The sequence below is a fragment of the Pelobates fuscus genome, chromosome 5 (genome assembly GCF_036172605.1).
Source record: "Pelobates fuscus isolate aPelFus1 chromosome 5, aPelFus1.pri, whole genome shotgun sequence".
In the NCBI taxonomy this organism is placed as follows: Eukaryota; Metazoa; Chordata; class Amphibia; order Anura; family Pelobatidae; genus Pelobates; species Pelobates fuscus.
The window spans coordinates 104,497,191-104,785,548 of NC_086321.1; the positions used below are offsets into that span (position 1 = coordinate 104,497,191).

Below are 288,358 nucleotides of genomic sequence, written 5' to 3' on the forward strand. Positions count from 1 at the left end.
CTGCAGCCGACAGCATGTAGGTCTGAACTGCCATAGTAGCACGGGTCTTCGGGCTGAGGCCTTAATGGGAGCCCTTGCTGTTTTTCCCATTGATCCCCTCATTAGGAACTTAGCCTCCATTGCTTCACAAACGAAGGAGGTACTATCCACTGCATACTGTGAACACATGACATCACTGCCATTTTGGAGATGCTGACTTGGTTGTCTAAACATCACTATTTGGCCAGTGTCAGTCACTCCGATCTTTTTGTTTCATAATTTTCCACAACATGATTCAAGAACGGACTGTTTACTGGCTGCTGAATACATCCCAATCCTTGACATCTGATATTGTAACAATATAATCAATGTTATTGACTTCACCTGTCAGTGGTTTTAATGTTGTGGATGATCATTGTATACACTTAATAAGATTGTCCTGATTGGTCCACATCATCCCTGTGAGCCCCCCAAAAATGGAAATGAGGTCTCAAGAATGAGTTCATCATATACATTTAGAGGGACACCGTGAGCATGCAGCATTTCACACTCTTCGTTCTCATGAGAAACGTGCTCTGCCTCGTGGAGGGCACAGAGAACCTCTGCCACTTGTAGAATTTATGGCATACCAATCGACACAGAGTGGGGTGCACATATGACTCATTATGTTTATGCTCTTGGAAGTATGAAAAAGGTGATAGAGTGAAGATGTAAGCATTTTTTGCAATTTTCCCACCAAGCATTACAAAGCAAGGCATTTTGTTGCATGATAGTGTAGTAGATGCATATATCTAGTGCAGGGCTGCCAAACAGGTAGATCCCCAGATTACAACCCCCATGACTACAACTCCCAAGATGCATTCTAAATGCATGCAAAGCATCATGGGATTTGTAGTTCTACAACATCTGGGGATCTACCTGTTGGGCAGCCCTGGTCTAGTGTGTCCTTGCCTTTACGCCTTCAGCCATAGAATGTTTTGATCCATTTTCAGTTATACACCAACATATGTATTGATTTGTGTATCTTTGATGTTTCAATGCATGCTCACCAGCTCACTAAACAAGAAAGGTTTCTTTAAGATAATGTGCATAAGTATCTCCTCGCATATGTATCCTTATTTCTATTACATATATTTTCTTATCTAATTTTATCACACCCACCACATTTGTAGATCCTCGTTTTCTTTTCCATTCCAGTATAATTGTCCTTGTTCTTTGATAACAAATTACAGTTTTAAAAAACAAATTCCCCCACCACCTAACATGACTCGTTGGCAGCCCCATAAAAGGTTATGAGGTGCCTTGGGTATTCTTTGTTGAACTAAAAGGAATAGGAAATTTGCATTATCCCTGAGGGAAACTTTTTTATTGTTCGCACAGATGTACAATGAAAATGCAAATAATAAACTTTCAAAATACACTGGCTACAAAGGCGTTAAAGAACAAGCTGGTTGAAGCATAATTTACACCATTAGTTTACACAGTTACTGCCAAAGGGGTTAGCATTGTATTATTTCACAGAGCATGACGGTGACTTCTGGTACCTGAGCCTTGAAGAAATGGAATTGTCATTGTTAAATCTAGTCTTGACACAAGAGGATATTAGTTTGTTATTTATTGCATAATGCGGTACTAACACAGAGTGCAATACAAAAGACTAAAATGGTAGCCAAAGGAAAACTAATTCAAACTACTGAACAAAACTTGTAACAATAACATATGTTCAATAACTTTTATTACTAGTAGCAATACATATTTTTCACATATATATTACGTCAGTAAATATGATCTAAATCCTTTGCCTTTCAATTCTCATAAAACAAAACAAAAAAAAAACTAAACTCAAAAGAAAGAATTAAAACATTAGAATGTTCACATGAAATAAGGCTGTTTTAGGTGTTTGTCGAGTAAACAGATCAGTTACCACAGTGAGATTTAGAGATAAATCTATGAAAGATAAAATTCCCAGGTAAAAATCTCTTCAAGTATACTTTTCCAGCTGATGAAGCAACTCCATCAAGAACCGTAGGACTTTTCACAGTACCACCTAACACTGTATTAGTTGAACACAACTGTATTGCCTGTCTATGCAATGACCATAGATAAGGCCTCCTCAAAGTGTAAATTAAAATAAGTGTGTTGCATTTGTACAATACCCCAATAAATAAGAAAAAGTATAAACCCTATAGAAAAGTATTTGCACCAAATGTGTTTGTATTCTTATTAAAAATAACAATGTAACAAATTAGAACATGACAGAATTTTAAATTAGGAAAAAGAAATTGTAAATTTCCCCAAATGTGTACTTTTTTTTTTTTTTTTTTAGCTTGGCTAATTTGACTAATGGTAAAGTCTTTTAAAATCAGTGTTATGTGTTCCCTTTGACATGTGACTCAAATGGGAAAACATTTCAAGCCTTACATATTTTGTATTTTGTTGTTTGTGTGGGCAGAAAATGTCTCTAAATTTTAACATTGTTAACCAGGAACTGCATTTTCTTCAATTTGCGTTTATTCTTTGGCAATGGTTTGTCATACAGACCATTTTTAAGCAGATGTTCCTTGCTGTGATGAACCTGAGCCCCATGTTGGAGCTGAAATGTGCACAGTGCTTGAAGTGGGCGAAGGATTGTCTGTTAAATACAATGTAAGAGAACAACATGTTTAAAAAGTAAATTAGCAAGGAGCCTTGAAAAATCAGTATTGAATTATATAGCTCTTTTTTCACCTGTTTCTTACATATATTACATGTTGTGCTTCTCTAGTACAGAGGTTTATACTGATTAAATAAATAGCATCTAATCCCTTAGATCTAATCTAATTCCTTAGATAGCTAGGAGGTACACACACTCCAACAAACAAAAGTTAAATATTTTGTCAGAGAAATGTATGATCTAAACCAGGGGTAGGCAAACTTTAGTGTCACTGAGCCATAACAAGACTTTGAAGTCCCTTGGTGTGTAGGTTTTATATATATATATATATATAAACATAAAGTAAGAGGTGCACTCACAGGTCTTTCTCGAAAAAGACCCTGAGGGGTCGAAACGTCGAATTTTTTCACTGATGCACTGATGATTTTTTTAACCTAAATAAAACAGTTTCCACTTCACTGAAGACCTGTGAGTGCACCCCTTACTTTATGTTTTTATATTTTGAATGCGGGTAGCACCTAGGCATGATATTTCTCTTGTTTTTTGTAAGGAGAGTGCCAAACGGTTCTACATTATATATATATATATATATATATATATATTTTTTTTTTTATTAATGTGTGTATATTTTGCTGTATTCTGCTTGTGTTATGTATGGATGTTTTGTAAAATTGAATTTGCCTGTATTTGTGCTATGTTATATTGTGAATGTGAGTAGTTTGTGGTATTGTATGTTACGTAAGTGGACTGTTCATCATATTATGTGTGTAAATGTGGGCTGTGTAAGTAGGGTGGGTCTACTTGTGGGATTTTGTGTGGTGGTGTGTGTATTTATGTGTGGCTTCTTGTGAGTATGTGTGCTGTCAATGGGTTTGTGAAGTTGTGTTTGCGTGTGATCTGTTTGTAGTATTTTTGTATATGGGAGACTTTTTGTGCAACTTTGTGTGTGTGTATGTCTCAACACACTTTCTTAGACAAAGACAATCAAAGATACTCACGTTGAAATACATTCCAGCCACACTTTTGGGATACACACACCGATACACACTGCCCGGCACTCCTCCAATGCACACGGTCAGGACACACATAGTTACAATTTAACACACCTTATAATGAAACACATTTAGGCACAATGTAACCTTGTTATGCTTGTCTCTCATTCCTTCCAATACCCATTCAATCTCACCAGCCACAGAATAAATGGTCTAATAGCTAGTTCTTAGCTCCTATATTTTGATACTAGAGAGAAAAACTCCCCAACCGGTCGAACAGTAACAGATTTCCAATACTGTGGTATTACCAAATATGATAATTATTTTCAATCTATACTAAATTCTTTTTAATAAACAGAAATAACTCAAAGGCATCTAATCATCTAACATCTCTTGCATGTGTTTTGTAAATATGTAGGATTTGATTTTTTTTTATTTTTTTTTAAGAATTTTATTAAATATTCATTTCTAAATGCTAGGTTTCTAATACCACATTAGTTGCAACCACTCCTGGTTGAAAAGACGTTTGAGCTAACATAAATGTGAGTTCATAACACGGATTGTATATTTATTATTACGTCTCTCGTCACTAAAACGAACTTGTTATCAATTCTCTCTTGCACAAAAATCACACTAGGAATAGACTTGTATACCGACCTCTTGAATCTCAGTATTCTTTTCCATAACAGAAAGTGCAATTGCAGCACATTCCAAAGTTGAAAGACACATATTCGTAGGCTGAGTTCGGATCACATATTGACTTGAAATAGTGTTCTTTAACTGCACCTGTATTAGAAGAAAAAAAAAAATCTAATTATTTACCATTTCCAGAATTTACAGGAAAATATATTTAAAGAAGATCTGTCAGTCCTCTGGAAATTATCACATTGAAGAAAAAAGAAGGAAAAAAAAACGAATATCACCTATAAGTCTTGATAACTGTTTTCTCATGTAATGTTCCATTTTCTGTTAAATATTTTTTGAACATGAAACAATTGGTAAAGTGAAAAAGGTTATGTGTGATAAATAGGCGCTTAATATACATGAAGAAAAATATCCCAAGTTGCTGCCACACTTCCCCCTCAAACTCTACACACCAACAAGCACAGCAGCTATGTAGCAAACCAAGGCCAACACCAGTGGTATAGTGGAGCGCTAGATAAATACACTGACCCCTTAAAATAATGGGGGCATATAGTAGAGAAAATTAAGCAGAATATGATGTTTATTCACAATAATAGGGTGTGTAGTAAAATAAAAACCTACAATCACAGAGAACAGAGCCTTACAAATCTCAAAGGCTCAAGTCATTCAGGTGAATGTGTTCTATGGTGACACTGTCCCCCTCCAACTTGAGCAATTTTTACAGGTGAGCAATTTTCAACCTCTTAGTCCACTCTATTTAATATTAGACCTACTACATTAGATTATGTTTCAGACTCTACAAACATATCTTTGTTAAATATATGGGATAAGGAAAATTGTAAAAATCCCGGGAAGTGGTACTTCTTTAAACAACAAAGCAAATGAAAAATTGATTATGTGATTAATTCAAATTTAAATGGATATTATAGTGCTAGGAATACAAACCTGTATTCCTAGAAATATAGCTCACAGCCTCCCATCTATCTTGCCACCCACCATGCCCCTCACTCCCACAAAAAAAAGGTTAAAAACTGTTTAATTTACTTAACTGATCCAAATGCCGATGTATCTCAGCACTGGGTCAGTGCTTCACCTCATTTGACGTCATTCAACATGGGGCAGTAATGTGTGACGAGCACCACAAGCACTCTAGGCCTTCCCCATAGGAAAGCATAGTCACAATGCTTTCCTATGGGGATTTAATTGACGCCGGATGTCCTCATGTTACATGACCTTAAGTCACCTAGCAAGCAGTCTTAGTGCTGCTAATTGAGACCAAAAGAAAATGAGCCTCTTATATGGAAAAAGGGAAACACTCTGGTAGCAGAAAAAATGGGGGTAACTCCTAAACTTTGAACAACAAGTATGAAAAAACAAAAGAAAACGTCTACCAAAAATGTATTCCTTAGAGAGCATACTACTAAACTTTTATTAAATATCTAGAGTATAATAAAATATATGAAAAAGTGACAAAAATAAATAAAACTAAAAACAAAATGGAAGGTACGGTCCTCTCTATTGAGGCAAATAAACAACAGGAATATAATAATAGGATCCTAGAGGTGATCAAAGTACTATGCTGTCCTGTTATTAACTGCTTCAAGAGTATGGACAGAAGGGGAATAATGTCCCAAAAAGTATATCTCCTTTCAAGAGTCTAATGTGCCTTTGAGGGCGACCCTTTAAAAATCCCACTCTATTATACTGCCTCCCGCTGCAGCTCCTATAGTCAAGGATTCATACTGTTATTAAAATCATACAAAGTAGTTAGAGGACTACGCGACCATGTAAAACAAGGAAGCTACTTTCTCGTATTGACGTCCATCTATAATCAATTTGTAGTAAATGCTAACACCAAGCTCGTATTATCGGCTATATGTAGTGAGATTAGTAGTAGATGTTAACACCAAAAGTGGTACAACTGAGCCTCCTGAGCCCTGACTCGTGCGTTTTGCCAGAGTAGCTCAGAGGGGGAGATGAAACGCAAAATGCGTCAGGGGTCAGGGGTCAGGAGGCTCACTCGTTACACTTCTGGTGTTAACATCTACTATCAATCTCACTACAGATAGCCGATATGAGTTTGGTGTTCGCATTTACTACAAATCTGATCAAATCTGTTCATAGATTATTATTGCCATTTATATAGCGAAAACAGATTCCGTAGTGCTTTACAATATTATGAGAGGGGGGATGTAACTATAAATAGGACAATTACAAGAAAACTTACAGAAACGATAGGTTGAAGAGAACCCTGCTCAAACAAGCTTACAGGAGGTGGGGAGTAAAACACAATAGGACAGGGAATAGCAATCAAAATAGGTGGGAGTGAAGCAGAGCTGGAGGAGATAGTAGAGTGCTGACCAGGAGAGAGCAAGAGAGAGGTATGTGAGCTAGAGGTTACTCTGGGAGGCCTTAAACTTTTACTAGAAAGATGGGTTTTAAGGCACTTCTTAAACGATTGAAGACTAGGGAAGAGACTGATGGCGGTAGGCAGGCTTTTCCATAGGAAGGAAGCCGCCTGCGAGAAGTCTTGCAAGCGTGAGTTGGCCGTACGGGTGAGAGTAGTGGACAGGAGAAGGTCACGGGCAGAGCACGGGCAGAGACTGAGAAGGGGCATACCTATGGATCTGTGAAGAGTTATAAGAGGGGCTAGAATTGGTCAATACTTTATAGGTATGGGTTAGCATTTTGAATAGACTCCTACAGGATACAGGAAGCCAATGTAAGGACTGACAAAGGGGTGAAGTGTGAGAGGACCGACTAGAAAGGAAAATCAGTCTGGCGGAAGCATTCATTACAGACTGTAGAGGGGCAATACGTTTTTTTGGGAAGATCAACTAGGAGAGGGTAACAATAATCCATGCGGGAAATTACTAGAGCATGGACAAGCTCTTTGGTACCATCTTGCGTAAGAAAGGGGCGGATGTGGGCTATGTTTTTAAGGTGGAACCTAGAGGATTTAATAACATGCTGGATGTGAGGCTCAAAGGTGAGACTAGAATCAAATAATAGAATCAAATATGGCACTGTGACAACACGCTTGCAAGGATGGACTGATGTGGATACCACTGACTTGAAGGGAGAGCGAAAGAAGAGAATCCGTATTAGGAGGAGGAATGACAAGGAGTTCAGTTTACGAGAGATTTAGTTTTAGAAAACTCAGAGATGGAGGAAAGCAGTGACACATTGCAGGACGGCAGGGGAGAGGTCTAGGGAGGAGAGATATATCTGGGTATCATCAGCGTACAGGTGGAAGTGGAATCCAAATGAGGTAATAAGTTTGCCAAGAGAGGCAGTATAAAGATAAAAAAGAACCAGACCAAGGACAGAGCCTTGGGGGACTCCAACAGAGACAGGGTGAATGGAGGCAGTATCATTAGAAAAGGAGACACTGAACGAGCGTTGGGAGAGATAAGAGGAAAACCACGAGAGGACAGAGTCACAGAGATCGAGTGATTGAAGAGTTTGAAGAAGGAGAGCATGATGTCAAAGGCAGCAGAGAGGTCAAGAAGTGTTAGTATGGAGTAGTGGATTTAGCTGCAATTAGGTCATTAGTAACTTTGATAAGAGCAGTCTCAGCAGAGTGGAGGGGGCGGAAGCCAGATTGAAGAGGCTCAAGGAGAGAGTGGGAATTGAGGAAGTGAGACATACGGGTAAAGACAAGTCTTTCCAGAAGCTTTGCAGAAAAAGGGAGCAGGGATATGGGCCGATAGAGGAGGTGGACTGGTCAAGGGACTTTTTTTCTCAGGATAGGTACTACAGTAGCATATTTGAGGTCAGCAGGGACAAATGTCAGAAGAGAGAGAGCAGTTGAAGATGTGTGTTAAGGAAGGCAGAAGACAAAGGGAGAGAGATCGGAGAAGGTGAGATGGGACAGGATCAAGAGGGCAAGTGGTGGGGCAAGAGGAAAGTAGAAGCACAGCCACCTCTTGTTCAGTGGCAGGGGAGAAAATCTGAAGGGTATGATAGGCATGATCTACGTGTGGTTGAGAAAGAGAAAGGCAAGGTCCTAATTGCTACTTGTGCATTCACATGGGCATTTGGAGTTATTTACTCATGAGATTAAGGTCCATTCTATAAACATCATCTAGAATTTCCATTGCTTTTTAAGGACACACTCTAAGAAACTCACCCACATACACTATTTGGATGATGTGGGCACTAATGTAGCCAATGTGTGTCTTCATCATAACCAACAGGTAAAGCGCAGTGTAAAACTGTTCTGACAAGGACTGCACGGACATAAAATGGTTTGTTAAAGTCTCACAATTAAATAATAAGTTAACTAAGGTTAATGAATAGCTAAAGTTATTTACTTAAATGCACATCTGTACACAATAATAACGCTACATGAAAAACAAAACACCTGTGCGAGACCTAGGAATTATGATGGCAATAACAGAGCATTTTGACCATCTGCTTTGTGCTTTGAAACCCTGGTGATTCATCCAATTATGTATATTTTATTCTGTTTTAAAACCTTTTTTTGATATAGTTTCTTAATCCATTTTTATTCCTGTAGGCAGCTTTGTGAATTCCCTGTGGAGATTCTGAGTACTGTGTTTCTAGTAGCTCAGTGGGTTGCACAGACCAATAGATTACATTTCTGTTTATGTTCAGTGTTTGAATATTTATTAATATGTTTTAGTCTTCATTTCCTCAGTTCAGTTGCTGCTCCCGATGACAGAATGCTCATAAAAATATATAATACAAAATTGCAATTCAAAAAATGGTACCTTACTAAAACAATATTATACTTAAGGAAAGAAAATGTTATTTATAATTGCCATTTCCTTAACCTCCACATTATTAGAAGAGGAAGCAGTAGAAGGTATATCGCAGATGTATGTTTTTGGGGACACAAAATATACAGATATTTTTATTTCAAAGAGATGCTTACTGCTCATTTAAACAATTACCAAAACCATATTCAACAATGTAAAATAAACCCAATTGCATTTTAACTTCTTAAATAGTTAAAAGGACTGCACGGCAATAAAATAATCCCTGAAACCTTATGTTAGTATTTGATGCCCTGCTAATCTAGCATTTTCAATTCTAATCATCTCTGAGATCTTTAATTAAATATTAAAATTTTAGGATGGTATAGAGTATAGACCATGGGTCGTCAACCTGGTCCCTACCGCCCACTAGTGGGCGTTTTAGGATTTCAGGTGGGCGGTAGGGATTTCCAGGTTTTGACGACCTGACGACCGGGCGGGCGGGTGCGAGCCGGCGGTACCCCTGCGACTGGGTACCCCCGTGACAATTTGCGGCCCCGGCCCGCGCGGCAAACCGCCGGGGCCGCATATGGAGGGGTCCATCGGGTGGCCCATGCTGTCAGGGCCACCCGATGGATGTGGATTGTGAGGGGGCCCGGTCAGCGCTGGGCGCTTTAACAGCGCGACCGGGCCCCCTGTGATGACATCGCAGAGCTGGGAGGAAGTGACTGCACGTCACTCCTCCCAGCTAACACTGAGAGCCGCGCGGGAGGAAGACCGTCCAGAGTGGGAACTCTGACTCCCATCCACCTGAGCCACCACTGGACCCCAGGGAAAGTCACCCTCCTGAATCTAAAAGGTAGGAAACAGGAGGGTGACTTAAATATAATGTGTGTGTGTCTTTGTATGTATGTCGTGTGTGTGTGTGTGTGTCTTTGTATGTATGGCTTGTGTGTGTCTTTGTATGTATGTTGTGTGTGTGTGTGTCTGTATATATGTCTTGTGTGTGTGTGTGTGTGTGTGTGTATGTATGTGTGACTGTCTGTTGGTATGTGTGTCTTGTGTGTGTCTGTATGTATGTGTCTTGTGTGTATGTGTGTCTGTCTGTGTTCCTGTATGTGTTGTGTGTGTCTTGTGTATGTTTGTCGTGTGTGTGTCTATGTGTCTGTATTTGTGTATGTGTGTCTGTATGTGTGTCTGTATGTGTCTGTATGTGTGTCTGTATGTGTCTGTATGTGTGTCTGTATGTGTGTATGTGTGTGTATGTGTGTCGTGTGTGTGTGTGTATGTATGTGTCGTGTGTGTGTGTATGTGTCGTGTATGTATGTGTCGTGTGTGTGTATGTATGTCTGTATGTCTGTATGTGTGTCTGTATGTGTGTCGTGTATGTGTGTCTGTATGTGTGTCTGTATGTATGTGTGTCTGTATGTATGTGTGTCTGTATGTATGTGTGTCTGTATGTATGTGTGTCTGTATGTATGTGTGTCTGTATGTATGTGTGTCTGTATGTGTTGTGTCGTGTATGTGTGTCGTCTATGTGTCTGTATTTGTGTATGTGTGTCTGTATGTGTGTCTGTATGTGTGTCTGTATGTGTGTCTGTATGTGTGTGTATGTGTGTCGTGTGTGTGTGTGTATGTATGTGTCGTGTGTGTGTGTATGTGTCGTGTATGTATGTGTCGTGTGTGTGTATGTATGTCTGTATGTCTGTATGTGTGTCTGTATGTGTGTCGTGTATGTGTGTCTGTATGTATGTGTGTCTGTATGTATGTGTGTCTGTATGTATGTGTGTCTGTATGTATGTGTGTCTGTATGTATGTGTGTCTGTATGTGTTGTGTCGTGTATGTGTGTCGTCTATGTGTCTGTATTTGTGTATGTGTGTCTGTATGTGTGTCTGTATGTGTGTCTGTATGTGTGTCTGTATGTGTGTCTGTATGTGTGTCTGTATGTGTGTCTGTATGTGTGTCTGTATGTGTGTCTGTATGTGTGTCTGTATGTGTGTCTGTATGTGTGTCGTCTATGTGTCTGTATTTGTGTGTGTGTGTCTGTATGTGTGTGTCTGTATGTGTGTGTCTGTATGTGTGTGTGTGTCTGTATGTGTGTGTGTGTCTGTATGTGTGTGTGTCTGTATGTGTGTGTGTGTCTGTCTGTATGTGTGTGTCTGTCTGTATGTGTGTGTCTGTCTGTATGTGTGTGTCTGTTATAGTGGACTATATAGTAAGTGGGCTACCTAGCTCAGCCTTCCTACTGGGCATTGATACAAGGAAGGTTACAAAATAGAAAAAATGGGAAAAAAAGGTGGGGAGGGGAATTGAGGAGGGAGAGGAGACGACAAATGAGAAATCATATTATGCGCAAACAGAGAAGTCGTCTGAATATCACTGAAAGAGACCTTCGTTTGTTCCTTACGAAAATCGAACCAGATATCAAATATTTAGTCTCGCAGCATCAACCTCAAGGATCTCATTAATCACTAGTAAAGGTAATTTCAATTTACTTTATTGTTTTCTCATTAAACTTTATAAAGCTAAACACCTTATAAACCTGCATTAAGTAGAAATAAAAAGATAAATGTACGTACATTTATTTTTTGTTAAACACCCTCCTTTCTAAAAAATATTCCCCATTTGCGCGAAAACTGGTGGGCGGTAAGGAAATTTTTTCAACCAAAAAGATGCATTAGTGGGCGGTAGGTAAAAAAAGGTTGACTACCACTGGTATAGACCATCATTCAATTACTGAGATAATTATATATTTTAAAAAAAAAATATTTTGGTGAAAAAATAATTGGGAAAGGTACCATATGTGCATGAGAAAAAAAAGCCTAGTCTAGGCTGCATTTCACAATGAATTCCTGTCTAGGAGACAATCTGGGCAACTGAAATCTTATCAATGAGAATGAGATAGGGGGAACCAGTTGTATAAGTAGTAGAACATATACAGAGCTCTTAAATTATCTGCACACTGCAGTAAACCAAGCCCAGAATCATAAATTCTATTGCAGAAAAAAAAAGTCTACCCTAATGACCAGAACCTTGTATCTCTCAAAGCTGCCCCATCACACCCATACTACAGTAAATGCAAATGACATGATTCAATGCATGTTACAAATCAAATCTTAATATTGGAGTGAGTTTAGAGAAGGGCTACTAAACTGGTTCATGGATTGCAGGATAAAACTTACAAGGAAAGATTAAAGGAACTTAACATGTATAGCTTGGAGGAAAGACGAGACAATGGGGGATATGATAGAAACATTTAAATACATAAAGGGAATCAACACAGTAAAGGAGGAGACTATATTTAAAAGAAGAAAAACTACCACAACAAGAGGACATAGTCTTAAATTAGAGGGATAAAGGTTTAAAAATAATATCAGAAGGTATTACTGAGAGGGTAGTGGATGCATGGAATAGGCTTCCAGCTGAAGTGGTAGAGGTTAACACAGTAAAGGTGTTTAAGCATACGTGTGGGATAGGCATAAGGCTATCCTAATTATAAAATAAAGCTAGGTACTAATACAAGTATTTTTAAAATTGGGCAGACTAGATGGGCCGTCCCATTCTATGTTTCTATGTTTCTAAATAGGCTAGAGGAGTGTTCAGCAAACACAACCAGACAGCCGGTATCAAATATTATTATAATTATTGCCATTTATATAGCGCCAACAGATTCCGTAGCGCTTTACAATATTATGAGAGGGGATTTAACTATAAATAGGACAATTACAAATAAACTTACAGGAACAATAGGTTGAAGAGGACCCTGCTCAATCAAGCTTACATTCTATAGGAGGTGGGGTGTAAAACACATTAGGACAGGAATTTGCAATCAAATAAGGTGGGCTGCCCTTTAGGAGAGGGCAAGAGACAGGTATGTGAGGTAAGGGTTAGTCTTGGAGGCCATAAGCTTTCCTAAAGAGATGGGTTTTAAGGCACTTCTTAAAAGATGCAAGACTAGGGGAGAGTCTGATGGCGGTAGGTAGGCTATTCCATAGGAATGGAGCCGCCCGCGAGAAGTCCTGCAAGCGCGAGTTGGCCGTACGGGTGCGGACAAGGGACAGGAGGTGGTCATGGGCAGAGCGGAGAGACCGAGAAGGGACATACCTATGGATCTGTGAGGAGATATAAGAGGGGCTAGAGTTGTTCAGTGCTTTATAGGTGTGAGTTAGTACCTTGAATTGACTCCTATAGCATACAGGAAGCCAATGTAAGGACTGGCAGATGGGTGAGGTGTGAGAGAAACGACTAGAGAGGAAGATCAGTCTAGCAGCAGCGTTCATTACGGACTGTAGGGGTGCAGTACGGCTTTTGGGAAGACCAATCAGGAGAGGGTTACAATAATCCATGCGGGAAATTACTAGAGCATGGACAAGCTCCTTGGTAGTATCTGGTGCAATAAAGGGGTGGGTGCGGGCTATGTTTTTAAGATGGAATCTACAGGATTTGGCAACATGCTGGATTATACAATCTAATGAATAATTTGCTCCAGACCCAAAGTACAATGTCTCCTAAAAATAAACAACCGTATCCTCACTTAGTAGGTGGCATTCTGTATGAAAACAAAGTCTGCAAAAAACTATAGATATACTACGTACACATAGAGATTGTAATCCAATGTTAGGTGACATGTACCAAGCAATTCAGATAGATGACTGAATATAAAGAAGGTATGTGTATCTTCACTTAATGAATAACGTCAAAAACATATTTAGGCACTAAATTGTTATCCTAAGATGCTTTAAAGTAAATTTGACACTTCCGATTTCTTTTTTTCATTATTGTTTGGGCAAAAAAAGAAGTAAACAGTATGCTATAGTTGTGTTTAATGTGAATCTGTCACAAGCTAAGGTCATTGTACTTAAATATGTATATGTAAATTAATTATATTAACCTTTTTCAATATGGGTCAACCCATTTCCAAGTGTCTTGTCAATTTTTCTCAGTTAGCTAGATTGCAATACTACAGAGTTTTCTTGGCAACTGCAGACTCTAGAGATAAGTAATGACTTCATTCCAATCACTACCGAGATCTTGGCAAAGATCGTAAAGGACAACTTGGCCATGGATAAAGAACCTTATTAGGAGTCTTGCTCTCATTCTTAAGCATGACTTCTGATCATTTGTAATTAGCGAGAAGGGTTTATTTGAATTTGTCCATGCTGATTTGCCCTGGCTGTATAATCTGTGGAAATGCTGCTTTATGATCACCAATGAAAAATATAGCTTGTTAGCTCAGTTGACTTTGCAAACAGTTATAGTGCTTGTTGTAATCAATGACTAGATTGCGACTAAATGTTTTCTTTATTAAAAACATGTACTAGCAGAAACAATTGTGTACTGGATATTTTTACAAAAAAAGCTTGGATAATTCATACACTATCTGTGTCAGAAAACCATTAACCCCTTAAGGACCAATAACAGAATTATTCCATCATGCAGTCTTTGCCAAGAGGACCCATGATGGAATAATTCCGTCAAGTACGAAAATGAACACCACTATTGCGGTGATTATATAGATTATAAAGGCAGATCAGCAACAGCAAATGAGGCTTGGTCCTTAAGGGGTAAAAAGGAACTACATAATGATAATGTCTTTGTTTAACAGTTTTTAAACAAAAAGATGGTATGGCGAATATTCTGTTGTATTCATATGGGACCCAACCCATTCTGGCATTAGCATGCCTCTAAACCTTTCAAATAAACAAAGAAGGGCACGCACATTTTAGGGGTGTGAGTGCAGGTGTGTCCAGTGGTAGAGAAAAAACAATGTGTGTGCACACCCACCACAGTGTAATAAGTGCTTAATTTATATCAGCAGAAAGAAACTTTCCTGTATAGGATGAAATTTCCAATGATATCCCAGAAGACTTCCTCTTGTCTTCCACAAAAATACAGACAAAAAATAAGGGATGATCTGCTGAACCAATTACAAATAAAACACCATAGTGTATAACTGTGTATATAGGTTTAAGTAGAAATTCCGTTCACAAATGGCCACTCACACTTTCACAGAAGTTTGCAAGCCTTGAGATTTTTTTTCTTTTCAGAATAGGAGTTCCAAATCTTCTATTTGGGTTGGAATCTCCATAGATGTATTTATATGCGCTCAAGAAGAAAATATAATAAAAATAAGATGCACATTCAGAGTGAAGTACAAAATAAGTATTTAATAACTTACATAAAGGTTTAAAATCATCAATGTAGTCCCTCTATGTCACCACCAGGGGTTCTATGCGTTTCATCCAACAAAAAAGGACTTCCTCAGGGACTTGTGTGGTGTTTGACAAGAACAGATAAACAAGCAATGAACAATAATATTCCCCTCCCTCCCTAGTCCTTATATACACCCCTCTGTGTCCACATAATCGATGATATCTTGCAGGTGCTTCATTTTTCTTTTTTCGCGGCTTAATTCCGTGATTTCCGCATATGACGTCATCACGTTCGACGTCCAATGACGCGTGCGTTCCAATATGCGCTCCATTGTCGAAACCCGGAAGTTGGCCGAGAATTGCTGTAGTTCTGATATTTGCTCAGTTCAGACATGTATTAACATTAGTGGAAACAAGGAGAGAAGGGGAGGGTGGTGAAACTTCACTCTTAGTAAGATTCTTCAACATTTTAAAAATTCAATGATCTTTCCTCATGCATATTGTTTATATTATATTGAGATGCATAAAAGGGTATGTATATATATAAAAATACAATGAATATAAAGAAAAAAAATATTTAAAAAAAAACAGCAGATCATCCCTTATTTTTTGTCTGTGTCCAGGGGTAGGGCTGTTCTGATAAATTTTAGGTTACTTACTAATAATTTATGTAACTAAAACGTAATTTGGAGCAAGAAGAATGTATCTTATTTATGCAGACTGATTTCTAATAACATTTATTACTGTGAGGTTCAGACACAGCAAAAATATGGAGCTCCCAGAGAAGAGGGACATTAGGATAGAAAAGAGGGAGAAGGGACTGCCCCTCATAAAAAGGGACACCTGGTAGGTATGCATTAGTGTGAGTAATATTGTTTGCCATGTTATTTGTGTCAAATCCCTTCCCCTTTTTTAACCCCTTAAGCACACATGACGGAAATATTCCATCATGATTCCCTTTTATTCCAGAAGTTGTGTCCTTAAGGGGTTAATATATCAAAATATTTGGTATGCACGCATGGGTAACATAGTGGGCCATTGCACTAATGGAAAAGAAGGGAAGGAGGTAGTGGCATTTTTATAATGGCATATTTTCACTAATACAGGTATCTAAAGTGACAGTATTGCTAGAGAAACATCACAATATTGTTGCTCAGAGATTTCATTTAATGCACAGTGGACTAATTATGAGTTTTCTCGATATTAGAATGTTTACATTTAAAATACATTGCAGATCATAAATTAAATATGTGTAATCCATTATTAAAATATACACCTCCAGAATCAAAACGTGTGTGACATTATATCTCACAGTGTGAAGTGCGCTACTAAAATTTATATCAGAAATATGAATAAATCAGATATTTCTCCCATTCTGTAGGTAATGCATAGTGACAGATTAAGAGCTTGCGTGTTTCAAATTCTGAGGGAAAAAACGTTAAGCATCAAAGGAAAATACACTATGAGGAAACATATCTCTTGTATATATATATATACCTATTGGAGATTAAATATATTGCACTTGCCTTGCATAAAGCAGCCAAGCTTAAGCATTCACAATCTCAATGGATAAGGGTTAAGGGAGCAATTTTCCCATATCCGAGTCAATAACCAAAAGGACTTAAAGGGGCACTATAGTCACAAGAACAAATACAGCTTATTGCATTTGTTCTGGTAAGTAGAATCATTACCTTCAGGCATTTTGCTGTAAACACTGTCTTTTCAGAAAAAAATGCAGTGTTTACATTACAGCCTAGTAATAAACTTCAGTGGCCACTCCTCGGATGGCTGTAAGAGATCCTTCCTGGGTCATGGCTGCCTAAAATGCATCCAAACATTCAGTATCTCCTCCCTCTGCATGCAGACACTGAACTTTCCTCATAGAGATTCCTTGATTCAATTAATCTCCATGAGGAGATGCGGATTGGCCAGGGCTGTGTTTAAATTGTGCTGGCTCTGCCCCGGATCTGCCTCTTTGTCCATCACAGCCAATCCTATGGGGAAGCACTGTGATTGGATCAGGCTACCACTTCTGCTGATGTCAGCAGGCAGTGGGCAGGTCAAAAGAAAACAGGGACAAAGCCAGCAGCTCCAGACTTGAATACAAGTAAGATTTTACTATTTTTAGGGAGGCATTGAGGGGACCAGGGTGGCTAGATGGTGGTTTTAACCCTATAGTGCTTTTTATTAAAAAATTAAGACATTAACAAATAAAGACTTTCAACAAATTATCAAACTTTAGCAGCACATAAGCAAAATAAAAATACTACTTACATCTAAAATAACTTAAATGGACACTCCAGGCACCAATAAAACTAGTGACACCTATGGCAGCAAGTGTAGGACCGTAATGAAGGCTTTAACGTGCTAGTAATTCATGCCTTGCTTCAAATAAAATTGTAAGTGGCTGTCCTCCCTTAAACAGCATACCTGGAAATCATCCTCTTTCTGTGCCAGGCTGCACCAATCTTCCCACCATCCACACAAGACTCTGCATGTGAGAAGAGTTCGCTCATCCTTCACACACAGCGCTGAGCCATAAAACGAAGGAAGAGATCTGTTGCCAGGTCACACGTAACCCAACATTGACGCAGTTATATTGGTCAACTGTGGTGATGCACTTACTTTTGAGGGCAGGTGTGCATGCTCCATTGTCACTAATTTTGTACATTTAGAGCTGCGAGCCAATGTTCATTTATTTGGGTCCAGGATTTGACACAGGGGCTAGGTAATGCACCCATAATTTATTTAAAAAAAAAAAAAAACTAAGTAATGTGTAATGTATCACATTACACGTGGGAAGCAAGGAGGAGGGAAAACAAGTGATTGTAGAGGTGTTATTTATAAAATAAATAAAGTGAAAGGAAAATACACATTGTCAAAATTATTCAGCGTGAAAAAGAATGGGCTGAATGGGTCATTTTATTCTTTACCAAAAAAAATAAGTTTTCGTATAAGAGTAACATTTTTTAAAGTATTATTGGAAACCATGAACAATGTAAAGTGATGTTATACTGGAGCCAAAATTTAAGAAAGGAATATCAGAAGTGGTGTTCTACAACTAGCAACTTTCTGCAAGGCTGATGAAACTTGTTTAGCAAATAGAGAATTTAACATAATGCTCTAATTAACTGTTATTTTAATTATTTATACACTAGAAACAGAAATAGGAATCATCATTATAAAGGAAACATCTGTTAGCACTGAAAAGAGAAAAAAACTGTAAAAGGAAAATAATTAGAAAATAGACATTCCTGAACAACTTGCGGCAATGATAACGTGAATACATTAAGTACACTTGTGTCAATCAGTAGAATTTATGGTATACTAAGAGCTGATTAATTTCCCAGTGTAAACAATGGTATTATCGGTATGTTAAAAAAAGGAAAAAATATATATTTCTAATCAATTGAGTTGTTACATGTGATACACCTGTGATGTGAGCAAGATATTACTTTGCTGTAGAGGGATTTTGATAGACTGGTGGACTAGGCACTCAAATGGCAGATGAAAATGTAATGTTGAAAAATGCAAAGTTATGTACTTCAGCATAAAGAATGCACAAGCAACGTATACCCTTAATGGAAGCGAAGTAGGGATAACAACACACGAAAAGGACTTGGGAATTGTTATAGAATAACAAACTATGCAACAATGTGCAATGTCAATCAGCAGTGGCTAAGGCCAGTAAGGTATAGTCATGCATGAAAAAGGGCATTCATTCTCAAGATGAGAATATCATTTTGCCTCTTTATAAATCACTGGTAAGACCACATATTGAATATGCAGTGCAATTTTGGCCGTCTGTTCTAAAGAATGACATTATGGCACTAGAAAAAGAGCAGAGGCGGGCTACAAAATTAATAAAAGGAATGAAACATATCAGCTATGAAGAAAGGTTAACAAATGTAAACCTATTTAGTTTAGAAAAATGTCACCTGAGAGGGGATATGATAACATTATACAAATATATTCAGGGCCAATACAAACCATTGTGTGGAAATCTATTCACAAACCGGACTTTGCATAGGACACAAGGTCATGCATTTAGACTGGAAGAATTAAGATTTCCTCTAAGGCAAAGGAAATTTTATTCTTTTACTGTAAGATCAATAAGGATGTGGAATTCTCTGCCTGAAGAAGTGGTTTTATCAGAGTCCATACAGATTTTCAAACAGCTACTGGATGCATACTTACAAAAACAAAATATTCAAGGATATAATCTTTCAATGTAGGGTAATAACTGCTTGATCCAGGGATAAATCTGACTGCCATTCTAGGGTCAAGAATGAATTTTCCTAGCTTTTTGCAAAATTGGAAGTGCTTCAAACGTTTTTTGTTTTTTTTGCCTTCTTTTGGATCAACAGGAAAAAACAAATGTGAGGAAGGCTGAACTTGGACGCAAGTCTCTTTTCAGCTATGTAACTATGTAACTAGACTCACTCCCTGCAACCTTTAGGAAAGCTTTAACTCCTGCTTAGGATAGCTCTCCTGAGCTAAGCACTAGCTCATTGTCTGAGATCATCTGTTGATCAAGCTCAGCTGATGAGCTAAGTCGTATCCAACTCAGACAGAGAGCTTCCAGCTAGAGAGGAAGCTGTAGAGGAGGCAGGGAGCTGTCTTAAGAGGAACTAACATTGTAATGCAAGCATTGCCATTTCTCAGGAATATTTTATTTGCGGTTTGGTGTTTAATATATCCCTTTAAGACAGGTTCTTTCAGGACAGTGAGAGAGTGTGAAAGATCTGTTCCCACCCATGTTGCAGATCACTCACTCCCTCCCTCTCTGAATTAAGGGAGTGTGGGGCTGCTCAAGGAGATCTTTTGCTCTCCCTACATTTTTACTTGAAAAGCACAAATGTATTCCATTGCATTATGCAACTAAACATACTAGGCGCAGGCCACAAAAGTTTATAAGTTTATAAACACAGGAACAAAAATTGATAAGTGCATGGTTCTGATGACCTTATCAAACTGCCAAAAGCATCATTATTAAGTTATCTGACAATAATTCCCCAGTTTTGTTATGCCAGTACTTGCACTTAAATATTAATTTTAATCCTGATTTTTTTTTTCACATTCATGCAATTTCTGAAAAACAAATGGACAAACATCGATCTGCTTTAAACAATAGAAAATCACTTAATTGAAGTCTGGTGATGTCTCTCCCAATCCAGGGCCCTTCACCTTCTCTACACACAGTAAGAAAACCAGAAACCCCTGAAATCTCATCACAATACCCTACACTTTACCCTCCCTTACCAACATTCAGTGTGCACTCTGGAATGCCCGCTACGTCTGCAGTAATTGCCATACACAACTTTTTCATCTCAAACTCACTCACACTACTTGCACTTACAGAGACCTGGCTTTCCCCCTTTGATAGCACTACTCCTGCCTCTTTATGTTTTGGTGGGCTACAATTCTCTCACACTCCCAGAATCAACTGTAAAGGAGGTGGTGTAGGCATCCTTCTCTCCCCTCAATGTACCTTTCAACCAATCATAACTCCCCCTGCCCTATCCTTTTCTCCTCCCCCGGTCATCCTCGGCTATTCATTGAACACTTTTTTCCTGGCTTCCCACTTCCTGTCATCTAGCACTCCTTCCCTTATACTTGGGGATTTCAATATCCCAATCAACAACCCCAACTGCACTGATGCCTCTCATCTGCTCTCTGTAACCTCCTCACTTGGCCACACGCAATGTTCCAATTTAGCAACCCATACAGCGGGAAACACTCGATCTCGCCTTCACCAAGTACTGCCTCTAATCTCTCCAATATTCCTTTTCCTCTGACCACTATCTGCTGACTATTGACATCGGCATACCCAAGACCCAATTGACACTACCGTCTGAACCTCAACTGTCTTAGCTCTGAAAACCTCCTTCTACAATTCCACCCTCTCCTCTCAACTAGACATCATGGCAACTCCTACATTTAAACGCAGCAAGCGCACCCAACAACAACCTTGGCACACCAAGCTGACTCGATACCTCCAAAAATGCTCCAGAACTGCAAAACGCTGTTGGAGAAAATCTCACTGTGCGTCTGACTTTCTCCACTATAAATTTATGCTGTGCTCATACAGCTTGGCTCTTTCCTCTGCAAAAGTAAATTACTTCAATACCCTCAAAGCCACCCTCTCCCGCGAATCCAAACGACTATTTCAAACATTTAAATCTCTTCTTCGCGCTAGTGTTCCCCCTCCACCTACTAACTTGACCGCCTCCGACTTTACAACTCACTTCACTGACAAGATCTCTACAATCAGGGAAGAGATCTCTCACTCTTCTTCTTCCCCTTACAATACTTCACCTAACCTCACTTCCTCTGCTGTTCTATGTGCATTCGCACTAGCTACAGCAGAAGAGGTTTTTGCTCTGCTACAGTCCTCCCGCCCCACCACCTGCTCCCTCGATCCAATTCCCTCGTATCTCATCTGTACTCTGTCTTCTGCTCTTTCTCTACCTCTCACTAAAATTCTCAATCTCTCTCTCTCCTCTGGCATATTTCCATAGTCCTTCAAACATGCAACTGTAACCCCAATTCTAAAGAAGCCCAAGCTTGACCCAAACTCCGGACTACCGTCCTCGCTACTGTCTTTTGCGCCCAAGATCCTTGAAAGAGTTGTGTATGCAAATTTAACAGACTTCCTAGAGTCCAACTCTCTGCAAGACCCACTTCAGTCTGGATTCCGCGCTAAGCACTCTGTGGAAACAGCACTGACCAAAGTATCCAATGATCTACTCATGCAAAATCTCGTGGTCACTGGTCTATTCTAATTCTCCTTGACCTTTCTGCAGCTTTTGACACTGTTGATCGTTAACAGCTTCTTCTCATCCTCCGCAATATCGGTCTACAAGGTATTGCTCTCTCCTGGTGCTCCTCCTACCTCTCCCAGCACCATTTCAGTGTTTCTTTCTCTGGCTCAGCTTCTTCTCCCCAACTCCTCTCTGTTGGTGTCCCCCAAGGTTCAGTCCTTGGTCCCCTACTGTTCTCTATCTATACTGCCTCCCTTGGTAAACTCATTAGCTCCTTTGGCTTCCAATATCATTTCTATGCGGATGACAAGCAAATCTATCTGTCCTCTCCTGATCTCTCCCCATCCCTCTTAAATAGTGTCTCTGACTGCCTCTCTGATATTTCTAACTGGATGGGCTGCCCACTTCCTTAAACTCAACTTGACCAAAACTGAAATTCTAGTCTTTCCTCCCTCAAGTGTTGCTACTCCTGTGTCTGTCTCCCTCCAAGTCAACGGTGCTACCATCAACTCCACCACGCAGGCTCACTGCCTAGGTGTTCTCTTTGACTCCGACCTCTCCTTCACGCCTCATGTTCAGTCTATCGACAAATCCTGCCACTTCCATCTCAAAAACATTGCGCACATCCGACTCTACTTAATGCAAGATGCAACTAAGGTGCTGGTCCATTCCACTGTCCTTTCTGCTTCTCAGTGGTCTTACGTGCTCCCAACTTGCACCGTTACAGTCCATAATGAATGCGGCAGTGAGGCTCATCTTCTTGTCCGCCCGCACCTCCCACGCCCCACCCTTCTGTCAGTCCCTACATTGGCTTCCTTTAAGATGTAGGGATCAATTTAAAATTCTGGTTCTTGCTTTCAAATCTCTACCTAATGCTGCCCCAACTATCTATCCTCCCTAATACACAAGTATGTCCTGTCTAGGCCCTTACACTCTGATGAAGACTTAAGTCTATCTTCGGTCCGTACTCCCACGTCTGATGCTCTCCTTCAAGACTTCTCGAGGGCTGCACCGTTCCTGTTGAACTCACTTCCCTCATTCGTTAGATGCTCACACAGTCTCCACTCCTTAAAAAAATCATTGAAAAGCCACTTCTTCATCAATTAAACTGTTAATAGCTCCCGACTGATTCCTCTCTTACAACTGTCATTAGCCTAATACTATCCTTACCTTTTGTGTCACTTTACCCCACTACCTCTAGCATGTAAGCTCATTGAGCAGGGCCCTTAACCCCTCTGTTCCTGTGTGTCCAACTTGTCTGGTTACAACTACATGTTTGTTCATCCACCCACTGTAAAGCGCTGTGGAATTTGTTGGCGCTATATAAATAATAACATAATAATAATAATAATTAACTAAGCTGTAACACACCTGGACACGTGATTTCCTGTCATGTTGAACTGCCTACGCAATATAAGCGATAAGTGTGAACTAATAAGTAACAAATAAAGTTGCTTGTTTAAAGTTACAATTTTTACTGTAAAACAAGTAGGCCATTATACCATAATCCACAATTCAATATATTACTATAGAAATATAGATTACATAACCCAAGCATCAGACAATCCTAATCAGAGCTAGAGCATTTTTTTATTTTTTTATTTTTTTTTAAGGGTTGTCTTTTCATTCTTAAAATTGCATCTAATCTTTCCAGCAGTCAGACATGTTGAATGCTGCTTCCAATAAAATGTAACTGCGAGCTTTATGCTTACAAGCACATGGCTGGTGCAAAAATGTTTGGCGCTCTAGGCGGAAACAAATTCGCCGCCCCATTTGCTTCATCCAATCATGCAGACTAACACACACGCAATAGCCCATGTAGACTGACGCACACAGACTGATATACACACACTGACCCATGCAGACACACACACATACAGACAGACACACTGACCCATGCAGACACACACACATACAGACAGACACACACACACATACAGACACACACATATAGACAGACTGGCCCATGCAGGAGCACACATTGACCCATGCAGGAACACACATTGACCCATGCAGACACAGACACTGACCCATGCAGACACAGACACTGACCCATGCAGACACAGACACTGACCCATGCAGACACAGACACTGACCCATGCAGACACAGACACTGACCCATGCAGACACAGACACTGACCCATACAGACACAGACACTGACCCATACAGACACAGACACTGACCCATACAGACACAGACACTGACCCATACAGACACATACAATGACCCATACAGACACATACAATGACCCATACAGGCACATACAATGACCCATACAGGCACACTTAATGACCGTTACAGACACACTGACCCATACAGACTGACATACATAAACATACTGACTGAGGCAGACTAACACACATTCTCCGACATACCTTACCTTCATTGCTGTTCATTGCCTGTGCCTGGCTGCCCATCATGTCCTTTCTCTGCCTGTTGTGCTCCCGCCCACTTCTCCCCACGTACAAGAGAAGGGACGGGAGCGAGGAATTGAAGTTCCCGCACGCTGCTGCTGCAATGCATGTCTGGGACTGGGACGGCCTGGCTGAGCGAGCTGTGGTGGATGCTGCCGGACCTAGTTCTACCGGGCGCTAGTTAGCAACAATGTAAGTGCTTCCGAGCGCCTGGTAAAATGGCATACTCAACATAATCTAATGTGATGGAGGGGCAGCCACGGCACAAACATAGAGCCGGGCCCTGTACAAGCATACCAGGTACCAGCCACATGGCCTCCATCAGCAATGTGGCATTAGGTAAGGACGTGCTTTGGTGTTTAACCACCTGGTTCAGTTATGCAATACATAATTAGGTTGATCTGGTTTTATGATGGGGAAATGTAACAAATTTACTACATGCGTTCGAGTACTTTGAGGAGATGTTTGTTAATGGCTAAGCTAAACAATGTTAGTTATGAGAAGACTGTAGTTTAAAAGCAAGGAGATTTTAACAGTTATTTAACATCAACCCTAGCATTCTTTTAGATGTGTACTGCAAAAACTGTAATAAAGAAACTTGAAAATTAGACAAATTCGAGTAGAGAACAGAATGCTTAAAATTGCAGCCAGCATCAAATAAGAATTAAAGATTTTACCATAGTTACTTACTTGCTCAGTATACGGCATTGTCAAATGACACCAGAGGACAATCATCTAGCTTGAAAATTAGTGAGTTACTATACTTGACTATAATATACTTGACTATACTATATTTGACAGTTTTCCTGTTGGTATTCGTGATCATTTAAAAAGAATGAACCTTTTAAAATATCATAAATGGATCACATGGATATCCTTTACTTTTCATTTCAGATATGTGCTACTTTCTGTATTTGCCATAAACACCAAAAATTCTGACTAGTTTCAGCCAAGAAGACTGAAGAATTTCAATTACTTTACCATGCTCAGGAAGCTAGAATATCTTTCTTCTTAATGTAACGAGGTGTGAGAGGACTGTTTGTCACATGCAAACCATGTGTTCTAATGCTGCTTATATTACACAAGTCATGAATTACTATCTTATGTGTAAAGTCTGAAATCCAGGCAACCTTCCTATAACAACTTCAAAATAGGAGAACACCTATGAAAAAAGATTAGATATCTGCAGGTGTTTCCTTTAGTGAAGGCTTTTGTTTTGTTTTTGCTCAGATAAGTAAATACGTTAAAATTGGAAAAAGACAATAAACAAATATTCCAAGGGTTTGCGGTGTGATTTTGATATTTTTATGTAAAAGATGTTTTCTAGACATTCATGATTTTCAAACTAAACTAAGAGGACCCTGTATAGGATCATCAACAACAATGGGACAGTCTCAAAGATACAATCCATAATTTTGCAGACAGCACAATCGGCTAACCTAATTAATTTTGTTTTTCAAAATGACTGCAAGAGAATGGCTACGGCACAGAAACAAAGTCTATAATATTAGAGTAAAATCAATCTAACCACGTGAAAAACCAGAAGCTTACATAAAACATGTATCTACCAATAGTATTCATCTGATTCAACATTAATTTCAATTTGCAGGAAATTATCTTTATTGTTTAAAATAAATACATCAATAAAGGCTGTAGAAACATCAGCCTGTCCGAACGAGTTCCTTAACTTTCAGACTATTTAAAGGGTTGACATTGGTTTAATAGCTGAAAGATCAGTTAATAAACGTTCAATGTCTTTCTTTGCTTACATTTTAAAATGAATGTTTTGCCGTCGATCAATATTTCATGCAGCACTTTCCGTTAAATAATTTATACAGAAGAAAAGTGCTGTAGCCGACTCTCTTCATAAAAAATGATATGGCAAACGGGGTCACAAAACCTATTTTTATAATCTCATCAATGAACAATATTAGTGTAGAATGATTGCTGTCCTATGTTCGTAACATGGCTATACAAATATTGCTTCCTTATGTATAATAAAAATGTAATTGAACCTATAAATATATTTAAAGCCTTATGTGCCAACGATACATTATTTATCTGCTATACAGCTACAAAGCACAATTTGCACATGTTAAAATATATAAACTGGATTACAAATTATAACAACATAACAAGAAAAAGTTAACACATACATATTTTAGAGCTATACTTGAAGACTAATCCACTTTAATAGCAACACAGTTATCATCATTAAACAAGTTATTCCATCTATTAATATCAACATGGGAAAACATCAAGGACAAAACGTACATCAGCATCCCACTCTCAAAAAACTGCTGATTGGGTGCAAAAATAATTTGTCTGCCTCTTAAAGCGCATCTGTCATGTTTGAATTTTTCATAAAAATATAATTCTTATGGCAAACTACATATATGTTGAGCGGTAATTTAAATGGAATAGCAAATTAAGTCAAATATGTTTTACAAAAAATAAAACCAGATTATTAAAATATTCCCAACTGACTTTTTTCCTTTACTTTTCACAAAGGCATTATATTGCACAGTGTGTAATAGTTAAATGTGTGAACAATCTGTTTATACACAAGCAGATATCCAGAGAAGCCAGTCTTCCATTGACCCCTGTTTTTGGACTCTTGTGCATATAAACATATAATGGTAATCGAAGTCATATAATGACGAAGAAGACCAAAACATAATTCTAATAAAAAGATAGAAACATTTTAAATATGTGTGACCAATTATTTCCTGCTAATAATTATTCAATGAGAAATAGTTTTCATATTCCCAAAAAGTTACAGTATCTCACCAAAGAGAGTACACCCCTCACACAACCATTAATATCTAAACGATTCGCAACAAAAGTGAGTATACCCCTAAGTAGAAATGTCCAAATTCGGCCAAAAGTGTCAATAGTTTGTGTGGCCACCATAATTTTCCAGCATTGCCTTAAACCTCATGGGCATGGAGTTCACCAGAGCTTCACAGGTTTCCACTGGAGTCCACATCCACTCCTCCACGACAACATTACAGAGCTGGTGAATGTTAGAAACATTCGTTTGAGGATGCCCCACAGATGCTCAATAGGGTTTAGGTCTGGAGACTTGCTTGACCAGTCCATCACCTTTACCTTCAGCTTCTTTAGCAAGGCACTGGTCGTTATGTTGGAAAACTGCCCTGTGGCCCAGTCTCCGAAGGCAGGGGGTCATGCTCTGCTTCAGTATGTCACAGTACATGTTAGCATTCATGGTTCTCTCAATGAACTGTAGCTCCCCAGTGCCGGCAGCACTCATGCAGCCCTAGACCATGACACTCCCACCACCATGCTTGACTATAGGCAATACACACTTGTTTTTGTACTCCTCACCAGGTTGCCGCCACACATGCTTGACACCATCTGAACGAAATACGTTTATCTTGGTCTCATCCGACCACATGAAATGGTTCCAGTAATCCATGTCCTTAGTCTGCTTGTCTTCAGCAGACTGTTTGCAAGCTTTCTTTTGCATCATCTTTAGAAGAAGTTTCCTTCTGGGACGACAGCCATGCAAACCAATTTGATGCAGTATGCGGCGTATGGGCTGAGCACTGACAGGCTGATCCCCCACCCCTTCAACCTCTGTAGCAATGCTGGCAGCACTCATATGTCTATTTCACAAAGACGACCTTTGCGTATGAAGCAGAGCACGTGCACTCAACTTCTTTGGTCGACCACGGCGAGGCCTGTTCTGAGTGGAACCTGTCCTGTGAAACCACTGTATGGTCTTGCCCACCGTGCTGCAGCTCAGTTTTAGGGTCTTGGCAATCTTCTTATAGCCTAGGCCATCCTTATGTCGAGCAACAATTTATTTTGTTTTCAGATCCTCAGAGAGCTCTTTGCCATGAGGTGCCATGTCGAACCTTTAGTGACCATTATGAGAGTGTGAGAGTGATAACACCAAATTTAGCACACCTGCTCCCCATTCACACCTGAGAACTTGTAACACAAACAAGTCACATGACACCAGGGAGGGAAAATGGCTAATTGGGCTCAATTTGGACATTTCCACTTAGGGGTGTACTCACTTTTGCTGCCAACGGTTTAGACATTAATAGCTGTGTGTTGAGTTATTTTGAGGGGACAGCAAATTTACACTGATAAACAGACTGTACACATACTACTTTACATTGTAGCAGAGTGTAATTTCTTCAGTGTTGTCACATGAAAAGATATAAAATATTTACAAAAATGTGAGTGGTTTACCCACTTTTGTGAGAAACTGTTTATTTTTGCACCATAAATAAGGCAATGTCTCTGTCCATGAGTGAAAAATCTACTTTGGAGGGTATGGGAATAATTCAATTTTTCCATCAACCCAGTCCCATTTCTTTATATTTTTTGGGTTATACTGGCCTTCCCATGTCACTTTACAGAAGGCAAAAAGCTCAGTTGCTAATATGAATTTGGTGAGAAAAGTTTAGCAAATAAAGCTTTCGAAATACACATTTGTACAGTACTCTTTTATAATGTTATTGGTAACTTTTTCGAGATTTGACATACGATCAAAAGCGATCCTTGTGCATGATAGAGAATACATTAATAATATGAGAAACTAAACTATATAGATACTACAAATACTACAGCAACAATTCAAACAACTTACACCACAATTACAAGAAGAGAAATATTGTTCTATTATGGGAAATTTAAGTAAATAGCAGCTGATAATGGCTAGTACAGATGGTTGACAAAAGAAGCATTAAATATGATATATAAGCTGCAACTCATGCATACTCAATGATAGTCATCTAGTGCCCACACAGAATAATTCTTTAATCTCCATATGTATTGTTGCATTGGAAAAAAAAGTAATATATAGGATTGCAGCTTACCATTTAATAAAATAATAACATTGTATTGGACACTTAAAATAATCTGCAGCTAGGACACTATAGCGTTAGGAATACGTTTGTATTTCTAACATTATAGTGTTTCTTTAAGCAATGATTCGGAAAATATGTATGAATGCAGAGATATGCATTCACTGAACAACAAATTATTTTTGCAACTAGAAAGATGGAAGAACAAACAAATTGCTCCCTAGAAGACTATATACAATTATTAATTTGATTTAAAAAACGTTTTTAGTTTTTTTGGGGGGAGATAGAAGGAATTTTGCATATTGTATGCATATATACAATTTCAATTGTGATATATTTAAGAGAAAATGTTGCATATAGTGTGATTTTCAAGTCTCAGTAAGACAATATCAAACCAAAGGAATTCATTATTTTATTCAAGTCCTGTGGTGTCATCAGCAGAAAGATAATACAGATTGCTCGTCTCCTTTATGTTTCAATATGCAGATCATGTTTTTAAACCTTATACTTCACACTGTGACCAAGGCTGCTGGATTTACATTTCTGGTGCCTTTTGGTACATAATGTATCTTCTTTTTCAATTCCTAAACCTACCATGCAAAAAAAATAAATACATACTCAATGGATTTAGTAAATCAAAAAAGATGTATATTAAATAACACGCATATAAATCAACGTTTCTTTATCAATAAAGACCGCTAGACGGTCGAAACGTTGATTTATATGCGTGTTATTTAATATACATCTTTTTTGATTTACTAAATCCATTGAGTGCTTTCAATTTGTTCTGTTTATATTATTGCACAGATAAGAACCTGGTAGTTGCTATTCAAATTATTTTTGTTTGGGAAGAGTGCCAGAAATTGTTTTGTTTTCTCTCTCTCTCTCTCTCTATATATATATATATCTCAAAATGTTTTCTTCATACTAGAAGAAATCTGGCCACTACATGTATACCATCTCCTTTATTGTCATCTACTACTAGACTTGCACAGTGGAAAAATATGGTTTGGCCGAACCATAAAAAAAAAAAAAAAAATAGTTTGGCACCTCCGACATCCATTTGGCAGTTCAGCTCTTCTGATTATCTTCCATGAAAAATATTCAGGGAAAACAATTAGGTACAATGATTGCACTGAAAATATATACATACCTCCAAATTCTGGCATCCTGTGAATCAGGACACTGGTGGACGAGAGGTAAAGGAGGTGGGGCATGCCCACCCACTGAGGGCAGACCCTGCAGGAAGCAAAGTTCCAGTGCTCCCTGCAGGGTCCTAGTGGTCTACACATAGTGCAAGTGTGTCTATTGTGCTTGTGCTATGAATGTTGAGGACAGTTCCATTGTTTTCCCTAAACGGGAGTTAGGGCAGGACAGGGCCACAAAATCCACATTGTCCTGTCAAATTTGGTCTGGTTGGGAGGTACTATAATACAAATATTATGCACATATTTTGCAGTAGACTGATAGATCAAGTGAGAAAAAGTAACATAGAAACTATATTTATATATGATACATAACTATTAAATATATAGAGATTTTTCTTCTCTGTTCCTCTTTTTTTTCCTCTATTGGTCACTTCTCACTTGATCTGAAACTACAATTAAAATTTAGTGGATGTCCCAAGCCAAACAAATGTTTTTTCCATCTCTCATCTTTTTTTTTTTTTTTGGTGCCACAGGCAGAACTCTGTATCCTGATGAAAATCACCATGCTCATCAAACACGCACTAGTCGTTTTTCGTTATGACAATTTGGAAATATGGAATTTTGGCAAACAGCTGACCACCTAAACTCAGACATATTTCAATTGGTCTGAAATCAAATCATTAAGTCTATTTACTACAGTGTAAATAATCAGGCATTCAAAGAGAATTAAAAAGTGTAAACCAAAATAGCCAAACATGGACTTGGCATATTTTTCTTATTTGGCTTTTGTGGCCTACAACTTTAAATTCATGTAGCAACAGTTTACACTTTAGTGAATAATCCTGCTTGTGCACATATCCAATGTATTAAAAAACAAACAAAAAAAAAAAAAACATTTGTTCAAACATATATCAAGTGCACACGGCAGACATATGTAAACCTATAGTTACTTTTTCCCAATCATGCTCTAAATAGGAATGAGGAATATGACTGATAGCTGTGTCTGGAGTGTTCAAAGTGAGAACATTGAATGTTACAATGTGAGCTGGGGTTTATCCACAATGTTATCTCCATCCAAAGAAATAGCAAATACATATATACATAAAAAAAAATGCTATGACAGGTGCCCTAGGAGACCTATAGCTGAATGAACTATATCAACAGGCAAGTCCAGCCAGAGTGTGAGGCCACAAGATGACATGGTCATTATGTTATGAAGTGAAAGCTCAAGGTAATTAAAGCGGCACTGTCATGCCGAACTTACCTTCCTTTAATCGATTCCTCTTCTCTCCCTCTCTCAGGATCTGTTCTTCATTTCTTCTCGTCTGCTCTAGTTTTCTTTAAAACATAAGACAAAGTAGGGATTACTTTGTCTTATGGAGGTTTCCTACGCCTGACCAGCGGAGGAATAAAGTGTGCATCTTTTCCGGTGGTCAGAGCAATTTCCCCCAATTCTCATCTTTGTTCCATGTTCCTGCGAAGCCTCCTTTCACTTTTCCCAAATGTCCTGTCATTTAGACAGAATGCCGCCGAAACTAACGAATTGCGTCTTAACAGAATGGGAACAGATTATCCATTCGTGTTAGGACGTAATTCGGGACTTTGTTCATAGTGTTCGGATTGGATTTTCATTCGAATTAATTAAACTCCGATCCTATTCATGCCGTAGGATTAGGAAGCTATCTACCAAAAGGCTGAAAGACCTAACTTGGTCTTTCAGTCAAATTTACGAATACTAAGTAAAGATTACTTAGTTTTAGTAAATTCTGCCCCCACTCGCTATGCTGCAAGTAGGGGCATCTCTACTAAACAGTGAGCAGCCACTGTAAAAAAGAAAAAAAAAGAAAACCCTAGTATCCCCCCTCCCGAGCCCATTGTCCTCCCCCCGGCCCCCACCCCTGAGCGGCGGGGGACCCTATACAACAATGAGGGGGGGGGGGACCTATTGTCCTCCCCTTGTCCCCCACTCCTGAGCAGTGGGTGGGGGCCCTAAATGAAAATGTTACCCCCCCAACCTCTACCTACCCTCCCTCACCCTAAAAATAGTGAGGGGGAACAAAATAACTAAGTACCTGTAAAATAAAAAATAACTTACCATTTGATGTCTTCTTTTTTTCAGCACCAAAAAAGGCCAAATAAAAATCCATAATACCCATCTGATTTTTTGGGGCGCTTGTTCGACGGGTATTATGGATTTTTATTTGCCCTTTTTTGGGGCTGAAAAAAGAAGATTTTAGAAAAAAGAAGACATCAAATGGTACTTTTTTTTTTTTTTTTTTTACAGGTACTTAGTTATTTTGTTCCCCCCTCACTATTTTTAGGGTGAGGGGAGTAGGTAGGGGTTTATTAACCTGGGGGGGTAACATTTTCATTTAGGGCCCCCACCCGCCACTCAGGGGTGAGGACAATAGGGCCCCCAACCGCCGCTCAGGGGTGGGGGCCGGGGGAAGGATAATAGGTCCCCTGCACACTCTCATTTAGGGACCTCACCCGCCACTCAGGGGTGGGGGCTAAGGGGGGAGGACAACAGGTCCCCCCACATTCTCTTTTAGGGCCCCCACCCGCCGCTCAAGTGTGGAGGTCGGGGGGGGGGGGGGAGGCGAGGACAGTAGGACGCCCATTGTTATTTAGGGCCCCCACCAACTGCTCAAGGGTGGGTTAGGTCTTTCAGCCTTTTGTTAGGTCTTTCAGCCTTTTGGTAGATAGCTCCCTAATCCGTGGGAATTAAGGAGTTATCGACTAAGCGGCTGCAAGATGCAGCCATGGCACGAATAGGATCGGAGTTTCCGAATTGTGTCCTAACACGAATGGAGAAACTGTTCTCATTCTGTTAGGACGCAACTAATCAGTTTCGCCGGCGTTCTGTCTAAATGACAGGACGTTTGGGAAAAGTGAAAGGAGGCTTCGTGGGGAAATTGCTGTGACCACCGGAAATGAAGCACACATTGCTCCTCTGCTGGTCATAGCTGGTCAGGCGTAGGAAACCTCCATAAGACAAGTAGTCCCTACTTTGTCTTATGTTTTATTAAAGAAAACTAGAGGAGACAGGAAGAAATGAAGAACAGATCCTGACAGAGGGAGAGAAGAGGAATCGATTAAAGAAAGTTAAGTTTGGCATGACAGGGCCGCTTTAATTTTTATTTTCCTGTGTGTTGGTGTGACATTACTGTTGCACATTGAAAAATATATTTTTTCCTTTTTTTTAATGTTAGCACAGGTATGAAACTCTTAAGCAGAGGTTAGCTTGAGCACCTCTAAGGAAGAAAGGTTTCCTGAATTAAATATACTGAAAAGTTTAATTATATCAAAATCACTTAAATACAGTCTGGGAAATTATAGTTAATTATACTCTTCACCCGAGTATCTATCAAGAAAAAACACCTGTTTCATTAATACTGTCCTTGCTCAGTATAAACTCAACACAGAGCTTTCAAATTACAAGAATCCTTTTCTTTGAAAAGGGTCTATTGCAAAAATTATCAGTGGGAAACGGGCAAATCATTTAAAATGTAAACACTATACCAGTTCCTATGTATTAATGGTGCAGAATGAGATGTATATGGTTCATAGCAAAATTGGAGGATAAAAAGGGGAGGAGGGGGGGGCTAGATACTATTTTATTGCAATGTTTTCTTTTAATGATTTCCATGGGTTTTGTTTCTTTCCCAATTATTTAGCAAAGGTTTCTAAAGAAACATGTCTTTCTACTTGGTGGAAATGTGACTGAATACTTTCTTAAAATGGACTCTACACATTTTCTGTAAACATTGATTTAAAGCACATTTCCTGGTGTATTTCATCAGTCATTCTAAATGACTTGACATTTAAATTTTATGATTTTTACTGGCATTGACGAGTTTAAAAAATAAAATCGTAATATCCTAATGTGTTCCTGCTTCGACAGTTATTTTTAAAGAATTTTATAAACTTTTCAAGTCATTCAGAAACCTATAGTCACTGCCTCAAGCTGAAAGCCGTGACAAGCTGAATGACTAGCATGCTTTTGAGAAATTCAGTGAGTGGCAGGATTAACACTGTCAATATGACCCATTCCCTGTGGTATTATAGCAACAGGTTTCAAGGTTACATGAAGAACCGAAATTAATTTTTGGCACCTACATTGACAAATAAGCAAATCATGTCTACTTTTAGAATGTGGGGGTATGGGGGGGGGGGGGGGGTGGGAGGGGAGAGGAAACTATATAAGATTTGCAACAAACCAGCAAGCAGGGGAGGTTTGTAATAAAAGATAAATTACAGTATATATTGTATGTCAGCATTCTTAAGTGTAAGAACTTTGGGAATTATCTAAGCTACAAAAACAGCTGTACAGGAGATATGTCTGTTTAGGTCCTTTGTAGAATCTAAAGTAAGAGCATTTTGTGTTTTTTTTATTATTCCTAATTCGCTTAGACCTCTAGCTAGACATGATCTTTTAAGGGGCATTAATAAGGGGGGGAATCCGTATTTATCATTTTAGTGAAGTATCAGAAGGTCAAGTGCTAGCCATCTGTTCCTTCAACACCATGAATATCACTTCCCAAATGGAGACAGCATCATCGAAATTGCAGACAAAGCACCAGCTATATTAACGAGCTAAGCAGCCCATCAGAGAATACTTTCCAATTCTTCTCTCTAAACAGCAAGTGACCACTGGGTCAACAGAGTATTGCATCTATAAGATCGCCTGTGCCATTAACGACAGCTGTTGCAACAAAGGATAGGAAGCAAATACTGACATACTTCATGCTGATGTTCACGTATGGCCATTGTGCCTGGGGATAAATACCCCGAAAACAGACACGATTCTGAGCCGGAGGGCACACAACGAGTCAAGGGACCCAAGGGGCATCGAATGAACCTGCAAACGAGATTTACACTGCCCGGGAACCCGACCAACAGCACATGGGGCCTACATGGGACCGAGCCAGGGAGAGGCGGCCGATCTCCTGGATGGTAAAGCCGAGTACAGCCCCCTATGCACACTCGCCTCCTCCCCCCCCCTCTCTGGACCGGTGGAGGTCATCCCGGTCCACACGCAACTCAAATAGCAAGCAGCACAAGCCTGACCCTGAACTGCAAGGCTGCAGACCCTTACAGAGTGCACCTAAAATGGCGGCCGGCGAAGCGACTCACAGGGCGAGCACACACTCGGCACAAATGCCAAGGAAAGCACCCCTACAGAAGCTAGAGGCAATACTGAACCGCTTATGGGACACACTCATGAAGCGGTAACAAGCAGCCCGAACCATGACACCTGCACCACCGACGCTGGGTAAGCAGACCCGCGGACGGCGGGGAGTGGAGGGCATGCCCTCGGGCACAATGTCGCCTCAACTACTTATCCACACGCAGTCTAGCCCACCCGGGCTGCAGGCCGAATGGCAGAAAGCCCCAAATCACCAGCCACACTGGTGGAGGAACAAGATACGCAAGCGACAGGAAAAGACCAGCTCCCCCGTCACTCCCGCACTTGGAGGAAACCCGGACCCTAGCGGTAACCGAGTTAGTGGCAAGAAAGTGCAGGCCTCCAAGCCAGCCTGGGGCGGGAGGGACATCTCCACAGACACCCGCACAGCGGCAAGAAGCAGAAACCCAGCGCCGGACGTACAATACTTTTACATGAAAGGTATCGGGTGAAAGAGACTCTGACAGGGGGCCAGTGAACTCGCTACAAAGGGACACTGACGAAACGCTATCCCCCCCCAATATAGCACCGACCAGCATAAGCTATGCTCTTATAATATTTTTGGTTTATAATATTTTTGGTTTCTTCTCAGCCTTAGACTTACCTACTGTTCTCTCTACATATTGTGGGGCTCAAGCTACATTAAGCATAGTGGCCCAATATATCAGTATAACCTTGCAAGTCACCATATGCCACTTTATCACACTGCTATTGTGTCTTAAGCCTCAGTCCATAACATGTGTAAAAAGCTTGTCAATGTTATTATTTTCTATTAGTCGTAACACAAGACCTGCAAATCACATTATAAGCATAAGTATACTTATTCATGTTACTCGAAGTTATATGCATACCTAACCTAGCATGTCATAGTATTCTAAATACAAAAATGTGTAAGAAAATAAAATAAAAAATAAAAAAAATATAGAGCTTAGTTGTAAATGTGAAGGAGATGAGGGCTGCGCCTAGTGCTAGTAACAGTAGTCTATAACAATAAGAACCAGACCAAATGGCCTAAATGGAGATACGACAACAAGTAGGCCCATGCAGATAATAAAATAGTAGAGAGTAAAACTCTCAATAAGACAACAGAATAAAATAGGGGGGGGGGGGGGGGGGGGGGAATAATCCTCAGGAGTTGATCTGTCCGGATAATAAAATATTCAAATAAAAGTCATATAAAAGTTTCACTAATATATCAGGATAAGGTAGGGGTGCAATCCTCCGGAGGAAACACGACAAAGTTTAATATAGCCAAGATCCAATGGTAAAATGGATAAAAATGAAGGTAATAAACTCACATTTGGGAGAGCTCTAACCAGCTCCGGGGTGAAGGGAGTATAGCGGTATAATCCCTGCTAAGGGATATAGTGGAGAAATGCGTCCGTCAGCCCGGTCTGATTTTTCAGTGCTTCAGGATATAGAAAAAAGAGCAATAGTGCTCTCAATATATACAGAATGAGTAGTAAAATGTACCGTATATACTCGAGTATAAGCCGACCCGAATATAAGCCGAGGCCCCTAATTTTACCCCCAAAAACTGGGAAAACGTATTGACTCGAGTATAAGACTAGGGTGGGAAATGCAGCAGCTACTGGTAAATTTCTAAATAAAATTAGATCCTAAAAAAATGATATTAATTGAATATTTATTTACAGTGTGTGTATATAATGAATGCAGTGTGTGTGTGTGAATGAATGCAGTGTGTGTATATGAATGCAGTGTGTGTGTGCGTGTGTGTATATGAGTACAGTGTGTGTATGAATGCAATGTGTGTGTATGAGTGCAGTGTGTGTGTGTGTGTGTGTTGCAGATCCTTGGTGGGGGGTGGGCAATTTTATTAATATGTTTTTTAATTATTTTAATATTTTTTTATTATTATTTTTTATTATTATTTTTTATTTTATTTATTATTTTTTATTTTATTATTATTTATTTTTTTTTCGTCCCCCCTCCCTGCTTGATACATGGCAGGGAGGGGGGCTCTCACTCCCTGGTGGTCCAGTGGCATTGGCAGTTCAGTGGAGGGGGGCTGGCAGGGAGCACTTACCTCTCCTGCAGCTCCTGTCAGCTCCCTTCTCCTCCGCGCCGGTCCAGTCAGGAGAGGTAAGTAAACGCTCTGCATCCCCCACAGCCCCCAGTCTGTATTATGGCAATGTAAATTGCCATAATACAGACAATTGACTTGAGTATAAGCCGAGTTGGGGTTTTTCAGCACAAAAAATGTATATATTTATTTATGTATATATTATACTCGAGTATATACGGTATATAAAATGTACTTACAAGTATAGAGCAGAAGGTACTGCTCTATTGACACAGTGTTGGTGGAATAATCCCCACCTCGGATTGCTTGAGTACAGGATAAAATAAAAATGCGAGGGAGAGTAATAATAAAAATTGCATATAAAATACAATAAAAAGAGAATTGGTACAGGAAAAAAGTAACCAAAAAACATTTATTGCTAAAATACACATTTAAAAACCATTAACGCGTTTCACCTTACAAGGCTTCTTCAAAATGGTATAAGACATCTTACCTGGCATAGAGAGTTTAAATAAGCATAAGTAAATTTAAAATTGGCGCCAATTTAAAACTGGATCAGCCAATCAGGAAACAGATAATAAAAATCGTAATATAGCATGTAAAAACAAATAAAAACTTTATGGCTTAATAGAGTAAACAAATGTAAACTTAATGGTATAACTACTTATTTAAAACAAAAGGTTATATGTAAAAGTGTTGTTGAAAAACGTAATATCACATGAGCGGCATAATTTGCAGCAGGGCTCCTTTGGAAATGTAGTTATGTGTAGGAGCGCTGGCCGGCGTGAGGCGTTAGTTGTAAATACTGCAGTTCCATGTATATAATTTTAGTTCATTAGCACTTCTGTTTCATATGAATATATATGTGGGAGTCCTGACCAACCTCCTTGGTCTTTGCACCATCTCCGTCTTCTGTGTCTTATTCCTTGGCCCTATTTGAAGGGAATCTATAGTCCTGAAAATACTAATTTTTCAAGATCAAAGGTTACTTTCTGTCCACCTTTCCACCTTAGGACAATTACAAGAAAACCTAGAAAAGTTACAGTTTCTTGGGAAATTGTGTGAAGTGTTCTTGCCTCCACCAGTAGTCTACAACTGGATTGGGAGGAGTAACTATTATTATTTATTTATGAAGCACATTTAATTGCAACATTGTTGCCCAAAATGCTTCACAGTTACATTAAAACATACAGTTATAAAAACATTAGCAGGTGTACAAAAGGCCCTGTCTATGACATCACTTGCTGCTCCAGCCTGGCACAGGTCAGAGTATTTTGGCGGTTGCCATCTTCAAACTGTCGTATTTTTAAAAACTGTACATCCTATAGCGAAGAGCTTTATATTGTGAGAATCACAAGACCCAGACCTACATTTTGATGCATAGTATATCTCTGAAGTATTAAAAATGAACGCACAGTCGCAGTTTAGTAATTGCCCTTCAAATGTGAGCTTTGCAGAGTGGAGTTTCAATGAATGTCAATGGACTGCGTGAGTTGCAAACAAATGGTCATATTGTGAAAACTATCAGGACTATGGCTTAGCCGTGGACATTTTTAGTGGCAGCAGGGATAGCTGAACATTTTGATATAAGATTTGTGTAGGTGGGCCTGAAAATGAGGGAGTGGTGGCAGTTTAGAAATCATGTCCTGATTTTTCAGCTTTTCACAGCTCCCACTCTAGCTTTGCCATTCATTCCTATGGGACAAATTTCGCCACAAGAACGACGATATTCCGAGAACCATTCGGCGAAACGTTCCACAAAGTAATAGCAATCCGATCGGGAACAATCTGCACGTTTTGGTACATTTTTGTCTATGTAGTGTAAAAACTGTGGGAGGAGTTGGGGTGGCAAATTTGGCTATAATAATAATAATATATATGTGAGATAACATTAAGTGGTCTTGCTATGCAAGAACACTTAAATATATATGTGAGATAACATTAAGTGGTCTTGCTATGCAAGAACACTTAATTACAGGAACGATAGGTTGAAGAGGGCCCTGCTCAAACGAGCTTACAGTCTATAGGAGGTGGGGTATAAAACACATTAGGACAGGAAATAGCAATCAAATAAGGTGCGAGTGAAGCAGAGCTGGAGGAGAAAGTAGAGTGCCGCCCTTAGGAGAGCGCAATAGACAGGTATGTGAGGTAGAGGTTAGTCAGGGAGGCCATAAGCTTTCTTAAAAAAGATGGGTTTTAAGGCACTTCTTAAACGATTGAAGACTAGGGGAGAGTCTGATGGTGGAGAGTTGGGCGTACAGGTGCGAGCAGTGGACAGGAGAAGGTCATGGGCAGAGACCAAGAAGGGGCATACCTACGGATCTGTGATGAGATATAAGAAGGGCTAGAATTGTTCAGTGCTTTATAGGTATGGGTTAGAACTTTGAATTGACTTCTATAGGATACAGGAAGCAAATGTAAGGACTGACAGAGGTGTGAGGCGTGAGAGGACTGACTAGAGAGCAAAATCAGTCTGGTGGCAGCAATCATTACAGACTGTAGAGGGGCAATACGGCTTTTGGGAACAACAATCAGGAGAGGGTTATAATAATCCATGCGGGAAATTACTAGAGCATTAACAAGCTCCTTGGTAGCATTTTGCATAAGATAGGGGCGGATGCGGGTTATGTTTTTAAGATGGAATCTACAGGATTTGGCAACATACTGGATGTGAGGCTCAAAGGTGATGCCAGAGTCAACTATGACGCCAAGACAGCGCGCTTGCAAGGATGGACTCATGTGGATACCACTAACTTGAAGGGAGAGTAAAAGAGGAGGATCAGTATTAGGAGGAGGAAAGACAAGGAGCTCAGTTTAAGAGAGATTGAGTTTCAGAAAGCAGAAGGACATCCAGTCAGAGATGGAAGATAGGCAAGCAGTGACACGTTGCAGGACGGCAGGGGAGATGTTCGGGGAGGAGAGATATATCTGGGTGTCATCAGCGTATAGGTGGTAGTGGGATCCAAAAGGGGTAATACGTTTGACAAGAGAGGCAGTATAAAAAGAAAATAGAAGGGGACCAAGGACAGAGCCTTGGGGGACTCCAACCAAGACAGGACGAGGGGAGGAGGTGTTATTAGAAATGGAGACACTGAATGAGCATTGGGAGAGATAAGAGGAAAACCACAAGAGGACAGAATCACAGAGACCGAGTGATTGAAGAGTTTTAAGAAGGAGAGGATGATCAACGGTGTCAAAGGCAGCAGAGATGTCAAGAAGATTAGTATGGAGTAGTGGCCTTTAGATTTAGCTGTGATTAGGTTATTAGTCACTTTGATAAGAGCAGTCTCAGTAGAGTGGAGAGGGCGGAAGCCAGATTAAAGAGGGTCAAGGAGAGAGTTGGAATTGAGGAAGTGAGACACACAGGCAAAGACAAGTCTTTCCAGAAGCTTTGATGAAAAAGGGAGCAGGGATATGGGACGATAGTAAGAGGGGGAGGACGGGTCAAGAGATTTTTTTTCAAGATATGCATGTTTAAGTGGCATGTTTAAGGTCAGCAGGGAGAATGCCAGACGAGAGAGAGCAGTTGAAGATGTGTGTTAAGAGAGGCGCAAGACAAGGGGAGAGAGATCTGATAAGGTGAGATGGGACAGTATCGAGCAGGCAAGTGGTGGGGCAAGAGGAAAGGAGAAGCACAGCCACCTCTTGTTCAGTAGTCGGGGAGAAAGTCTGAAGGGTAGGAAAGGCATGATCTACGTGTGGTTGAGAAAGAGAATGGCAAGGTGGGGAGAATTCTTTCCTTAGCTGTTCAATCTTGTCGGTAAAGTAGCATGCAAAGCTATCGGCTGTAAGCTTAGTTTGAGGGCTGGCCAAAGCAGGGCGAAGCAGAGAGTTAAAGGTGTGAAAGAGACGCCTGGAATTATGGGAGCATGAACTAATGAGAGAGGAAAATTATGACTGTTTGGTGAGGACAAGGGCTGCGCTGTATGAACAAAATATTAATCTATAATGGAGAAAGTCTGACTGGGTGCATATATATACAGGAGGGCTACACTAACCTAACCATGCATATGTTATAAAAATGCTTCTGGGACCAAATGATACAATATTCAGAATTCAGTACACTCACTCAACAGCTGAATACAAGGCCCAAAGGGTATATCACATATGTATGTATACATATTCTATACATACATACAGCATTGCAAAACGCACATGTACATATATCTTATTCCTTTAGTGTATGTCAGGAATCCATTTGGTTCTTTGAAGATAAAAGTTCTTTTACTGTTTGCAATTTCACACTGTCAACCTTGTAACTGCATTTGTTGATATTTTTACTTCAATCTAAAACGTTCTTTAGATGTTTTCAAATTGCTTAGTAGCTCAGATGAATCTTACTCTCTTCTGCCAGAGGTGGTTAATTTCCCAGCTATCGTCAACACTGCCTCTCTTTGACCAAGGGAAAAATGTCCCATATTTCAAAGCTGTAAAGCTACAATAATATAATAGCTTTTTCTTTCCCCGGCAGAAAAGATTTTTCATGTTCTTTTATGCCCACGTCTGCTGTTGTCAAAACTTTTAACTTGAAGAATTCAGCATTTTCTGCACCTCTGAACTTTAATTTGACTTCAAAGGTTCAGAATACAACTTTAAGTACTTGCTTGACAGAGCACTGTCCATTAATTTAGTACATACTGACAAGTCAACAATGCTGCAATTCCACACCATTTACTATGTGTAATATGAAAAGTTAAAGACTATAGTTTGGGAAATTGATAAATATATGTTACTGGAAGATAACAAATAAATATATAAATTAATTTAAAAAAACAATTTTTGGATTAGAAAGCAAAAAACAAACATATATATATATATATATAAATACACACACACATGGGAACGAGTAAAAAATACAATAAAATATATGTATATATATATATATATATATATATATATGATAAAAGTACCACAAGTGCACTATTTTGTAATTATATTATTTCTGAATGACATTACCAATCACATTGCATTGCAATGCATATCTTGCGATTGCTTACAAAATTGCTATAAAATTACACACCAAGCGATATAATGCATGAAGGCATTTATTGTATGTACCCAGATTACAATAAAATCTGTAACAAAGGTATATAGCAATAATAGAGCTTTATTGAATAAAATCACAAATACGTGACCAAACACCCTCAAAGTTTCCTGTAGTCACTTCTAGCTTTCTCTACGTTATTGGAATGAGTGTTCATGTTTAATCATATTAAGCAGTACACAATGTATGCATTTCTGAAAGATTTTTTTTCTATATTGAGAACAGAGTGTAGATTCTATTTTACTGTTGCTCATTTTACCTTAAGGTGTTCAGACTTGTTTAAATGGTCTATTTTAGTTTTATATTATAGTCATGTTCTAATAGTAAACATACTCTCATGAATACTGAATACAGAGAAAATATAGAGATACTTTTATTATATTCAGCACAAGACACATCAAATAAAATGGAGAAAGTTATTAATGGCATATAGAAACATAGAACATAGAATGTGACGGCAAATAAGAACCATTCGGCCCATCTAGTCTGCGCAGTTTTCTAAGTACTTGTATTAGTCCCTGGCCTTATCTTATAGTTAGGATAGCCTTATGCCTATCCCATGCATGCTTAAACCCCTTTACTGTGTTAACCTCTACCACTTCAGCTGGAAGGCTATTCCATGTATCCACTACCCTCTCATACTTCCTAATACTTCCTGATATTATTTTTAAACCTTTGCCCCTCTAATTTAAGACTATGTCCTCTTGTTGTGGTAGTTTTTCTTCTTTTGAATATAGTCTCCTCCTTTACGGTGTTGAGTTCCCTTTTTTCTTTTAATATGGCTCTCAGTAAACAATATATGTCACAATATATTTCACGTTTCATTTTGACTAGTTTTGTTAAAGGGATACTTTAAGCACCAAAACAACTTTATCTAAATTAAGTTCCTTCCCAAGACATCATTTGAGGAAGCACTGCCATCCCATTCAGCCATCCCAGTAAGTGCAGAGCCCAAATGCTTCCCCAGATTACACTAGAAGGAAAGCAGGTCTAGCACATGGAAAATAAAAGAAAAATCACAACAACAAAAAACTGTGAAGACTTTGAGAGTTAAGTTTGTGAAGTTTACAGAGAAAATGCCATTGGAAATAATGACTACAATAAGCTACAGCACTGATGGTGTTTGCAATATCCCATTATGTTCCAAGTATCTCTACTGACCACATACTGTACTACAGTGTAGTTGATGCAAGGTCTATGTAGTGGATGTAGTGTGTGTGTGTGTGTAATGGATGCAGTGTGTGTGTGTGTGAAAGTAGAATGCAATGTGTGTGGAAAGTAAATGAAGTGTGTGCGTGTGTGTGTGTGTGTGTGTGTGTGTGTATAAAGTGAATGAAGTGTGTGTGTGGTGCACGCATTGTATGTGTGTTTACATTTCTTGGGTAGGAAAGGTCTGGTGTCACACTGCAGGCTCCTCCGTGGTTGTATACTAAAGATGGGGCACAAACTCCATGTTACACCTCTGGCAGCCATGGAAAGCTGCTGTGACACTCAGACAGTGGGGGCTCACGAGAGGACACTGCCAGAGTAGGATTATGGAGTCTCCTGGGCTCCCTCTTCATTATAGTACTCGGCAGCGCCTACACTGCATGTATATATAGCGACATTTCCCCATTGGAATGCAGGCCAAGTCTCAAAATAATCAATTTCTACATCATAATTGCACTGATATAAATTTACTTGAGTATTTTGATTCAACACAACATATTTTATACTTCAAATGAGACATTTATTTTAACTTCAGCAGTTCTTTTCAGTCTAATGATCTGATGCATCTGATTTTGAAGTAATCACATATGTGCAAATTTTACCATAACACGGTCTGAATATAATCTACATATTGAAAAGAGATGATTATGTTAAAAACAAATGTTAAACATATAAGCATACATATTTTGATGAAAGCACAATTATATATTTTTATAGTTAACTGCTTGAATACTGTAAAGTTGTGCTGAAAAGTTGCATATGTGCCAAAAAGACAAAAACAGGGTAAAAAAAACGAATAAAAATATAATAAGCATAGTAATATTATTGTTGAATGCAGTAAATAGTTATCCAAAGGTAATATATAGTGTGACTTGGAAGACTGTTTATACAAGCTCTCTTCATAACCCCTGGGAAAAGAGGGGGAGCCAGGATGGGGTGCTTGTCTAGTAGGATCAGATACTTAACAAGGTGACCCCAAATTTGCAGACAGATACTGGATGACAAACAAGTTGGTTCGCCCAACTATCGGCAAACCATAAATTTGGCCCTGTCATTTTCCAAATCCCCATAAAACCTGTATATGGGGGAAATTTTGTACCGGTGCCAAGTCACAAATAATAAACATCAAAAAATATACCGGCACTTTTTCCAAAGGATTCTTCTTTATTCAAATCAATCCAAGTCTTTTGAGCATACACGCTTGTGCTCAAAAGTTAGATAGCCCTGGCAGAAATTGTGAAATTTTGGCATTGATTTTGAAAATATGACTGATCATGCAAAAAAATTATTTTATTCAAATATAGTGATCACATTACGCAATTTATTATCACATAGTTGTTTGGCTCTTTTTTAAATCATAATGATAACAGAAATCACCCAAATGACCCTGATCAAATGTTTACATACCCTTGAATTTTTGGCCTTGTTACAGACACACAAGGTGACACACAGGTTAAAATGGCAATTAAAGGTTAAAGGGACACTATAGTCACCTGAACAACTTCAGCTTAATGAAGCAGTTTTGGTGTATAGAACATGCCCCTGCAGCCTCACTGCTTCCTTTAAATTCTTTTTTTTTTTCTTTTTAAATTGCAATTGGTGTCTGTGTATAGTTGATTAGTTTGTTAGCTCTCATGTGGCACTGAGCAGGCTAGATACGGAGCCAAGGGGAGCAGAAAAGAACTGTCAAAAGACCTGCATTACAATGTAATGGAACTTTATAAAGATGAAAAGGATATAAAAAGATATCCAAAGCCTTGAAAATGCCAGTCAATACAGTTCAATCATTTATTAAGAAGTGGAAAATTCGGGGATCTCTTGATACCAAGGTCGGGTAGACCAAGAAAGATTTCAGCCACAACTGCCAGAAAAATTGTTTGGGTTACAAAGAAAAACCCACAGGTAACCTCAGAAGAAATATAGGCTTCTCTGGAAAAAGACGGTGTGGTTGTTTCAATAAGCACAATATAACGATACTTGAACAACAATGATCGAGTTGCCAGAAAGAAATCTTTACTGCGCCAATGCTACAAAAAAGCATGGTTACAATATGCCCAACACCACCATGAAATGCCTCACAGCTTTTGGCACAGCTTTTGTAATTTGGAGTGACGAGACCAATATAGAGCTTTATGGCCACAACCATAAGCGCTATGTTTGGAGAGGGGTCCACAAGGCCTATAGTGAAAAGAATACCATCCCCACTGTGAAGCATGGTGGTGGCTTACTGATGTTTTGGGGAGAAAGGGGGAGCTCTAAAGGCACAGGGAATCTTGTGAAAATTGATGGCAAGATGAATGCAGCATGTTATCAGGAAATACTGGCAGTTAATTTGCAATTTTCTGCACTGAGGCTGCACATGTGGCGCTCTTGGACTTTCCAGCATGACAATGCCCCTATTTAAGTGCTAAGTTGACCCTCCAGTAGTTACAGCAGACAAAAGTGAAGGTTCAGGAGTGGCCATCACAGTCTCCTGACCTTAATATCATTGAGCCAGTCGTGTGGTTCATGCAAGACATCCAAAGACTTTGCATGGCCTGATGGCATTTTGCCAAGACAAATGGACAGCTATACCATCTGCAAGAATTAGGGGCACCAGAGACAACTATTACAAAGACTGCACGCTGTCATTGATGCTAAAGGTGGTAATACACAGTATTAAGAACTAAGGGTATGCAGACTTTTGAACAGAAATAATTTCTTTTTTTTCTATGTTGCCATGTTTTGTTTTATGAGTGTGCCATTATGTTATAATCTTCAGTTGAATATGAATCCAATAAGAAATAAAAGAAATGAGTTTTGCCTGCTCACTCATGTTTTCTTTAAAATGGTACATATATTACCAATTCTCCAAGGTTATGCAAACTTTTGAGCACAACTGCATATATATATATATAAAAACACTAACTGGCCAGGGTTTGTGACTTATCCCATTTTGATTACCCTGGGTTGTCTACTTTTGCAAATGGTATGCCATGATGGGAGTAATTCTCATTCCTGGGCTGCCATACGCAGTGGTGTATTTTGGATTTGTGCTGCCCTAGGCCTGACTAAATGCAAGCACCCCCCTAATCTAAATTTTCCCAACTACTTTCTGTCAAGGATGCACCTCTTCCTGTTTAAGACCAACACGCGCTTTCTCTGACAGACAAAAGTTCTCACGGATAAAAATTTCTTAGAACAGCCTTGCCTCTGGCCACGCTCCTAAAATTAAATGACCCCTCTTTAGAAAAATTGGAAAGTAAGGTTTTATAGATGGGAAAATACGTCAATAATTTGAGGTTTTTTTTTTTTTTTTATGCTACCAAGTACACACCCTTAGTTTAGGTCTAACTTTAAATAAATTAGTTACCACTGGTTTCTAGAAGGACATCACATTTTTCTGTCCATGCAGTAGTATGCATGTTTGGTGAAAATTGCACATATTTTTTCTCTTTTGCCAATATGATTTTAATATTTTACTAATATAAATAAAACTATAATGAAGATTTTTGAGTACAGACAAATGAATAAATGCCTTTTATTTCAATAAGCAGTTTATGTTTTTAAATTGCATACTGCGTGGTGTTTAGCATCACAATTTGGCATAAAAACCATAAACCACACACTGCACAGGGTGGCCCACACTATGCAATGAGTGGTCCATAATCTCGAAGCAGTATTAGGACATATCTGTCCCTGCCTGGCTGAGATTGGTGGGGGTTATATTTCCAGGCAGCAGCTGTTGTCGTTACTTAACTCGTTTTTAATTACTGATATACCTATTCCTCCCAACAATCAAGAGAGGAGAATCGGGACAGTTTGGGTAAGTGCTGAGGGGGTCACTGCTGGTGATGCAAATCACATCACTTTATCTATCATCAGCACACATAATGGGCAGACTCGCCCACCCACTAAAAGATTCTCTGGCGAGCCCCAGCTTTCAGGACCATGCAGGGAGTGTACGCTTCACATTACAAGCGCATCTAACAATGCTATCTAATTATGCTGCCAAGGGTCCACTAAAGTGAACCCTGTAATTGTAAAGTAAGGTCTTACCTTGCATCCCCAGCCCAGAATGTGGCGTTGAAATGGTCCAATCAATTGCTTGTCTAAAAGAAGCATTTGATTAGAAAACAGACGATGCAGTATAATATCAGATGGGGAATGGAAGTGAAGAGGGCATTACCTGGTGCTGGATTCAAAGTACGTTCTTATCTCTTTAGTGTTTTTATTAAATAAAATAAGGGGGGTGGACAAGATCAACGGAGCACTGTTAAGCTAAAACAATGGTGTAGGAAAAAAGGTTATTTCAGCCTTTAAAAGGATCCCCCAAGTACCATGATGTCAGTATATTTATACTGGCAGACATTTTGTGTTAAGACAAATTAAAAGTGTATATTGTAAATCACCATCAGAACAGAAATGACTGCATTTTGAATCACAATGCTAAGACCGGCAAAATTTGACATAAGACATGATGTCTGCGGCAAGGGGGGTTGAACACAACAACCCAGAGACAAATATATATTTATATTTATATATACACACACACACACTATCCACATATAACTTACTATTACAGTGGAACCTCGGTTAACGAACGCCTCGGTAAACAAAAAATTTGGTTTACGAATGAAAATTCGTTAAAAAAAAGCCTCGGTTTACGATTTTTTTTCGCAATACGAAACAAGTGTCCCGGTTTATAGCTCCGCCCCCTGCATACTGAAGTGTGGGTAGCACGTGAGTGTGTAGTGTGGAGGTGTTGGAGAGGTTTTGGAGCCATTTGCAGCAAGTTGTGGAGCCTTTTGGAGCCATTTGCAGGAAGTTGTGGAGCCTTTTGGAGCCATTTGCAGCAAGTTGTGGAGCATTTTTGAGCCATTTGCAGCAGGTTTTGGAGCCTTTTGGAGCCATTTGCAGCAGGTTTTGGAGCCTTTTTGGTGCATCTCAAGAAGTGGAAAGGTAGGGAGCTGAGCTTAGTTGTTTGCATGCTTTTTACTGTGTGTTGATGTGTGATGTTTTAAAACATAAAGTTGGATGTTTGAAATGTTATTGCTTGATTAATCATGTCCCTGTACAGTATTTATGCCTTTAAAGTGCACTTTATAAAGAGTTTTGAACATATAAAATACTTTATTTGACTTTTTTCTCACCTCCGGAACGAATTAATTGGTTTTCAATGCATTCCTATGGGAAACCGTGTTTCGGTTTACAAATTATTCGCAATACGAAATGGAGAACGCATTAAATTCGTAAACCGAGGTCCCACTGTATATTAATAATATATAAATTGTACTACGTTAAAAATATAGAATATTCATGGCTATAATCTCAATGAAGAAATGTCATATTATTTACTAACGTTAGTGGAATATGTGTAATAGGCATGTATAAATAATACTAGAAAAGCTACAATTTCTGGGGAAATTGTGTGAAGTGTTCTTGCCTCCACCAGTAGTCTACAACTAGAGTGGGCGGAGTAACTGGATGGAGTGGCTTGAATAACTGTTGTGTGGTTGGAGTGGCTGGAGTAACTTTGGAAAGGTTGGAGTGTGGTTCACTCACTCTACAGCAAGGGCAGAGAAGAGCTTTCACATCTTTAAAATCCCTCGAACATTCCACCAACTGCCAACAGGAACTAATAGATTTTAAATAGGGTAGAGAAGAGCGGTTAAAAACAAACTGCTCAAAATTGCTCACTTCACTGGTGGTTGCCATCTTCAAATGGTCGTATTTTAAAAACTATAAATCCTACAGCGAAGAGCTTTCTATTGTGAGAATCACAAGACCCAGACCCAGATGCACAGTATGTCTCTGAAATATTAAAAATGAAGGCACAGTTGCAGTTTAGATATTGCCCTTCAAATTTGAGGTGGCTAGAGTAGAGTTTCAATGAATGTCAATGGACGGCATGAGTTGCAAACAAATGGTCATATTGTGAAAACTATCAGGACTATGTTTAGTGGCAGCAGGGATAGCTGAACGTTTTGATATAAGATTTGTGTAGGTGGGCTTGAAAATGAGGGAGTGGTGGCAGTTTAGAAATCATGTCCTGATTTTTCAGCTCACACACTAGTTTTTGTCAGCTTCCACTCTAGTTTTGAACATTTCGCCATTCATTCCCATGGGACCACTTTCGCCACAAAAAGACGATATTTTGTGAACCATTCGGCTAAACGTTCCACAAAGTAATAGCACACCAATCGGGAACAATACGCACGTTTCAGTATATTACTGTCTATGTAGTGTAAAAACTGTAAGAATAATATTTATGTGAGATAATATTAAGTGGTCTTGCTTTGCAAGAACACTTAATTACTATGTACTACACACAGTAAAACCAGACACAGGATTACCAATGACAGATAACACTAATTAATTTTACTTTTTTTTAAAGTTCCATTGTATGGAGAGCTGAAGAAGAGTTTAGGACGTGTCAGAAATCTAATTTAATGGCGAAAAATGCAGACACAAGTCTGGCTGATATGAACCAAAAGTCTTTGAAGATTGACAAGTCTTTGACAAATAGGTAACCATAAAGATAACCAAGATGACGTCAAATGCATCACGAAAATCAGTTAACCCATCATACAAAAAGGTAAATGGACTGCCTGACAAGAATTTTCTGTTATGTAATTGGGCCACCTACTGACCAAAATCTAGATGATAGTCTGTATGGAAGACACGCCCACCTTACTCTATTGGTCACTATCAACTAGTGACGTATAGAGAACTTCTCCTTTAAAAATTAAGGACAAAGGAGAGAGAGGGACACTCAGGCACTCAGACTCAGAGACTCTCACTCTGAGGATGGACTCACATCAAACATCTAAGATCTGACATGTGGAGCCAAAGCTGTACACAAATAATTATTTGTATCTTTTCCAACTAACACCTAACTTTGAAATTCTTTAAAATTCAGAACTCTGAAAACTTTCCAATTTCCCACAATTCTCATCATACCTGCATTCACCATTTTGGGATACATCTCCAAGCCTGAAAGAGGAAAAAGTATTTATACTTACCGTAATTTTCTTTTCATGGTCATAGGCGATGGCAGCACAACAATGGGTAGCTCCTCTCTATCCCTAATTAGACAGGAACCAATTCAAAATAAGATACGATGGCAGATACGATCCATCTGCTGATGGCTACTTTGGATGCTTGAAGACCTCTTCTGGGTCCATTGGGAATAATGAACAGTCTTTGAGAGATATGCCATGCAGATGATCTTTGCAGATAAATTGACAGACATCTCACCAAATCTAAGGAAGAAGGCTTGGGTTCTGCTCCATTATCTAGTTCTTCCGACTGTAGTGCTGGGAGCACTATCTCTTCGTTAATGTGGAAGGCTGAGATAACTTTTGGTCGAAATTCAGGAACAGTTCTTAAAATTAATCTATCCTTATGGAAGACTGTAAAGGGTTCTCTAGTTTATAGGGCATGGAGTTCGGACACCCAAAGCTAAGGCCACCAATAGAACTGTCTTTATGGTGAGGAAATGAGGAGAAACAGATTCCAGCGGTTCAAAAGGGTGACAACTCAGGGCTTTGAATAACAGAGGTAAGTCCCATGGCGGAGCAAATGGCTTGATAGGAGGCTTTATCTTTAGGACTGCTGACATGAATCTGGTCACATCTGTGTCAAAGGCCCATTTGTGGTCCGTAAGGGCTGAAAGAACTGAAATATGTACCTTTAAGGTATTGTAGCTTAAACCTTTGTTGAAACCTAGTTGCAGGAATTCCAGAATATCTCTAGTAGTGGCCGTCTGAATATCTATTTGTTTAGACGTTGCCTAAGTGGAGAAGACATCCCAGATTCTTTAATATGTGGTGGACGTAGAGCGCTTTCTAGCTTGTAACAGAGTGTTGATTACTGCTTGAAAAAACCCTTTTTTCTTTTAACCCTTCCCTTTCAAATTCCACGCCAGCAGATTGAGGGAGGCTGGGTCTGGGTGAAGAACAGGGCCTTGATGTAGAAGAGAAGGAATCTTTGGAAGCTGCCAAGTTCTGCAGAGGCTCAACAGTAGAGGAAACCATTGTCTGCGTGGCCAAAAAGGAGCTATGAGAATGATGGATACTTTCTCTTGTCTCAATCGTCTCAGAAGGGGAAAGATGAGTGGAGTAGGAGGGAATGCGTAACCTAAGTTGAATAGCCATTCGCTTGATAGAGCATCTCTTCCTATTACCTGTGGATCAATATTTTTGGAGACGAAATCTCTTACCTTTCTGTTCTTGTTTGTTGCCATTAGATCTATTTGTGGCATTCCCCATTTCTATGTTATCCTCTTGAATATTTTGTTTGATAGGCTCCATTCTCCTGGGTCTATTTCCACTCTGCTTAGGAAGTCAGCTATCAAATTCTGGATTCCGGGAAGATGTACTGCAGGGATTTCATTATCGACATCATCCTTTGACTCCTGGTTCCTCCTTGATGGTTTATATGGGTAACTACAGTCTGTTCTGATTTTGACCCATTTGTGGAGGAGAAGAGGAAGGAAATATTTCAAAGCATTCGTACTGCCAGAAGCTCTAAGAGGTTGGAGGGAGCATCTGTTGCTGGGAGATGCCATTTCCCTTGTATGAAGTGGCTTTGCAGGTGAGCTCCCCATCCCCATTGACTCACATCCGTTGTTATAACAGTCCAAGGGATGTTCCCTAAGGGGAATCCTCTGAACAGGAACTTTCTGTGTAACCACTACATCAGGGACTGTGAACCTGAGGAGGAATATTGATAGGCTGTCGTAGGTTTCCTGTTCTGAATTGGAGAATGAAATTCTTATGGAATGAAGAGCCTCTAGACTTTCCACCTCTTGTAGATGACTGACCTCCTCTCCATGGCTGGGATCCATACTCTCTTCCTGGCTTGTAAGATCTTGTGTTCCGAAAGGAAGAATAATCTGGGTATCTTTTGGAACGAAAGGATCCTCTAGGTTTACGATCTTGTGGGAGAAATGCTCTTCTGCCTTCGGCAGCTCTCTTTACACATTCATCCAGATTTTTCCCAAATAACATGTCTCCGTGGAAGTGTAAGGCACACAAACTAGCTTTAGAAGATGCCTCTGCTGCCCAGGATCTTAGCCATAGAGCTCTTCTGGCTGAGATGGAGAGCTAGATCTAAATTGTGTTAAACCACTGCCATATTGTATACATATGTTATACCTAAAGATTCACTGACTATTGTCACGCATGTTACATATTATTAATTATTGTCACAATAAATTATATTTTTATAATTAATTTGTGATTAATGTGTGAGATAAAATCCTCTATTGAAACGTACTCCAGGATCTATAAGAATTAAAATAGTGGGTAATTTTCATCTTAAAATCATTAATCGGGGAAACCGAGCCAAGATATACATTTTGATAATAAAAACTATTAAATTATTTTTTGATAATTTTTATGAAAATATTTTTAATATTTATCCCCCCATAAATATCCTCACTATGATCATTTTGGTGCCAGGAGGTATGGTGTCAGGAGTGCCCTGACACTATCCCAGGGTAAGCGGAGAAACCATTTGCAAATGATTTGACAACTTACCTAGGGTCTGCTGGGAGCAAGCACAGCTTCTTCTAACGATGGACATTTCTGAGTTTAGTTCAGTGCCATAGGATCTGGCAATGGAGGAGGCGGCACTCTGGGAGGGCACCAGAAGGCTGTCCTGGTTATGGTGCTTGGCATTCTTTCGTTTAATTGACAAATTTTTATGTTTTCAGCATAGAACTCTCAGTGTACAATGAGATTCCAACACATTTTAGTTGAATACAGTTATGAACCACCCACTATTGCATCCTATCCATGCCAATGGTCAACAATAAAGGAATACAATAATTTTTTTTAGAAATGTCACAGAGTACAGTGTAAATATTATATAAAAAAAAAGATGTTTAATATTCTGGAAAAATATTTAATTTAAAAGAATTACAAATATAAACAAATTATATAGAAATTAAGGCTATGGAGTATCATAACCTTTCCAACTCACGATGGCTATGGTTTTTGCAACTCCACCAAATCACAGTAAGTGTATAATCCATGCTCCACACATCTCTCATTAGCATTTTAAACAGCAGTATAATACTGGTTTCAGCCTGTAGAAAAAGCTACTAAGCTGTAAGTAATCATTTCACTCTTTGAAAAAAAAAAAAACCTTCAATAGGTTTAAAAACGCTTTTATTTTAAAATAATAAAATCAGAGATGGAAGCTGCAAATAGTATAATTTTGGTAATAACAGACTACCAGATAGCTAACTTCTAAAACCTATCTGCATCCCATTACCAACTTGTGTGTATTCAAGGGAAGTGCTCCGCGAAAAAGAATAATGACAGACAACAATTATATAAATAATTAGAGCACACTGCATATATTTCTCATTTATACAACCAAAGGTAGATTGTTGAGGTATTAGAATCCTGCTATTTAAATGTGCATAGGGTTTTTTTGCCGTTTATGAAATATTTTTTTTTTATTTTCTTTAAATGTCTTGGCTGATAAATACTATAGTCATTTTGTCGCCCCTTCTGAGAGCAGCAAGGTGAATTTTTACTCTAGAGACAGCGGCGGACCACAGCCAGTGCACCTGGGACCACACACTAAAAGGGCCCTTTGTGTGGCCCATGCAGTTAGGGTCACCAGACAGCAATGTGTCCTCAAGTGCTCGGCCAGCGCTGTCGCTCTTTAACAGTTAGACTGTTAATGATGGCAGCAATGGGAGGTAATTACAGCTGGTAACTTCCTCCCAGCTAACAAGAGCCGAGCGGAAGAGGCAGAGAGGAGGGGAGAGCTAAGTGGGAGAGTCTCTGACACACAACAGCATCAATCAGCCGACTGTGTCATTCTGTGTATTTGCATGTTTGCATCTGTGTGCGAGTGTGTGTGTCTGTGTGTTTACATTTATACACACACATACTCTATACAAACACATGCTTACATTCAAACACACAAACACTGCTCGATGTGAAATACAACCCTTCAAGGATAGGCAAATGGTAGATCCCTGCAGGCAAAGCATTGCAAAAGTTGTATGACAGACTGGGATCTACTTTTTGGCCATCCTTGCAATAAGAGGAGACCCAAAAATGTATTATGTCAAGGTCCTCTCTGCTTTAGTTCCGCCACTGTGCAGGGATCACCTAAAATGTATGCCTTGATGTTGGTAGATGAACTTACACTTTAATAGTCATTCCAGTTGTACTAAAATGTCTATTTGAATTTTCTTAGGAATTTGCAATAGCGCGCAGGTAACATTTGTTTGTTTAAATGTTAGTGTTTGTTCACTATACTGTGCTGTGCTTCTCCCTAGCTGTGCAAAAAGATTGTATTCTTGTATTTAAATGTAGCAAGTTTATTCTTAATGAGTAAGCCAGAAGATAAAATAGAGAAAAAATTCCAGCCTAGTTCTAAAAGCTTAAATTCAGCAAGGAGTATGGGATGAAGTCCGTGATCAACGCACAGCACATTTTGAGAACCCATAATCTTCTGTGAGATTAGCTGTAAGCAATGCTATTTGCAAAAATGGCACATTGGAATTGCTTTTCCTCCCTGAAACATTGCATTAACATGAATGCAGCTTACACTTCAGAGACAAAGATTTACAAAAGATCAAACGGTAGCTGTTATTTATTTTATTGCTCTATCATAGTGGAAAACATACAGTAAAACCCTTTTTGCCAATTAAAATTGGCTAAATTCGATGTTATGTAAATACATGCTGGAAATAGGATTGGGGTGTGGTATACAGTATGGATTGACCGATTATCTACTTGGCTGATTACAAGAGCCAATATTCAGCATTTTTCTAATTGGAATCGGTCTCCATAATTATCTAAATTGGCAGTAATATACTTACCTTCGCAAACACGCCATCACCACTCCTTGCTGTGAGGAGATCACCCGCGTGTGGAGCAGAGTTCAAGGCATGAGATAAGAGTGAGCATGGAGACATCTGCCTATTATAAATTATGTTTGAAATAGTCTGCTCTGTTGTGTTTAATGCCACATTAGCCCTGATATCACCAGCTTGCTGAGGTTCACCATATTGCCATGTACTAATGAAACAATAATGGCTGTTGTGTGGTAATAATTAAATAAACACTATAGGGTCAGGAACACAAACATGTATTAAAATCACTATCTAGCTCCTCTTGCCACCCCTTATTCCAGTCAGCTCTGCCCCTGATCTGCCGGTTTGGTTGACATCATCAGAAGTGGCGACCTGAGCCATAGGAAATAATTGGATTGGCTGAACTTGTCAAGGAGGCAGATCAGAGGCAGAGCCAGCACAAGCCAAACACAGCCCTCTATAATGAAAAATATGTGTCCAGGCACAGGGTGGAGACACTGAATGTAAGTGCTGCACAACTCTAGTAGTCATTTGAGGTTTAGCCACTGGAGGTATCCCTAAGCTGTAATGTAAATACTGCATTTTCTCTGAAAAGACAGTGTTTACTGCAAAAAACCTGAAAGGACAATAAGCTGTAGTTGTTCTAGTGATTATAGTGTGCCTTTAATTTAATCACATATCATTGGGGTCAGTGATTTGCTTGCATTTAATATGGAGGGGTAATCACTAAACACAAATCTTTAATGTTATTGTAATCTGCGATATGCACCCTAATTCCTTATTATACAAACTAATGGAATACCTCAAGAATTAGGAGGCATAGCTATCACAGCTCAAAATAACACTAAAAGCTTGTGTTAAATCATTATAATTTGGAAAGAAACTTACCTTTCTCAAGCCAGATTCTAAATGGGGAGTCACTGATTGGTTGAGAGCGCCAAGGTCATCCTTGCAGCATAACAACTTATTTAGACAAAGTTGGTTTGGTGCCTGGAGTCTTCCTTCCAATTAGTTATTACCATATAACAACCAGTTTTAGGTCAGTACCTGGCAGTATGGTAAATTTTAGAACTGGGGAGATAAGGGAATCCTGTCCCCATACTCTGATTAACAGTGAGATATGACCAGGGACACTCTACTGCTCAAATACAAATAAATAAACTACTGTTTAGTATATATACCCCAAATGAAAAACTGTATTAATTATGCATTTATTTAGTTAGGGATATGTCTAAAACAGCTTGCAAAAAGTGCAGATATCTTGTCTGAAGCCTTTGCTAGCCCCCCCTCCCCCCTCAACCCGAAAAAGCCCCACAAGTTCATCTTTGATGATACCAGCCCAAACCAGTACTCCACCTCCACCTTGCTGGCGTCTGAGTCGGACTGGAGCTCTCTGCCCTTTACCAATCCATCCATCTGGCCCATCAAGACTCACTCTCATTTCATCAGTCCATAAAACCATAGAAAAATCAGTCTTGAGATATTTCTTGGCCCAGTCTTGACGTTTCAGCTTGTGTGTCTTGTTCAGTGGTGGTCGTCTTTCAGCCTTTCTTACCTTGGCCATGTCTCTGAGTATTGCACACCTTGTGCTTTTGGGCACTCCAGTGATGTTGCAGCTCTGAAATATGGCCAAACTGGTGGCAAGTGGCATCTTGGCAGCTGCACGCTTGACTTTTCTCAGTTCATGGGCAGTTATTTTGCGCCTTGGTTTCTCCACACGCTTCTTGCGACCCTGTTGACTATTTTGAATGAAACGCTTGATTGTTCGATGATCACGCTTCAGAAGCTTTGCAATTTTAAGAGTGCTGCATCCCTCTGCATGATATCTCACTATTTTTGACTTTTCTGAGCCTGTCAAGTCCTTCTTTTGACCCATTTTGCCAAAGGAAAGGAAGTTGCCTAATAATTATGCACACCTGATATAGGGTGTTGGTGTCATTAGACCACACCCCTTCTCATTACAGAGATGTACATCACCTAATATGCTTAATTGGTAGTAGGCTTTTGAGCCTATACAGCTTGGAGTAAGACAACATGCATAAAGAGGATGATGTGGTCAAAATACTAATTTGCCTAATAATTTTGCACTCCCTGTGTATATATATATATATATATATATATATATATATATATATATATATATATATATAAATAAATTTAATACATAACAGGTAATAAATATATTCAACCATGACAGGTGCATTCTGTGCTGAGGTATATTGCCATAGATCTCTTAACCCCTTAAGGACACATGACGTGTGAGACACGTCATGATTCCCTTTTATTCCAGAAGTTTGGTCCTTAAGGGGTTAAAAGATTTTAGATTGAATGAAGATTTGACTATGTCCCTGAAGTTATTCCATAATTATAGTGCTCTGTAGGAAAAGGAGGATCGAGCCACTTTATTTTTGTATTGCGGTTTGCCAAATATCGTGCTAGTAAACTGGATATATATATAGTCAATACAATGTCTACAAACCAGTCAAGCAATAAGACTTGCTTTTCCCACAGAAATCACAAATATGCAGTGATGTTACTGATGTTACTACCGCAAAGGATAAATAAAAATAAAAATAAAAAAATAAACATTTTGCAGTTTTCTGCAGCAAAACCCTGCCCCATTAATCTCACCTTTTGTTTTGGCACATCTTTTTTTCCAACTGGTTAGTAACATAAAGGGGTTAGGGGAGCTGGTTAAACACAAGGGGGTATGAGTAGGGACATAAAATGCCCCCCAAAAAACAGGCAGGGTGGGGGTATATGACTTGAGGTTCCATATACCATATGTATGCCACTGGTTCAAATCAAAATTGCATTTATGTTTATGCTGAACATTTATTGACAATACATTTTTAGATTTGATATTAAGGATCATGAACACTCCCTGCAGCAATTCATCTAAAAATGTTTTCCAGATAACACTTACTGGTTTATAGAAGGGATAAGCAAACACCATATCTCATGTGCAGTAATTTTACAAACAGCTCAATATACTGGGATTTTATATTGATATATATGTATGTGCTGTGCAAGATTTTTTTTATGCACTAGCTTTGTATAAATCTGTATTAACCACAAAAGTTAATGTTCCTTGCTTATTTATAACCACGAATATAGCAAAAATGAAAGCCATTTCATTAAAGATTCAGTGTCAGATTCTGAGATATTATACTGCTAGGAGCACAAGAGTAACTCACTTCCAGATACGGCTTCTTGAATATGAATGTTAAAATGTAAATTAAAAGTTGACCAAACCTGCTAGACAATAATAAATTCACCAAATAAAGGTCAGAATGGTGCCATAGACTAAGACAGGTCCCCAAGACCAGGTCAATTGGATCACTGCTTTCTACAGTCCTTCCTCAATGTAACTTCTGGTCCAGATTACAGATTTCCAACAGGATGGTTCTTCAGTCTAAAGAGAAGTAGTTCAGCAAACCAATGGTTGAAATAAACAAATAACAGCAAAGACGACTTTACCAAGGAGGGCATAGGGTCTCTTTCAAAGAGACCGCCTTTTAAATAGTCAACCAATCAGCCTAATGCGCATCCATGGCCACAGGAATCATGACTGGCGACTTATACGTTCGCTCATGCACCAGGACGCAGTGCCAAAGTCCGGAGTTGTGATCACCTCCTGGACAATCCGTAGAAGTGGGGAGCCAGCCAGCCTACCTGCCAGTATAAATTAATATTGTCCCAAACATTTATAATAATTAAGTATTTTAATTTTTAGATTTCAGTCAGCCTGATGTAAGGAATGTAAAAGGTTAACTTAAGAGTGAGACTCAGTTGTCAGCTACTTTTTTATCTTAACTGGAATTTTGAAGACCTTGTGGACTATAAAGATGTTCATATGATTAACTAGAGGAGTATGTACTTGTTTTATGGTTTTTCTTTTCATCTTTTGTGTGCCTTCCCTCTACTTGTAGAGGAAACAATTTATGTTAACTTTTACCTATATAAAAATTTCCTTTGATGGAGTTTCCTTTGATGGAGACATAGTATCCTCTTTCAGGTTTGATTGAAACATGTACCTGTGGAGTATATGTCATTTCTGGTAGTTGGTTACGGAGGTGAAACTCACTTTTTTCTGAGCACCCAGAATGTACGCAGTGAAGACAGCCCAGCAGGCAAAAAAAAGAAGCAGTAAGGTAATTATATATTTTCATTGGACTTGGACACTATTTGGCTTAGAACTATGCGAGTGGCATATGGATACATTTTGTAATGCACCGATTAGAACCACGGCAACTTATTTTTCTACAAGGTTGCAATTTTATCAAACGCATGGATTAAAATTGAAGCAAAGAAGATTTTCATGGATTAATCTAAAAATCTCATACATAGTCTGAAGATGTGCATATGGTTCAGACAATTACAGTTCACAAAAACGATTTATTTTACCTTTCTAATGCTATTTGGCACAGTTTGTGCAATCTAAATATCATGCGGCTTTCACAAACTGGTGAGGCTGAAGGCTGAAGATGTAAAGAACATATCACATTAAAACACCGTTCCCAGCCATGGCTGTAAGAAGATCCCAGTGGTAGGCCATGCAATTTCAGCATAAGGGGAAAATCGGACACCAAAAACAAAGAACTTTGCAGAAATTCAAATGCAATCAACAATTTGTAGATGTGAAGTAAATTATAAAGTGTTCAAAAGAAAAAAAAAAAAGACAATATAAGAGAAAAAAAAAAAAAAGTAAAATCATGAATCAAAGAACCTGCTATTTTATTGGCATTCAGTTATTTCAGCACCAATCAGAAAGACCCAGACAAGTTTGCAAATGTTATATATATATATATATATATATATATATATATATATATATATATATAAATAAAAATATATAAAAAAAGGTATTGTAGAATATTGCATATTATGTGTTTCTATTGATTATATATGGATGTCTGGATTGGCATAAGTAACAGATGGTATCAATTAGTCACAATGTTTTTTTATATGAGACGTCTGGAATGTGGAATGGGGGTCTTGTCCTTATATGGCTAGAGTTAAACTCTGACGTCAGTATGGGCATTTCTATATAGTTAACTGAACAAAGGGACCCGAGGTCTCTTGGCTCGCTTTCCTGTACAACGATGTAACTCTCCCTTCAGAAGTCCAGCAATTACCATCTGCTGTTGAACATCCATTATCCTGTAACATCCTTTGTTATGCATCAGTAACTAAGAATAACCCTGAAGAAACCGTAAGTCAGATTGCGTATTAGTACTTTTCATTAATATAGACATATATTAATGTTGTGAGCTTTTGGCCCAAGACTATATATACAAAAGACATATATATATCAATCAACTGGAGAAATCATAGAAAGACACAGAAGAAATTAAGAAGAAGAAATAAGAAGAATTTACAGGTATTTTTCAAGGTGGCAGAGTAGCAAAGAAAAAAAAAACAGATGATAAACATCCTGAAATACAGTCAGACATCAAATCAAGGAACCAGAAAACCAAATGAAAGTAGTGCATTATATTGATAGAAACTAAAACATTTCAGAGCCCACATGTTCTTTTTGTAACAGGGGGATCTCCAGCTTATGACTCTCCAAAGAACTTAAGGATAGCAGTGCAAATGGATGAAGAGCGAGAATATATGGGTAATGTTGTTTCTATGCAATATTTATAATGATCATCATTGAATCCAGGGCCGTCTTTAACACGGGGAAACTGGGCAGCTGCCCTGGGCCCTTTAACTTCTAGAGAGCCCAAGGTAGCTGCACCTTGGGCCACACTGCCCCCCCCCCCCCCCGCCCCCTTTCCTACCTCTTTGGGCACACAGTGCATCCTGGGGAGGCACACTAAAGAGGCCCACGCCCTAAGAGCCACCCGGTGGGCATTTGTAAGCAGGGGCCCCTTTGCTTTTTGGCAGCATGGGAGGAAGTTACTGTCGTGAGTCACTTCCTCCCAGAGAAAGCAGTGCGGGAGAGACCACACCAGGGAAGCAGAGAGGAAGGGGGCTGGGTCCGGATTGCCAGTCGGCAACCTCCAACAGCCTCAGCCACCACTCTGGACACCAGGGAAGCAATCCTTCAAGGTAGGAAACGGGGATTAAAGTTAAAAATGTGAATGTGTGAGTAAGTCTGTGTGTCTGTCAGAATATCTGTGTGTCTGTCAGTGTATGACTGGGTGTCTCAGTATGTCTGACAGTATATGTGTGTGTCAGTGGGTTGTCTGTCAGCATGTCTGTCAGTATATGTGTTTGTGTCAGTGCATGTGTCTGTGTGTATGTCAGTATGCCTGTCCATGGGTATGTCAGTATGTCTGTCAGTGTATTTCTTTGTGTGTCAGTATGTCTGTCAGTGTGTCAGGGTATGTGTCTCAGTATGCCTGTCAGGGTATATGTCTGTGTAAGTATGTATGTGAAATGTGTGGGGGGTGCCAGGGGGCCCAAGAAAATGCTTTGCCCAGGGTCCTAGTGACATTAAAGATGGTCCTGACTGAATCGAGGGGGGAGGGGGGTGACTTTAATGCAAAAACAGCATAATTATAACAATGGGACCACCAGTGTACTTTGCACAGTAAAGATACTAGTGATTCAGGAGCAACCAATATTAGAGAGTGTTTAAAAAGAATAATGAGAAGCAGACACAGAAAGAGAAAAAGCATAATATAAGAAAACAACATTTGACTGAAGTCAGAGATAGAACTTCGGAATTCAATAGTGTATTTGTAGCATCCATACCACAGGCACTATGTAATAGGAAAATGTAGCTGTTCACACCACAGCACCACTAAAATAAAGGACACATTACGGATCTTAAAACGTAACAAAGGAAGAAGAGACACCTATTCTAAATAGCCACTCCAGCAGCAAAAAGGGGGATAAATACCAATTACCGAATTAAAATTGTAACATATCAAGTTAGAGATGTATCTACATACGTAATGTGAGTATTGTTCTCTCCCCCCTCCCTCCCCCCCCCCCCCCCCCCAAATAATTTCCATGTTCTTGCATGAGTTTGTTTGTTTGTTAATTTAACTGCAGGATAGGAGTAAACTGCTTAGTATATATTCCCTTAGTGTTGGGATACAGAGATGATCGTGTAAGACTCTGTACTTTCTTTCTCTTTTTTGGTCTTTGTGATTATTTATATAGGGAAACTATGACTTTGATTTGTTTTAATGTCCATTTGATGATCTATTAGTCAATTTATTATTTAAAAATCTCATATAATCATTATTTTTTGTCTTGAAAGTCGGTGTGTTTTTGTCCAGTTGGCCTGTATGAAAACTTTACATATTATAGAGAAAACACTATCTCAGTTTAACATTTTTAGCTAGTAGTTATGGCTGTTCCTCCTCTTTTGTGTTGGTCCATTTGTGTAGGCAATAACATGAGCGGACAGATCACAGACATTATATTTGAAGGACCACTATAGGCACCCAGACCATTTCAGCTCAGTGAAGTGGTCTGGGTGCCAGGTCCCTCTAGTTTTAACCCTGCAGCTGAAAACATAGCAGATTCAGAGAAACTGCAATGTTACACTCTAGTGGCTGTCTCACCCAGCACTGGAGAAAGTTAAGTGGCTGAAGGGGTTTTACCCATTCAGCCCAGCGGGAGGGGGGCCCTGAGGGTGGGATGGGGACCTAATGAACCACTATAGTGCTCCTTTAATTATTGTTAAGGAATTTATCAGACACCTTGGCTTGTTCCCACCGTCTCATTTGCCAATCATTTTACTACCTTATTTAGATGTGTTTAAGGTTGTCAATTATAAGATCATTCATTTCATTAGCTTATGAATGCAACCTATGTGATTATTGAATTAGCTTGAGTGATTTTTGCAGGCTGGGACACTGGGCATTTCCACCTGGTGTCAAATATTTTTTTCAGTCTGTGATTGTTTCTTTTCCATTTGATACTTTGATGTAATTAAAGGATACTCAGCTGCAAAAATACAAGATGAATATAAATCAAGGTTTAGTAGATATACGCCAAATAAAAACAAGCATGTATTTAATTATGTATTTGTTTTTATTGGAGGTATATTTAAAAACAGTTTGCAAAAGCTGCAGATCTCGTCTGCTGCCTTTGTAAGCCCTGCCCTTCTTCTCCGATAGAGACTTTCTGTGGCAGTCCAATCACAGACTTCCTAATGCAGCTCAATGAGAAGTCTTTGCAAGGGAGGTATTCTGAGCAATTGCTGCCTCTTTAGTTTAGTTCCACTGAGCCAAACAACCAGGAAGTAACAGGACCTGTTGTCTGCTTCAAAGTCATGGAGTGTAACCAGACTAATTTATACAAGAGCAATTGCTATTGAAATCTGCACTTTTTGTAAAATGAAATAAAGGGGATACAATCTTCACATATAAAGCATTTCAGCAAGCGGAAGTGCAGTAGGGGCTGGAGTTTCCCTTTACTTCTTACTTGAGTTCTAATACAGAGGTGTATGTTTTCACTCCATTTTTTGGCAACAGCTTCTATTACATTATTCATATGAAAGATGGAATTATGTACTAGGCCTGAATGACTTTTTTTTGCACTTTAGAGATTTTTTGGCAGAAACAGATGTATTTTTTGAATGAAAGAGACTTTTTTTTACATCTTGAATTTCTGTTTGAAGTGGGCATTTGATTTTATTTTGATTGTGAATAAAGGCTATATTTCAGCAATTAGCTCCACACCAGTTCTTTTTTTATTTGTTTGTAAAGATGATCTAAGAAACAACTGTAGCACTACTCAAATACTTGCTCTTAAAGGACAAGTGAGTCACTTTGGATTGAAAGAAAAGTCTAGTCTAGAGTGTACCTATTTAATTTTAGACTTTTTTTTTCTCATACACGTATTCACCTGCTGCAAAGACTGTGGGATAGAACTTGGTTCAGTGTTGAAGGCCTGTGTGAAATGTTTACAATACTCCGGTAACAATGGATTTAAATACATTTCTAGCAATATTTGCAGTCATTGAAAGCAGAGCAATTGCAGTCAGGATTTCCAATCATTGTGCAGCTGGAAATTCTGTAGAGCAAAATTCATAGCATGTGGCTTATAGAAATGTATTTAACAACCTATTTTTATACTTTCTGTAACAGACTTTAATATAAACATTTCACGTACAATGAAAAAATAAAACACCTTTGAAATACACAAAATTGCAGGCGACAAATCCTACCAGATTTAAAAGACTTTAAGAAGCATCTTTATGTGATCCCTTGCGTAATGTAAGATTAACTCCTTAATAACCAATGACATCACATGCATGTGCTTTAACAAAGATTGTAATTAATATTAACAGATTTGTCTAGCCCCTTGTCCTGAAAGGGTTAAACAGGACATAGCTAAGTACCGGTAATTCAAAATTATACATTTTATTTCTTTAATTTGACTTCTAATCTAGTTATCACCTTGGTGCCACCGATATTTGTGTACTAGATAACCATTTAGAATTTCTGAACGTCATGGTAAATGTAATCCATATACCTCCAGAGTGTAAACAGTCATGATGGTCTAAAACAGTCACAAGATGTTCAAATTACACAAGCAAGCAGCAAATAGCATGTTGTTATATTTCTATTTTCCCAAAAATGCTATAGACAGAAAAGCAATATGTTCTGATACATAGCCATTATCTGAGCAGAGGCTATATCCCTATTTCACCAGGGAGCAAACTCTAAACATAATGACTGCATTTATATTGAAAATTGTGATCTTTATTGTAGCAGAGAGAGGTTGTCAATGGAAATGTATTTTTAAAAAAAAATGCATGACAGAGAAGTTGTCAGCTACTGGACAGGTAAACACTGCAGCACTGCAGTGTAGTTTCATTTAGAAACATAAAAAAAAAACAAGTTGTAAATAGATATAAGATATTAAAAACACTATACTTTATTAAATCATAAATAACCCTAATCATTTTTTTTATTCTTACATACAGCTCACTAGACCAGAGTAAAATGAACATATTTTATGAGTAATTCATTATTTTTCATAATGTAAATGTATAGCATTGAGACAACAATCTATAAAGTGGACAGATGTAAATCCCAATATGTCTGAAAATATCAGCAACCTGATTAGGTTATGCGCTGGAGACTGCACTAGTTTAGTAAATTATGCAAAAATAAAAAAAAATAGAAAGATGGCATACTCAAAAACAGACCAATCTTTTTTATGCATTAAAGAAACACTCCAAACACCACAACCACTACAGGCTGCAATAGTGGTTATTAAATCAGACGTGCCCTGGCACCACCAATGGTAAGATGACACATTTTATTAGTGCGTTCTGACAACTTAGCTGTGTCCTGCCAGCACCTGCATCAGTGTCTCTGCAGAACAAAGCACTGATTATGCAGGATAGTGCTCTTATGCCAAGAGGGAAAAATAATTATTATCCTATACAGGGGGTAGGCAACCTTTTAGCAGCACTGTGCCGATATAGGAATGTGATGTCCCGTAGCGTGCCAGTCCTATTTTTTTAAATTGAGGTGAGTATGCTGCCGTATTCTGCTTTTGTTATTTTTACTGCAGTTGCTTTGCATCGTTGTATTTGTGCGTATATAAGCTATTATATTGTATATTTACATTAGTACCGTATATACTCGAGTATAACTGACCCGAATATAAGCCAAGGCCCCTAATTTTACCCCAAAAAACTGGGAAAACTTATTGACTCGAGTATAAGACTAGGGTGGGAAATGCAGCAGCTACTGGTAAATTTCTAAATAAAATTAGATCCTAAAAAATTATATTAATTGAATATTTATTTACAGTGTGTGTGTATAAATGCAGTATGTGTGTATGAGTGCAGTGTGTGTGTATGAGTGCAGTGTGTGTGTATGAGTGCAGTGTGTATGAGTGCAGTGTGTGTGTGTGTTTGTGTTGCAGAGACTTGGTGGGGGGTGGGCATTTTTATTATTATTAATTTTTTTTGTTATATTATTATTTTTTTGTTATTATTATTATTATTATTATTATTTATATTTGTATTATTTTTTTCGTCCCCCCTTCCTGCTTGATACATGGCAGGGAGTGGGGCTCTCAGTCCCTGGTGGTCCAGTGGCATTGGCAGTTCAGTGGAGGGGGGCTGGCAGAGAGCGCTTACCTCTCCTGCAGCTCCTGTCAGCTCCCTTCTCCTCCGCGGGTCCGGGCAGCTCCCTCTGCAAGTCCCAGTGTAAGTCTCGCGGCTGCACTATGACCCCGCGGCTCTCGCAAGACTTACACTGGGAGCTGACAGAGGTGCTAAACGGACCAGCGCGGAGGAGGAGGGAGCTGACAGGAGCTGCAGGAGAGGTAAGAGCTTCCTGCCAGCCCCGACAGCCCCATTGTCTGTATTATGGCAATGTAAATTGCCATAATACAGACATTGACTAGAGTATAAGTCGAGTTGGGGTTTTTCAGCACAAAAAATGTGATGAAAAACTCGGCTTATACTCGAGTATATACGGTAGTTTATGGTATTGTGTATGATACATATGAATGTGGGCTGTGTATGAGGGCTGCTTGTGGAATTGTGTCCGGATGGATATGTCACATTGTGTGTTTGGTAATGTGTGTGGGCTGTTTGGGGTATTGCATGTGAGAGGCTGCATGTGGGGTTGTGTGCATGTATGTGGATTGTTAGTGGGTTACGTTTGTGCAGATTGTGTGTATGTTTGTGTGTGGGCTGTTTGTATTATTTGTATAAGGGGAGGGTTATTCTTCATTTCTGTGTTATGAATGTAAATTAGTGATAGTAAAATGTCTATTTACTGTGTATACCGGTATTCAATATCTATTCGAAATGGCTGCTAGAGCACCCCCTCCAACCGACTAACTACCTCGTGTAACAAGATGGCGCCTACATCCGGAGGAAAATCCCGGGATGATGGTGACATCACGCCTCATAGGATGTGCATTAGATAAGACACTTAACACCTAACCAATTAAAGATGCATTCTCTCTGTTATCTACATTTTTGCATATTATGTTTTTTTGCCTTTATAAGGGGCTTGCCACCCCCTGAGTAAACATTCCGAAGTTTTTCATTAACCAGATACCTGTGTCTCAGTGTAATTTACTTCAGAGCGTGCACGCATTTATTTTAACAATTTGGAAAGGAGCAGATACTCCGATAAACACTTGGTTTGATCCACAATATCTGTGTATATCTAGCAGTATGGTTGGCTTCCCTGGGTTCCAGTGGGGACCAGGCTAGCCTGGTACAGGTCAAAGACAGGAGCTGCAACAGCAGCTGCAGGCTGCTCTACTACGTTGTGGATTCCCATTCACAAGTGCTTGGAGGAAGTGATCTGAGATCATTTCCTCTATGTGCTGCATTGCTTTCCTCTATGTGCTGCAGTCCTTCACCATCTTTTCATATTAGCAGATATTTGAAGTTTTACTGAGACTCCTGATAGGCCAGAGCCTGTTTGGCTCTAGCAGCCTTGAGTGCCGTGCAAAGACACCTCGAGTGCCGTGCAAAGACACCTCGAGTGCCGTGCAAAGACACCTCGAGTGCCGTGCATGGCACTAGTGCCGTAGGTTGCCTACCCCTGTCCTATACCTTACCAAGCGACAATAGAGCCTATTTATTTTTATTTTGCTACAATGTTTTGGCATCATAACAACCTATAATGACCTATGCTCCTTGCATCGATCATAGAATAAGAAGGTCCTTTATCCCTTGTCTTTCCTCCCAGTTCTTTATGATTGCAGTAATTTAAATAAAATCACTGCTGCTACAAGCACATCCCATACCCAAATGCATTATCGTACAAGTGCTTGTGAAACATTTGCTCACTTATCAAGAGCACACAACACACATTGACACTTCTTTGTATGTGAAAACCTGTATTTTATAAAACACACATGGTAAGGACTATTTTATTCATGCAATATCACAAAATTATACTACACATAAAGTAAGGATTTCTAGGATATTTTTGGCACCCTATCTGAAAATATTGAGGGCACTAGAATTGATTGAAATGGTTCAGCTCAGCTTTAATATGACTACAGTCACTGGAAATCATGAGGGTCTGCAACAAATGCAGGACAGGGGGTATATCTTTTTTTAAAAAAAGTTTACACTTACTTTTAGTATCGATTTAATGCATTAATAAATGTGAGTAAACTCCAAACTGGAGGGATCCATAACGTGTTATTGTGTTCCTCTGACATAACATACAAGACTGATTACATCATCACATGGCTTATAAAATGTAGTTAGGACTCTGTAAAATATTGGTAAATATGCTTTTAATAAAAAAATAAATTCTGAAATTAAAACTGCTGTATTTATCTCTATTATGTTACTGCAGCTTGGTTCCCTGTCAATCGTCATTTTGAATGTTGCCCTTTTCAGGCAGTATACAAAGTTAGTCAAAGAGAAAAAACAACTGAATTTACATTTCTATTCTTCTCCTCAATTGCATTGTGTACCCTGGCTGTGCGTGGCGTGATCTGGACTCTGATGTCACTTCCTAAAGGAAAATTGATCATCACAAAAAGGTCAACAGAATTTACAGGCGATTTTCAATATTTTATTCAACTGTGTTATTTCTGTAGAAGTAATGGTACCCCTTTAAGACAACTTGCAGTGTTGTCTATCATTATCCCTCACTGCTAGTTATACTTTATAAATGTTCTTTGAACATATTTCACTAAAATTTAAACATTAATTTTGAATTAGGATTAGTTTCATTTACCTGTTTTGGAAGTCGGAAAAGAGAATTCTTGTAGAATATGTCCTTGGCCTGACTCCAGGTTCCATCTATTATAATAAGGGAGAATGGGTGTTGAACATCTGTCAGGGACATTTCTTCCAAATTTGAAGCTTCAGCACCAGGATAAAGAATAAAAGTACTAGGTTTCTTGCAAACTGAAGCCAATTCTGGAAACCTAAAAACATACAAAAACAATATAATGAAATGTAAAATATATACATATGTATATATCATATACACAAGATGTACATTAAATTACTATTTACTAGGTGTAAATTAAATACAAATATCAACGACGGCTGTGCTCGGCATAATATTAATGATAAAAATATGTGAATATATAAAAGCAAAAGCAGTAAAAGAAAAGAAAATATAGCTGCTTCCCAGAAAATGTGTGAGGTCTTAAAGAAAACATCATAATGTATATGTAATTTATTACGTAATACAATTAATAAAAACGGGAAAATAATGTATGCATGACATCACATGATGTAAATCACAAGGAGTGACATAAGAGAAAATTCTGTAAAACCACCAACAAACTACTTACAGTTTGATTCTGCTGTATAGATGGATTGCATATGTGCATCCCAGCAATCAAACACAACATTCAAACATACCTTTGCAAACACAAGCATTACATATAAACAAACCTCTGTATTTAACTTCAAAATTATATCCAAACACAACCCTTCACTTAACCCCTTAAGGACCGGACTGTTTTTGCGATGTTGTACATTTGCGACCAGGCATCTTTTTACACTTTTGTGGTGTTTGTGTTTAGCTGTAATTTTCCGCTCTCTCATTTACTGTTCCCATACAAATTATATATTGTTTTTTTCAGGACAAAAGGGGCTTTCTTTACATAGCATTATTTATATAATCTCATGTAATTTAATTTTGAAAAAATTAAAAAAATATGATGAAAAATTGAAAAAAATACATGTTTTTTGACTTTTATGTGAAAAATCTTTTACTCATCTACAAAAGCGAATGAAAAAAACTGCTAAATAGATTCAAAATTTTGTCCTGAGTTTAACCCCTTAAGGACCGAGGACGGTTCAGGACCGTCATCGGCATTTTTGCATTGCCGACCGAGGACGGTCCTGAACCGTCCTAACGGTCCAATGTACTTACCCGATCGCCGTCGTTCCCCCGGCGGCGATCGGCGGTGCTCCCGGTGTGGGGAGACTGCCTGCAGCCCAGACAGTCTCCCCATGGCGGTTTAGGACCCCTGTGGCCATGTGATCGCCCAACAGGGCGACCACATGGTCACAATAGGTGTCCTAGTCTCTGCCTGCAGGGGGACTGTCTGTGCTGACAGGCAGTCTTCCTGCTTAGTGTAAAATCATAAAAAAAAAAAGTTTAAAGTTGATAAATAAAAATAATAATTATATATGTGTATATATATATATATGATATATAGACGTATATTATATATATATATAATATACGTCTAAATATCATATATATAATGTCATACTAAGTGTATTTTTATATTAATATGTGCATATATTAATATAAAAATACACTTATAATTAAATTACACACGTGTATATATATAATATATATAATAACTATATATATTGTATATATATTATTATAAACTACAAATAATAAGTAATTTAAATGAAACTAAAAAAATTAAAAATAATAAAAATTTAAAAAAAAACTTATATATCTATACGAAATTTTATTCTAACTGTATTTTGATATTAATATATATATATTTATATCAAAATACACTTAGAATGAAATTGTATATATATCTATGTATATATAAATAAATAAATAAAAAGAATACGAACTATTCATATGTCCATATACAAAATTACATAAATAATTATATAAATATACACGTAGACTTCAAATATATAAATATGCATATATATTTAAATTCTACGTGCGTATTTATGTAATATTTTTACATAATTAAGTTATTTTATTGATTGCAATTTAAGGGACCTGCCTGCCAACCCAGGCCAAAAGTCCAGAGAATTTAATTTGCTATCACTGTATTTTACCCTGTAACGTTCTACGACACCCTAAAACCTGTACATGGGGGGTACTGTTTTACTCGGGAGACTTCGCTGAACACAAATATTAGTGATTCAAAACAGTAAAACATATCACAGCGATGATATTGTCAGTGAAAGTGACTTTTTTTTGCATTTTTCACACACAAACAGCACTTTTACTGATGATATAATTGTTGTGATACATTTTCCAGTTTTGAAACACTAATATTTGTGTTCAGCAAAGTCTCCTGAGTATAACAGTACCCCCCATGTACAGGTTTTATAGCGTTTTTGAAAGTTACAGGGTCAAATATATGGGTCATATTTTTACATTGAAAATGGCCAGGTTGGTTACGTTGCCTTTGAGAGCGTATGGTAGCCCAGGAATGAGAATTACCCCCATGATGGCATACCATTTGCAAAAGTAGACAACCCAAGGTATTGCAAATGGGGTATGTCCAGTCTTTTTTAGTAACCACTTAGTCACAAACACTGGCCAAAATTAGCGTTCAATTTAGTTTTTTACTTTTTTCACACACAAACAAATATGAACGCTAACTTTGGCCAGTGTTTGCGACTAAGTGGCTACTAAAAAAGTCTGGACATACCCCATATTGAATACCCTGGGTTGTCTACTTTAAAAAAAATATGTACATGTGGGGTGTTATTTAGTGATTTATGACAGATAATAGTGTTACAATGTCACTATTGATACATTTTAAAAATATAGGTTTTGAAACCGCAATATCCTACTTGTACCTATAGCCCTATAACATGCAAAAAATAGCAAAAATCATGTAAACACTGGGTATTTTTAAACTCAGGACAAAATTTGGAATCTATTTAGCAGTTTTTTTCATTCGCTTTTGTAGATGAGTAAAAGATTTTTCACATAAAAGTCAAAAAACATGTATTTTTTTCAATTTTTCATCATATTTTTTAATTTTTTCAAAATTAAATTACATGAGATTATATAAATAATGGTATGTAAAGAAAGCCCCTTTTGTCCTGAAAAAAACAATATATAATTTGTATGGGAACAGTAAATGAGAGAGCGGAAAATTACAGCTAAACACAACCACCACAAAAGTGTCAAAAAGATGCCTGGTCGCAAATGTACAACATCGCAAAAAAAGTCCGGTCCTTAAGGGGTTAAAAATACCCAGTGTTTACATGCTTTTTTGCCATTTTTTGTGCATGTTATAGGGCTCTAAGTACAAGTAGGATATTGCGGTTTCAAAACATAATTTTTTAAAATGTATCAATAGTGACATTGTAACACTATTATCTGTCATAAATCGCTTAATAACACCCCACATGTACATATTTTTTTTAAAGTAGACAACCCAGGGTATTCAATATGGGGTATGTCCAGACTTTTTTAGTAGCCACTTAGTCGCAAACACTGGCCAAAGTTAGCGTTCATATTTGTTTGTGTGTGAAAAAAGTAAAAAACTAAATTGAACGCTAATTTTGGCCAGTGTTTGTGACTAAGTGGCTACTAAAAAAGACTGGACATACCCCATTTGCAATACCTTGGGTTGTCTTCTTTTGCAAATGGTATGCCATCATGGGGGTAATTCTCATTCCTGGGCTACCATACGCTCTCAAAGGCAACGTAACCAACCTGGCCATTTTCAATGTAAAAATATTTGACCAATGTATTTGACCCTGTAACTTTCAAAAACGCTATAAAACCTGTACATGGGGGGTACTGTTATACTCAGGAGACTTTGCTGAACACAAATATTAGTGTTTCAAAACTGGAAAATGTATCACAACAATTATATCATCAGTAAAAGTGCTGTTTGTGTGTGAAAAATGCAAAAAAAGTCACTTTCACTGACAATATCATCGCTGTGATATGTTTTACTGTTTTGAATCACTAATATTTGTGTTCAGCAAAGTCTCCCGAGTAAAACAGTACCCCCCATGTACAGGTTGTAGGGTGTCGTAAAACGTGACAGGGTAAAATACAGTGCTAGCAAATTAAATTCTCTGGACTTTTGGCCTGGGTTGGCAGGCAGGTCCCTTAAATTGCAATAAATAAAATAACTTAATTATGTAAAAATATTACATAAATACGCACGTAGAATTTAAATATATATGCATATTTATATATTTCAAGTCTACGTGTATATTTATATAATTATTTATGTAATTTTGTATATGGACATATGAATAGTTCGTATTCTTTTTATTTATTTATATATACATAGATATATATATATACAATTTCATTCTAAGTGTATTTTGATATAAATATATATATATATTAATATCAAAATACAGTTAGAATAAAATTTTGTATAGATATATATTTTTTTTACATTTTTATTATTATTTTTACATGTTTAATTTAATTTAAATTACCGTATATACTCGAGTATAAGCCGACCCGAATATAAGCCGAGGCCCCTAATTTTACCCCAAAAAACTGGGAAAACTTATTGACTCGAGTATAAGACTAGGGTGAGAAATGCAGCAGCTACTGGCAAATTTCTAAATAAAATTAGATCCTAAAAAAGTTATATTAACTGAATATTTATTTACAGTGTGTGTATATAATGAATGCAGTGTGTGTGTGTGTGTGTGTATGAATGCAGTGTGTGTGTGTATGCAGTGTGTGTATGAATGCAGTGTGTATATAATGAATGGAGTGCAGTGTGTGTATATGAGTGCAGTGTGTGTATATGAGTGCAGTGTGTGTATGAGTGCAGTGTGTATATAATGAATGCAGTGTGTGAGTGCAGTGTGTATATAATGAATGCAGTGCAGTGTGAATGCAGTGTGTGTATGAGTGCAGTGTGTATGTATGAATGCAGTGTGTGTGTATGAATGCAGTGTGTGTATAATGAATGCAGTGCAGTGTGTGTATATGAGTGCAGTGTGTGTGTATGAGTGCAGTGTGTATATAATGAATGCAGTGCAGTGTGTGTATATGAGTGCAGTGTGTGAGTGCAGTGTGTATATAATGAATGCAGTGTGTGTATGAGGGCAGTGTGAATGCAGTGTGTGTATGAGTGCAGTGTGTGTATGAGTGCAGTGTGTGTATGAGTGCAGTGTGTGTATGGGTGCAGTGTGTGTATGGGTGCAGTGTGTGTATATAATGAATGCAGTGTGTGTATGAGTGTGTGTATGAATGCAGTGTGTGTGAGTGCAGTGTGTGTGTGTGTGTGAGAGTGCAGTGTGTGTGTGTGTGTGTGTGAGTGCAGTGTGTGTGTGTGTGTGAGTGCAGAGCATTGGTGGGGGTGGGCATTTTATTAATTATTATTATTTAATTTTTATTTTTTTTTTTTCGTCCCCCCTCCCTGCTTGTTAGCTGGCCAGGGAGGGGGGCTCTCACTCCCTGGTGGTCCAGTGGATGGGCTGTAGGAGGGGGGCTGTCAGGAAGCTGTAACTTACCTTCACCGCAGCTCCTGTCAGCTCCCTTCTCTCTCCTCCGTCCGTGCAGATCCCAGGTCAGCTTCCTCTGCAACTCTCGCGGCCGCGCGGAGCGTTGCCACGGTAACCCGTGGCAATGCTCTGACCCCGCGGCTCTCGCGAGAGTTGCAGAGGAAGCTGACCTGGGAGCTGCACGGACGGAGGAGAGAGAAGGGAGCTGACAGGAGCTGCGGTGAAGGTAAGTAACAGCTTCCTGACAGCCCCCGGTCCTTGTCTGTATTATGGCAATGAAAATTGCCATAATACAGACAACTGACTCGAGTATAAGACGAGTGAGTGTTTTTCAGCACAAAAAATGTGCTGAAAAACTCGTCTTATACTCGAGTATATACGGTACTTATTATTTGCATTTTATAATAATATATATATATATATATATACAATATACCGTATATACTCTAGTATAAGCAGAGTTTTTCAGCACATTTTTTGTGCTGAAAAACCCCAACCCGGCTTATACTCAATTTACATTGCCAAATTACAGACTGGGGGCTGGCAGCGAGCGCTTACCTCTCCTGCAGCTCCTGTCAGCTCCCTCCTCCTCCGCGCCGGTCCGGTCAGTTCCCCTGTCAGCTCCCAGTGTAAATCTCGCGAGAGCCGAGAGCCCACACACACTGCACTCATACACACACACTGCATTCATACACACACACACTGCACTCATACACACACTGCACCCATACACACACTGCACTCATACACACACTGCACTCATACACACACTACATTCTCATACACACACATTGCACTCATACACACACACTGCAAATAAATATGCAATTAATATAATTTTTTTAGGATCTAATTTTATTTAGAGATTTACCAGTAGCTGCTGCATTTCTCACCCTAGTCTTATACTCGAGTCAATAAGTTTTCCCATTTTTTTTTGGTAAAATTAGCGGCCTCGGCTTATATTCGGGTCGGCTTATACTCGAGTATATACGGTATATAGTTATATATATTATATATATATACACGTGTGTAATTTAATTATAAGTGTATTTTTATATTAATATATGTACATATTAATATAAAAATACACTTAGCATGACATTATATATATGATATATAGACATATATTATATAGGTATAATATAGGTCTATATATCATATATATATACACATATATAATAATAATTTTTTTATTCACTTTAACTTTTTTTTTTAATGATTTTACAGTTGCAGGGAGTCTGCCTGTCAGCACAGACAGTCCCCCTGCAGGCAGACACTAGGACACCTATTGTGACCATGTGGTCGCCCTGTTGGGCGATCACATGGCCACAGGGGTCCTAATTCGCCATGGGGAGACTGTCTGGGCTGCAGGCAGTCTCCCCACACCGGGAGCACCGCCGATCGCCGCCGGGGGAACGACGGCGATCGGGTAAGTACATCTTAAATTTAGGACGGTTCAGGACCGTCGTCGGTCGGCAAGGCAAAAATGCCGATGATGGTCCTGAACCGTCCTGCATCCTTAAGGGGTTAAACACCAACTCTACACACAAGTGCACACCTGCAATTAAAAGCCAACTACATACAGACACATCCCTGCATTCAAACGCAAACACTACACACAAGTACACCGCTGTGTTCCAATGGTAACAGTACATACAAATACATCCCTACATGCAAACACATACTCTATACAAAAACATGCTTAAATTCAAACACTGCTAACAAATACAACCGTGTAAGGATGGCCATATATTAGATCCCCAGCTGGCATAGCATCATAGGTGTTGAACAGATAGGGATCTCTCTTTTTTGCCACTCTTGCGTTAGAGGGGGGGCCCACAACTATTTCTTGCACCAGGGTCCTAGTGCAAGAAAACTACCAACTACATTAGTTCCACTACTGGGATGGGGTGGAAGGCGTGACTGCATGCAAACCGCAAGGGAAGCCTCGGCGTGTGCAGACCCTGCTTAGCCGCCCGTTCGTTAGACAAACGCTGCCCAGGTGAAGCACTCGCGGAAGAAGACCCCCTGGCACGGGAAGTGGGAAAACCTATATTTGTGTGGCGGGAGCTGGGGACAAAGGGACTGGAGTGCCTGTTCCGCGCACAGGCCCCTTGGAGGTGGAGGACCCGGGGAGGGGACACTGAGTGGCGGGAACAAAGAGACTGGAGTTCCGGTTCCGTTGTGCGATCCCCCCTCCCCCCCCAGGACATTATCTTTTATCTGTGATCCACGCCCTTGCATTGGGAGAGTAGAAAGCCAAGTGTGGCCAATAAAGTTGTTGTTGTACCCCTGGAACTGAGTGCCGTCCAGTTACTGGGGAAAATTGGTCTCTTCCTTCCCTACTAGCGGGGGTAGCCAGCTGGGTTAACCAGGGCCCGCTACACATATATTCACCAAAAACATTGTAAAAGGAAGGTGATGTCTAAGAAATAGGAGAAGTCTGCTGTAGTCTCACATGCACAAGATGAAGAACCAGGAGTGGAAGAAAAAAAGATGGCAGCACCCACAGGGACAACTTTAGGTTAAGTCTACTATATCTTTAGCCCCAGAATCAGGCTGATCACTGAGCAAAGATGTCACCTTCGGGGGTCTTTGCAAAATATACAAACCCCACCCAAAAGTGACACAGCAGCTTTAACCCCTTAAGGACCAAACTTCTGGAATAAAAGGGAATCATGACATGTCACACATGTCATGTGTCCTTAAGGGGTTAAGCAATACATCATAAAAACTGTATAGTTTGCAGATGACACAAAACTTTGTAAAATAATACAATGTGAGCAAGATATTACTTTGCTGCAGAGGGATTTAGATAGACTGGAGGACTGGGCACTCAAATGGCAGATGAAATTTAATGTAGAAAAATGCAAAGTTATGCACTTCGGCGTAAAGAATACACAAGCAACGTATACCCTTAATGGAAGCGAATTAGGGATAACAACACACGAAAAGGACTTGGGAATTGTTATAGACAACAAACTATGCAACAATGTGCAATGTCAATCAGCAGTGGCCAAGGCCAGTAGGGTATTGTCATGCATGAAAAAGGGCATTCATTCTCGGGACGAGAATATCATTTTGCCTCTTTATAAATCACTGGTAAGACCACACATTGAATATGCTGTGCAATTTTGGGCACCTGTTCTAAAGAAGGATATTATGGCACTAGAAAAGGTGCAGAGGCGGGCTACAAAATTAATAAAAGGAATGGAACATATCAGCTATGAAGAAAGGTTAACACATTTAAACCTATTTAGTTTAGAAAAACGTCGCCTGAGAGGGGATATGATAACATTATACAAATATATTCGGGGCCAATACAAACCATTGTGTGGAAATCTATTCACAAACCGGACTTTACATAGGACACGAGGCCATGCGTTTAGACTGGAAGAAAGAAGATTTCGTCTAAGGCAAAGGAAAGGTTTTTTTACTGTAAGAACAATCAGGATGTGGAATTCTCTGCCTGAAGAAGTGGTTTTATCAGAGTCCATACAGATGTTCAAACAGCTACTAGATGCATACTTGCAAAAACAGAATATTCAAGAATATAATCTTTCAATGTAGGGTAATAACTGCTTGATCCAAGGATAAATCTGACTGCCATTCTGGGGTCAAGAAGGAATTTTTTCTTCCTAGCTTGTTGCAAAATTGGAAGTGCTTCAAACTGGGTTTTGTTTTTTTTTTGCCTTCTTTTGGATCAACAGCAAAAAACATATGTGAGGAAGGCTGAACTTGATGGACGCAAGTCTCTTTTCAGCTATGTAACTATGTAACTATGTAACTATGTAACTATGTATACAGACACTGCTCAAAAAAGGATAAGAATTTATACTTGTTTTACCACACAGCTGACGTGAATACCGTAAGTATTTATTCTTTGAATTTTATATACTTTATAATTAAATTATATAAGTTGTTTATAAGAAGGAAATAATGCAAGGGTCACATTTAAAACATAGCAAAAACAAGAAGTACAGTAAAGAACTTTAATTTTTTTTTTTTTTTTAGGAATTTAAACAATTCCTAATAAAATAAATAAAAATATGTTGATCGATATTGTCTTGCCGTGAATTTGGCTCCAGTCTAGCTATTTACATTCACACTGCTAACCATCGGACATGGGGCACATAATAAAAATAATAATAACTACAGAGTCGGATCACTGATCTTCTTTTATAGAGCAAGAAAACAGAATAGATAATTTAGGTATGAAACAATATATTTAATCTTTGGTCATATAACCGTATACAAGAACACCAAAAAGTCTAAGGAATGTAAACTGCTCAACTATTTGTTCTATTAAATGCAGGGCTATTCTTTAGTCAATATGTCATTAAATATACTGAATAAGAAAATGGGAATTGCTCAAAGTGCAATAGTGCTGAATCTCTGCATTCAACTCCCCAGAGTTTACCTGAATCTTAGTTACTTGGCACAAACTCTGAATCCTAATTTGGAAGAAAAAAATGCTTGCTGACACAATGTTTTTATGTTCTTGAGGCTGTATATTTCCAACAATCGCTTAAAAACCATAAAGGAGCTGTACAATTCAGTCCATACTTATCAAGCATATTATTCAGCAACTGAGCTTACAATTAAGGCTTAACAAGTACAGGACAGAGGACTGCTACTATTATTCAAATCTGGCGTAAAATGTAAACATGTTCTCTTTTAAACACAGTAACAGGATTATTAACTAAAGTGAGAATTTAAGGTGAATTTCAAATTTAAGGCCAGAATAACCAAACTGAAAGCATAGCAGACTTAGAGAATTTTTCCAGTTCCAGAATGTCCATAAATTTACACATCTGTATTGTTAAGATGATAAAAAAAAAAAATCAAAGAAACCTTCCTTTACCTTAGACTAAATCTGCTTTCTTGCAGTTCATATGAGAGACCTTGTGTTCTCTGTATAGTCCTATTTATCCGTAGATTTCCAGACAATGGTTTGTATTGCATTTGAATATATTTTTATAAGGCTATCATGTCCCCTCTGCTAGTCAATCACCACAATGACTCACTTTTGCAGATGAAGTAACTAAATCACAGATATGTATAAAAAAGTATTCTTATATCCAATATATATGAAAGAAATTTATACCAGTTTACATACAGTAAAATCCATTAGTACAATAGGGAGGAAAAAAAAGATGTTCAAACATGTACTTAGTCAAATATATACTAAGTTATGAACTGTAAAACATATGTAGCAGGAAGATGGGGGTTAAAATTCCACTCACATGATCTAGAGCTGTGCCAGGCTCTGTAGGAAAGGCTCAAGGATGCCTCTTATGGCTATAGGAACCCCTTCAGAGGGATAGGATACACAACTCCAAATTGTAGCACAAAAAAATGTATTGATGCAAAATTAAACCAATTGAGAACAAATAAAAAAATAATAATAAAAAAAGAGTATGGGCACTAAATGAAATGGTAGTGGAAATCATATAACACACAGTCCAGGATAGGTATCACTCACGGCCAATAAGTAACCTAGGAAAAAGAAGCAACAATTATATATTAGAAGCAGCAAACACGTTTCCGCTATAAAGCCTTCTTCCAGTGCGAATATGCTCTTTGACAGTCTGCAGTATATATATCCTTTAAGGTTACAGGTACACAGTGCACACCACTGGACCACCAGGGAATGAGAGCCCCCCCCTCCCTGGCCAGCTAACAAGCAGGGACGGGGGGACGAAAAAATTCATATGCATACACACATACACACACACACACACACCTCATTCATTCATACACACACACACACACACCACATTCATACACACACACACACCGCATTAATTATATACACACACTGTAAATAAATATTCAATAAATATAATTTTTTGGAGATATAATTTTATTTAGAAATTTACCAGTAGCATTTCCCACCCTAGTCTTATACTCGAATCAATACGTTTTCCCAGTTTTTTGGGGTAAAATTAGGGGTCTCGACTTATATTCGGGTCGACTTATACTCTAGTATATACGGTATATATATATACACACACACACAAATATTTTGACAAAGAAAAGTGGGCACTCAAAGGTCTTAAGTGAAAAAATTAACAAATTTTCTTTGTGTAGTGTCAACGTTTCAGACATGTTCTCGATCCTTTATAAAGACGTGTCCGGGAGAGCATTTCACACGATGGCAGAGGATGTTACATCATTAAAGAACATACCGTTCAGTTCTACCACTTTATATTTGACTAAATAACCGTTTGTATATACATTTTTTTTTCCCCTACTGCGCTGCAGTTTTTATTTTATATAAGCTAGTATATATTTTATTATGTATTGTTGCGGTTTGAGTGTTAGGGAAGCTCTTTGCATACCAGTTTGATGGCTGGTTGTGCATGAATACACATTTTTCACTAAAATAAGTGTCAGGTAGAGAAATCCCCAAAAAACCTGTGGGAACAAGCAGCCCACCATCTACTCCATCTTACAAATAAAGATAATCTTTGTAGGTTTTGTTTGTGCTTGATTATAGTAGTGGAAGACTGTTTTGAAGATACAATTACACAACACAGGATTCTTAAAGGACAATTGTCACCTCAAAACTATTTTTAATAAAATAATCTGTGCATCAAAGGAAATACGGTAGTTTATTTTATTGAAATAGATGAAAAAAAAAAAGAGAGAGAAAAACTCATCCCTACCTTTAGTATATGACAGTATTCTTCGGCCATATACATGCACCTTGGGTCATGCAGTGTTTGAAAACAAATGAGTCTATCTGGTCCTCCCTGCCTCTGTCCAGAAAGTTAAGTAGATAAGACCACATAGACTGCCTGTTTTCAAACACTGTCCAACCATAGGTGCACGCATATGGCAGAAGATCCAGTTATACCAGGGCTGGATTAACATAGGGGCTGATGGAGCTGCAGCTCCAGGCCAAGGCCCATGAAATAGGCCCATTGATTTAAAAAAAAAAAAAAAAAAAACATTTTTGTATTTTTATTTTTTTTATTTATTTACACACTACTCTTAGGGATTCCACAAGGCTTTTATTTTATTGGCACAGCCAGTATTTGAGGCTGCCTGTCTGGTGCAGTCATACTGGCAATACAAATGCCGGTATTTTTCTCAGTATAAACAGAGATTACAATTCAATACCAGCACCTGCCAGTAGGGGTCGCTGTGTGTGGAGAGAGGCAGGGATAGGAAGTTACAGCATATCCCTCCCTGCCTATCGATACTCACTGATCTGCAGGGGAGCAGCTACAGAGAGTCCAGACAGCAACCCCCACCCTGCAGAGACAGTTCACAGCTCAGGGAAGTGAGGTATGGGGGGAAAGGCTGCATGAGATACTTTATGATAAAAGAAACTGGGAGACATGGGGACACTGAGACACTAAGGGACATTGGGAGACATTATGACACAGACACTTGGGGACACAAAGACACATGGGGACACAGTGTCCCCAGGTCTCTCAGACAGTGTCCCTGGTGTCTCCCAGTGCCCCCTAGTATTTCAGTGTCCCCATGTCTTCCAGTGTCTCACTGTCCCCATGTCTTCCAGTGCCCCCTAGTCTCCCAGTACCTCCTAATGCCCACATGTCTCCCAATGCCCCCATGTCTCCCAGTGCCCCAAGTGTCGCAATGCCCCATGTCTCCAAGCCAGTGTGCCTAGGGTCTGTGGCCCTGGTGTTTCAGTGTCCCCATGTCTCCCAGTGCCCCCATGTCTCAATGCCCCCATGTCCCCCAGCCAGTGTCTCTAGTGTCTTCAAGTGCTTCCATGTGTCCCAGCCAGTGTCCCCTAATCTCCCAGTGTCCCTGGTGTCTCCGTGTCCCCAGGTCTCCCTGTGTCCCCAGGTCTCCCTGTGTCCCCAGGTCTCCCTGTGTCCCCAGGTCTCCCTGTGTCCCCAGGTCTCCCTGTGTCCCCAGGTCTCCCTGTGTCCCCAGGTCTCCCCATGTTCCTAGTGGCATGGGGACCCTGGGAGACATGGGGACATACACATGGGAATACTGGAGGACACAGGGAGACATGGGGCATTGAGACACTGTGATACATAGGGTCACTGGGAGACATGTGGACATGACACTAGGGGACACTGGAAGACATGGGGCACTGAGACGCTGAGACATAGGAACACTGAGACCTGGAGTAATCGACACATGGGGGCACTGAGTCATGAGGGCACTGGGAGACATGGGGACACTGGGAGCAATCCATCTATACAGCAGAATCAAACCAAGTACCGTATATACTCGAGTATAAGCCGACCCGAATATAAGCCGAGACCCCTAATTTTACCCCCAAAAAACTGGGAAAACGTATTGATTCGAGTATAAGACTAGGGTGGGAAATGCAGCAGCTACTGGTAAATTTCTAAATAAAATTAGATCCTAAAAAAATGATATTAATTGAATATTTATTTACAGTGTGTGTATATAATGAATGCAGTGTGTGTGTATGAGTGCAGTATGAATGCAGTGTGTGTGTATGAGTGCAGTATGAGTGCATTCTGTGTGTATGAGTGCATTGTTTGTGTATATATTAATTGAATATTTATTTACAGTGTGTGTATATAATGAATGCAGTGTGTGCGTATGAATGCAGTGTGTGCGTATGAGTGCAGTGTATATGAGTGCAGTGCGTGTAAGAGTGCAGTGTGTGCGTGTAAGAGTGCAGTGTGTGTGTGTAAGAGTGCAGTGTGTGTGTGTAAGAGTGCAGTGTGTGTGTGTAAGAGTGCAGTGTGTGTATGTGTGAGTGCAGTGTGTGTGTATGAGTGCAGTGTGTGTGTATGAGTGCAGTGTGTGTGTATGTGTGCAGTGTGTGTGTATGAGTGCAGTGTTTGTGTATGAGTGCAGTGTGTGTGTATGTGTGCAGTGTGTGTGTATGAGTGCAGTGTGTGTGTATGAGTGCAGTGTGTGTATGAGTGCAGTGTATATGGATGCAGTGTGTGTGTGTATGAGTGCAGTGTGTGTGTATGAGTGCAGTGTGTGTGTATGAGTGCAGTGTGTGTGTATGAGTGCAGTGTGTGTATGAGTGCAGTGTGTGTATGAGTGCAGTGTGTGTATATGAATGAAGTGTGAGTGTGTGTGTGATGCAGTGTGTGTTTGTGTATGTGTTGATGGGGGTGGGCATTTTGATTGTTATATTTAATTATTTTATTAATTATTATTTATTTTTTTTATATTATATATTTTTTTTATTATTATTATTATTATTTTTTTAAGTCCCCCCTCCCTGCTTGCTAGCTGGCCAGGGAGGGGAGCTCTTACTCCCTGGTGGTCCAGTGGCATTGGTAGATCAGTGGGGGGGAGAGGGGGGCTGTCAGAGCTGTAACTTACCTGTCCTGCAGCTCCTGTCAGCTCCCTCCTCCTCCGCGCCGTCCGGTCAGCTCTTCTGTCAGCTCACACTGTAAGCCGCGGCTCTCGCGAGATTTACACTGGGAGCTGACCGAGGTGCTGAACGGACGGAGCGGAGGAGGAGGGAGCTGACAGGAGCTGCAGGACAGGTAAGTAACGCTCTCTGCAGCCCCCACAGCCCCAGTCTGTATTATGGCAATGCAAATTGCCATAATACAGACTATTGACTCGAGTATAAGCCGAGTTGGGGTTTTTCAGCACAAAAAATGTGCTGAAAAACTCGGCTTATACTCGAGTATATACGGCAGTTTTTTTGGTGATTTTACAGCATTTTCTCTTATGGTTTGTCTTATGTTACTCATTGTGATTTACGTCATGTGATGTCACCCATACATAATTAATTATGCAAATCAGTAAGGCCGGTATGTTTTTCCAAGAAAGGTGACAACCCTAACTACTTTTCACATACTCTTGCTTAAGTATGGAAACTTAAGAGGGATGAATGGGAACAAAACTTGTGTGGACTGGCTGACAATGAATATAGTTTAGGTCATGCTGACTTTGGTCTCTCTAACACTGTGGCATGTTCCCTTTCTTCTACACTCACTACATACACCTTTACTCTGTCCCAGACTATATACCAGGAGCTTCTGCCTCCTAGTAAGAAGGTAAGGAGACAAGTGGACCAGCGAATACTAGGAGACAGTCCTTAGAAAGCGTTGAGCAAGCGCATCATTAGGCACATTTATGCCATGCTCAGGGTGCTGTCTGCATAGTATGCACTTAGTTGGCCAGCTGCATGATTGGCAGGAATTCATGCCAGGCTGGCCTTCCAATTCTTTGGGCAGACATGTCCTCTTTTTGTGGCAGGTTATGTGATTTGAGTCAGTGGCACACCCTTTTACCGTGCCCATTGACTTCCTGCTTGACTAAATACTGCTGTTAGGGGTTATGGATTTACTTGAAAGATGAAAACATAAATTAGAGGGAGATTAGCATAGGGTATGTGTTTTCTTATAGCTGCTGTTTTCTTTCTCTCCAGCACCATCTCCATCAGATATATGACGCTTGGGAGTGTTTTAGTGTTTTTGGTCGATATGATTCTGTAATTAGGCCCGTCATAATTGTCAGCACCAGGCCCACTGGACTGTCAATCTGGCCCTGAGTTATACACTTGTGTTTTTCCAATTTTGTTTTCCATTCACTTCATTTTTTTTTTTTTTATTTCCTTTCAAAATCTGAGACAGGATTTTTATATATATTAAAAAAAAAAAATAGTTTTGAGGTGACAGTTGTCCTCTAAATTAAAGCGGCACTGTCATGCCGAACTTACCTTTCCTCAATCTCTTCCTCTTCTCCCCCTCTCTCAGGATCTGTTATTATTTTCTTCCTGTCTTCTTTAGTTATCTTTAAAATCATAAGACAAAGTAGGGACTCTTTGTCTTATGGAGGATTTCTCCACTTGACCAGCTCAGACCAGCGGAGGAGCAAAGTGTGCTTCATTTCCGCTGGTCAGAGCAATTTTCCCATGATCCCTAGCTTTCCTCCCTGTTCCCACAATGCTTCCTGTCAGTATTGCCGAACGTCCTGTCACTTAGACAGAACGCCGGCAAAACTGCCGAATTGCATCCTAACAGAATGAGAAGAGTTTCTCCATTCGTGTTAGGATGCAATTCGGTACTTTGTTTGTATCGGAATTTCATTCTAATGAATGAAACTCCGATCCTATTCATTGCTGTGGCTGCAACTTGCAGCCGCATAGTAGATAGCTCCCTAATTCCCACGGTATCAGGGAGCTATCTACTAAAAGGCTGAAAGAACTAAATTGGTCTTTCAGCCAAATTTACTAATACTAAGTAAAGATTACTTGGTATTAGTAAATAATATGCCCCTACTCGCTATACCGCGAGATGGGGCATGTCTTGTAAGCAGCCTGTGGCTGCTCACTGTAAAAAAAAAACAAAAACCTAATAAACCCCCCCCCCCCCGCGCGGGGGTTAAAGACCTACTGTCCTCCCCCCTGGCCCCCACCCCTGCGCGGTGGGTGGGGGCCCTAATAAAACAATAAGGGGGGGACCTATTGTCTCCCCCCCCGCGCGGTGGGTGGGTAGGGGCCCTAATAAAACAATAAGGGGGGGGGGCCTACTGTCGTCCCCCCTGGCCCCCAACCCCTGCGCGGTGGGTGGGGGCCCTAATAAAACAATAAGGGGGGGGGGACCTACTGTCCTCCCCCCTCGCCCCCACCCCTGAGCGGTGGGTACAGGCCCTAAATGAACCCCCCCCCCATCAAGGTGACTAGGGGTCCCAAGCCCCTAGTCACCCCCCACCCCCACCCAAAACATTCTATCCCCTACCTACCCCCCTCACCCTAAAAATAGTGAGGGGGGAATAAAATAACTAACCTGTAAAAAAAAAAATTTAACTTACCATTTGACGTCTTCTTTTTTCTAAATTCTTCTTTCTTCAGCCCCCAAAAAGGCCAAATAAAAATCCATCATACCCGTCGCACTAAAAAAATAAAAAAATAAAAAAAAAAACGAGCGCAAAAATTAATCCATGTTCACCCATGGAGGGCACGCCGCGTACTGAGCTCCGCAGGGCGGGTCAAGGCTTATAAAGCCTTGCCCCGCCCTGCAATTAGGCTTAGAACACACTGATTGGTTGGTTTAAGCCAATCAGAGTGCTCTTTGTCATTTTACACAGCGTGGGAAAGTTCTTTGGAATTTTCCCACGCTGTGTAAAATGACACAGAGCACTGTGATTGGATGGTTTTCAAGAACTTTATAAGCCTTGACCCGCCCTGCGGAGCTCAGTACGCGGCGTGCCCTCCATGGGTGAACATGGATTAATTTTTTTTTGCGCTCATTTTTTTTTTTTAAAGTGCGACGGGTATGATGGATTTTTATTTGGTCTTTTTGGGGGCTGAAGAAAGAAGAATTTAGAAAAAAGAAGACGTCAAATGGTAAGTTTATTTATTTTTTTACAGGTTAGTTATTTTATTCCCCCCTCACTATTTTTAGGGTGAAGGGGGTAGGTAGGGGATAGAATGTTTTGGGTGGGGTGGGGGGGTGACTAGGGGCTTGGGACCCCTAGTCACCTTGATGAGGGGGGGGGCTTAATTTAGGGCCCCCACCCGCCGCGCAGGGGTGGGGGCCAGGGGGGGAGGACAGTAGGTCCCCCCCCATCTTTATTTAGAGTCCCCACCCACCGCTCAGGGGTGGGGGACGGGGGGGAGGACAGTAGGTTCCCCCCCTATCTTTATTTAGGGCCCCCACCCACCGCTCAGGGGTGGGGGCCAGGGGGGAGGACAGTAGGTCCCCGCCCCCTTATTCTTTTATTAGGGCCCCCACCCACCGCGCAGGGGTGGGGGCCAGGGGGGAGGACAGTAGGTCCCCCCCCTTATTGTTTTATTAGGGCCCCCACCCAACGCGCAGGGGTGGGGGCCAGGCGGGAGGACAGTAGGTCGTGTCCCCCCCTTATTACCATTTTTTTTTTACAGTGAGCAGCCAGAGGCTGCTCACTGTTTAGTGGACATGCCCCTACTCGCGGTATAGCGAGTAGGGGCATTGGGGAGATTTTAATCTCCCTTGTGCTATTATGGGGGTCATATTGACCCCCATAGAGTGAGGGGGAACCTGGGGGGCTTATGAAGTGGTGGGGAGCACTGCTCCCTGCCGCTTCTGTCTTTACATATTACAAGGAGGGAGCTACCCACCTCCTATAGAATGTAAGCTCGTTTGAGCAGGGTCCTCTTCAACCAATTGTTCCTGTAAGTTTATTTGTAACTGTCCTATTTATAGTTAAATCCCCCTCTCATAATATTGTAAAGCGCTACGGAATCTGTTGGCGCTATATAAATGGCAATAATAATAATAAATAAACGTGCCGGTAGCTCCCTCCTTGTAATAAACTGAACGAACAAACGAACACTGATACTCAGTGTTAGTTTGTTCGTCTGATTTTTTCTATTCATTCGTCTGTCTGATGAATGAATGAATTAATAGGTGAAATTACCGTTCGCATGTCCAGGTGTTTCACTGGGCATGTGCGGGAATCTCACAGTCTGTCTAGTGTGGGCAGATGACGTGTCCCACAGGGACTTCACCTACCCACAGAAAGATGGCGGCGCCCTGAATATAGATCGGGGCAGAAAATAAAGAATAAAAAATAGGTAATGTGGGGGGCTTAGGGGCATTTGGGGGTGACTAGTGGGTCAATTGGATGTAGTGGAGGCGGGAGGGGGGTTAAAAAAAAAACGAGATTCGGCATGACAGTGCCGCTTTAAGATGTTGATGGCCTACAGCTCACAGAATTCTTTAAAGGGACACTCCAGGCACCCAGACCACTTCTGCCCATTGGAGTGGTCTGGGTGCCAACTCCCATCACCCCTAACCCTGCAAGTGTAATTATTGCAGTTTTTATAAACTGCAATAATTACCTTGCAGGGTTAAGTCCTCCTCTAGTGGCTATCAGACAGCCACTAGACTAGAGGGAATTCCAGGGTTCTTAAAAGACGAAAAGTGTTTTAAACGACGCTGGACGTCCTCACGCCATGCATGAGGGCCTCCAACATCGCTGGAATCCCCATAGGAAAGCATTGAATAATGCTTTCCTATGTGGAGGTCTAACGCGCACGCTGCCATTTCCGCGCATATGAATTAGGTCAGCCAGCGGGTGAGGAGCGTGGGCGAAGCCTGACCCAGCACCGAGGGACATCGGTGCTGGATTCAGGTAACTCACTGAGGGGGTTTTAATCCCTTCAGCAACATGGGATGGGGGCGGGAGGGAGGGGGCCACTGCAGGATGCAGGGAATGGAGAGTAGATGGCCATCTACTATATATGTGTGTGTGTACATTTGTGTAAATGTTCCCTATTTACTTCTGCTCATCAAGTGACTCAATACCTTCTCACTAACGGTTTTAATTTTTTTTTTCCAAACTCTTAAGTTATTCTCTTGATAAATGTCCTTTTATCTGTTCTCCAACCGCAATATAGTACACACACAGGAATGCCATATAAATCTCAGTGTGGAATAGCAGAATATTAGAGTATTAACAGACACTATTGCTGTTTTATGAGTGTGTTGAATCTTACATTTTTATAGCTTTGTAATATATAAGAGGGATAGAGAAAACATGAATTAAGCAGCATGGAAAGCTTAAAAAGTATGGCCTCCCAGCAGCCGTCACTTTGTAATGTCTTATTAAGACACAAACAGAATGACATTTACAGTGGTGAAACATTAAGCTAGAGAAAGCTTGCCTGAGGAATAGTATAGATATAGCATCAAATAGTGCAACATGTGCTCTCACAGTTTAGTATCAGCTTGCAATCATTTCTAAAAACGAACATTTCAAAATGTACCACATTAGCTGTAAAATTATTCCACTTTAAAAGTATGTTGCTAGCTCAGTTCATGAAATAAATCTCAGAATTGCAGTAGTAGGAATGACCGAGGGCAGATAATTTTGCCGACTAGTAACAAATCAAAAAGAGAAGACACAGCATCTCTGGCAGTGAAATAGATGCTGGTATTGCTACACATAACTGTGGAATTAAAATAAGAAGACTCCCATGAATCATGCATCTTCTATTCTACGTCATGCAACTCAAAAGGGGTAATAGGCAAAACAAATCAAATCGACTTCATTAATAAATTAACCCCTTAACTGCAGATGGTGACTCATAATTTACAGTGCTTCTGAAATGTGAAGGAAAGCAGTGTTGTATGCTGCATTTTTTGTATTATTTCTAGAGTATAATGAGCGCAAATCAGATGATCTCTTTTCATTGGACTAATTAAGATGCCTTCTGGTGTTGTGTAATGTCATCACATGCAATAAACAAGTGATGAGAGATGGTAGTGTGGTATTGTTGTGTAGGTGCCTGTAACTCTGCCCTCACATAACTTCAAAATTAGTCAGTCCCCTCTGCCAAGTGAGGGGACTTGAGCATCTCAACACGAGGAGACCCAAGATGGCGGCGACGTAGAATTAATTCCGCGAGCTGGCTGCCGCAGACTTGCCAATTACTTAGGGCATACTCCAGAACATACTGGATGCTATGGCGGATAAACTCCAAACCATGTTCCACAATACTCTCGAAAGCCTGCACACTAACCTGCGGTACTTGGGAGACAGGACGTCCGCAATAGAGGTTAAGATGATGGAGCATGCAAACTCCCATAACAGCTAAGGTGGAAAACATCCTGGCCAGAATGGATGCCCAAGAGTAGAAGACGGTGGATATGGAGGATATTGGCCAGCGCAATAACCTCTGTATTAGAGCTATCGCTGAAACGGTGGGGCAGACAGACCTTCACAGGGCTGTTTAAGGCCTTAACCCCGGACTTCCCACAAGATATGCTGCTCATGGATCGGGCACACAGAGTGCTGAAACCATCCTTCTTGCCAGCCAACACTCCTTGGACGTACTGGTTCACCTACATTACTTCCATATTAAGGAAGCAATTATGAAAGCTAACAGGCCAGCAACAATAACGCATTGCTGCCTACCTACCAAGCTACGTCGATGTACGCCAACATCTCTGCATTGCCATTTACGCTTAAGCTCAGGAGGACTTCATGGACCAACTCCGCCAACACCTTCTGCCTTACCGATGGGGATACCCTGTGTGACAAGTGGTGCAGAGGAATGGTAGGACAACTACCATACAGTCGCCCAAGGAAGGTACCAAGATCCTCAGGAACTTGGGTATTGACACACACACCATACCGACAGAAGTGCAGAAGATCAATCCCTCATGGAGGAAGACCAAGCACTAACAACCCTCTGATAGCAGCAGAGAGTCAGATGACTCTTACAGTCCACCCAACAAGGAACTACAATCATCTGTGGGAATTTTAAACACGTGTTCGACCCTACAATAGACACGACCATACCCCACGCTAGGGCACGCACAAGTCCACAAAAAAACCCCCAAAAAACAGAGCAAAGCATTGAGAACGTTCCTGCACAATTACCATTTGTATGAAGTGTGGAGAGCCACTCACGTAGGGGAGAGATGATACACCTTCATCTCCAATGTCCACAACACCTACTCCCACATTGACGGCTTTCTAGGCAGGCTCTGGTCTATACCAAATAACCTACTGTGAGATAGAACAAATTACTTGGTCAGACCATGCCCCAGTTGTTCTCACCCTCAAAGACCTCTATGACCCTACCCACAGGAGCCCACGGCTGAACACCACGCTCTGGCAGGACCTTGAAGAGGCAATAAAAAAAACTATTTCAAGGAAAATGCTAATGATGAAATTAGCCTGAACACACTATGGCACGCACACAAACCCGTACTGAGGGAATTGTTAATTGTCTTTCCTAAAAATGAGATCCCAAGCGCAACTGCTAACATACCAGACGGACTTCTATTGCTTAACGGCACAAAACCAACTCACACCTAGCGAAACACAAAGAACGTATCACAAATATTACAAAACAGATACAGCAACTGTCTCTGCATAAAATAAAGTACCAATTGAATAGACTGAAGGCGCAGAACTACTCACCGAGTAATAAGGTGGGAAAACTCCTAGCCCAAAGAATTAGGGCCCAACAGGCAACCCAAAAAATTGGCTACATGCTTTCTCCCACTGGAAACAAAATAGTGGCTCCCAAAGACATTAGCAATATCTTTGCAAAATATTATGCATCACTCTGCAACCTCAGTGATGACCTGACCGTACCGCAACCCACAGACTCAAACATTGCAGCATACCTAGACAAAGTCCACCTACCAAACCTCACGGCCACACAACTTTCAGCATCAATCACGGAAGGGGAAGTAATAAAGGCCATAGCTTCCCTGCCCGCTGAGAAAGCCCCAGGCAACTGTTATTATAAACATTTCCAGCAGGCCCTTGCCCTGCACCTTACAAATGCTTTCAACGAATCAGTAACACACCAAAAACTTCCCTCAGAAGTTTGGCACACATAATAACACTACCCAAGCCCGGCAAACCGCCTACACACGCACAGTACAGGTGCTGACGGCTGGTTTTATATCAGACCCCTTTTCGATAACCAATGGGACACGGCAGGGATGCCCGTTGTCCCCCCTGTTATATGTAATGTCCCTAGAGCTGATGGCAGAGACCATCCGACAACAGAGCTCTATCCATGGAGTGCATATTGGAAAGAGAGCATTCAAGATAAATGTATTTGCGGATGATGTCCTCCTTACTCTCACCCAACCCCACATTTCACTACCGAAACTTATGACCACGATTAAAGAATACGGGCTCAACTCCTATAAACTCAATGTCTTAAAATCTAAAGCGATGGGTTTGCAAGTTCATGCAAAGAAACTGACAAACTAAAGCGACACATTCCTGTTTGACTGGAGACGAGACCACATCACCTTTCTAGGGATCCACATCCCTCCCCACTTACCACACCTGTTTAAACTCACTTACAATAAACTATTAAAACAATTTGCAGACACAATCAAGGTGTGGGAGGGCAAATACCTATCATGGCTAGGCAGACTAGCAGCAGTTAAGATGACACTACTCCCCAAACTCCAATACTTATTGCGCACTATACAGATTTAACTTCCCGGAACAGACTTAGAATCGATACAGAAACTCTTTGTCCGTTTCATATGGGCGAACCGCAAAGTGAGGGTGGCCACAAGAATTCTCCAAAAAACGATAAAGGGAGGGGGACTGAGTCTACCAAACGTGAAAATGTATCATAACGCGGCACTGTTGACAGCAGTTGCGGTCTCCAATACAGCCTCGGAACCCCCACAATTGGTTTACATAGACTCACAATTGGCATGCAACAGGGTTTACAATTTTTATATTGGACACCAAAACACCTGAGACCACAATATTCAGACATGCTTCTGATAACGGCAGCGATGCAAAAAACTTGGGAGCCGGTCAGGACCTCCATGGGCATGGTTGGACCAACAGCTCGGGGTATACCAATACGCAGCATTTCAGCGGGTGTCCCAACATTTGATTACACACGCTGGGTGGGGGGGGGATGCACACACCTTGGGCAGGTATACGAAGGGGATGCAATGCTATGCCTTCCCAGGTTACAAGACAGGTTCGACCTGCCACATAAGACAATCTTCTCGTACCTCCAATTAAAATCCTTTGCCTCAACTACAGACACATCCGGAGGGCAAGAGGTGCCTCACATTCAATCCTTAGAACACCTATGCCTCGCAGACAAACCTCCGAAAGTTTTACACAGATCTACACCCTTCTGATGTTGTCAACCTCGGACACACCCGATGAGTTTAGGGAAGCCTGTCAGAGAGAGAGTTGAGACACACGATAGATAACCAAAGTTGGAAACAAATATTTGTAGCTCATATGCGCGTCACATTTGGAGACTATGAGGAAGCTCCAATACAGGTGGTACATGGTACCAGACAGGCTCTCCAAGATGTACCCAGGGACACCGCACACATGCTGGAGGGGTTGCACTGGTTGTCGTGCCCAGTCCTCGCACTGTAATGGAAAATGGTGGAGGGAGTTATCGCTGGTCTATTGGGTAAACCATACACCCCAATGCCAGAACAAGGGGTCCTCTTTATGCACAACACTCACAGACCTAAAAAAGAGAGACAACTAATCTTTCAAGTACTCATCTCGGCAGTTACCCTTGCCAGGGCGTGGAAACAACCACACCCACCAACTAAGCATGCACTGCTCAATCAAATCTCCCTGAATTGGGAATACGAATGTATGGCTAGCAAATATGTCAAACCAAATTTAGCCGCAGAGGAGGCCCAAGGTAAATGGGATACATATGTAACCAAACACACCTAGACGCACTAACATATCACCAGAGTAGGAGAGGAAGAGGTTCTATGTTTTAAATATACAGTACAGTACTATAGGTTTCGGTTTTAAGTTTTATTTTCTATCTTTGTTAATACTTGATGAATAGATAATGCTCAAGAGACCTGACAATCCTAGATTAGGTTACATACTCCTCTGCATAATCCTTGAGCAACTAAAGCAGTAAAGCACTGTCCACCAAAAATGAACAGACCCACGGAACTAATACATTTTTCACTATGTAGTGATTACACATGGGGAGTGGTTGGAGTGAAACGTAGGACAGAACATACACGATACCCATGCCCTTTCCAATTTTACCTTACCCCGAGCCAGCGGAGCAATATATCCTCAGTCACCTGCACAAGGATAAGACTCATGAGAAGCTAGCACAGAGACGTAGGCAGCACGGGCCTGAGAGCGGAGGTGGGAAACCACCGTACAAGGTGACCTCATTACAGGATGGTGTTGCAGGTCTATTGTGTGAAATTATGTTTGCCTGGTATATTATGTTAGAAATGTGAGTGTGTTGCAGCAATAATGTTGATGATGAAACAGACATAGGATATATTTAGAAAGGCCTTCTAGAAGTGTGGATGGAACAAACTGCCCTTAGTGATCTACTCCATTTTACAAAATGAATGCATTATCTCTGTTAACAAAGATTGTTGATATATAAACTTAATTCAAAACTTGTATATTCTGTGTTTGAATTTCACTAAAATTCCGACAATCAAAAGAGGAGACAAAACAGGAATTACTTTGCTTCAAGTATGCAAAAACATGTTTTAAAATATAGTACATTGTAGAGCTTTATGTCCATTTGACATATCTTGCCATTTCCCATCAGCTGTCAATAGCCTGATAAATAGAGACGTTTTTCACAAGATCTTTAATACCACGTCTTGTTTTCGATTGCATTAGGAAACTTTAAGATGACACAAGCCTTGATGGCTTTATTCGCAAGAAGGTGAAGATGACACTGTGAGGAGGGCAAGTATTAGGTAAGTATATATTCTCTTTGTACTCTCTTCCCAGATGTAATAAAGCAAGGGGACAAAATAAAGATGAAAACATGCAGAATAAACAAGTGATAGTACCCCTTTAAGATAGTTGGCTCTGTCACCTCAAAGCTTGCCAAATCTTGACAAAAAGTGAAGCTTCAAACATGCATTCCTGACCCTATAGTGTTAAAAACACCATCTAGCCCCCATGGCCCTCCCTTACCCCCTTAAATATAGTAAAATGTTACTTTTATTCCACTGCTGGCTTTGCCTCTGATCTGTCTGCTTGGCTTACATCAACAGAAGTGTTGATCCAAAGCCAATCATAATGCTTTTCCATAGGACTGGCTGAGACTATCAATGAGGCAGATCAGGGGCCAGCACAAGCCAAACACAGAGATGAATCAACATCTCTATGAGGAAAGTTCAGTGTCTCCATGCAGAGGGTGCATGCACTGCCCCAGGTAGCAGCTCTAGTAACCATCTGAGGAATGGCCAGTGGAGGTATCCCTAGGCTGTAAGTGTTTGCTGAAAAAAGCCTGAAGAGAATGATTATGCTCACCAGAACAAATTGTTCTGTAGTTGTTCTGGTGACTATTGTCCCTTTAAGGTCAGCTTCACTATTTTGACAAAGGAAGTGCAGCTTGCCTTAAGCTCCACACTTTGCCAAGTGTACCCCCCTACTTTGCCTTGTGTTTTACATGGAATATAGATCAGAAATTAAGAAAAGAAGAACAGATTTTGAAAGAGGAAGAGAAAATGAAACAATAGGAGAAAAACAATTTTGAGGTGACAGCTGCTTTAACCTAGCATATTCTATATAAAAAAACAAAAAAGGTTAATTTGAATCATTTACATAAGGGAAAAGAGAAAACATAAGTAAACGTGCTGTATGTCAGTTGACGTTAGTGGAATAATGACTAATGAGTAGCTATTTTATTATATAGCTCTTATTCCCATTAACATAAGCTCAATTGGCAGGTTACAGAAATACCGTATATACTCGAGTATAAGCCGACCCGAATATAAGCCGAGGCCCCTAATTTTACCCCAAAAAACTGGGAAAACTTATTGACTCGAGTATAAGACTAGGGTGGAAAATGCAGCAGCTACTGGTAAATTTCTAAATAAAATTAGATCCTAAAAATAATGAATGCATTGTGTGTGTGTGAATGAGTGCAGCGTGTGTGTATGAGTGCAGCGTGTGTGTATGAGTGCAGCGTGTGTGTATGAGTGCAGCGTGTGTGTATGAGTGCAGCGTGTGTGTATATGAGTGCAGCGTGTGTGTATATGAGTGCAGCGTGTGTGTGTATATGAGTGCAGCGTGTGTGTGTATATGAGTGCAGCGTGTGTGTATATGAGTGCAGCGTGTGTGTATATGAGTGCAGCGTGTGTGTATATGAGTGCAGTGTGTGTGTGTGTGTGTGTGTGTTGCAGAGCCTTGGTGGGAGGTGGGCAATTACATTTTTTTTTTATTATTTAATTTTTTTATTATTATTATTTATTTTATTTAATTATTTTTTTTTATTTTATTATTATTTAATTTTTTTTTCGTCACCCCTCCCTGCTTGATACATGGCAGGGAGGGGGGCTCTCACTCCCTGGTGGTCCAGTGGATGGGCACTGTGTATGAGGGGGCTGGCAGGGAGCTCTTACTTACCTCTCCTGCAGCTCCTGTCAGCTCCCTCCTCCTCCGCGCCGGTCCGTTCAGCACCTCTGTCAGCTCACACTGTAAGTCTCGCGAGAGCCGCACTATGTCCCCGCGGCTCTCGCGAGACTTACGCTGGGAGCTGACAGAGGTGCCGAACGGACCGGCGCAGAGGATAAGGGAGCTGACAGGAGCTGCAGGAGAGGTAAGTAAACGCTTCTGCAGCCCCCAACAGCCCCCAGTCTGTATTATGGCAATGCAAATTGCCATAATACAGACAATTGACTCGAGTATAAGCCGAGTTGGGGTTTTTCAGCACAAAAAATGTGATGAAAAACTCGACTTATACTCGAGTATATAAGGTACCCCCCCCCCCCCCCCACACCCAATATTTGCAGGCATAAAATCAGCAAAGATAGAACTGGGGCATCAGGAAATATCAATGAAAACATGCAAATCATTGATGTGTTCCAGAAAAGGGAGCGTGTTAGCTAAAATAAAACAAAACTGAAACAGCTTGTTTGACCACAAAAACATCAAAATCCACCAGATGTTCGTAACAATTCCTGTGATGCTCAGCCAGCCCTAAGTGTCATTGCATGTAAGCATTAAACCCTGGGGTTTTATCTGTTTTAACTTTACTTAACATCATTAGTGCTTTATGCAAATCTATAGACAATGGCACATTCATAAAGGAACATTTTATGACTTTATATGAAGGTGTTGAGCTTATCCTATATATTTCAGGTACAGCATGACTTTATGGGCACAACAGGAATTTCTGGTAAATGCAGTACAACTCCCAGTACTTGTATAAGCAGAGGCAAGCATAGCATATCCCTATGATTGTATTTCCTATGCAAGGAACAGTATTAAAGGACCACTATAGGCACCCAGACCACTTTAGCTCTATGAAATGGTCTGGGTGCCAGGTCCCTCTAGTGTTAACCCTGCAGCTGAAAACATAGCAGTTTCAGAGAAACTGCTATGTTTACACTAGGGTTAATCCAGCCTCTATAGAGGCGCTTCCGCGCTGCCTTCTCCAAATCCTCATAATTAACATCTACCATTATAATGTCACATCCCTTTTTTTAAAGGAACACTTTAAGCACCATAATTAATACTCTTTGCATAGGTTGGGCTTCAAATAGGTCCGCTAAGCTCCTCTATTTTTTCTGAAAACAGGCCCGTAATAATAACCTTGTTATTACAGTCATTGATTACACAAACAGTAACATAAGTAAAAATGTATTATTCCTAGGAAAACATTTAAAAAAAAAAAAAAATAGGAATAGGAAATTCATTTTAATCAATGTAGGGTAATTAATATCTCCCATAATTAAAAACAGGCCCAGATGCACCACTTTTTCAATCTGTAATAAAATCTGTTCTTTCCCATTAATATTAACGGTGCAGAGTTTGTATCCCTGTAATTAATTTAGTACCTGTCATCTGGCATGTGCAAATTTCTACCCATAAAGCTTTCACATTATCACCAGTGTGATCCCATATTTCTTCTTTTACATGAAGAATTTATTTATGTTTAACATATGCATATCCCCCATTTACTATTTAGCTTGTCCCTTGTAAAAGCACCCAACCACTTACAGGAAAATTGTAAGATTTTTTTATTACTTAAAGTAAAACGTGCGTGTGTCAGTTTTTTTTTTTTTTTTTCAATGCATACACATAAATAAACGCTTTACTTCAGGGTTTTGTCAACTTACTCATACTTCAAGCAGGAAGCCATTTTTACAGAAGCAATACCCATCTATTCAAAGCAAATGCAGATATCCTAGAGTTAGTTTTTAATCACAAATCTTTTCTCGGATCTCCATATTATTGGTGTCTCTGAGTGCATACCACAACTCCATATGAATAATGCAGAAATGTGTCTGTAAACTAAATTAAATGTTTTCAGAAATCACACTGTGTAAATAAGACATGTTGACACAGTGGCCTTGACTTAATGGGATACTACAGCCACCAGGACCACTAAAACTTAATGTAGTGGTTCTGGTGTCTATAGTATGGTCCTTGCAGCCTTAGCACTGTAAACACTGCCTTTCCAGAGAAAAGGTAGTGTTTACATTACTTGTTGGTTACATTGCTCTAGGTGCAGTCACTCAAACGGCCACTCTAAGTGCTTCCTGTGTCAGTGCTGCGGCATTCAGGGTCTCCCCATAGAGATACACTGATTCAATGTATCTTTATGATGACCTGCTGATTGGTGCTGGGCGGCATTTGCTGCACATGCGCAATAGCGTCCCAATGCATTGCTACAGGAAAGCATTGGCTTCTCTGAGATCATCAAAATTGATGATCTAAGCCATGGAGGCGGAGCACGCCATGACAAGACCGGCACTGTTTGGGGAAAGAAGGTAAGTAACTTACCTTTCCAATGTGATCTAAAGGAGGCAAGGGACTTAAATAGTTTGTATAACACTATACTGTCAGGATTACATGTTTGCATTCCTCACACTATAGTGTTTCATTAATAAGCTTTCCAAATGATTCAATATGGTTAGAAAAAGTTCAACTTTCAAAATGATTTAACTACAGAAGTCACCATTAAAGTCTATAGGAATTTTGTAGATAAATCATTTAGTTTAGATGTATCTCTAACATTATTGAATCATTTGGAAAACATATTAAATCAAGGCCATTGTTCTTGTTCTAAATTGCATTTTAGAAGCATAAATTGCAATTAGTATGTCACCTAAAATTTCTCAGGACAGCTTGCCCCTTGCCACACCCCCACAAACACTCCTAAAATTAAAGTGGCCCTCTTTGTCCATCTGCAATTTTGAAAGGTATGGAGGAGGTTTTCAACACATTAATGTAGCACCATGTAGAACACAAAAGGTCACCAAATGGGTTTTTGGACTCGGATCCAGACATCACGCACAAGAGATGGGAATCTCAAAAATAAATTCCAAATGTTTAAACGGAGTAGAGTCTTAACAGATATGCAATGCTTTTGACAAAAGAGAATTTTAAGATGCCCCCCACAGTATACAATAAACTAGGAAATACATTGTAAAATGGAATGTACTGTTAAATGTACTCTATAAATTACAAAATACACACAAAGGCTATAATACATGTACAGTGGGACCTCGGTTTACGAATTTAATGCGTTCTCTGGGACGTTTCTTATTGCAAAACATTTGTAAAGCAAAACACGGTTTCCCATAGGAATGCATTGAAAACCAATTAATCCGTTCTGGAGGTCATAAAAAAGTCAAAATGAGCTGGCATGGAAACCAACCCACAATGCAGAACACACAATAAAAGGCATGAAAACAACGAAGCTCATCTCCCTACCTTTCCACAGCATGAGAAATGAACCAAAAAGTCCCAAAGCAACTGAAAAAAATGTCCAGAATGGCTCCAAAACTCGATGCAAAAGCCGCTCCAACACCTCCACACCTGACGCCCCGTGCTACCCACAAGCTCCAGTATGCAGGGGGCGGTGCTATAAACCTCCCAGGTGCAAAGCATCCTGGGGAGACTTCCTTTGTATTGCGAAAAAACTTTGTAAACCGAGGCATTATTTTCAATGGATTTTCATTTGTAAACCGAAAATTATGTTAACCGAGGCGTTTGTAAACCGAGGTCCCACTGTAATTGTTTATTTTTAATAACAAAGAATAATGAGAGTTTTCCTTTAAAGTAACTTCCCTGATGTTTATCATCACAACATGGTTCTGCCTTATTAATTAGAATTAATCACACTGGTCATCACATGACAGCAATGCTAGGTTTTCCATTTTGTTAATAAGATTTCGTGCATTTACAAGAAGACATTAAACATATCAATCTTTGATGTTTGTTATTATTTTTTTTTCCTTTTTTCAATTTATTGTTTACTAAATATATCTAAAAGGCACAATTGCATGTAGCCGTGAAAGACACCTTGTATGTATATACATACACATACATATTGTGATAAATACACAAGACCGATATTGTGAGATACATGCGTACAGACAAACAAACCCAAATATAAGTTAAAGGAACACTATGTTCACCAAGACCACTTTATCTGGGTGGTCTGGGTGCTGTGGTCCTGTTATTTTAAACCTGTGATGTTAAACATCACGGACACGGAGCAGGCAGCTGCAGCAGAGGAGCACGTACAGGAAACCTTATGAGTAATCTTAATTGTCAGCTATAGATCCCTTTAAGATGCTACATAATTCCCCTGCCTTACCACAAATACCGATATGCACAGAATGTGTGATGAACATTTTGTCTTATTACAGACAGCCTGTCAGGGGACAGATCAATTACTTTCCTCATTCGGACATAGTAGTCTCAAATTTAATTTTTTTTCGGCATGCATCGGTCAACCTCTCAAAGGAACAGACTAATTATGCCAGACTGCATCAAGAGTCTAAAAGGTGCTCTTTAATTAGCTGAATACCTTTACATACTGGTCACTAGAGCAACATGCCAGTTTGGCAGTAATTGCACTAAAGGTACATTAAAGGCAGTCATTACCAGTCATATTGATAGAAACAGAGCAACCTCTAAAAAAAAAATATATATATATTTTATATATATATATATATATATATATATATATATAATATATATATATACACACACGGTATATTGCACAATTACTACAGATTTGCAATTTTCAATCATTCCTATGAAGATTATATTATCCTGGGATTTTAATGGTGGAAAGTTGAATGTCTTTACTTGTGAGACAAAGCTAAAAGCACACATGGAAATTAATGTTTATTGTAAATTTTGTAGTAAAATGTGTATGTCTCTTTCAGTGTCTTTGAAATAACTTTATTTTCCCTAGCCTTCATGAGATCCAAATACCAAGTGTATGGAATTTATAATAATAATGAGTGCCAGCTTTGCAACAAAACAAAACAAAAAAGAATACTTTTACATTTTTATATTTGTTTTAGAATAAAATCGGATTTGGCACTCATAAGTGAAACTATTTTCCAACTACCTAAGTAATTCAGCTTGGTGCATGGGACCTTCAGATCCAGTGCCAAGAATGAAATGAGCTTTGCACTCAGTATTAAAACATACAAACAGTTCTATGTTGGAAAACTGGAATTCGTTCAGGAACCATCTAGCAATGTACGATCGTTTTATTTATTTTGGAAAGTTTACCAAAGCGTAGAGCTAGCCTTTATGATCTGTTGGATATTTCATAAATATTGCGCACTTTTACTTCACACACAAAAATTATTTGAACTCCGCAACAACCACTAAGTACATTTCCATATTTAACAGGACCAAAATGAATTCAATATGAATAATATAAGAATTGTCTACAGAGTGCATGCTTACCTTTCTTCACCAAACCGTCGAGCGATCAAGACTTTGCACTTGTCTTCAGGGAGGCAAGCTGCCAAAAGGGGTACTGTTCGTAAGACCCTGCTCTCCTAAAATGAATAAAATGAAATAAAAGGTATAAATTAATTGTTACACAGAAAAAATAAAAGTGGTGAATGTAAAAAGTTAACATATACAGTTAGTCTTTGATTTCACACAAACAGCAAGATACACTATGATTATATTACAACATAGGGGCTTGTATTAGGCTGCAGGGTTGGCGCTACCATAAGGTGGCACAAGCGGCCACCTTAGGGTGCATCGGTCCTAGGGGCGCAAATGAGTCAAGGTGACCGGCAGGAGGTGGGAGCACAGAGAGCCCCTCTCCTGACGGTCACTTAATGTTGCCATGCCAAATTTACTGTGCAGCCTCAAAAGTGCATAGTAGCCAAGAGGAGCAGCCGCGGCCAAACGCTTTAAAGGCCGCTGAGATAAATGACGTCCTATCCCAACAGCCGAGCGCTCTGGAGAAAGAATGGCAGCTTCCAAAGGGCAGCAACAACTGGTGGGATCCCTGTTTAACAATGGTAAGAAACATTAAGTGTGTGTATATATGAGCCAGTTTGTGTGTGTGTAAGAGCCTGTTTGTGTGTGTTTGAGCCTCTGTGTGTGTGTATTTGTTAGTGTGTTTGTGTGTATGAGCATGTGTGTGCGTGTGTGTATGAGCAAGCGAGTATGTATATGAGCCAATGACTGCGTGTTTGTATGTAAACATGTAGCCAGTGTGTGGGCAGTGGCGGATCCAGAGCCTGATCTCGGGAGGGGCACTTGTAGATTATTTAAAGAAATAATCCAGACAGTGACAGACCAGCTGAGTGTAGTGGTTATGGTGTCAATAGTGCCGGAACCCCCTCCCAGAGTGAGTAGTCAAACCGTTTAAGAACAGGTCTGCTGGGAAATGGGGCTGTAGTAGGGCATAGGAGCAGTGGTGTGTGTGAGTGGTGCAATGTGTAAGGGGTGCAGTGTGTGTGTGAGTGGGACAGTTTGTGAGCAGTGTGTGTTTGTGAAGGTTGCAGTGTGTGGGTGAGGGCGGCAGTATATGTCAGGGGTGCAGTGTGTGTGTGTGTGTGTGTGGGTCAGTATTTGTGTGTGACATTTGCAGTCTGTGTGAGTGTGGGGCATGTGTGTGTATGGGGGGCAGTGTATGTGTAGGGCAATGCATGTGTGTGTGTGGGGGGGAACAATGTGTGTGATTATAAAAAAAGCCCCTACCCTTCTTATCACACACATTGCCCCCCCTTCCACACACATCATAATAAAAATAATTAATAAAAAAAACACATATTATAAAAAAAAGCCCCCCAACCCTTCTTATATGTTTTTATTTTTTATTTATTTTTATTTAATTAAAACAAATATTAATTATGTCCCCCCTCCCTTCTTACCTTTACTGGTGGTCCGGTGGTGAATCCCTGGTGGTCCCAGTGGTGAGGTGAACTCTAGCCCGTAGCTCCAGGGCTAGAGTTCACTCTCGTGGGATTTGGATCTGTGGTAACCGCGACAACGCTCCATACTCGCGAGAGAAGGACCAGTCGGAGCCGCAGGCTGAGCTCCCTCCCTGCCGGCTGCCAGCAAGGTGCCTGCGGACCGGGGAGGGAGATCCCTGATCTCCCCTACGGTCCCGGTCCGTGAAGGCACATTACAGGGCTGGTACTTGGACAGAGCCAGCCCTGCATTAGCCGGCAGGGGAGATCCGCCACTGAGTGGGAGTACCATATATCTCCAAATATTACTTATCCACTCCTCTCCCCCCCCCCCCATGCCTCCTCTTATTTCTCTAAATGTGACTTTTCTTGAATAACTGCATTGACAGCGATTAACTCTTCTTTTCTATACCCTCCTCTATTTCTTTCTTTCTTTGTGCATTTTTTTTTTCCTCTTCAGGTTCCTTTTTGATACATGCTATGGCTGTCATAAGGAGCCTTGTCTTAATTGTCTTTACGTTCTTTTTATTCTTTTAGTAAAATACCTGACTGGGCTGATGCAAATGTGCCTTATGAGTCTAAATAGTGAGCCTTATCTGATTGGTTACCTGTAAAGCTCACTATTTACCAATTAGAGAACTCTTATTGATTGGCTTAAACCAACCAATTAGAGCGCACTAAGTCAAATTGCAGGTTGTGGGAATGCTTTATAAGACTTTCCTGCCCTGCTGGGCTCAGTCTGCACGATGCCCTCCCTGGGTGTAGATAGATTTTATTTTTTTTGGCATGTTTTTTTTTCGCATTTGGGTATTTTTTTTATTTTATAAGTTCGACAGGCTTTATGGATTTTAATTTTGCCTTTTTTGGGGCTGAAAAAAAGGTTTTAGATAAAAGAAGATATCAAATGGTAAGTTTTTTTTTTATTTACAAGCATTTAGTTTTTTTTTGTCCCCCACTCACTATTTTTATGGTGAGAGGGGTAAGTATGGCTTTTGTTTTTTTTGGGTGGGGGCATTTTTTCATTTAGCCCCCACCCATTGCCCATGGCAGGGGGCGGAGGGACGACAATAGGTCCCTCCCTTATTGTCTTTTAGGGCCCCCATAAGCTGCTCATGGGTGGGGGCCAGAACGATGACAATAGGTCCCTCCCTTTTGACTTTTAGGGTCCCCACCCACCGCTCATGGGTGAGGACTGGGGGGACGACAATAGTTCCCTCCCTTTTTGTCTTTTAGGACACGCAACCGCCCCTCATGGGTGGGGGCCAAGGGGGACCCTATGTCCCTCATTAATTAAAAAAGCTCTTACAGGGCACGGGTTGGGGCTCGTGGGGGACACTATGTTAATAGATGCCCCACCATGAGGCCATTTATTGAAAGGGGGGTCTTTTTTTTTTTTTTTACAACAGTGAGCAGCCACGGCTGTGAGTAGGGGCAGATTAATTACTAATGCTAAGTAATCTTAACTTAGTATTAGTAAAGTTCCCTAAAGAAAACAATTTAGGCCTTTCAGTAGATAGCTCCCTAATACCATGGGAATTAGGGAGCTATTTAGTAAGCAGCTGCAAGATGCAGCCACAGCACAGATCAGAATTTCATTAATTCAAATGAAATTTCAAACAGAACTAAAAGTACAGAATGTCGTCCTAACATGAATGAACAAACTGTTCTCATTCTGTTAGGACGAAATTTGGTAGTTTCGCCGGCGTCCTGGCTAAATGACAGGACATTCGGGAATAGTGAAAGCAGGCATCGCGACACCACGGAGGAAAGTGTGAGTATTGTGGGCAAATTTCTCTGACCCACAGGAAGTGGGTCAGCACGGGTGAGTCGTAGGAAAAATGCATAAGACAAAGTAGTCCCTGCTTTGTCTTATGATTTAAAGAAAACTAGATCAGTTAGGAAAAAGGAAGAACAGATTCCGAGAGAGGGAGAAAAGAGGAATCGATTGGAGAAAGTTCGGCATGACAGTGTCGCTTTAAGTTACAATATATCATTTGAAATCCCACTGTCTATTTGTAGTCTACACATTTCTTATACTATCTGAATAACACCACAATTGTGTATACCAGCACATCCTAGTGTATTTACCCATGAAACAAAATATAAAATGCTTGATGATTCCTGAATTCCTGATGAAAACAAAAGCAGGTGCCGAGACTGCATTGGTACCACAGGCATTAAACACTTTGCATACAAATGACTTGCTACTGCCTGCATTTTTAATCAGACCAAAAAATGTGCTGCAATTTACTGGCAATTTCAGCTTTACTTTATAGGTAATTGGAGACTTGCTTCGTACATAGCACATGCTGTACACAGATACATTTCCTTGTTAGACTGTGTTACTGAGATACAAGCAGTGTTGCTTCTAAAAAAAATTCCACATCAGACAAGTATTCTTTTACATTCTTCATTTATAAACTGTCAGAGCCATGGGGAATTGGCATTCAGGTGCAAATTTGGTCAGGTGTTGAGCTATTCTCAATATGGATGGATGCACGGCTAAAGGCTGTAGTCTAAACATGAAACTTTTTTCGAAACCTCATTAAAGGGAAACTCCAGTGCCAGGAAAACAATCCGTTTTCCTGGCACTGCAGCTCCCCTCTCCCTCCCACCTCCCAATCCCCGGTAGCTGAAGGGGTGAAAACCCCTTCAGGTCACTTACCCGAGACCCCGCCAATGTCCCTTGGCGGTGGTTTCTTCTCGCCGCCGCTCCTCCCAGTCATTACATCGGCCGGTGGGCGTGACTGATCCCACCCACCGGCCAGGGAGACTAATGCGCATGTGCAGCAATGCCGCGCATTAGAACTCCCCATAGGAAAGCATTGAAAATGATTTTTAGTGCTTTCCTATGGGGAATTGAGCGACGCTGAAGATGCTCCAGAGACGCTCTAGCACAGGTTTTCTGTGCTATAGAGCAGGAAGTGCCCTCTAGTGGCTGTCTAGTACTGCAATATTTAAAGTTGCAGGGTTAAGTTTTTAAAGTTGCAGGGTTAAGGGTAGTGGGAGTTGGCACCCAGACCACTCCAATGGGCAGAAGTGTCCTGGGTGCCTGGAGTGTCCCTTTAGGTGTCAGTATTATTCACTCACTTATAGGACAGGACCGTTTAAAGACAAATGGGAAACTACGTAACGTACTTGAATATGGAATGTACCATTCAAACATTTGAAAACTAGAATTAGCATTCACTGATATTAAAACAATGCCCTGCATCATACAAACACACCTCCCAAGTGTGTCTATTTAAGAGAGACAGTCCCTCTACAAGAACATATTTCTCAGTCTCTTCTTCTCTTGTGTGTTTCCTGAGATGTCAGAATGTTTGGTGCATATCAGTATATAACACTTATAACATAACAGCAACTAAAAAGCACCTTTACAGGGACACTATAGTCACCAGAATAACTATAGCTTAAAGGGACACCATAGTCACAAGAACAACTACAGTTTATTGAATTTGTTCTGGTCAGTAGAATCATTACCTTCAGGCTTTTTGCTGAAACACTGTCTTTTCAGAGAAAATGCAGTGTTTACATTACAGCCTAGTGAAACCTTCACTGGCCACTCCTCAGATGGCTGTTAGAGATCCTTCCTGGGTCATGGCTGCCTAAAATGCATCCAAACATTCAGTATCTCCTCCCTCTGCATGCAGACACTGAACTTTCCTCATAGAGATTAATTGATTCAATTCATCTCTATAAGGAGATGCTGATTGGCCAGGGCTGTGTTTAAATTGTGCTGGCTCTGCCCCTGATCTGCCTCTTTGTCAGTCTCAGCCAATCCTATGGGGAAGCATTGTGATTAGATCAGGCCACCACTTCTGATGTCAGCACACAGCTTTTTTTTTTTTTTTTTAGGCAAACAGCATGCAGAGCTACAGATTCTGGCTTGAATACAGTAAGATTTTACTATATTTATGGAGGCATGAGGGGCCCAGGGGGGCTAGATGGTGGTTTTAACACTATAGGGTCAGGAATACATGTTTGTGTTCCTGACCCTATAGTGATCCTTTAATTTGGTTGTTATGGTGTCTATAGTCAGTCCCTGCAGGCATTTTGCTGTAAACACTGCCTGTGACGGTAGTCACCATCACTGGGGATGGAAGACAGACACTATGAGTGGGTCCCCAGATTCCTCTTGTGTTTTGATCACCTTGTGCCCGTTATTGGTGCAGGGTATGTTGAATGTATTGATTGTATGTGCCTTTTTCCCGTACTTTTGTGGCCCCAGCAGGGCGTTGTCCCAAGTACACTGTCAGACCAGTTTAAACTAGCTGCCCTATCCTTCCTCAATCTCGCATTTAGTTCTCAGCCTTTGCGTTTATCTGGCCCCACCCTTCCTTATACAACATAGCTCTATGCACCCAATTGTATGTAATTTAGGCTGTTGGGGGCATAAATGTGTGTGCTGTGTTCATTAAAGTTTGGTGCTTCACCAAGTATCATCTGGTGTTTGTGGAAAGGGATATAATTTGCTGATGAAAAGGGTGTCCAGGGCTCTAAAGACAGTAGCCTGGTCCAGGGTGGAAAAGGCCCTCAGTTATCCCAGTCAAGCCTCGGTGACTGGGTCTGAAGTGCTCCAGGGTCCCTGATCCCTACAAGGAAGCAGCCATAACTCCAACCACACAAAAGTGTGAGACTAGTTTGTTTTATGTATTTTTCCTACGCTTGACAAGATTTGACAAATCGTGAAACTAAATGCTCCTAAAAGCTCCACTGTCTTGACAAAGGAAGTGGAACTTGACTTATGCCTTCTGTTCTACCCTTTGTTAAGCATAGGAAAAATAAATAAGGCAAAGAAGTCCCTACTTTGACTTATGTTTTAAAGAAATATAGATCAGAAATAAAGATAAGAAGAACTGACTCTGATAGAGCAAAATAAAAGTAAACAATAGGAGAAAGGTACGTTTTAAGTGACCGATTCAGTTTAAACCCATTTAGCACCCACATGGATATACTGAGCACTTTATGCCAAGATACGGTGTATGACTATAGCACATTTGTTTTGCATATATCAATATTCCTATAAATATTTTAAGTGTGATTTTAATCTTCTGTGACATGCCTTTCACACAAGTGGTATTTTGTAAAATATTTCTAAGAACTATTGAAAAGGAGAATATAATTGGATTTTTGCCAGTTCCCAGTGCAGCCATAATTGAGGGGAAAGAAATCATCATTAAAAAGGCATAGCAATTAATTACTACATGTTAATTATGAAAGATCCTCATCACTAAGGGCTTGTTCATTTAGGAAGAAAATAGTAGAGAATCTGCCTAAATTTAAGCACTTGGCATAACAAATTGATGTTGTCATGCAGCCCCATTTGAAATTGATTGTCTTTTTCATTTCCATAAACGGACTACTAATTTTGGATATCCTGTTAGCAATCAAATATCACTCTGTTAAAGTGTCTGATCAGGTATGTTTTGAAATCACTATAATCTTTGCATTAGAACACAAACCATATACTAAGACTGTCACACCATTTCAACTTTGAGTTTAATGTGGAAATGTGTTTTTACATGATTGATGGGCAACACCTGTGTGATGTATGAGAGATGGGCTCTATAATCACCTTTGAAGTAGCATTAGCTCACCCAAACCGAACAGAAATTCAGTCAATGGCTGAGGATCATCAGCTGATGCTCTTAGCCAATGAATGCCAATGGCCACAGCTTCAGGCTTCTGCAGCTCTGCAAAAGTCAGAAGCAGCGGCGTACGCTATGTCACGGTTGCCGGCCCACCGCGTGGCACGGCCATGCCCGACCGGCAAAGCCTCGCCGACAGCAAAAGCTTACCTGCTTCCCCACCGACAACCGCTTCCCCACATCCTCCGGCCGTCGCGCCCGGATCCAAAATGGCGCTGACCGCGTGGTCGCGTCTCAACATAGCTCTGCCCCCGAAGTTTATACTGACGTGCGCGTGACCTCACAAAGTCAACGCGCACGTACGTTTGGGGGTCAGAGGTCGTCCTCTGAACAATCAGAGCTTAGAGAGGGATATTTAAATCCTTAATTCACCCCAGTACCTTGCCCTGTAGTGGTTTCCTGTTCCTGGTTTCCTGAGAGTGCTTTATCATTGTGAATCTGATTTCCTGGTATCCTGATCTGGTTATTCTGAATTCTGGTTTCCCTGACTTGGCTTGTGTAAACGGTATTGTGTATTTTCTGGCTTCCTTGACCTCGGCTTTCCCTTTGACCATTCTCTGTCTCTAGCGTATTAGTCCGGCCATTCTAAGGTCCGGTTTTATTTCCTTTTCTTGCCTATGTATATGTTTACAGTTTCTGCGTGCTGGACCACATTAATAGTCGTGACACGCTGTTGGCTATGTGGTAAGAGTTGATCATGGTGTGCCTAAACCGACGATCGGGTAGTCCTGAAATAAAGGTGGGCCCACCAAGGAAGTGTTTTGTTAAGGGATGTAGTAGGTGGGAGTCTGGATTTGTGTTGACCCCAAGTAGAAGTTAGTCTGGGTATAAATAGGCCAGGTAACCCCTCCCACAACTCCAGGCTCCGCCTTAACATTTGTAGTCTGGGACAATAAGCTGTACATAACGCTGTTGGCCATGTGGTGAGAGTTGGTCGTGGTGTGCCTAAACAGATGATTGGGTAAGCCTGAAATAAAAGATTTAATCATAACACTTTAATGCTTATATCAGTTACATTACCAATTTTTGGAAGGCTTTCCTGAGTTCTCTCGCAGGTTGTGGAATGTATTTGCTGTAAGCTGATACTTGATACTGGCTGTCACGTATTCACTAAAAATGTAGTATGCGTTACGGCGTTACGGCGTTCTATGCCGTCCCCATTTAAATGGGCTTTAAAGCCGTTGCGGCGGCATAGAACACCATAACAGCTTAAGCCCCCAGGAGGTAAAATTTACTCCGTCGCGATCCTCTTTGGGAGGACTGTCTAACAGCCCAGGCAGCCCTCTCTCGGCAAATCAGGTCCCCGGGGGCCATGTGATCGCTCTCAAGGGAGCGATCACATGGCCCTCCATAGCTGGCTGTGGAACTGCCAGCAGGAGGACTGTCTGAAATGTCAAACAGTCCCCATGCTGGTGTCATACATAGTGTATTTTAATGTTAATAAGTATATTTATTAGTATTAAAATACACTTCAAATGACGTTACATATATATAAGATATATATATTATTTATATAATACATCTACATATTTTTATATACACGTATAATTACAATAATAAATAAATAAAATAAATAAAATATTTTTAAAAAATAAAATAAATTATATATACATATGCAATTTCATTCTAACTGTATTTTGTTATTAATATATTTGTAACAAAATACACTTATAATTACATTCTATATCTATCTATATATAAAATACAAATAACAGTATATATATATACACACACACAGATAAATATATATCATTACATAAATAACTACATAAGTGTACATGTAGACTTTAAATACATATATATGTATATATATTAAAATTCTACGTGTATATTTAAGTAATATTTTAACATAATTATGTGATTTCATTAATAAAATTTTGATTGACATGCCTGAAAACCCAGGCAGAAAGTGCAGAGAATTTGAATTGCAAGCACTATATTTAACCCTGTAATTTTCCAAGACACCATAAAACCTGTACATGGGGGGTATTGTTTTACTCGGGAGACTTCGCTGAACACAAATATTAGTGTTTCAAAATGGTAACTTGTATTACAACAATGATATTTTTAGTAAAAGTGACCTTTTTGTACTCTTCGCATACGAAAGGCACTTTTACTGACGATATTATTGTTGTAATATGTTTTACTGTTTTAAAACACTTATTTTTGTGTTCAGTGAAGTCTCCCAAGTATAACAGTACCCCCCATGTACAGTTTTTATGGTGTTTTGTAAAGTTAGAGAGTCAAATATAAGGCTTGGATTCCATTTTGTTCACAATGAAATTTGCCAGGTTGGTTATGTTGCCTTTTGAGATCGTACGGTAGCGCTGGAATAATTATTACCCCTGTAATGGCATACCATTTGCAAAAGTAAACAACCCAAGGTATTGCAAATGTCTAGTCATTTTTAGTAGCCACTTAGTCACAAACACTGGCCAAATATTAGTTTTTTGCTTTTTTCACACAAAACCAAATATGAATGCTAACTTTGGCCAGTGTTTGTGACTAAGTGGCTACTACAAAAGACTGGACATACCCCACTTGCAATACCTTGGGTTGTCTACTTTTGCAAATGGTATGCCATCATGGGGGTAAATTTCATTTCTGGGCTACCACACGCAGGGCCGGATTAAGAGCCCAGTGGGCCTGGTGCTGATAATTATGATGGGCCTAATTACAAAATCTTATTGACCAAAAACACTAAAACAGTCCTACCTCCTAAGCGTCATGTATCTGATGGAGATGGTGCTGGAGGGAAACTCATAGGATGCAACTATGAGAAAACACAAACCCTTTGCTAATCTCACGCTTTCATCTTTCAAGTAAACCCATACCCCCTAACAGCAGTGTCCAGTAAAGCAGGAAGTCTATGGATGCGGTAAAAGGGTGGGCCACTGCCACAAATCACATAACCAGAACGTCCGAAAGGGCGAACATACACAAAAAGGGTGCATGTCTGTGTCCCCATGTCTCCCAGTCCCTTAGTGTCTGTGTCCCCATGTCTCCCAGTGTCCCCATGTCACTAGGACACGAGGGGACACTGGGAGACATGGGGCACTGAGACACTGTGATATATGTAGGGGGCACTGGAGACTTGATAAAGACCTGGGTACGGGTCAAAATGTTGCAGTGTCCAATAAACCTGCCTAAAGCTATCACAGTGAGTGCCTGAGATTTTTTTATTTTATACTAGGGGACACAGACACTACGGGCACTGAGAGACATCGGGCACTGAGAGACATGGGGCACTGAGACACTCTGATACATAGGGGACACTGATACCTAGGGGACATTAGAGTCTTGATAAAGACCTGGGTAAAGGTCGAAACGTTGCGGTGTCCAATAAACCTGCCTAAATCTATTACAGTGAGTGCCTGAGATTTTTTCTTTTATACTAGGGGACACTGAGACACTAGGAGACATGGGGACATTGGGGGACTAGGGGACATTGGGAGACTAGGAAACACTAGGGACACTGGTACACTACAGACACCAGGGACACATGGGGATACTGAGATACTAGGAACACTGGCTGGGAGATGTGGGGACACTGGGAGTGCCCCATGTCTCCTAGGTCTCAAAGTCGCCCAGTGTCCCCATGTCTCCCTGTGTCCCCCAGTGTTTCCATGTCTCTCATTGTCCCCTAGTGTCTCAGTGTCCCCATGTCACCCAGTGTTCCCTAATGTTTGTATCCCCATGTCTTCCAGTGTCCCTTAGAGTCTGTGTCCCCATGTCTCCCAATGTCCCAATGTCACTAGGACACTAGGGGACACTTAGAGACATGGGGACACATGGTAACACTGGGAGACATGGGGCCACTGAGACACTAGGGACAGTGGCTGGGAGACATGGGGACACAGACTAGTGGCCACTGCGAGACATGGGGCCACTGTGTCCCTAGTGTCTCAGGGTCTCCATGTTCCCCAGTGTCCCAATGTCTCAGCATCCCCATGTCTTGGAGCTGCTGTCTGGACTCTCTGTGCAGAGCTGCTCCCCCGCGGATCAGTGAGTAGAGAGAGGCAGGGAGGGAGATGCCGTAACTTCTTATCACTGCCTCTATCCACACAAACAGCGGCCCCTACTGGCCGGCGCTGGTACTGCAGAATAATCTCTGTTTATACTGAGACAGACATTTGTATTGCCGGTATTACTGCAATACCGCCACCGGCTAGGAAGCCTCAAATACCTGAGAAATACTTCTGAGAAATACCTGGCAACCCTAAGAAATACATGAGAAATACCTGGCAACCCTAAGCGTAGTGTGTAAAAAAAAAAAAATGTAAAAAAAAAAAATTTTTTTTTTTTTTAAATCAATGGGCCTATTCCATGGGCCTGGGCCTGGAGCTGCAGCTCCATCAGCCCCTATGTTAATCCGGCCCTGACCACACGGTCTCAAAGGTAACATTACTAATCTGGCAAATTTCAATGTGAAAAAACAGAAAAATGGAATGTGCTATATTTGACCCTTTAACTTTTCAAAACACCGTACAAACTGTTAATGGGGGCTACTGTTGTACGCGGGAGACTTTGCTGAATCCAAGTGTTTTTTGCAGTAAAAGCTAACAGTATTATGACATTTACAGCTAAAATGTGAGGCGGAACTAAAAAATTTTTTTTTATTTAAATTTCTCACTTTTTTTTTTATTCATAATAAATTATGTTTCAACATGAATAGTTCATGAGAAATTAAAGCCCTGTTTCTCCTGAACAAAATGATATATAATAAGTGTGGGTGCACTTAATATGAAAGAGGTGAATTACGGTTCAATAGACATATAGCGCAAATCCCAGTTTTTGTTTACATTTTGTTTTGATCAGAACGTGTACTTTTGACTCAGTCCTGAAGGGGTTTATGGCATTTACCGTTCTGACAGGAAAAGTTGTGCCAAGCAACATTACCGTCCTGACAGGAAAAGTTGTGCCGAGCAGCAATCATGCACATGGAAACCTGGTAGTTGCTTTTGGGGTCAAAGGCCGGTTATGGCCAATCAGATCCACAGGAGGGTTTGTGCTGAGGAGCAATCATGCACATGGAAACCTGGTAATTGCTTTTGGGGTCAAAAGCCAATCGGATCCACAGGAGGGGTATTTAAACCCAATTCTCCTTTTGCTCATTGCCCGGTCGTGGTTTCATCCTGATGGTAATCCGAGAGTGCGTTCCTGATCTTGATTTTCTGGTATATGACTTTGGCTTCGTTTTGACTTCCCTGAATTCTGGTATCCTTGACTTTTGGCTTACCCTCATCGTTGTGTCTGATTCTGTGTTCCTGACCTCGGCAAGTATTGAGTCCGGTCATACGTTATCCTTAGTCCTAGGTGTGACACAGTTCTGCGTGCTGGATCAACTTGAAAAGTTGATCCAATCGTAAAGGAGTGACCTGTGATGGTCAATGGGTCACATAGTATATGAATGTAGCGGTAGTGAGTGGTTTGTCGTGTATTGGTTGCTAACATGGTTGCTGAGTCTAGGTGGATACCTAGAAAGATTAGATCAGTAGAAGGACCTATTGTTTTTTTTCTACGGAAAGGGGAACCCCCAACGTGGAGAATAGTGCCAACGTTTTGTTGATGCTTTGGGGAGTTTTGTCAGGAACCTCGACTGTGAGGAAGTAGTCTAGGTAATGTAATCTACTGGGCAGCAGCTTACGTTTAGGAGATGCCAGCATAGTGTTTCCGCGAATGTGTCAAAAAGTTTGGGGCTGCTCTTCGCTCCAAACGTCAGATGTGTGGTGAAATAAAACAGATCTTTCTATTTGTTGCCATGTAAATGCCACAGTGACGCGTGTATGGGAAGCAACTTGAAAGCATTAGAGATATCCACTTTTCCCAGCCAAGAACTGTGCCCCGCTTTCAAGATTTCTCCTATGGCATTGTCCACTGTGGCATATTGAAGTGAGAATTCGTCTGAAGGTATAAGTAAATTTATGGTTGGAATAAATGAGGAATGAGGTGCGGAGAGGTCAATGATTAAAAGTTTTTTATTATTGAATTTGCCAGTCGCAATACCGGTTGGGTTAGTTCTCCAATCGGAATAGGGGGGCTGTTTGAAGGGGCCTATTATGAAACCATTGTTCAGCTGCAATCAGCGTGTCCCGTGGTGTCAGGATCTATGGTGTGGAACCCTTCTGTGAACCCTGTGACAAGGAAATTGACCAAGTTCGTGTAGTGGTGATTGGTGAGGTAATGAGCTAAGTTGTGAATGTTAATTTCGGTGAATTATTGCTTAGGGTACAGTCTGTTTGGGCACATGGTCTTTGCATGGGCTCTGAAGCAAAGGGAACAGACATGCAACAACCCAAATTTGTTGAAGCTGCAGCCTTCGTTTGTTGCATATCTAAGCCTTGCCCAGGAACACAATAGGCCTGCCAAGCTTGTCTTTGAGTATTCTTTCAGCCTTGTTGGGTGTGGATGCATGATAGCTGGTAGTAGGCATGCTAGGTTCGTTGGGGGACACATTGGTAGCGTGTGTGGTAGAGGCACATAAGGCACAAGACGGAGGCTTGGGGCCAGCACAATGTCGGCAGAAGAGCTCCGTGTCCAGTTGGCTCCAGTCTGAGCAGATATTAAATTGGATCAGTGCTGCCGCCGCTTTAGCTAAGAATGATCTATGATAATCAATTTGTGGAGATATAAGTCCAGTTCTTCCCTACAATGGGGGGGGGGGGGGGGGGGAAGTGGAGCAAATAACATCCCTGTACAGGCCAAATGCTATCACGAAGTGGGAATGGACAATTTTCTATGAAGCCTAGGGTCCCACGGACACATCCCTGTAACAGTAAGCCTTATTTTCCACCAAATCATGGGACGCAATCAGGAGGGAGACTAAATTTACATCTTTCCCTTCAAGTATGTCTTTTTTGATGGTCTGGGGCACTAAATGCGCAGGCATAATGATGTGTGTAGTGCCTGGTATATTTGTAAAGATATTACCCGGATTCGGGGTTGTCGGTGGGAGTGTTGTGAATGTGACCGCCGGGATGATTATAGCTATGTGGGTTTCCAATTTCTCCAGTCTCTCATTAATGGTATTATCAGAAGACAGTAAAGAAGGCACAGTAGCCTGTATTCCATGCCCTTTGCACAAGTCCCTGGACGCGGGGTGTCAGGGTTAGCATTCAACAGGCTTCTCTTTTAGTGCCCCCCCCCCTGCTTAATGTTCCTCTCTCCCCCCTCTAGTGTTTCTCTCCCCTCCCTCTTTTTTTAGTATTCTGTCCTTTTCCCCCTCCTCGCCTGTCCCATAGTGTCCTTTCCCCTCCTCCCCTGTCCCATAGTGTCCCTTCCCCCCCTCCCCTGTCCCATAGTGTCCTCCCCCCCGTCCCATAGTGTCCTTCCCCCCCGTCCCATAGTGTCCTTTCCCCCCGTCCCATAGTGTCCTTTCCCCCCGCCCCATAGTGTTCTTTCCCCCCCTGTCCCATAGTGTCCTTTCCCTCCCCCCCTCCCCTGTCCCATAGTGTCCTTTCCCTCCCCCCTCCCCTGCCCCATAGTGTCCTTTCCCTCCCCCCTCCCCTGCCCCATAGTGTCCTTTCCCTCCCCCCTCCCCTGCCCCATAGTGTCCTTTCCCTCCCCCCTCCCCTGCCCCATAGTGTCCTTTCCCTCCCCCCTCCCCTGCCCCATAGTGTCCTTTCCCTCCCCCTCCCCTGCCCCATAGTGTCCTTTCCCTCCCCCCTCCCCTGCCCCATAGTGTCCTTTCCCTCCCCCCTCCCCTGCCCCATAGTGTCCTTTCCCTCCCCCCTCCCCTGTCCCATAGTGTCCTTTCACTCCCCCCTCCCCTGTCCCATAGTGTCCTTCCCCACCACCTGTCCCCCAAAAATATATATATTTTGTAAAAAAAAATTATTTCAACAAATTTGACCCGTTTTCGGCCGAAAATGTAAGCAGCCGAAATTTTGGTGCATCCCTAGTAAAAATAGTTTATTTTTTCAAAATGGTAAATGTACAGAATATCGGTAAGTTATCGGCTCTAAAAAAAAATCAATATCGGTCGATCCCTACTCCCTATTTGTACTTTGTGGGTTGGGGTTGGCCAATTGGGTGCTGGTTGGTAACGTGTGACTTAGGTAGACCTATTTACTAACAACGGTGGCGGACGGATCGGCATCCGTATGAAAGTCTGTAAGATGAATGGTGATGTGAGGAACGTGGTCTGATCTTGACACAGATTGAATGGCCATTGAATGGTACCGTGTAGGGACCTTTACGATTGAAAGGAAGAAATGGGTGCACCCCGTGACAAGTGAATCTAACTTGGAGGAACTTAAGCCAGATGGTTTGACGACAAAGGTGCCTGAAGGGGGGGTGTAATTACAAGAGTACAAAGGACTTGCAATTAGAAAGGTAGTATGTGTCCTATTATCCTATTAGTGGGATGGAACTGTCCTTGTTGAGTCTTGAAAATAACAGACAGCCGGGTTCTGGAAATTTAAGTGACTTATGACTGGATAAGTAGATATGTGCCAGCCCCCAAGTTTCTACAGAATTACACTATGCCTTTGGCCACATTTACATGCCAGGTGGGAACTGGAAATTTTAGTTTCATGGTAATCATGATGTGCCCCCCCCCGCTTTTTGTTGTCGTGGCAACCGGAGAAATTCCGACCCGTTGTATGTTCGGTGGTAACAGTCAGTGGCCTCGCTGTTGAGTCCTATAGCTCATACCAACAATTTAATTAGAGGAGGACCGAAACCCCTATTCTTATATTACCCCTTTAAGTCACTAACCATGCCCCGTGACTTTAGGAGGCTGGTACTTGTTTTATTTCTGTTTTAGGATAAATGTATTTTAGCTCTATTTGCATATGTAGTGTTAGTTTATATGTTGTTGTGACAACAGGGGAATGTGCTGAGCTTGTCATGATTCGTGATGCGAATTTAGTAAGCCAGTGCGGTTCGTGGGAATAGGCTTAGTGATGGTCGTTGGAGTGGGTTGCATGAAATACATAATTGTTAGTTGGTAAGCTGTCGAACACAGCCGAACGTAGCCATGGATGGTAAATGCGAGGTTCGTGATAGTCATGGGGTGAAAAATTTACTCACGTTAGCGACGTGTCTCGCGGCAGGAGCGGAATATGGAAGATTGGTTTGTGGCAGGCTGGCCGGATCACAGGCAGGGATGCGAGTCCTCCGTGAGCGAAGGAGGTGCAGTAGGGAGCAGGTACAGGGCGGCAGTCTCCTGGGATTAGGTACTTCACTTTCTTTTTCGGTAGGAACAACGCTGAGGCGGACCGGAACCGGAAGTAGACGCAATGGAGTCTGGATCTGTGTCGGCCCTGAGTAGAGGTTAGTCTGGGTATAAATAGGCTGGGTAACCACTCCCACAACACCAGGCTCCGTCTTAACAAACACACACACACATTACCGTATATACTCGAGTATAAGTCGAGTTTTTCAGCACATTTTTTGTGCTAAAAAACCCCAACTCGACATATACTCTAGTCAATGTCTGTATTATGGCAACTTACATTGCCATAATACAGACAAGGGGCAGTTGGGGGCTGGCAGGAAGCGTTTACTTACCTTTCCTGCAGCTCCTGTCAGCTCCCTTCTCCTCCGCGCCGGTCCGGTCAGCTCCCCTGTCAGCTCCCAGTGTAAGTCTCGCGGCCGCAAGACTTACAGAGGGAGCTGACAAGGGAGCAGACCGGACCAGCGCGGAGGAGAAGGAAGCTGACAGGAGCTGCAGGAAAGGTAAGTAAACGCTCTCTGCCAGCCCCCTCCTACACAGTACACACCACTGGACCACCAGGGAATGAGATCCCACCAGACATTTATTGAAGAAGGTACAAGAGACATTCTACATAGGACAATGACGCCTAAGTTTCCTTAAAAGTAGGCACTTTGGGACCTCACGCAGTTCTCCCAGTATCTCTTTCACCATTTAAAACCCTCTGCAAAATCCTTTGTTGGAATCACCATCAAGTCATATTTACCTGAATCTCATCAACGGTCTGAAATTTCTTCCCTTTTGAAGGTAATTTTAGTTTGGGGAAAATCCTGAAATCACAGGGCGACAAATCTTTCAACAGATTCTCAAAGATCTTTGAAGTGTGCCACATTTTTATTTGCACTGCACTTATTGCATTATAACCAAAAGCCTTCTGAATTATCCGAGTAGCCTACGCAGAGGAATACTGCTCGCTTTGTCTAGGGAGGAAAATAAGCACGGCGAAATAGCTACACACAGGGCCAATGTTCACTGGGACCACCAGGGATGAACCTAATTGCTTCCCAGACCAAGAGAAAGGCCAGCAAGGCTGAAAAAAAAGCCAGTGCAAAAAATGACCAGAAGCGCAAAAAGGCCGATAAAAGTGGATAACCGGTATGAAATGTTACTAAAGGGGTATCTTTAGGGGGACACATATCCTGATGCTTCCCAAGGAAGAGAGGCTGAACTCTCTTTGGCCCAAGGTTAACGACCCTCAGGTAAGCCAAAAATAAATGTCTTAGTCTTAGAAATTAAGTCAAACTCTGTTCTCACAGCTAACCGAATGCACTTTTGGCCCCCAATATTCCTCTATAAGCCTTTATCTATTTTTTATTTAGTTTTGTGGGGAGGACCTGAAACTAAATGCAGAAGAGAATATTATAGCAGAGCAGTAGGAATACAGGTTTGTAGTGTTCCTATAAGGTCGCATTTTATTGTAAACTCTGTTAAGCAACCAACTTTCACTATGTAAAATATATGAAACGCATTTTACCCTTAATTTTTGTGTAATTATACCCCCACTTCCCTTCAAATGTAAGCTCACTTGAACTAGGCCCCTACCACCTTCTGTTCCTAAATGTTAATTTTACCTTGTTAGGCCACCTGTTGTACAGCACTGTGGGATATTTTAGCATTTTATAAATAATAATATACTTTTTAGTGAACTTGTAAAAGGATGCTTAATTTCTATTTCACTTTTAAATGACTACTTGAAATGTGTTCTAGACTGATCAGAACTTTCTTTCTGATTTAAGTGGATGCCAAGCCCTCAATGGCTATCAGCATGGTTCTTCACAGCTTTTAATGTCAAAATATTTTAATAGGAGCTTTTGAGAAAATCACTATACTTTCAAGTAATTACTTTTTTTGGCATGTTAGAATTTCTTTATTCATGGCCCTAAACATTGTCCCACACTACTAAGGAGATTGCATATTTCAGCTGGATTAATTAAAAAGCAGAAACATTTAAATGTCAAGTGGAACATCTGAGTGAAAGCACAAACCTGTAATGTGAAAACAAGCGGGATGCAATTACAAGAGAAGTGAGTAAGCAATGTTATTTATATATAATATATATAAAAAATAAAATAGGTCATAAGCAGAGAACCAACTTTTTGACCATTTATTAAATCAGCTGTTTATGATGGCCTTGAACAATTATGCAGAGCAGTCACCCAGTACACTATATGCCGATAAGCTATTTTGCTCATGATTCTGTTACCAATGCACCAACATGCACTATTTAGTTACAGAACCCCACATATTCAATGATGCTTTGAGTAACACATTAGCAATTTTAAAATATATGTCCTTGTTACCGCAATTTTTACAGGTAAAAGCCTATGTACAATTGTACATGTTCTGACAAAAAGTGTTTGCAGCTGCTTGGGTTGAACTCTACCTTTGTCACTTGTACATAGCGAATGTGGCATTTTGAAATTCAGAATATTCTCTATGGCGGTCAACGGTTTACTTTTTTTTTTTGTCATGTCCCAGAGTCCCCCTCTTTGATTTCTGCATCTTTAAAAAAAAAAAAAAAAAATCGCAAAATACAATGTGAAGGGAATAAAAATGACGTTACAGAGAAACCTTACGTATCTTAACAAATCCCTGGTTTGAACAAAAAGCAAAGTTAGTACAGATTATATCTTGTAAGGGTTACGTTGGAGCAAGTCATTGTCAATGACAGACATTTATATGGAAATACAGTTTTTGATATCTGTGTTTCTGAAAAATGAAAGAGCGTTGTATACATTCAGAATGAACGGGGCGTTAATGGCAATCTGTAAAGTGGATCATCACTTGCATCTCTGGCCTGTTTGATAGAATTTGAAACACAATTCTAAAAGACACAAAACGAGGGAAAAAAATAATAAAAAAATATATGGCAGATTCTACTTTTTGATTTGTTGCAATTAACTTCACCTTCAGCTCTCCTCCAGGAAAACCTAATTAACTGTCAGCACAGCATTTTCAACAGAATGAAAGCATGGCTGCATTCAACATCACCTCTTAATCAAGCTTTTCACATTTGTTTTCTTACACCAAACCATAAAAAACAACATTAAGTAGAGATGTTTGTGAAGAAATGACTATATTGTTCGGTATTTTTTTGCATAGTTCCTGCTTTTTTGTGTATTTTTCATTCGGCAGATGGGACTGCCGAACAGAGACCACCCCTGGCTCACTTAACTTCAAAGCCGGCATCACTTTCACCCTCTATGTGTGCGGTCAGCGTTCGTACTGTCGAACGCCACGTGGCAGAGAAAACCGCGGCCATCTTTTTTTTCGTCAAACAAAGGCAGCGGGACTTGGTCGTCGAGTGTCTGGAACTAAAATCGGACACTCGACTTCCCAAACACCGGTCTCAATCATACGAACGCTGGAACTAGTGATACCGATTAGCTAGGAGAGCGCTATTCGGTACAAATATGCACACGAATGAGGGGAACAATCGCTGCTAGGAGCCAGGGGAATTCATTCGGTACTTTTATTCATTTTTCCCTTTTTCTCAAGTGACCGGCAAAACCACACGAACCTCTGGAACTATTCTGGGCAGTCCAACCACAGTGAACCGGTCGCAAAGGACTTCCATACTTTTTGCGAACCCCTGAACCGATCCGGGTGAAATTTGGATATGTTGGTCCCCCGGATCGGGGCTATCAGGGGACATAGGATTTGTGGGGATACCCCAGGTATAAAGGGGTGTTCCAGAAATTGGGGAAAATAGTGAATTTGCAGCCTGGAGATAATTAGGTTGTTACTATATCAGACCTGATTATCTCCAGGACTAGGGGAGGGAATTGCCTGTTTGTATTGGGTGTGTTTTATATTTTTACTGTTCGGGATTGGATAAATGTTACTCCTCCCTGTGGGATGTCCCCTTGCATGGGGACCTGCATAAAAAGCCATGTGTGTGAATAAACGTTAGTTCTGCTTGTATCCTGAACCTGGACTCTGACTGTTATTTGGAATTCGTATGCTGTAACAAGGGAATTATCTTATGCAGCTGTTATATTCCGTATGGATTTCGTTCCTGTAACTACCGAACCGGACTCTCGCTACCTTAGGCTCTGACCGTCCGGGAGGAAACTACCAAACTCGGTTTGGTTAAACTTGGTTTCCTTACAATGTTCTCTTGGCAGTATGCATATGTGGTGGGTCAAAAGTAAGTATTCTTAGTGGAAGAATGTTAGAAACCCATCAACTTCCAGAGGATAGAATGCTGGATTGCTCATTTGCCTAGCAATTAGAAGCAGTGGTGTACACACAATCCATGGGGCCCCGGTGCAAAACTGATCCATAGGTCAAGTTATTGAACAATATAATAGCATTCTTAGGAACATATTAAAGGGACACTATAGTAACCTGAACAACTACAGCTTAATGTAGTTGTTCAGGTATGATCTATAGCTCCCTGCAGGCAATCTAATGTAAACACTGTATTTTCAGAGAAAATACAGTGTTTACATTGATTGATAGGAATACCTCCAGTGGCCGTCACTCAGATGGCCACCAGAGGGACTTCCTATCATGCAGTATTAAAATACGTCTGACGTGTGCAGGAGAGAGAAGGCACTGTGTGCGCGCCTTCTCTCTCCAGCCTCTCAGCAGAGGAGGGGCGGGCAAAGACCGCGAGCTGAGCTGTCAGTCAGGTCAGCTCGCGGCCGTGCACACCGCGCGCATGCGCGGTAGTGCACTCAGGACTTCAGAGGGCGGCATGAATGCCGCCCTCTGAAGTATGTGCGCATGTGCTAAGAAGCTGCGCATGAGCACAAGGGAGCAATGACGCTTCCCTGCTCGCGCCCGCCTATTTTGTCATTTTGACGAAATAGAGGGCGCGGCTTCACGAGGCTCCCGGCGCTGGAACCAGGTGAGTAAAAACTGCTGCCTGGAGAGTCCCTTTAACAATGCTAAGGTAGTCAGTACACACGTGTTGCTGCTGTCTGGATTTTTGTTTAACAGGGATACAGAAAAGAAAAGGGGTTCCATGGTGGGGTAGCTCACATACAGTCGCTCGAACCAGCATTGTATAGGGAAAAGGGAGCTTGCTCCAGCTGGATGTTCAGTTAGTCGTGTGATCTCTCCCCTTCTACACCCAGAAGGCAGAGTTCCCTGGGCTCACCCTCAGCCGTCCCAATGACAACGCGGCTTATGTTCTTGTCAGCCAGCTGTGCCATATGAGAGCATGTTTGGTAGCGTTACCCCGAATTCAAAAGGCCATCTGGTTGTATATGTCGTCCAATCGGCTGATGATCTCTGCCACAGAAGGCACCTCTTTACTTTTCCAGTGGAATGCCAGCCTTAAATGAGCAGGATTGGGTCTGCAAAGTAAAACATTTTTATGAACCGGGAACTAGCGATTGGCTTAGAGCGTCAACTGACCACTCTAGCCAATCTGCAGCACCCACGCCAATCAATCAATCTGCACTTCCTGACACTCCTTTTCAGAAGCCGAATACCACTGAGCGATCTGGAGCTGGAGGAAGCCTTTGGGGTTAAACCATTTGAGAGCGGGTTAACCCCCAAAGGAAAGAAAGCACCCAGAACACTGTCAAAAAGTCATGTCATTACAATTATGCCCCCCCCGGAAAAATTCCTGCGGGCGCCCTTGCACTGTCTGGTATTCCACAGAAGCGGAAATTATTGCGCTGTGAGCGGTCTTCCAGGTCTGCTAGCTTCCTCTTAAGCTGTTGGTGTTCTTCAGCTAATGCTTGGACTTTATCTACAACTTCATTTTGTGCAGTGCACAGCTCTTCAGTGCGTGTTTCCAGGTGACTTGTTCTGTCTCCAAGAAATTATATTTCCTTCTTCAATTCACTTGTAATTTGCTTCGGGCTTTGTTGGATTGTGGCTTGAAATTCTTGGAGCATGCCATGCAGCCTTTTTTCTGTGACTGGGGTATCATAGTATTGGTCAGAATGAGTGTCACGGTCAGGCGGGCCTTCCGAGGCAGGAGACGACGCCATAGACTAGTAGTCATCTTGAGAAGGCCACAGCCGCTCCTTCATGGAATGGCGGATTAGATCAGTCATTTTCATCTGTTTTGACGGTGCCATCATGTTGGGCTGTCGTGGCGCCAGTTGAGAGCCTTATTGCAGGTCAGTATCTGCTTTTTTGTTGCGATTGAGTCTGACTGGAACGGGAGCTCTTACTCCATGCGTCCAGTCGTCTCGGCAGTTAGCTCCGGCCCCATTATTAGCTTTGTTTTTTAAAGATGCACTAGTTTAACAAGTTTTATGTAATTTTTTCACATATAACACTTACATCCATGTAGCCGGAGACAGCCAGTGATGTGATAAAGTGGTGCCTCTGCAAAGAGATCTGGTATGTTCTTGTAAGGACAAGCTTTATAGCCCCTAATTTTCTAATAAAATATAATGGCTGGGTTGTGAACGCCAAATGCTTGATAGCTGCTGTCCACTCGGCACAGCAGTTGATCTTTTGCACTTCAAATATGGATTTTATTCATGCCAATGATAGATAATATGTGACAATTATAGCTGCCATTTTCTTCAATCATCAACATAAAGTGTTACTTCATTCATCAACATTACACTACGCTCATTATTTTAAATTCGCCTTATAATTCTGGCAGATGTATTGCTGTAATTTATCTCATAAAGCTTTTCCTTTTGTTTTTTAAATATATAGGGTGTTGTATTTTACTTGTGTGAATTATGTCACTTCTATACCTTGAGAACGCCAAGTATCCCCAGGTGTGTCCATGGGTTTAGTTTCTTGCACAGCAGTCTCAGAAATCTAGGTCTGGAGTTAAGGTTGGCACGTTAAGGTTAGCACCAAAATGCTGTGGCACAACTGTGCACAACTACACTGGTAAACTACCCACACTTGAACTTTCCCATTTAAACTCCCTCAAGTTATGGTTCTGTTTTCTTGGCTTTTCTATATATAAAATATATATAATAAAGCTAAATGTAAAGTCATTTGAGCAGGGCCCTCAACACTCTGTTCTTTTGTGTCCACCCTACATAGCAAGTTATAGGATTCATACGGCTGCACTAGGATAATATCCAGGATAACTTATAAGGTGTCTACCACAGAAAGAAATTGATATAATCCATGGTTCCTCTACTGCATAATATAAATAGTAATACAGTGGACAGCGAACAATACAGGTATAGAAAATAAATCTCTAAATAAATGCCAATAGTGTTTTGGGCTGTACTGCATATTTGATGACAGAGACAGGTAATTCTTTGATCATTCAGTTGCCTCCCTGTTCTAGCACAATGTATGCCAAGAGCTGGCAGTGTACTTCCTGGCATGAAATCAAAGCTACAAGCTCCCATTTTATAGTCCTGATAGTCAGTTTTGGGTTTTATGTCCACAAAATTTGTTTAAGGAAAATGTTGCCTACAGATTGTGTGATATTGCCAAATTGTCCTAAGCACAGCTTTTCCCATCCTTTTGATATTTATTTTCACAAGTTGTAGTTTAGAAATTTACATTTTTTCTGTACATTTAGGATACACGATGTGCATCATTACCACAGTACAATTGTGCAATTATCTGACATTTAAGTAAGCCTGAGATTCTTTAAGTTTTTTTAATATTTTTTTTTCTCATGAGTACAGTGCTGTCTGACACACACACTTATTTTATTATATGTCACTCACATTAGTCGAACATTATGATCTTCATGGCAAGAAATTAGAAATAATTTATTTCATTATTCGCATTTGGTTTTTGGGAGTTGCCTGAATTTTATAGCATGACAGGAGGCTTCATATTTGCTTAAGTCTCTCTTTACTAGAACTCCACAGCAGCACATTAACAGAGAGATAAACACCAAAGACAAAACCATAAGGTATCTATATAAGGCTCCTCCTAAGCCACCATTTCCTCTTTCTTTGCTGCTCCGCGGACAGTACAGGTCAGAGTACCTCTGCCTCGTGGTTTTTCTGGGTGGCTGTGGGTTTTTTATGTGTCATTTTGAAATGCAATTTATTCATGTGTGTATTTGATTCCTATGTCTGCTCCTCCGTTTTTCTGTGAGGTATTTGAACCTTGTTTATTTTCTTAGTCCCTTGTTTTTCATACTTTCTGCATTTATTTTCTACTCTAGGTTTTTTCCCCTTTTGTTTTCCTGCTTGGTTTGCTTTACGGTCGCCGGGAAGCGGTCTTCTGACCGCCTCCCTGCCGACCGTCGGACCGCGGAGAAAGACTCCGGCGGTCCCTCGTGCGCCGTGGTATTGATTCCCGTCCGCCGAGCGGGAATCCCCTACCTGCTTCCCTGTCCCTCCCTCGTCTCGCTCGCATCGGCTATACACGGGCGGCCTGGGGAGGGTACAGGGAGCCTCTCTGTTGCCGCGGGTTGCGGCTTAAGTGCACCCTCTTCCCCATGACCGCGTGGCCGGATCCGGGGGTGCGCGGTTTTGTTTTCTGCCATGCCGGCCGCGTGTGCGCCCTTCTTTTAAGGGCGCAGGGCACCACCTTTTCTTTCTGTGTTAAGTAGTGTATCGACTATGCAAATCTTTTGTAAACCTTTATTATCATACTTGTCTTTGAGGAAAGCTGTTTACATGTAAAACCCATTATACACTTATGTACTTTATTTGAATTTACTTTCTTTTCTGTGTTAATATCTTCTTGAGATTACAGTCTGTGATACACTAATTACTAAAGCTAGTCAGATGATAGCTCAGTTCATTAACATATGATCTGTAGATTCTGCTCAATCCTCAGAGTTGCAGGTTCAGTTCCCTGCAGGGTTATCTCACCCTTTTCAGCTCTCACAATCGGAAGGTTTCATTGATAACAACTTCCACATGTTAACTATATATCTCTCAGGTGTGATTTGAGCTTTGCTACGTGCATGTGTTTTCCCTGTCTCACTGCATGTGGCAGTGCAATGCGTGTTTGCTTAGATCTCTGCTGATTGCAGTTGCTCTCTACGCATGGATTCTCTGCCCTTGCTGCTGACATCTGCATATTACCTACATTGGACCCTACTGGGGACACTATCCCTCACACTGTTCTGAGCCCGTTCTGGGGACCCTGGTACATCTCTACCCTACACGCTCCTGTGTCAAGATATGCCTGCCTGTCATCCGTAAGGATTTACGTTTTGCCTCCATACACCTCTGGCCGGTGCTACCCGTGCCCAGATACTGGCCAGCTGTTGTCTGTGCCCCTATGATTGGCCAGCTGTTGTCTGTGCCCCTATGATTGGCCTGCTTTGTCTGTGTCCCTTGATTGGCCAGCTTTGTCTGTGCCCCATGATTTGGCCTGCGTTGTCTGTGCCATTTTACGCATGCTACTGGCCATGGCGGCTAGGCTCCTGGACCCCTGTTTGTTGAGCCGGCATGCGTATTATACTTGCCTCTGCCAACTATAGGGGTGCGGCCCCTGCTGCCTGCTAGTGATACCTGTTCTCTATCTCCTTAGGTGTCACATACCATCATCTCGGACATTATGGAGGCCTCTGCACAGGAGCAGAGTTTGCAGGCATTGTTTGATGCAGCGGGGTCCGCCTCTGTGGAGACAGCCCTGGCTAGGGCCCTCCCTCTATCACAACCGGACAGAGGCGGGAGTGGAACCCCCTGCTTGGCAGACGACTCGGCTGAGTCAAACTCTCATGGGAGAGAGCAGGCAAGTGCGCAAATGCGCTATTGGAAGGGCGAAGTCCCTAAACCACGCTCCTGGTAGGGCAAGGCTCCGGTGAAGCGTCATGGTTCGAGGTTCTTAACCTCGCCGGCCTCGCGCCGCCGTCTATCGGGCGCAGGGGTGGAGGCCTCCTTGCTCCCCCCTATCATAGGCCGTACTGGATGAGTGACGGGCAGACCAACTCCCTTCAATGGTTGCTGATGATTGGGACTAGGACCGTAGGTTTGGCCCAGGTTGGGCGCTAGGAGGATGAAGACGCGCCAGGAACAGGGGCCCCCACGGTGGTGCAGGGAGACGACACCTTTCTAGATGCTAAAGGTGAACCTCTGTCTGACCCTCGCTCTATCTGGCACCCCAGGTCCTCATTATGGTCGCGGCCCGACCACTTAGCACAATTTGTGCGCTACTGGGTCCGTAGACCCCTGGAAAGGGAGGCCCGCGAGTAACTTCGGGCAGAATGCCCCTGGCCGTCCTGCCGGACAAGGTGGCGGGGGACCCGGATTTTGACCCCCTGGTGGCCTCGTACTTGAATCGTACGGCTCGGGACCCCACGTACGGGGTCGAGGGTCACCTCCGCCCGGCGCAAGATGAACAGCCGGATAGGCTGGGTCCTTTGTGCAGGATGTTGGCCCTGACGGACGTGACCTGCACAGATAGTACGAGCCTGGACCCGGCCATCATGCGGGATTGGACACTACGCCCCAGTTGACTTCTTGGCAATGCTAATGTGGTTCTGCACCAACCGCAGGTACACGGCTCTGTTCCGTATGGACACCAAGCTATCGGAACTAGGATCCGAAGAATTGGGCCCCCTGGCAATAAGTCCTACTGTTCCGGGAACCTTTCTTTAAGGAGCTACAGAAACGCATCAATTTATTTGCTTCCCGGGATAAAGCACAGTCCTATACAGAAGGTGTTTCGCTCACTGTTATCCCGGCTGGTCTTCGGTCCCCACTGATCTCGTGGCCCATCCTCTTTTCCACCATACCAGTCCAGACCTCCCTGCACCCGAAGGACGGGTAGAGGTCGTGGAGACAGTGCCGGAGGACGAGCGAGACTTCCTATGGGGTGTACATCTCCTGCCACTTTCAATCCCCCTCTATTGCATACAGACAGATTGTTTCACTGCAGAGACAGGTGGCAGGAAGTGTCTTCGAATGCATGGGTCCATCAGTCGGTACGAGGTTATGTCATGGACTTCGCCTCCCCACCGACGCAGGTTGGACCTCCGAGTGTCTCCTTCATCGCGAGAGTTCAACGTTCCATGATAGCTTCGGAGGTTTGGACTCTGCTCGCCTTTGGCGCTACCCAGCGTGCCCCGGATTTGGGGGGTTTCCTCAGCTCGTTTTTTCTAGTGAGGTTGAAGTCGGGGGAGCTCTGCCCGGTGGTCGATTTTCGGGAATTGAACACCTGCGTTGTCTGCGACCACTTCAAGTTGGAGGGCATTCATCTCCTTCGGGACCTTCGCCAGCCGGGGGACTTGTTCGTGTGACTGGACCTGAAGGATGCTTACCTCTCCGTCCTGGGGGACAAGAGTGGTCACGGGTTGCTTCGCTTCCCCTGGAATGGCACCCCTCGCCAATTCACATGCCTACCGTTCGGTCTCAGCTCGACCCCTTGGTGTTTTACCGAGCTGCTGACGCCTGTGATCGCCCGTTTCTGGTCGGAGGGCGTCCGTTTCCTGTTGTTCCTGAATGATTGGCTGGTCCTCTGCGAAGATCCCTCCAGGCTCACACGTTCGGCGATCTCCTTCTTGGAGCTCCTGGGATTCGTAGTTCGTCTGAAGAAATCAGCTTTGGGACCTTCCCAGACGAAGTTCTTTGGTGTTGTGGTCAATGCGACGGCATGCGTTCTCCGTCTGCCTTTGGCACCGGTGGCATCCGCCCAGAGGGTGATGATAAGGATATTGAGGCAAGTTCGGTTTCCCCTTCAATTGTTTGCTCGCGTGGTGGGCCTCCTCTCAGCCTCGATACAGGCAATATACCCGGGCCCACTACATTACAGGACCATGCAATGGCTGAAGACCCCTGTTCTACGCATGTGACCTTCCTCAGACCGGATGGATTTCTCCGTTCCCGGACGTGATGGCCGGACTGCGCTGGTGGCTTCTGCACATGGCCGCATGGAACGGCAAGGCGTTATTCGGACCAACCCCGGATTTCGTGCTGGACTCGACTGCAAGCCTCTTAGACTCCCACATCACACTCTTTCCAGTCAATCACATTTTCTTTTATCTGCCGTGGGAGTCAAACCTGACGACGGATTGGTTCTCCAGACATTGGAAGGATGCCAGCGACTGGGCGCTCTCTCGACCCATCTTCATCGTACTCGTACGTCGCTAGGTTTTTGTTCATGGTGGGTCTATTCGCCTCCGGGACGACCATCGGATTCAGACGTGATTTGGTTGGCTCTCGGATCCAGCGTGTGCGGTGGTGGTCGCGCTTCGACAGGTGCGCGTGTTTTCTCAGGAAGCATAGGTGTTTCCTCCGTCCGCCTCTATCCCCCGGGCGTTACTTCTAGTTTGTGGTCGACGTGTGTCCTTAGTGTTGTTGACTCCGCTATGGCGGGATCGGTCGGGATCACGGAGCTTCTGTTTTTTTCCTGTCGGGATCCTCTTCTCTTATGTCCTCTCGAAGACTCCTCTTGGACTCTTTCGGGAGTGCCTGGTAGGTCGAGGCGTCGTCACTATCGGCCAGGGACCTTCTCTGGGATTCCTGAGCTCCCAGGACGAGGAGATGTTTACCTCTCAGCATGGATTTCATAGTGTCGTTGGTGCTTAGGACAGGATGCTGAACCCTTTTTCCGGCCCGTGACCTACTTGCGGAGTGTCTTGTCCCTCCTCGATGTTTTGGGACGGTTGTGCCGTCTGGTTCTTGTGATTAGTCATTTATTTAGGTGGTGCGTGTTCCGTTTAGAGGTTTTTCCCATCGGTCAGGACCCGCTGGTCTGCAGATTTCTATGTGGGATGAGGCTGGCACGTCCTCCGGCGCCTAAATACCCTTCCCTCTCGGAGGTAAGTAGGGTTTTAGCGTTTTTCTTCGGGATTCGGCCGGAGTTCCTTGTTTTTTTCCCTTCGCCAGCTTTCTACTGTGTTTGGCCTCTTGTTGTGTCGGGTTTCGTTCAGACGTGTTTCTGATGTCCGATCCTTCGCCCCTGTCCAATCTCGATGGATGGAATGGTTATTGACACTGGCAGGGGTGAATGCGACTCTTGGAGTACATTCGGTTAGCGGCGCTACTGCTTCCGAGTTTTTCCTTGATGGGCGTTTCTCCTCGGGACGTTTTTTGTATGTGGCGGTCTGGTCCCGTGAGGAGATTGCGCCAGTTTATTTGGACCGTCGGACTATGTTTCTTTTGCTTTGCTGTCGGAGCGTTAAAACAGCAAATATGAAGCCTCCTGTCATGCTATAAAATTGTAGATTATACTAGCTTTAGTGTAACTATAATCTTAATTTTATTAATGACAGGAGGCGAATATTTCCCACCCAGTTTGGTTTCTCCCCCCCTTGTTTTGGATGGATTGCATTGATTGTATTTCTGTTGATTTGTCTGATTATCTGGGCTATGTTATATTGTATTGACGGTCATTGGTGATGGATATCATGTCTTTATTCAATCAGTACTGGATCGTGGGATTTATGTTTGATCAGTACATTTCGTTCACTAATCAGTGTTTTCGATTCTGTTTATTTCGTTTCAGTTTAATGGTTCGACTTCAGTTCATAGAATCGGCTGTTTGGCAGGATGAAGATCAAGTTCATCCATTATCCGAAGTTTTTCCAGATGACATTCGTTGTTATGTTGTAAATTTTTCTTTATTTAGTTTTTGTCATTGTTGTGTACGTTACGTTGTCGCAGCGTGAAAGAGGAAATGGTGGCTTAGGAGGAGCCTTATATAGATACCTTATGTTTTTGTCTTTGGTGTTTATCTCTCTGTTAATGTGCTGCTGTGGAGTTCTTGTAAAGAGAGACTTAAGCAAATATGAAGCCTCCTGTCATTAATAAAATTAAGATTATAGTTACACTAAAGCTAGTATAATCTACAATTCTGCACCAATTCTATCTTTTTTTTTTTTTTTTTATATCTAAGCCACTGAACTGACAGATACATTCTGTGAGAGGATCACAAAGAAAGAGAACAAGGTTGTGCCAGGACATGACTTTCCACAAATGAATGCGTGACAAGCTAAAACACTCATGTGGTTCACATTTTCATGACAATGATGGCAATGACAGTTCTACATCTTGAAGCTAATTAAAGTCCTTGTAATAGACTATATACATTCGTCACAATTTACTGTGAGCTCTCACTAATAAGAGAAGAGGACAAATTTACAAAACCCTCAAGGCAGCTGTGAGATTTACCCTGTAGTAACAACTAAACTAGGTCTACCACATTGCACTAAACACGAACAAATTGCATTGTGATCATAAGATTGATGTTATGAAAACGGAGAGAAAAAATGCATCTAAAAATGATAGAAATTAACCTCTTCATGACCACCACTAAACAGAGTATGGTGTTGTCGCATACTTTGTGATGGTTGCCCTTCAATGTATGAGGTCATTGAGAGCCAGGGCCGGACTAGCCCACTGGGATACCAGGAAAGTCCCCGGTGGGCCGGTGCACCTGTGGCCGGCAGTGCATCGTTCTTTTCTCCTCCTCTTTTTTTGTTTGGGGCTGGAGGCTGGGGCAGAAAGTTTGCTGGATGACCGCAGTGAGGCTACCAGAGGCCAGTAACAGAAACAGGTGGCCAGTAACAGAAACAGGCTACCAGAGGCCAGTAACAGAAACCGCACCCCAGGCTCTTACTCGGATACAATATGGTTAGCACATAAGGCGGTCATCAGGGGCAGCTTTATTAAACACGCTAGCCATGTTAATAAAACCCGGCAAAACTAGCCGGAAAGTGTTGTACCGCTGGTATATGGTACCAACCAGGCTACACAAAACAGACAGACGCAAGTCAGCAGATTGCTGGAGATGTAAAAAAGCAGCGGGTACAATGACCCACATATGGTGGTCATGTCCGGCGCTCAAAACATTTTGGGAGGGCGTATCAAACGCCATAACGGAGGCAACAGGCACTGTACTACCAGACACATACCTACTACTGGTAATGCCACAAAAAATGCATACGGTCGACAAAGCCTACCACATCATTATTGCAGCACTCACAACAATTAGCAGAACATGGCTAAACACAAACCCTCATAGCGTTGACCAATGCCTTAACTCAATAGATACCACTAAGAAATATGAAATAGAAGCAAGACGATTACGGACCGCAAACAAATACTGGCAAGCTGCATGGGAAAAATGGGACAAATGAAGCACAGCGACCCGATTGCAAATTTTAACACATACCTCAGGTTAATAAATTACAACCACATTTCCTCAGGCAGCTGATACCGGAGAAACTGACGGAAGCCAAGCACAGAGAGATGGACACAGGTTTCTTCAGGAAGGAAGAGATTCTTTATTCGGTTCACCGATCGGGACTCAGAGGGACTAATGTCACCAAAATACAACAAGTTCTGAGCCCCGGACAATAGTGTAGGCTCCTTATATAGGCACATAACTCCTCCCATATTAAGCTCCACCCGCACATTCTCTTGACCAATCAATACAAACAAGAATTAACTTCCTGCTTGACCGCATGGCTTGTCCAGCACAATGGAGGAGGGGAATACTACATCCTGTATTCTTGCACATGCTCCGTACACTACTGATCGTATCTTGCCACGTGCAACTAACTGATCGATACGTCAGCATATGCACGTACACATGCCACGTGGTAATCTCGGCCTACTAAATTTATTTTTACCGAGATTCCACCACACAGCAGGCACTGAGGCGAGTGACCGACCCCCCCCCCTCAACCCTCCCCCCATTTCCCTTATTGTTATATTTGTCAGTTAGATAGTATATGTGAAACAGTTGCAGAACTAAAACCACGTATCTCCTTCAAAAGTCCAAACACAAGTTCTTTGCAGCAAGGAACAAAGCTAGAGCAACACTAGCATCACAACTAAAAACGGTCGCCTCCAGGATTGCCTACCTCAAAGATTTACAAAACCCTCAAGGCAGCTGTGAGATTTACCCTGTAGTAACAACTAAACTAGGTCTACCACATTGCACTAAACACGAACAAATTGCATTGTGATCATAAGATTGATGTTATGAAAACTGAGAGAAAAAATGCATCTAAAAATGATAGAAATTAACCTCTTCATGACCACCACTAAACAGAGTATGGTGTTGTCGCATACTTTGTGATGGTTGCCCTTCAATGTATGAGGTCATTGAGAGTCAGGGCTGGACTAGCCCACCGGGATACCAGGAAAGTCCCCGGTGGGCCGGTGCACCTGTGGCCGGCAGTGCATCATTCTTTTCTCCTCCTTTGACTTTTTTTGTTTGGGGCTGGAGGCTGGGGCAGAAAGTTTGCTGGATGACCGCAGTGAGGCTACCAGAGGCCAGTAACAGAAACAGGTGACAGCTGGTTTGTAGCAGAGAGGAGTGAGAGAGCACTGAATGTCTCCCTTACGCTCTCACAAAAGCACCTTCTTAGTTTCCAGTTCTGCATGGACAGTCTGGCAGAGCCAACCCATGCACTGGAGCTCTGCCCACAGCCTCACCCTGGTGACCTTTCACACAGGAAGTGGAAGAGCTTAATGAAAAAAAAAAACAACTCCTATCCAGTAACAGTGCAGTTACAGGTACTTCTATATTCATCCAGCAGCCCACGATTGGTGTGTGTGTGTGTGTGTGTGTGTGTGTGTGTGTGTGTAGAGCTTGTAGTGATCTAGTGTGTGTGTGAGCATTTCTGTACAGTGCTTAGGTGTGCGCCACTGAGCTTGTGTGTGTCAGTGAGTTTGTAGTGAGCTTACGTGTGTGTGTGTGTCAGTGAGCATGTCTGTGTGTCAGTGACTTTGTAGTGAGCTTATGTGTGCCAGTGACATTGTGTATGTCAGTAGTGAGATTGTGTGTGTCAGCGAGCTTGTAGTGAGTTTGTCTATACTGTGCTTGAGTTTGTGTCAGTGAGCTTGTGTGTCAGCGAGCTTGTAGTGAGCTTGTCTGTATTGTGCTTGTGTGTGAGAGAGCTTGTCTATAGTGAGCTTATGTCAGAGAGCTGGTCTATAGTGAGCTTATCTGTATTGTGCTTGTGTGTCAGAGGTTTTCCATAGTGAGCTTGTATGTCAGTGAGCATGTAGTCAGTTTGTCTTTAGTGAGCCTGTGTGTGTCAGTGAGCTTGTAATGAGCATGTCTAGACTGTGTTGGAATGTGTGTCAGTGAGCTTGTGGGTTTTTCTGTATTGTGAATGTGTTTCTGTGAGCTTGTAGTAAGCATGTCTGTCAGTGAGCTTGTCAGTAGTTAGCGTGTGTGTATTTATGTCAGTGAACATGTCTGTAGTGAGCGTGTGTGTGTGTCTTTCAGCTTGCCTGTAGTGAGCCTTTGAGTGTCAGTGAGCATGTCTTTAGTGAGCTTGTGTATGGGTCAGAGTGCTTCTGTGTGTGTCGGTGAGCTTGTGTTTCTTGGTGAGCCTGAATGAGCTTGTGTGTGAGCGCTTGTTTGTAGTTAGCTCGTGTGTGTCAGAGAGCCTCTGTTTGTGCCAGTGTGCTTGTCAGTGAGCTTGTCTGGTAGTGAGGTAGTCTGAAGTGAGGGGCTGCAGGTAAGAAACAATATAACAGCTCCCAAAGCACATCAATATAAAAATACAAACATTATGTGACACAATGAATTATAGGGCTGGAATAATTTTTTTTTTTTTCCAGGGCTGCTTTCTTTTCCCCATCCGGCCCTGTTGAGAGTGCTCTCATGAAAGCGGGTCTTGCCTAAATCGGTGAGACCATGCTATTTTTTCATGCCTAACTAGGAGGTGTCTCTCCAGAGCAATCACTGGATGAGGTTTGACCAGGCTGCGACCATTCTCAATCCACGGCAAAGTTCCACAATATTTAGTAGTAAGTCCCTGCCACATATGCGAGCTGCCTGTGGCTTCAGAGAAAGGAGCTCCTACATATCCTAGATGTAGTTGGATACCTCATTACCTCCCTAATTTCCTCTATAAATAGCACCCTATTTTATAGTCCTGAGACCAAGTAATTCCAGAGTGAGGTTTTACCGAACAATCTAATGGGTAACCAGTGACAGAAATGGCAGTAAACTAAATAAAATTACAAAGCATAGAGTAAAGAAAACAGGAGAAGAGAATCTCAGTACAGACAGATATGGTGGGAGGCGAAGGTGGATGACAAAGTAATGAAATGAAAAAGTAATCTAAATATAAAAATAGGGCAAGGTTGATAGCTATGCATTATGTGCCTTGAATTTGCTGAAAATATATGATATATAAATATGTATATAATGTATGGTAATCAGTCATCTTGTCTCAATGGGACATCACAAATTCACTAAGCACGAAGATTGAAAACAGTCAGTTTTGACAGGTTTCATCGAATTATCTACACAAATAAACCATCTAGACAATACTAGCAGTCCATTTCAGGCTAGATCTCATTCACTGTGTAGATAATGCGTAATCTCAATCAAAAATAATACAGTTACAAATATATAATTGAGTATATTGTATAGTGTTAATTAGAACCTACGCCCACGCAACCCCATACGGCTTATCTACTGAGCCACAAAATATACCCGTTTGCAGTTCATTGCATTGTGCCACTCTGCTAACGGGCCATTGTATATAGTTATTGTTAGTTATTCCCGGTACCCAGAACTACCCCACTTTACCCACCACCCACCCACGAAAGACCCAAAACAAGGTGCTGCTGCTAGATCCGGGACCTCCACCCCCACGGCACCACGCCTAGTATCCATAGACGAGATGTCCTTAAAAATACTCTCCATGAACACGAAAGGGCTAAACACACCTAATAAGAGGCGCCTGGCGCTCCTGGAGGCCAAGAAGCAAAAGGCACATGTAGCCTTCTTCCAGAAAACACATTTTAAATGGGGCTCCAGGCCTAGGTTTAATTCTCCCTGGTTTCCAGTAGATCACCACACTTGCTATTCTACGAAAAAACTAGGGGTTTCTATCCTAGTGAGTAAAAAGTTTACCTTCGAATTAGTCCATAAAATTAGTGACAAAAAGGGCAGATACCTTATCCTGCAATGCCACTTTAACAATAACCCCTATACATTGATGAACATATACGGGCCTAATAAAAACCAGGAAATGTTAATGACTCAAGTTTTTGCACTACTAACTCTGCATAGCTTTGGAGAGGTAATACTTGGAGGCGTCACCAACTTTCTCCTAGACGGCATCAGAGACTCATCAGCCTCTGACACTGTAACCTCTGCCACTTTGAAGAAACAACTCTCAAAATCCCAGAATATATGCAAAACCCTCCTCACACACGACTACGTAGACCCCTGGAGAATCACACACCCCTCGCAGATAGATTTTACATGTTACACCACAGCACACAATAGCTACTCCAGAATTAACAGATTTTTTATTAAAACAACATCACTCACAAAAGTACTAGACACAGATATTGGCGTCATCTCGTGGTCAGACCACGCTCCTATCACACTGACAATCAGGGACAGATTCCCCACAAGCAGTACCCCCTCTTGGAGACTAAACGAATCATTGCTCAATGACCCACATATCGTAACACAAATCACACTAGACATGAAACACTACTTTGCAAAGAACCGCACCCCAGGCTCTTACTCGGATACAATATGGTTAGCACATAAGGCGGTCATCAGGGGCAGCTTTATTAAACACGCTAGCCATGTTAAGAAAACCCGGCAACCACGTATCTCCTTCAAAAGTCCAAACACAAGTTCTTTGCAGCAAGGAACAAAGCTAGAGCAACACTAGCATCACAACTCAAACAAAAAACGGTCGCCTCCAGGATTGCCTACCTCAAAGATGATCAAGGTCACAAGATCATTGATCCCGGGAAAATTGTCAATGAGTTTGCTTCGTACTACCACAAATTGTATAACCTCAGGGATGATGACCACACAAATATTCCTTCAACAGGCGACATAGACAGGTTTTTAGCTGACTTGAACCTACCCTCCTTGACACAGACTGACGTACAGACACTGAAACTACCCATTGCCTTGGAGGAAATTACACAAGCCATAGTAGGTCTACCGAATCATAAATCACCGGGACCAGATGGTCTCCCCAATAGTTATTACAAGGAGTTTGCCCCTATCCTATTCCTGCACCTATTGAACATGTACCGACACAGTAGCGTAAGAGGCGCACTACTCTCAGAGAGATTTTTGGCCCATATCTCAACTCTACCAAAACCGGGCAAATCTCCCATGGTGTGCAAGAACTTCAGACCCATATCCTTGTTAAACGGGGATGCTAAACTATATGCTAAAATTCTCAGCAACAGATTGGCTCCACTCTTGGACCAACTGGTACATAACGGCCAGTCGGGGTTCGTCAAGAGCTGACAGGGCTCGGACAACACCAGAAGGGTCCTCAATATACTAGCGGCAATGGAAGGACGGGCGACTGGAGGCCTTCCCCTAGCATTGGATGCGGAGAAGGCCTTCGACCGTCTAAATTGGGCATACATGTCAAAAGTCCTGGAAAAATACGGCTTTCCGCCCGAGACAATAGACAGAATATGGCCACTTTATAGTGCACCAACGACCAAGGTATCAAGCGGAGGGTTTATCTCTGACAAATTCCGCATTACAAATGGGACACGTCAGGGATGCCCCCTGTCCTCCCTGTTATATATCCTATCACTAGAACCCCTAGCACTTAAAATATGCATGCACCCACACATTAAGAGAATTCAGGTGTTAGGCAGGGAACATAAGCTTGCGTTACTTGCCGACAACGTCCTACTGTCCCTAGAGGAGCCAGAGCACTCCTTATCGCACCTTATGAACACACTGGAAGAATTTGGCCAGGTTTCCCACTACCGTCTTAACCAAGACAAAACACAAGCACTGCCCATAAACATGCCCACTGAGCGGAAACACTACATGCAAGACTTCTACCACTTTGATTGGCGGTCCTCCTCCCTTACGTACCTGGGAGTAAAAAATAGCAACATCCATTGCCACAACCATTTAACAGAATTACTCACCCCTTCTACATGTCTGCAAAACAGAAACCCTGAAATGGTCACACACGAAGCTCTCATGGTTAGGAAGAATCAATACATACAAAATGTCCATACTACCCAATATATTATACATCTTTCGTATGCTCTCCCTCCGGATACCGAACACTCTACTCAAAACACTTTAATCCACCGGTAATTCATATATCTGGGGTAACAAAAAAAAACAGAATACCCAGCAAAGTGCTTCATACACATATCAAACAGGGTGGAGTAGGCCTCCCAAATATAAACCAATACTACAAAGTCACAGCACTGGCATACTCCTACATTCTCCTTCAGGGGCATTACAATGGGTAGACATGGAGAAAGCACAAATACAAGGACGCACCATTGTCTACTATATGTGGACCCCTAGGCACCTTAGAACCCACAAAGTAGACTTATTCCCCACTACAGCTCTCACACTTCATATGTTTATGAACGCATATGAACGCACTAGATTGCAGAGACACCTTCCCTATCAGGGTGCCCCTGACTGCCCTAGAGGCTACAACAACAGACATCCCACTGAAGCAGTGGGCATCACCCATATCCAGCAATTACTAGACGATAGAGGAGTGATACCGTTCACAGACCTTCAGGCCCGATGGCACCTGCCACCTAATGCTCTCTTTACATACCTAAGACTGAAAGGTGTGTTATTGGCACACGTGCAACTCCACACGCTCAATTCCTACGACAAATTTCCACTAGCACAGACCATCCTGGAAAGGTACTGGTCCGCTCCAGGGAAGCCTAAAGCCATATCCCATTGCTACACACTGTAGGAACAAAAGTTACCGATCCACACACCGCTCTGTAAAAAGCAGTGGGAAACCGACTGCTCCCTAGAACTATCTAACACAGACTGGATAAGGGCTCTAAACAATCTATCTAAACTCACGAGATGCTATACATGTATAGAGGCCCACAGGAAATTACTTTACAGGTGGTACATAATGCCACAAAAACTCCACAAGATCTATCCTTCGGTACCACCACTGTGCAGGAGGTGTTCAACAGCAGAGGGTACACTCCTACACCTCTGGTGGACCTGTCCGACCATCCAAGACCTGTGGACTGAAGTCCAAAACACACTGAAGAAATTAAATATTCCGACCCTACCTAAGAACCCAAAAACATGCCTTCTACTCTTACTCCCCACAGATCTCACTAAAGCGAGAAGACAAGTGTGTGCTATCACACTTCTGGCTGCCAGGAACCTACTGGCCCTTAACTGGAAATCCCAAACATGCCCATCAAAATCCCAACTCTGGGACAAAATACAGCAATACTATGTCTATGAAGGTATGACCTTGACCAATAGCAAAGAAACACACACCTTCTGAGACACTTGGAAACCCTGGGTAGATTTGCATGCAGCCGCTGCAAGTCATCGAATACCATAGGCCCTTAGGTCCCCTACACACCTGTGAAATCTCGTACCTGTTCCAACATAAATCCTTGTTGACCCACATTCAGGGTATCAATGTTTTGACTATATGTATCACGGAAATGTAATCTGGTCATGAGACAGCACTGTGTTGCCAAAAGTGTGACCTAATATGGTGCAACAAACTGGGACCTGTTTACCAACCCTTTCCTGTATGTTCCCCCCTCCCATAACATGTTGTTGTTGTACGAATGTTTGATGTGTTACCATGTCGAATATGCATCCCCCACCCCATTTATTTATCTTCTGTACCCCCATTCACTGAAAAACTAATAAAAAAAAATTGAATTTAAAAATATATCATTGAAAAAATATATAATGATGTAAATCGGCACAGCTTATGGTGCTGGAAAGCACCTCATGCAAAGTAGATGTCTTGAGAAGGTGACTTTGGAGTATCAAGGACTCTTAAAATGCAGAACTCCTCTAGCAGGCATTAACATTTATTCCAAGCAGAGTGTGAAAGGGGCTCTAATATTGATCTGTGAGTAAACTAGTTAGCAGTGATGTGGTTTTGGTGCCCATGGACTCCAAGCACCATAACCACTTTCATCAGACAAAGTGGTGATGGTGCCTACAGTGTTCCTATAAATATCGCAATGCAAATTGGAGATGGCCACCTCCACACATTCAAATTTTAAGTGCAGCACAATGCAATGTACTACACCTTTGCTATAATAAATAATACTATTATCCTGCTAGCCATACTGTTGCATTAATATTTGCTAATACTGCAAATATTATATCAGGTGATGGGATCAATTCATGCACCTTTATAAAGCATTCCATTTCAACAGAGTATGTTTTTTTTTTTGCTGTATCTAACAGAAAGGAATTCAAAATGCAAGCAAACAAGACACATGCAATGCTGCATAATTTTTAGTGTAAATCACATCGTACTGAGAGTAAAGTGCTGAACAAGCTGATCAGGAAGCCACAGATGTGGTGATTAGACTGCTTCTGTCTGGTTTTCTCCCACAATGACATGACCAGGCCAGGGGCTGAACTTGAATAACTCCCACAGCCCTACTCACCTCAGCTGGATGCTGGACAATGTACAAGCTGGTGGAAACAGTCAGAGGATGCGCTGGCAGGAAAGGACACAGGCAAACTTTCTGGGGACGCCTAGAAGTAACAAAAAGATCAAAGGAAAATAAAAATAAATAAAAATCAGATGCATAGATTTCATTTTAAGCATGACACATGTACAACTAACACAGAGGGACAAATTCAATATGATCACTGTGCAACTTGCAACCATAATATTGTATAAAAATAAAACACAGAGAGATTATTGTGTAAATAGTATATTTTCACTGGGCTGCAATATACTCTCGTAACTCTCTTAATGTTAGATGTTTCACAAAAATTCTATTGTTTGGTATTGTTTTCTAACTTAATTATTGTTTAAAAGCTGCTAAGTTACAAAACTACCTGGAACTACAAAAAGTGGCATTGTCTGCAGGTGAAGGGAATATTATAAATAAAATTAACAAGTTTGGTTTTACAGACACACAAACAGGCTTTAACCGCCCAAGTACACTGCATTTCATAATATTTTACATTTAAAGGTACCCTGTCACTCCAGGGATTTTTAGATTGCTCATCCCTATATTTAACAAATATGTATTTGTAATGTGTGAAAAATAACATTAAATGCAAAAATCGACACATTTTTATCCTGCAACTGGGCGCCTTCATTTTAACTCCCTGTCATTCTTTGCCATAAACCCTGTCCTTTGCACCTGACACTCAGCTTTAGAAAATCCTATATAGAAGACAAAAAAAAAAAAAAAAAAATATGTTTTTTTATTTCTTCTTTTGATTTGCAAAGTTTCCTGGGATCTACATTGTCTGAGCTGGATTATAATGTAACTTCTTTCATACAATTTTAAAAGAAAATGGAGCAATTCATTTCAATGTTTTATTCAATTGTATAAATTCAAAAAAAGTGACATTTCCCCTTTTTATTCTAAATCCTGCTGAACCGCAGAAGACTTTACTGCCATCTCAAATTTATACCTCTCTCCCAATGCTTAGAGCTTTGGAAACATTTCAGAGAAGAGATTATAAAATGAGAGCGTTCGCAAGACCCAGAAGAAAATATCCAAATAAAGTCATGTTAGATATCAAAGCTGTATTGTGACTAATCAGTGTTTAACTAGACATTAAGCCATATCAGAAATATAAAATCATACATCGTAAAATTCACAAATGAGAATAAAGTAACAGGGACTCCACTTGCTATAAAAAGTACAATTACGGAAACAATGGAACTAAAATGAAACTCTTTTCTGTAATATTTTCACATAACTTTTTTTTTTTCTCATGAAAACTTAGCAGAACATGCTTTTATAAGGAGATACTCCGATAAAAATGTAGTCTAGCTGTGTGAAAAGTATGCATATCTCATACAAATCCTATCAAACTAAATATTACATTTTAGTTTCATAGCCCCATAGGTACTTTTTCAACATAGGAAGTATCAAGGCCTTTCTGACTGTTGCATAATAAGATCCTATGTTGCCAATCTGGCATAATGCCCAGGAAGATCCCCTATGCTTCTTTATAAACCATATCTCTATTCTCTCATAATGCAAGAGAAGGCAGCATTTCTACATTGGCATATCAATATAAAAATAGCCTGCTAAAGAGCTAATTTTCCTCGAGGACCATGACATGAAGACGATCCACTAATTGTAAATTGTTACAAACTGCAATCGTGAGAGTTGTAATGAATATACTGGTTTCTCTTCGCAGAATTATACCGGTGTGCCAAGGTGAATTGTAGAATCGCCTGAGAGATTAAAGCTAGCAACATTATATAACCAAGGCTCAAATACAATTTATCAGATCATTCTCAGAAGAAGCGAACGTGATTTTCATATAAAAGTACTGTCAAGCAAAGTTTGAAAGAATACCCTTCATCCCAATACGGGTTAACAGTCTGGGGAACGATAAAACAGTTTATCAGTATAATGATACAAATCTTCCACTATAGAGAAAAATAGCACATATATGAAAAATAGCACATATATGAAATATACATACATACATACATAGTACTCCCTGCCATTTGATTGCTGCCATACTGGTATAAAAATTGTATAAATTCAGATTTACCTGTGAATATTACTACAATTATTCACTACACACATAAACAAATGTGCGATCGGCACTTAACAGAAGGAACAAGCATTCTACACCTCAATCCAGCAGTTTTTTCTCTATTCCTTTTGGTAAAATTGCTCAGAAGCCATTGGATTATTAAGGACAGTAAATCATCAGCAATTGTATCTTGCCATAGATTCCAAGACTATTAAGTTTGTATTAATCCACTCCGGTCTAACTTTGGCTGCGTGTTTAGAATCATTGTCCAGCTGGAAAGAGATACTCTCCACTCTTTCCAGAGCAAAAAGAGGTGAAATGCTTGATCATGTATCATTATTCATTAAGTAATTTCTAAGAGTTTGGTGTATGAATGCCCTTGAAAACTACATACATACAGATTTAATTAATTTATCTTTAACCAAAAAGACTGTCCCAGGAACAAAGATGAGCATTACATATTTTTGCACAATTTTTATTTTAACAAGGGGATCTTGTAATTCCAATGCTCATGGTGCCTAGAGGGATATTGGCTATGCCTCACTGATGATACCTTACAAGGTTGAAACAATCTGGATTTTGGATCTGGACTGTCCTTACGGGTGGGACCAGTCTGATATGCTTCAGATATGTTCTCTCAGTAAGGGCACAAGATGAGCTAAAACCAGATTGAGGTCTGAGCGGGGAGCCACCGAAGGGCAGGCTAATTGAGCTGTTGTCCGTTCTCACCTCTCTTGCTACTTGTTTTTCTCTCCTTGTAATTCCAATGTGTAACAAAAAATATCTACGTTTTAATTACATATATTTTGTTAATATTAGAGTGTTTATTTAATGATTTCATGCAATGAGTCAACATATTGTAGAACATTTTTGAACAAAGAGGCAGTTTACTGGTGGCTCAATAAATAATAAGTCTAATTAATTGTTTAACATTAAACCGTAAAATATCAAACAAAAAAAACAAAAAGAACCTGTGTGTACTATCAAATTACTCTGTGGCTGTGCAGCAGAAAATATAAATGGGTAAAAAAAAATGTATCATGAATGCCGAAAACCATCCTGTCATTTGTGTCTCACCTAGAGAAATATATTGTATATAGAGGTACACACACACACACACACACACATACATATATATATATATATATATATATATATATATATATATATATATATCTATATGTGAGATTGCTTACGCTAGTTTTTCTCTATCTTAGATAAAATGCAGTGGAAATGAATGGAATGTTCCGACATGCAGTCAGTTAAGTGCTAGGTTTCTTTATATAAAATAAATTGTTTTCCCGAGAATGGCACATCAATATTAGAATCTCATTTTCAAGTGTGTCCATACTAACAAAGCAGAAAATCATAAAAAAAAAAATTAGTCAACAATTGTAGACATGCCTGAGTTATACTGATCTGGACTTTTGTGATGTGGATATGAATTTAAACAAAAATAGGCAGATCATAAGACAACCCAGGAATCAACTGATACTAAAAAAAGTATAATAATTCTAGCTTTGTGACACAGCATGTTGACTTCCTTTCATGCATTGTTTTTCACTACATAAACATTTTGTGTCCATAATAAATAGGCTATTCCAAAATAACCCTCACACAATATCTTAGCATTGAGTTTCCTATATGTTCCTGTTGGATTAATTCCTTTGGTCCTCCTATATTTGTTGGACATTGATGCACAGGCTATCACTAGGTTATGATTGTCAGCAGCATACCATTATTTCCTGTTCTTGTTTATCCTGCACAAACTGCATGACCATTCTCCGTTGTCTACTGTATTATGTACTCACAAACTGGCATTAAAGTCACACTGGTACATCATTGTTCCACAGATAAAAATTTTGGATTTAGGTGGCCTTTAAGTCCAGCTAGAACACCCAACACTTATATGTTTGCTAAAGCCCAGATGTATTCCAGTTTCTAAACTTTATAATGTCAGGCTATGTTTTCCCCTTTTTTTTTAATTTTATTTCTCGCAATTTAAAGGAACACTATAGTCACCTAAATTACTTTAGCTAAATAAAGCAGTTTTAGTGTATAGATCATTCCCCTGCAATTTCACTGCTCAATTCACTGTCATTTAGGAGTTAAATCACTTTGTTTCAGTTTATGCAGCCCTAGCCATACCTCCCCTGGCTTTGATTGACAGAGCCTGCATGAAAAAAAAAACTGGTTTCACTTTCAAACAGATGTAATTTACCTTAAATAATTGTATCTTAATCTCTAAATTGAACTTTAATCACATGCAGGAGGCTCTTGCAGGGTCTAGCAAGCAGGGGATAAGAAAATCTTAATTAAACAGAACTTGCAATAAAGAAAGCCTAAATAGGGCTCTCTTTACAGGAAGTGTTTATGGAAGGCTGTGCAAGTCACATGCAGGGAGGTGTGACTAGGGTTCATAAACAAAGGGATTTAACTCCTAAATGGCAGAGGATTGAGCAGTGAGGCTGCAGGGGCATGTTCTATACACCAAAACTGCTTCATTAAGCTAAAGTTGTTCAGGTGACTATAGTGTCCCTTTAATGTCTATCATCTATAGACCACCAAAATTATCAGCAGCTCTTTGAAATATTTCAAAAGGAATAATATGACAAACGAGATAAACTATTACAAATGCTAATGAGTACAAGAGGTTAAAAAGGGCCCTGCTCATACAAGTGTACCGTATATACTCAAGTATAAGCCGACCCGAATATAAGCCGAGGCCCCTAATTTTACCCCCAAAAAACTGGGAAAACTTATTGACTCGAGTATAAGACTAGGGTGGGAAATGCAGTAGCTACTGGTAAATTTCTTTTTTTTTTTTTAAATTCTTTATTTTTGGTACGGTTGAACACCACATGTACAATACACATCGATACAAATAACGCCACCTGAACATATGCAGGAATCAATAGAAACATAAGGCACATCGTATAAGGTACATTATAAGTCTCTTGAAGCTTCGTCGATGTCATCGGCGGGTTGGTATCGAGGATTGCACTTGAGGTCGTGGTGTCCCTCCATTTTCATATATATAAAACTCAAAAAGAACTAGAATGGCTATAGCATGTGATATACATGACATTGAATATTTTACATATGTAGTAACATATCCTTCGGGCTATAGAAAAAACTTTGTCCGGCCTCGCCTGTTGGAACGCCTAATAGTGCAATCGTACATTTCCAAGAAAAGCTCCCTGTAGTAGCGTCCCTGTCTAGACAGGACGAGGTCTAAGCCAAGGTAGCGGAGAAAAAGAATATGCAGCCATTCAGAAGAAATAAAGAGAGAAACGGAAAGGAAGGAAAGATAGAAAAGACATAGAAAAGCGGGAACAGGAAAGATTATAGGATGAAGAGCCAGGAAGGGAAAACCAGGGAAGGGGGGGGGTGGGAAAGGGAGGGGATAGTAGTCGCATGTCCTCCGCCTGTAGTTCGCAAAGTAGCGCCAATAACCCCAAACCTATTGCGCTGTACGTAGCCCCGAATCTCCCTGCCCCCAAAAAGCTTGCTGCCTCCCGGAGGCCGCCAAATGAGAACCTCAATATGCCCTCTAAAGGGAGGTAAACCGTGTTCACATCCGTCTTGCACCCAATCATAGAGGGAGGGGTCTGTAGGGCTACGCCTAGGACCCTTGCGCCCTAATCACTCATACCGCTGTCCATCCAAGGTGCCCACACTTTATTAAATTTGGCAATTGTGCCCCTGACCTTTGCTGTGAGTTTATCCATAAGGAATGTATCTTTAATCTTCAGTAGCACTACCTGGATCGGGGGGGCGGAAGGTTGAAGCCAGACCTGAGCCAAGGCCCGCCTTGCTGCCAGGTTAATTTTGTGTACCAGTTTCTGCTCAGTTCTGGTCCATCCCTCTAGAGGTCTGGCCAGAAGGAACACCCATGGGTCTACTGGTAAATTTCTAAATAAAATTAGATCCTAAAAAATTTATATTAATTGAATATTTATTTACAGTGTGTGTATATAATGAATGCAGTGTGTGTGTGTATCAATGCAGTGTGTGTGTGTGTGTATCAATGCAGTGTGTGTGTATCAATGCAATGTGTGTGTGTATCAATGCAGTGTGTGTGTGTATGAGTGCAGTGTGTGTGTGTGTATGAGTGCAGTGTGTGTGTGTGTATGAGTGCAGTGTGTGTGTGTGTGTATGAGTGCAGTGTGTGTGTGTGTGTATGAGTGCAGTGTGTGTGTGTGAGTGAGTGCAGAGTGTGTGTGTGAGTGCAGTGTGTGTGTATGAGTGCAGTGTGTGTGTATGAGTGCAGTGTGTGTGTGTATGAGTGCAGTGTGTGTGTATGAGTGCAGTGTGTGTGTATGAGTGAAGTGTGTGTGTATGAGTGCAGTGTGTGTATGTGTGCAGTGTGTGTGTATGTGTGCAGTGTGTGTGTATGTGTGCAGTGTGTGTGTATGTGTGCAGTGTGTGTGTATGTGTGCAGTGTGTGTGTATGTGTGCAGTGTGTATGAGTGCAGTGTGTATGAGTGCAGTGTGTGTGTGTATGAGTGCAGTGTGTGTGTGTATGAGTGCAGTGTGTGTGTGTATGAGTGCAGTGTGTGTGTGTATGAGTGCAGTGTGTGTGTGTATGAGTGCAGTGTGTGTGTGTATGAGTGCAGTGTGTGTGTGTATGAGTGCAGTGTGTGTGTGTATGAGTGCAGTGTGTGTGTGTATGAGTGCAGTGTGTGTGTGTGTATGAGTGCAGTGTGTGTGTGTGTATGAGTGCAGTGTGTGTGTATGAGTGCAGTGTGTGTATGAGTGCAGTTTGTGTGTTTTCCCCTTTTTTTTATTTTATTTCTCGCAATTTAATCATCTATAGACCACCAACATTTTCAGCAGCTCTTTGAAATATTTCAAAAGGAATAATATGACAAACGAGATAAACTATTACAAATGCTAATGAGTACAAGAGGTTAAAAAGGGCCCTGCTCATACAGGTGTACCGTATATACTCAAGTATAAGCCGACCCGCATATAAGCCGAGGCCCCTAATTTTACCCCAAAAAACTGGGAAAACTTATTGACTCGAGTATAAGACTAGGGTGGGAAATGCAGTAGCTTTTATACAAAGTGCATAGGTAGATAGCCCGTGAGCTTACAATCTAAAGGACATGCAGTCAGATAGGCAAACATTCATTTCTGACTTCATACCTGAAGCAACTCAGGCAAGGCATCACTAAAGATATACCGTATATACTCGAGTATAAGCAGAGTTTTTCAGCACATTTTTTGAAAGGACCGGCGCGGAGGAGAAGGGAGCTGACAGGAGCTGCAGGAGAGGTAAGTAAACGCTCTGCAGCCCCTGCAGCCCCCACAGCCCCCTGTCTGTATTATGGCAATGTAAGTTGCCATAATACAGACACTGACTCGAGTATAAGCCAAGTTGGGGTTTTTAAGCACAAAAAATGTGCTGAAAAACTCTGCTTATACTCGAGTATATACGGTATATCTTTAGTGATGCCTTGCCTGAGTTGCTTCAGGTATGAAGTCAGAAATGAATGTTTGCCTATCTGACTGCATGTCCTTTAGATTGTAAGCTCACGGGCTATCTACCTATGCACTTTGTATAAAAGAGCTTAAATGGCTAGATTTCAGCTTACGGGCAGGGCCCTCTCTACCTTTTGTATTTGTGTGTGTATATTGTATGTTCTCCACTAATTGAACAGCGCTGCGGCATCTGTTGGCGCTTTATAAATACCAGTAATAAATAAATAATGACCTGCAACAAGGTTCATTATACCTGCACATTTTACGAGTGCTCTTCAAAATTATACCTTGTACTGTAAAATCACCGCCAGGATAAGAAAAATACATAACTGTAGATCAATTCTCCTGCTTTCAAGATGGCATTTGGAAAAAGGATAGAAAGCCTCTGTGTCCAAGATGACACACTTGGACTCCCACCATTACTAATGTACTGGTAAAAGTTAGGAATTGTGGGATGCTGGTGTATCACATGTGGAGGTTGGTTGTATGCGCAGTTGTTGTCCATTGATGTCGTATTTTTTTGTCTTTACCACCCAGTGAAGCAAAATAAAAAAACATTTCATAAATGCGTGAGCTTGCCCACCGTATAAATTAACTTACTTTGTTATATCAAGTGACTATTTGCACGGTAAGTACACATTAAAACTTTATACATCACTAAAATATGTATAAACTTGTATGCAAATACATATGCACAAATCCTTTTTATGTCAACACTGTCAATTCTATGTTGTTATAGGCTTTGTGGCAGTGTGTGGACTACTAAGCTAGATCCAAATATTCACCAATATCAGGTGTATCAACTAATTTTGGCAACGGTAAAAAATAAATAAAATGTTTCATATGAATGTAATATTCAGGTTATAGCACGGTGATAGCCAAAATTTGCTTATGGATGAAAATCTATGAAAACACAAAAGAAAGCAAGGATAACAGAAGTAGCAGCACTTCTCCAATTTCGTCAAGCTTTTAAAAGCAGAGTGTTAATACCTTGTCCAGGATGTGATTATTGTGAATATAAGGCACTGACATTAAAACAGTTAATATATTGTTTTAAATACGAGAATAATTAGGTGTAAGAGCAGGGTCTTGCTTACAGCTTGCCTTAAAACACATTGCTGCAGGTAATCATTTACAGCCCCAGGAAGCCAGAAGCATGCAATTCATGAGCAGACACTTTAAACAGTCTAGAACACACGCTCAGGTTTCTGGTGTTTCATAAAGAAATCAACTGAGGTTTGACCTGGAATAGATTTAGGAGGTGAGAGGCTAGCCATTCATTTCAAGCTTGACTCCAGGCAATATAGGGAAGAAAATATCAAAGAGACGGTTCCACAATCAATTTCACAATGGAGACCTAACCTGCTCAACAACATTCTGTCTAACAAACAGCACTAATAGAAGATCCAAAGGCAGATGATCTCACAACAAATACAAAGCATCAAGCAAAACAAACTGAGGAAGCCCCACAGAATAGATACAAAAAGCCCCTGTAATTCCAAGCTTGCATGTGATAACCTCCCTCTGCAGGCTGCCCAACCTCTAGAGTTCCTTTGGATTTTAATTAGGAGAGCATACAGAGCCACTCTATAGGAGTAAGAAATAGAATATCAAAGAGGAATCACAAACACAAACATAAAGCTCTTGGGTTTTATTTTCCTCATTGAAAACAAATGATAATACATTACGATTCGTTTTCATTTTATAATTAATAAAAAATATAAATAAATAAAAAAAAAAATAGGTTTGATGGATAGGTTTAAATAATACCTAACAAATGTTGTCCAATTGTATGCTGACTGGAAGAATTAACATATGAGCTTGGCATTATTACTCGGTTGCATTTAATCTGACAAAAACAATTTTTTTTAATTTTTTTTTTATAAATTAAACATATTTAAAAAGTAAATTATATTAAAAATTCAAAAAAAAAAAGTAAGGAAAGCATATTAAGTTACAGAAATGTAAAGTGACGCTATAGGCATCCAGACCACTTCAGCTTATTTAATTGGTCTGGGTGCAGTGTCCCTGTTCCCCTTAGTCATGCAATGTAAATCATTACTTTGTACAAATAAGCCTGCCTCTAGTGGCTGCCAATCAGACAGTCACTAGAGGCTCTTTCTAGTGGTTGAGCGACTTTTGGTCTCATGACTGGAGGTCATGCTCCTGGTCTGCAATGCTTAGGCAATGCTTTCCTATGGGAAAGGCCTAATGAACTTGCCGCGCCTGTGCATTAGACCTCCCTGACAGCGACTATGGAGCGCCGATCCAGCACCAAGGTAGAACAGCGCTGGAATTGGGTAAATGTTAAAAGGGATTTTTAAATCTTTCTGTGCTGTTGGGGCTAAGGAGGGGGGAGAGCAGAGGGAACTATTGTGTAACAAATACAACTTTGATTTCCTTACACGACAGAATCCCTTTAAGAGACAAAACAATCATGCGTCATAGGCATAAGCATGCGCAGAACATTAGGGTGTGAACCCAGGGAGAATTACTATCTAACACTATGCTGAAAAAAATACAAAGTTAGCAAAAGTGGTACAAAATACATGTTTGCTCTAATGATAAACATAGTGTATACAGAGGTGTTCTTCGAAAACATAAACTAATTCCAACTCACACTAAAGTGCTAAGACAGAGGTAAACAGGGGCCATACATCAGGGTATGCCTCGGTCATCCCCTGCACACACCCGTAATCTTAGGTTATGCTGATGAAAGAGCTCTGCAATTCTCCTGGCCCATAGAGGCCTAAAGGGATACTCCACTTCCCAAATACAAAAACAACAAAAACAGTTTAGTAAATACAACGCTAATGAAAACATACATGCATTTAATTATGCAAATCCTGCAGTTCTGAGCAATTGCATGTGTCTTGCATTTAGCGCCACCAAGTTAAACAACTAGAAAATAACAGGACTGGTTTCTGACAGCTGGGTGGGTGGTGTAACCAGGTTAGTTTATGAAAAGTGTAAATTTTGTTTGCAAGCAGAACAACACTTGGAATTGGTCTTTCAGGACTCAAAGGACTCAGTGCAGTGTCATTTTACTTCATAGTCTTAGTACCATTCAAGGGTAACTCCAAGCACCATGACCACTCCAGTGATTGTATGTGCAGTATTTCAGTATGTATTAAGCCCTATGCTGCCAGAAATGTGACTACCTCCAGCAGCAAAAGTTACCATTATCCAGACAGAAACAAGAGTTTCAGGCAAGCTAATATCAGTTCTGTGCAAAATTGGCATCAGACTCCAGCACATACATCAGGTCAGTATCACACCACCAATGGAGACCACCAATGGAGGCCACCCCCAGCATGCCACCACAGTCTCACTGCTCAATTCACTGCCATTTAGGAGTTAAATCCATTTTGTTTCTGTCCACGCAGCCCTAGCCACACCTCCCCTGGCTGTGACTGACACAGCCTGCATGAAAAAATAAGGTTTCATTTTCAATCAGATGTTAACTTTATTTTAAATCTCCTCACACACGGGAGTCGTAACAAGAGCTGCATAAACAAAGTGATTTAACCCCTTAAGGACACATGACATGTGTGACAGGTCATGATTCCCTTTTATTCAAGAAGTTTGGTGGTCCTTATGGGGTTAAAGGATCACTATAGTGTCGGGAAAACAAAGCGGTTTTCCTGACACTATAGTGCCCTGAGGGTGCCCCCATCCACAGGGTCCCCCTCCCTTGATGCTGAAGGAGTTAAAACCCCTTCAACAGCTTACCTTTATCCAGGGCTGGGCTCCCTCGGCATTGGTGATCTCTTCTCCCCCACCGACGTCAGCTCCCAAGTGAAGCGGAATGCGCATGCGCGGCAAGAGCAGGGTTAAAACCTGAGGGACCTGGCACCCAGACCACTTCATTGAGCTGAAGTGGTCTGGGTGACTATAGTGTCCCTTAAACTCTTAAATGAAAAAGAATTGAGCAGGGAGACTGCAGGGGCATGATCTATACACCAAGTTACTCCATTCATCTAAAGATGTTTTGATGCCTATTGTGTCCCTTTAATATTTACTGGACTAAAAAAATAATTAGTTTAATGTGCATTAAGGTATATTATTAAAATATGCATTGAGGTACATGATTCACAAATACATTAATGTAGGGATGCATGGAAGCTGTACAAGGATTAGAAGTAGGTATTCTACCAAAACCATAAAAGAAAAAAAAAAATGAAATCCAACTTTGAACATTTTACCTGCTTTCTCAGGCATTCTTCATGCCTTAACGCCGTTAGGGCGTACTGTGCCGCCCTACATTTGGTGAGCCTAAACGCCGTTAAGGTGGCATAGTACGCCCTAACTATTGTTAGCTCCCCAGGTAAACACAAACATTAGAATATTATACATGTATAAATAAATTATAAGTTAATTAAAACACCTGATTAGCATATTATACATATATAATACATGTATAATTTAACTACGTATATTTTGGTATTAATATATATATTTAAGTGTTCTTGCATAGCAAGACCACTTAATGTTATCTCACATATATATTATTAAGTGTTCTTGCATAGCAAGACCACTTAATGTTATCTCACATATATATTATTAAGTGTTCTTGCATAGCAAGACCACTTAATGTTCTCACACATATATAATTATTAAGTGTTCTTGCATAGCAAGACCACTTACTGTTATCTCACATATATATTATTAAGTGTTCTTGCATAGCAAGACCACTTACTGTTATCTCACATATATATTATTATTATTATTCTTATTATAGCCAAATTTGCCACCCTAACTCCTCCCACAGTTTTTACACTACATAGCCGAAAATTTACCAAAACGTGCAGATTGCTATTACTTTGTAGAACATTTCGCCGAATGGTTCACGGAATATCGTCGTTCTTGTGGCAAAATTTGTCCCATAGGAATGAATGGCAAAGCTAAAGTGGGAGCTGGCAAAAGCTGAAAAATCAGGACATGATTTCTAAATTGCCACCACTCCCTCATTTTCAGGCCCACCTACACAAATCTTATATCAAAACGTTCAGCTATCCCTGCTGCCACTAAAAATGTCCACAGCTAAGTCGTATTCCTTATAGTTTTCACAATATGACCATTTGTTTGCAACTCACGCAGTCCATTGACATTCATTGAAACTCCACTCTGCAAAGCTCACATTTGAAGGGCAATTTCTAAACTGCGACTGTGCCTTCATTGTTAATATCTCAGAGACATACTATACATCAAAATGTAGGTCTGGGTCTTGTGATTCTCACAATATAAAGCTCTTCACTGTAGGATTTATAGTTTTTAAAATACGACCGTTTGAATATGGCAACCGCCAAAATACTCTGACCTGTGCAAGGCTGCAGCAGCAAGTGATGTCATAGACAAAGCCTTTTACACCTGCTAATTTTTTATAACTGTATGTTTTAATGTAACTGGGAAGCACTTTGGGCAACAACATTGCAATTAAATGTGCTATATAAATGATAACAGTTACTCCGCCCACTCTAGTTGTAGACTACTGATGGAGGCAAGAACACTTCACACAATTTCCCCAGAAATTGTAGCTTTTCTAGTTATTATTATTATTCTTATTCTTATTATAGCCAAATTTGCCACCCTAACTCCTCCCACAGTTTTTACACTACATAGACAAAAATTTACCAAAACGTGCAGATTGTTCCCGATCGCGTTGCTATTACTTTGTGGAACGTTTCGCTGAATGGTTCTCGGAATATCGTCATTCTTGTGGCGAAATTTGTCCCATAGGAATGAATGGCAAAGCTAGAGTGGGAGCTGGCAAAAGCTGAAAAATCAGGACATGATTTCTAAACTGCCACTACTCCCTCATTTTCAAGCCCACCTACACAAATCTTATATCAAAACGTTCAGCTATCCCTGCTGCCACTAAAAATGTCCACGGCTAAGCCATAGTCCTGATAGTTTTCACAATATGACCATTTGTTTGCAACTCACGCAGTCCATTGACATTCATTGAAACGCCACTCTGCAAAGCTCACATTTGAAGGGCAATTTCTAAACTGCGACTGTGCCTTCCTTGTTAATATCTCAGAGACATACTATACATCAAAATGTAGGTATGGGTCTTGTGATTCTCACAATATAAAGCTCTTCACTGTAGGATTTATAGTTTTTAAAATACGACCGTTTGAAGATGGCAACCGCAAAAATACTCTGACCTGTGCAAGGCTGCAGCAGCAAGTGATGTCATAGACAGGGCCATTTGCACCTGCTAATGTTTTTATAACTGTATGTTTTAATGTAACTGTGCAACAACGTTGCAATTAAATGTGCTATATAAATAAATAATAACAGTTACTCCGCCCACTCCAGTTTTATACTACTGGTGGAGGCAAGAACACTTCACAATTTCCCCAGAAATTGTAGCTTTTCTAGTTATTAAGTGTTCTTGCAAAGCAAGACCACTTAATGTTATCTCACATATATATTATTATTATTATTCTTATTATTCTTATTATAGCCAAATTTGCCACCCTAACTCCTCCCACAGTTTTTACACTACATAGACAAAAATATACCAAAACATGCAGATTGTTCCCGATCGGATTGCTATTACTTTGTGGAACGTTTCGCCGAATGGTTCACGGAATATCGTCGTTCTTGTGGCGAAATTTGTCCCATAGGAATGAATGGCAAAGCTAGAGTGGGAGCTGGCAAAAGCTGAAAAATCAGGACATGATTTCTAAACTGCCACCACTCCCTCATTTTCAGGCCCACCTACACAAATCTTATATCAAAACGTTCAGCTATCCCTGCTGCCACTAGAAATGTCCACAGCTAAGCCATAATCCTGATAGTTTTCACAATATAACCATTTGTTTGCAACTCACGCCTTCCATTGACATTCATTGAAACTCCACTCTGCAAAGCTCACATTTGAAGGGCAATTTCTAAACTGCGACTGTGCCTTCATTGTTAATATCTCAGAGACATACTATACATCAAAATGTAGGTCTGGGTCTTGTGATTCTCACAATATAAAGCTCTTCACTGTAGGAATTATAGTTTTTAAAATACGACCGTTTGAAGATGGCAACCGCCAAAATACTCTGACCTGTGCAAGGCTGCAGCAGCAAGTGATGTCATAGACAAAGCCTTTTACACCTGCTAATTTTTTATAACTGTATGTTTTAATGTAACTGTGAAGCACTTTGGGCAACAACATTGCAATTAAATGTGCTATATAAATAAATACTAACAGTTACTCCGCCCACTCTAGTTGTAGACTACTGATGGAGGCAAGAACACTTCACACAATTTCCCCAGAAATTGTAGCTTTTCTAGTTATTATTATTATTATTATAGCCAAATTTACCACCCTAACTCCTCCCACAGTTTTTACACTACATAGACCAAAATTTACCAAAACGTGCAGATTGTTCCCGATCGTGTTGCTATTACTTTGTGGAACGTTTCGCCGAATGGTTCACGGAATATCGTTGTTCTTGTGGTGAAATTTGACCCATAGGAATGAATGGCAAAGCTAGAGTGGGAGCTGGCAAAAGCTGAAAAATCAGGACATGATTTCTAAACTGCCACCACTCCCTCATTTTCAGGCCCACCTACACAAATCTTATATTAAAACGTTCAGCTATCCCTGCTGCCACTAAAAATGTCCACAGCTAAGCCATAGTCATTATAGTTTTCAAGATATGACCATTTGTTTGAAACTCACGCCGTCCATTGACATTCATTGAAACTCCACTCTGCAAAGCTCACATTTGAAGGGCAATTTCTAAACTGCGACTGTGCCTTCATTGTTAATATCTCAGAGACATACTATACATCCAAATGTAGGTCTGGGTCTTGTGATTCTCACACTATAAAGCTCTTCGCTGTAGAATTTATAGTTTTTAAAATACAACCGTTTGAAGATGGCAACCGCGAAAAAACTCTGGCCTGTGCAAGGCTGCAGCAGCAAGTGATGTCATAGACAGGGCCAGCTAATGTTTTTATAAATGTATGTTTTAATGTAACTGTGAAGCACTTTGGGCAACAACATTGCAATTAAATGTGCTATATAAATAAATAATAACAGTTACTCCGCCCACTCCAGTTGTAGACTACTGGTGGAGGCAAGAACACTTCACACAATTTCCCCAGAAATTGTAGCTTTTCTAGTTATTAAGTGTTCTTGCATAGCAAGACCACTTACTGTTATCTCACATATATATTATTATTATAGCCAAATTTGCCACCCTAACTCCTCCCACAGTTTTTACACTACATAGACAAAAATATACCAAAACGTGCAGATTGTTCCCGATCGGATTGCTATTACTTTGTGGAACGTTTCGCCGAATGGTTCTCGGAATATCGTCGTTCTTGTGGCGAAATTTGTCCCATAGGAATGAATGGCAAAGGTAGAGTGGGAGCTGGCAAAAGCTGAAAAATCAGGACATGATTTCTAAACTGCCACCACTCCCTCATTTTCAGGCCCACCTACACAAATCTTATATCAAAACGTTCAGCTATCCCTGCTGCCACTAAAAATGTCCACGGCTAAGCCATAGTCCTTATAGTTTTCACAATATGACCATTTGTTTGCAACTCATGCAGTCCATTGACATTCATTGAAACTCCACTCTGCAAAGCTCACATTTGAAGGGCAATTTCTAAACTGCGACTGTGCCTTCATTGTTAAAATCTCAGAGACATACTATACATCAAAATGTAGGTCTGGGTCTTGTGATTCTCACAATATAAAGCTCTTCACTGTAGGATTTATAGTTTTTAAAATACGACCATTTGAAGATGGCAACCGCAAAAATACTCTGACCTGTGCAAGGCTGCAGCAGCAAGTGATGTCATAGACAGGGCCTTTTGTACACCTGCTAATGTTTTTACAAATGTATGGTTTAATGTAACTGTGCAAAAACATTGCAATTAAATGTGCTATATAAATGATAACAGTTACTCCGCTCACTCCAGTTGTAGACTACTGGTGGAGGCAAGAACACTTCACACAATTTCCCCAGAAATTGTACCTTTTCTAGTTATTATTATTATTATAGCCAAATTTGCCACCCTAACTCCTCCCACAGTTTTTACACTACAGACAAAAATATACCAAAACGTGCAGATTGTTCCCGATCGGATTGCTATTACTTTGTGGAACGTTTCGGCGAATGGTTCTCGGAATATCGTCGTTCTTGTGGCGAAATTTGTCCCAGGGCCGTTTGCACCTGCTAATGTTTTTATAAATGTATGTTTTAATGTAACTGTGAAGCACTTTGGGCAACAACGTTGCAATTAAATGTGCTATGTAAATAATAACAGTTACTCCGCCCACTCCAGTTGTAGACTACTGGTGGAGGCAAGAACACTTCACACAATTTCCCCAGAAATTGTAGCTTTTCTAGTTTTTTATATATATATATATATATATATATATATATATATATATATATATATATATATATATATATATATATATACCAAAATAAACTTCGAAATAAAAAATAAAAAAAAATATATATATATATATATTATGCTAAATCAGGTGTTGTAATCACCTTATACTATATTATACATATATTGAACATATACATAAAATAAAAAATAAAAAATGTAATGTCATAAGCGTATCTTGAAATATTATAGCGCTCTCAAAATACACTTAGAATTATAAATATATAAATAATAAAATATATAATATATTAATATATGTGCATATATTTGTGTGTGTAGATATATATATATATATTTACATAATTATATTTTATTAATTATAATTCAAGGGACCTGCCTGACAACCCATGCAGAAAGTCCATTGTGGGGTACTGTTGTACATGTGAGGCTTCACTGAACACAAATAGGAGTGTTTAAAAACACAATTTTATTTTACTTGTGATGATACCATTAGTGAAAGTGCAGTTTTAGTGTGAGAAATACAAAAAAAAACGGTTTTACTGTTGAGGAATCCCTGAACATAAATATGAGTGTTAGAGCAGTAAAACCTATATTGACAATGATATCATAAGTGAAAGTGCAGGTTTTATTTTAATAAAAAATGCAAAAAAAACAAAAATTATAAACGCTAACTTTGGCCAGTGTTTGTGACTAAGTGGCTACTAAAAAAGACTGGACATTTTGAATACCCTGGGTTGTCTACTTTGGCACATGGTTTGCCATGATGGGCGTAAATCTCATTCCTGAGCTGCCATACAGTCTCAAATGGCAAATCTGGCAAATTTGAATGTGTTAAAAATTAAATGGGCAAGCCCTATATTTGACCCTGTAACTTTCCAAAACCCAATAAAACCTATACATGTATGGTACTGTTTTACTCATGAGACATTGCTGAACACAAATATGAGTGTTTTAGAGAATTAAATGTATAATGACGATGATATAATCAATGAAAGTGCAGTCTTTGTGTGAAAAATGCAAAAAAAACTAATATCAACGCTAACTTTGGCCAGGGTTTGTGACCAAGTGGCTACAGCACAGGCCCAGCAAACCAACCTGGCTAATTTCAATGTGTAAAAATGAAAAAGGAGAAAGCCCTATATTTGACCCTGTAACTCTCCAAAACACAATAAAAACCTGTACATAGTGGGTACTTTTGTACTTGTGAGACATCACTGAATACAAATATGTGTATTTTTTTGTAGTAAAATCTAACAGTATTATGATATTAACAATTAAAATGGCATGCAGAACTTGAAAAATAACATTTAATTTCTCTATGTTTTTATAATTTTATTCATATTAAATTAGGTTTCATATATAAAAAAAAATTTATGACCTGAAAGTCATGTTTCCCCTGAACAAAATGATATATAATATGCGTGGGTGTACTTAATATTGTGGTGGAATCTCGGTAAAAATAAATTTAGTAGGCCGAGATTACCACGTGGCATGTGTACGTGCATATGCTGACGTATCGATCAGTTGGTTGCACGAGGCAAGATACGATCAGTAGTGTACGGAGCATGTGCAAGAATACAGGATGTAGTATTCCCCTCCTCCATTGTGCTGGACAAGCCATGCGGTCAAGCAGGAAGTTAATTCTTGTTTGTATTGATTGGTCAAGAGAATGTGCGGGTGGAGCTTAATATGGGAGGAGTTATGTGCCTATATAAGGAGCCTGCACTATTGTCCGGGGCTCAGAACTTGCTGTATTTTGGTGACATTAGTCCCTCTGAGTCCCGATCGGTGATCCAATAAAGAATCTCTTCCTTCCTGAAGAAACCTGTGTCCATCTCTCTGTGCTTGGCTTCCGTCAGTTTCTCCGGTATCAATATGAAAGAGTTGAATTATGGTTCAACAGACATATAGCGCAAATTCCAGGTTTTGTTTTCTTTTTGTTTTGATCACAACTTGTACAATTTTCTCCATCCTTAAGGGGTTAAAAAGCTTCAAAGTTATAGCCCGCAATGTATTTATATTTGAACTTCCGAAAATGTGCTATTTTGCAAACTTCACTACTGACAATTTCATTTATTAAAAGCCTTGAAAGGTTAATTGATTTCTCTGCAAATCAAAGTGTAGCTGTTTTAGATAGGATGATGGTTGACCTTGTTTTTAGGAGCTCTGTATATACCAAGTGTACTTTCAGAAGTTTAAAAATAATTCAATAAAAAAAAAAAAAATGTGAGTTGGCATGCAGAGACCAAGGCGTTAGACATACAAAGCAAAGGTAAATATGCTCCCAATCTAGCAGCTAACAGTTCAATAATGATAAACATTTTATAACAAGCAAGATAAAAATAGGTTTTGGTGCTAACGACATCAATTTCTTAAGGATTGCATACAAACATATGGCCAGTCGATTCCTGTATGAAAAATTCATGTCTTTTAGCCTGTGCCAGAAATTAAAGAAAATGTTACTTAGTGAGTCATTTTAAAGTTCAATGTTGATGCAAACAATAAATAAAATAAAAATCCCCTGTTGGGAAAAGCAATCATTACATTTCATAAATTCAATGCTAAAGGTGTCATACTGCTGCAGCAAAGGCTTAATTTGTAAATCTTTAATGAAGTCATACTACAGTAGTGTTTTTCAAGCAACTTGTTAGATTGGAGACATTACAGACTCAGAGATTCTTAAAGGATCACTATAGTGTCAGGAAGACAAACTTGTTTTATATCACCCTCAGGGTCCCCCTCCCGCCACTTACCTTAATCCAGTGCCGGGCTCCCTTGGCACTAGTGACCTCTCCCCCACCGACATCAGCTCCCGAGTGGAGCGCGGATTTAAACAGTCCATAGAAAGGCATTTCTCAATGGACGTTGGACAGAATCGCCTCTAGCGGCTGTCAGGAAGACAGCCACTAGAGGTTGGATTAACTGCTAATGTAAACATAGCAGTTTCTCTGAAACTGCTATGTTTACATGTGAAGGGTTAAAACCTGAAGGAACTGGCACCAAGACCACTTCATTGAGCTCAAGTGGTCTGGGTGACTATAGTGTCCCTTTAATTTAGTAAACAAAGAGTCAATGTCTCAAAGCAAAACTTTCTCATTAATTTTTTGTTTTAAAAAAAATGACATGACGTCACGTTTTTAAAGAAGACCATTCCCTAAATCACTAAAAACAAAACTACTTTCAATGTATCTAACAGTGCATGAAGCATTATGTATGTGTGGCAGTGTGTATATATACACTGTGTGTATTTGTCAGTGCATACATACTATGTCTGAGTGCGTGTGTGTAGTATTGTGTCATTGTTTGTATAGCAGTAAGAGTATAATGTGTCTGAGTGTGTGTGCATACTAAGTCTGACTGGTTGTGTTAATCAGTGTATATAGTGAGTGTGTACAAGGTGTTTGTCATTGATTGTATATTATGTAAGTGTGCGTGCCATTGTGTGTATATAGCAATGTGTGTACATGTCAGAAGTGGAAATTTTGGCTCCATTTCACCTACCATTCTCCCATCAGAGAATAATACCAACACCAACCAGAAAGTCTCAAATAAAGGCTGTGCTGACCAAATACCGGGCAGGTGGAAACCCTAAGTTACCTCACACAGTTTTAGATGTGTTCTGCTCACAAACTAGTATTTCACATTTCCTTTTAGACCTGTCGGGAAAAAATAGAGACCTCTAGGCAACTACAAGGCCAAAGAGCTCATGGGAAAGTGCTCACAAGAACACAACATGATAACGAAACACAAAGAACAAAACGTGGGAAATGAACATACACAAACTGTGGTCCTTGCATACTCTACAGTTCATGTAATCCCAGCTACAAGAATCACAGCAGCTGCATTTCAGACACAAAACAAGGGAATCTGAAAAAAATTAAATAGAGCGCACGCAACAGACTGGAGATGGGAGATACTGTTTATCCTCAGTGCTCGGTCCACAAGAATATGTGTGGAAAGTGCCTGTATTTATACAAGATTGCCTCACTCCTGCACTTTGTGTGCCTTCACGTTGTAGCTGCAACTTACATTTTCGTTCGACAAGAACCTTCTTGAATGAAGATGATATGATGAGAATGACAAGGAAAAGCCAAAACTGACTTAAGAGGATGCGAACTGGAACAGCACAATGGTAATAAATTATGCAACACATTGAGAAAGCCAAAATGCTTTCATCTCATCCTTACAGCATAAAGAATACCCACAGAGCAGCTACAGTATCTCCACTAATGCACGCTTTCCTGTCAGTGCACATCATCTTCACTCCACTCTTCAGACACCTTATTTACATTTGTAAAGTGGAGTCACTTGTTTTCTTGTTATTTTCTCTTTGCAGCTGTGTCACGTACATTGCATTCTCCTTTCTCTATTAATTGTGCTTTCTGATAAAATGCAAAGCAGCAGAGCAGCTCTGACAGCATTTGACAGGGCACAACATAAAATTTACAAACAAATTTTAACTTTGCGTTACGCTAGCCTTCCGACATGATCAGAAAACCTTTGCTCTGACAGAGAAACAATCAAACAACAATATATTTGCATACCGTAATTAAACAAATTCAAACGAGATGTATATTTATTTCGCAAGAATGACAGTGATTTTGTGCCACAAAAAAAAGGATTTGTTTTTCTTTTCTCCCGTGGAATGTAACCAAACTACAGTAAAATTAACTTTTAATATTTTTTTTTCATACATGTTTAAACTTGACTAAAACTTATTTTACATAAACTAAACGTAAAGAGATAATTATGTGTTAGTCCTTTAACATATGAACAGCGGCTCTCAAACTGTAGCCCCACGTAGCCAAAGCACAGCTTAGCGGAGCAGGGCCTTGACAGGGGTTAGGAGGCAGGCTTAGGAGGAAGCGGCCAGGACTGGTGGTTTGTGGGTAAGGGGGTTTGGCTATTTAAATAGGTAGTCATTTTGTAAATATCACTTTTAATCTCCTACCTGGTTAAGTTTGTGTGCACTCCTGTGTTTGAAGATTTAGCTGGGTAGGGCTTTCCCTTTTTCTTTTTCTGCAGGGCCATGGAGGATGTGGAGAGACTCCTGGAAGGGATCAGAATGGCTGCGCGGCAACAGGGTGCAGACTGGCTGAGGGCCCAACCGGGGCCGGTCCTGGCGGCGGCAGCAGATCGGGACGGCGGCGGAGGGCGCCCGGCGAGGGCCAGGAGGCCGCCGAGACGTCGGAGCCCGGGCGCAGGAGACGGAGATGGCCAGACTGGAGGGGACGAGGTGGCTGGCGGTAGCCGCGACAAGCCCGGTGACCGCGTGGTCGAGGCTCCGCCTCCCCGTGTGCGACCGGGGCCTCGGCGGGGAGCTGGACGACGGGCGGTTGCCCAGGAGGTCGGCGGCGTGGCCCCCGGGTTGGACGGGGCCCCGCCGGATTCGGAGGCTGCAGAGGCGGCTGGACGGCCTACCGGAGTGCCGGGCGGGACGGGGCGGCGCCCCCTGCATCAGTTGCCGGGCCCAGCAAGTAAGTCGCCAGGTCTGCACGGAGCAGGCCGCAGGGACACCAGGCAAGTGCAGGGGGTCCCTCCCAGGCCCCCCTTTGCAACCAACATGGGAGTGGGGGGCGAACAAAGCCAGGAGAGCGGGTTGGGGGTGTAGGGGGTGAGAGGCATTCCCCTGGGTCACGGGTGGGTAGGGATAGGAGGTCAAGGGGGGGCACAGGCAGCTTCAGGGGGGCCGGTGAGGGGACTAGTGCCACTTCAGCTGCCAGAGGGGCCCTGTCAGGTATCCAAGGGTCGTCTGGGGGGTCCTTGGTATAGCCAGGAGTGGGTGGGGAGCTGGTTAGTACTGCCACAGATAAGTCAGGAGTGGAAAGGGGCGGCAGAGCGGCGGTGGGACCAGTTCTAAGGGGGAAAGGGGACCCCGGGGGGTCGTGGTGGGGACCCTGGTGGCCAACGGGCCCTGTCCGGGGGGCTAGGGGTCGGTCCCGGAATCAGAAGGGTGGGGGCCGGGGGCGGAGGTCGAGTGTGAGGTCTCGTTCGGGGTCCAGCAGTGTCAGCCCCATGTCTGTCGGGAGCGGGGGCGAGAGTGGGGGGTCACGATGTAGGTCCACGTCAGGTAGCCGAGCAGGGGGGGGGTCGGGACCCCCAGGAATGGTTCACGGGGGCGGACATCTAGGAGGGACTCTAGGAGTCGTAGTCCCAGGGGCGGGAAAGACAAGGCCTTAGGTGCGCCACGGCAAGGCAGGTCACGGCGGGAGGCCTTGGTGTCGGGCAGGCACTCCCTGGGACGGGACGGGACGGGCGGCACGGGAACAGTTCACTCTGCCCAGGACTTCTTCTCCTCGTTTCAGGTCTCGGAGCCGCTCCTCATCAGTGTTCTCGAGGCACCGGGCAGGCTCCCCGGTTGGCGGGAATCGGGTGGAAGTTGTGCATCCAGGACGACCAGCGGATGGCGTAGCAGCCCCGGGTGCCACTGGATCGAGGGGCTTGGTCGGGGAGTCTGGCGGATCTGTGCATCCCAACGCTTTAGTACATGCACTGCAGTCACTACTCCATTCGTTGGGAGTGGGGGGTGCCACAGGGGATAGTGTGGGTCCAGTTTGGGCACAGGGGGCAGCGGTCGCGGGAGCAAGCGGCGGGGTTGCGGCGGCGTCTGGCGTCGGCGGGGACTCCAGGGAGTCGACCAGCGCGGTGGAAACGGGGTCGGAGCGGGCCGAGCTGACGGGTGGGGTGACGGATGCAGCGAGGCAGCACGCTTAAGTGTCGTTCGCGGGTCCGCTGGGGGTCCATCTCAAGCCGGAGGTCAAAGACAAAATTTGGGCGGGTGAATTTTGTGAGATCTTCTCCCTTCTTCCGTTGGAGGACTATATTGACCTCAAGGAAGAGGATAAAAAGGACAAAAAGAAGGAGGAGGAGGAAAAGCGCAAGCGTTATAGCAAGATCCCGAAGTCCTTCGGGAACTGGTTGAGGGCGTTCTGCGTCTTAGCCAGCGTGATTGGCGATAAATCGCCAGGATCCTGCTCCTCCCTGTTCTGCTATTTGGATGGGATTTGGGAAGCTTACCGCACCTACGGGGGGGGATGGCCTGGTGGCGGTACGATGAACAATTCCGGCAGCGGCTCGCGGCCAATCCGGGTATGAGGTGGGACCAAATGGACCTGCCTCTCTGGATGAAGCTTATGATGGCGCAGAAGGCGCAGCCCTTTCAGCACGCGGCTGGCGCAAAGGGTCAGTCCGCCTCGTCGGCCGCCTCTCAAAAGGGCTTATGCTGGCTTTTCAATGAAGGCCAATGCAAGTGGAATGCGTCGTGCCGCTTCAAGCACGAGTGCTCGGGTTGTGGAGGGGCCCATGGACTGCAGTGCTGTTTCAAAAAGGGAAAGTCGGGGGGCGCCTCAGCCCCTTCCACTAGTGGGGGAGTGGGGGGGCTTCCCCTGCCCTGGGGTCTAACCCCGGTGAAATTAGGCGTGATGGAACCTTGGCTAAGCCTCTACGGTAACAGGGCGGATGCCGAGTTACTCCGGGCTGGGTTTGGGCGAGGGTTCTTCATCCCCTTTCGGGACAGGGGCGGTACTCGGGATTTGCGCAACCTTAAATCGGTGGCGGAATTCCCAGGGGTGTTACGGGACAAGCTCGCTAAGGAAGTGCTGCTGGGCAGGATGGCGGGACCATTTCAGACACCCCCGATGGAGGGCCTTCGGGTTTCCCCACTCGGAGTGGTCCCCAAAAAAGAGCCGGGGAAGTTTAGGCTCATTCACCACCTTTCCTACCCCAAAGGAACGTCTGTGAATGACGACATAGACAAGGACTTGTGCTCGGTCTCCTATGCGTCTTTTGACCAGGCGGTCGAGCTGGTGAGACGGGCGGGGCGTGGGGCGCTAATGGCCAAGGTGGACATTGAGGCTGCTTTTCGGCTCCTCCCAGTACACCTGGCGTGTCACCATTTGCTGGGGTGTTACTTTGAGGGGCAATACTTTGTGGACCTATGTCTCCCTATTGGTTGTTCCATTTCATGCTCCTACTTCGAGAAATTCAGTTTGTTTCTCGAATGGGTAGTCCAGGTCGAGGCGGGGTGCAAAGCGGTCGTACACTACCTGGACGACTTCCTCTGTGTGGGGCCAGCGGAGTCACCTGAATGCTCGCACTTGTTGCGGACCATTGAATGGTTGGCAGGCCATTTTGGGGTGCCGCTGGCGGCGGACAAGACGGAGGGCCCAACCGAATGTCTTAGCTTCCTAGGACTGGAAATAGATTCGGTGCATGGGGAGTGTCAGCTCCCGCGGGCTAAGTTGGAAGGGCTGAGGAGCGTAGTTGCCGCGGGCGCGAAAGGTGACGCTACGTCAGTTGCAGTCGCTCATTGGGATGCTCAACTTTGCCTGCAAGGTCATACCAATGGGCAGGGTGTTCAGCCGCAGCCTGGCAGCGACTACGGCGGGGGTGCGTTCCCCGCACCACTTCATCCGTGTGTCATCGCACATGCGGGCTGATTTGGAGATATGGGACACCTTTCTTAGGGATTTTAATGGGACGGTATTCTTCCGGCAAGGGGGCGTATCGGCAGACGAACTGGAGCTGTTCACCGATGCGTCAGGTAGTGTGGGTTTCGGGGCATATTTCGGTGGGAGATGGTGCGCTGAAAGGTGGCCGGAGGGGTGGGGGCACTCCCCCCTTATGCGTAACCTGGCCTTTCTGGAAATGTTCCCGTTGGTGGTCGCGTTAGCACTGTGGGGGGGAGGGGCTCCGGGACCGCAAGGTGGTCTTTTTCTCTGACAATATGGCAGTGGTGCATGCCGTCAACAACCAGTCGGCTGCATCCAAACCGGTGGTGAGGCTCCTCCGGCGCTTCATATTGTTGTGCATGACTCTTAATATAGTTTTTCGCGCGTGCCATGTGCCGGGGTATTTAAACGAGGTGGCTGACGCTCTCTCTCGTTTTCAGTGGTCCCGATTTCGGACGTTGGCCCCGGAGGTGCAGGAGGTGGGCCTGGCATGCCCGGACGAGATGTGGCGACTGGGAGCGTCCTGCTTGGCGGACTTGTGAAGGCTTCGCTGGCACCGGCCACTTGGGCCGTATACAGTAAGGTCTGGAGTACATGGGAGTGTTCCTGGGAGGGGACGGACCTGGGGTCATCGGGCGAATCGTCCGTGGACGCTTTCCTGTGGTTCACCTTTCAACTCCTGGCGGGGGGTGCGTCCCCGGCGGTGGTTGACAGGACCATGGCGGCGATGGCCTTCTGGTTCAAGCTGCACGGGAAAGAGGATCTTACCAAGGCTTTTGTCATTCGGCAAGCGCTTAAAGGGTACAGAAAGGGTCGTAGGACACAGGATAGTAGGCACCCGACATCTGTTTTGATGGTTTCGAAGTGGCGTTGTTTCGGGCGGCATTCCTTTTGGCTTTCTGCAGAGGTGAACTGGTGAGTGCCACGCGGGTGGCGCCGGGAGGTCTCCAGGTGTCGGGAGTTCACGTGCTGGAAGGGAGGTTGTTGGTGCACCTGGCCAGGTCGAAAACGGATATTAAGGGTGTGGGCCGCGACGTAGCTTTGGGCGCCCTGCCAGGCTCGACGTTGTGCCCGGTGGCCGCGGTGACGCATTATCTGACCCTGAGGCAGACAGTTGGGGGGCTGTTATTGCTGCACGCGGACGGCTCCTCACTCTCTCGTTTTCAGTTCACTAAGGTCTTCCGCTTGGGCCTGGGCAGGTTGGGGCTGCGGGCTTCTAGCTTCGGGACGCACTCCTTCCGCATCGGGGCGGCTACGAAGGCAACGCGTTTGGGACTAGGGGACGATCTGGTAAAACGGATTGGTAGGTGGGAATCCGCGCGGTTCAGATCTTACATTAGTTTGGGCTTATTGGACTTATAATGCGGGCCGGGGGCCTACGGTGGGGGGACCGGGTACTGACACTGTTGTCTCCTCCTTCCCCAGGCCGAGTCGCATGGATCGTGGGCCATTCCTTTGTTTTCTGGGCCGCAAGGAGGGCTGCAGCTCGAGCTCGGGGCCAGCAGCTGGGCTTTCCTTTGGACCAGTTGACTGTGAGATGGTTCGGGTATAGGGGATTTTGTTGGGGTGACGTATGCAGGGCAATATTCGGAATAGTGGCGGACGGGAGGGGGCCGACCTACTGGTCCTTCATGCGGGTGGCAATGATCTGGGCCTCACACCGCAGCGAAGATTGGTGAAATGGATGAAGCAGGACCTCAATAAGTTGAGGGATCTGCTCCCCGGGGTTATGATAGTGTGGTCTGAGATGGTGCCACGTCGGCATTGGCGGCATGCGAGGGACCCGGTGGCCATCGACAGGTGCAGGGGAAAGGTTAACAGCTTGATGGCGAGCTTCGTGCGAAAATTGGGGGGCGTTGTGGTACGGCACAGGGAGTTATAAGGCGGGTTGCCGGGTTACTACCATGCGGATGGCGTGCATCTCTCCGAGGTGGGTTGGGACCTACTGAACCTAGGTTGTCAGGAGGGGATGCAGAAGGCGTTGTTTCTTCGGGGTGGCGGAGCTCAGACAGCTTAAGGGGTCAAGGTCTGAGCTTGTGGCGGGATAGGGAGCCTAAGAAGAGGAAAGAGGCTCCCCAGGAAGAACGTGATGGACAGGAAACATTGTGGTCATTGGTGGTTGGTAGGTTTCGAGTCCGGGAGGTGGCTCAGAACCTGGTGGGGTAGGGGTATCCGGGTATACCCCTGCCATGGTTAATTATGTTTGGCACTTTAAGTTATTTATGTTAGAGTAAAGTCGAAATGTTATATATATATATATGTGTTATTTATGTGGGGTCATTGCCTTTATATTAAAAGAAGGATACGGATGTGAGGGCAGGGCATGGGGGGCAATGACCCATATTACATGTTAAGTTATTATGGTTATATATTATATTATTTTATAATTATTCTAATTGTTATTATTGGAGATTATTTAATAAAGCTGTGGACGATTTAACCCATATTCCTTAGTGTCAGAGTGTTATTGGGAGTAGGTATATGGGGGGTGTTTGTCCTAGATTCCGACTGCCCATATGGCGACTATACACCGGTCAAGTCCTTCTTTCAGGGTGGCAGCATTCCGGCTTATTGGGAATCTCAAACCCTTAACCCCCTAAGGACTGAACCAAATGAAGTTGTGATCAAAACAAACGTAAACAAAACCTGGAATTTGCGCTTTATGTCTGTTCAACCGTAATTCACCGCTTTCATATTAAATACACAATTAATATATATAATTTTATTCAGGAGAAATAGGGCTTTCATTTAACATCAAATATTTAGCTATGAAACATAAGTTAATATGAATATAATATAAAAAAAAGTCAGATTTTTTTAGAAATGTAAATTTTTTAGTTCTGCATGGAATTCGAACTGTGAATAATACGGTTAGCTGTTACTGCAATAAAATACACATTTGTATTCAACGATGTCTCACATCAATGTAAAATAGTACCCCCAATGTACAGGGTTTATGGTGTTTTGGAAGGTTACAGGGTCAAATGTAACACGTCAATTTATACACATTGAAATTTGCCAGACTGGTTATGTTGCCTTTGAGACATTACAGTAGCCCAGGAATGAGATTTACCCCCATGATAGCATACCATTTGCAAAAGTAGACAACCCAAGGATAATACAAATGGGGTATGTCCAGGCTTTTTTAGTAGCCACTTAGTCATAAACACTGACCAAGTTGGCGTTCATATTTGTGTGTGAAAAATGCAAAAAAACTAATCTGAACAATAATTTTGGCCAGTGTTTAGGACTAAGTGGCTATATATATATATATATATATATATATATATATAATATCTTCTGTGATATTTGAATGGCAAGGTTTACGTTTGTCTAAAAGTTGTTTATATATATATATTGAACTTTGCTGTCCCTATTGGTTCATCTTGCATGGGTTTGGCGTGGTATACAAGCCCGGCTGGATCCAAATGACAAACCAGTGTTAAAGGACACCTGTCATGCCCCAAACTACTTATGCTCTTTTGAAATAGCATTAAATTATCTCTCTACATTATGCTAGCAGATTTGCTTGCAAATGTATATATTGGGAGAAACAAGTGTTTCTCCCATAGACTCTATGCTGATAATTCTGACAATTGAGAGCAGAAAAGACCACCCACATGCAGTCCTTCTGCTCTCCCAACAATTGCAACCACGCTATGGAAACTCTGTTCAGACACTAGCATCAAAGCCAGTGTGTCACCGTTACAGAGGAGGCTTGCCCTGCCTGGGAAGTCATCCCCAAGCAGGGCAAATCACAGAACACCAGAGGAGAAATGGAGAATGGACCGAAGTCCATTGGACCCATGAAGCTCTGAAGATGGCAGTGCTGGAATGGAGGTGAGGTTAGTTTATCACAATATTTTACATTGAATACATCATGGATCTTTGTGATATATGATGTAGTCAATGTTTATTTGGGCGATTTAAGGTAAGAGTCCATCTGCTCATACCGACCGTGGAAAGTCATAGGTTGTAGTACAGAAGGTGTATTCATTGTTTGAACACAAATTGCATGGGCTCATTCCATACAAAAACATGAGTATTGCATGCTTAGTTAAGTTGCCGAGTAGTTTATTATTTTGTAGTTTTAGTGCTCAAGAAAATGTGCATTAAAAATAGCCCAGCACACCTTTTGGTATAACTTTATCCTGCATCTTTGATAATTTGACAGTTGTATAATTCACATGAAAAGATGTTTATTAGACTATTTATAACACAAATGGGAAGATGTATTATTTTAATGGCAGGGACATATCTAGGTAATTTCTCATTTTCAGAGTTGCTCCAATGGTGGAGTCAGTCATCCATGTCTGGCTGACACATGATATGACAGTGGGGCACATGCTATGAATTTTATATTGAACTTGCCTCCGGCAGAATCAAACACAGTGAAACAAGCAGTAGGTAGACATGAAAAGAAAGTGACTGCTTTTTAACAGCTATAAAACAGAAGAAGCAAAATCTCTTTAATTCGGCACATAATGTAATCATATTCCTACACTAATAACACTAATATGGAGACTGCAACTTAGTAGGAAATGGGTACACATATTTTGTTTTTAACTTTAAATCAGTAACTAATTCAATAAATTTAAATTTCATATAGAAACTTCAAACATCCATTAATTTGTATTATTAACCCCATAAGGACTAAGCCAGTTGCACAAGTTGTGATCAAAACAAAATGTAAACAAAACCTTGAATTTGCACTGTCTGTTCTGGCGTAATTCGCCTCTTTCATATTATGTGCACCCACACTTATCATATATCATTTTGTTTAGGAGAAACAGGGCTTTCATGTCACATCAAATATTTGTATATTAAACATAATTTAATGTGAATAAAATATTTTTTTAAATTGAGAAATTGTATTATTTTAGTTTTGCATATAATTTTAACTATGAATGTCACAATACTGTTAGCTGTTGCTGCAATAAAGTACAAAAAATGTTAGCGTTCATATTTGTTTGTGTGTGAAAAATGCAAAAAACTAAATTGAACGCTAACTTTGGTCAGTGTTTGTGACTAAGTGGCTACTACAAAAGACTGGATATACCCCATTTGCAATACCTTGGGTTGTCTACTTTTGCAAATGGTATACCATCATGGGGGTAATTCTCATTCCTTGGCTACCGTACGGTCTCAAAGGTAGCATAACCAATCGGGTAAATTTCAATGTGAATAAAAGGAAACTCAAGCCTTATATTTGACTCCGTAACCTTTGAAAACACCATAAAACTTGTACATGGGGGGGGGGGGGGGGGTTCTGTTATACTCAGGAGACTTTGTCGAACACAAGTATTAGTGTTTCATAATAGTAAAACGTATCACAACAATTATATCATCAGTATAAGTACCATTTGTGTGTGAAAAATGCAAAAAACAGCATTTTTAGTGACGATATCATTGTTGTGATACGTTTTACTGTTTTTAAAAGCTAATATTTGTGTTCAGCGAAGTCTTCCGAGTAAAACAGTACTCCTCATGTACAGGTTTTATGGTGTTCTAGAAAGTTACAGCCAAATTCTCTGGACTTTCTGCCTGGGTTGTCGGGCAGGTCCCTCAGATTGTAATTAATAAAACGACTTGATTATGTAAATAAAAAAATAATAAGGGGGCGGGGGCGGGGGCCTGACCGCCGCGCTGGATGGACGTGGGGCACCTCGGCTCCACAATGAAACATTCATAATCAGCCCAAAACTACCTTTTCTCCCCCCAAAAAAGAACAGGCAGCAGCCCAAGAAGGCAGAGGGGATTCATGCAACCCCTCCAGAAGTCGATATCGACCCCTGTCCTACCGGAAATGCTGACTCCTGGGCAGCTGGTATTGAGGCCTGTCGTGAGGCTCTGGCGGGAGAAACGGCTGATCTCCCGCTCTTAGTCCGGCGGGTCCTCCCACGCACCTATTGAGGGCCCCATTCACCCCCCCTGTGAGCCGGGGGGGTTATCCCGGACCCCACCGGGGAATCAACGACCACCTACACCATCCGAGCGGCGAAATGTTTAAGCTGGGACCGCTCAGCAAAATCCAAGATGGCCGCCGCGCCCATTACGAGCCGGAGAACAAGCTCCCACCTGCATTATGGGAGGCAGCAACTCCAACGGCTGCTGGCGGACCTAAGGGACTTTATTTGGACTCTCACTCCACTTACTCAAAGAGGAGCAACAGCCACAACACGCAGGCTTCATTCTGCACCTAAAGTAGAAGCATAGGACCAAACATACTCCTGACCAACAAGTCCCTGAGCAGTCCAGTATCCAGCAGGAAACACAAGAGACCTGACCACAACCTGGAAGCCAGCCGATCCAGCACAGCTACAGGAGTAACCAAGCGGCTGCCAACCGTGACAAATTAAAGTCTTAGCAGCGCACTGTATATTGTTTAGTTAGCATCTCCCGTTTAATATTATTATTTTAGATTTAACCACAGTTGTTTTATAACTACAGATCTGCATAGAAACCTTTTAAAAAAGTCTAAGCCAACATATAAGCTCTATCCGGCAAGCTCAGTGACTCGCTGCCCCCTGGTGGTAAATCTTAAGCAGTGTAGAGAAATCTATACAACGTTATTCTACATAGCATGTAACTTAATACTCGCATAATAACTACTCAACTAAGCATGCATAACTCAACTATCACTTGTACCACCAAGCCTGTTATATCTTAAAAAAATTAAATGTGCTGTTTAAACTGCCATGACATTGTTTGCTTGTATGACACTGAAAAGCTTGTACGTGCTGTCGTGGCGCTGCAAGCTTGTTGTAATTACACGCACAAGAAAAATAAAGAATTTGAAAAATAAAATATAAAAAAATAAAAAAATATATATTTGCAGTATATATATTTTATATTTATATATAGCTATAAATATTTATAGATAGATATATCTATAGATACATATATGTATATATAACATTCTAAATGTATTTTTTCATTTTATTTATTGATTATCTTTATATATGTTTATTTTAGATAAAATTTAACGTCATTCTAAGTGTATTTTAATATATATAGATATCCAAATGTGAATGTGTATATAATAGTACATAGATCAAAATTTTATATATACATACATATATATATATATATATATATATATATATATATATATATACATACACACACACACACACACACACACACACACACATACATAATCCAAATACTTTTATTCACTTTATTAAACTTTTTATTAACTTTTAATAACTATATAAACTTTTTTGCAGGCATTAGGGGGACTGCCCAGGCACTGCATAAGCCGGCTATACCGGCCATGTGATCGTGAGGATTCTGTGATCATATGGCCGGGGGGGTGGCCGGATCGGACAGAGGGGCTCTGCATGAGCTCCCAAGCAGACCCCAGGATCGTGACTGCCGTCTGGGGAACGGCAGGGACCCGATAAGTACAAAAGGACGGCGGGGACGTTCTATGCTGCCCGCTGGCATTTAGGACTGCCCCAAAAAGGACAGCATAGAACGCCCGCCATCGTTAAGGGGTTAAAGGGACACTGAACTGCTGCAAAAAAACAAACAAAAAAACACTAAACAAAAACACTGTTTAGTAGATATACCCCAAATGAAAACATGCATGCATTTAATTATGCATTTTCCATGAAGGGCATATCTAAAAACAGCTTGCAAAACATGTACTTATCTTGTCTGCTGCATTTGCAAACACTCCCCTTCATGTTTTTCCCTCTTTTATATATTTTATATGCTGACGTCTGTCTCAGAAGTTGTAAAGAATCGTGTGGAGATACCTCCAATTGCCCAGTAATATCCTACATGTGGGGAGTATTAAATACCACTGTATGCTGTTTTACCTAGAGCTGGGCTTAGCTCTAAAAATTGTAAGTTGGCACTTCTCCACGTCTGTGTTGTTCGTGATCCTTTCAGCATTACGGTTTTGCACTATTGGTCTCCCCCTTCTCTGCTTTTGTATTCCATATTTGACTACTAAGATTCCAAAGCAAGAATAGAAGAACAGTTACTCAAGGTCTACACTGTACCTATAGAGACTTTTTTCACCTTCTTTTATTTTGTTTTATCTAGCGCACCCTGTCTTTTGTACTCCCCTTCACCATCAGAGACTTTCTGCGGCTGTCCAATCACATACTTCCTAACGTAGCTCAATGAGAACTATTTGCCAAGCAGCTGCTCCAATGAGCTAAACAAACCAGGAAGTGACAGTGCTATGGTGTGCAACAATGTTAATTTATAAAAGTGCCAAATTCTTTTGACTTCTGCACATTTTCTAAAATAAAGAACAAAAGGATCCAACTCTTCACAGTATTTCAGCAAGCTAAAGTGCTCTAAGGATCCCAAGGTGGACATCCACCATGTCTATCTACCTCATTTATCTGTAATGCAGTAAAATATGCAGCGTTATTTACTAAAGTGAGAAGTCAAAGTGAATTTCAAACTTAAGACCAGAGTAGCCAAACTGAAAGCAAAGCTCATTTACAGCATTTTTCCAGTTCAGCTATTTTGACCTTAAATTTGAAATTCAACAGGCAGGAAGACTTGCCGTGCTTCACAGCAGAGAACCAAGCCAAAGTTTTGCCTATATTTTCCTAATGTTTTCTTGTCTTTATTAATCAGCAGGTATAAGAATGTGTCTTTTATGATGTTTAAAGTGCTCCCCCACTGGGATAGGCAAGAAAGCTGTCCACTCCTCACTTTCACCACCTTAAGAAGAGATTAATTGCTCGCACTCAGAATCGTAGTACTAACAGTCATGAACTACTAGAACAGTATTGCTACACATAGATCTAGTTACTGCAACCACTATTATATACCTGATATTAGCTCACACAGTCAGTGAACTTATTAATGGAGCAACAAATAGTTAGTCATGAATGTATAGCTTAATCAACCCAAGTTAATAATACTCAGGCACTTTAAGCATGCCACCTTATAAACTACTCCCCTGCCTAGATAGTAATGCAATATTACTCTGTTATGTTATGTTAACGCTTCTACTCTCGGCACACCTGGCAAGCTCTCAGAGTCAGCATCGGCTAAGGAGGGGGACTGCGTGGGGGACAAACTCGGACACTGGGCGGCAGATGACCCTACCTAGCAGCCTCTGACACACAAGTATTTTGGTAACATACCATTACCTTACAATAGTTAGGCAACTCCTCACCAGGGCTACTTATATTTACCACTCGCCTTAATCTGCACCACCTACACTTCTCACAACACGTTACACACGACAGCCCCCCATAGACAGTAAGCACTCATAGGAAAGGCTCATCACTTTCCGCGTTAGCTCAATACCGGGGATAGGGTTGGTCTCCCTCCTCCACCATTCGCATACCACAGTACACCGCCGGGCTCTGGTCTTAACCCCATACAATATGTTTTTCTGCTTTGTTTTGTATTTACTGCTCTTGAACTCTGCTATATAAGCATGTATTATGACTGCTCAGGCCTCTCGTAACTGCAAAAAACATGTGTCCCTCACTCCTGCAAGCCCACGCATAACCTTATCAATGCCTTGATACTAATACTACAACACTCTATTCACTACGCAGATTAACGGATATATATAATGTCGTTGTGCTCTTGTTCCTACTTCACAAAAAAAGTGCAGCTCCTCTTGACTATATATGCCAATTGTTAACCATGTTATTATGTACTGAGCATGTCACTGTTTAAGCTTGTACTCTCCTCTGCACTCAAAAAAAATTTATAAAAAAAAATTAAATTCACTTTGAATTCTTACGTTAGTGAATAACCATGTTTATTTTTTTACATTTTTGAATCTCACATTTCCCATAAATTGGTTTCATCTGTTACACCAAGCATGTAAAACTCAAAGTCTAGCATGGGCCAAATAAACAAGGTTTAAGTTTATGTGGGCCACAAAAAAAAATAAAAAAATACAATTTTCATAGAAACCTAGGTTTAAGTACAGTATTAAAAAAAAATAAAAAAATAATAAAGCATCCCCCTCTACTAAAACCCAGTCCCCACCCCCCTCCCCCTACTAAATCCCAGCAGCCCCCCTCTATCCAACAAGCAGACTAGCCAACAAGCAGACACTCAGATTGCTGCTGCCAGTGTCACAATTCCGGGAGCCAAACACGTGAACACACACACAGAAAAGGTGCAGTACCGGACCTTAGAGTGGGCTAAGCACACAGAGAATAGTCAGGAGACAAGCCGAGTAAGGGGAACCAGAAGACAGAAGAACGAGAAACAAGCCGAGGTCAAAGGGTAAGAGAAAGTCACAAAGTCAGATAAACAAGCCAGAGAGTACGTAACCAGAAACACAAGTTCATTAGCAATACTAGCAAGCAAAGACCACAACAGGGCAGAGAGGAACAGGAAAGGTAAGTATTTAAATCATTAGGTTAATTCTGATTGGATAATTTCCAATCAGAATTAACAATCACACGTGGGAGATATCTAGACCTCCCACTGTGATTGAGGCAGTGTGCCTTTAACGCTGGGTGGCTGACCCCGGCGTTTATTAAAATGGGCGGTCTCCCAGCGTGCAGCGTCATGCATGCTGCCGCTGGGGGACGCAGAGGAAGACGCGGGCGGCATCCGTGGCTGGGAGGATGCCGCCCGCCGATGCACGCCAGGAAGGGGACCGCGGACGGCTGGAGGGTGAATGCCGCGAGCGGACTGCAGCCTCCCCTCACAGCCGCCCGCGGGATCCTGACAGCCAGTATGCGACTCCTAAGTCCGGCCTCTGGTATACCCCAAATGGCGCCGTCCGCATCCTGTGCCAAAGCGGATTCTCCCACTCCTTCTTGAAACCCTGTGAAGGTGAAGCACGTAAACGTCATGTTGGAATGTAACGTGGCGTTCCATGCCTCCATGCACCTCCAGGTACTCCACTGTCCCGCCGCGGCCATCGCAACCCTGACAGACACACACACACACACACTCATCGACAGAGACACATACACACACACACTGACTACAACACCACTACCATATGGAGAGATCATATCCTGAAATACATATAACTAGGTGCCAATACTCCACAGCGCTCCCTCAAATGCCCAAAGTCCACACACTTACACATTCTTGCACACACTCACATCATTCTCTGGGGTCCAGTGGTCATCTTCTATCTGGAGATCTCCTTCCTGCTCCTCACTGCTCCCTCGCGCACCGTCTGTAGTGAAGCCAGGTGCTGGAATATGACGTCATATTCCGGCATCTGGCATCACTACAGACCGCGCGCGCAACTGAGCAGTGAGGAGCAGTTAGACTGAGCTCCTGCCTACTCTGCTTTAACACTAAGCATGTACTCGCGGCTCACCGGGCCATAAAGATGTTCATTGTGGGCCGCGAGTTTCACATGCTTGTGTTACACCCTCACTGAATGTTACATTTAACTTGATTCATCTGAAAGATGTACGCTTCCTTCCTTTCTGACACTTGGAGGTATGAAAAAAAAGCTGTATTAGAGGAATCAGTTACTTCAAACAGCCATAGGAACAGCCCCTCTTGTACGGGTGGGGATGAAAATGTAAGGAAGGCTAGACAGGTTGTGGTGGTAGGTGACTATCATTAGGAGAGTAGATAGGGCAATCTACCGCTCTGATCGGCTCAACCGGACAGTTTGCGGTCTCCCAGGTGCTTGGGTCCGGCATGTTGCTGACAGAGTGGATGGATTATTGGGAGGGGCTGGGACCCAGCAGTCCATTTTGGTACCAATGACAATGTAAGAGGAAGATGGAAGGTCCTAAAGAATGATTTCAGGGAATTAGGTAGCACACTTAAGAAAAGGACCTCCATGGTGGTATTCTCTGAGATATTACCTGTGCCACGCACTACAGTAAAAAGGCAGCGGGAGATTAGAGAGGTCAGTGCGTGGCTGAAGTCTTGGTGCAGGAAGGAGGGTTTCGGGTTTTTAGAGCACTGGGACGGCTTTGCGCCTTTATAGCAGTGATGGGTTACACCTAAATGGGAGAGGGTATGCAGTGCTGGGGGATAGGATGGCTAGGATCATGTAGGTCAACCATGAGTTATAGTCAAATCTTAAGCAAGTGAAATGTGATGAGGAAAATGTGGAAGCTTAATGGGTAAATATCTGCTTGGGGCAAAAGAAGGGAAATCAACTATTGGTTGGCATATGTTATAAACCACCTAATGTTAATATTGACGAGGAACAACAGCTGTTTGAGCAAATTGAGAAAGCTGCATATCTGGGAAACACTTTAATTATTGGAGATTTCAATTACCCGACAATAAATTGTGACAGAGGGACTAGTAGCTCAGCAAAGGGAATTAGGTTTTTCAACTTGTGGAATGACACCTTCATGTCACAACTTGTACAAGCACCAACTAGAAAGGATGCTTGTCTGGACCTGGTTCGAACAAACAACGTTGATCTTTTGACCAACATTCAAGTAGGTGAGCACTTAGGAAATGGTGATCACAATATAGTGTCCTTTGAAATAAACTCAAAAAAATAAATATAAAAGAAACAAATTGAAACCAATGTGGCTAAGTAGAGAAGTAAAACAAGAGATAAAAAATAAGAAAAGGGCATTGAAATCAGACAAGCAAGATGCATCCTATAAAAAGATATAAGGAAGCCAATAATGCGAGAAAAAAAGGTTAGATTTGTTAAACTTGAAAATGAAAAAATGATAACCAAAGAGAGCAAAACAAAACCCAAAGCATTATTTAACTCCTTAACGCCGTTACGGCGTTCTATGCCGTCCCGGATTTAAAGGGCTTTAAAGCCGTTGCGGCGGCATAGAACGCCGTAACGGCTTAAGCTCCCAGGAGGTGAGATCTACTTACCTCCGCCGCGATCCTCTTCTGGAGGGCTGCCTCACAGCCCAGGCAGCCCTCCCCCGGCAAATGAGGCCCCCGGGTGCCATGTGATCGCTCTCATAGAGCGATCACATGGCCCCCTATAGCTGGTTGTGGATCTGCCAGCAGGGGGACTGTCTAAAATATCAGACAGTCCCCCTGCTGGTAGGTATAGTTAAAAAAAAAAAATTAGACATGTTTCAAATTAAATTCAAAGTATTTATATATATATATGTATTAAGGCCTTTTGGCCTGTAATTGTGGGAGGGGCGTATGACACACCTCTTCCCTACTTAAGGGACACCCCTTACCTGGCTCCATATCGTTCGAGGTCAGCGCTGCATAATTTCCACTTCCGGGTCATCCAGACGCCATTTTACCTGATTACTCCATGAGGTTTTTTAAGCAGAGCTGTGTCAGGAATCCAGCCACAGGCTTTTCCGGCCTACCACCTTCTTTCTTCAATCCATCGCCGTGGATGGTGTCCAAGTGACTCACAAACTGTAAGTCAACCTACCCGTTATGCCAGGCATCAGTCCCACGGCACCATGCACGGGTCAGGTCCTCACTTTACGGCTGCATTTTGTCTAAGTCTGTTCTAAAACCATTGCATGTTCATGCATATCATTCGTTTAAACCCCCTACCGGTCTTTGGGTGTACTACAGGCTTCTTAGACATTATCGCATTTCATGTACAAACCAACGAACCACTGCATTTTCGCCTACACACTGACCCCTACCGGTCATTCGGTGTACTACAGGCTTCTCAGACATTATTGCATTTCATGTAAAAACCATCGAACCACTGCATTTTCGCCTACACACTGACCCCTACCGGTCATTCAGTGTACTACAGGCTTCTCAGACATTATTGCATTTCATGTAAAAACCAACCTTGCTTCATTTAAACGATTGTCATTTCGGTTTGTGTTTTCTGGTCGGCACTTATTCATAGTATATTCTATGCACGATTGCTGTTCGCATTAAAATGCATACGGTTAAGCTATTCATGCTAACTTCTGTTTCCCTTCATACTAAGATTCGGTTATTCTGCTATGTATTCACATAGATCTTTTTCGTGAGTTACATTTCATCATTTCATGTATTTACATTTGGTTAAAAAGTTGCTTGGTTAAATAGACAGACCATTTTCATGCTATTTTTAAGGTATCACTTATTACATCAAGGGTATAAAACCAGCTAACATTTCTGTATAGACATTGGACTCCCACGCTTACTGGAGTTTTTTTTTTATAATTATCCATTTCATTACAATTAAATCAGCCTACGTTACAGGCCTCATTTCTTTGTTGTTAACCATGACACAAGGATTTAATTCCTTTTCATGCATACTCGGGTTGAATCACACGTACTGATCCAACCAATCATACGTTTCCTGCACAGTAATCGGTTAAACTTTCAAATACTTATTTTACACGATCTTAGGTTGTCTATTTTGTTTCAGTTTGCTTATTATATATATATGGTTTTAATAATAATAGTTATTTTATTTTACAATGCAGATATTACATGTATATTACTGTTATGGTTAGCCTACATTACGGCTCCTTTTTCTGTCATGCTCGTACGACATACCACGAGTTCAAGGACACGGTCCTATTTTCAAAGAGTATAATGGAGATATGATGTTATTACAACCATGTACATTACGATTACATGGCACTAACTATTCAGGCCATTTCTTATCATACTCATACGATATACCACGAGTATATAAGAACACGGTCCTACCTTCCACAGAGGGTTTCGGGTTGAATCACACGCATTGGTTCAACCACTCATACGTCACGTTACAACATTTTCTGCATAGATTGTCATTTCACATAATTTCACATGGCATTTACAAACTCAGGCCTTTTCTTGACACACTCAGACGACGTAACACGAGTATTCAAGAACACGGCATATACGTCTCACAAGACTTTCGGTTTTTGAATCACACGTTCTGGTTCATACATTCATACGTCACTTTACAGCAACATTTATGATTCTGCATATTGTCACTTCACATTAAAAAGTCCCTTGCATTCCCAGATCAGTTTAGTGACATGCATATCATCTGATCACCTTCCATATATACACATTACACGGCCAATCCCCTGCTGCCAGGTATCGGACTCAGCGTAACGCTTGTCACCAAGCATGGGCAGTCATGTCACTATCATACTCATAGATTTTACACCTCCCACACATACTGCTAGAAGCCCTAATCCCAGCCTATACAGATTACACAGGTCTCACAGGATCCATTCTCACTCTATCCCTTTTTAGGTTTATCCAGGTTTTCATACCTGTCGAATCTCAAAACTTCATACATACTACCAGGTACGTAAGCCTGCTCACGTTGTAGTTCACATACGTTTCATTCTTCTAGGCCATAGAGTACTGGCAAGTTAGGGGTATAGGCCCAAATAGGTACCTCCCTTCTTGGCATTTCTGCCTATCGTTTAGTGGTCCGCGAGGCCAACACCCCGCCTCAACGTTTCGGAGGCAAACGCCATCGGGCCACACGTGAGTTAGCCGCCTCGCAATATTATAGAGAGGGCCTCACCTGTCACTCCCTCCCCCTGTTTTCTTTTACTATCACCGAGAGGCCTACGATTCCTGCCACTACGACGGGTGGCCTCAATAACCCCTCGCGCCAACTCATAGACAGAGCCTCTCATAGCCACTTGGCAACTAGCAGGGCCTCACCTGTCACAAAACAAGATTAATTTTTCGCCTTTCAGGCCTAGTTAGCCTGCCAGTATCACCCCTGGGGAATCGGTCACTACACCCCTTACCATGGCTGGGTCGGCCGCTGCGACCCCTCCAGCACTGGTTGAGTTGCAATCACTTTCTCCAGCCATCTGTTTCAGGGCACATGCTAAATCTGTGTCCAAATAAAATGTATCCCAAACTATACTTAACATCAATAAACATTTCTGTACTTACGACATTACTGCCACATCATCCATCTAGACATTTGGTGGAATTCATTATCTCGGGTCTATCAGAAGGATTCACACAGGCCTCATACACATGCCTTCCGGAATCCTGGAATGTCCTAATTTACAATCCGCACAACAAACCCTACAGCGGTGGAGACACTCATAGCCAGGAAGTGGCAGAGGACTTCCTATGGGGGCCCTTCCTGTCCCCTCCGTTCACCACATGGCAGACAAACCCCATCGGTATTGTCACTGGGAAATCTTCTCACAAACAGAGACTTATCATTGATCTATCAACACCTCACACCTCTGCCACTCCTAGTCTGAACTCCCTCATACCCTCAGAGGAATTTTCACTGCAATATTCCACCATAGATCACGCCATTACGGCTATCATGCAGGCAGGGGCCTGATATCACAATGCTTTCAAGTTACTGCCTATCCACCCTACACTGTGTCACCTGCATGGTATCAAGTGGGCAGGGAACTACTATTTTGCTCACGTTTAACATTTAGGTTCCAAAGTAGTCCGGCCATTTTCGACGTATTCGCCGAAACCCTATGCTGGTTTTATTAAATATAGCCAGATGCCCTACAGTTATACATTATCTGGATGCTTTCTTACTGGTCGAGGAGAATATTTCCCCTCCCAGGAGCCTAAAAGAAACCATCAGTCTATTCGAACAGGTGGGTGTCCCAGTCTCCTCCACCAAGACTGAAGGACCAGATACCTTCATCACATTCCTGGGTATCATACTAGACTCAGCCACCATGCAAGCTAGCCTGCCACGCCCAAGGTAGAAAACATTCTGATCAACATAATCTCTACATACAACTCGGTACTTGCAACCGCAAGAATTACAGTCTCTGCTTGGGTCACTGAATTTTGCCATTCGCATCATACCTCAAGGCCGGGCTTTCATCTCACAACTCCTTTACATGTTTCCCACTTTTAGACATGATGGACACAGGTCACCCCTGGATATCCAAGCCACGGCAGGCGTAATTATGTGGAGAAAATTTTTAACCACCTTGAATGGTAAAAGCATGTTCCTTGCAAAATTGTCTGACTCCTCACCTACCATTTGGTCAGACGTGGCGTCTACCACAGGTTTTGCAGCAATTTTTCAGGAACGAATGGCTTTGGGGCAGCTGGCCTTCAGAAGTTCAGGACCTGGAGGGTTTCTCCACTACCTCAGCTCTGTTTGAGATATACCCATCGTGACGGTTGCCGTGGCATGGGTGCATTTATGGGCAGGTTAGTCTGTACGTTGCTACTCAGACAACCAAGTAACTTGTCACATTATAAACAAGGCCGATCCAAATCACTGACTATTATGAGATTCTTGAGGAAACTCACTTGGCTGGCTGCATGTCATAATTTTCTCTTGTTTTGTATTCATGTTCCAGGTGTATGTAACACTGCTGCTGACAATTTGTCTCGCTTTAATTTCCAGGCTATTCGTCAAATACTCCCATCAGCCGCACTCACAGCCACGAACTCCCCACTATTCCACCATCTAGTAATGGACTAGATGCTATTATGCAACATAGCAGAACATTGTCCCAATTAGCACTGTCTACTAATACCTGGGATACTTACGATAGAGCTTTCATTTGATTTAAAGATTCCTTTCTGAACACAATATCTTACAACCTTTCATTGTGACATCCTGGTTGGGCTTTGCTTCTTTTTGCCACCTCAAACTCAAACTATCATACAACACAATCAAACCATATCTGACAGGCATCCAACATCACATGCTAACTTTACAACCAGACAAATCAAGTGTCCTCCTACCAATTAAGAACATCCTTAGGGGTATTCAGAGATCCGAACCCCCACGTACGGCCCAGAGGCTACCCATAGTTTTCCATATTTTTAAAGACTTATACAATTCACTAGATTTAAACCCTTTGCCAACAACACAAACCTCATCGTTAAAACCGCCATATACGTAGCCTTGTTTATGGTTTCTTGAGACCAAGAGAATTTACCGCAATCAGCACAACACAGTCCACTCACATCCTACTTCATTCACACTTAATAAAACACATGGACTATTATATCTTGACTCTGCCTCACTCCAAAACCAGTCAACATGCACTTTCAGTAGAGTTTAAGTACTATCCTACTCACAACAGGTGGAGCCCCGTCAAACCACTGGACTCATATACCCAGCATAACAACGAACCACCATCTCAACCACTTTCAGTCTACAAGGTTCAGTACTCACTACCACCACCTTTATGACACACGTCAGGTCTTTACTTACACAGCTGGGCCTCAAAACAGCTAACTATTCAGGCCACTCCTTCCGCATAGGAGCGGCCTCCACAGCATCCAGTGCAAATATTCCAGTTCATGTTATCAAGTCACTAGGGCGCTGGAAATCATCGGCTTACTCTAGATACATACCTAACCTGGTACAAGAAGTAAGAAATGCCTTTCAAGACATGTCTGGTTAAAGTATGTATATTGCTGGTATGTAATAAATTTGATTTTCTACTTTTGCCCTCTTTATTTACAGGCCTACCTCATCGTCGGTTCCGGCACACCACAACCGACTTGCCATTTTAATACCATCCTACACTTATCAGTGTTTGTATCTTCTGTACTATCATGAGCCCTTAACACAAGTATTAAGGCCTTTTGGCCTGTAATTGTGGGAGGGGCGTATGACACACCTCTTCCCTACTTAAGGGACACCCCTTACCTGGCTCCATATCGTTCGAGGTCAGCGCTGCATCACCCTCCCACCCACTCCTCATTATTAACTCCTTTTCTCTTTACATTTCTTCTTGGTGGGCCCTCTTTATTTACAGGCCTACCTCATCGTAGGTTCCGGCACACCACAACCGACTTGCCATTTTAATACCATCCTACACTTATCAGTGTTTGTATCTTCTGTACTATCATGAGCCCTTAACACAAATATATATATATATATATATATATATATATATATATATATATGTAACGTCATACAAAGTGTATGTTAATATTAATATTAGTATATATATTAATATTAAAATACACTTAGAATGACGTTACATGTATATATATATATATATATATATATATATACACACACGTATAATTACAATAATAAATAAATAAAATAATAAAAATAAATAAAATATTGAAACAAAATTTAATATAAATTATATATTCATATGTAATTTCATTCTAACTGTATTTTGTTATTAATATATATATTGGTAACAAAATACACTTAGATATATATAGAATGTCATTCTATCTATATATAAAATACAAATAACCGCAAATATAGATAAATACATATAATTACATAAAAGATTACATTAGTATACACGTAGAATTTAAATACCTATAAATGCATATATATTAAAATTCTACGTGTATATTTAAATAATCTCTTAACATAATTATGTGATTTTATTAATTAACATTTGATTGACATGCCTGACAACACAGGGAGAAAGTGCAGAGAATTTAATTTGCAAGCACTATATTTGACCCTGTAACTCTCCAAGACACCATAAAACCTTTACATAGGGGGTACTGTTTTACTCAGGAGATTTTGCTGAACTCAAATATTACTGTTTCAAACTGGTAAATTGTATTACAACAATGATATTTTAAGTAAAAGTGAAGTTTTTCGCATTTTTTACAAACGAACAGCACTTTTCTGAACTATATTATTGTTGTAATATGTTTTACTGTTTTAAAACACTAATATTTGTGTTTAGTGAAGTCTCCTGAGAATAACAGTACCCCCCATGTACAGGTTTTATGGTGTTTTGGAAAGTTAGAGAGTCACATATAAGGCTTGCATTTTTCTGACATTGAAATTTGCCAGATTGGTTATGTTGCCTTTGAGAGCATTTGGTAGTCCAGGAATGAGAATTACCCCCATGATGGCATACCATTTGCAAAAGTAGACAACCCAAGGTATTGCAAGTGGGGTATGTCCAGTCTTTCTTAGTAGCCACTTAGTCACAAACACTGGCCAAATATTAGTTTTTTGCTTTTTTCACACAAAAACAAATATGAACGCTAACTTTGGCCAGTGTTTGTGACTAAGTGGCTACTAAAAAACACTAAACATACCCCACTTTCAATACCTTGGCTTGTCTACTTTTTCAAATGTTATGCCATTATGAGGGTAATTCTCATTCCTGAGCTACCACACCGTCTCAAAGGTAACAATACTAATCTGGCAAATTTCAATTTGAAAATGGAACGTTCTATATTTGAGCCTGTAACTTTCCAAAACACCATAAATCCTGTTAATGGGGGATACTGTTGTACTCGTGAGACATCGCTGATTACAAATATGTGCATTTTTTTGCAGTAAAACCCAACTGTATCATGACATTTACAGCTAAAATGTGAGGCGGAACTACAAATTTTAAAAATTGTTTACAATTTCTCACATTTAATTTTATTTTATTCATAATAAATTATGTTTCATATATGAAATAAAGCCCTGTTTCTCCTGAACAAAATGATATATAATAAGTGTACGTGCATTTAATTTGAAAGAGGTAAATTACGGTTGAAAGTCATGTTTCAGTGTTTGCAGATGACACAAAACTCTAAAGTAATACAATGTGAGCAACATATTACTTTTCTGCAGAGGGATTTAGATAGACTGGGGGACTGGGCACTCAAATGGCAGATGAAATTTAATGTTGAAAAATGCAAAGTTATGCACTTCGGCGTAAAGAATGCAATAGCAACAAATACCCTTAATTAGAGATAACAACATGAAAAGGACTTGGGAATTGTTATAGACAACAAACGATGCAACAATGTGCCATGTCAATCAGCAGTGGCTAAGGCCAGTAAGGTATTGTCATGCATGAAAAAGGGCATTCATTCTCGGGATGAGAATATCATTTTGCCTCTTGATAAATCACTGGTTACACCACATCTTGAATATGCTGTGCAATTTTGGGCACCTGTTCTAAAGAAGGATATTACGGCACTAGAAAAAGTGCAGAGGCGGGATACAAAATTAATAAAAGGAATGGAACATATCAGCTATGAAGAAAGGTTAACAAATTTAAACCTCCCTAGTTTTGAAAAATGTCGCCTGAGAGGGAATATGATAACGTTATACAAATATATTCGGGGCCAATTCAAACCATTGTGTGGAAATCTATTCACAAACCGGACTTTACATAGGACACAAGGTCATGCGTTTAGACTGGAAGAAAGAAGATTTTGTCTAAGGCAAAGAAAAGTTTTTTTTTACTGTGAGAACATAAGGATGTGGAATTCTCTGCCTGAAGAAGTGGTTTTATCAGAGTCCATACCGATGTTCAAACAGCAACTAGATGCATACTTGCAAAAACAGAATATTCAAGGATATAATTTTTCAATGTAGGGTTATAGCTTCTTGATCCAAGGATAAATCTGACCGCCATTATGGGGTCAAGAAGGATTTTTTTTCGCTAGTTTGTTGCAAAATTGGAAGTGCTTCAAACTGGGTTTTTTGCCTTCTTTTGGATCAACAGCAAAAAACAAATGTGAGAAAGGCTGAACTTAATGAACGCAAGTCTCTTTTCAGCTATGTAACTATGAAATCAGGACAGTTGATGGGCAGGCCTATAGGTACATTCTAATGATGGCACTTATGTCACTAGCAAAAGTCAAAATAGTCAGTCCAGCACTGAAAAAGCTCTGTGCATGGACCTAGTGCCCTAACAACATTCAGAACAGTGCAAGTTCATCTAACAATGTACACACTGAGGACAATTTGTTCCCTGGTGTCCTGCATCTGGGGGACACCCTAGATCAAATCTGGGACAGCAGGACAGAAACTCAAAATTGGAATGGTTCTACAGGATCTGAAACGGTTAAAGGAACACTATAGGGTCAGGAACAGAAACATAGCCTCCCTTGCACCCCTAAATATAGTTGATCTTACTTTTATTCCGGTTTGCTGCTGCTGGCACTGCCACTTATCTGCCTGTTTGGCTGACATCATCAGAAGTGGTGATCTGAGCCAATCACAATGCTTTCCCATAGGAAAGCATTGGATTGACTGAGCTTGTCAAGGAGGCACAAAAAACACACCTGTGTTTAAAATCCATCACTACATAAAAACACCTGTGCATTCAGACGCAAACACTACACAAAAGTACACCACTACATTACAATGGCAAAAGTACATACAAATACACCCATACATCCACACATATACTTCATGCAAAAACATGCTTACATTCAAACACTGCTCACAAACTCTGCAACCGTGGGCAAATAGTAGATCCCCAGTTGGCATAGCATTGTTGGAGTTCTCCGACAGATGGGGATCTACCACTGGGATACTCAACGTGAGATGCCTGAATGAAAGAGAGGGACACAGCGCTTCTGATTCTGAGTCTGTGAGTAACTAGTTGTATGCCTCTAAAACAGATTGCCATGATATGCCAAGTTTCTGCCTCTAAAACTGCCATATTATACCAAAGTTATTCCTCTGAATCTGCCATGATATACCAAAACCATGCCTCTAAATCTGCCATGATATGCCAGGTTTATTCATTTAAAACTGGTTGCCATAATGTGCCACGTTTATGCATCTAAATCGGATTGCCATGGTATGTCAATTTTATGCAGCTAAAACAGATTTTTATGACAGGGATTTATTGGTGATGATTGGATTAATGGTCAAAGATTTATTGAGGGATTACCTATTTTTAAACATGTACATTTTGACTCAGCCCTCTCTTATTGTGTTCATATCGGATTAATGAACTTTAGTAAGAACATGGAGGTTAATCTGATTAAAGTTTTCTTCCAAACTTCAAAATGGACAGCAGAATATATGAAGAACAAATGTCCAGTTAATCTTAAACAAGATTGCTAAAATGCGAAGATTGCAAAAAATCTTTCCATATAAAGGAAACAAGTCCTATGATGGACTGAAACGTTGATTTGCTTTTACCCGTGAGTTATGAATAAAGACAAATAATTTTCTTCAAAAAGCCCAGCGTGTGCCTTTCTTCGTGGAGATTTATGTTGATTTGGCTGAAAGAGCACTGTGGCACTTATACTATTATACTACAAATGTGAGTTCAGTATATAAAAAACTGAAGTAGAATGGCTGTTTTATGGTTTATGCACATAGAATAGGGGAATATCTGCTAAATACAGACACAATAGAGAAACATAGCGTTTAACTGTGTGGGGGACAGATATTAGTATGTAATCACAATTGGTCACTCACAAATTTGCCTTAAGCAGTATCTTTTCTTTCAGTGTCCAATGTGGTGTTGTCCCTCCTCACACGTTCATCATAAAGTAGATGTATGTATCTCAAAAGAGAAGGATATATACAAAGATGTAGTGCACTTCCAGAGTAAAGTAAAAAAGTATTTAATGACTTACATTGAAATATAAAAACAAACAGCTTGTCACCATACGTCCTACGCGTTTCGTCCCAAGTCTGGACTTCCTCAGGGACTTGGTGCAGTAAAGTGCAGTGAGAAATAACAATCTATTTTCATTGGCTAGCAAACAAAAACCTGTAAGAAAATGTGTGGATAGATTTGGAAATATAAAATGGATATATTTCAGAGGCCTAACTGTATCATGGGGTAACCCAGTAGTTGGCATAGAGGGGTCTGTTTTTCAGGTCCTCTTACGGCTGATCACAAAGCCCAGGAATCAGAGGTAGTGAGTGGGAGAGCTGTAACCACTATGATAGTTTGCCCTTTACCCATGAGTATTACCCACAGTATTACCCCACAACTAGACAAGTGGACTGCATCTCCACTTACATTTTACCATTCACCCCCATTGTACAGGGAGTTAGATTTGCCTTGAGCTTTGAGATGTGGACACGGGTTGAACTGGATTTTTCTTTTTACTTATCTGTTGCTTATTGGGTGAGAGTTCTGCCTCACCTTCCCTATCCAATTAGTATTTAACATTAATATCAAATAAAAAAAATTGTTTGTGCTCACCATTTTTTTTAATGTAATTTGGCCACATGGTTATTATGTTATGAATGAATGGAACACAATTTAGTATATGGCCAAGTCTATTTTATAAGTGGTGAACATCATTAACAGCATGGTGTGCAGCTGTTAATTAAACTACCATCATCCAATATCAGCCTTTGGTTGTTAATTAGAATCTTCGGATCAATATTTAAATAGAAGCAGGAGAATTACCTCTTGGCACTACCCGCTTTAGTTTATTAAGTATTAGTGTCATCTAAACCATGTAAACAAGGCACAATTTAGATTTACCAGAGGCCTTTTATTTTACATTACTATTAAGTATCACTAATACCAATTGTATTATTTGTGTTTTTGGTGTTACTGGCATCTCATGTGCATGCTTAGTGCAACTCCTATGTGTTTATGTGACAAAGTGAAGATTGGCTGTGATTTTCCAGCCACTTCTTTACTGCTGCCGAAATTAACAGCACCAGAGAAGAAAACATGCAGAATTGATAAGTTTAAATAAATTTCTTTACATATTTGTATTTAAACCAAAAATAATTAAATGATTGCAAACACAATCTAAAGAAACTCATAAAAATGGAAAGAAAAACATGATGCTTCCAAGTTCCACGCAACACAACAGCGTTCAAAACCACTTAAAGTGAACGTTTTTCATAGCTCTTTATGGGATCCTCAAAAAATTAAGTTGGTCATCAAACTATAATGCAAATAAGTATAGAAAGGTATAATGAGACCAACCATATCTTATCCAGATGCAAGTAGAAAAGAGGGAAACAAGAGACAATATAATACAAAATATTAGGGAGCATTATGAATAATTCCTGGCAGGGCAGGTGCAAAGATGTTTGGCAATACAGGTGAAGATGCACTCCCCCTCCCTTTGTGGTCTCTTTTTCTTCTCTCCTCCTGTGCCTGTTTATCTCACACCATGTAGATGGCCCTGCAGACCGTTTTAGAGATCTTCTGTATCCTCTACCCAGTCTGATAGGAAGCCGTTTGTTGCTCCCAGTGAGCACTTCCCGTCAGACTGGGCAGAGGATACACAAGATCTTCATGGTGTGACAGTCAGGAGGGAGAGCGCAGTGATGTATGCTCCCCTCCTGCCTGTCACCCAAACATTGTGCCCATGGGTCTCTGCGCCCTACGGCAGCCCTAATTCCTTGGCAGAAAGTGCTAATTTGAAAGAGTAAGAATTAACACACAAAGTCAGTAAGATCAGCCCCCCTCGACACTACAAATCTTTGAAATATGCCAAATTATCCCCCTTTATACAATCTACAGACCAACTTCTCAAAGGGTCCCACACACTCTCAAACTTTGAAATCTATTGCAAATATCGCAGCCTTAGACATAAACACTTATCGATATTCTATAAGATGTTACAAGACGAACTCAAGAGAAATTTACCTATTTGCATGACTGCAGCGGTTACCCCGTGTAGCAGAGGGGTTTCAACCGCTGGAAGGTGTCCTTTTCCGGATCAGTGAGGAGGAGGATTCTCAGCATTCCGTTGTGATCCAAGTGAATAAGCTCTTACAAGAGCTAGTGTGAATAGCTGTATAGCGGTTACCCCCAATAAGAGACAGGACTCTAGATTGAGGGTGAAGTAGAACTGATTTTTAATGGCAGGTACTCTCCTTTTATGCAGTGCTCCCATGCAAGGGAGACACCCACAAGCAATTATACATTAACCAATCAATGATAAGGTACATCCTACATATCCCATATCCCTCCCTCTTAGATAAACAGTTAACAGTTAACCCAATTAAAACGTACACAGTTTTCCCAAGTTTCTGGATGTACCCCAAATATATGGTATCCCCTGATAGCCCCGATCTGGGTGAACAACATATTAAAAAATCACCCAGATCGGACCAGGGGTTCGGGAGTTACAGGGACTTAAAGTTTTGACCCACCGTACAGGCAACAGTAGCCGAAAACAGTTCCATAAGTTTTGGCCTTGCGGTCGGTCTCTGTTCGTGGAATACAAAGTCCCGAACGGCTTGCCATCCGTGGATATCCTGGTGTTCGTTAGAATCCCCATGTTTAGCTTAGTCTTTCTACCGAACAGCGGCTCGTTCTGTAGTTTCCTTCCATCGGTTCTGGCACTCTGGAGGTTTCAGCGGTGTTTGCTTGGTCGAGTGTCCGATTTGAGTTCCAGACACTCGACGACCAAACACTGCTGTTCGGGAGATTAAGATGGCCGCCGCCACGTGTTTGTCTCCCGAAATGGCGGCCACCCAGAGAACAAAGCATATGCGGAATTAAGTGCTAATTATGAAACGTCAACATTGTTGTGAACATTAATGGGGAACACACTTATTATCTGGGTGGTCGGAACGTTCGGTAGATAATTCGGGACCTTTGAACAGATTATATGGTAGTCTATGGCAGTCAGTTCATACAAAGGTTTTTGAAACGAATGAGCAGTTCACATAAAGTACAGATCCCGCGAACGAACACAGAGGGGATCTGTTACAACATATATTTACAGATCCAACGATAAAAAAAAAAACAGGGGGATCTGTTACAACAACATCCTGGACTAGGGAACTTAACATTAATCTGTCTCCTGGGGAATGGGACACCATATTTCATAGCATACACAAATCAACAGTTAGCAGTTCTATACAAACATATTGGCGGAGAGTGGTGGAATTGTTAAATGGCATCACAGGTATTAACTTATCTTACACTCCAGAAACTTTGCTGTTCCTATTATTCTCAAATCCTACCTACTGATAGCTGCCAACCTCCTCATTCCAGTTACATGGAAAAATACAAGTGCCCCCTCACCAAGAGAGTGGCTACAAAAGGTTGAATCAATCAGGGTGATGGAGGAAATAACGGCCTCTCTAACCAATACATATATAAACTACTCTTCCACATGGGAGCCACGGCTGAAATACATAAAAGCCAACTCTTCACTGTAGGATTAACACCTTGGTACCTCGCCAACCTACATGAATAGCACTACACTATACTCATGCAAAGTCAAATGAGCTGTAATACCTTAACCAGCAATTTGAAATCAAATCTTAACTCTGTGTAGAGAGAAATGCTACGAAGTCTTGCAATAGTTTCTAAAACAACTAATACAAGCGTTGTGTCCCTCTCTTTTAAAATTGTCTCTACTTCACTTCATTTCTACCTATTGCTCCACATACTTGGGCATTACAGGTTTCTGGGACCTGGGGAAATGTTTTCCCCTTCCCCTCCCCCTCCCCCTCCCTCATCCTTCCTCACCCCATGTATATTTTGGTCTGCCTTCTTCCTCAGCACAGCAACACAGGAACCTTAGTTGGGTCGATTGGACTGATACGGTTTTAATGTTTACAATAATGGATTTTTCTGAAACAATGCCTACGAAATTTGTGTTGAGCACACGTAAAACGTTATGTTACATAACATTGCAATATGCCATTGTAATACATTAACATAGGTTGCTACACTATCACTTGTACAATATTGCAATTTGTAATACTGCCTCACTGTGCTTGAAAACCTCTTGTGATATGAATACCTCTTTCAATCCAAGATTGTTATGAAAAGAGAAATATGTTTAGATGTGAACGACTCATAATACAATGTATGTTTTTGGATGCAACAATAAAATGCATAAATAAAAAAAAATTATTAAAAAGGCTGTAAGACCAGGTGCCTTGTGGAGAATGTGGAGTGGGAGTGGGCATAATAAAATTCAAATTAACTGGTGCAGGTAAATGGCATAGGGAGGGACTGTCCGGAATCATGGGCAAATGTGGGCTAGCAATTTTTTGACCTGGGGCAAGAACAAGTTATCCTACGGATAACAAACCAACCCACTCCCTGTAAATGTATTTAAATATCGTGTGAATAAAATGAATTGTGTAAAGACTCCGTAACAACCAATTTTTTTAGTAACACATAAAATATACAGAATTACAAAAACTTAAGTTACCTGCGCACTATCCCAAATCAGCCATACACATGCAATGCACTGGCCATCAAAGTGTAAGCTCACTCGCCACGCTAAGGCAAACCTCCCAGGTGAGTCCCTGCACCAACAATACTCCTTGCTTCTTTGAGCTTACAAGGCAAAATCTCTAAGGAGACATAAAAGGGGTATTTTTCTACACCCCTATAATTTTATATACTATTAAGAGGGCACACATGGGTTGAGCGTCAGCATTGTAAAATGGATGTGTAATACAAAAGCAAATATGAACATACAAAATTAAGCCCTGAAAAGTGTATATTTTCTAATCAAGCTTTTTATTTTACTAAATATGCAAATCAAAAGGATTGATCAGACAAAATAAATTACAAACTGAAGCAAAAATAGTTGCTTTTAGAAATGCTCAGCCTAAAATTTGCATATTTTTTCAGTTCCCAGTGAACTAACCTGCATGGTATGGAAAGATAAGGCATAGGGCCCATACACATGACACATCTTGGTCGCACACATTGACATCTGTAAACCTGATTTAGCATTGATGTTTGGCAACCAGTAATTAGTTTTTGGATACAGGGCAATCAAGGCAATGTCATTCTCCTTTTTATCAGTGGGCTACATTTCAGCAGTTGTGGTAACATGCCATATTTCATTAGCTTGGATGGCAAGGCAGAAATTGCTTAGTAAAATGCTCCAGTAGTAAAGTTATTTGTGCCTAGATACTGAACTGGATACAAAGCAGACACATGCATGCACCCACTCTGATAAGCAAACACTTCCACATCCAGGGCCGGTTTAACATATGGGCTAATGGAGCTGCAGCTCCAGGCCCAGGCCCAGGCAATAGGCCCATTTAAAAAACAAAAAAACTACAAACTACTCTTGGGTTTGCCACCTGACTGGTATTTTACCAGCACAGCCGGTATTTGGGGCTGTCTGGCCGTGCCGGTATTGCAGTAATACAGGCAATACAAATGCAGATATTTGTCTCAGTATAAGTGGAGATTGCTCTGCAATACCAGCACCAGCCAGTAGGGGTCACTGTGTGTGGAGAGGGGCAGGGATAAGAAGTTACAGCATATCCCTCCCTGCCTCTCTCTAGTCACTGATCCGTGGGGGAGCAGCTACACCGCACAGAGAGTCCAGACAACAGCTCCCAGTCTGCAGACAGACTACAGCTCAGGGAAGTGAAGGATGGGGGGAAAGGCAGCAGGGAAACATGGGGACACTTAGACACTAGGGGACACTGAGACACTAGGAGAAACTGTGAGACATTGGGACATGGAGACACTAGGGACACAGTGTCCCTAGTGTCTCAGTGTCCCCATGTTTCCCAGTGCCCCAAATTTTTTTCAGTGTTTCCATGTCTATGTCCACAAGTGCCCATATGTCTCCCAGTGTCCCCTAGTCTCCCAGTGTCCCCTAGTCTCCCAGTGTCCCCTAGTCTCCCAGTGTCCCCTAGTCTCCCAGTGTCCCCTAGTCTCCCAGTGTCCCCTAGTCTCCCAGTGTCCCCTAGTCTCCCAGTGTCCCCTAGTCTCCCAGTGTCCCCTAGTCTCCCAGTGTCCCCTAGTCTCCCAGTGTCCCCTAGTCTCCCAGTGTCCCCTAGTCTCCCAGTGTCCCCTAGTCTCCCAGTGTCCCCTAGTCTCCCAGTGTCCCCTAGTCTCCCAGTGTCCCCTAGTCTCCCAGTGTCCCCTAGTCTCCCAGTGTCCCCTAGTCTCCCAGTGTCCCCTAGTCTCCCAGTGTCCCCTAGTCTCCCAGTGTCCCCTAGTCTCCCAGTGTCCCCTAGTCTCCCAGTGTCCCCTAGTCTCCCAGTGTCCCCTAGTCTCCCAGTGTCCCCTAGTCTCCCAGTGTCCCCTAGTCTCCCAGTGTCCCCTAGTCTCCCAGTGTCCCCTAGTCTCCCAGTGTCCCCTAGTCTCCCAGTGTCCCCTAGTCTCCCAGTGTCCCCTAGTCTCCCAGTGTCCCCTAGTCTCCCAGTGTCCCCTAGTCTCCCAGTGTCCCCTAGTCTCCCAGTGTCCCCTAGTCTCCCAGTGTCCCCTAGTCTCCCAGTGTCCCCTAGTCTCCCAGTGTCCCCTAGTCTCCCAGTGTCCCCTAGTCTCCCAGTGTCCCCTAGTCTCCCAGTGTCCCCTAGTCTCCCAGTGTCCCCTAGTCTCCCAGTGTCCCCTAGTCTCCCAGTGTCCCCTAGTCTCCCAGTGTCCCCTAGTCTCCCAGTGTCCCCTAGTCTCCCAGTGTCCCCTAGTCTCCCAGTGTCCCCTAGTCTCCCAGTGTCCCCTAGTCTCCCAGTGTCCCCTAGTCTCCCAGTGTCCCCTAGTCTCCCAGTGTCCCCTAGTCTCCCAGTGTCCCCTAGTCTCCCAGTGTCCCCTAGTCTCCCAGTGTCCCCTAGTCTCCCAGTGTCCCCTAGTCTCCCAGTGTCCCCTAGTCTCCCAGTGTCCCCTAGTCTCCCAGTGTCCCCTAGTCTCCCAGTGTCCCCTAGTCTCCCAGTGTCCCCTAGTCTCCCAGTGTCCCCTAGTCTCCCAGTGTCCCCTAGTCACCCAGTGTCCCCTAGTCACCCAGTGTCCCCTAGTCACCCAGTGTCCCCTAGTCACCCAGTGTCTGTGTCCCCTAGTCACCCAGTGTCTGTGTCCCCATGTCTCTGTGTCCCTAGTGTCTGTGTCCCCATGTCTCCCAGTGTCTCCATGTCTGTATCCACAAGTGCCCCCATGTCTCCCAGTGTCCCCTGGTGCCTCAGTGTCCCCTGGTGCCTCAGTGTCCACATGTCTCACTGTGCCCACAGTATCCTAGTGACAAGGGAAACACTGAGACATGGGGACACAGGGAGAAATGAGGACACAGACACTGGGAGCTTAGGGCACTGGGCTACATGGGGACACTGAAACTTTGATACATAGTTTTTAACACTGATGCCAGGCTGGCCTTCCAATCCTTTGGACAGACATGCCCCCTTTTTGAGCATGTTCGCCCTTTTGGCAGTTCTGGTCATGTGATTTGCGTCAGTGGCCACCCTTTTTTCCCTTAACCCTTTTAGGCCCTTATCATAATTGCCTGCACCAGGCCCACTGGGCTCTTAATCTGGCCCTGTCCATATCCATATACTAACCTTAATAATCATGTAAAAATACATAAATAAATACACAAACATAGCAGACAAAAATAAACATGTCCATATACATCAGTCCCTACATCCACGAACATTAGAAACCTACACTTGCATACACACACATGCTCCCATGTTTTTCCACCTTCTCCACACCTAGTTTTTCCACATACTTTTTGATTTTCCTTCTGCTTGCTTACCCATGTGAAGCCATGTTTCTTAGGAGGACACGTGATATATATACACTCTGATAATGAAACAATGTCAGACTGTGGCACTATAGTCACCAACATTCATCTCAATGTTTTTGGCTTCGGTGCAGTAACATGGTCCTTTTGACCTGTAGTTTTCATCCTATTAACCTCTAGTGGCTGTCACACGTATGTTTCTTTTGCATTGACAAAGTAAAAAAGCCCCCACATGAAAGAACTTATTCCATGTTTTCCTATGGGGAAGCTTGCATGTGCAATCCTATGCGGAACATTGGCTTGGACAATCACAGAGGGGGCAAGGATGTTGTGGGTGGCAGAAAGGTTAACAGCGTCAAAGGAAACTTGGGCTGGAAAAGGTTAATCCTTTACTTTTTTTATTGCAAACAGGGGTGGGGGGAGATGGTTAGTACCACTAGGTACAGGGTCACTATAGCGTTAGGAATAAAGGTTTGTATTCCTAACGCTTAACATAAATTTATGATCTGCTTTATAGCCTGGTCTAAAACAAAAACAAATGAAATGTTTATATGCATTAGAGCAAGTTTGAATTTCAAAATAATTTAGTGCCAGAGTAGCCAAAGTAGAGACCTAGCTAACTTACAGACATTTTTGGCTAAAATTTAGCTTTTCTGAGCTAAAAGGATGGCACTCAACGAATGAGCTAAGCCCACACAGTTGAGCTTATGTCAAAAGGAGAGCATCAGCTCGCCAAAGGAAGTTGTGAAGGCAGGAAGCCGTGCCCAGACATCAAGTAAGATGTTAGTTTGCAACCTTACAAGGGGTGGAGGGGAGTGTGCCAGGCCATTCCCTCTGCGCTGTGGTGGTTATGGTGCTTGCATTGTTCCTTTAAGGCAATCTGACAGCTGAAGTTTTGAGGGAATTTCCATAGAGTACCAGATTATTCTTATTCATGCGCGAAGAATAATTGTGGTGATGCAGGTAGTGGTGCAAATCTTGGCAAGCATGTCAGCAAGCATGTTTAAAGAGAATAATAGTGGCAATGGGGATCATAGTCAAGTGCTGAGTTCCAGTTAAGCAAAAATTAAATCACATATTTGTTTAAGTAGGTTTATCTAGAGATGTTACCTGTGTATTTCTTTCCAAAAAAATGCAAAACAGCGATTAATAGATCTACTGTAGGAACAAGCTGGCAGTGCAACAAATATGATCAAAAATAGGAGACATACACCATTATGATTGATTTGGAAAAGGCGAGAACATTATTATTTCCTTCAATTGTAAAGAGGAACTGTCACTTCTCCACTTTAATCACAACTAGATAGTGAAGCTAAAGTTAGCTGTTGACCTAATAGATTTTTAAAAATTAGTTTTCTTTCTTATCATTTTAACTTGTATACTTCACAGGGATTGCAAACAGCACTGCTAGCGAAAATTCCAAACGTGGAATGCACAAATACCTCATATCTCCTTTGGATGCAGAACCACACATGCAAGCACCTGAGGCCTCATGGGATGTAATGAGACGACAATTAAGAAGTGTAGAGAAGGTAAAGTGTTTTTATTATTTATATTAACCTACACTGCTCTATTCAGTAAAAACATTTACGTGAATAAAGGCGCAAGTAACTAGAACTTCTCTGAAAGTGCCTTAAATGTAAAAATATAGGCTCTTGGTTTCAGAGAGGTTTTATTAGGTTTATTTATTTTTTTTATTTATAAGTGTCCCTTAACCCTGAATTCTTCAGTAAATATAATGTGTATTTAAAATCATGGGCTTCACACTCCAGTAACACTAACAGAATGTTAATTGGTTTCCCTATGTAACCAGATTGACAGCTGAGGTAAGCCAACAGCCAAACTCTACTTCGCTTGGCCTGGGAAGCTAATAAACATTTTGATTGAGCCATAGCTTTCATAAATTAGGACCACAAAATAAACCAGTCTATTATTTTACCTTAGTAATAACTTTAAACGAGAGTACATGTTTTGGAAAAAATTAAATAAAACAAGAGATCAACAGATATTGATAAAGCAGTTTGCAAGGCTAATCTAAAAAAAAAAAATGATTTTGGAAATCAACACATTTACAAAAGGGACATATTACTAATATTAACAAACAGTTTGATGAGTGCAAACAATCAGATTCCATTGGAGTCATGAAATGTGAATAAATGTATAATACACACCGTAGGCTGTTTTGGCAACGCAAATCAAAGTGCTAAATGGAAATGTGTATATGATAGTTTATATAGAAGTACATGTGTGTGGGCACAACGATTTCAAAAATCAAATGTGCAATATGCTTCCAATAAATCAAGTTGTATAAAACAAAAAAGTATTATAGAAATGTAAAGATTTGCCCACCTCACCAGCTGGACTTCGGCTAATGCTTCAGCATGCGTTTAGCAAGAAAAACAGGACAACTAAACCAACCAGAACATACAATTCAAATAGGAATACTTAGCACAGTGAATTCTCCGAGCTTTGATATATCAAAGCTGGCTGGATTTCATTCAGCTGCATGTGCTACAAAGTTCCATTGTGTTCTTTAGAATAAACGTTATGGTCCGTGAAAAATCCACCTAAGCTGGTGCTCAGTATTCAGAAACAGCTTACCTCACCTCTAAAACATCCTTGCCACTAGGAACCATTTGCAAGTCTGAGCAGGAGAAATTGGATGCAGGTAAACACATCCCAGATGAGCAGCAATTTGACAAGTTACTTTCAGAGCAAATGTGCGCTCATGTGTAATAAAATGCAGACTAAAAAAATAAATAAAAACGGAAGAAATAAATAAATAAATCACCCTACAAACATCTTGAAATTTATTATGACTGTTTTTATGTTATTTGTATATGTTAATCCTTGCAATGCTAGATGATATACAGCGGAATATTAAAAATGCTAACTCCATTTTATAAAAAAAAAAAATGGATATAAATAGCATAGCATGTATACAAAGTATGGGATATATCTTGCTATTCAGGTATTTCAATTGAAAATTACATACATTTGGACAAATATATTTTCGAACTACAAAACCCACTTTCAAAGTGTTGGAGAAGGTGGTCTGTCATTTACAGTCCCTTAGTGAGATGCAGTAGGATCAAATGGAGCAAGTTCAAATGAATTAAATACCTTAGCATGTGGGGGGGTTATTAAAAAAAAATGTCTACTGCATCAAAACAGGAAAAAAAAAAATCTAGCTCGTAACCCCTTAAGGACAGAGCTTCGGAAGCTTGTCTTTCACTTTATGACAACAGCATTTTTTGCTGTTTGCGTTCAACTGCAATTTGCATTTGACAAATTTATTGCACCGACGCATATTATATACAGTGTTTTAAAGGACAGAAAGGGCTTTAATTTGATGTAACATATATATATATATATATATATATCTTGCTATTCATATATATATATGCTTATTTATTTAAAAAAAATACAGAAAAATGCATAAAAAAATACAGAAAAATGCAAAAAAAATGAAAAATGTTTTTTTGTTTACAGTTTTTGCAATAATAATGTGTGCACAATTAGTGCAGGTTAAGGAAAGTAATTAAAAATAAATTAATTTAGTTGTTCTGATTTACAGAATATATAATGTGTCTGGGATTTTAAGTTTTTTTTTGGTAGTTACAGGTCACAAAGCACAAGGAGTAAAATAAACTTTTAATGTGGAGCGATTTTAGAATTTGGTATGTTTGTCTTGTAAGCTTAATAGCCATAAAAGAAAACAAAATTGCCACACAAAAGTATATATTTATATAAAGTAGACACCACAGGCTATTTACCTAACGTTGTTTTGACACTTTCTACGTAGCCATTTTACCGCCAACCTCTGCTAAATATTGGAGTAAAATTGTGTTTTGGGGGGGTTTTCGCACACAAACCTATAACAAAGAACTTCTCAAGTGTATTTTGTAAAGTTGGTGTGTGCTATTCCTGTACAAAGTTTTATTATGTTTTCAGTTACTTCTGCTGAGTACAACGGTACCCCCATTGTATGTCTTTGGCACTATTTTGTGAAGCTACAGTGCCATATAGGAGACCTGTCCTTTTCAGTATTCACAGTAGAATTTTGAGAGACGGATTTAATGAGCCTATGCTTCCATTTGGGGTATTATAACAGTTTGACTTTTCAAAAAAAAAAAACACAAAGGCCTACCATTTGTAAAAGTAGACAGTCCAGGGTATCTCATAAGGTGCATATTGTGCCTTAACATGCCCCCATTTTTTTACCATTACATGCCAAAGTATGTTGAAAAAAATAATTTTGTGCATTTTTTACATACGGATTGCATTTTTGCTGGGCATTTAGTATATTTCATATGTGCCACTAAGTTCAAACCCCCCAAATTATGCTCAGCTAAGTCTTCTGAGTAAAAAGACATCCCCAATGAATGTCTTTGGCACTATTTTGTGAAGCTACAGTGCCATATAGGAGACCAAGCCATATCAGTTTTTACAGAACTTTGAATTTTGACGCTGGGCCTATGTGCAATTTCCAAGCATCTTCGCAGGTTTTAAATTCAAACTACCCCACAAAGGCCTACCATTTCTTAAAGTAGACACCCCAGGGTATTTCAAAAGGCATATTTTGAACCTTAGCGTGGGATCATTTTTTCGCTAGCTTGTACCAAGTGTAGTGGTAATAAGCGTTTTTTTCTGCCTTTTTGACACACAAAGTGAGTTTGCACAGTATATTTTGCAAACCTTATGTGTGCTACGACTGTATAATACTTCATATGTTGCTCAGCTATGTCTGCTGAGTACAAAAATACCCCCGTATGGACCTTTGCCAGGTATATGTGGACATCGGAGGGGCACATTTGGGACACAGCCATTCCATTTTTTTTTCCCAACTTTCAATTTTTACGCTGTGCCCATGTCCCATTTTAGAGTATTTTACCAGGCTATATAATCCAAATACCCCATAAAGCCATACCATTTCTTAAAGAAGACATCCCAGGGTATTTCAAAAGGCATATTTTGAACCTTAGCGTGGGATCATTTTTCCGCTAGCTTGTACCAGGTGTAGTGGTAATGAGCGTTATTAAATGTATTTTTTAACTTTTTAAACCTTTTTTTTACTTTTTAAAACTATTTTTTAAACTTTTGTTTTGCTTATTAATTTTTTTAAAGTTTCCTAAACTTTCGTAAAACTTTTTTTTTTTTTACAGATTTAACATTTTTCTAAGCTTTTTTTTTTTACCGTTAACCCCTAACTAGCAGTAAGCAGCACTAACAGTAAATTCCCCATAACTCCCACCCACCCCAGATAGCAAAATATTTAATTATACAATATTTAAATTAGTTAATTAAATACATTTAACCCCTGAGGGTTAAAAAATAAATAAAAGTTAATCGTCAGGGGTTAAAAAAAAATTAGATCACAGTATAATACTGCGATCTGTATTTTGATCACTGTAGGCAGTGATCGACTGGCAGGGAAGGGGTTAATTTTTATTTGGACTGGGTAAAGGGTTTATTTTTTTGTAATTTTTTTACTTAAACGTTATTAAAACTTTTTTTAAACTTGATTTTTTAACTTCTTAAAGCTAACTTTTTTTTAACGTTAACCCCTAGTTAGCCTAACACTAAATCCCCCAATTCCCCACTAACTTCCACCCTCCCCACCTAGCTAAATTTATAATTTTAAAATATTTAAATTAATAAAATAAATTTAACCCCTGAGGGTAAAAAAAAAAAAAAAAAAAAAAAGAATCAGATCATAGTAAAATGTAATCCCTGTAGTCAGTGATCAATTGGCAGGGAAGGGGTTAATTTTTTATTGAAATGGTTAAAGGGGGTGGGATTTTAATTGTACTTTTTTTTTTTTTTTACACCAGGGGGCAGGATCAGCACTGATCCGTCTCCCTGCACTTCACACTGAACCCGGAAGTGCAGGGAGGCGGAGGTGAGTATACAGAGCACATGTGCTCGCTCTGACATGCTGTCAGAGCGGGCACATGTGCTGGGGCAGCCGGATCCGGTGCTCCCGGTCTGCCTCTAATACAGAGGCAGACCGGAGTACCATTAACCCCACGATCGCCGCGATCTGGGGTTAATTTTAGCGCGTGACGGACGGGGTCCGTCACTCGTCATTAAGGCAATCCCTTGAGTGACGGACCTCGTCCTTAAGGGGTTAAACAATGGCACAATAGCAGAAAAGGAACTAGCAGACTGGATATGTTTAATGCATTGATATGTAGAGAAAGCACTTGGCAGAAACCTACTTTCATATCCCCAAGATGAATCAGCACCCTCTGAAGTTCGCTCTGGGGAACTGGCACATCCAGTTTCAGGTGATACCATTTGGCCTGATCATAGCACCCAGCTGAGACTGCTGATAACCACCATACTTCACTATTGTATGATGTGTTAATGGAGAGATAACAGCACCTACTTCAGATCAAGTATCTTAATACACAATAGCACTCCATATTTCGCAAAACCATTTATCTACTGGACATCCACAGGAAAAAATGGAGAAAGTGTTGTCTGTTCTACATGGTGTAATTTTCTCTACAAAGTTGAAAGAGATTATGACAAACTGAAGAGAGTCTATTCTGGGAAGTTTATTCCAAGAAAGGACTTTAACCCCTTAAGGACACATGACATGTGTGACGTCATGATTCCCTTTTATTCCAGAAGTTTGTTCCTTAAGGGGTTAAAAGTTGAATGGAATCTTTGTCATCCACCATACATCGGATGAGATGGGCTCAGTGGCATATGGGAGTTTCCCAGCAATGCTTCCACAGTCAGTACTGGTGAAGGGTCCGATACAATAAATTGTCAAATGAGTCCAACAAGACCTGACCCAGTGGTTGAGAACTACAACCAATTATGGAGATTCCCTCAAGGACATATTCCATGGCAGATCTTCATGAAGAAAGCATGTCGGTAAGGCTAGGGAGCTTGTGTAAGGACCAAATACACACAAGGAATATGGCCTTGCACCATCACAGAAACCTCATCAAATCATCAGTGCTTCACTTATGTAATATATAATCAGTCCATCTATATACTATTCATATTCACAAATTAATCCAGGCAAGATTTGATAAGGATTTAAACCTCACAGACTCCCCCATTAGTTTTACCCTTAGTTTTGACTGCTATGGTGAACGTACCATATGAAACTCTGAAATAGGTTTTGCTAACGACATTGACTTTAAGAACGGTTTGTCTAGTAGCTCTTACTTCTGGATAAAACATTTTTGACTTGGAGCCCAACCTTGTGAGTAACTGTGCATGGTGTTTCATCTTTATTCAAAATTATTCTCGGCACATTCCCTAGTTTCCATCTAAAGGGTAGCGTCTCTCTCTATGTTTACCAGTAGAATATTCTCCCTGGCTTTTATCCATCACCTTTTTAGAAGCGGAAGAAAAGTTCCACAAGTTAAACATTGTCCGTTGCGTATAAGTGCATAAAGACAGGACAATGCGATTGTGCAAGTCATTTAGGGTCATACTGCTTCCAGGGGGACATATTAAAAAGAAATAACCGCTTCACTCACAACCACTGCATACCAAAGCAAATTTGCAAAAAAGCTATATGGTCTTGCTTAGGCTTCATATCCTAGGTGTCAGAGCTTCACAAGAACCAGAACTAGTTCATGGGATTTTGGAAATGGTTACATACATATACACTTCTTTTTATTAGACAATTCTGTCTAGTATTTTTTTTTTTTCTTTGCGTGAATTCTTACTACCCCTTCTCCCTCCCAAGTTTTGGTTTATTTGTTAGAGAGTGAAGCTAGAGTAGTGCTGCCATGTGTATTGCAATTACAGTTATTTCCCCTTCCCCGTCTTATACGAAAGCAGTACAACACACCATCCTAAATGTGTAGCTTGTCACTTAGATTGCAGTATGGATTTATTGCATTGGAGAAAGTTTCTCCACAATAAGAGTTTTGGGGGAAAAGCTAAACCTAGAGTTGCGCTGCCATGGCCAACCCAAGTAGAGGGGAATAATAGAAAGTATAAGTAGAGTAAGTTGATTTGGGCTTTATGGAATATACAAAATTAAAGTTAAAACATTTTTTGAGGCGGCTAAAGGAGCACTCTAAGCAACATATCCATTTATTTGTAGCAGTTATGCTGCCTAGAGTCCCTGTTTCCATCCCTTTAATTATATCAAATTTGAGAATTGTTTGAAAATACCTGGCTAAAACTCGCCTCGAACTGCCAGCCAATTATATTCCTTAAAGTGCCCTTTTGATGAAGTTATACTTTATCAGTTATGGGATGGAAATAAACACATGATTGACTAGCAGTTTGCAAAGTTACTTACAAACTAATGTGCCAAAATGTGTGTTAAAATAGATGTGTATAAAGCACATACTGTAAACTAAACATTTTTTTTTTTAACCGCTTTTGATTTGTTTGAAACAGATAGTCAAATGGACAATCAACAAAGAAAACGCGATATTTGTACACTAAAAAGGTACACGAAATAAACATCTCAAAATGTGGGAATGCTTTTAATTCATATAGTTTAACCCTTGGAATGCTGAATGATGTGCATGCAAATGGTTAATCATAGTTAATGAAATTATACACTATAGCATCCCTTTACGTAAATGTATTCAACATGCCCTGAGCATAGGGAACAATTCCACAATGAAAAAGAAGATATTACATGAAAAAATTAGTAAGTGAAAAATTAAGCAACCTTACCTCACAGGTTTAACATTTACAAAACCATCAATAAAGCATACTAACATTTTAAATTAGAGAGTGCCGATTGTCTAAAAGGGAGCAATAACAGTAAGTAATGCTTCCAAGTGAATTTTGCCTGGTGCCATTAGCATCTCTCCGCTGTCTTGTACAGAAATAAATAAACTGAAAATAGTAAGAACACTAAAGCAATGATGCAAAAATGTATAGTTTATTTCTGGCTTTCTCGATTTAGGATGATTGTAATGATGGCATGCTTTTTGAGGTGTGTAGATGACAATTTTAAATAAAGATGAGAGAGTCATTCTGACAGAAAGATGTTGCAAAGGCAATACTGCCATCTATTGTGCCAGTCTAATAACTGCAGTTTCCTTTAGCATCTGTCAAATGATATAATAAACTTCACACAATAACCAAGTTAAGTAACAATATTGCTATCCACAAACACATTTAACGATAACAAAATCACTATTTAGCACTAATCAGCAAATCGTAAGTGAATGCACACACATGCATCACAGAAAGCTCTGTTTTAATGTCATTTAACAATTTGCATGTTCTCTGACAGTAGTAGTTTACAACAAATCGCTTGGTTCAAAAGAGAAAGTTATGGTTAGCGCAAATTTATAGACCAGATTCCCAGCTCAATAAAGAGCACATCTTGTACCTTTTAATTTATTTTCTTAGTGACAATTAATACAAAGCTTAGACTTTTAAACTATTTTAACTGCAGTCAGTTTACATAAAAAAAAAAAAAATACAAGGGGTGGGGAAACGACAAGAACCCGTATAAAAGTATGTAAATGCCAGCATAGCAAACTGATCACGATTTCTTGCTATGTACCAAATTATAAATGTGTAGGCTGCAATGTTGCTTCTGCTTTTTGTTTCTTACTGGGTGGCAAGGACCAAGGAAAAAACAAAAAAAGCTATAAATATAATTTAGCTAGTCTTAGGTTTGTCTGTCCTAGACACAGATCAATTATACATGCTGGTTGAAAGCTCATGAAAAGCTGTGCCCTGCAGTATGTAGACTTCAAATTCTGAAAGTAGGAAATAAATCAATCATTAATCAAAGAAGAAGCATGCTGTATTATTGCTACATTATTGCTAGAGCAGCACTTTCACTTTGTGGTACTTTGTGGTATGTAGAAGTGAAACATGCCGCAGGAAAAAAATAATAATGTAACTGACATACCTGGCTATCCCAGCTATGTTGTAAACGAAAGTAGGATCTATTAGAAAAGTACACTAAAATGGATAGCAACTGTATCTGATGCATGTCAATGACAGCCAATAAATAGATACATTAAACATCTCTTATAGTGATGTCGCGAACATAAAATTTTCGGTTCGTGAACGGGAACTTCCGCAAATGTTCGCGAACGGGCGAACCGCCATAGACTTCAATAGGCAGGGACTCTTTCTGGCCACAATAGTGATGGAAAAGTTGTTTCAAGGGGACTAACACCTGGACTGTGGCATGCCGGAGGGGGATCCATGGCAAAACTCCCATGGAAAATTACATAGTTGATGCAGAGTCTGGTTTTAATCCATAAAGGGCATAAATCACCTAACATTAATAAATTGTTTGGAATAACCTGCTTTAAAACATCAGGTATGATGTTGTATCGATCAGGTAGTGTAAGGGTTACGCCCGCTTCACAGTGACAGACCAAACTCCCCATTTAACGCACCGCAAACAACCGCAAACAGTCCATTTGCACAACCGCAAACTCCCCATTTGCACAAGGTTGAATACCAAGCTAGCCATGTCCCGTTCCTTGTCCTCACTGATGTCATTGAAGGTCTCTTCCTCCACCCAGCCACGTACAACACCAACGGTCCCCGAAAGGTGACAACAAGCCCCCTGGGACGCCTGCTGTGTTTGGTCTTCCACCTCCTCAAAGCCACCTTCCTCCTCTGACTCCTCTTCTTCAGACTCTTCTCTCTTTGCGTTGCCTCTCTCTGCGTTATTATAAGGTGTGTTAAGTAGTACTATTCCTATCAGTTTAATCCCTGTTATGTCCCCTATCAGAAGACAACCCTGGAGAAGGTCCCAGCGGGACTTCACCAACTAATGATAAAGAAGAAGCTACAGGTTCCAGCCCTGACAGAGACTGGCGGACAGCGCCAGAAACACAGTTGGTCCCTTCTACCTCTGCTCCTTCTCCTTCTTCCCCCTCATCTGGATTGAATCCTGAAAGTCCCAGCTTTGTTCCTCATTCACCAGTTAGGGACTCTAACTCTATACGAGGATCTGGACCTCTGTCTACCAGATCCCTTCCCAATGGTGTGGGCGAAAGACTCTGTAATGAAGAAATTAGTGGACAACCACCGAGCAACCTAGGTAGAGGCAAAAGAAATCGGAGGGCCCCGAGATTCTTGACCTATGACAACATTGGGGAGCCCACATATTCTCAGAACCCCCACACGTGCACTAAGTTAATCAATGTATTGCATACTTTGACTGAAATATTGAGTGATAGAATTTCCCTGTATTAGATTGTATTGTACCATCTTGTTAAACGGTTATAAACCAGATGGACTGCTCTTGCCAGTGGAAGGCAAGGATTCTACAGAGGGGAGGATGTAACAGACTGCTATATTTTACTGTTTTTACTTTAAGTTTTGAGATATTGAACTTTGCCCTTTGCCCTGTCTTGTGGGGAGGAGGGGCTAGGATAGCAGGAAGAAGAGGACAGGGGAGAAGCCATGTTCTCTGAGTCTGCTATAAAGAAAGTGTGTTCCTACCTGTTTATATGGTCTATTATTGCTGGGACAGTGAGATAATAACAGGGGAAGGCTAATGCACTGCAACTACAAGAAGTTGGAGACGGTCTACTGCTCTGCTAGGAGAATTAGAAGACTGTCATTTTATATTACAGTCCAAAAAGTTTTTTTTTTAAATGCAAGCTATTGGGACACCAGTGAGTGAGTGGTGGCACTGGGCAGGCCCTGAAACACACACTCATGAAGGAAACTGACTGCTATTATATTACAGTCAAAAAAGTTTTTTTTTGTTTTTTTTTAAATGCAAGCTATTAGGACACCAGGTATGAGTGGTGGCACTGGGCAAGTGGGCACAGTATACGCTGTGAGCCTGACACACACGCTGGCAGACAACTGCTATTCAATCTATTACAGTCAAAATTTTATTTTTATTTTTTTTTAAATTTACACTACTGTTACACCAGATATGAGTTGCACTGGTGTGACACTGTGCCCTGGCAGGCCCTGAAACGCACACTCGTGAAAGGAAACTGACTGCTATTATTATCCAAAAAGTTTAGTTTTTATTAAATGCAAGCTATTGTGACACCAGTGAGTGAGTGGTGGCACTGGGCAGGCCCTGAAACGCACACTCGTGAAGGAAACTGACTGCTATTATATTACAGTCCAAAAAGTTTTTTGTTTTTTTTAAATGCAAGCTATTGTGACACCAGTGAGTGAGTGGTGGCACTGGGCAAGTGGGCACAGCATATGTTGTGAGCCTGACACACAGGCTGGCAGGCAGGCAACTGCAATTACATTACACAGAAAAAAAAGCAGACTGATGTTCTAGCCCTAAAAAGGGCTTTTTGGGGTGCTGTCCTTACAGCAGAGATCAGATGAGTCCTTCAGGACTGTAGTGGACACTGAATACACTAGCCTAGCTATCAATTTCCCAATCAAATCAGCAGCAGCTACAATGTCCCTCCTCTCACTAAGAATGCAGCTTCACAATGAATGTAAAATGGATGCTGTCCAGGAGGTGGGAGGGTCTGGGAGAGAGGGTCTGCTGCTGATTGATTGGAATGTGTCTGCTGACTGTGAGGTACAGGGTCAAAGTTTACTCAATGATGACAAATAGGGGGCGGACCGAACAGCGAATATGTTCGCCATCCATGGTGAATGCTAACAAGCGATGTTCGCCAGGAACTATTCGCCAGCAAACCGTTCGGGACATCACTAATCTCTTAGCTAAAGTAAAGAGCAAGAATCCAAATTACTAGGAGACAAAATGAAGATTAGCAAACTAGTGAATACTGTGAACTTAAAATAAGAGATGCAAGAGACAAAAGATGCATACAGAAACACGTGCATAGCTGCTGATGCAAGAAAGACATTTTTTTATTTTTTCCAATGTATGAAAAATAAGCAAATACATTATAAAGGCAGGAAAGAAAGTCAATAGAATACATGGCTGAAATAAGCATTTGTTAAAAGGCTGTCTGGGTGTACAAGCAAGCACACAAATTCAGGAGCCATGTTTCATAACATGACAATGCATATGCCATGTGTAGCTCATCGGGCATCCACATTAGATACAACATCATCACACAAAATGTCAACATAACACATGGCATAAAGCAATCAGACAGTACACATCACATTCACCATCAACAAATTGCATGTGACATACATTATCGGCATGAAAATCTCACACATCCGCTAAACAATCTCCATCCAACACAGAACTGTTCTGCAATATACAGTTCTTCTCAAACATTTGCATACCCTTGGAGAATTGGTCATATATGTACCATTTTTAAAGAAAACATGAGTAAGCAGGCAAAACACATTTCTAATATTTCTTATGAGATTCATATTCCACTGTAGGTTATAACAGAGTGCACAATCATAAAACAAAACATGGCAGGAAAAAAAATAATAATCCATGTTCAAAAGTCTGTTATGCCCCCTTTAGCATCTATGACAGTGTGCAATCTTTTGTAATAGTGGTCCATGAGACCCCTAATTCTTCAGATATAGCTGCCCATTCATTTGGGCAAAAAGCCTCCAGGTCATGCAAAGTTTTTGGTCGTCTTGCATGAACCACACGTTTGAGATCTCTCCCGAGTGGCTTGATGATATAAAGGTCAGGCGACTGTGATGGCTACTCCATCTTTTTCTGCTGTAACCACTGGAGGGTCAACTTGGTCTTATGCATAGAGTCATTGTCATGCTGGAAAGTGCAAGAGCAATCCATGCGTAGCCTCCGTGCAAAAGAATGCAAATTGTCTACCAGTATTTTCTGATAACATGCTGCATTCATCTTGTCTTTAGAGCTCATCCCCCTTAAAACACCATTTAGCCACCACCATGCTTCATAGTGGAGATGCATTCTTTTCACTATAGGCCTTGTTGACCCCTCTCCAAACATAGCACTTCTAGTTGTGACCATAAAGCTCTATTTTGGTCTTGTCACTCCAAATTACAGTGTGCCAAAAGCTGTAAGTATGTCAAAGTGTTGTCTGGCATATTGTAACCAGGCATTTTTGTGGCATTGGTGCAGTAAAGGCTTCTTTCTAGCAGCCCGGTCATGAAGCTAATTTTTGTTCAAGTATCCTTGTATTGTGCTTCTTGAAACAACTACATTTTTCCTGAGGTTACCTGTGGAATATTTCTTTGTATCTAGAACAATTCTTCTGGAAGTTGTGGCTGAAATCTTTCTTGGTCTACCTGACCTTGGCTTGGTATCAAGAGATCCCTGAATTTTCTACTTCTTAATAAGTGATTGAACAGTACTGACTGGCATGTTCAAAGCTTTGGAGATCTTTTTATATCCTTTATAAAGTTCCAGTACCTTGTTACGCAGGTCTTTTGACAGTTCTTTTCTGCTCCCCATGGCTCAATATCTAGCCTGCTCAGTGTACCCACGTGAGAGCTAAAAAACTCATTGACTATTTATACACAGACGCTAATTACAATTTTTAAAAGCCAAAAAAGGTGTGGGAAAGCAATATTTAATTACCATTTAAACCTGTGTGTCACCTTGTGTGTCTGTAACAAGGACAAACATTCAGAGGGGCGGGGCCTGACAGCCAACATGGCCGGACGTGTCTCCTGAGAGCTCCTGCATCAGCGAGTGAACAACAGTGAATCCTGCAAAACCTACCCATGTTAGCGGTACACAAAGCCCCACAAACGGAGCAGGACTGCATGGGGAGCATACTGATACCCGTCATGTACCACGGCAAACAAAGGGCACACGGACCGGCCACGCGGCCTACCTACGAGCGGAGACTGAGGCCTGGGGGAGACGGCCGACCCCCTGGCGCGATTCCCGACAAACGAGCGCTGACTACAGCCCTGCTACCCACCCCTCCAGACCGGTGGGGGATATCACGGTTACCCCCACAAAGCATTTCAACCAAGCAAATATGATTGCACCCCACAGAGTTACCGAAAGCGAAAACAAAATGGCGGCAATGGCGCGCCCGACGCCACGAGGCACCCTCATTCAGCCACCCAAGCACACCCAGGAGTTTTTTGCCCGACTATGCCACAGCCTACGGACAAAGCTCCACAACAAGGGACAGTCCCTCTACCTAGCCATGAAGGCAGCAGCGGCATGGATTCGGCCATCTACACGGCGGCGCCTGAGCAGCAACGCAACACGGGCCTCCAGGCTGACCTCCAGCCAGAGATGGAGCCGGGAGACAAAGTGGCGGGAAGCGGAGAAAAAAACATCAAATCCTGTTACACAGTCTCGCACGCACCAAACCGGGACCACCGAGCCCACTCACCACTCAGCAGCGACGGAAAGCGTCCACCAGCGACAGGCGTCCCCACAGATGTTGTTCCGAGCACTCCAGACTCAAGCCAGCGACAGACATTGGCGGAAAGCCTCCACGAAAGGAAGGGAGGACAGCGTCCTACAACGGCAGTTATCCCACCGTTGTCCTCAGGGCGACCGCCAAGCCCCCATCGCAGACCGACCGGAGCGGGTCGCGAAGAGACTAAACACAGGAATCGGCTGAGTGCTGATAAGGGGCCATCAAGCTGCATCTGCCTGAACATGGGACTTAAAGAGAGCTTAGCGGCTGCTAGCTCCATATTACGGGACATTTGTAAGCCAGCCAGATGAAGCACTTAAAATAGTCATAACCATATGTATAATCCGTAATCCATAGACTACCTATGCTTAGACTAGTCTAGCTCTCAGCGAATGTTATACTCTTATGTTCCTCTTTATTTTTAATTGTATTTTTCTTAAATTTCCTTACGTTAGTGCACTCATACTAAATAAGCTACTTAAAAGCTAGGCTCCACGAGCTATGTTTAATCTTTTAGTCAAGCAGACCTAACACAAGACTCACTATCCCCAGACTAGCTGGGATACAAGCGAGATTTAACCTATTGGTGCCCTTGCTGTCCGCAACTTATACTCTGTAACATATATGTGTATTTCAAGTTTTGCAATGTCATTCTACGTTGCTGATTGTTATAATACAGCTAGGCACTTACAACGCAACTAATAGAACGTTTTACTAGATATCAAGCAAACTACAAGAGTATTATAAGCATATTTTAAGCAACATCAAGCATAATACGCGTTGAAACGCGATCGTTTACTTTATTTGCTGTTTCGTATATGGCATTTCATACTGTTAATATAACTAATACGACCTTGATTTTTACTCATTAGCTATGTGCCCCAGTTTTGCATAATCTACTGTCACCCTCTAACTATATATCAGGATGGGCACTACTGCTAACAGCAACACGTTTTTGTTAACACTAAAAAAGAAAAAATGAAGCATCCTTTATCAGGAAATGTAACTGTTTAAGCTACCGCTGTATTCACCCTGTAATGTACCAGATATTGCATTCCCCTCTCTCTATTTTGTACCCAATCTGATATGTTTCAATAAAAGAAAGATTGACAAAAAAAAAAAAGGACAAACATTCAAGGGTATGTAAAGTTTTGATGAGGGCCATTTGGGTGATTTCTGTTATCATCAGGATTTAAAAAGGAGTCAAACAACAATGTGATAATAAATGGCTTCATATGATCACTATCCTTCAATAAAATAAATTTTTGTTGCATGTCATATTTTCAAAATAAATGCAATTTTTCACAATTTCTGCCTATTCTGAGTATGCAAACATTTGAGCACACTGAAGTATCGTAACAAACAGTCAAGCAATTGTAAATTTTTCCTTCCTTGTCCACTTAATAAATATCACTCTAGTACAAAAAAGATTTTACAAACCTGGCAAGCCTGTAAGAACTCCCTCAATGAGGACAGATGAGGGAATATAAAAAAAAATATTTTTAAAACATTGAATATAAAATATCACTCCAGCAAAATAATCTTTTTCTGAAAAGGGTGTATCCAATCAATGCCAACATGCAATCTGCTTGTTACAGAATGGTAAACAATTAATGCTGGCATGGTTCTTGATGTTTAAATAAAAGTGGTGTTTGTGTTATGGGGTCTGGGATACTTTTGCATCTCAGAGTTCTAAATCCTAAAACCATAAAACCTAAAATGAAGGACAGATATCCATGTCTCGGTAGCACATACTATACTAGTCTAAAACCTACAAATCTGCATTATAGATCTGTCACATGTGTGAATATTGTACACTGAAAAACCTGTCTAGGAAAGCATATTTTATTTTGCAAGAATGTATAAGAAGTTTAACAAAACTAAATAAATTTGAAAAAATTATTATGCCTAGCCGCTCCATCAGAGGGGAAGATAACAGCTTCACAGAGGGTGACCCAAACCAGTGATTATTTCTAAATATATATCCTCTAGTGTCTTGCAATCCTTTGGCAAGCACTATTGCAGTCATTGTCTGTTGACAGCATACATAGGACAATGAATACACAGCATCCTTTGGAGTGTTATAGGATGATGTCCTACTTTAGCTGCATTAAATTTAAATGTCAGAAAGCAATGCTGGCTGCCAACTAACTAATATCATTAGAGAGACGGGCTAGAAAGTTTCTGAAAGCAAAAGACTAAAAAGGAAATAAAGAAATTTAGCTTTAATATCACATGAGCAATATTAAGTTTAAGTAATCCAACTGTATCACTTCTTATCAGCTACTGCTATACTGGCAGATGTATGGCACATGCCAGAGGATAGTCCTCAGGGGACAAAACAAAGCCTGGTGTTCTGCAAAGTGGCGAGGGCATCTTAAAATATGCATGCACTATGCAAATCCTGTTCAATCGGATAATATGTTGCCTCATTATATGCAAATTGCACGCATACATAAAGCAGCATGGAATGCCTAGAGCTTAGGTCTGCGTGTGTCATTTTTGCCTGAAGCAGGCCACCTTCTGATCAAAAAAAAAAAAAAAAAAAAAAAAAAAAAAAAAAAAAGACACCAGATGCTATTGCATATACTTTTGAAAATCCAATTTTCAATATAATTTGTAAAGGATAGCTTACCTAACATCTGCTTCAAACCTCGAAGACTGAGGATAAAAGCAAGCTTATATATATACACAAAATAAAAATGGAAAGACATTCACACTTTGTGAATAATTTTTTTTTTTTTTTAAATCATCTGCTGTAAAAATAAGCAACTTTGAATTAGAGTTCTGACACACAATTAAATTGAATTAAGAAAATTAGAAGGAAATGAAAAGAAAGGAACAAACCAGCTACACAGTAAAGTGAATTTGAGCAATTCAAAATGTAATGAATCTTAACCTCTTCACACCATTAGGGTGATCTATAACATCCTACATAAAGTGGGCTTAAAATGCCTCAAGAGCGACATAGAACACCTATTATTTTATTATTATTATAGCAATTTATATAGCGCCAACAGATTCCGTGGCGCTTTACAATATTATGAGAAGGGATTTAACTATAGATAGGACAATTACAAATAAACTTACAGGAACAATAGGTTGAAGAGGACCCTGCTCGATCGAGCTTACATTCTATAGGAGGTGGGTGTAAAACACATTAGGACAGGAATTTGCAATCAAATAAGGTGGACTGCCCTTTAGGAGAGGGCAAGAGACAGGTATGTGAGGTAAGGGTTAGTCTTGGAGGCCATATGCTTTCCTAAAGAGATGGGTTTTAAGGCACTTCTTAAAAGATGCAAGACTAGGGGAGAGTCTGATGGCGGTAGGCAGGCTATTCCATAGGAAGGGAGCCGCCCGCGAGAAGTCCTGCAAGCGCGAGTTGGCCGTACGAGTGCGGACAACGGACAGGAGGTGGTCACGGGCAGAGCGGAGAGACCGAGAAGGGACATACCTATGGATCTGTGAGGAGATATAAGAGGGGCTAGAGTTGTTCAGTGCTTTATAGGTGTGAGTTAGAACCTTGAATTGACTCCTATAGCATACAGGAAGCCAATGTAAGGACTGGCAGAGGGGTGAGGTGTGAGAGAAACAACTAGAGAGGAAAATCAGTCTAGCAGCAGCGTTCATTACGGACTGTAGGGGTGCAGTACGGCTTTTGGGAAGACCAATCAGGAGAGGGTTACAGTAATCCATGCGGGAGATTACCAGAGCATGGACAAGCTCCTTGGTAGTATCTGGTGCAAGAAAGGGGCGGATGCGGGCTATGTTTTTAAGATGGAATCTACAGGATTTGGCAACATGCTGGATGTGAGGCTCAAAGGTGAGACCAGAGTCAAGTATGACGCCAAGACAGCGCGCTTGCAAGGATGGACTGATGTTGGTACCACAAACTTGAAGGGAGAGTGAAAGAGGAGGATCAGTATTAGGAGGAGGAAAGACAAGGAGCTCAGTTTTTGAGAGATTGAGTTTCAGAAAGCGGGAGGACATCCAGTCAGAGATGGAAGAAAGGCAAGCAGTGACATGTTGCAGGACGGCAGGGGAGAGGTCCGGGGAGGAGAGATATAGCTGGGTGTCATCAGCGTACAGGTGGTAGTGGAATCCAAAAGAGGTAATAAGTTTGCCAAGAGAGGCAGTATAAAGAGAAAATAGAAGGGGACCAAGGACGGAGCCTTGGGGAACGCCAACTGAGACAGGGCAAGGGGAGGAGGTATCATTAGAAAAGGAGACACTGAATGAGCGTTGGGAGAGATAAGAGGAAAACCACGAGAGGACAGAGTCACAGAGACCAAGCGATTGAAGAGTTTGAAGAAGGAGAGCATGATCAACGGTGTCAAAGGCCGCTGAGAGGTCAAGAAGAATTAGTATGGAGTAGTGGCCTTTGGATTTAGCTGCGATTAGGTAGTTAGTGACTTTGATAAGGGCAGTCTCTGTAGAGTGGAGAGGGCGGAAGCCAGATTGAAGGGGGTCAAGGAGAGAGTTGGAATTGAGGAAATGAGACACACGGGTAAAGACAAGCCTTTCCAGAAGCTTTGAGGAAAAAGGGAGCAGGGATATGGGACGGTAGTTAGAGAGGGTGGATGAGTCGAGGGATGGTTTTTTTAGTATAGGTACTACAGTGGCATGTTTAAGGTCAGCAGGGACGATGCCAGAAGAGAGCGAGCAGTTGAAGATGTGTGTTAGAGAAGGCACGAGACAAGTGGAGAGAGATCTGATAAGGTGAGATGGGACAGGATCGAGTGGGCAAGTGGTGGGGCGAGAGGAGCAAAGAAGAGCAGCCACCTCTTGGTCAGTAGCTGGGGAGAATGTCTGAAGGGTAGGAAATGCATGATCTATGTGTGATTGAGAAACAGAAAGGCAAGGAGGGGAGAATTCTTTCCTTAGCTGTTCAATCTTGTCAGTGAAGTAACATGCAAAGTTATCAGAAGTAAGGTTAGTTTTGGGGGTGGCCACAGCAGGGCGAAGAAGAGAATTAAAGGTGTCAAAGAGACGCCTGGGGTTGCGGGAACATGAACTAATGAGAGAGGAAAAATAGGACTGTTTGGCAAGGGCAAGGGCTGCACTGTATGAACACAATATGAATCTATAATGGAGAAAGTCTGATTGGGTACGAGACTTCCTCCAGGAGCGTTCAGCACAACGGGAGCATCTTTGCAGGTAGCGCGTTGAATTAGTATACCATGGTGTATGCCACCTACACATATGGTGTGAGCAGGGTTAAAGGGACACTATAGTCACCAAAACAACTTTAGCATAATGAAGCAGTTTTGGTGTATAGATCATGCCCCTGCAGTCTCACTGCTCAATTCTCTGCCATTTAGGAGTTAAATCACTTTGTTTATGAACCCTAGTAACACCTCCCTGCATGTGACTTGCACAGCCTCCCTAAACACTTCCTGTAAAGAGTCATCTATAATTTATCCTTCCTTTATTGCAAGTTCTGTTTAATTTAGATTTTCTTTTCCCCTGCTATGTTAATAGCATGCTAGACCCTGCAGGAGCCTCCTGTGTGTGATTAAAGTAAAATTTACAGAGCAAGAGATAAAATTGTTTGAGGTAAATTACATCTGATTGAAAGTGAAACCAGTTTTTTTTTATGCAGGCTGTGTCAATCAGAGCCAGGGGAGGTGTGATAAGGGCTGCATAAACAGAAACAAAGTTATTTAACTCCTAAATGGCAGAGAATTGAGCACAGAAACCTGAGAGGCATGATCTGTACACTGAAACAGCTTCATTAAGCTAAAGTTGTTTAGGTGACTACAGTGTCCCTTTAAATCCCTGCTCACACCAAGTAGTCCCAGGTATCAATTGATACCTTGGGCTCCCCTCTGTCAGCTGGGGCCAGTTTTAGTGGACCTAGAGTTTTTGATTAGCTGTTTGCATTGCTGCTCTTTAAACAGGCATTTAAATACCTATAACTAGATTGTAGTGTGAGCAGATTTAAATCCATACTCACACATACAGCCAAGGTATCAATGTATACTTGGGGCTCTGTTCTGTCAGCAGGTGCCATTTTTAGTCTCATATATGACACTATAGCTTCACAGGATAGTGGCAAGGGCATACATTGGGGGTATCGTACTTAGAAGATGTAGCTGAACACATTATGGGATTTTGCACAGTAGCAGCACACATCAGGTTTCAAAATACACATTAAAAAAATACATCTAAAAAAAAAACCTTGTTACATGTGTGTATGTTAAAAGTAACAAAATACTCCATAATTTAGGAGATATTAGCAGTTAAATTGCTATAAAATAAGTGTCAAAATACCCTTTGTTAAATAGCCTGTGATTTCTACTTTATATAAATATATACTTTTGTGTGGCAGTTTTATTTTTTGTGATGGCTATTAAAAGGAACACTATATGGTCGAGAATACATGTGTATTGACCCGCCTTTACCCCCTTTTAAATAGGAGAAAAACTCATCTTTATTCCATGTAGTATGTCCCTGCAGGCATTTCCATGTAAACACTGCCTTTTCAGAGAATGGGAAAGCATTGAATTAGCTGAGATCATTAATGTTGTTGATCTCAGCCAATCCAAAGATTTCCCATATAAAAGCATTATGATGACTTGTGCGCTTGGGTGGCAAAACGCTGCTCTGCACCATTCAGATGGTCTAAGAACACCTAATTAATAGCATATTGAAAGCAATTAAAGGCAGGTTAACCTTGCAAAGAAAACATTGCAGGCCTGCAATAAATTAAACAGCAGTGCAGGGTTAAAAAAAGGGGGGGGGGGAGGGCAGAGAGACATGGCACCTAGACACATTTGGGAGCGCACGCCTGGCATCCACACCGGCATTGCCATATCCAGCAACACAGGGCAGAAACACGTAACAAGCGCCTGCCACAGCCACCTACACTGTACCGGCAGAACACAAGCTCCTGACAGACCGAGGAACCGGCACCGTGTACTTCAGAATGCACCCTGGAACCCGTGGTACACTACAGCTTCCAGACCAGCTTGACAAAATACATATTTGACTCTCTGTTTTTTCTCTTTATCGGTGGTGTTGCCACACATGCTAGTCACACGCAGGGCCGGCCTTAGGGGTGTGCGAGCTGTGCGGCCGCACAGGGCGCCATGGAGCAGGGGGCGCCGTGCGTCCGCACAGCCGGCCGGGATTTAAAAAAAAAAAAAAATTTTTTTTTTTTTTTATTTGCAGCGGGGGCGGAGCTTACCGTGCGGCGGGGGCGGAGCTAAAAGCGCCAGAAAACTGCTGTAGGGGAAGCAGGAAGGAGTCCCTGCTTCCCCACCAAACAGTCACCAGGAGCTGCACTGCCTCCACAATGAACTCCACAGGTAACTGTGTGCTTGTCATGTGAGTGTGACTCTCTGCCTGTGTGTATTACTGTCTGTGTGTGTGTATATGACTGTCTGCCTCTGTGTGTCTGTGTGTGTGTGTGTGTGACTGTCTGCCTCTGTGTGTCTGTGTATATGACTGTCTGCCTCTGTGTGTCTGTATGTATGACTGTCTGCCTCTGTGTGTATGACTGTCTGCCTCTGTGTGTATGACTGTCTGCCTCTGTGTGTATGACTGTCTGCCTCTGTGTGTATGACTGTCTGCCTCTGTGTGTATGACTGTCTGCCTCTGTGTGTATGACTGTCTGCCTCTGTGTGTATGACTGTCTGCCTCTGTGTGTCTGTGTGTATGACTGTCTGCCTGTGTGTGTGTATTACTGTCTGTGTCTGTGTGTATGACTGTCTGCCTGTGTGTGTGTATTACTGTCTGTGTCTGTGTGTATGACTGTCTGCCTGTGTGTGTGTATTACTGTCCGTGTCTGTGTGTATGACTGTCTGCCTCTGTGTGTCTGTATGTATGACTGTCTGCCTGTGTGTGTGTGTTTGTGTGTATTACTGTCTGTGTGTGTGTATGACTGTCTGCCTGTGTGTGTCTGTGTATATGACTGTCTGCGTGTGTGTGTGTGTGTGTGTGTATGACTGTCTGCCTCTGTGTGTGTCTGTGTGTATGACTGTGTGTGTCTGTGTGTATTACTGTCTGCCTCTGTGTGTGTCTGTGTGTATGACTGACTGTCTGCCTGTGTGTGTCTGTGTGTGTGTGTGTGTGTGAGACTGTATGCCTGTGTGTGTGGATGTCTTCCTGTGTGTGTGTATGGCCGTCTGACTCTGTGTGTGTGTGTGTGTGTCACATACAACCAATACACGCATATCACACACTGTTAATACACCCATTACAAATATCACACATAGCATACATATCACACACAGTCATCACACCTACTATCACATACACAGACAACACAAACATTACAGCATACATGGATGATGGGGGGGGGGGGGCGCTGTGAAGATTTTTCGCACAGGGCGTCTAAATGCCTAAGGCCGGCCCTGGTCACACGCAGCAGCATTGAGAGGGCAATGCTGTAGACCCTACCATCACCTTAAGCGTAACTGTCTTTGTCAGATGAGCATTTAGCCAGATATGTCTGGCGCAAACTACTGCTTTCACATAGCCTGTTATTTTCATGTTGTGCAAACCATGTGCTGTTTAAACTGTTACATGTAATGCCTTGAAAACGCTTGTAGCTGCTGTTGTGGCGCTGCACGGCTGTTGTCACGCTATGCACAAATAAAATAAAGAATTTAAAAAAAAAACACCATCTAGCCCCCCCTGCTCTCCTAAATATAGCAACATTTTTCCTTTATTGTAGTCTGGCTCTGCCCCTGATCTGCCTGCTTGGCTGAAATCATCAGAAGATGTGTTCTGAGCCAATCAATCAGAATGCTTTCCCATAGACTGTCAAGGAGGCAGATCTGGGTCAGAGCCAGCACAAATCAAACACAGCCCTGGCCAATCAGCATCTCCTCATATAGATACATTCAGCGCCGGACTGGGAGAAAAATTCGGCCCGGGCATTTTTTTATCACAGCGGCCCACTAAGAAGGGGGCGGGGCAGAGAGAGTGTGTTTTGTCATCATTAATGACAAACACGCCCCCTCTCAAAGTGAGCATTTTGGTTCAATGCTCTTCCAGGGCAGACCATGCGCAGAGCTCTGCTGAAGAGTTCTAGCATGAGAAAAAAGCCCTGTATTTGTTCTGCACAGCGCAAGCAAATTTAATAACATGCTTGCACTGTCTTTCCTTGCAACTTGTTTCTGGTGTCTCTATAAATGGATACCAGGAGACAAAAATGCCAGGAAAGAGTATTGTGCATGTGTTTGGAGCCTGATTGTGGTATGGTATTGTGTTATAAGGTCGGTTTTAGTTGTGTTGTGTTTGTGGTGTAATGTAATGCATATGTGGCTAGGAGCTGTAGATAATGTGTGTACAGGGGATGTAGCAAAAGTGTGCATACAGGCTATAGAGTGTGTGTGTGTGTGTGTGTGTGTGAATATTATATAAATATGTTTGGAAGTATTGTGTATGTGTGTGGTGCAGTGTGTCGGGGGGGGTATGTGTGTATGTGAGGGGTGCAGTATGTGTGTGTGAGGTGTGATGTGTGTGAGGGTGCGGTGGGTGCTGTGTGTGTGGGCGCTGTGTGTGATTGATTTGTGTGAGGGTGCTGTGTGATGTGTGTGAGGGTGCTGTGGGTGATTTGTGTGTGAGGGTGCTGTGGGTGATTTGTGTGTGAGGGTGCTGTGTATGATGTGTGTGTGTGGGTGCTGTGTATGATGTGTGTGAGAGTGCTGTGTATGATGTGTGTGTGTGTGATGTGTATGATGTGTGTGTGTGTGATGTGTGTGAGAGTGCTGTGTGTGATGTGTGTGAGAGTGCTGTGTGTGATGTGTGTGAGAGTGCTGTGTGTGATGTGTGTGTGAGAGTGCCCTGTGTGAGAGTGCTGTGGATGATGGGTGTGGGAGTGCTGAGTGTGGGAGTGCTGAGTGTGGGAGTGCTGAGTGTGGGAGTGCTGAGTGTGAGAGTGCTGTGGATGATGGGTGTGAGAGTGCTGTGGATGATGGGTGTGAGAGTGCTGAGTGTGAGAGTGATGTGGATGATGGGTGTGAGAGTGGTGTGTATACATGTTAGAAGGGATTGTGTGTGTTTGGGGGGGTAGATAAAACCAAAAAAAAAGTAATGTATGTCCCCCCCTCCCTTCTTACCTTTAGCCTGGGAGGGGGGGAACGGCATGGTGGTACCTGGGAGGGGGGTTCAGGCACTATCCCTGGTGGTCCAGTGGATGAGTTAACTCTAGCCTGCGGGCTAGAGTTCACTCTCGCGAGATCCGGTCGTTGCCATGGCAACGCTCCGGATCTCGCGAGAGGAACCCGGCGGAGCTGCAAGATAGAGCTCCGCCGGGTCCTCTCCTGGCTCCCTCCCTCTCTCCCCGCTGGCGGCCGGAATATTCTCTATGTGGGCCCACCGGCCCATCATTGAAAACAGCAGGGCCGGCGCTCGGATAGCGCCGGCCCTGCATAGACCGGCAGGGGAGATCCTGGGACTTCCCCTGCCGGCCTCGGCCCCACGGACATCGCGGCCCACCGGGCATTTGCCCGGTGTGCCCGATGGCCAGTCCGGGCCTGGATACATTGAATCAATGTATATCTATGAGGAAAGCTCAGTGTCTCTATGCAGAGGATGGAGACACTGAATTGCAGTACTGCCCAGTGTGCAGCACTGCCACAGGAAGCACCTCTTGTATCCATCTGAGGAGTGGCCACTGGAGTTATCACTAGGCTGTAATGTAAACACTGCATTTTCTTACTGCAAAAAGTCTGAAGGGAATGATTCTACTCACAAGAACAAATACAATAAGCTGTAGTTGTTCTGGTATCTATAGTGTCCCTCTAACATAAGTGAAACTCATAGCACCATAACCACTCCTCAATGTATATTTAGGATGCCATCCCCTTGTTTTCATAGTCTGATAAAAGCCTCAGCTTTCAGCAGCAAACAAACAGATTCTCGCCCACTGTCGTACATACTGCAGTCGCAGCTGCGACCAGGCCCGGCCCTCCAGGGGGCCCCATGACCCAGGTATGTATGCCAGTGCGGCTATGGTCACATTTTGCCAGTCTCTTCTCCTGGGGGGCCCAGGAGCTGGCCACCTCAGGGCTCAACGAGGCTGGCAATGGCATCAATCTGCGGGCGGGCGTGTGAGGGAGCATTCTCCCCTGAGCACTCTCTGCCCAGCTCCCTCGCGCGCACCGCAGTGATGCCGGAGCCGGAATATGACGTCACTCCGGCTCCGGCATCATTAAGCGGCGCACGTTGGAGCTGAACAGGAGGATCAGGGCTCCCTCGCCGCCTGCAGTGACCGGCCGCCCAGCAGCCCCACTGGAACCCAGGGAAATCTGGAATCCCCTCAGCACTCCCAAAGGTAGGGGGATTAAATAAAAAAAAAATATATATGTGTGTGTGTGTGTGTGTGTGTGTGTGTGTGTATGTATCAGTGAGTGTGTTACTGTGTGTGTGTCTGTTACGGAGTGTGTTAGTTTTTGTGTGTGTTTGTCAGTGAGAGTGTGTTTTGTGAGTGTGTATGTATGTCTGTCACTGAGTGTGTGTCTGTTAGCTAGTGTTTATGCGTCTGTTCGTGAGAGTGTGTGCGTGTCTGTCAGTGAGTGTGTGTGTTTGTTAGTGAGAGTGTATATATGTTTGTCAGTGAGTGTGTATGTGGGTCTGTCACTATGAGTGTGTGTCTGTATGTGTATCTGAATGTTTGTCATTAAAGGACCAGTATAGTGCCAGGAAAACAAACTCGTTCTCCTGGCACTATATAGTCCTTAGGTCCCCCCCACCCTTGTGGCCCCCCCTCCCACTAGGCTGAAGGGGTTAAAACTCCTTCAGCCACTTACCTTTCTCCTGTGCCAGGCTCCCTTGGCGCTGGGGATTTCTCCACCCCGATCTGCCTCTCAGCTCCAATTCCGCATGCGCGGCAAGAGCCGCGCAGGCATTCAAACCGCCCATAGGAAAGCATTACTCAATGCTTTCCTATGGACGTCCAGCATCTTCTCACTGTGATTTCCACAGTGAGAATCGCGGAAGCGCCTCTAGCGGCTGTCAGTGAGACAGCTACTAGAGGCTAGATTAACCCACAGTGAAACATAGCAGTGGTGGTCCTTTAAGTGTATGTGTATCTGCATTCACTGGCGTACATACTGCAGTTGAAGTCCTGCGACCTGGTGCCCGCCACCATGTGTTGCAGCCCCGGCCCGCACAGTGTAAGCACCGGGGGGGCCCACGGATCAGTTTTCGCACCGGGGGTCCCATGGATCGTGTGTACGCCACTGTTCTGGCCTCTATGCATCCATTTGGATATTGCAGATGGCTTATTTCCACAATAACCGTCCACCCTTGGGCTACAATTATAGGATACAAACACTGGGTTAACCCATCCACAGTGCAAGTTGCCTATCATTGTACAATTGCCACATTTACTTGAACATAAACTATGTAAAATAAAATATTGCTTTAGTTTTAAATTATGATATGTGGGTATTTTGTACAATGTTATCAATATTTGAATGTAAACAATATTTAAAGGACTTAACCACAAGATGCAGGTTATCATTCCAGCCCTATGTAATCCTTTATGAAATAAACATCTGTTTCATTGTCCACAGTAACAAATAAAAAAGAGAATCTCTTGTTAAACACTTCAATTAACCTGTTTTCCTTCCATTCAGCAGAGGCCTTCTTGCTATTACCAAGTTCACATAAAGTTTGGCTCTCTGCTGAATGCGATATACATAGCACATGTGTGTCTTTCAATGTACTAGCAGCACCAAGTAAATAATTCAGAAACGCACGTAAATTAAGCAGTTGTTTGGTTGCTAAAACTTACATGCATTCTTGTAAAGGGAGCTGTGTGGTCATTCAAACTAATAATAGCCAAAACGTGCATAGCTCTACACTCTAGGTACCATAATCAGTGACTTACTCCATTTTATCAAATGGTTACAGAGCTATGTCATTGTCACGTTCATTTTAATAACCTTAATTATTTTGCCCCTTTATAAATCCAGGGTATGACCTGATCTTGAATATGCAGTAAAATTTTAAAGGAACATCCCAGGCACCATAACAACATCTAAATTAAGTTGTAATGGTGCCAGGTGGCCCCTACCTCAAAGGATTTACACGCTCTTGAATGATTTAACCCCAAAGTTGCCTGCAGCAACAAAGTTCCCTCCCCCTCCAAGCATCATTAAAGGACCACTATATTGCCAGGAAAACAAACTCAGTTCCTGACACTATAGTGTTAATAGGTTCCCCACCCTCAGGGCCCCCCCTACAGCCAGACTCTGACTCTGGGGGGTGGGGGGGGGGGTTGAGGGGTTAAATTTCTCTGAAATTGCTATGTTTACAGCAGGCAGGGTTAACCCTAGATGGACCTGGCACCCAGACCACTACATTGAGCTGAAGTGGTCTGGGTGCCTGTAGTGGTCCTTTAAGCTGCTGAATTTTCAGATTTAGGAAGCGCAGATTGCAACCAAGCAAGGGCGCCGCTGAATGGCTGACAGTAGTCAGATGAAGCTAATTTCAGAATTCCAGAGTGAATTTCTCATTTTGCCCAGGAAAGAGGGCGGTCCTCGCTTAGTGACCATCATAGGAAAAGATTAACGAGGAGCAATTTGAGTTAAAGGGGCTATTCCAAAAAAAAAGTTACTATAAAAAGAAGCTACTGTTATTAAAAAAAAATACAAAAATAATAAAATTAAGAGTGATCAAATTTACCCCAAAATTAAGGAGAAACAGCGAAGTATGTTGTATGAAGTAAAATTCAAACGAAAAGTAATTATTTCTGTTAAAAAAAATGGAACCAGACAAGCTGCAAGAGAGTTTGGTGTAGTTTTATCAGTTTATACGTAATAAAGTAATTTGCTTAAGAAAGAATATTGTTAACTTGTAATACTAAAATCGAAATACCATCAGTTACTACAGTAAGTGGCAATAAACATTTTCATTGCACAATGTTGCAGAATAGCATCTTCTTGTACAAATGTACAGTACATTGCATTCGCTAGCAGAAACATTTTTCAGCTTCCAGGTTTCACAAATTAAGGTGCCCATTAGATTCAATGGCGAATTAGATTCAAGTAAATACGGAATATTTCAATAGAACGGTTGACTGGGTTGGAATTTCCTGCCAGCGGGTGGGGGCACTCAATTATAAAATAGGGGAGATGGACAATGTCAAAATAATAGTAACACTACACTTCAAGTGTCTAGGGGTCCCTTAAAATAAAGTCCCTACCTACCACCCACCTAATAATAGTGAGCAAGTGGCCAAAAAAATCTAAAACCTGTAAAATAAAATTATACTTATCACCATAAGTCTTCTTTCTTCTAGTTCTTCAGCCCCAAAAAAGGCAAAATAAAAATTCACAATTCCCAATGCCATTAATTAAAATAAAATAAGGCCCAATCATGAAAAAAGGTGATTTAAGGCATACTGTGATGTCACGTTCACATGCGCAGTTACTGTCAGAGAATCAATGCTATTGGGTGCATTGGATTGGCCAATTGGACATAACATTTTTTTTTTAAATAAATATATATCAAATTCATCGCCAACTGAATTAGAAACTCTAGGCAAGAATAGGTGACACGTCATATTTCATCACATACTCTAGATGTAAAAAAAACTTTTATTTTTGCACTTTCAAATATATTATTTTTCATGTGTAAAATTTAAAATGAGGGGGGTGGGGCCTGACTGCAGAGCCGAACAGACGTACATGTCTGCAGCTCCAGCATTGCCAAACTAAATCGTCTAAATTCTGCACTGATAAAGGCTGAGAACAAGCTTATCTTGCTGTCCAAACGACAGAAGACCGGGAGACCTACACGGGAGTACCGAAAATGTCGTGTTACTCACCGACCCCGACTAAACGACTACCTCGGCCTACCAGCGTGGATGGCGCGAGGGAGACGGCCGCTCCCCGACCACCACACTTTGCTGCACACACCAGTGTGGAACCCCGTTCCCCCCCCTATGGACCGGAGGGGGTTATCCCGGTTCCCACCGACCTAAAACATTCGGCTACACTGCCTCCAGCAGCCCACCAAGAATCCAGCATGAGACTCACAAGGTCAAACTAAATGGCGGGGGCACCCGGGTCGTCGGTGCGAGAGCCTCAGCATCTGAGTGACAGCTATGTGACAGAAGCGTTAACACGACTAGACAAAATCTTTGAAAGCTTTTGGGAAAAGCTGCACCAACGCATGGCATTGCAGACATTCCCATCCAACTACGAGCCGAGGGAGGGGTGGACGGGAGGGCGAGCCGCGCTCAACACGCCACACACCCAGGCCACTGCTAATCTGGCAGGCAACCCGCTCTGCCCTAAAGCTGTCCGGAGAACACCGCTAAAACTGCACACAATGCGCAGGCGGACCGCCCGCCGCTGGTGGCAACGAAAGACCGCAACCATCTGCCGAAAACGGAGGGAGAGAGACAGACAGGGCCTCACGAGGCCGCAATGCCTGCAGAGCGACGAGAACAACACACCTCACCTGTACCTCGCCCGACGGGTCCGACGCTGCAAGAGACCCACACGGCAGCCCCACGGAACTCACTCCTTGGCCACATGGGGGATGAGCCTGAAATCTGCGAGACCACGTACACCCGAGGGGTCGATGTCCGCAAGCCAACACACCTGGAGCAGGGACGGCTCCTCATCTGGGCTCGCCCCTACCATTCAGCGGACCAGCCAGGGACGTAAACCTCGTACGGGTAAGGGTTGACTGTACAGCTCGGTGACCCCGGAGGGTTTGAACCGTGACCCACGGACTCGGACCCGTTGGGTGGCTGCGGTACGCACCTCCCATACAAGGCAGCCCCCGGGGCCCAAATGGACACAAGCGAGTATTAACTTGCAGTTTTTTACCCAATACCTCCCCACGTTTAATTTGTACCTAACATGCACCTAATAACAAAACTTGTGTTGGTCCTGTATACCAAGATACTGTTTTCTCTAATAGATAATAACTAGGGCTGTAGCACTATAAAGCATGACAAGCTCTCGGTTAACCCTGCTACTACTTCTCTACTATCCACAGCACACATAGCAGGCAGGTCCGTTAGCCTACCGTTAAACTTTATCGACATCCTGCAGGCACTGCCTTTTGACTGTCCGTTACACACAGCACTGACCACCCCACTAACTGCTATGCACCACTACATAGAATGACTCCCACACTAAATGTAAACATCGTTGAACACAGCAAACCTACTCATAGGCTCAACAGAACAACGATGGTTCGTGCCAGCTAGGGTTAGGTAGCTCAGCCAGCTTGCCACATATACTCCAGGGAAAGCTAGATGACTCTTCGCTGACCTATGAATACTCACCTCAGATATGAGCACTCTAACTACCCAGGCCTGACCTATCCACATAATATACATGACTATAATCTATTTCATCTTAAGAATAATGTCTAGTAAGTGTAACGAGCTTGAATACATGATGCTTAATCTGTTTAACGATTCTACTCACAAAATATTTAGCTTCAACTTGTAACGTTTGTTTGTTTAAACTTCTTAATAATACAAAATGTGCCACGTTTTACATGCCACTGTTCTTATGCAAAGTCAAAGTTTACGCTGTTGTGGCATCATTGAATCAATGTGTAAACACCTGCACAACAAAATAAAGAATAAAAAAAAAAAAAAAAAAAAAATTTAAAATGAAAAATAAATAACATTTTATATTTTTTAATGTTTTCTACGATATCCATATAGAACCTAATAAACGTGATTATTTGTCGTAACCAGGTATATAGTACGTATTGGGGATATCAGTTGAGACTACTAAAAAATTTTTTATATACCTGAAACATTTTGACCTCTGAAGGTGTTAATGGCACCACCCTGAGCGCTATAATGACTTTGCTGTCAGGATTGATCCAGCATGCAGAATTATATCACACCAAGGACTAAAGGTAACGTCTTACCGGGCCTTAGAATGGCCGGACTTAAAGGACCACTCTAGGCACTCTAGGCACCACTTCAGCTTAATGAAGTGGTCTGGGTGCCAGGTCCTTCTAGGGTTAACCCATTTTTTCATAAACATAGCAGTTTCAGAGAAACTGCTATGTTTGTGAGTGGGTTAAGCCTTCCCCTATTTCCTCTAGTGGCTGTCTCACTGACAGCCGCTAGAGGCGCTTGCGTGATTCTCACTGTGAAAATCACAGTGAGAGCACGCAAGCGTCCATAGGAAAGCATTATGAATGCTTTCCTATGTGACAGGCTGAATGCGCGCGCAGCTCTTGCCGCGCGTGCGCATTCAGCCAACGGGGAGGAGAAGAGGAGGATCGGAGGAGGAGAGCTCTCCGCCCACCACTGGAAAAAGGTAAGTTTTTACCCCTTTCCAGAGCCGGGCGGGAGTGGGACCCTGAGGGTGGGGGCACCCTCAGGGCACTCTAGTGCCAGGAAAACGAGTATGTTTTCCTGGCACTAGAGTGGTCCTTTAACATACCAGAGAATAGTCAGAATACTTGCCAAGGTCAACGATGAGGGAAAGCCAAAAGTCAAGGATACCAGAATTCAGGGTAGTCAAAACGAAGTCAAAGTCAAAAAACAGAATTTAAACAAACAGGAACACACTCTCAGATAACCAACTAAGGGAAACCACAACAGGGCACTGAACCAAAGGTAATTTGGGTTTAAATAACCCTCCTTTGGCTGTAATTGGCTGCCTCCGACCTCTGACTCCAAAACGTGTGTGCGAGTCTATGACGTGATGTCGCATGCACGTTGGCGCCATCTTTGTTGTGGGCGAAGGTAAGTATTTTACAAGAATCCAAACCGCAGCGGTCGGCGCTCCTAAGAGAGTCGCAGCCGCTGGGGACCGGATCGGAGGGAGGTCACTATAGATAGGGTGAGGTAGAGGCAAAAAACGCCTACAAAATTCAAAGTATAAACAAAAAATTAGACATGTGCTGCAGATACTCCACACTGAAGTCCCAACAGTGTATATACAACCAAAAAACAAACCTGCGCATCCAGAATAGGTGTGCACACCCAGGTGCTGCCACAATTTATTTGAGGACAAAGTTAAAGCAGCAAATGTTTCAGGCAGCAGCCCTTTCTCAATGCTAATGTCCTGGTCGGAGGTCAGGCAGTGATCTGCTGCGAACAAGGTACGGTAAGTAATATTTGTTTCTGTCGGCGTGATTGCTTACTTTATGTGCAACCACGCCGACAGAATCACCGGGAGCTGTGACATTTACCACAATCAGACTCATGAAGGAAATTTTCTGTCACGCTGGCATTTTACTTCCAAAGCTTTGTACTTAAGGGATTAAGGAGTTAAATTATGAAAAATTTTTCACAAATTTTGGAGGTTTCTTATTGCTCAAATTTACAGGTTACAGGTTGAAATCTCAGCTGATGCTTTCAGTCTATCACTAGCTCCCCATTTAAATAAGATGAGTGGAAAAGAAACGTACCATTTTCACGTCGCTTTCTGAATGGGTAGATAGTGATAGTAATACTAAAGAAGTTGTTATAGTGCCCGGAGTGATTCTAAGTTGTATTTATTGAGGACCCAGACTGGTGGCTCTTTATTGCTGTACATGTATTTTATGGCAAGCTGCTGTGTGGAACTTTTAATACTGAACTGAGAATATAATGCTGGTGCCAGGTACGCCAAGGAAGACAGAAGACAAGGCATATGTGAGGATGATTTTACTTCTTGGACAGTGCTCATCACTCTGACTCAAGAATCCAGATTTGCTTTAGGGTAACTCCTTATTACAGGCAGATTATAACAATGATGGCAACTTCCAGGTTTTTCTAGCTACTTCCAGCATTTAGAAGCCTCTATGGTGACATTCAAGGCTTAATTTACTAAACTCTGAATTGTAGAGATTAGAAATCCAAATAGTTAACTCTCAACAAAAATAACTAAACGATTTTCTCCAACTCTGCTACAGTCATATCTTTCCTATATATTGCCAATCAGATTTCAATTTACTAAAGTTTTCATAGTATTGTAAATAAATCCCTCAGTGTTAAAATAAAGGATATCTGTTAATCCTGGACCTATAGGGAATGAGGTACAATGGGGCTCAAATAGTGAAGCATTTTTTCTTTGGGAATTTTACGCTGTATTGGTCCCGGAGGATGTCCAGTATTAGGATGAAACGCGTAGGACCACTGCACTTTATTTGCATTTTATATTGTTAATAAATTGAATTACTTGATAACTATCCTGACAACTGTTCCTGTTCATTTATATTTCCGTAGATTTACACCTGTATCCCCATTTTATAAGGGATACCTGTTAATCTCGGACTTATAGGGAATGAGGCACAATGGAAGAGGAACAATTTAGCTAGTGATGGGTAGTGAGGGGTAAAGTAAAAAAGGGTGTTATGGTATATATTGATCAACTGAAACATAGAATGTGACGGCAGATAAGAACCATTCAGCCCATCTAGTCTGCCCAATTTTATAAATACTGGATTAGATATTAGGAGTAAAAACTTTATATAGAAGGAGAAATGGATATGTTTGGTGGAGTTACATGCAGAAGGGAACTAATTGTGGGAAAAAAAGAGAAGTGGAATTAAATGGGGAAGAGTGGGCAGCGAAGTAGCTAAATAGGAATGAGGGCATAGGAACTGAAAAAGGGAAAAAAGGAAATAAAAATATAAAGATCTGGGCACTTTAGGGGTCATTTGAGTTCTGCAGAAAAACTGCTATTTGATCTTGAAAAACAAAATTCACCATCACTTGGTTGTAAACTATGTTCATAAGTTATTGTGGTTATCTCCTGGAAATCTCATTGATATGTTCAGACAAAGCAATTCTCACCTGCATCGTGTGCACAGAACTCTCCTTTCTGTATCATCCTCAACAGGAAGTGAAGACAGATCACGGATAGCTACTTCTTCGTCTGACAAGTCAATTTCAGTTCTTTGGTCATTGCCTTCCTTACAAGTATCTCTGGACAGAGGTGCTGCTTTCATGGAAATTAGTTCTTTGCTTGGCTGTCCAGATGCTTCCAGTGACGGACCCTCTGATTCAAAATTTGATAGCAGTAGCTGACCATTATCACAACTATTAAGACACTGACAGTCAGAATCAAACGTTGAAATGTGTGAAAATCTGTTGCACAACAAGGATTCACTGTTTTCTTCTGCTTCAAAGGACATTATAAAATGTTTGATATTAGCAGTTCGGTCTTCCCCTGTAAGGCAACTTTGGAGAAAAAGAACACTATGAGTTTCTTTCAATAATATTACGGCAGTAGCACTTGCTTTTTCTACTTAATGGGATCCCTTTGTCACTGGAGGAATCTAATGAAGAGGGTTTACAGAATTTGCGGTGTTATTCATCATATTAGAAATGGAGAATGGGTAACTGAACTAAATAGGTTGTCATGATAATACCACAGGATCTTCCAACCAGAAAGAGTGGAGATCTCGTTATGGATCTTTCCTGTTATCTGCCCTCCACTATTTTTGGTATTTTGAACCAAACCTTTAAAGTAGCAATGTCACTGCCTGGGGTCCTTGCTGACTTCGTAAAGTCCACACCCGGTGACATTGCCACTGATGGTCCGGTGAACCTGCCCCTCGCGGGTGCTACCAGCTTCCTCCCTCTGCTCCTCGGGTCTTCAGCGCCAGAAGCCGACGTGACTGCTGTACTCTAGCATGCACAAGAGTACAGCATCGAGCTCTATGGGGAATCCTGATTCCATAGACACAGCCAAATTACCTGCAGCAGTCATTGGTCGGGATGGACTCTTAGACTTCTCCTTGAGTCTAAGAAAGTCAGGCAGAGGCGAAATACAGAGACAAAGTAGACCCTATTTTGTCTCAGTATAGCTCTTGACTGTGTTGGAACTTCAGTGAAATTCCAACACAGTCAAAATGAGTGAGTATTTCACAAAGATTATATCTTTAATACAATTATTATTATTATTTATAAAGCGCCAACAAGTTCCGTAGCACTGTACAATGGGTGGACTAGACGACACATACTTGTAACCAGAAAAGTTTGACGCACAGGAACAGAGGGATTAAGGGCCCTGCTCAATGAGCTTAAATGCTAGAGGGAGTGGGGTTTAGTGACACAAAAGGTAAGGGTAGGGTAGAAAGGTAGGATGCTAGGATAGTGTTCATTGAGGGCTTAGTGTTTTGTTTTGATGACCATTTCAGCAGAGAAATCAGGGTGCGGGGAGGGAAAGCTGTTCACAGTTTAATTGATATGCTTTCCTGAAGAAGTACGTTTTCCTTTTTTTTGAAGGAGTGGAGATTGGGTGAAAGTCTAACAGAGAGGGGAAGGGTGTTCCATAGGAACGGTGCAGCCCTAGAAAAGTCTTTAAGGTGAGCATCAGAGGTAGGAGTACATTTCAAAACAGTTTAACCCCTTAAGGACACATGACATGTGTGACATGTCATGATTCCCTTTTATTTCAGAAGTTTGGTCCTTAAGGGGTTAAGAAACATACAGTAACAGTTAAACAATTCTAAAACTGTAAAAATCCGAAAGAGTGGAAATCAGAAAAAAAAAAGTTAAGAACCACTTATACAGTGGCAGAAATGTCAAAAATAAAAATAGTATCATCTTAGAATGGAGACATAACTACAACACATTCATTCAAAGAATGTGTGTACTGAATTCAGAAAAAAACATTATGCTACAGCCAACTACAAATTTACACACATAATAGTATAAACAATAAAAGCATTTGGAAAATAATAATTCATAATCATGTTAAATGCATAATATTCAATATCATTGGACTACAGTATGTGAGGTTACATCAAAGATGAACCATAACATTACATTTACTGCTGCATCCTGTTTTCGTCTTTAATCTAGAGAAGTTTAAGCCCCATTTAATTTTAGCTATTATGTCTTATCTTTGTAAATAATGCAATTCAATGTATTCACTGATCTCACATGTCAAGTGAAATCTGGGGCATTAATTATAACTAATAATAATCATTAATTGAGCCTTCTCATTACATGAGACATTGGCAGCAGTTGAACGGATAATATTGCTGCATTGTATGTCCCAGAAAAGTAAACCAGCCATCCAGCCAGCTCCTGGTGCAACTCACACTCAGCATGCTCAGCAACAGCTCCCACTCCCTGACTCCCAGCCTGAGTGCTGGCAGATATACGAACTGCCAGTACTGGGAACCTACTCGTGACGTCACATGTAGCTACGGAGCGACAGCTGGGGCAAACTCGATAAAAGCGCAAAACGCGTTTAGTTGAAAGGTGTGTTTGTGTGTGTAATAGGTGCGTTGTACTATTGTTAGTGCTAAGATAAAACTGATAGCACCTCCTACACACAAACAGTTCACGTTTGCCTAATAGGCATGTCAGGTTAACTGAATTACAGCTAGAACTTAATAGTGACAATAATAGATATTAATTATTTCCAGAGATACTATACTAGCTTCGGAATGTACAATGTTATAAGCAATTCTGAGTAGTTTGTAATTTTCTAGTCTGGTCATTAAAAATGAAGCAGCATTATTTGTAAACATTGTACATTGTGTAGCTAACAACCCAGAAAACAAACTGTAAACATCACAGCAGATCTGATCCTCAAATTCTGTTATCAGTTTCACCCTGGGCACAAAAATGAGAACTTGATCAGTTGTAGCTTCTGTCCCCTGACCCCTTATATTCAAATAAATCATTAATTATTCCAACATTTGAAACTGACAAAGATGGACACTTTCATTTTAGGGAAGAGGATGGGGGCGACCATGGGCCACTGGCATACCTTCTGGGCTAGTGCACAGCTACAATGGCGCTGGGCCCGGGGTTACCAGGTGTTGGGCAGTAGGGGAGAGCTGTACTGGAACACATGGAAAGGCTGGGAAGGAGGAGGGTATGGAACACATCAAAGGGCTGGGGGGAGTAGGGTATGGGACACATGGAGGGGCTGGGGGCAGAAGGGTATGGAGCACATGGAGGGGCTGGGGGGGATTGTATGGGACACATGGAGGGGCTTAGGGAGGGAGGGAATGGGGCACATAGATGGGGCTGGGGGGAGGTTGGTATGGGACACATAAAGGGGCTGAGGGTAGGAGGGTATGGAACAAAAGAAGGGGCTGAGGGGGAGAGGGAATGGGACAAATGGAGGGGCGGTGGGAGGAAGGGAATGATACACATGGAGGGGATAGGGAGGAGGAAATGAGACACATCGAGGGGCTGGGGAGGAGGAATTGAAACACAAGGAGAGGCTTTTGGGCCTGAGGGAATGAGACACATGGAGGGGCTGGGGGGAAGGATGAAATACATGGGTGGTCTGGGGGGAATAAAACACACGCAGGGACTTAGGGGATGAATTAGATACATGGTGCGCCTTGGGGGTGGTAATGAGACACATGGAGGAGCTATGGGGTGAGAGAATGAGATAAATAGAGGCCCTGGGGGGGTTAAACACGTGGAGGGGCTGGGGGTGAGGGAATGAGACACATACAGAAAGGAAAAAATCGGTGGTTAGTTTGCAGAGCATTCTTTGCTGGTGCCTTTTTAGTATGTCTTCGAGTTAATACACATTTTGTCAGTTTTTTTTTTTTCAATTTTTTCTGATTTCTCTACCTTGCGATCATTGAAGATTTTACCTCTGCCGTGAGTTGGGTTTGAGGTTTCTAGTGGGTCAGTGTGGTGTTAATCTGTGGGGAGTGTAATGGGTGTGGTTGCAGGGATTGTGGGGTAGATTGGCAGGGATGTATTGTGTGTGGTGTATTGCTGGAAACTTCTCGTGGACCATGGTTCGGTTTAGTTGTGTCAATTTGTGTTCGACCCCGTGTCCCTTTCAGCACTCCCGGGCAGTCCGGGTTGTTAGATTTCCGTACCCCCTCGGTGGAGTAGCATTTCTGTCTACCTATTCTCATGGTAGTGTTCGTGTGTTTGCTGTTTCCCCTATGAGGAGTGGGGTGTTTTTCCTATTATCAGGGTGTATGTAGCCGTGTTGTGGTGGTGCCATTTAGTAGAGAACACAGATTTTATACCATTGTTTGAAGTATTAATAATATTGATAACACAAATAATTATAATTGGTATAAAAAATTGTACAGAAAGGTGTAACTTAAGACAATTCTGGAAAGGTATTTGCAGAAAGCACAAAATATAAGAAACCCCTGTAAACATGTAATACACTAGAATATACATACATAATCTACAAAATATACAGCATAGCAAGATAAGTTGATTATAGCAGCAATATTATTACAAATCGGCCCCACAATCTTTCAGCACCAAATGTCCTTGTCAAGGTTTAAGGAAAAAGCTTATAGGAAAGTTTTAGTCTCTCTAAGAATTTATTTAGATACGTTATAAGAGGAGGAACTCCTTTTTATATGGATTTTTACTTGTCTCAGTTAACGGAACGCAGCAATGTAGTTGGCTGTAAACTGTACCATGCAGCCTCAATAATAGATGGAGGTGAATGTTGGCAGCAAGTGAGCTTGTAAACAGATCGGACTGTACTAAAAAGTGTGTCTCGTTCAGTTTTTTTTCCATGCTTTTTTTTAGGTCAGTCCATTTAATTTTTGCTGTATGTGCTCAGTCTGTATTGACTCAACATCAGTCTGTTTTTTTTTTTTTCTTTATCATTAAAGCATAGTGCCAGTGTATAATTGTCAGGATTACTGTATGATCTGCACGTAGAATTGTGTAACACAGGTGACTGTATTACCGGGCCTTAGAATGGCCGGACTAACGTACCAAAGAATAGTCAGGAATAGCCGAGGTCAGGGGACACAGAAAGGAACACAACGATAAAGGAAAGCCAGAGGTCAGGGATGCCAGAAAACAGGGAAGTCAAAATCAATGCCAAAGTCAAATAACCAGAATAACCAGAATCAATAATGCACTCTCAGACAACCACTAGGGAAACCACGACAGGGCAATGAGTGTTAGGTATAATGAGGTTTAAATACCTGTTCAAATCTTCTGATTGGCTGAAATCGGTCTTTGACCCCAAAATGTGCACACAGTATATTTTGCCGTGGATCCGTAGCGGCCGGCGTCCATTAACATGTCGCAAGTGTCAGTCATGCAGACGCACGGCCGCTGGGTGCAGAGACCGCAAGTAGAGGAAGAATTTGTTACAATAATCCCTCTGTATGGAGAGGTAGACTGTTCGTTTTGTTAAGTTTTCTGCTTAATTCTTTCCCGGCCACACATATTACCTATTTTCCTACTCATTAGCAGTATTTGCTGCTTTAATAAGCAGGTCCTGTTTTGTTGTTGCAGTGATAGGATCAGTTGTTTGACGAAATACACTGTCATTGACCATCATTACTCCATAGTTATTCTCCACGATTGGCTCTCTGATAACCCAGCAGATCCCTGGTTATCAAAGACTTGTTGCTGTAGCCTCTCCGAATCATTTAGTGACGTTTAGGCAAAATAATGCTAATTGTTTAGAATTTTTTTTTTTTAAATTCAATCTATGATAAAACATCCTAATGATCAGCAGACTAGCTCACCACAGATGAAATTTTGTTAATACTTACCAACAGCAAGTGGGGGAGTGATATTTTGAGCTAAGAAACAACAAAGGTTGTGGTGGCTGGAGGAAGATATTCTATGTTCTGTATTGCTTTCTAAAATTAAAAGGGAAAATATAATTAACTTTAATGCTGTTAAACAGTGAAAAGAGCTATAACTTTTGCCTTCATGCCTTTTAAAAAATCCTGACATTTAATATATCTTAACAATAAATTAACATTAGTAACATTTAAATGTATTACATTTACAAAAACACTTTAAACACACAAAATAAATGAGAAGATCTAACAGCAGAGGGCACAGTTTTGCAACCTTTTTCTATTCATCTCTTACTTGCTGCTATACAAAACAGCTGAGCCACTCCAGACTTCAAACACTTACAAACCTGGTTCTAACTATGCTGAGCATGTCAAAATGTAAAGAACCATATTTCTCTAAATTTAACAGTTTTCTCATATCCCTTAATTAGTAACCTGATTACTATGGAGTTTTGTTAAAGCAGATACAGTACGTCCTACTGCATATTTTTCAAAATAGGAACTCATCACTATGTCCTATAGAATGTAAGCTCGTTTGAGCAGGGTCCTCTTCAACCTATCGTTTTCTTGTAATTGTCCTAGTTCACAGTAGATAGCATGCATTTCAAAGCTGCTATAATGCACTATCTGAAAAATGATGCTGAGTGGCTCTGGTGACATATATGCACTCACAACTAAAAACTGGGGCACAGAGATGGAGGAACAACAGAAAAAGATTGGATTTGTACTTAGTGAGAAACTAAATAGGCTAGAGCCATAGGAAAAAAAATGAAAGGAAATGTGGGATACATCAGGGGTGGCAAAACTGAATTTTCTCTAGTGCAATAAACCTACTTGCACAGGCTGTGTTTGCCTGGCACCAATGGCTCTACTTCATGGCACATGGCAATACTTTCTCAGCCACTGATCTGTGATAGCCCAGGTTTCTGTTGTTCGTACTCTTTCCTTCTCCTCTGTCACCGTTATTCTGTAGACCCAGATATAAATTATAACAAATTAATAATAAAATTAATATTTACAGTTGTAACTGGAATTGCTGCCATATCAGACACCCTCTTCAGTTGCATGGACGGACACAGGATCCTATCAAAGAAGAAATTAAAAAGGAAAATTGTTTATTTGTGCAGATAGAATTTTAGGATTGCGGGCATAACTTATGGATTGGCATCTGGGCAAACCAGGGAGCCATCTGAGTTGCCCCTAAACAGAAATTGCATTTTGATTTGTACATTTTGGTTATTTTGGTATATGATTAAAATTCACATTAGCAAAAAATCCTATTACAGTTGCCTCTCTAGTGTATGCTGTTATTTATCCATGGATACTAACTCATTGTGGGTATTCATTGAGCAGGAGTATGCTCATATAATTGGCAATACACTAAAGAATAGACATGTGCAATTCGTTTCGGGCCGAATATGAATTCGGATTAATTTTGGGCAATTCAGACATTCGGGTACTTCCGAATGTCTGAAGTGCCGAATTACTGAGGACCCGAAGTTCCGAAATTAACGAATTTCCGAAGTGTCAAAGTGCTGAAGCACAGTATTGTCTAAGTACTAATATACTTACCAACTGGAAGAAGAAGAATGTTACACTGTATAAATTTTTAAATAAAAAGTATACAAACATAGCCAGGATTCAGCTGTAAGCATTTGCAACACTTACAACAATCAAGTAACATACATTCATATAAAATGTAAGTTACTTAGCCAGTCAATGTAATGACAGGAATGAATAAGTAGATAACTCCCTAATTCCCACGGTATTAGGGAGCTATCTACTAAAAGGCTGAAAGACCTAAATTGGTCTTTCAGCCAAATTTACTAATACTAAGTAAAGGTTACTTAGTATTAGTAAATTATGCCCCTACTCGCTATACCGTGAGCTATACCGCCTGTGGCTGCTCACTGTAAAAAAATAAAAATAAAAAAGTCCCCCCTCCCCTCCTAACCTGAAGGGGGGACCTATTGCCCCCCCCCCCTGGCCCCCACCCCTGAAAGGCGGGTGGGGGCCCTAAAGTAAAATAAGGGTGGGGAAACCTATTGTCCTCCCTCCGGCTCTCACCCATGAGTGGCGGGTGGGGGCCCAAAGTAAAGTAATGGGGGGGGGACCTATTATCCTCCCACCCCACCCCTGAGCGGCAGGTGGGGGCCCTAAATCAGAATAAGGGGGGGGGCCTAATGTCCTCCCCCTGGCCCCCACCCCTGAGCGGTGGGTGGGGGCCCTAAATTAGAATGAGGGGGGGCCTAATGTCCTCCCTCCTGGCCCCCACCCCTGAGCGTTGGGTGGGGGCCCTAAATACTAATTAGGGGGGGACCTAATGTCCTCCCCCTTCGCCCCCACCCCTGAGCGGTGGGTGGGGGCCCTAAATACTAATTGGGGGGGAACTAATGTCCTGGCCCCCACCCCTGAGCGGTGAGTGGGGGCCCTAAATTAGAATGAGGTGGGAGGACCTAATGTCCTCCCCCTGGCCCCCACCCCTGAGCGGTGGGTGGGGGCCCTAAATTAGAATGAGGGGGGACCTAATGTCCTCCCCCCTGGCCCCCACCCCTGAGCGGTGGGTGGGGGCCCTAAATACTAATTAGGGGGGGACACCTAATGTCCCCCCCATGGCCCCCACCCCTGAGCGGTGGGTGGGGGCCCTAAATACTAATTAGGGGGGGACCTAATGTCCTCCCCCCTGTCCCCCACCCCTGATCGGTCCCCCCCTTATTCTAATTTAGGGCCCCCACCCACCGCTCAGGGGTGGGGGACATGGGGGAGGACATTAGGTCCCCCACCTAATTCGTTTTTAGGGCCCCCACCCACCGCTCAGGGGTGGGGACCAGGGGGGAGGACATTAAGTCCCCCCTAATTACTTTTTAGGGCCCCCACCCACCGCTCAGGGGTGGGGCCAGGGGGGAGGACATCAGGTCCCCCCCCTCATTCTAATTTAGGGCCCCCACCCACCGCTCAGGGGTGGGGGCCGGGGGGAGGGCAATAGGTCCCCCCCATTATTTTACTTTAGGGCCCCCAACCGCCACTCAGGGGTGGGGGCCGGGGGGAGGACAATAGGTCCCCCCCCCCATTATTTTACTTTAAGGCCCCCATTTTTGAAAAAAAAAATTAACACTGGCTGCTCACTGTTTAATAGACATGCCCCTACTTGCGGTATAGCGAGTAGGGTCACAATTTATTAATACTAAGTAATTTTTACTTAGTATTAGTAAATTTGGCTGAAAGACCAATTTAGGTCTTTCGGCCTTTTGGTAGATAACTCCCTAATACCGCGGGAATTAGGGAGTTATTTACCAAGCGGCTGCAAGAGAAGTTCCGAAATTCCGAAGTGCCGAATTGCCGAGGTCCCAAAGTTCCGAAATTACCGAATTTCCGAAGTGTCGAATTGCCGAAGTCACGAATTTCAGAATGCCGAACCGAAATTTTTTTCCATGCACATGCCTACTAAAGAAGAATTGGGAGGCAAGCATTGTAAAGGTATTGAGCACATCTGAAACACATTTGTATGGGACCATGGACTTGAGATATGTACACTACATGAAAATGAGAAATATGAGAAATATCATGAACTGCTAGCACAAAAAGACCTTGGGGGAAAATAGTGATGTTTCTTAAATGAAGATTTGAAAAAGTGTTATGCAATAAGAATTTTGTTAAAGGGACATTATAGTCACCAAAACAACTTTAGCTTAATGAAGCAGTTTTTAATGCATAGATCATGCCCCTACAGTCTCAATACTCAGTTCTCTGCGATTTAGGAATTAAATTACTTTGTTTATGCAGCCCTAGTCACACCTCCCTGCATGCGACTTAAATCGTCTTCCCAAACACTTTCTGTAAAGAGTATCTAATGTTTAATTTAGAATTTTGTATCTGTTAATAGCTTGCTAGTCCCTGCAAGAGCCTCCAGTATGTAATTAAAGTTCAATTTACAGAGCAGGAGATCAAAACTTTTAAAATAAGTTAACATGTGATGGAAAATTAAACTACTGTTTTTTTCCATGTATAAGACGCCCCCATGTATAAGACGACCCCTATTTCTTGAGCCCAAATTTAAGAAATAAATATTTTAAACATCAAATAAAACAACTTTGATATTTTAGAGGTGACTTCGGAGGAGAATAACACACTTCTGGTTCTAATGCCTCCCCTGTGCTACGGTACTGTGGGAAGTTAATGGCTCCTTAATGCATGCTGGGAGACTACAGCTCCCACAATACAGCAGGTGGTGTGAGGACGTGCTGAGACATCACAGCAGTATTCCCTCTGCTCCCTGATCCCGATTTCCTTCCCCATGAATATAAATTAGAAAGCAGGACCTACCTGACATACCTTAATATGGCTGTTCCTTTTATGATGTGGCATGTCTCTGGAGCTCCATTGGTGGTAAGTGCTGACATCTGCTGCAGCTCCCACACAAATAGAGACCTCTTCCTCCTTGCCACAGCATTCAGAAGTGGATCGGAAGGAGAGACACCAGGTATGGATGTGGGCCGTGGCACACTGAAACGCAGAAGGCGTCATATTGGCTTAGGCCCCAGCCCCGCACACAAGTGACATTCCGTGTATAAAAATCATAGTCTTATACATGGAAAAATATGGTATATTTTTAAAGCAGGGTGTATGAGACACAGCCAGGGAAGGTGTGTCTAGAGCTGCATAAACTGAAACAAAAGTGATTTAACTCCTAAATGGCAGTGAAGTGAGCAGTGCGACTTCAGAGGTATTATCTATACACTAAAACAGCTTAATTAAGCTAAAGTTGTTTTTGTGGCTATAGTGTCCCTTTAATTTTGGGAATTGTTTTTCAATACCTTTTAATGTTATGCTCTCCTATTTTGCAGTCATTGGGTTAATATATTCTCAATGTTGTATTTTATGTGTGACATCATAGCTGTGACTAGATTAATGTTGTATTACTCTGAATTTTCAATAACTGCTGATAAAACCATGGGCGTCCACAGGAGGGGGCAAGGGGAGGCACTTGCAAAAAATGGTCAGATGATGTCACTGATCATGTGTCCTGAACATTAATTAGCTTTAAAACATATAATAAAACCTAATAAGCAATTAAAGATAACAGAGAGTTTAAAAACAACATAGTATGTGTAAATGTATTGGGAATAATAAGTATCCACAAGAAGAATTGTAAAAACAGAGGAGTTCACTTTAAATTCACTTTTATGTGATAATGACTATACCCCTCCCCTTCATGATACTGTAAATAAGCATCAAGCATTGATGTCATTACAATTATGCCCCCCTCCCCCCGGCAAAATTTCTGTGGACGCCCTTGGATGAAGCAATGTATATCTAAAACATAGAATTACCGGAGTGTAGATTGTATTCAACCGATAAGGCTAAATGTAAAATTACTTTGAAATTATAAAGTGTTATACTTTAATATGCATAAAGACGACTGCTTTTTTTTTGCAGTAAAGTACAAGACCTACTGTGTAAGCATTTTTTAATTACCCAACTCTTTTCACTTTAGCATTGTTGGATGACCCTTTGTAACAAAGACTTTACATAAATTCATAGAGAAAATGAAAAGCAAATAATACTTAGTACTACATAAATCAAATAAGTAAAATAAAAGAGTCGGGTTGAGTTTTAAACACATGCCTAATGATTTGTCACCTCTTTTTATACTACATGTTTAACTCTATCAGGGTTATTTACTATAGTGAGAATTCAAATTTAAGGCCAAAATAATAAAACTGAAAGAAAAAGTCAGGTATGCTCAAAGTTTGGCCACTTTGCATTCACTGTTTTTACGGGTTATCCACTACGGGGTTATTTATCAGACTGAAGATTTGGACATTGTTCCTGTAATTCAGTTGCTAATGGGCTGAATTTTATCTCGATTTCAGCCAAAACAAACGCCACCAGATCTGCACCAAATATTTCAAATCCGGGCCAGTGGTTGGGATTTTAAAAACGTGTTCCTCCTAAGCCACCCTAAGCCACCCATAGTTGGTACATAAGGGCTTGAATGATAATAATAAGGGAGAAGACCTAGTGTGCCCCCTCAGAGCCCACCCATGGGCAGCAGTTTGGGACCCTAATTTACTATACAATGGGAGTCTGGATATGCTATTGCCCATCCCCCAATATAGAACTATGTCTACCCACTTCTCCCCTTCCCCAATCCCAATCCCATCCCTCAATAAAAATAAATGACTCTTTCTGCCCCACTCAACCTAAAACTTGTGGGATATACCATTTTTCTCTATTTCATGGATATAAACTAATCTTCACCTACAGACATACTGAAGCCTCAAACTCTGACAAATGCACATTTACATAACTCCCAAGATTTTAAATGGACAATAAGGATTGCTTTCATTTTAGGGATGTGAGTGGGGAAATGTGTCCATGAGTTGGGCTGTTGTGTGATATTTTAGGTTGCTTACTAATAATTTAAAATGTAATTGAGAAAAAGAACAATGCATCTTAATTACACAGACAGATTTATTTATTGCAGTTTAAAGACACATTCCTGAGAATTGTGGAACTCTGTTATGCACTCGAACAGCAACAATAATGAGCTCCTAGAAAAGAGGTACTTTAGGGTAGAAAATAAGGACAGAGGGATTTAGGCTTAAAATAGGGACACTTGGGAGGTATGCATTCCCTTTTATACAGCCACAGCCACTCCAAAACCCGTATTACACTCTATGTATTCTAATTCAAAGGGAAATTCCTCCTGATTACTTAGCAATAAGCTTTGCAGATTCACAATTTTTATAACTGGCAACAGCTTCAACAGGTTGTATGATTAGTTACATCGTGTTTTCTCTTCACCCGGCAGGCAGTGTTGGATTGGGGGCATAATGAGGCTGGAGCGGAAAATAATGCTGGGTCTAAATACAAAAATATGAATTCGTGTTTCTGATGTCAGGCTACTGACAATTATCAGACCACAAACTAGATAGACTTAGCATACCCAGTACCACACCTACCGCTGGCACATTAAAGGACCATTATAGGCACCCAGACCATTTCAGCTTAATGAAGTGGTCTGGGTGCCAGGTCCATCTAGGATTAACCCTGCCTGCTGTAAACATAGCAGTTTCAGAGAAACTGCTATGTTTACAAATAGGGTAATCCAGCCTCTAGTGGCTGTCTCATTAACAGCCGCTAGAGGCGCTTCCGCGCTTCTCACTGTGATTTTCGCTGTGAGAAGATGCCAGCGTCCATAGGAAAGCATTGAGAATGCTTTCCTATGAGACTGACTGAACGCGCGCGCGGCTCTTGATGACGGCAGAAGAAGGAGGAGATTCCCCAGCGCTGAGGGAGCGCTTAATCCCTTCCTCATCCTAGAGCCCGGCGTGAGGGGGCCCAGAGGGTGAGGGGGCCCCAAGGACCCTATAGAGCCAAGAAAACGAGTATGTGCATTCCTAAAGCTAATATGCTAATTTGCCATAGTTACCATATAGGTGAACAAGCCCCTCACTGTCAGGGTTAAAAAAGTATACAACTTACCTTTTTTCCCTTGCAGCACCAGTCTCCTCAGTGTGACATCCACTAGAGGCAGATTAACCCTGCAATGAAAACATTACTGTTCCTTCATGTTTTCAACTGCAGGATTAAAACAGGGGGACATGGCACCCAGATAACTACATTGAGATGAAGTGTTCTGGGTGCCTATAGACAGTGGCTGCACCGGGGCGTGCAGGCTGTGAGCGACCATTCAATTAAGGCCACCCAATGGGCATGTGTCATCAGCGGTCCTGTTGTGGGTCAGCACCATCGGGCCCCTGTTATATCAGCAACCTGGGAGAAAGTGTCACTTCCTCCCAGCTATAGACCAAGCCTTGCAAGAGGACAAGGCAGAGAGAAGGTGGCACAAACAGCGAGAGCCATCCTCTGACTCCTAAAAGCCTCGGCCAACAGTTCTAAATGGACCTCAGGGAAGCCATCCTCCTGCACTCAACAGGTAGGAGACAGGAGGGTGGCTAAAAATATGTAAATTGTGATGAGCATGTGTGCCTGTATGTATGTCATTGTGTGTCTATATGTGTATCTGTGTGTCTCTGTATTTGAATGCGAGTCATTGTGTGTATCTGTGTGTCTATATATCTGTATGTGTGTCAGTGTGTGTATCTGCGTATCTGCATATGTGTACTTGTGTGTGGGTATCTAGCAAAACAAGACAGTGTGTCTAATCCCGTGCCTCTAAGAATAGTGTATAATACAGCAATTACTTATCCAATATAATATAGCAGCTTTTATCTCTATACTTAAAAATAAAACAGATATTGTTTACGCTTCCTGACTCCAGACTTACATATTGTGGTGATACCACGAACCAGCTGAGAGGGAAATACAACATAGCTACATCACATAAGCATGTTCTGGAAAGCTAGCTGTACTTCTTGTACAGGTTGAGGTACTCTCACAATTTGCACAGTGCCATCCAGACAGCCAGGTGTTGCCATTTCACAAGTGCCAGATAGGGGGTTTGAATTGTGGTCCTTCTGTGCCGTAGTCCTGTTGACTTGCCTTGGAGCCACACTCCAGTTCTTGTTTGAGCCTATGTTTATACTCACCTTGTCTCCAGCACTGGTGGCTGGCCTTTACCTGTGGCTGCTCTTGTCTATCTAAGCCCACCTGAAGCAGATCATCAATTAGCTGGATATATAAGCACTGCCTCGCCCTGGGAACTTTGTCAGTTCATTGACTCTGGTTCACGTTATTGGTTCATGTTACTGTGTGTTCTGATCGTGTGTTCTCCAGATTGATCCCGGTTCCTGACATTGGCTTTTCTCATCGTTTACTCTGACCTCTGGCATCCCCTGACTTCAGCTAAATATTGATTTCTCTTCTGCTTGTGTCCTTGCCTGTCCTGCGATTTGGAGCATTTTACCTGCACAGCCTCACATGCTTCATTTTCCCTGAGATTGAGATATATAAATGATAGTAATTATCATCTGGAAGATGCTTTTCTACCTATAAAACCAGTGATAAAATAACGTAACACATTCCTATATATGCTTAGAGCAGAACGTTCCCGTCCTAACAACGATAACGTATCTAAATTTTGTATTAGATCAGGAACCAATAAAAGAGTAAAACCATTTCTTATCTAGTACTCATCTCAAAACTGCTGATTCTCTGCATGGCAGGCTAAAACTGCATGGCAGGCTAAAACTACAAGGTGGAAGTTATGCTCACCTCTTTGATGGCCCACTGAAATCCTGCCATAACCCTGTCCTTAATCTCATTGCCTTTGGTGCTAACCAGGGGCGGGGGGCAGGGAGGCAATTGCCCCCCAGGCCCAAGGCTGCCAGCACTCCCCTGCATCTTCCTGCTACAGTAATACTACGTTTCAAACATCATGTGATGTTAAACTTACATTAAGTACGTTTCATATACATGGGCTTCCAAGCAAATATGTTTAAGTCAATTACTTAAGGTTAAAGCCATTAGCATGTCTACTAAAATATAGGAGTATAGACTAGAGTTTCCCACTTGTTTCATATCAAATGTTGAGGCCTCACTCTGCCTTCATTACGACCACGGAATACAATTCAAACTCTCAGCATTTACTAGGGACTTGTCTCTGCACCCTCGCAAGGTCCTCCATACGCATTCAATCATACGTTACACAATTTAATATTACATACGTTTTACTATGTTACTTTACGTTTCAAGATATGCATCGGGAAATGGACTTCCTGTCATGCTATCTGGTTTTTCTGTCTAGAAGTTTTTACACCTATAGGTATCTTAGGATAAGTACAATTTGCGATCCCAAGCCCATCAGGTAAACAATCATAATGTAGTTATATTACCAATACATATCATCTTCAAGTTTAAACCACAATCAGACTCTCCTCTTCAGTTTCAGCTCTTAAGAGCACATAGTTTCTGTTGCGGTCACCGGCCCGCCGAGCCTCACGGTCGTGCCCGACCGGCACGACCGCTCCGACTACACGAGCTTACCTGCTCGTTGGCGAGCCGGGAACCGCGCACGTAGTTCTTCCGGGCATCGCGCCCAGATCCAAGATGGCGCCGACCGCGTGGTCGCGTCTATTGCTAGCCCCGCCCCCGAGAATTATACCAACGTGTGCGTGACGTCACGACGTCAACGCACACGCACGTTTTGGGGTCAGAGGTCGCCCTCTGACCAATCATAGCCTAGAGAGGGGTATTTAAACCCCTAGCTTTCCCCATTACTTTGCCATGTCGTGGTTTCAGTTTCCTGGTTTCCTGAAAGTGCTGATTCTGTGTTTCTGATTTCCTGGTATCCTGATCCTTGGCGTTTCCCTGGTTATTCTGATCTCTGGTTTCCCTGACTTGGCTTGTTTTTTCGGTATTGAGTATTTTCTGGCTTCCTTGACCTCGGCTTTCCCTTTGATCATTCTCTGTCTCTAGCGTATTAGTCCGGCCATTCTAAGGTCCGGTTTACGCTCTATCCTATTATTTTCCTTTTCTTACTTATGTATATGTTTACATAGTTTCTGCGTGCTGGACCACATTACTAGTCGTGACATTTTACGACATGGCCATGGATCCTGCAGAACTATGCAAGCATATGATCGCATGTGAGAGTAGGGTGGAGGATATGGACCACAGGTTAGACCAATTTGCCCAGGCATTTCAGACCTTGCTCCAGAGGACTGCCTATTTAGAGGTTCCTCCGGTACCACCTGTGGTTCCGCCACCTGTAGTGGTTCCCGTACCACATAAACCACCGTCCATAACCTTGTCACCGCCCCCTCGCTATGGAGGTGATTCCAAGGAATTCAGAGGTTTTTTAAACCAAATTGAATACCACTTTGAGGCCTCCCCAGGTTCATTCCCAACAGATAGATCGAAAATTGGCTATCTGATGAACCAATTAACAGGAAAGGCCTTAACCTGGGCTAACCCCTTATGGGAAAGTGGTGACGCAGTAGCCCGTGATTACAATACTTTTCTTACGGCCTTTAAGGCTACGTTTGAACCTAAAGGCAGGGAGAAGAACGCTGCCAAAGCCCTTATGAGAATCAAGCAAGGCAGTCGTTCTGTAGCCGATTATGCAATAGAGTTCAGGACATTAGCATCTGAGGTTGATTGGACCAATAGTGGTCTGGTGGCTGCTTTCTCTGAGGGTCTAGCTGAGAGTATACAAGATGAGACTGCAGCTAGAGACCTTCCGGTTAATCTTAACGAGTTTATTGCATACATGATAGACATTGATAACCGGCTCAGAGAGAGAGAGAAAAACAAACAACGTAACAGACGTTCTAATTTGTCCATAGCCCCTCGTTTCTCTAACCCAGTGGTGAGTAGCCAAACTCCTCTTCCGGAACCTGAACCCATGCAATTGGGTAGCGCTAAACTCACTGAGGCAGAGAGACAACACAGACGTAACGAGGGGTTATGTATGTATTGTGGCAAGAAGGGACATCTAAGATCGTCATGCCCGGTTCGGCCGGAAAACTTGCACACCTAAGGCACGTACGGGGACCGACCTTAGGTGTGATGTATATGTCCCCTAAATTGACTAAGAACCGTTTCCTTGTCAAAGTAACCTTATCTTTCAAGAACACTACTGTTCAGTGTGAGGCTATGATTGACTCTGGGGCAGCGGAGAATTTCCTAGACAAAGAATTCTCTGCAAAACATCTCATGCCCTTAAGACATAAAGAGAAACCTATAGCAGTCGAGGCCATTGATGGAAGACCTCTTACCCAGCCTTTCATCACACACGAAACTCTGCCAATCACTATTTCAGTGGGTATTCTCCATTCTGAAGAAATGACCTTTCAAATTATATCTTCACCTACAGTGCCGATAATACTCGGTTTTCCTTGGCTCCTGAAACACAATCCACGTTTGGATTGGATTGAAGGAGAGATTGTGAGTTGGGGTGAGAGATGCAAAGGTGTTTGCTTTAAGCAAATCCCACAACCTATTTGCACCATCAATGTTCCTGTTACACCTCCCTTGACCACACAAATTCCACAGCAATATATGGATTTGAAAGAGGTATTTAACAAGGTCCAGTCAGAAGGGTTACCTCCTCATAGACCTTATGACTGTACTATAAACTTATTACCAGGGACTATGCCTCCCAAGGGAGGAATCTATGCCTTGTCCCCCCAGGAAAATCTTTGTTTGGAGGAATATATCAAGGATGCTCTCAGAAAGGGTCATATCCGTAGGTCCTCCTCACCAGCCGGGGCTGGATTCTTCTTTGTCTCTAAAAAAGAAGGAGACCTACGCCCTTGTATTGATTATAGGGGTTTGAATAGGATTACCATTAAAAACGCCTACCCTATTCCCCTTATATCAGAGCTATTTGACAGACTGAAGGGAGCTCGAGTCTTTACCAAGCTCGATCTCCGAAGTGCATACAATCTAGTCAGGATTAAGGACGGTCACGAATGGAAGACCGCATTTAACACCAGAATGGGACATTACGAATACCTGGTTATGCCGTTTGGATTATGTAACGCTCCAGCGGTATTCCAGGATTTTATTAACGATGTCCTAAGAGAGTACCTTCACATGTTCGTTCTAGTGTATTTGGACGACATTCTCATCTATTCCCCAGATCTAGAGACACATCACGATCATGTGAGAATTGTACTGAAAACCCTGTTACAAAACGGCCTTTACTGTAAACTGGAAAAATGCCAGTTTGACCAAACGGAGATACAATTCCTTGGATACGTTATATCTCCGTCTGGTTTCCAGATGGATCCTCGCAAACTGGAGGCAGTCTTACAGTGGCCATTACCCAAGGGCCTTAAAGCTACTCAACGCTTTATAGGTTTTGCAAATTACTACCGCAAATTCATAAGGGGATTTTCCTCCGTGATTTCCCCTATAACCAATTTAACAAAAAAAGGAGCAAATTGTATATCTTGGCCCAAAGAAGCAAGAGAGGCATTTGAACAATTAAAATTTTTATTTTCCTCAGCACCTGTCCTGACCCATCCTGATCCATCCAAACCATTTATCCTCGAGGTGGATGCATCAGAAACAGGAGTTGGAGCCATTCTGTCTCAAAGAGAAAGTCCTGATACGCCTTTACATCCCTGTGGATTTTACTCTCGCAAACTCACACCTGCAGAGAAGAATTACGACATAGGGAATAGGGAACTTTTGGCCATTGTACTTGCCCTTAAGGAATGGAGGCATCTCTTGGAAGGTTCCAAAGAGCCACTTTTGATCTTTACTGATCATAAGAATTTGGCTTATATTGGGGACGCTAAGAGACTGTCCTCTCGTCAGGCTAGGTGGTCATTATTCCTCTCCCGATTCAATTTCGTAATTACGTACAGGCCTGGTACTAAAAACACCAAGGCAGATGCACTTTCTCGGCAGTTTGAGACAGATGAAGTACCAGAACAGGTGATATATCCTATTGTACCTCCTGAATGCCTCATTGCCACTACTGTTTCCGAAGTGTCTTCTCCACTCTTCTGTGCCATAATAGCAGATCAAACTCAGGCACCTGTGGGAAAACCTCCGGACAAACTGTATGTGTCACCTCAGTTTCGAAAGAAGGTACTAGATTTGTTCCATGACAACCTCACAGCGGGCCATCCTGGAGTCCATAAAACTCTCTCAGCCGTCTCCAGGAGATTTTGGTGGCCTGCCCTTAGAAACGATATCAAAGATTATGTTGGGGCATGTCAAATATGTGCCGTTTCTAAAGTTCCTCCTAGGTCACCTCCTGGACTGTTACAACCACTGCCCATACCTAGTGCTCCATGGACCCACTTAGCCATGGATTTCATTGTGGATCTACCCAGTTCTAACGGGTTTAATACAGTTCTTATGGTTATTGATAGATTCACGAAGATGGCACATTTCGTCCCACTTAAAAAATTACCATCTGCCCAAGATCTAGTTCAAATATTCTTGAGAGAGATCTTTCGGTTGCACGGTGTACCCAAAAACATAGTATCTGACAGAGGTACCCAGTTTGTTTCTAGGTTTTGGCGTTCCTTTTGCAAACAATTGGGCGTCGAACTCTCCTTTTCGTCAGCATATCACCCTCAAACTAATGGAGCAGCAGAGAGGGCGAATCAGTCTTTGGAAGCTTATTTACGTTGCTTTATAAATGCCAATCAATCTAACTGGTATGAGCTCTTACCCATGGCTGAGTTCGCCAGAAACAATGCCACTCATGAATCTTCTAATCACAGTCCATTCTTTGTTAATCAGGGTTATCACCCCACTGTTTTACCTTCTGCATTCTCAGACACAGATATCCCCGCTTTGAACACCCGTTTAGAATCGATTCATGATACCTGGGATTCCGTCCATTCAGCTCTGCAAAAAGCCTCATTCCGAGCAAAGGTCCAAGCTGACAAGAAACGGGGCGCTAATCCTGTCTATCTTCCAGGTGACAGGGTGTGGCTCTCCACAAGACATATCAAGCTTAAGGTCCCATCCATGAAATTTGCCCCTCGGTACATTGGTCCCTTTCGAGTTACCCAACGTATTAATCCAGTGACCTATTCTTTGGCACTACCGGCTCATATGAGAATAGCGAATACTTTCCATGTGTCTCTGCTCAAGCCCCTTACTTGCAATCGCTACACCAGGGTATCCACTCCTCCTCCGCCCTTGGTAGTGGGTGATCAAGAAGAATACGAAGTCCATTCTATCATGGACTCCAAATTATCCAGAGGTGTCTTGTCCTATCTCGTTGACTGGAAGGGTTATGGTCCCGAGGAACGTTGTTGGGTTCCTGCTGACCGGGTCCATGCGCCCCGTCTTATCCGGTCATTTCACAACCGCTTTCCTCTTAAGCCGGGTCCTTCCCGCCCGGTGCGCGGTCTTCGAGTGGGGGATACTGTTGCGGTCACCGGCCCGCCGAGCCTCACGGTCGTGCCCGACCGGCACGACCGCTCCGACTACACGAGCTTACCTGCTCGTTGGCGAGCCGGGAACCGCGCACGTAGTTCTTCCGGGCATCGCGCCCAGATCCAAGATGGCGCCGACCGCGTGGTCGCGTCTATTGCTAGCCCCGCCCCCGAGAATTATACCAACGTGTGCGTGACGTCACGACGTCAACGCACACACACGTTTTGGGGTCAGAGGTCGCCCTCTGACCAATCATAGCCTAGAGAGGGGTATTTAAACCCCTAGCTTTCCCCATTACTTTGCCATGTCGTGGTTTCAGTTTCCTGGTTTCCTGAAAGTGCTGATTCTGTGTTTCTGATTTCCTGGTATCCTGATCCTTGGCGTTTCCCTGGTTATTCTGATCTCTGGTTTCCCTGACTTGGCTTGTTTTTTCGGTATTGGGTATTTTCTGGCTTCCTTGACCTCGGCTTTCCCTTTGACCATTCTCTGTCTCTAGCGTATTAGTCCGGCCATTCTAAGGTCCGGTTTACGCTCTATCCTATTATTTTCCTTTTCTTACTTATGTATATGTTTACATAGTTTCTGCGTGCTGGACCACATTACTAGTCGTGACAGTTTCCCTTCTGTTATTCACTGTATTTCAATTCTATTCTTCGGTTTACATCACAAATGGTAGTTTCATCAAGTGCCTTTTTTCCAGTTCTTCTCTCTCTGATTCTATCCAGTTTGTTCACGCATGTACATTTAAGTTTATGCTCATCCACAAAGAGACCAGCCCCGCCAAGGGTAAGAGAACTGGCTTTTAGGGATAAGAGCTGGCCTTAGTCGATTAAATATTGAACATACTGGTTCTGAGAGGCTAACTCTCCACCTCCACACGGCGGTTTCGCCCAACGGCCCAATTGATAGTTAATGCCTGACATACTCTTCTGCAGAGTCTTAGCTAGAGCCACACATGTCACGGCCACACGTATTGACTCTTTTACCATCACCAAGAGGCCAACACCCTGCTACAACGCATCGTAGCTACGAGTCCACACAGCCCAAATCATAGGTAGAGCCTCTCACAGCCACTTGGCAACTAGCAGGGCCTCACCTGTCACTGACTAGTTAATATTTTCGCCTATCGGCACTACATAAGGGATATTATCAATTTGCATCAAAGTTTTGCATGGTTAACTCATTTTTAATTCCCTAACAGGATGCTGCAAGAAATTACATTAGGTACATTTCATATACATGGGCTGCCAAGCAAATATGTCTAAGTAGCTCCAGAAGACGTTCTATCTCTAAAAGACACTCTAACCCTGTCATCCGAAGTCCTCCGCAGAATGCCCTTCCCTACCACTCCCAAGGCCCTGAGGTTTGGCCCTTGCTTAAATGTGACGGTTAAGCTTAAAGTCATGGAGGTCCCATCTTCCCGGCCATGGCTGGACAGGCTGCATATACACCGAACAAGCTGGTCATGCCCTAGAGCGGCTCACGCCAGTAATTCAGTTAACTCACTATAGTAATCATCCTATTTGAGTCATGCATAGTAGGGATGTGCATAGGAAAAATATTCGGTTCAGTTCGGCATTCCGAAATTCGGGACTTCGACACTTCAGAAACTTCGGAACTTCAGGTAAGTATAGGGTTAGGATTAGGGTAGGGTTAGGGTTATCCTAATCCTACCGCAAACCACTAACCTTACTCCAACCCTTAAAGGACCACTATTAGCACCCAGACTACTTCAGCTCAATGAAGTGGTCTGGGTGCAAGGTCCATCTAGGGTTAACCCTGCCTGCTGTAAACATAGCAGTTTCAGAGAAAAGCACATCGCATTGACATTGTCTCTTTGACAGCTGCAAGAGGCGTTTCTGTGCTTCTCACTGTGATTTTCACAGTGAGAAGACGCCATCGTCCATAGGAAAGCATTGAGAATGCTTTCCTATGGACTGACTGAATGCGCGCGGCTCGTGCCGCACATGCGGCGGAAGAGGGAGAAGAGTCCCCAGTGCTGAGGGAGCCCGGCGCTGGAGAAAGGTAAGCCTTTAACCCCTTCCTCCCCCTAGAGCCCGGTGGGAGGGGGCCCATGAGGGTGGGGAGCACCTATTAATACTATAGTGCCAGGAAAACCAGTTTGTTTTCCTGGCACTATAGTGGTCCTTTAACTCTACACCTACCCCTACTCTAACCATACCCCTAACCCTACCTCTACCCTAACCACTAACCCTACCCTAACCCATCCCCAATCCCTAACCCCAACCCCTGTTTATGCCACTTTTCAGAAATCCGAAGCCAGCAGCACTTCAGCAATTCGGTTCTGTTCGGCATTCGGAACTTAGGCAATTCGGTTTGGGTCGGCATTCCAAAATTCGGCACTTCGGACATTCGGAAGCATCCGAATGTCCGAATATCCGAAATTCGTCCGAATTTGTATTCGGAACGAAACTAATTGCACATGTCTAATGCATAGCATCACAGCGAGGCTTCTTTCCACATATGGTATTAGGTCCTCTCTAAGCCATTTCGACTTTTTATCACACGCAATTCTATTTAGTCCCCTATATGGCTAGGTGTCACTACCGACTGTATTAAAGTTACGTCAGGCGCAAACTTGGGTATATACACTCGGTTAAACAACATTTAATTTAACGGGTATAAACGTTCACCGTACACTTTAACGCCAATCTTACATAGGGTTTTTTGCTGCAAAATCAGTTTTTGTGTTAGATTTAGTTATTCGTTACGTAAGGGTTGTCAGTATTGGTTTACTTCCAATGTATATTTTTAGCAGGTTTACAATACTGCCGAAATTATCTATACATGTTCTTTACGTTCCACGTAAACACTTTCATCATATGTTGACATCGTTTTAATTACCTTAAATTTCCGTCTTTCACTGGTTCTCCACCATTCCACTCTCCGTTAAATTTCATCACTTGATACGTACATCACTTATCCATCTCCGAGCTATCCCAAATTCATATCAGGTCAACATAAGCCTACATATCGGGCAATTACTGGCCAACAAATACGGTCTTGTTACAGGTTTACAATTCATATACATTCTAGAGTTTAATCATTATTATAATTTTATTATGACATATGCTGTATGGTTTTATTCACATGTCATATGCTGTAAAATGAATGTATGACTCCTGGTTAATTCTAGTAGCTTATACTAATCTTCCTTTTTTTAAACAGTATTACCCCAGTCGACTACTTAACTTACCCCTATATTGTTTGCAACGTATTTGTTGGTTTGTCACTCATATGTTTACAACGTATGGCGCACGTGTTATGCAGATTCCAGTTTATCATTGTACAATGTACTCCTCCTGCTTTTATATGTTTTTTTTAATTTTGACCTTTAGTGGTTACCTATAGTTTATTGTCACCAAGTCTCACCATTCTCTAATACCCATGTTACAGGTAAGTAGTCCATCATTGCGTCTACACTTATCTTGACAGGTTAGGTTCAATCGATCAGGTATCACTCCTATCGGGTACGCAATAACCCCTTATTCTCGGGACGTCAAGAGGCTTAGCTCTTTATACTTGACCCACGCATGGGTATACATTCTACCATTTCAATAATTTATGTTTCCATGCTCATTTACGTTCTATCAATAAATTTTTTATCTAAGGGGAATCAACTTCTCTCACATTGGCTGTTACATTTGTATAGAAGTACCTCACTCATTCTCACTAATCTGTATATATACTGTAATCTCGTACGTTGCTCCTCTGTTTATGGATATCAGATTTACATTTATTACTCATAGGTCACAGTCAGGCTTTTCCCTTACAACCTAATACGAACACCTTTTTCTATTACTAAGGGTAAGCAGAGTTACATCTTTCCTTCCACTTTCCCCATTATCTATGCACGCTTCATAGTAATCTGTTTGTCCTATCTCTGATGTAGAATTATTAAAAATCTTTATTGAACCTGTATTGAATTATTGTACTAACTCCATTTTAACCTCACACTGTGACAGACCCTCCATTTTAAACTACATTACATGACAGAATTTCCCAGCAACATTTAGTACAATGAACATAGACTGTATTTTCTAATAAAGACATGACTAACCCAGGAATTGCTGAATCTCCTGTAATTTGCAACATAGTATAATCTGAAGGCCATGAGAACACTGTACTAATGAAATGTTCTATTCATAAGAGAACCTTGCACCTGATCACAAGACTGACATCACTAACTACGTAAAATGACGCCCAAGCCCCCCTTTCCACCGAGTAAACCTCATGCTGGGAAAGATGGCGCTTGAGCCATCCGTCCACACCCGTGTCCAGAACAATATCACCTCTCGGTGGGAGGACACTTAGCTAACCACTTAGTTTTTGAGCCAATTAATCATATTGATGGGTGGACACTGACACAGACACTTAACAATTAATCCAATTAATGGTGTTTATTTACTGATATCTCGATAATCAATGATGATGCAAAATTCCCCTTAAAAGGGCCTGCGAGCCCGCTCTTGCTTCACTTGTCAATAAATTTCCTCGAAGTTATTTTAACCTGAACTCCGTGTGTCAGTCTGAATTACTTCTGCGTATATACGCAATTCAATCTTCTCAAATTTGGACAGGAACAGATAGACATTTAAACATCTTTGTTTATTTCTAAATTACACTATAACAATTTGGCGCCCAACGTGGGGCATCGGGCTATGGCCTCTGGCCGGTAAGCCGTCCTAAGGAAGACGCTGTTGGACGGAGGAATCCGGGGGGAAGGAAAGGGAGACTGATCACCTCCGATTACACGGTAGAGACTTCTGCAGAGCCACCGGTATGTTCCGGCCCCTTTGATTGACCCGTCCACGTGTCTGTGACTGCTTCCCGGGAGGACATCAAAGACAGGTAATATTTTGCCCGGTGTCTTGTTACTCACTTGTTTACCTGCATTTAGTCTATCTGTTGCCTGGGTGTGTTTGTATTAGTTTAAGTGCCCGGGTTGAGTGTTTATTTGTTTCCCCTTTTTGGGATAAAAGGGGGGTGGACCTGTGGAAGTTTGCCTGGGGGTCCTATGTTTGTCTGTTTACCCCTTTTGGGATAAAGGGGGGTGGACCCGGGGGATTTGCCTGGAGTCCTCTGTTGCCTGTTTACTCCTTTTAGGAGCCACGTGGCTGTGGCTGTAGGGAAAAAGGGGGGTGGATCTGTGGAAGTTTTCCTGGGGGTCTTCTTTGCCTGTTTACCTCTTTTAGGAGCCTCGTGGCTGTGGCTGTATGGAAAAAGAGGGGTGTTGGATCTGTGGAGATTGTGTAGACTCATAGTTTCCTGGGGATCCTTCTGGTGTCACTTTGATAGCCTAGCTAGCCTCATTGTGCACATAGCTCTGCTTGCAGAGAGGTGGTACCCTCCAGCTTTGAGCGCTGAGCTGGAGTCATTCCAATTGTTATTTGTGGTGCGTGGATTCGGGCAGGCATTGCTGTCTCCATCACCACGGGGTAGTGAGACTTATGAGTGGGTTCATAGGGGCACTACGAGGGTGAGGATAGAGGTAGCCACACTTAGTGGACTGCTGTAATGAGGGAGGCTTACGGATCTCGGACCGGTGTCAGTTGTTTTCCGTGGCCGCTGGTAGTGAGACTTGAGGAAGTCATTCTCCGAGCGGGGACACTACGAGGTTGAGGGAGATGACTTTGGTCACACGAGTAAAGGAAAGGGATACTGTTGATTTTATTTGAACTGTGATGCATGCACTGTATTTCAATTGAATTGTTGTGTTTTTTGTTTAATTAGGAGTCATTCAAACTCCTGTGTCTGTCTCTAAAATTTCACCTTTCTTTGTACTTTTCCTATACTTCCTGTATTATTACTCTATCCACTCCTATTTCTCTTGATAGAGAAGTGATTGGTCACACACTTCTCCCCCCCGCTCCAATCCGTGACTACCACCTCGGGTAGGCGGATTTAGTGACTGGTCTACGTTTTGGGAAGACGCACTTAAGGGGGACCCACCCTTCTTGAGTGGCAGTCGAGCATAGTAGACGTTCTGTTTCATTTTTCTTTCCCTATATCTGGGACGCCTGTATAGGGGGGATATGGGACAGGAATTGAGTAAGCCCAGTAGGGGCTGGCTCGCATGTGATTTAGTTGAAGACAGAGAGGGCGAGGAGATGGTTAAAGGTGTTGAAAAGAATGCTAAAGTGTGTAAAATTGCTGTGCCTTCATGTGGAAGATTGCAGCCAGAAAGCTGGCGTAGATTACTGACAGAGAAAAAAGGCAAGCTTACAGATAATGATTTATTGCGGACTGCTGAAGCGTGGTACAGAGTAGCGAAGGCTATTCAGCAGGAAGGTTGGGTTGAGGAAGAAATAAATCACAAAGGTGTGAAATTGTTTGTGTATCATAATAATTGTGTTGCTGGGGCATTCCCTCAGCCAGCGCCCCAAAATGGCGCCCAAGGGCTGTCTATCCCCAAGGTTCAGTCAGCAATAGGTGATAGCCAGCTGACTATGTTCCCCACTCCCAATCCTCCCAACACCCATCCCGTCACCTCCCCTGTTTGCCCGGTCCTGAATTCTGATGGATCTTTCTTTTCCCCTTCACCATCCCTAACATTCCCATCATCCTCATCCATCCCTACACTACCTTCTGTGTCTAATCCGAACATTTCATCTACCATTCCTTCCCTACACTCTCTCTCCATTGATAATCCTACCCTCCCATCTGCATCCACGCAATCCACTAACCCCTCCTCCCTTGCTACTGCCAATCCTACTGCACCGGCTCCGGCTCCTCCTTCTACACCCACCTCTACTAATCCCTCTCCGTCCTCTCCCTTGCTCACCCCTCCCACGGCCCAGGTTCCCACCTCCTTCGTTAATCCCTACCCAACTATCCTGCCCTCCCCAGGTTCCGCCCCAACCCCCACCCAGATGGCTTGGCCATACCCCTTCCCATACCCCATGTCCCTGCCCTATCCAAATTATCCATACCCCCTTCCCCAAGCCACTCCCCAGACCCCGGTCATGCCCAGTCCGGCACAGTCTGCCCCGGATGTGCCCATATCCAACATGGCCGCCACTTCTTCCCTTAACCCCAACGCAGCTTCCTTTCACGCCTCCAATATGGCGGGCCCCCAGTCCTCCGGCACCCCTGATGCCGGTACTTCCCGATGATTATTCACCCCAAGCCCACAACTCACTGGCCACCCCAGCATCTGGGAATCCCTCATTTCCCCCTGTTCTGACACCTCAGGTGGTCCCCTTACGTAGAAGGGCCCAGACCACAGATGAGGATGAGGATGACGAGGTATCCCAGGACTCGTTGGAGGCTGCGGGGCCCTCGGCCCGCCGTTCCATCGATGATCCTTTTGGTCATAAAGGTCGGGGAGAGCGGGCCCCTCCAAAATATGTTGCTTTTAATCCTACTCAAGCTAGTGCTCTAATGAAATCACTCCCAGACCCAGAAAAGCAGCCTATGCCTTTTTACCGAGGTATAGTTCAAATTCAAAAGACTTATTCCGCAGCATGGCGTGATTTACTGAGCATTTGTGCTATTAAAGCCGGGGATGCATATTGGCCCAGCATGGCCCGCCACCTTAGTACAGATCTGCTTGTAAGTGATATTGATTACCCCTCCGGAGTAACTTTTTGCAACCAATTGAAAGAATGGGCTAAGGACAAACTTGCAGATCAGGCTGCTGGCCTTACTGATATTATACAAGACAAAGGAGAATCAGTGGAAAGGTTTCATGCAAGACTGTTCCAAATGTTTACAGATTTGGGTTTTGATCTTACTGACAAGATTCATTCACAAATGCTGTCTGGTGCATTTGTCCAAGGTGTTAAAGACTCCATACGCAAGGGAATCATTGCTGCACGCCCTGAATATAAGGTTGTTCCTCTGGATACCTTACTCTTAGTTGCTAGAGGTCTAGAATCTGCCCAGACTCCTAGAAGGTCCACCTCTGCTCCTCTCATGTTGCTACTTATACTTTTGATTACTGTGATATCGTAGAATGCCCATTCCCCACATCACAGATTCAGAATATCTATAGAGATATCCCTCATGTAAAGGACCCCTATGTTTGTGTAGTTGACAAACAATGGGGGCACAATTGTGACCATTGGGGGGCGGCGGGATGGAATGCCGGGCCTCCCTGGGGTTACAAACCAAAAAGTGCCTTATCTAAAGTAGATGATCATGGTAGATCCCTTCTCCAAAGAATGACTCTGAGAAAGCCTGGAGGAGGTATACCAATGAAATTAATTCTAAATATTGAGCATCCAAGTCCAACAGATGCAGACCAGTATGTAATGGGAATGTATTGGAAAAAAGGTTCCTATAACAAGTTAGGGCATTTCTACCTTAAAGATATGTGTAACTCTTCCGAGTGGCAAGGGGCCACCCATATGGTCTCAAATCCATTAAAACCACACATCCAGTCCTTTAAGGACATGATGGCCATCGCTAACCCCACCTTTGAAGATACCATGGCCGCTGAAACAGGTTTCAATGATGTTAATCTATGGTTAGAATGGATGAAATATAATGCCAACAAGCATAACAAAACCGCATGCTATGTGTGTGGCGGTGCCCGGCCTCACCTGGGCACCGTGCCTTTAACCCTGCCAGTAGATATAGAAGAATGTGTTTCGAGTCTTTTTGCCTATCACTACGATTTCAACAGGTCCATATGTAGAGCATGGACAGTAGAGTATCCTCTTCTAGCCAAGGATGTCAAACCCCCAGATGGTGTTACAGTATATAAAGGTAACTACACTTGTAATGCTAATTATGATGGAATTGGTAAATTCTTGGGTAACTTCTCTAAGGGGTATTGTGCTACCTACAGAAATGTCTCCATGAACTTGTTGCAGTTCCATACTAGGTCATTAGGGGATATTTACTGGTTGTGTGGGGATTTACAGCTAAGATCCAGAATGGACAAGGAATGGTGGGGGGAGTGTACTTTGGCTAAAGCCATCATGCCTATACATATTATCTCTGACACACACCCTGACACACATGAGTCCAAACACACACCTGCCAAGGTTAAGCGCGAAGCCCCAGTAAAAGGAAGTTTTGACCCTCACATTTATATTGATGCCATTGGGGTGCCTAGGGGGGTGCCCAATGAATTTAAAGCAAGAGATGAAGTTGCTGCAGGATTTGAATCACTCTTCACCATAGTTACCGCAAACAAGAATTTAAATTGGATAAATTACATTTATTACAACCAACAACGCTTTGTTAATTACACCAGGGATGCCCTCCAGGGTTTAGCCGAACAATTGCAGGCAACATCCCAAATGTCCTTCCAAAATAGGATGGCCTTAGATATGATTCTAGCCGAAAAAGGAGGAGTATGTAAAATTTTGCCCGACACCATGACATGTTGTACTTACATCCCAGAAAACACAGGCCCTAATGGCAAAGTTACTTTAGCCATAGAGAAATTGAATGAGCTCTCTGAAGAGTTAAAAAGGAATTCTGGGATAAAAGATCCCTGGGAAAGATGGTTTGGTTGGATGACAGGATGGCAAAAGGCTTTAATGCATATTGGTATAGCAATACTAATTTTTCTTTTTATCTTTGCTCTTCTCGTTTGTTGTATCCTCCCTTGTCTGAGAAAATCCCTCATGAAGACTGTAGACCAAGCGGCACCCACTTTCACACATCTCGAAGTTGATGACCAAGATTTCCAAGATCTCAACTCACCCTGTATACCGCTGCAAACTATCCCTTTTGTTGATAAAGTGCGAGAGTTCTAGGAAGGGACCAGCTTAGGGACAGCATCTGTCAGTGAATGGTAAAGACCCCGTGTGGAGAAGTGGTGGACAAGCCACCATGGGCCACCCATGGGAGTGAAGTGTTCGAGAGCCATGCTGACGATGAGTTAGCCTATTAGGGTCAGAGTAAGGGACAGAGTTGCACTTTGCATTAACACCTAACTGGCGGCCACGGGGTTTCTGTGCCTTTGGGCTAACACGTCTTCTGTTATTAACAAATAAAGTTTATCTTTTAGAATCTAACATTTCATAGGGGGGACTGATGTAGAATTATTAAAAATCTTTATTGAACCTGTATTGAATTATTATACTAACTCCATTTTAACCTCACACTGTGACAGACCCTCCATTTTAAACTACATTACATGACAGAATTTCCCAGCAACATTTAGTACAATGAACAGAGACTGTATTTTCTATAAAGACATGACTAACCCAGGAATTGCTGAATCTCCTGTAATTTGCAACATAGTATAATCTGAAGGCCATGAGAACACTGTACTAATGAAATGTTCTATTCATAAGAGAACCTTGCACCTGATCACAAGACTTACATCACTAACTACGTAAAATGACGCCCAAGCCCCCCTTTCCACCGAGTAAACCTCATGCTGGGAAAGATGGCGCTTGAGCCATCCGTCCACACCCGTGTCCAGAACAATACCACCTCTCGGTGGGAGGACACTGTAACGGATCGCCTGGCACCCCGACTTGGTACCTCCGTTAATGGATGCTCCTAGTGCTTCCTGAGGACTCCAAGCACTCTGGCAGACACCACAATCACCGAATCCGAGAAACCTTTAAATTCTCCCAAGCATATGAATGCTGTAGACCATTGAATAGGAACCATACGAATAGGCTTGTACTCCTAGCAGTCAACTGGAACAGCATGCAATAAATCCTTCCCCCAATAATGAGACGACATCACTTTGAGGGTAAAAACAGGAACTCTGGACTGGCTCATCCAGCCTGGCTTTTATTTCCAACTCACACATACAGGCCACACCCAGGGGGAGGCATAAAAGAACCAATGACATAGATGGTACAACCCACACATCCCCTCCCCTCAGATAACCAGTTAACATAATTATACAGCCAGGAAAACTACAGTTTTTATACATGTGCTATAACTTGTTCGGCAAAATGTGTAGCCGATTTCAGTTCCACAGAATCTTTAGCATACACCGCTGACCGCGTTCGACTGAACAAAGATGGCCGCCGCCACGTGCAATTAACCTGCAGTAACCTCACAGCCTGGGAGGTAAATTGCCTGCACACTTTAGCTTCTGGGTGGTCCGCCTGTGTGGTACTTGGTTCAGTAAGCCCTATATACTGAACCAAGTGGGGGAAAGCCAGGGGCAAGTTATTTTACAGGTCTGGGGACATAGTCTTAAAGGGACATTGTTCACCAAAGTTACAAGATGTCCCCAGACGGTTCTTAAAGGGCCATACACACCCAATAAAAGTCCATACGTTTTCAGGGGCCATAGTCTTAAAGGGTATTGTTACCCAAAGTCTCAATATGTCCCCAGACAGTTCTTAAAGGGCCAGCAGCAGTACAATAAAATACCATTCACTATACTTAAAGGGCCAGCAGTCGCACAATAAAATACAATATGCCCCAAATAATCCAGGGGCCATAGTCAGCAGGTAGGAGGCGGGCAAACAGGCTTCTCCAGGGCCCAGTGGCGAGGTTGGTTTCGCCACAGACACTTAGCTAACCACTTAATCATATTGATGGGTGGACACTGACACAGACACTTAACAATTAATCCAATTAATGATGTTTATTTACTGATATCTCGATAATCAATGATGATGCAAAATTCCCCTTAAAAGGGCCTGCGAGCCCGCTCTTGCTTCACTTGCCAATAAATTTCCTCGAAGTTATTTTAACCTGAACTCCGTGTGTCAGTCTGAATTACTTCTGCGTATATACGCAATTCAATCTTCTCAAATTTGGACAGGAACAGATAGACATTTAAACATCTTTGTTTATTTCTAAATTACACTATAACATCTCTATAGGGTGTACTTTCCAGGTCTCTCTCTTAGAGACCATCTTGGTTACCAAGTTAGGTACGTTAACCATTACAGTCAAATACGATATGTTTCAAACCCCGGTACGGGAACATAGAACTAACCTTTAGGTTCAGGCGCTGGTCTGGGGGGTATTACCTCACAGCTGTCATACTACCCCAATCTCATTTTCAACTTGCACCCACCATCAACCTACATCCAACAAAATCCTGGCATTTACAGAAGCTGGTTGAGGATTAATGTTACTTGCACAGTCACCATTCTATCACACTCGTTCTATGAATACAAACAACTTCAGGACATTACAGTTTTAGTAGGTTAAGTTTGAGCGTCCCTCCGCAGGTAATCACTACATTAAGACCATGATGACCTTTTGGCCTTTCTATCATTTACAAATAACACATAACATCATTAATTCTTACCTTCCTGGAATACTACATCACTACCTCACTACTTTTCCCAATCATGCTCCCTTTCTTTCCTCATATCCTATTACAACAATCTCCTAAGACATCACATACAGACCAATTTCTTTCATCCATTAGACTACTCATAACTAACATATATACAGGAGCCTATCCAATTTATCGGATACCAAACCTTTCAATAGTAACCGCTTTTATCTAACTCTGTTGCAGTCACTTCACGGCCTCCACTCAGCCCAGTCCTCATTATTTACATAGAACAGACGGTCATCCATGTGTTCATTTCTTATATTCTGCTTCATAAATAGAGCTCAAGGAATCGCAAAAGGTTATCTTTGTAAGTATGCTAAAAGAGTGTTTTTCACCGTTACCTTTTTGGACCTCTTTATATAGGCCTACTCATACGTTGGTTTCGGCACACTACCAACTCTACCAACTTTCTCCCTGAATTTGTGGGAGGAGTTTTCCCTATATAAACTCAACCCCCTCCCCTACGTACCTATGCCGTTTACTGTTCAAGTTATCCAGGCACTCCAACGAATTCCAAAATGTAGGCAATTTTATTAGAACCAGAAGCTACACAGCAACGTTCCAACCCCTCAGGGTCTTTATCAACCTTGATAAATTACTGGATTACTTTCTACAATTAACAATTTCATATTTGGTCCATCCTGGTACTGGGACTTGTCCAGTGGAGCACCCTGGATTCCTGGATGAAGGGTTGAGTGCACTTCCACTATTTCTTTATGTTTACTGTTCAAGTGACCCCACCCACCACTCCCTCTACTGTCTTATTATCAAATTATACCTGGTGGGCCCTATTTATATAGACCTACCCGTACGTTGGTTTTGGCACAACACTACCAACTTTCTCTCTTTCCTCTATTCCATATACAAATTAAGTTGCGACCAAAAATATGTATGTGTGCATGAGTGTGTATATATATTTCTTATATATATATATATATATATATATATATATATATATAAAAGAAAAAGAGACCTTGCACTCCAACTTACTTGATTGTAGACCCGGTGCTAGATTGCACTAAATAGATATAGCCAAAGGGTATTCTGTCCTGATGAAAGTTCCCTAGCGGAACTGAAACGTTGACCGTTGGAATAAAGACTTATTTTAATTTTTGATACAAATCCTGGGAGTGCTGATTTTCTTTGGCTATATATATATATATATATATATATATATATATATATATATATATATATATATATATATATATATATATTATACTACCTTTACTGGAGCAGGATGAGTGATTGAGTGACAAAGGAAAAAGCTGAAATATTCTATTGCTCTATTTATACTATAAACTCAGGGTTGTTCCATCTTAATCAGGACTAGATATCACTAGTTAGTTACTGCTAGACTAGATCTAAGTGGTCAAAAGTTAGGTGAGGTTATTTACCCTGAGAGCAAGTCACTGCAACTGTGATTACTGACCCCAAGGTTAAGTCACTGCAGACCCTTTTGCATGATACAAATGTTTAACCCCTTAAGGACCAAACTTCTGGAATAAAAGGGAATCATGACATGTCACACATGTCATGTGTCCTTAAGGGGTTAAAGGCAGTAAAGATATATTGTCAAAAAAGACTTGTATACGTTTGCTGTGTGTGTTATTACATTCAACAGTGTCTGGGTACATTGGAAGCGTATTATTGGAAGCGTATTATCCACAGCTTTGTCAACAAAAAATATCTACTGTAACTCACTGTGAAATGTTAGCTAAGAAAGCTAAGGTACTAAAAGATATGGGAGATATGGAGGATATAGAAATTCTAAAGACATAGAAATGCTAATTTCTGATTTAAAGTTAGGAAGATATAAAAGAGCTATTTTCTCAAATGGATTGTAAACAAATGTATGTATTGGATTTATTTAAAAAAAATGAAAACTTTTTTAGTTTAAAACTCTAATTGAGTCATGAGTCAAGGAGATATATTAAGCAAGACAATTACAAATTTGAGTCAATGAACTTAAGATGAGTAAAATAAAAATTGTCTAACTTAAAAAATAACTTTTAAAAAAAAAATGACCTCATAAAGCAGAAGACCATGTAAAGTGGGGTCACGGAGGTCTGAGGCGCATGGTGCATAAAAGTCGCCAATGCTCTCCTGATTCCACATCTGAAGAATGCCAAACTTCCATCAGCACAAAAACAATGTGAAAGGAGTTTTGTGGAATGGGTTTCCATAGCCAAGCAGCTGCATGAAAGTCTCATATCACCAAGTACAATGCCAAGCATCAGATTGAGTACTGTAAAGCACACTACCACTGGACTCTGGAGCAGTGTAAGCGTGTTCTGTGGAGTGAAAAATCACACTTCTCTAGTTGGATGTTTGATGGGCCAGTCTGGCGGATGCCAGGAGAACATTATTTGCATGTCTGCATTGTGCCAACTGTAAAGTTTGGTGGATTAAGGATAATGGTATGGGTCGGTTTTTCTAAGGGTCAGGTTTGGCCACTTACTTCCAGTGAAGGGAAATCTTAATGCTTCAGCATAGCAAGACATGGTGGACAATGCTATTGTTGGGGACTAGGAACCAGACAGAGACAGAACGTAGATGCAAAACACCTTTTTTTTCTTTTAAAGCAAAAAATTAAATCAACCAAAAGCAAAGTCCTGGAGGCAAGCAGGGGTCAGGCACCAAAGCAAGTAGTCAAATGAGCCGGAATCAGGAGAATGGAGAGCAACGGAGTCAGGAACAAGGCCAGAAGTCAGGAATCAGTAATATGCAAACAAAAAGAAATAACTTGCACCAAGTGCAAAAAACCTTGAGGCTAAAAAAAGATAAAATATACAAATATATAAATACCCTGTAAAAAAGGAAGTGTGAAGACTCCTCAAATGTCTTCAATAGCATAAATATAGAACAATAAAAAGCACAACCTAAATATACAAAGGGAGACCACAATAGTGCAGATAAAACAGAAAATATTAAAAATAAAAAAAGGGACTAAAATGCACTCACAAACGTAGAAATAAAAAGGCAGGGTATAATCAGTCTCTTCAAGTGCTTCCTTTCTTCTCTTATTCCAAGATGAAGGCTTAGAACAAAGCTAGTTAAAAAGATTAACTTTATTGTATGCACTTACAAAATAACAGTAGTAAAAAGGCTCATCAAATCAAACTCGATGTCTTCCCCACCAGGAACAAAAATAACCATCAGGATATGGAGACCAAGTAGATGAAAAAGTCCACAGTTAAAAAATCAATAATAAAATAAATCTTGCCACCCTACACGTTTGTCTAAAAGACTTCGTCAGGAGCTTGTGGCAACAATACAAATACAATTCACACACATACACTTTAAATACCCCGCCTGAAAAAACCTAAGCAAACATACAACCAATCACAGGAGAGTCCTTCGAACGATCCACCTGTAGGTAATCCCGTCCGTCAGGCTTCTTTTCTTTTTCGCGCTTCAATTTCCTCGTATGCGTCCCAAGCCTCGCTCTCAGGTATCAACCGGAAGTGGCATGCCTGTAATGGAACGCAAACGCGTTCCACTTCTTCTTCGTACTCAGATGCCGAAAAAGGCAGACGGAAGTTCTACGTTCACATTGGAACACATATGCGTTCCAATAATAGGATAAAAGGAGTCCATCATACGTAATAAGTCCATCAATTTACAAAAAAGGACATAAAAAACTGACATAAAAGACAAAAATGTTAGAACAAAAACAGATAAAAATACTAAATAATTAAAACGAAAAAACAATTACAGGAAAGAAACCATGTCAAAATCTACATTCATACCATCGGGTTGCATATTTTTTAGAGTATAAATGCAGTATCCTTCTCTCTGTCTAAGATTAAGTACCAGATCACCTCCTCTTTCATCCAAAGACACCTTTTCAATCCCAATACAAGAGAAAGCACTGGGATTGAAATTTTGACACCTATTACAGTGAACGGGAACTGAATGAGTTAATAATTTATTTTTAATATTGTTACGATGTTCTAAATATCTTTTTTTCACAGGTCTAATTGTCCGTCCTACATATTGAGTTCCACATCCACATGTTAGGAGATGTACCACATGTGTAGAATTACATGTGATATGTTCCTTAATTTACATTTGTTTTTCGTTTTTGAACTACAAAAATAGTGAACTTTCTGGCTCTTATGATGACAACTTTTACATGAGCCACATGTATAGAAGCCCACATAATCTTGAGTTTCTTGTTTGTCCCTATTTCTAAAAGTGCTAGGTGCCAAAATGTTTTTAAAATTCTTTCCTTTCCTAAAAATAATCTGTGGAACAGGAGGGAGTTCTGTCTTTAAAAAATCATCTTCCAACAGAAGGGGCCGATGTTTATTTAATATTTTCTTAATTTTATTAGCATGAACATTATATTGAGTATTAAAAGAGAAGGCAAATTTGTTATTATCCAATGAAACTCTTTTTTCCTTATTGAGTAATAAATCTCCTCTCTTCTTATTATAGGAATGCATAATTTCTTTATTTATAAAACTTCTCTTATAACCTTTTTCTATGAACTTATTTTTTAAAACAGAGGCCTGATCCAAAAAATGTTTTTCGGCCGTAGAATTTCACCTGATTCTTGTGAATTGACTCCGAGGAACACCCCGGAGCCAATTAGGATGATGATTACTTTCTATATTAATACTATTAATATACAAACTATTGGCATCAGTAGGTTTGAAGAAAGTTTTTGTCTTAATCTTAGAATCCTCAATAAAAATTGTAAGGTCTAAAAAAATAATTTCATTGTAACCAAAAACCAGAGAAATGGGGGGGCGGAGCTTGGCAGCCATGCCGTGCAGTCGCAGACAGCATGGGCTCCCAGGCAAAAAACTAAAAGAAGCCAAAATAACCGAGAAAAGGCCCTTAAACCTGCTTCTACAACAGACCCAGACTAAGGGGCTCATTAAAGAGGCAACAATAGCCAGAAGACCCAACGGCAGGCAACAGTCTATCACCGGGGATCAACCTGAGGCCTAAGGAGGGCCTGAACAAGCGACACAAGGGGGGCGGCTGACCCCTTTAAAGCAGCAGCCTTCTCGGCTAGAGGTTTCCCTGGAGGACTCTACCTTCCCCCCCCCCAACCGGCGGGGGTCATCCCGGCAAACACATGCAACGACCCAACACCAGGGAGCCGACTAGGCCCCACACGCACAGCTGAACGAGTGGAGAAAAGCATGGCGGAAGCCACATGCAGGCTAGCGCCCAGCAACATAATCCTCTCCTCCAGTGGGGGCAGTAACCACCTACTGGAGGCTTTTTGGGTCAAGCTCGCCCTCCGCAGGGTCACCTCTGAGACGAAGTCGTCTGCAGGGCTCCCAGAAGAACCGGCATGGCATACAGTACCACCCAGACAGAGTCATGGAGAAGCCCAACTCATGGGGAGGAGAAGGCGGGTGATCCGGCGGAAACATAAACCCACCGCGAAACTAATCAACGGAAACGCCGCTACACCCTCAAACATCAGCCCACCCAGAAGGTACCCCCTCCAGGCACCCAGACGGGCCCGACAGCCACCGTGCTCACCAAAAGACTTCACCATGCAGGAGGACCCCAAGAGCCCGCAACATTCCACTGCCACACAACAGCACCTGGTCCATGGTGGCCCAGCGAGAGAGGGGTCTGTCAGGGAGATATCACCGGCGATCTACATAAAGACCAGCATGCCTGCAACACCTTCCACGCATCTAGCATAGGGTGAATAACCCAGACTCGGCAGTGGTAACCGTGAGCTCCATGTTATGCAGTATATGGGATCACGGGTTTCAATGCAAAGTTTACATAATTAAACGTTGGTTAACCCCTACTATCCTAGCCCAAAGCACAACTAATCTTCTAATCTGTCATAACTGTGTTGTTTCTAGCTAAGACACGCTACACCACATCTACTGTCTCACAGATAGTGGCGTTAACCCCTTCTCCCCTCCGCGATTAATCAAGTATGTTTAGCCAAACTTATGAGCACATTTAAACTTATGCACACTCGTAACATAACTGATGCTCTCCCTGTGCCACGCTCTTCACTTATCACAGTACAAGATTACCTAGCATGAATGTTACCCTATACCTTAAAACAAAAATGTGCAGTTTTACTCATGATATTTTGTTTTCTAACTCAGACTCTGTATTCTTCAACTGTTTTTGAATTGTATCATATGTCATGGCCACTACGTGTACACTCATTGCACATCAAAAATAAAGAAAAAAAAAGAAAAAAGAAAAAACGGAGAAAAGGTTAAAAAGAATTGATTATAATTAATATAATTAATAAAAATCCATTAAATTGGCCTCTGAACCGTTCCATATAAAAAGGATATCATCTATATACCTTCTCCAAAGTACCAAGTTCGCGCCAAAAGGATTATTCGTCCAAATAAAGTTCTTTTCCCAATAATCTAAAAAGATATTGGCATAACTTGGCGCGAACTTGGTACCCATAGCTGGTACCCTGTAATTGTAAGAAAAAATCTTCATTAAAAGAAAAAAAGTTATGAGTAAGAATAAAAAGGATACTATCTAATAAAAAAACTGCTAAAATTGGGAGATACCTCTAAGTCTAGATCCAATGCTGATTTAACCGCAGCAAGCCCAAGTTCATGTTGAATGATTGTATACAGTGATGTCACATCTACTGTAACCCAAACAAAATCTTTTTTCCATTACAGGCACTCCAATTCTTGTAATAGACTCTTAGTGTCTTTTAAATAAGATCTGGCCCCTTGGGCATATTTTTGGAGGTGAAAGTCTATAAATTCAGACAATTTAGATGTTAATGAATCGACCCCACTAATGATTGGTCTGCCTGGGGGATGGGTTATTGACTTATGCACTTTGGGCAAAAAGTAAAAAGTCGGAATTCTAGGGGCTTCTGAATACAAATTTTTTTTTTTTTTCCATCAATAATGCCTTCTTCCTTATATTTAGTGAGTAACAATTTTAACTCACTATTAAAAGTAGCATTGGGATTAGAAGATAGTTTTTTATAAGTAGTGGTATCACCCAAAAGTCTATTTGATTCTTTAAGATAATAGTCTGTGGACATAACCACAGTACCTCCTCCCTTGTCAGCACTTTTTTTTTAAATTCTTTATTTGTATTGTGCAAGGGTTAACATATACGCTCGTTACGCCACGATAGCTGTAACAAGTCGAGGATAAACAATCAAACATAGGTAAACATAGTTCAGGATCATGGCATACATAGAGACTGTACATTTTTTTTTATTTTTTTTGTGAGGTCACTGATTTGAGACATAAACTGGAATACATAAATGTTGGTCAGCAGGTAAAACATTTAAAACATAACAGTAAGTATGCAGGCTATATTGACTTTGGGGAACCATTTAATTTAATATTATTGTTACAGAAACCTTCTAGCTCTCTCTTCTTAAAAAATCTTTTAATAGACATTTTCCGTACAAATTTATTAAGATCAATAAATAAATCAAAAGATTTAGCAGCTGTATTAGGGGAAAACGTAAGAACTTTTTCTAAAATCACAATATCGCTCTGGGTCAAAATTACATCATCATCAGGGGCGTGGCCTGACCGGGCATGGAGTAGGACGCATCTAACCGCAGCTCCGCGGCCCCAGCTCACTACAGCACCGATCCACAAGCCAGAATTGACCCAGAATGGGCAAAACTAGAAGGCTACACACCCCGGGCCCCTCGCAATCGGGTTCGCCGAGCCGAACCGCAGGACCCATGGACGGGTACCTCAGAACTCCGAGGGACTCGCGGGCGCACCAGGCCGCGACCAAAATGGCGCCGGCCTCACCAGAAAGGCGCAACACTGACAGCCCCACAATCAGCCCGGCCAGAGAGGAATCCCTCACTAAAATTGCAGCAGACTTAGCTACTATATCTGCAAACATGATGTCCAGGACGGACAAAACGGAATTACTGGCCGAAATACGGACGGCGATCAGAGAAGAGATCATGGAGGTTAGAAGAGACCTGACAGCCCTAGAACGCAGGGTGGAAGAGCTAGAGGCGGACAGAGCCCAAAATTTACAGCACCATCAAGCCACTGAAACAGCCACTACCAGACAGGGCAATGTCTTGCTGGAACTAAGGAGGAACTTGGAGGACCTGGATAACCGCGGACGCAGAAACAACATCCGCATACGTGGGCTCCCTGAGTCCTCCGGGGAGGCACTGCCGGAGGTCCTACAAGGCCTGTTCACCTTGATACTGGGTGATAGGGCCCCGGCGGACTTTGGCATAGAGCGCGCTCACAGAGCTCTACGCCCTGCGTCCACAGAAGGCCCGCCAAGGGATGTCATCTGCTACATGCTCTCCTACTCATTGAAGGACGAAATCATGAGAGAGGCAAGGAGTCGGCAAAACCTCACCTACATGGAGGCCCAAATCTCCCTGTATCAGGATCTTTCAGTGCTCACGCTGGAAGCAAGGAGGGCGCTGCGCCCGCTAACCACCATGCTCAGGGACAGGCGGATACAATACAAATGGGGATTCCCCTTCAGTTTACAGGCTAAGGTGGGCAACACGTGGCATATCGTACGCTGGCCGGCGGACGTCCCGCGCTTCTTACGGGCCGCAGGCCTCCCAGCAGTGACAGTGTCGAACTGGATCCTCGAGAGACAACCACCACGCCCGAACACACCGAGAGAAAGACCGGGTACCGGCCTCACAGGTGCTGGATTTCGCCGGGGCGGACCGGACAGCCATGAGGAATGACAGGCCTTGGGGCCCTGGACTCGGCAGTATGGGGCGCCTGCTAACGGCCCGACTTCCCGGCTCTACACCCAAGTCTTGGCCTAGAAACACCAACGCACCGAGAATGACAGCCTTGCCCCCCCCTAGGGACTACCTCGAGTGACAGCCTACCTATGCAGCGAATCGCAGACTGACCCGAAGCAGCTACTACTCCACTGGGTATGTACTTGTTCCCTTACCTTGGGCCCCTAATGTTTTGGAGCTAACCAGAATTGCAGGACACTGAGACAGTGGGGAGCTACGCAATTGGGGCGGGGGGCTTTGGGGGGAACATGGGTCTCCTGGGGATGCTTAGGGGAAGTAATCCCCTGTGTCTTACGTGACTCAAACCCAATAACAGCTCGAACCCCCCTTTGAGTGGCGGAGATGAGAGATTAGCCCCAGTGGACAGCAAGGGCCAGTAGCTCGGGACGATCCCCATGCCAACTCCCAGTTAATCCCTTCCACTTCTGGAGGGCCCTTGCTCCGCACCTTGCCTAATCCCATGAGGGCCGGCGTGCTCGCAGGCAACATAGCCCAGCTCATAGCCTGTTGAAAGTCGGGGAAGTGGGAGGGATGTGACCCTTGGGGTGGGGGGAGAAGGGAAAGTTGCATGTTATGGACTTTCATGTACTGCTTTACTGTTAATACTGTTTATGATGTTTATAAGTTCCACGCCACATTTGTCCGCACACACACCTCCACGAATGGGCGAATCGCTCATCGACACTCACTGGTTGGGGGAGGGTGGGCTGGAGCGGGAGCCCGGGGTGATATTTGGTCCTTGTGGGGGCCACAGAGCCTGAATGCTAACTGGCTGCACGCTAAAAGGTACCCGGGGTCTGGAGGGGCACCTGGACGGAGTACGGGTCACACCCCCACGCACGACCTCCGAACTGATAGGGACAATTCCTAATAACCTCGACTAGTGGGCTGGGAGCCAAGTGAGCAGGGTGACATACACCACGGTTGACCCCTGAACGGACGATTCACGTACCCCCAGTGACTGACTCGCACTGTGTAAATACTCGGAAGCTACTCTGGTGACACACCCCGAGGGGACTAGACACCGGGGGGCGACGGACTCCGAGGCGAGTACTTGTTACCTACCACACAGACTGACACCCCCCCCTTGACACCGAACCGACCACACTCCCCTTCCCCCCCCATATCCTACCCCCCTGACGTACCCAACCCCTCACGCAGACAGTGATGAGTTCCAAATACGAACCGGCGCCACTCAATATATGGTCAAACAACGTTAGAGGCTTGAACGTGCCCGAGAAACGATCCCAAATACTCCGAACCCTATGGGCGGAGCGTGTCTCGGTCGCGTTTCTGCAGGAAACGCATCTTAGGGGAGCGGAGGCTCCCACCCTAAAGAACGGGAGGTACCCCACGGGATACTATGCAAACCACCCAGACGACAAAAAAGCTGGTGTGGCGATCCTATTCGCACATACTGTCCCTTTCATATGCACTGAGCAGCGCCCCGACCCGGGGGGTAGATACCTGTTCCTCAAAGGGACAATAGCGCAACACCCTTACACATTCGCATGCCTGTATGCCCCTAACCGCAACCAACACGTCTTTCTGACTAAAACGCTTGCAAAGCTAGATAAGTTTAGGGAGGGACTTTTAATTCTGGCAGGGGATCTCAACACTCCGCTAGACACTAGACTAGACACCTCTAGAGGGGAAAGCTCGATACCAGGTCATTGCATACGCGCCGCAGGGACAGCTCTGACAAGGAGTGGGCTAGTGGACTGCTGGAGGGCGGCAAACCCAGATGGTAGGGACTATTCTTACTACTCGGCGGTGCACCGGCGATATAGCCGGATCGACTATATCTTTATGGCACAGGAAGCCCTGATATCATAGCATAGGCCTGATAGCAGGGTCGGATCACGCCCCGATCACGGTTCAGATCCAATCCCCATTATACAAACCAGCAGAGAGGCAATGGAAGCTAAATGAGAACATGCTCCTACACCTGGGGGACACAGACCCGGTCAGACAAACACTGACACAATATTTCGACACCAACACGACCCCAGACGTACAACCGCTGACAGTATGGGAAGCACACAAATGTGTCGTACGGGGACATTACATTAAGGTCTGCACACAGCGGAAAAAAGACAACGCACGACAACTTACCACGCTGAACGGACAAATTGCTAACCTGGAGCAAACACACAAGCAGGATCAGGACGAGGACACGTTCCTCCGACTGACTGCACTCCGAAGACAGAGAAGGGACATACTAGCCCAGGGACTCCTGCGCACAATTAGAAAATCGGCCCGGTTCTTTTTTGAACACTCTAATAAGAACGGGAGGCTACTGGCTCGACAGCTTCGAGACCGGAGGATGGCGAGCCACATTCATAAAATTAAACCCAGGAACGGGGCTGAAGCCCGTCTGCCTGACGGGATTCAGCGAGCGTTCGTAGACTACTATACGGAATTGTACAATATCCCCCAAACCACCTCAAACGCGGCACGAGCGCGGCGCTCCCGGCAGATCACTGAGTTCTTAGAACGGAACATAGATAAAAAGCTAACCGCTGACATGCGAGATGATCTGGAACGACCCCTCACAACGGAGGAGCTGGCAGCGGCCTTAAAACTCTCCAAAGCCCATAAAGCCCCAGGCCCAGATGGCCTACCTCTGCTGTACCTACGTACATTCAGGGAAATCTTGCTTCCGCATCTTCTACGTGGCCTCAACTCCATATTGGAGGGGGGCCGTTTCCCCACTGACACTTTAGCGGCCATAGTTACCGTGATACCTAAAGAGGGAAAGGACCCGGCGAACTGCGCGAGCTATCGCCCCATATCGCTCCTGAATGCAGACTTGAAGTTGTTTGCAAAAGCCATAGCTCTGAGAATTGCAAGACACCTCCCCTACCTCATACACTCAGACCAGGTTGGGTTCATTCCGGGCAGGGAAGGGAGGGACAACACGATTAAGGCACTGAACATTCTACACCTAGCTCGGACACACCGCAGGGAACTCCTACTACTATCGACAGACGCTGAAAAGGCCTTTGACCGGGTGGACTGGTCGTACCTGGGGAGCACCCTCACACATATGGGGTTTGGCCCCAACATGCTGTCCTGGATGCTCTCCCTGTACACTAGTCCCACGGCGAGGATCCGCATTAACGGGGCTCTGTCCGCCCCTTTCCAAATCAGAAATGGCACCCGACAGGGATGCCCGCTATCCCCCCTCCTGTTTGCCCTCTCCCTGGAACCATTCCTGGGGGCGGTCAGACGGAACGGGGGAATCTCCGGCTTTCTCCATGGTCACCATGAATACAGAGTAGCGGCATATGCAGATGATATGCTGTTTTTTCTCACTCAACCACTGGTCTCACTACCAAATCTTCTCACAGCGTTTCAGGAGTTCGGAGCGCTTTCAAACCTTAAGCTCAATACGGACAAATCAGAGGCCCTCCACCTCCCCCCCCCAACCGGCCCCCCACCCCATCTATACTCCCAATACCGATTCAAATGGTGCGACACCAAACTGAAATACTTGGGAATCTGGCTGCCCAAAGACCCATCCCAACTATACCTTCATAACTACCACCCACTACTACACTCACTGTTAGCAGACTTAAAGAAATGGTCCCCGTACTATATATCCTGGTTTGGGCGAATCAATGCGGTCAAAATGAACGTGTTGCCCAGGCTACTTTACCTATTCCAAACAGTACCGATCACCGTACCCAGGGCCTTTATTAGCTCCGTATCGACCGCTATACGCCAATTCGTTTGGAAATCCCGCCAAACCCGGACAAAAAAATCCACCCTGGAACTGCCAAAGCGGATGGGAGGCACAGGTTTGCCCTCCATAGAGACATACTACCGCGCCTCACATCTACACAGACTGACGGACTGGCACGTACAACACCCCTCAAAGCAATGGGTGGCGCTAGAGCTGGGACAAACGGACAGGAGAATTCCCTCCAGGCTATGGTTGCACACCTCCACATATTCAGACCTACACACCAACAACCCTCTAATCGACGCTTCGATCAGAGTGTGGACAGCTGTGCGATACAAACTTAGGCTCACCACCTCTCCTAGCCCTTTAATCCCCATCACTCACAACCCAGACCTGGCGGGCGCCTTATCCCAACGGGACATGGCTGGTCTCCGACAGGCAGACTGGATGTACCTACACCAATGGATCGGCACGAGAGGACTTAAACCACTCGCTGAGATATGCCCCGATAGACCACCAACGATACTCGAACGATTCAGATATCACCAAATAAAGTCATACTTTCTTTCTTTGCCGGGCCGAGGGCATCTACTCAGACCCCTAACCAGCTTTGAACACCTATGCGCACACAGAATACAGGTACACAGGGGTATCTCTACCATATACACCATACTCATGGCCCAGACCAGTGGAGACGTAGTGCTCAAATTTAAGGAACGCTGGGAGACAGATACGGGGGAAGCTCTCTCCCCACAGGACTGGGACAAAATCTACACCCTCACTCATAAATGCTCCATCAGCTCAAAGTACCAAGAGCTAAACTACAAAATTTTAACCCGCTGGTATAGAACCCCGGACATATTACATCGCATGAACGACAACATCCCGGACACCTGTTGGAGATGCGGCACACATAGAGGCACCTTCATTCACATATGGTGGACATGTCCAAAGATAGCCACATATTGGGAGAGAGTCAAGGTAGAAATAAACAGAATCACAGGGGCAGGGATTCTCCTAGACCCCCTAACGATGCTGTTACACCACACTCCCACACCCATTAAGATTTATAAGAAATCCTTAACGTTGCCACTACTTAACGCAGCTAAGGCCCTTATCCCAGCATTGTGGAAACAGAGGGGGGCGCCTACTCTCCAGCAGTGGGTGACAAAGGTAGAAGAAATCCACTCAATGGAATCTCTAACGGCGGACCTCTATGGTAGACAAGAGCAGTGTGCACTGACCTGGTATCCATGGGTGGCATATCTAACTAACGGGACCACCAATCCCCAAGGGACTCCTCAGAGGGCCATAGCGAGCCACCACGTACAAAGCTAAACTAGCTGGATACCCCCCACCCCAACACCTCCCATCCCACACCCCCCCCCAAGACTGGACGACGGACGATACCCCCCCAATGACTGACTCGGACAGACCCGTAATAGGGACATATTGACCTGTACACATTTAAGACGTAAAAGACCAGATAGGGCAATGAGATCAGAAGACATCAGGACACCTGTATAGCACAGCACCACCTGACTACCTGGACCGGTAACCAACGGGTACACACCTCAGTCTGACAGAATGATATGACAGGCAAACAGATCCCCAGTTATATGCTCACCCACAGTACTTATTGACAGTGCAGGCATTAGCACACCGGGCTCTTACCTGCGTAAACAGGCGGCCTGCCTAAAAAAGAACTATGGACCAACATTAACCCTACTTACCCGAGAAGTGTTCCCAGCAATGGCTGCTAAGATAAGTGCTCGATAATATTCAGGTTGAGGGTTACACGGATGATAAGGAAAATCCAGCAATCATCTAGGGTAAACAGGGAGCCAATACACGACAAAATAAGACTACACGCAGAAGTGTATACACACACATATGGGACTCTAAGCTGCCTGAAAACCGTTAGATATCCCCGATTGGGACCCGGCAGGTTCATGCAGGTGAAGAGACACATTCATGCACTACCTACCACAGCAATATATACTGTTTTACCTCCAAGAATCGTTGACTCTGTTTGAATCCACATGTTTATTATTGCTAACCAAAATGACAAGCAGTCTGTTTATAACCAATTGTTTATTGATAACTGAGTTCTACATTTGTAAGCATGCTTACCGACTTTGCTGTTCTGTACACAGCTATTGTTCACATGTATTAACATGAAAAATAAAAAAAATAAAGATTGTCTAAAAAAAAAAAAAAAATAAATAAAAAAAAATTACATCATCAATAATAAAAATGCCCTTAGATAAAGCAAATGGCTTTATTTCGAGCGGGTCGTCCCTTCGCTTACTCGCCTCCTTTTCCCTGGGGCATTCCACTCCCCCAGGGGGGGAAATCTGTTCGTAAGATCTATTTAGGATAGTTTGGGGGAGAAAAACTGATTTATTTGTCCCTTTTTCTTTTGATTTCGCCCCTTGTCTAAAAAATGATCAATCTCTTCAAAGAGTTTTTGTGAATCTGAATGTATTTTAGAGAGATCTTTCTTTTGTTGGGTTTTTTTTTATTGGAATTTTTTTTTTTATTCGGTATACCTTGAGACTTAACTAGTTTCCACGGACTCTCAACAGGTATTTCTTTTCTTATTTTAGATGAGGATTTGTTCCTAAACAGAACTTTAGGCGCACTAGTTTTTTTATTATTGGGATTAAAAATCAATTTTTCTCCTTTTCTATCCAACCAAAAATTTAAATTATTATTATAGCCACCGATATGGTTAGACCTATTGGACTTGTTAGTAATAGAATGGAAATTAGAATCTCTATCATTTTTATCCCTGACATATTTTCTATTTTTCTATTTTTTGTTTCTGCTATTCGTTCATCTATTTTATTAACTCTTCCTCGGAGTCAATTTACAAGAATTAGGCGAAATTGTATGGACGAAAAATTTCTTTGGGATCAGGCCTCTGTTTTAAAAAATAAGTTCATAGAAAAAGGTTATAAGAGAAATTTTATAAATAAAGAAATTATGCATTCCTATAATAAGAAGAGAGGAGACTTATTACTCAATAAAGAAAAAAGAGTTTCATTGGATAATAACAAATTTGCCTTCTCTTTTAATACTCAATATAATGTTCATGCTAATAAAATTAAGAAAATATTTAATAAACATTGGCCCCTTCTGTTGGAAGATGATTTTTTTTTTTTTTATTCTTTATTTTATTTGTGCACAAAGTTAACAAGTAGCCTTGGTGCGCCACAACAGCGACATCAGGGACAGTTAGTAAACATTGATAATACAAGTCATGGCGTTTGCTATTCAGGCACTTTTTTTTTTTTTATATAGCAATATTTCAGTAGTGTAGGTTCACGATTGGGTTAAGTGAATTAGCGAGATGCACATGTCAGAGGGGGGTGTTCAGAGGGGTGGCAGAGAGGGATAACATGACATGTGTAATCATTATACAAGCAAAGTTGTACAATTAAGTATAACCTAAGCTGATTAGCGAGATGGTCAGACATAGCTCTAGTTTAGCTAAGCTTGGACTAAATGCTAGCCTTAGAGTATAAATCCAATATATGCATAATATGTGTAATATGTTTGCATCGCTTAATAATGATAATTTTGCTCAATGAAGTTAAATAACAGGCTTATAGAATTAAAAATATAGGATTATAACATTATAACAGGAGAACAAGAATATAAACGCTCAAAATACATCGCTGGTTGCCACAGTGAGACAGTTGCTATAAGAGGTATGCATTAAGTAGGGACTGGCTTGCTATCTACGTGCTAGGTAAAGTAACTGGTACAGACTAGGCTAAACAACAGATAGACATATTAAGAGTTGTAATATTTTCCCTGTGGTCTGGGATCTTGGGTGGCATGTCGCCCTTTAAGTTGAGTAGTCCCAGTTGCGTGTCACGGTTGGTGCAATGTCCCTTCATCCTATGCCTTCCTTCAGGCTGCGGCGGTCTCCCTGCTGTGGGTCTTTCAGAATTTTCACCTCAGTGGGCCGCGGAGGGGCTTTCCACCCGCATCGCACACCGGCATCCAGTCTCTCTGTCTCCCAGTCAGCGTCGCGGCTGGTATTGTGAGCCGGTAAGGATGAAGTAGCGCCCTGTTTGAGGAGGGTGGTTGGGGCTGCTGAGGTGCGGGCAGGTGGGGTATGTTGATGGGACCTTCCTTGTGGCAATGGGGCGCAAGTGCTGGTGCCCAGGGTACCTGTTGCTGTTTCTCGCCATGCCGGTCCCCGGCGGGGAGGCTCATTGGAGGTACGAGAGGGACATCCACCCAGACGGCGCCTGAGTGCCGGGCGAATCCAGGCCGCCACCGCTTTAATTGCCACCTGAAAGAGTCTCCTCTGGGCATGAAGCTTTGTCCAGAGTTTAGAGCAGATCCGCTCATAAAACTCCTGTGTTCGCCTAGGAGGTTTGATTGGTGCGTGGCTTGTGGCTTGCCGCGACCGTGTTGCCATTTTGTTTGGGCCCGAGCAGTCCCATGTTGCCTTGGGTGTTGGCGTTGCAGGCTTGCTGTGCGGGTTCGTCGCTTGTCTCCTGGGCGACCAGGCTTGGATCGGGATAACCCCCACCGATCCGGGGGGGGGGAGCATCATGCCACCGGTGCGGTCGATGAGAGGACGGGGAGATCGGCCGCCTCTCCCCTGTTCCCGCGCCTGTAGGCCGCGTTCATGCATCCGTGGATTTCGTGCACCGATTTCGTGCACCGATTCTCACATATCTTTTTGTTCAGTGGGGCACACCGAGCTCAGGCAGGGTAGTCTTGTGCTGGTGAGAGTCGTTTTTGCCTAGTTTTTGGGCAGTTTTCGGGATTTAACTGCAGGAGCTCTGCAGCCATGCGTGTGATCAGGATGCTGGTCAGGCTCCACCGGAAGATGATTTTTTAAAGACAGAACTCCCTCCCGTTCCACAGATTATTTTTAGGAAAGGAAAGAATTTTAAAAACGTTTTGGCACCTAGCACTTTTAGAAATAGGGACAAACAAGAAACTCAAGATTATGTGGGCTTCTATACATGTGGCTCATGTAAAAGTTGTCATCACAAGAGCCAGAAAGTTCACTATTTTTGTAGTTCAAAAACTAAAAAGAAATTTAAAATTAACGAACCAGAAGGATGGGTAGTATACCAATGTAGGGGTACAGGGAGTGTATAGAAGGTTTATGGATTTAAATACCAAAATATACTGAGAAAACCAATCAAAGAAAGAATGATTAAAAAATAAAAATAATAAAGAATTTATTGAAAGAAAAGTATATATGTTAAAAATTGCCTATCAACTTGGCAATCACCCGGAGTGTCCCACACTAATAAATAAAGTGAGAAAACCTAAAGTAATAAAAGTAAGGATAATGATGAATAAAAGAAAACGGCTTGATAACTCTGGATTCAGGGAGTTCCAAAGTTGCACTAAAATGAATATATGTAGGGGGCGGAGCTTGGCAGCCAAGCTGAGCGGCTGCACACTAGAGGAGCTCCGAGCTAAAGTGGGCAAAAAATCGACAAAAAGCCTGTAAACGACCCACTCCATGCCTGCTTTTGAGCCCCAGAGACAGGGGACCACCGCTACAGCGATGCACAATCAGGTCTGTGGCCAGAATCGGCGGTTGCGGCCGTGGGACAGATCTGAGGCCTACTCAGACGGCACGAGGGAGGCGGCCGATCCCTCCACCGACTGCGGCCTACATCACAGAAGGTCTCCCCGGCACACTCCATTCCCCCCCCCTGCCGGAGAGGGATATCCCGGCAACAACAGCCTGCAGCCTGAGACAGGGGAACCAAAATCAGCTTACCTACACCAGCGGGCCAACAATGCACAACATGGCGGAAGTCACCCAGCACCTGGGCCCCCGCTGCCCTCGCTATCGGAGCGGATTGACCGTCTGTTCGCTGCTTTTTGGGCCAGGCTCTCTATCCGCAGAAGCACCTCGGTTGACACCCTACCAACAGCAACTCCACAAAACTCCGAGCAACACCCTGCGACCTCAAGAGAGAACTGGAAAGCGGGAAGAAGGAGACGGGCAGGTAGAAGACAGCCCCAGCACCTTAACCGCCGACCAGGGGTGAATCACTCCAAGCCTCAGCGTGGACTCACCACGAGGTCACCCCTTCAGCGCCCCTTACCTCGCCAATTCGCTCAACGAATTGGAAAAGTGAGGCACCCACAAGGAGGAAAGCACCAGGGCCACCTCCGGTCTAGCCCAAACCCCCTACACGCTACAGGGAATGACCCGAACATGCTTCATACATCTGAGCAAACACCTACATGGAACACCCGCACGCTGCCTCCCTGGGAAGCCTGGCAGCAATCTCCATCGACCAAAGGGGTCCACAAGAGCAGCCGAAAGCAAGCTACCGCTTGGTGTCCTGCAGTCGCCCAGTGGGTAATGGCATTATACTGCACGCAAGCTTGCACTGACTGGGGGGCCCCGAAAGAGATAGCTGATGGCAGCGGAAAAAGTGACTTACCGCCCCTAGGCATAGGTTAACTGGACAGTATAGCTTGCAGTAACATAGCAATGATATACCAGCCTGCCTGACAATTTGCATGTTAAAATTTAAAATCTGTTTTCTCTTCCCCTCTCATATATATACATCATCTGTGATGCCCACAGACTAGCTTAAATACTGTTCTAGCCTAATTTACCTGTAACACTACTCTTACACACTGAACGCATAAGCTAACAATAATATAAAAATGTGCCTTGTAATTGAATGTCCCACATGTTTTGCGTGAAAAAGCTTGAGGACTGCTCTTGGGGCACCTCATGCCTGCTTGTAACGTTTTCTGTGCACTGCAAAAAAAAAAAAAAAAAAATGAATATATGTAGAACACACGTCTGTGTTAAAAAATATAATAATAAATATAAAGTATTGGGAGGGGAAAATGGTGAGGTGCTTGAAGGAGTGTGGAAGGCTAGCGGAGCCTGTGTATGTATAGTGAAAAGGGTTGCCTTGATAGATAGAGAGATCTTGATACAGAGTCTGTGCACAACAGGCTCAGAGGATTGGCATGTGTATTAACATGTAACAATATACCAGAAAAAGTTGCCAATGTTGCGCACAGTCTGCTCGTTGTGGGTAATAAGTGTCGATAAATATAGCCAGCACTACAAGTAGCCGGCTAAATCGATTGGCATGTATTTTGCAGATATAGTAATTCGTCAAAAGTGTATCGTGCGTCCTATCTGTTCACGGTGCATGTAGGCTAGCCGTGAATTTGAATAACCACTAAGCACTGTGATTTGTTGCAATTCCCAATTCAGTATACGTAGAGACAGTGCATCAATGCATACTATCAGTAATCCTGTCTATTCCTGGTAAAAGCAGACTAGTAATGGATTACTGTAGCTGCAGGGTACACCTGTCACATTGCCCCATATAATAGGAAAAATACTGGGCAGTATAGTAGTCTCTTGATGATTGAGGAGAATTTAATCTATAGTCAAAGTGCTGGGTAACTAGATACTAGCGCTGGAACAATTGCCATTAAAGCACAGAATACAGAAAGAAAACACACTTAACGATTTTCCAGATATGGCAATTTGTCAAAAGGTGTTTGTCAATCATACGCCCGTTCACGGTGCATGTGAGCTGGCCGTGAGTCTCAGTAACCAGTGGGCACTATAAGCACTATAGAGTTGTAACAATTCCCCATTCCATATGCATAGAGACAACGCAACACTTTATGCTATCAGTAGTCCTGTCTGTTCATTGCAGAGACAGACTGGTGATGGATAACTGTAGCTGCAAGGTGCAGAAAACCTGTCAGATAGCGGGGTTGGCTAGATATTAGGACTGAGAGAATTGCCGCTAGTAACACAGGATGCAGAGAAATCCACACTTGTAAAATACTCATAAGGAGGCAGGGGAGAAATAGAAGGAGATGGAGAGAAAGATGATAAGGAGCCAAAGCTACCAGGTAAGTAGTCCGTAGATAGTCCCCCCATGCCTTCAAGGGCACCTAAATCCAACCCCCTGGAGAAATGTACGAGAAGGAAAGAGTGCAAAATTGAGAACAGGTATTGTGGGTACGATGAGCCGCAAGGTAATTCCCTTTAAGGGAATTACCTTGCGGCTCATCGTACCCACAATACCTGTTCTCAATTTTGCACTCTTTCCTTCTCTCCATCTCCTTCTATTTCTCCCCTGCCTCCTTATGAGTATTTTACAAGTGTGGATTTCTCTGCATCCTGTGTTACTAGCGGCAATTCTCTCAGTCCTAATATCTAGCCAACCCCGCTATCTGACAGGTTTTCTGCACCTTGCAGTCTAACAACCATGGCTCCACATTGCCAGAGGACTCAGGACCAGGAGGCATGGGAGGTGAGGGAGGCCTGGGTGGGTAAGAAAAGCTTGGTGCCAAATATACAGGAGAACTCCGCAGGCCCTCTCTCAACGAGGGTCTCTCTCGGAGTCTAAAATCAATGAAGAGGACAAAGTATTTCAGTTCCTAATTCGGAAATTCAGGAAGCAAATCCAACACTAGTTGACCACATACAATTTGTAAACATTTAGTACAATAGTGGCGACAGTAGGCCGCAAAATTACATTGCAGGTCTGGAGCCGACCAGACCCGCCTTGTTTCTAACTCTTTATGATAAAATTACAATATTTGTTTTGAATGGGCTGGCTTCACACCTTCATTAATAAATAGATAATGACAAAACCTTTTCTCCAAATTAGGAAAAAATAAATATTGACATAGACCTCCCATTGTGTCTGTAGAGTTACGTTGTCATGGCGCCGCACGATTCCTATGGTGCTGAGTGTTCCCAAAACCCAAATCCTCTGATTTCGGCTTATGGAATGCTGCATGTGTCCTGACGTTGTTACATCTTTTCCGGATGTCATACAAGATGTGGAATGCGCAAACACTGCCTCTTTATATATTTAAAATGACATGGCACTTTTATATGACATGTAATTTTCTCATTACATCACTATACATGTAACCAATCACTACACAGCATAGGTTATTTAACTTCATGATTGTTCTTAGTTCATTGTCCTGTCATGGTTTCTGTATTGTCCTGTCATGGTTTCTGTATACCTAATAGTGTGTGTTACATATCACTTATAATTTAGTTTTATGATCTTGGCTTGCTTCTCATTTCTGTGTTCCACTGTAATCCCAGACCTCAGCTCAATTTAAGGACTGGTACACATACCTTTATATATATATATTTTACCAAGTTTGTGTGTTAGTGTAACAACCGCTGGGGTCATGTTCGGTCCTGAAACCCAGGTGCAGTAACAACTCTCCCTTACAAGCACAATCCACAGATCCTGAGGATGAGAACAGGATTCTGTCGGATTAGTGATGGCACAGGGGATTTAGTAAAGTAACAGAAAATTCAAAGCAAAGATATCCAAAGAAGGGTCAGGCAGAAATCAGAGTCAGATGGTCCAGAGGTCAGGGAAGGCAGCAATCAGCAAAAATTAGAAAGCAAGCAAGGTTGGGAAAACAGCAAGGACAATAAATACAGTGAACAAACGCTAGATGTTCTGAGGCAGGCAATAAAACAACTATGCACTGATTGAAAGGTCTGCTCTGCTTATAAAGGAGTGGCTCAATCACATAACCTGGTCTGCCCTGTAGGACAGGTTACCTGAGGTCAATATGAATGACTGTGAGACTCTGCGCCATCTTGCATACATCATGGTCCTGACCCGCCTCCAGCCACAGCTTCTTCAATCTTTGACCTGCAGACTAGTCTTCTGATGCAGCGGCGACATCTTGGAATGCTGGAACAATTGCTGTGAGTTCCTCAGCCGCGAATCGAGGATAAGAGGTTCCTGACAGGTACTATGACTGCTGCAGATTGACCTCAAGGTGAGCTCCATGGGCGAATGTGACAGTTAGGGTCATGTCAATCCTGAGAGTGTTTCTGTCTGTCCTGGGTGGGTTCACAGTCTGCATGTTGGAATATACTCTACAAACAGTGAACAGACTCAGCTGAACTAGACCAGATACTATTGAAGACATACTGAAGCGTCTTGATTCACCTAAAGACTAAAAGAAACACCTATTGAGTAGTAGTGCAGGCTTTGAAAGGTGCCACCATAGGCAACAATGTAGACCTGTTGCACTACAGTAAATTTACATGAAAGGTATACACCAGGCATCTCTGAAACTGCTATGTTAACAGCAGAAAGGGTTAATCCTAGATGGACCAGGCACCCAGACCACTTAATTGAGCTGAAGTGGTCTGGGTGCCTATAGTGGTCCTTCAAGTGAATGGGGAGTAATTGATTGGCTGAGAGTGTCAGCTGACCCTGCCTGCGGGGGGGATTCATGAATCTGAAAATCCAGAAGCCGGATGCTGCCTGGGGGGGAGAGGGACGGGAGTGAAGAACGGTTTAACCCCTTGAGGTAAGAGTGCTTCCTGGCACCATAACCACTTAATTTAGATGAAGTTGTTTTGGAAATTTGCCCAAACATAGACCTGCACTGGTGCGCATGCACCTCATTTACCTACCAATTTGTTTTATGACCGGGTTGTAAGAATGG

The 288,358-nt window shown here is 42.0% G+C and overlaps 1 protein-coding gene across 1 annotated transcript; it reads right to left on the reverse strand.

Annotated features, from left to right (window-relative positions):
* Nucleotides 1-1,382: 1,382 nt before the first annotated feature.
* On the reverse strand, nucleotides 1,383-235,001 carry DTWD2 (DTW domain containing 2). The gene is made up of 7 exons (XM_063456933.1): nucleotides 234,914-235,001; nucleotides 232,656-233,042; nucleotides 141,396-141,486; nucleotides 101,840-101,934; nucleotides 69,279-69,471; nucleotides 4,282-4,410; nucleotides 1,383-2,611 (listed from the first exon to the last, which is right to left on the reverse strand). Exons 2-7 carry the CDS (start codon nucleotides 232,994-232,996, stop codon nucleotides 2,441-2,443), a joined length of 1,020 nt encoding a protein of 339 aa, XP_063313003.1. The 5' UTR covers nucleotides 232,997-233,042; nucleotides 234,914-235,001; the 3' UTR covers nucleotides 1,383-2,440.
* Nucleotides 235,002-288,358: the final 53,357 nt, after the last annotated feature.

Coding starts and splice junctions, on each gene's coding strand:
- DTWD2 (XM_063456933.1), bottom strand. CDS start 232,996: ATGTCCTTTGAAGCAGAAGAAAACAGTGAATCCTTGTTGTGCAACAGA. Junction 101,935..141,395: donor TTGTCCAGCATCCAGCTGAG/GTGAGTAGGGCT, acceptor TATTCATTTTAG/GAGAGCAGGGTCTTACGAAC. Junction 69,472..101,839: donor CGACGGTTTGGTGAAGAAAG/GTAAGCATGCAC, acceptor GTATGTTTTTAG/GTTTCCAGAATTGGCTTCAG.